The sequence below is a fragment of the Mobula birostris genome, chromosome 7 (genome assembly GCF_030028105.1).
Source record: "Mobula birostris isolate sMobBir1 chromosome 7, sMobBir1.hap1, whole genome shotgun sequence".
Classification (NCBI taxonomy): domain Eukaryota; kingdom Metazoa; phylum Chordata; class Chondrichthyes; order Myliobatiformes; family Myliobatidae; genus Mobula; species Mobula birostris.
Genome location: NC_092376.1, coordinates 50,816,598 through 51,104,955, shown reverse-complemented (window position 1 = coordinate 51,104,955; position 288,358 = coordinate 50,816,598). Strand labels below are relative to the sequence as shown.

Below are 288,358 nucleotides of genomic sequence, written 5' to 3'. Positions count from 1 at the left end.
GAACAGCACTTGTGTTCATGTAGAAAGGGATGAATTGGGTTTCAATGTGTGTGCAGAACAGATTATGTCTAAATCTGACTGTCTTTTTGATTAGTATAATTGATGAGGGCAGAGCAGTAGACATAGTTTAAATGGAATTTAGTAAGGATTCTGACAAGGTCCCACATAGTAAGATGGTCCTAAAGTTTAAGGCACAATGATTCTCAATCACGTTAGCAAACTAGATCCAAAATCGGATGAGTAAAAGGAGGCAAAGTCTATTGGTGGATGGGTTTTTAGCTGATTGGGGATCTGTAGCAAATGGTATATAGAGGGATTTGTTCTGGAACCATTGTTGAATGTAATGTCTGTATAATTGAATTAGATGAAAATATAGGGGCTATGATTAACAAGTTTGCAGACAACATGAAAATTGATGCAGTTGTAGATAGATGGTGAAGGAGGGTGGAGAAGCCAGTAAGATTAATGAGAATGGTTGGTATTTGATACTTGCTACCTGGTGGTGGAGTCTATTACACTCAATATATTTAAGAGGATTTAACCAGTCATTAGGATATAAACTTACATAACTAATATGGCAAATAGGATTAGTGCAGATGGGCAATATAAATGGTCTGGTTTCTGTCCTGTAGAACTCCTTAGAAATACCAAACTTCTCTTTGTCCCAACTGGAGTTGCAATAAAAGCTGCTACTAGATTGATTGCGAGCAAAAGCTTCTTTTTGCTCCAGAGGATTTGAAAGTTTCTTTCTCTGATATTGTTACAATTTCTTTTTCTCCTCTTCTAAAGATACTGTCTCACAGCAAAATATAAAATTCTGTAAATCTCAAATACCTATCAAGAGCCAACATTTCAGCAATAAACTCTCAGTGAATACTGATGAGGGGATGTTAAAACAGAACATAAGACTATAAAATATAGGAGCACAATTAAGCCACTTGGCCCAGAGTCTGTTCTATTTTCTCTGATTCATTTTCCCTCTCAGCCCAAATTTCCTGTCTTCTCTCTGTATCCCTTCATGCACTGACTAATCAAGATCTGTCAACCTGTGCCTTAAATATACCCAATAACATGGCCTGCACAGCTGCCTGTGGCAATGAATTCCACAGATTCACCACTCACTGGCCAAACCCAAAGAAATTCCTTGTCATCTCCATTTAAATGGCTGTGATGAGTTCTTTGTGCTGGATGTTGGAGAACTGGGAGACCCAGAGTCTCCCAGGGAACTACATCTGCGTGAAGTGCATCCAGCTGCAGCTCCTTGAAGACTGTGTTAGGGATCTGGAGCAGCAGCTGGATGACCTTTGGCTTGTATGGGAGAGTGAGGAGATCAAAGTTACAGGGAAGCAGTCACCCCAAAGTTGCAGGAGGCGAGTCGCTGGGTGACCGTCAGGAGAAATAGAAATAAGCAGTTAGAGCAGAGCATACCTGTGGCCATTCCCTCAAAAATAAGTACGTCGCTTTGGCTACTTTTGTGGGGGGATGACCTCCCAGGGGAATGCCACAGTGACAGGGTTACAGGCACTGAGCATGGGTCCCAGGTGCAGAAGGGAAAAATAGAGAAGAAGGGAGTGGTAGTGATAGGGGACTCAATAGTGAGGGGAACAGGCAGGAGATTCAGTGGACGTGAACAGGACACCCAGATAGTATGTTGCCTCCCAGGTGCCAGGGTCAGGGGCGTCTCAGATCGCATCCACAACATTTTGGAGCGGGAGGGAGAGCAGCCAAATGTCTTGTTACATATTGGAACCAATGACATGGGAAGGAAAAGCAAAGAGGTCCTGAAAAGAGAATTTAGAGAGCTAGGTAGAAAGCTGAGAAGCAGGACCTCCCGGGTAGTAATTTCTGGAATTCTGCCCATGCTGCACGCCAGTGAGTGTAGAAACAGAATGGTTTGGCAGATAAATATGTGGCTGAGAAGCTGGTGCAGGGGCCAAGACTTCAGGTTCTTGGATCATTGGGATCTCTTCTGGGGGAGGTATAACCTGTACAAAAGTGACGGGTTGCACCTGAACCTGAGGGGGATCAATATTCTTGTGGGCAGGTGTGTTAGAGCTGTTGAGGAGGGTTTAAGCTACTTGGCAGGGAGTGGGAACCGGAGTGAAAGGACTCAGGATAGGACGGATGGTAAAAAAGTAAAGATAGCATGCAGTCAGACTGTCAGGAAAGGCAGGCAGGTGATGGGACTTAGTTGCAGCCAACAGACTGAGTATCAAAACATTAGGGATGCAGAATCAGAAAGGATAGCAAATATAGTATTCAAGGTGTTGTACCTAAATGCACGTAGTGTGAGAAATTAGGTGGATGATCTTGTTGCACTATTACAGATTGCCAGGTATAATGTTGTGGCCATCGCTGAATCGTGGCTGAAGGATGGTTGTAGTTGGGAGTTGAATGTCCAAGTTACACATTATATCGGAGGGATAGGAAGGTAGGCAGAGGAGATGGTGTGGCTCTACTGGTAAAGAATGACATCAAATCAGTAGAAAGATGTGACATAGAATCCTTGTGGGTTGAGGTAAGAAACTGCAAGGGTAAAAGGACGTCGATGGCAGTTATATACAGACCTCCCAACAGTGGCTGGGATGTGGACAACAGATGACAACACGAAACAGAAAAGGCGTGTCAAAAGGGCAATGTTACGATAGTCATGGGAGATCTTACCATGCAGAATAGAAAAATCAGGCTGGTCTTGGATCTCAAGAGAGTGAGTTTGTTGAATGCCTAAGAGATGGCTTTTTAGAGCAGTTTCTCATTGAGCCTACTAGGGGGATCAGCTATACTGGATTGGGTGTTATGTAGTGAACTGGGGGTGATAAGGGAGCTTAAGGTAAAAGAACCCTTAGGAACCAGTGATCACAATACGATTTGAGTTCAACTTGAAATTTGATAGGGAGAAAGTAAAGGCTGATGTAGCAGTATTTCAGTGGAGTAAGGGAAATTACAGTGGTATAAGAGAGGAGTTGGCCAAAGTAAACTGGAAGGAGCTGCTGGCAGGGATTTCAGCAGATCGGCAATGGCGTACGTTTCTGGGAAAAATGAGGAAGGTACAGGACATATGTATTCCAGAAATGAAGGAATACTCAAATGGTAAAATAGCACAACCACGGCTGACAAGGGAAGTCAAAGCTAATGTAAAAGCAAAAGAAAGGACGTACAACAAAGCAAAAATTAGTGGGAAGATAGAGGATTGAGAAGTTTTTAAAAACAGAGAGCAACTAAAAAAATCATTAGAAGGGAAAAGAGGAAATATGAAAGCAAGCTACCAAATAATATCAAAGTGGATAGTAAAAGTTCTTTCAAGTATGTTAAAAAAAAGAGTGGATATAGGGCCGCTAGAAAATGAGGCAGGAGAAATAATAACGGGAGACAAGGAGATGGCAGATCAATTAAATGAGTATTTTGTGTCAGTCTTCACTGTGGAAGACACTAGCAGTATGCCTGACGTTGAAGTGTGTGAGGGAAGAGAAGTGGGTACAGTTACTATTACAAGAGAGAAGGTGATCAAAAAGCTGAAAGACCTAAAGGTACATAAGTCACCCGGACAAGATGAACTGCACCCCAGGGTTCTGAAAGAGGTAGCATTAGAGATTGTGGCGGCATTAGAAATGATCTTTCAAAAATCATTCGACTCTGGCATGGTACCAGAGGACTGGAAAATTGCAAATGTCACTTTACTGTTTAAGAAAGGAGGAAGGCAGCAGAGAGGAAATTATAGACCAGTGAGCCTGATCTCAGTGGTTGGGAAGATGTTGGACTCAATTGTTAAGGTGATGGGGACTTGGTGACAAGGGACAGGATAGTACAAAGTCAGCATAGTTTCCTTCAGGGAAAATCCTGCCTGACGATCCTGATGGAATTCTTTGAGGAGATTACAAGTAGGATAGATAAAGGGGCTGCAGTCGATGTTGTAAATTTGGACTTTCAGAAGGCCTTTGACAAGGTGCCACACATGAAGTTGCTTACCAAGTTAAGAGCCCATGGTATTACAGGAAAGTTACTAATATGGCTAGAGCATTGGCTGATTGGTAGGAGGCAGCAAGTGGAAATAAAAGGATCCTTGTCTGGTTGACTGCCAGCGACCAGTGGTGTTCCGCAGGGGTCGGTGTTGGGACCACTTCTTTTTATGCTGTATGTAATTGATTTGGATGATGGAACAGATGGCTTTGTTGCCAAGTTTTCAGATGATACAAAGATTGGTGGAGGAGCAGGTAGTGTTGAGGAAACAGGTAGGATGCAGAAGGACTTAAACAGATTAGGAGAATAGGCAAGAAATCAGCAAATGAAATACAATGTTGAAAAATGCATGGTCATTCACTTTGGTAGTAGAAATAAATGTTTGGACTATTTTCTAAATGGGGAGAAAATCCAGGAATCTGAGATGCAGAGGGACTTGGGAGTCCTTGTGCAGAACACCTTGAAGGTTAACTTGCAGGTTGAGTCAGTGGTGAGGAAGGCAAATGCCATGTTAGCATTCATTTCAAGAGGTCTAGAATACAAGGGCAAGGATGTGATGCTGAGGCTTTATAAGACACTGGTGAGGCCTCACCTTGAGTTTTGTGAACAGTTTTGGGTCCCTCATCTTAGAAAAAATCTGCTGGCATTGGAGAGGATCCAGACGATGTTCACAAGGATGGTTCCAGGAATGAAAGAGTTGTCATACGTGGGTTTCGGTGATGTCATCGTTCAGAATGGCAGCTTAAATCATAACCCCTCTGGAAAAACGCATATTTTGCCCTGTTAATCCATCAAATACAAGATCTTTCGAAAATATCTGAATTGATAAGGGGGGCAAGAATGGAGATAAAAAAAGCATCACTGCGGAGCCTATGCAAGAGTTAGGTTCAGCACGCGGCTCTCCTACACGTGCGCACGGTGGCGAAGCTGACGCTGGGCCTCATTCAGGTGAAGCGGCAAATATGAAAAGGATTTTGGAAGCGATAAGGGAAGTCCAAAAAGATATAAAGCAGCAACACAATGATATAAAGTCAGAAAATAGCAGTGGCAGAGACCCGAATTGAGAAGATGGAAGATCGTGTGCAAAACATGGAACACATACTAAGTAAGATGATAAAAATATTAAATCAACAGGAAAGTAAATTGCTTGACCAGGAGGGAAGATTGCAACAGAAAAATATCAGGATTTATAATGTTCCCGAAGGAGCAGAGGGATTGTCGATGACAGAGTTTGTAGAAAAGTTGCTGAGAGAAGCGCTGGAGACTAAGGAGATTGAAATTGAGAGGGCACATCGTGTGCTCGTTCCAAGGCCTCCCGGAGACAGAGAAAGTAAACCGCGCTCCATAGTACTTAGATTCCTTCGATTCAAGAGCAAGGCCGAGATTCTATGAAGGGCCTGGGGTAAGAAGAGGGTTTTTGGAACGGGAAGTTAATATACTTCGATCAAGATTACCCCCCACCCCCCGTTGTCCGACAGAAATGGAAGGAGTATTCTGAAACGAAATGAATATTAAAGCAAGAAAAGATTAAATTCCAAACCCCGCACCCTGCTAAACTGAGAGTATTTTACGAAGAAGGGATACAACTATATCAGATGGTGGAAGAGGCGACTACAAACATGAACAACAGGGGGTTGCTCGTTAGTGTGGTCAAACCAAGGGAAAGTCTGGCTGAGCAGTTATCCCGATCTGCTTGGGAAACAGTAAGAGAACCGAGAAAGCAGGGGACGGGAGGAGGACGAGAGAAGGATATTAGAAAGGGACTGTGAGTTCTTCAAGGACAGCCCTCAACTCCTCCAGAAGAGCCATAGGTTTGGCTATTAAAAAAGGGAAGCAAAAATAGATGGTGATATACCTATCTCAAGAAATATGTATTATAATGTGGATTTTATATTACTCAATTTTTAAAAATTCATTCATTCCCTCCTTTTTCCCCACCTAAATGAGAATATATCCATGGGAGGAATACACAGGGGAATCATTTCTGTGTAATGGACATAGATTTTTTTACTTACTTTTATAGGTACTGCAACAGGGGCCCTCAGCTCACAGGTAGGAGGGGCTATCCCACACAGCTAGACTTTTCTTCTAGCCCAACCCAGGGACATCTAGACACCCCAGCCTTGGAATCACACCTTCGTTACCTTTTTTATTGATTATTCGCGTTTCTTGGCACTTATTTTTTAAGAGAGTAGGTCGATTAAGTTATATTCTGCAAATTTCAATGGTATACTAACAGATAAATACACATGGCTAAGGACAAAGTAAAATTCACTTCTTTTAATTTCAATGGGCTGTTGAATCCATTCAAGCGCAGTAAAATTCTATCAAAAATGAAAAAAAGAACAAGCCCATGTAGTATATTTACAGGAAACTCACTTAAGTGATAATGAGCATGGAAAATTAAAAAGAATGGGTTTCACTAATTTGTTTTTCTCCTCATATAAATCATGACATAGAAGAGGAGTTGCTATTCTCATCTCAAGCAAGCTAAATTTTGAAAAAGTATTCGAAATGGAGATAAGGAGGGCAGATATATTCTGGTAAGGGGGAATATAGACGGAAATTCAGTTACTTTATTGAAAATATATGCACCCCCAAGGAAGTGATATTATAATGGAAACAGAAGGTCTCTTGATATGTGGGGGAGACTTAAATTTACAATTACAACCAAATGGCAAATTGACTATTGCAAGAGATGTGGAGTTTAGAACTGGGAAAGTGTTATTACAAATATACAGTATTGGTGAGGTCACAATTGGAGTACTGTGTACTGTTTTGGTCATCTTATTTAAAACAGGATATATTGGCATGGAAGCAGTCTCAAAAAGATTCACTAAGCAAATTTCAAGGATTGTCCTATCAGAAAATGCTAAAATTAGATCAATATTCTTCTAATTTAGATGAATGAGGCTCAGTGGCTGCCTCATATTTTCTTGTTGTCTTTTACTTTGGAATAGGAAGTGATTTATTTGCAAGGTAGAACCCTAAGTCTATTTCAGTCTTTAAGCTCTCATCTTCCCTATGATGTGTATAAGGTGCATTTACTGCTTATTGTTTCCAGTGGTTTGCTCGCTAATGAGTTTAAACCAACAGGCAGTTGCTGCAGTTTTTACTTTACTTTACTTTATTGTCGCCAAACAATTGATACTAGAGCATACAATCATCACAGCGATATTTGATTCTGCGCTTCCCACTCTCTGGAGTACAAATCGATAGTAAATAGTAAAAATTTAAATTATAAATCATAAATAGAAAATAGAAAAGGGAAAGTAAGGTAGTGGATATTTGGGGGGTACAGCCCAGATCCAAGTCAGGATCCGTTCAGCAGTCTTATCACAATTGGAAAGAAGCTGTTCCCAAATCTGGCCGTACGAGTCTTCAAGCTCCTGAGCCTTCTCCCGGAGGGAAGAGGAATGAAAAGTGTGTTGCCTGGGTGGGTTGTGTCCTTGATTATCCTGGCAGCACTGCTCCGACAGCGTGTGGTGTAAAGTGAGTCCAAGGTTGTTTGGAAGGTTGTTCTTATATAAAGGGATGCAAATCTCCACTCTTAGAGAAATCCCACATATGTCAACGATGATTAGGAAACAATGGCTAAAATCTTCACTGACTCAGTTCCTGTTTTCCTTATTAATCTTAGATATCCATCTATACTTGATCACAGCTAGTTTAGGTACTAGTTTTTAGTACCTCCTTTGCTATAGATTATCTAAAAAGCTTCCTCTTTTACTGTGACTTTAATATCTTCTTTCCTGTTGAAGAAAAAGTGCCATCTGCCAAACATTTTGATTTCTAATCACCCAGGCTTTCCTTGTCAAATTACTTATTTATGTATCAAGTAAAGAACAAGTTTTCTCCTTATGTGAGCTAACTGTCTAAAGTCATATTCTGTTTGCTCCCTTGTTTCATTTACAACTTCCCTTCTGATCTTTTTGATCTTCAGCTTATCCCACTGCTGTTTGTCTAGATTGTAACATACAGAGCAAATGCATTCACAATTTCCACTGAAGAAAAATACATGATTCCAAGAAGCTTTGACATTAATCAGATATTGGGACTGTTGCAAGGTTACCTGCAAAGAAACCATAGACTTTGGGCTGTAACAATCATTGGGCTATAATATCACCTAACGATAAAACACTTCACATCCTGAAATCCAGCTAGAAAGATAAGGATAGATTGATTTTAAAAGAATGACCTAAAGTATGTTGTCCTTTGCTTGAAGAAATATGACGGCAGATGAAAAAAGATGATTCTGATTTTAAGTATTGCAAGAGAAAGGTTGCAGGCAGGCAGCTCAAATTCTGGTCCATAACTTCCACATTTGCAAATGACATTTATTGTATCCATGAATCAAATGTTTGTCATGTAGGTTGCTATTGATAACCTTTTCTAGTTATTATATGGGAAGGTATGGATGCAGAAAAATTAAGTTGATCAGCAGTTACAGTAAGTAAAATTCTAGTCACATGTCACTTGTTCACTCAAACCCTAACCCGTTTGCAGCATCAGTTCCATTCAATCAAGCAAGGTAATACACTTCTGAAGAAATATTTTAATGGTATGGAAAATAATGCTAGTAGAGCGTTGTTTCATTTGCAAGTCATGCAAATTGACCAGAAACAATTTGAATCTTTTTGACTTTCAAAGTTTGGGTAACAGATTTTAATGATGGAAGTATTTAAATTTCAAGCTGTTGGAGATCAGCATCAGTCATTCATAGACCTCTAACTAGTATAAAATTCAGATATAAATTTTCTCTTTGGAATGTCAATAAAAATGCAAAGCATAAGGAACCTATTTGTTTTCACAAGATAAAATAAGGGCTGAAGAGAGGCTCAAAACAAGCAGTTTATTTCGTACCCATTTTGGTTTCCTTCACGATTTATAAAAGAATTTATTCCAAGCACAGACAATACTTTTCTTCCATAATCAAGCTGAGCTAAAAAGAATCAAAGCAGTTACATAACCAGCAAACAGCTGCATGATTTCCTTTCTACCAGTTAATGCAATAACATTTACACCATTGAATTCATATGTCAAAAACCTTGGTGAGCGGTTATTTAAAAATTATTTTGATCAAATAACATTTGAATTCACAGAAATGCCAGTACACAATAAGAGCAGTACATCTCACTCTGCACACACAATTTAATGCCAGAAAATTGACTGGGTTAATATAATGGCACATTTTCACTGCAAGTGACTTTTGCATTCCCTATCCGCAGTGGAGCTCAGCAAAAGCTTTTGGATTGTGTGGGACAGAGGGCAAGTAATTTGACTAAATTCTCTGCCTACTTGTAATAGCAGTGGTGAGCATGACGGGGGAGGGGGGTGAGTAGAACCATCGGACATCCTTTGAAATCCTCCTACCTAAGTCTTTCATTTATTTAAGCTTCAGCTTAACATAAGTTCTAAAGGAAAATCATGATAGGAAATTTTTGTTTCTGTTTAAAAAGATTTTTTTTTAGGGAGGGTATGCTTCGTGGAATATATCTTTGGTTCAAAGAAGTTGTTGTGTGGTATTGCATACCAAAACTGTATGCATTACTGTGTCTGAAAACATGCTGTAGTTATGCTGACAAGATATTAGCATAAAGTAGTGGTTCCCAAACTTTTGGGTTACTGCTCCTTTGGCTCCCAGACCACATTGTCTACTCGTCAGAATTATTTGCAACGTTTAATTAAATCAGTCTCCCTCTCCCTTTCTGGCCATTACATGAATCAAAATTCTTTATGGTTTTTATGATGCATGGTGAAAGAAAATAGGAACTGCAAATTCAAACCAGTGACAAATAATTGCAAAATATTTTCAGATCTATTTAAAGTGACAGAAAATTATTTCTTTAATTACAGTAAAATAAAAACAATTTATCAACAATTTTAGTGTAGATTAGTCCAGCTATTCACTGCATCATCGTTTTTTCACCTTCACGTGAGATGGGTAGGCTTGGTGCAATGATTTAAGCTTCTCAACATCAGGCTGTGAACATCACTCAAAAGAAGTCTCAGATCCCCACATTCAGTAATTTACAGTCTGTTTTGTTGCTTTGAAACAAGTTGGATGACCGCACTGAATGTGCTCTTTACTAAATATGATGGTGGAAAGGCAACAAAGAACATGTTGACCTTTTTCCATGGTGCAGGATAGCGCTCAGACATCTCTTAGCACAATCAAAAGTCTTGATAGATTTTTTTCAATCTCAGCTTCAATTCAAAGTCATTTTGTAGTGAGATCAGTTCTTCCATCCTTCCTGTTAATTCCTCATTACCAATGTTAAGGAATGGATTTATTACCCACTTATCAACATAACATGATGTTTTTGCAGGGAAATGTACTATGGACATGTGGTCGATGTTTAGAGATGTCTTGCAGGATGTTAGGGATAAATTTGCCCCAGTGAGGAAGATAAAGAATGGTAGGGTGAAGGAACCACGGGTGACAAGTGAGGTGGAAAATCTAATCAGGTGGAAGGCAGCAGCAAACATGAGGTTTAGGAAGCAGGGATCAGCTGGGTCTATTGAGAAATTTAGGTAAGCAAGAAAGGAGCTTAAGAAGAGGCTGAGAAGAGCAAGAAGGGGGCATGAGAAGGCCTTGGCGAGTAGGGTAAAGGAAAACCCCAAGGCATTCTTCAATTATGTGAAGAAAAAAAGGATGACAGGAGTGAAGGTAGGACCGATTAGAGATAAAGATGGGAAGGTGTGCCTGGAGGCTGTGGAAGTGAGCGAAGTCCTCAATGAATACTTCTCTTCGGTATTCACCAAGGAGAGGGAACTTGATGATGGTGAGGACAATATGAGTGAGGCTGATGTTCTGGAGCATGTTGATATTAAGGGAGAGGAGGTGTTGGAGTTGTTAAAATACATTAGGGTAAATAAGTCCCCGGGGCCTGACGGAATATTCCCCAGGCTACACTACAAGGCGAGGGAAGAGATTGCTGAGCCTCTGGCTAGGATCTGTATGTCATCATTGTCTACAGGAATGGTACCGGAGGATTGGAGGGAAGCGAATGTTGTCCCCTTGTTCAAAAAAGGCAGTAGGGATAGTCCGGGTAATTATAGACCAATGAGCCTTACATCTGTGGTGGGAAAGCTGTTGGAAAAGATTCTTAGAGATAGGATCTATGGGCATTTAGAGAATCATGGTCTGATCAGGGACAGTCAGCATGGCTTTGTGAGGGGCAGATCGTGTCTAACAAGCCTGATGGAGTTCTTTGAGGAGGTGACCAGGCATATAGATGAGGGTAGTGCAGTGGATGTGATCTATATGGATTTTAGTTTGGCATTTGACAAAGTTCCACATGGTAGGCTTATTCAGAAAGTCAGAAGGCATGGGATCCAGGGAAGTTTGGCCAGGTGGATTCAGAATTGGCTTGCCTGCAGAAGGCAGAGGGTCATGGTGGAGGGAGTACATTTGGATTGGAGGGTTGTGACTAGTGGTGTCCCACAAGGTTCGATTCTGGGACCTCTACTTTTTGTGATTTTTATTAACGACCTGGATGTGGGGGTAGGATGGGCTGGCAAGTTTGCAGATGACACAAAGGTTGGTGGTGTTGTAGATAGTGTAGAGGATTGTTGAAGATTGCAGAGAGACATTGATAGGATGCAGAAGTGGGCTGAGAAGTGGCAGATGGAGTTCAACCCGGAGAAGTGTGAGGCGGTACACTTTGGAAGGACAAACTCCAAGGCAGAGTACAAAGTAAATGACAGGATACTTGGTAGTGTGGAGGAGCAGAGGGATCTGGGGGTACATGTCCACAGATCCCTGAAAGTTGCCTCACAGGTAGATGGGGTAGTTAAGAAAGCTTATGGGGTGTTAGCTTTCATAAGTCGAGGGATGAGTTTAAGAGCCGCTAGGTAATGATGCAGCTCTATTAAACTCTGGTTAGGCCACACTTGGAGTACTGTGTCCAATTCTGGTTGCCTCACTATTAGGAATGTGGAAGCATTGGAAAGGGTACAGAGGAGATTTACCAGGATGCTGCCTGGTTTAGAGAGTATGCATTATGATCAGAGATTAAGGGAGCTCAGGCTTTACTCTTTGGAGAAAAGGAGGATGAGAGGAGACATGATAGAGGTATACAAGATATTAACAGAAATAAATAGAGTGGATAGCCAGCACCTCTTCCCCAGGGCTCAATACAAGAGGACATGGCTTTAAGGTATGGGGTGGGAAGTTCAAGGGGGATATTAGAGGAAGGTTTTTTACTCAGAGAGTGGTTGGTACGTGGAACCTACTGCCTGAGTCAGTGGTGGAAGCAGATACACTAGTGAAATTAAGAGACTACTAGACAGGTATATGGAGGAATTTAAGGTGGGGGGTTATATGGGAGGCAGGATTTGAGGGTCAGCACAACATTGTGGGCTGAAGGGCCTGTACTGGGCTGTACTATTCTATCTCCTATGTTCTATGTACCCAATCAGGAATTTCGCTGGAGAGAAGATCCTGAAATCTCTGACATGTCTTTGTGCAGCTCACCCAGGTGTACATAGTATTTTTGAAGATCATTATCTTGTATTCTTACTTCCTCTTCCAACTCAGAGAGGCTCAGAAATTGGAAAAGGTCACAACAGCCAATGTAGGCTTAACTTGGACAAAAATGTAGAGATGTCTTATTTGGCTTTAATAAGATTCACATCAATTCCTTGCAATTGAAGGTAGATTTAATTAAACTTTGTGAATAATTCTGACAAATAAACAATGTCATGTCTAATATTCTTAAGTTGATTACTAAATGAAGTATTCAAGTTTTCAAACAGTTTTATCACAGTTTCAAAAACCTCATAAAAGCATCTCAGGCAGTTTCCTGGCTTGCAGTTTTTTGGCAGTTTGTCATGGTGCCCCATCTGTTGCACAAGCAAGAATGTTGTGAGTGGAATGTCCTTCTCTGAAAAATAGCTCAACTACCCAAATTATTGACTCCCCTTCATCTCTGTTACTGGTTCCCTTGCAAATAACAGCTCTTAAACCATACTTTCATCTTTTATGAACATAACCAACAAGCAAAGATTTGTTGCCTGGCAAAGTTGACTCATCCACCTACAGAGCAAGTTCTGTTGTCCTAATTATTTTGCACAATGTGTCTTCCACATTCTTGGGCATTTCATCTATTCATCTTTGAACAGAGTTGTCGTTGAGTAGAATCACTTTATTTATTTGGTCTGGCAACTAATGCAAAACCATACTCAGAACTCCCTTACTGTCGGTAAAATCAGTTCTCCACTTGTATGGGGATTTCCAGATTTAGCAATGAAATGTTGTGTGCAGGCAAACCATCACTGTTTTGTGAAGTGCTGGCAACTGTGCTTCTGAAAGTTTTCATGAAGTAACTGAATATAAGCCAAATCCCTGTTGACTTCATCAGAGTGTATTCTCTTCAAATCTTGAAGAAGCCTGGATGGTTTTATTGCTTCATTTTAAAAATATTTTGCACACAGTAGACACATTGACTGCTGCTGGTTGCTCGAGGCTGGTATAAATCCTTATTTCAGATACTACACTCTACACTTTTTCATTTGGCCTACTACTGCCATGTTCACTATGGATCAAGCACTGTGATCAATAAAGGGAAACTTGTATCATATCTCAGGTGAAACTTGACTCTGCCTGAAGGTAGATAAAGTGGGGGTTGTGATATCTCTGTTGGGCCGCGGGCTAGAGAATTGTGATCAAGACCATTCGAAATGGCAGATTCTGAACTTTACCCCAAGGAATGCCATACCCAAATTCACAAGAATTGTCACTGTGTGATTAGAGTATGGGAATTGTACTAGCTACAGTAGTGGACAGCAATGATGCGTGGGATAGACCCAGAGATAATATAATTTCTTCAGTCCAAATCTCTCACGATATGTCAAATACAAAAGTGTCACATTGCTTTGCAACAGCTACAATGCACTTCGAGTGAAGTCTAAGAGAATAGTGGTTAGCAAGAGCTGAGATGATTGCATGTTCATTGTAATTAATTATGTGGTAATGAGGATCAAATGCTTATAATAAGTAATTCATTTCTTAAATTAAGCCAGTAATCCATCAGCTGACTCCCTTGCTACCAATTGTCTCCCCCATCCCCTCCTTCCTGTATCATCCCCTTAGAAATTCCCACTGCCCCCAGTGTGGTGATATCACCCACTTTAGGAACCACTGGCATAAACCATTCGTTGACTGCATCTCCTTATTAGAATATGATGAAGTTGGAATTGCTCTCTGGCATGGAGAAGCATTAATAATCTATTGATATGCAGGCAGTAAAAGTAATTAGTTTCCATAATGTATTGCATGAATTAATGACGCACATTAATGAGAGGATATTGCATATTCCTGGAGTGAGACTGAATAACGTGCGCTCCCACGTAGCTAATTGAGATCAATCACTTCAAGATCAAATAGATGTTAGCAGGTTGTTTTCTTTCTGTAAGGGTAAACTTGTATTTTAACCCTGTATTCATTTATTTGATGTATCAGTAAACAGTTCCTCAGGCCAAGGACCATTTTTTAAAAAAAATCAGGAAATGGTTGAAGTTTGTTTGGCCTGAGGTAGCAGGGAGATGCCTCTTTGACTTCCTTTTGTATAAATGAAGCAAAAGTGCCAGTTGGGGAATGGAAATCAGGTGAGCTGTTGATGGATTACTGCTCATACTGTGAAGGTGAACATTTATAACTCTTGAATTTCAAAAACATGCTAATGAGTTTGCATAAGTTATGTCTGTCTTTTTGAAATTGGCTTGTGCCATAAATGACTGGTAATACTTTTATCTACCAGTCAAAAGGTTTGTTGTTCTTATTCCACATCAGAGACCTGAGTGCATAAACTAGGCTGACAACTCTGTGCTTAATGGAGAAGATGAAATTGCAGGAAATTCTTTTTGTTGAAGATGACTTACACTAAAGCTCCACTGGCTTTAGATGGGTGTAAAGACCCCTACTGTACCTGTTTTAAGAAAAGCAGTTCTTAATGTCCTGGCCAGCATTTATCTCTCAGATGACATTAGAAAAAATAGGCTTTCTGCTCGTTTTTGCAGAATTGCATACAGGAATTTACTACTAATTTCCAAAATTACAGTGATTAGTATTCAAAAATACTCTAGTAACTCAAACTCTTGGAATATCTTGAAGGTGTGAGAGCGGCTGTATAAATGTTCTGCGTTAACTGGTTCCTGTGGCTGAAATTAACCTTGAAAATGTTAGTTGTGGTCATAGGTAGTTTGTGTGAGATGCAAGGAAAAATGTACCAATTTATGGTATTGATCATATTTTTATGGCAAAAAAATTAAACGTGATTGAGTAGTATAAATTCATGTGAAAATACGTTTGTAGAATGGTTATAATGATGGGCATGACTGAAGGGTAAAGTTACAGTCTAACAGCTTGATTTCATTTTTCCCAAGTTTTGCTGTTTAACTGCCTCTTAAATTTATATTTATTCCATATTTACTTTAAATTTTCCTATTTTGTTCCATTATTTTCTCTTTCTCTTGCTACCATAATTTAAATATTGCACAGCATTTGGAGAATGATATAGATGTTTTCCATCACCATCTGTCTGATTCCCTGACAGAAAACGTGCATGTCAGAGACTCAATATCCTGCATGTTAGGACGTGCTGATGCCTGAAAGTCTTTCCAATATCAGCAAGGCACCAGTTGTCTGATTTTAAACCCTCGGCCTGCCAGCTCCAACAATCAAGATGTCATCCAGAACCAAGCATCTTGCTTGACTGGCAGCCCAGCTTCCACCTTCACACACTCCATTGTGTCATAACTTGCCAATATCTCTTCAACTCTACTTCCAAAACATAACTTGTGTTGTCTAGAGGAGACCAGAGCAATGGACCCTCTCCGTCACTTGCCCCTTCATTGTACATTGAATCCTAGCCAACAGCACAACCACATGTATTACAACTGTTGAAGATGGCTTACTATAATCATCTCAAAGGCAGATAGAATAGAGCAACAAGTGACAATCTTGCCAGTAACACTTGCTTTCCACAAGTGAACAAAACAGGTGATATTCAGAGATTGCTGTAATTGGCCTGTGTATCACCACCTTCTTTTACTTACAAATCAGACTACTCAAGCTTTTTGAGGAGCCTTTGAGTGTGTGTGTGTCTTGACGTTGAAGTACTTATTCTTGGAACAACACTTTAACAAGTTTATAATTGCTTTCTGCGTGAATGTAACTTATTTTTATTAGATGCAACAAGAATATTTGAATTGGTCTGTAAAATTCTTTATTTACTTTGCTGGAATACTTGTTTCCTGTCTTTTTTAACTGAGCTCCTCATCCAGTTGACATAAATATTCACAAATCATAATATACATCTGTTTATAAGTTTTCTTGTTACCTTACTCTTCTTGACCCATCCAGATCAGTTTTCAACCCTTTGGTTCTGCATAAAGTTGTGCAGGCAGTTTACCTTGCTGCTTCGGTGATTGGTCATGTTAAGTGCCAATTCAATCAACACCTTGAATATTTTTGTCATTCATTTACCTCGGCTTTATTCATGTCATATTCGTATCCTGTATTTCTCTTAAGATCAATAACTAATTTATCATCTTTTTATTTGTCATTGTTTGGGTCATATAGACATTTCACTGAAGCAGTTGTCCTTCACGTAACTGATGTTATACAATTTATCTGTAAAGTACACTGCAAATAATAGGCCTGAGCTACTCTGACAGCTTCCGCCCAAACGTCTACCACTGAGTATGAAGGGGTTAACGTATGAGGAGTGTTTGGCATCTTTGAGCCTGTACTTACTGGAATTAAGAAGAATGCAGGGCGGGGTGGGGGGATCTCATCGAAACCTGACGAATGTTGAAAAGACTAGATAGGGTGGATGTGGAGAGGATGTTTTCTATGGTGGAGGTATCCAGAACTAAAAAGCACAGCCTCAAAATTGAGGGGCAACCCGTTAGAACAGAGGTAAGGATGAATTTTTTTAGCGAGAGAGTAGTAAATCTGTGGAATGCTCTGCCACAGACTGTGGTGGAGGCCAAGTCGGTGCATATATTTAAGGTGGAAGTTGACTGTTTCCTGATTGGTTAGGGAATCAAAGGCTATGTCAAGAAGGCAGTTATATGAGGTTGAGTGGGATCCAGGATTAGCCATGATGAAATGGTGGTGCAGACTTGATGGCCCGAATGGCCTAATTCTGCTCCTATGTCTTATGGTCTTGGACCGGTGTTTAGCTAGGAAATTTAAATCAACGAAATCTGCTAATAATAATCTAGATATATCGTTAATGAGAAACTATATATGTTCCCATTAATCTTGTCTTGTTACTCTTGTGATATAAATGGCTTGTAGTCTGGAGTAAAATTTGCACTTATTTTTTAAATACAGCTATAATGTTTTGTTCTTTCCAGTTCTATGGATTTTGATTGAATCAGCAGAACAGATAACATCTGTGGTAAGAGACTCAGTCAATTTTGTGTCTGCAATTCTTCATAGCAACCTTATTTTGTTGCCTCTTGTAGAGAATCTAGTGTATTTATACTTCCGATAAATATTGGTAATGTTGGGGACATCCTGAAGTTAATAATTTGCATCCTAATTCCAGGGTATTTGATGGAAGTAACCATTCCTGCCCCTAAGCTATCCAAGTCTCTGTAATGGCCACAATATCATAGCTCCAAGTATTGATCCATACATGGAGCTTAGAAAAATAGAGAGCTATGGGTAACCCTAGGTATTTTCTAAAGTAAGTACTTGTTCAGCACAGCATTATGAGCCAAAGAGCCTGTATTGTGCTGTAGGTTTTCTGTGTTTCTAAATATTCTCAATGTACATGTACTAAGAGGGCATACTTATCACAAAAGTCTGAACAACTCTGGACAAATTTTCTTTGGAAAAAGACCTTTTCAAGTTGACTAACTGCAGATCTTTTAGCTAATAATGGGAAACTGTCAAGAAGATACTTCCACATGAGGGGAGATCAAAAGTTAGAGGCGACAAATACAAGGTGGTTAATAAATTCAAAGTGATAGTAAGAAAGTAAAACTACTTAATTCAGAATGGTATGGTGTTATGCGGCTGTGTGTGAAGCAATTGAAGTGGAATCTACGGAAGTTCTTATCTACACCACTCCAAGTTGTGCAAGAACAAATCATGTACCAAGAACCCATGCTGGTGTAATCCATTAAACAATGATAAATTACCTTCAAATCTCCCACTAGAAGCATTGGTTCCATGGTCTGTTTGTGAATTAACAAGCTTGGATAAGAGTTTTCTTTTTTAAAATTAAGTTATTGTTAAAAATATTTAAAAAGTATAATCCCTGGATATATCATTAGAAGAATCCATCCACTATTTGTACACTTGCCCTCTTCATCAGTGCTGTATCTGGGCACGTTTTAATTTTTGATGTGTCTTTTATGTGTGTGTTATTGAATGCTTTTTGCTATTGCTTGACAACTGCAGATAATTTTCATCTATCATAATTACATTCTCAGAAAATTCAGCTAAGTTAGGCATGACTCTTTATAATTCCTGATTGGTTTTCACTGCTCACTCTTTTTGTGTCTACGTGATCAGGCACGCTGCCTGCTGTAGCAGATTAGAGGAGCTTCCTCGCAAGCACCAGACCAAATGATCTATAATCCATTGTTTCTCCAATTCCATGTGGACAATATAATTGATGCAGAGTAATTGTGAGGAGCAAGTAATAGCTCAGGTGGATCAATGAAAATTATGTCTCAGATAGTGATGGAGTGTAATCTGAAAATACAAATAAAAATCTTGAAGTTCTAAGTAACAAAAAAAGATCTTTCTGAAATAGTTGCTTTGATTCAGAGGTTTCTTTTATGGCATACATTGATTTTTCTTTTAGCTTAGAAGGGCCATTTCTGTATTTTATCTGATTTGTGTAAGTGCAGCTTCAAGAAATATTGGATAAAGTTGTGTCCTAAATTACCGAGCATGGGCTGCTATTAATTTTGAGGTACCAGAATTTTAAGGAAATGGCAAATTTTTCAAAACCAGCACTTTTCTTTAATGCAAACACGAGGAAATCTGCAGATGCTGGAATTTCAAGCAACACACATAAAAATTGCTGGTGAACGCAGCAGGCCAGGCAGCATCTATAGGAAGAGGTACAGTCGAAGTTTCAGGGCGAGACCCTTCGTCAGGACTAACTGAAAGAAGAGATATGTCTACCCACAGCCTCCTCTATTTTCAAGATGAAGCCACACTCAGGTTGGAGGAACAACACCTTATATTCCATCTGGGTAGCCTCCAACCTGATGGCATGAACATTGACTTCTCTAACTTCCGTTAGTGCCCCACCTCCCCTCCGTACTCCATCTGTTATTTATCTTTTATTATTATATATTTTTTCTCTCTCTCCTTTTACTCCCTCTGTCCCTCTCACTATAACTCCTTGCCCATCCTCTGGGCTTCCCCCTCCCCCTTTCTTTCTCCCTGGGCCTCCCATCTGTCCCATGATCCTCTCATATCCCTTTTGCCGATCACCTGTTCAGCTCTTGGCTCCATCCCTCCCCCTCCTGTCTTCTCCTGTCATTTTGGATCTCCTCCTCCCCCTCCCACTTTCAAATTCTCTTACTAGCTCTTCCTTCAGTTAGTCCTGACGAATGGTCTTGGCCCGAAACATCGACTGTTCCTCTTCCTAGAGATGCTGCCTGGCCTGCTGCGTTCACCAGCAATTTTTATGTGTGTTACTTTTCTTTAACTGATATTTTTCTAAATTGAAAATTTATACTACCCTATTTTCTTCGTACTAATTTAAAAAGAGCATCCCTGCTGTCTGTTCTTCTGTTAATGGAAGAGGCATTGGTAGTCAAAAGTCATGAAACTGTTTCCATTAGTATGGCTTTGTTTAACCCCTTGCCAACACTATTAGCTTCTAATCACACCCCTGTACTGCCAAAGCCCCTGAACAATAAAACAGTGGCACATCAAACGCTCAGACAGGCATCTTGAAATGAAACAAGATGTTCACTTCTGCCTAATTTATTAACTGTTAATTATTGGATATTTTAGTTGAATTCTAAAGTATTCAGATTGCTGTCATTGAAGTTCGTTGCATTTTGGGATCTATAGTTTTCCCTTTGTTTTCCATTAAACACCATCCCCCAGAAGAAATGGGTGCTTTTGAAAGGTGAATGATGGGGCAGCTAATTTTACTGCAGTGTGTCATTTTAAATGTCCCTTCAGAGCAAAAGAGACATTCCTTTCAGCTTTAAGGCTTTAATGGGAGTCTGTGTCTTTGCAGAGTGTCTGTTCTTGCATGCTCTTAATCCTATGTGTGTGTGCATGTGAATTTTAATGGCATTTCTGATCTGAGAGCTGTAACTTCAATGGAACATCAAAAAACTCAAAAGCACCATGAGCATTGTTTATGATGTTACTCTTAATTTGCCAACACCTTTCACTGAGGTTAGGGCAGCTAATTCATAGCAGTCATGTAGAAATGATGAGCATGAGTGTTTTCTGACTTTTTTAATAGCACTAAGCATCCATTTTGATTCTGAAATTCTGAGTTTGCATGTGTACATATTCTATTAGAATACAAGAGATTTTTTCAGTGCCCAACCCCATTTGGTGCCTGCTCCAGAAAGAAATTAGATAGTCTACTGGATCAGTGATCAGCACACTAATCGCTTATCCAACAAAAATCAGGTGATGCAACTTAGAGCAGAGATTTATTACATTTATATATAATATTTGCTTCCATTCCAGTGACTTGGATTTGATCCTGATCTTGTCTGCTGCTTGGAAGGTTTGTACACTCTCCTTGCGACCTTATGGTTTCTCCCCATTGTGCTCTGGCTTCCTCCCACATCCCATAGGACGACTGTTGTCTGCTGTATTGTTTTCACCATGAAGTAAATTGAAGTAGGCACTGGCTTCGCAGGAGAAAGAGAGCAGTAGTAGATGATTCCCTCCCTGACTTGGCTAGTGGTGTGCCGCAGGGGTCAGCGTAGTAAACTGGATCAGCAAGTCTAGGGATGACACTAAGAGGTGGAGTGCAGTGGACAGCGAGGAAGAGTATCAAAGCTTGCAACGGGATCTAGACCATTGGGGGGAAAGAAAGAGAGCTGAAAAATGACGGATGGAATTTAACGTAGACAAATGTGAAGTGTTCCACTTTAGGAGGACAAACCAGGGTAAGACCCACAAGTTGAGAGGTAGGGCACTGAGGAACGTGGTAGAACAGAGGGATCTAGAAATACAGATCCATAATTTCCTTAACATACTATCAAAGATAGATAGGGTTGTAAAGAAAACTTTTGACACATTGGCCTTCATAAATCCAAATATTGAGTACAAATGTCGGGATGTTATGTCAAAGTTGTATAAAATGTTGGTGGGGGCCAAATTTGGAGTATTGCGTTCAGTTCTGGTCACCAACCTACAGAAAAGATGTTAATAGACTGAAAGAGTGCAGAGAAAATTTTCAAGGATATTGCCAGGATTTGAGGACCCAAGTTATAGGGAAAGGTTGAGTTGGTTAGAACTTTATTCCCTAGAGTATAGGAGAATCAGGGGAATTTTGGTAGAATAAAATTGAGGGGTATAGATAGGGTAAATGCAAACCGGCTTTCTCCACTGAGTTTGGGTGCAACTAGAACTAGAGGTCATGGGCAAAGGATGAAAAGTGAAATGTTTAAGAGGAAAATGAGGGGGATTGTCTTCACTCAGAGGGTGGTGAAGAGTGTGGACTAAGCTATCAGTGCAAGTGGTGCATGCAAGCTGGATTTCAAAATTTGAGAGACATTTGGACAGCTACATGGTTGGGAGAGGAATGGAGGGCTATTTTCCAGATGCAGGCTGATGGAACTAGGCAGCATAATAGTCTAACATGGCCTGTTTCTGTGCTGTTCTAATCTATGACTCTAATATGCCCTTAGTGGAGGCTATTGTCAAAAGAGAATTGATGGGCATGTGTTATAGAATAAACTATGGTGGTAAAAGGAGGGAATGGGACTGATGTCATTGTGCCCCAGAAAGCTGGCACAGACCTGATAAGCTAAATAGCCTACATTAGAATTATGAGGACAAATTGCGAGTAGTATTTCAATAAAACCTATTGTGTAGAAAATTACAACTCTCCAGAGAAGGTGCAACTAAACAAGCCGCTTTATTTCTCTGGCCTTAAACGCAATTATTGTGTTATGCAGTAATGACTAGTGTTCACTGGTGTAGCAATATTTATATGAAACAAAAACAGCACCATACTGAGTTGGAAGCAGACTGCAGTGGACTTCAACCAAGTCCAGACTAGTGAAATGGAAGGCTTTTGATAGATACATTCAATGTAAATAAGTGCCCTTGGCACAGAAGAGCACTGTAATCTAAATATCATATATGAAGTGTGTTAAAACAAGGCAGTTAAGGAATTCTTGGCTTTGTAAGTAATGAACATTGAATATTATATTAAAATATATTTTTTAAAAAAAGGCCAAACTTGATATTATTGGCGGCTAGAAAGTAGCTGGAGGATTGATAATTGGACATTTTGTGAAGGATTTCTATAGACCTCAGAAGGTACAGTGAGTTTTAACAGGATGAAGGATCACATGGAGAGTGAGGAAAATCATATTCTGCTCTCCTTGGAACACAGTTAAAAGAGAAATAACATACTTAAAGTTGAGTTTTAATTGACAAATCGAAGGAAGCTATTTCCTCTGAGAAGTGAATTTGCATCCTGGGATGTCCCTAAGCTATTATCAGCAGTGATGAACTGTTAACTGCAATTGCTCTTGTAATGTAAAAAATGTATCAGTCAATTTAGATGTAACGATGCTTTGTAAATTGCTAAATGATAACATGATGAAAACTACTTTAATATGCATATTGGCACAAACTGAGGATAACTACAAAATAGTACCATGGGATCTTTTATTTTCACATGTAAGGGCAAAAATGTCTCATCTGAGCAACAACACAACTCATTCTGTATATGGGTTACTCTAGATTTCAATGCTCAGTTCTTTGGAACCTGATGTCTCAGGCAAGACTCTCTGACAGCTGGCACGCATGAGCAACCTGAGGTTATAGGTTTAAAATAACCAAACTGATTAAAGGAACTATTATAATCTGGATAAATTGTTGCATGTATTAATCAGATCCCAAATCAACTATTCAAAGTCTGTTGGATGTGTATTTGAAAAGGACTCATTTGCAAGGTAATGGTGCGGTGGGGTAACGATGGGGAAAATGCTGGTATAACACGTCAGCACTACTCTCCCGACCCAGTGCAAGCAGATTGAGCAGCACGGGTGCTGAGATTCACCAACTCTGTTGCAAGCCTATGGTTTCCAGAAACGTATATAGTACTTACGAATCATTTGAAATCTTTTTTTGTTTCTTAAGCAATCCTTTTCTACTGGAAAAGTAGAAATAAAGGTTTTTGCTCTCCATATTCACCGTTATTAAGATGTAGATCAGCAATTCCCAAAGACTACACATGGACAGTGAAACGCTAGGTTTAGAAAGCTCCACTCTGGGTTAACCGATCTTTCTCAAGGTTTGTTACAGTGGTTAATTTTATAAAATTCCATACTAAAATACAAAATGACATGACATTAAGTTTTTTCTTGCATGATGAAAACCAATTCAACATACCAGGAAAAAGTTTGGGCTTGTTCTGCTAACAGTATATTATTATGTAAATCTTATTATCTGGCAATCTCTATAATTTTGTAATAGCCGAAAATCTTATTCAATCGGATTTGGAAGTTTGGTTGATTGCCAAGCTTGGCAAAATGTTTGCCATCAGATTGTAAATATTGTTGGAGATATTGAACATTTAACTGGTTTAATGAGCAGTTTCTTGTATTTTTATATCTTAATTCCCCCTTTCTGCATTTCTATATACAACTAACTATACAGATTAATTGTTCTATTTTGCATTTCCAGGTTCTGACTGTGTTCCACAGTGTAATTGATTAAGGAAACGCCCAATAATCCTTTGTAGATGATGTGACACTAAAATGGCCCCCTAGCCACAAGATTCTGTCTTTATTTTTTTAAAAAGTCCTCCAGTGAAGAGGGGGCATAATGAACAGCCAGTAAAATTTTTTAAAACAAACTTATGCCATTTTCTACTTCCATCTCCTACAGAACAACATTTGCTATTTTTTCTGCATAGCCAAATGGCAGAAGGGCCTTTAATTGTCCAAACCTCCTATATCTGTGTATTTCTGAAGAAAATAATGTACAGCACAAAAAACAAATTACAGTCTTCAAAGCTGTATTTTTCCCCAAATGGTAATTAAATATTTACCATTTGTGAATATATGTGTGTCATGCAGATGTGCTTTTAATATATTGATGTAAAATTCCTTTATGCAACTACCATGAGATAAATACATTGCAGCTGCAGCCTTCTGTAGTTTTCTTGATATTTATCAGATAGGAGACTGGAGGCTTGACTGGGATTCTGTCTATTGATGTCTAAACATTGGCATTTGTGCTTGTGGAATGCTTTCAGTATCCCTGAAAAAAAAACTCTAGCCTGTGAGAGGCACAGCCTAGCACATTCTGAAAGACTGAAACTGAAGATTGCTTGAGCACAGCATGTAACCAATTCAAAAGCTCAATATAGCTGTTACAGGTTACATAGTTATGGGTCATGTTTTATTTGTGTTAACATGGAAAAAAATGACAAATAACACTCACCAACTGGTTTTCCAAATGATTTGTAGGTTAAATGTCATTACGAACATGATCATTGCAAGTTGATGTCTTAATTTGTGTTCAGATGGTTATTCATGGCAGTAGTAGAAAATGAGCTGGAGTTGGCCATGATGAATGAAGAAGAGACAATAGAATGGATGGGAGATGTGTATTAGACATTGTACATGTTTTCACTTATTGTTTGGTGAGCAATGCTGAGGCAAGTCAAATCTAGGTAGATACTGTATCTGAGACACCCAGATAGTATCACACATAAAATGCTGAAGGAACTCAGCAGGCCAGGCAGTATCTATGGAAAAAGAGTACAGTAGACACTTTGGGATGAGACACTTCACCGGCACTGGAGAAGAAAAGATGGAGTCAGCGTAAAAAGGTGGGGGGAGGGGAGGGGAGGAAGAAATACAAGGTAGTAGGTGATGGGTGAAACCATGAAGGAGGAACATTGAGGTAAAAAGCTGGGAAGTTAGTTAATGAAAGAGATAAAGGGCTAGAGAAGGGGGAATCTGATAGTCCATGGAAGGAAGGGAAGAGAGAGGAGCAACCGAGGGTCGTGATGGGCAGGTAAGGAGTTAAGGTGAGAGAGGGAAATGGGAATGGTGAAGTTTCCATTACCGGAAGTTCGAGAAGTCGATGTTCATGCCATTAGATTGGAGGCTACCCGGACAGAATATAAGGTGTCCCTGGATAGTATGTTGCCAGGACCAGGGAGGTCTCAATCGGGTCCACAGCTTTCTCAAGGGGAAGGGTGAGCTGCCAGAAGTCAATGCAATGGATAGGATAGGTAAGGAGGTCCTGAAGAGAGATTTTAGGTAGAAAGCTGAAAACCGGGACCTCTGGACTGCTGCCTGTACCATGCCAGTGGCAGTAAGAATAGGATGATTTGGCAGATAAATGCATGACTGAGAAACTGGGTCAGGGATTCAGATTTATGGATCATTGGGATCACTTCTGGGGAAGGTACGACTTGTACAACAGGGATGATTACACCTGAACCCGAGGGGGACCAATATCCTTGTGGGCTGTTCAGGAAGGTTTAAACTAATTTGGCAGGGGGTTGGGAACTGGAGTGATAGCGCTGCGGATGAGCTAGTTGGTTTACAAACAGAGGCAGTGTGTAGCGAGACTGCTAGCAAAAAGAGGCTGATGATAGCGCAAAATTGCAGACAACAGGAGTTGCGATGTAAAAGGCAAAAAAAATAATTGAGAAGGGTAAATATAGGACTGAAGGTAATGTATTTGAATGCACACAGCATACGGAATAATGTAGATGAACTTGGAGCACATTTACAGATGATGTAGGCATCACTGAATCAAGGCTGAGAGAAGATTATAGCTGGAAACTTATTGTCCAAGGATATACACTGCATCGAACGGACAGGCAGGTAGGCACAGCGGGTGGTGTGGCTCTGGTTCAAAAAATGAAATCAAATCATTAGAAAGAGGTGACTAAGGTAGGAAGGTATTGTATCATTGTGGGTAGATCTAAGGAACTGTAAGGCAAAAATACATAGATGGGAATTATATACAGCCCCCCAAACAGTGGGTAAAGATGCAGTCTATTTTGCACAGTGGGAGATAGAAAATGCATGGCAAAATGGCAATGTTACAATAATCATGAGATATTTCAGTATGCAGGTATCAGAATCAAAATCATTTATTATCATTGGCATGTTGTGAAATTTGTTAACTTAATAGAAGTACAATGGAATACATAATATAAAAAGGAATAAAACTAAGTTAATTACTGTAAGTATATATATTAGATTAAAATAGTGTAAAACAGAAATAATATATTTTTAAATAAAGGTGAGGTAGTGTTCATAGGTTCAATGTCCATTAAGGAACTGTATGGCTGTTTGTCTAGATTGTAACCTACAGAGCAAACGCATTCGCAATTTTCACTGAAGAAAAATACATGATTCCAAGAAGTGAACGCTTTGACATTAATCAGATATTTTGACAGCTGTGAAGATCCCTGCTGCAAAGGTGACTCTGTGATCTTCGTCTAGACAGTTTGCAAGGCGGGAGGCCCCGATGGAGCACCTGGCAAGGTTCTGAAAACTTGTGCCAGTATTCAAGGACATTTTCAACCTTTCACTGCTACAGTCGGAAGTTCCCATCTGCTTCAAAATGGCAACAATTATGCCAGTGCCTAAGAGCAGTGCGAGCTGCCTTAGTGACTATTGCCCAGTAGCACTCTCATCTATGGTGATGAAATGCTTTGAGAGATTGGTCGAGACTATAATTGTAGAAACTGACCATCCAGTTTTATATTTTGTGCTGGTTTGCTTTTATAATACATCTCTCCCTTTCTTATTGCTTGCTTAATGGTTCTTTGTTGCTTTTTAAGATTTTCCTAATCCTCTTGGCTATTCTTGGCTACTTTATATGTACAAGGTTTTAATTTGATGCCTTCTTTTATTTCCTTGGTTATCCAAGGTTGGCTCTCATCCTTACTGGCCTGGTTTTTAACCGGAATATACTTCTGTTGAGCACCATGAAAAAAGTCTCTCTGAAAGTCTTCGACTGTTCCTCAATGATCGCACCATATAGCCTGTATTACCAGTCTACAGTAGCCAGCACCTCCCTCACCACATTGTCATCTCCCTTTTTTTGGCAAAATACATTGGTTTTAGATAAAACTATTGCACTCTCCATTTTCATGAGAAATTCAGTCATACTGTGATCACTTTCTCTAAAGAGGATTCCTAACTACAATATCACTAATTTTACCTGTCTCATTGCACAGGACCAGATCCAAGATAACATATTTCCCTTGTAGATTTGCTGACTTGTTCAAGAACACTATCACGAATACATTCTATGAAATTGTCTGCACAGATTCCTTGATCAATTGATTTGCCTAATTTATATGAAAGTTAAAGTCCTCCATGACCACTGCCATTCCATTCTTACATTGGATACCTCTTGACGTATTGCCACTGCATTGTTATTATTCTATGGCCTACTGACAGCTCCATTTAATTTTCCAGAAAATTAAGTTGAAGAAAGGATTGATCGAACTTAATTTCTGATAGAGGTCTTCCATCCTGAGATTGATTTCTGCTGGTGGTTAAGAGGGAGAATCTCATGATATGAAGCATACCAAATGGTACAATGTTAAAGATCTGAAGTTAACATTTTGCAGAAGAATGAGAATGTTCTTGAGGGCTGTTATTATTTATTCCACAATAAAGATCACTAAAATGGATAAACTTCCCAAGGTCATTTGTTCGAGGTTGCTATGCCCAAATTACCACTATACTACTTCTATTATAACAGCAACTGCACTTCATTAGCTGTAATATTCTACGAGATACTCTGAAGTTGTGAAAGTTCACATCTTTTTTTTCTGTAATGAAATCTTAAGAGTAGAAAGGTCTCAAGGCTCAAAGATCTATCAACAAGGTCTCAAAGATCTATCAACTAAATTTGATATCAAACTCTGCACAATATTTCATGGCAAAGAGGGAGATTTCAAACAATATCTTAAATCAGGAAAGAATGGCAGAGGAGCAAGTTTAAGAATTCCAGAGCAACACTCACAACACGCTGGAGGAACTCAGCAGGTCAGGCAGCATCCGTGGAAACGATCAGTCAATGTTTTGGGCCGGAACCCTTCGTCAGGACTGAAGAGGGAAGAGGCAGAGGCCCTACAAAGAAGGTGGGGGGAGGGTGGGAAGGAGAAGGCCGGTAGGTTCCAGGTGAAAAACCAGTAAGGGGAAAGATAAAGGGGTGGGGGAAAGGAAGCAGGGAGGCGATAGGCAGGAAGGGTGAAGAAGGAATAGGGGAAAACACAATGGGTAGTAGAAGGAGGCAGAACCATGAGGGAGGTGATAGGCAGCTGGGGGAGGGGGCAGAGATGAAATAGGGATAGGGAAGGAAGGGGGAGGGAATTACCGGAAGTTGGAGAATTCTTTGTTCATACCAAGGGGCTGGAGACTACCTAGACGGTATATAAGGTGTTGCTCCTCCAACCTGAGTTTAGCCTCATCATGGCAGTAGAGGAGGCCATGTATGGACATATCTGAATGGGAATGGGAAACAGAGTTGAAATGGGTGGCAACTGGGAGATCCTGTCTGTTATGGCGGACGGAGCGGAGGTGCTCGACGAAGCCGTCCCCCAATCTGCGTCGAGTTTCACCGATGCACCTCCGCTCCATCCGCCATAATAGACAGGATCTCCCGGTAGCCACCCACTTCAACTCTGCTTCCCATTCCCATTCAGATATGGCCTCCTCTACTGCCATGATGAGGCTAAACTCAGGTTGGAGGAGCAACACCTCATATACTGTCTAGGTAGTCTCCAGCCCCTTGGTATGAACACAGAATTCTCCAACTTCCCATTCTCCTCCTGGTCCCTTCCCATATCCCTATTTCATCTCTGCCCCCTCCCCCAGCTGCCTATCACCTCCTTCATGGTTCCACCTGCTACTACCCTTGTGCTTTCCCCTATTCCTTCTTCACCTTTCCTGCTTATCACTACCCTACTTCCCTTCCCCCACCCCTTTATCTTTCCCCTTACTGGTTTTTCACCTGGAGCCTACCAGCTGTCTCCTTCACACCCTCCCCCCACCTTCTTTATAGGGCCTCTGCCCCTTCCCCCTACAGTCCTGACGAAGGGTTCCGGCCCGAAACATTGACTGATCACTTCCACGGACGCTGCCCGACCTGCTGAGTTCCTCCAGCGTGTTGTGAGTGTTGCTTTGACCCCAGCATCTGCAGGTTATTTTGTGTTTAAGAATTCCAGATACTGAAGGCATCACCGGTACTGGTGAAACAATTAAATTTGAGGATGATTGAGATGTTTGAATGGAAGATTATGGAAAGAGAGAGAGTGGGACCATGGAAAACTTTGAAAATTTAAAAACACAAAGTAGCAATCAAAATTTTATTTTCTCATTAGATAAAGAAGCACTTCTCATTGTAATTATAGCAGTTCTCAATCCTATAATTTCTATTCTCTATGTAACCTATTATCTTTAACATGTTTATCAACTTCCCTTAGTTCCAAGCTCCACTCACCTTCATAAGACCAAAAGACATAGGAGCAGAATTAGGTCATCCGGCCCATCGAGTCTGCTCTGCCATTCAATTATGGCCGATCCTTTTTTCTATCTCCTCCTCAACCCAGTTCCCAGCCTCCTCCCTCTGATGCCAGCACCTTTGATGCCATGACCAATCACGAACCTATCAATCTCTGCCTTCAATATGCCCAATGACATGGCTTCCACAGCTGCATGTGGCAACAAATTCACCACCCATTGGCTAAAGAAATTTCTCTGCATCTCTGTTTTGAAAGGGCGCTCCTCTATCCTGAGGCTATACCCTCTTGCCCTAGTCTCTCCCATCATGCAAAAAATCCTTTCTACATCTACTGTCTAGGCTTTTCAACATTCGAAAGGTTTGAATGATCTCCCCCTCTCATCCTTCTGAATACAGACCCAGAGCCATCAAACATTCCTCGTATGATAACCCTTTCATTCCTGGAATCATCCTTGTGAATCTCCTCAGGACCCTCTCCAATGCCAGCTTCCAATGCCATCTTTTCTAAGATGAGAGGCCCAAAGCTGTTCACAATACTCAAGGTGAGGCCTCACCAATGCCTTATAAAGCCTCAGCATCACATCCTTGCTCTTATATTCTAGACCTCTTGAAATAAATGCTAAGATGGCATTTGCCTTCCTCACGACCAACTCAACATGCAAGTTAACTGTCAGGGTAATTTGCACAAGGGATTCCCAAGACCTTGTACATCTCAGATTCCTGGATTTTCTCCCTGTTTACAAAATAGTCCGAACCTTTATTTCTACTACCAAAGTGCATGACTATGCATTTTCTAACATGGTATTTCATCTGCCACTTTCTTGCCCATTCTCTTAATGTCCAAGTCTTTCTGCATTCTACCTGTTTCCTCAACACTACCTGCCCCTCCACTAATCTTCGTATCATCTGAAAACTTGGCAACAAAGCCATCTATTTCATCATCTAAATCATTTATATACAACATAAAAAGAAGTGGTCCCAACACTGACCCCTGCAGAACACCACTAGTCACTGGCAGCCAACCAGAAAAGGGTCCTTTTATTTTCACTTGCTGCCTCCTACCAATCAGCCAATGCTCTAACCATGTTAGTAACTTTCCTGTAATACCCCGAGCTCTTAACTTGGTAAGCAACCTCGTGACTGGCACCTTGTCAAAGGCCTTCTGAAAGTCCAATTACACAACATTCACTGCAGCCCCTTTATCTACCCTACTTGTAATCTCCTCAAAGAATTCCAACAGGTTTGTTAGACAGGATTTTCCCTGAAGGAAAGCATGCTGACTTTGTACTATCCCGTCCTGTGTCACCAAGTACTCCATCACCTCATCCTTAACAATTGACTCCAAGATCATCCCAACCACTGACATCAGGCTCACTGGTCTATAATTTCCCTTGTGCTGTTTTCCTCCTTTCTTAAAGAGTGGAGTAACATTTGTAATTTTCCAGTCCTCTGGCACCATGCCAGAGCCCAATGATTTTTGAAAGATAATTTCTAATACCACCATAATCTTTAATGCTCTTTCAGAACCCTAGGGTGCAGTTCCTCTGGTCTGGGTGACTTATGAACATCGGGTGAATTTTCAGTTGCCAGTTAATCTGCCATTCAGTCATCTATGGGATGCGGGAATTGGCAGAATGTGCAAACTCGATACAGAGAGCAGAGGGCAGAGCAGTATTCAACTTGAATAGTAGAATGTATGCAATATATGAAACAAAGTAGAACATTTGCAGTGCAGATCCCAACATTGACTTTACAGTACTGTGGGCATTAGGATCAGAATCAGAGCTTTGAGCTAAAACATTCAAAGAAATATATATTCTATCTGAAAGACAAAGGTTTAATTTATTATCAAATTATGCATGTACAATAAAACTCTGAGATTTCTCTTCTCCAGATAGCCATGAAATACAGTAAAAAAAAACCATGTGTAATGCCCTGGTTCACATCTTTTTGTTATTCTTTACTAACCCCTTAGTTAAGTTAAGATTTGTAAATAATTCCTTTAATTGTATGCAGTGTACTGGCTGTTATTTTGTAGCACTAATTTGTACTGACGTAATGGCAGTAGAACTGCCTGGTACTACTGGGGCCCCGGGAGAGGCAGGGCTGTGGGTTGTCCATACTTTCCGAGAGGAGGGGAGTGAAGGCAAGCGTGCTAAATCGGAAGCCAAGTTTCCCGTGGTTGGGGGCACAGACTTTAAAGACAAGTTCCTCTCATTCTGCGGAGCGAGGGGAAGAACTGGTCTGATGTAGAATGTCTAATGAGTCCTCCAGCGAGGGCTGAGCATTCTGAGTTGGTGGTGGCCCTTACCTCCCTGGTGAATAAATGGCAAAATGCCCAGGTTCAAAGTCCCAGCTATCATAGGCTCAGCCTGCTCTCAGGAACAAAGCCCACCCCTAAAGAGGAAGAGGAGTATGAGACTTGGGCAGAGCAGACCCCTCAGTTGCTGGATGAGAGGTAGTGCCCTGATGATGAAAAAAGACAGCGATTGTTTGAAAGTTGGAAGGGGCTAGCTGCCGACGTAGTGAGATCCATAAAGACACAGAACCCCCTTGCTACCTCTGCGGCCTACATGCCTACATGCAAACACTAGAAAAGTTGTTTGGCGTGACGGGAAGCCTAGTGGAACTTATGACGGGCTTTCAGAACATGTTTCAGGAGAAGGGGGAGAAGCTTTCGGCCTACATTTTTCATCTAGAGAGGCAGCTAAATTGTTTGCAGCATAGAGGGACCATTCAAATGGCTGAGGTGAATCAGTTAGGAATGGACGAAGTGGCAAAAGGCACCCATTTGCCAGATCTGATCACTTGGGGTCCCCAAATGTCTCGTAAGACATGCACCCTCCCTTATTTGTTGAGCTGATCAGAGAAGTAAGAAAGGAAGAGAATGCTATGGAGGCATGGGAGGTCCCTGTCCACAGGGTACAGCCCTCGGTAGTGGTCCCTTGGCTGAGGTGACCACTGACACACCCTGGGGAGTGGTGAAGGAGCTCATGGCAGAGTTTAAAACTGAGATGTCCCTGTTATTATCAGCGGGTGCCACCGTACCCCCTCCCATACGATAGAGCTGATAGGGAGACAGACCCCCTAAGGGGACGGACTATGTAGAGGGCTGCTAGTGCCCAGGGTCCCCTGAGAAGGGGAGCGGCTGGTATTGTCTGTTATAACTATGGGAAGTCACCCTCGAGCAGTGTTATTAATGATGGGACGACAAATCATTTCAAAGTCATGAGGACATGACTATTTATGGTGTGGGGCAGAGTGTAATGCCCTGGTTCACATCTTTACGGTTATGCTGTAGGTATTTCATTTAGCAGCTCTGTAAGAGCTGTTTGTTCTGATTTCAGCCTGCTCGGGTTATTGCTGAAGTTCAGGGATGATGTGGAATGTGTGCCATTCAATTAGTGAGAGGTTTTCCACTGTGAGGAACAATAAGGTTGGTTTTGGGCTCGTGCTCAGCAGGAGATGCAGAGAGAAGACACTGGGGAGGACCGGTCGTAGCATATGACCTGGTGGGAGACCTGTTTGTTTGAGATGGATTGCGAGTGACGTTCGGAAGCTGGTGAGTGCTTCCACATTGACTGAGGGCCCAGCGCCTGAGTGACAGAGAAGTTCCAGATGAGCTCCAACTTGTGCACATTTGACTGTTTAATTAGACTGGGCCCTTTTCTTTTTGTTATTCTTTGCTAACCCTTTAGTTAAGTTAAGATTCATAATCATATGCAATGTGCTGTCTGCTATTTCGTGGCGCTAATTTGCAACAGGGTAACAAATTACCCAGCATCCACAGAAACCAGGGTTTGAGGTGGGATCGAGCAACCCCAATCTCATGAGTTTGCCGGGGCTGGAGGTGGTCTTCCCTAGACTTATGCAGCCGAGGAAATCAGGCGGTTTCTCATGGGAGTGGCTAAAAGACATCAACACTCCCGCACATAAAAGAAAACTAAACAAAAACTTGCAAACCCCCCACCCTTGCACAAAAAAACAGATCAACTCCCTCGCAAAAAATGACAATAGCAAATCCCCAACCCCCCCCACACAGAAAAACTAAATTCCCTCCCTCGCACAAAAAGTAATACAGTGTAACGTTCCGTTATATTGACTCGTGTATGTCTATGGGAAATCCCACCTAGCACCTGCGTCAACACTCCCCTCAGGCTCAGTCGCCGCCCGAATCAATCCCAAACATCAATCAGCAGCCAGCACATCTAGTAAATCTTAACAAATACACTTTATAGATATTACTAATTCGATGACATTAATAGGAATTTGATACAGAGAGGAAAGTAATGAAAAAGAAGGCGCCAACACTTATCCAAGTCCAAGTTCTTCGCGCGCTACCATTGGAGCTCAATCGAATCCGGACGACCACCCGAATCCTGTCGACTCACGGCTCGGGACCACCCGAAGTGATCGACCGGAGCCTCTCTGCACGTTCGCCGTCCTCCCAGTCTCTCCTCCGACTCCCCATCTCTCCTCCGTCTTCCTCATCTCTCCTCCGACTCCCCGCCTCTCCACCGTCCTCCCCGTCTCTCCTCCGACTTCCCGCCTCTCCGTCTCCCCGCTAAAAACCCCATCCACCGTCCTCCCCGTCTCTCCTCCAACTCCCCACCAAAACCCCCGCACATCCACCATCCTCCCCGGCCCTCCTCCGACACCCCGCCAAAACGTCCACCGTCCTCCCTGTCTCTCCTCCGTCCTCCTCGTCTCTCCTCCGACTCCCCGCCAAAAACCCCCGCACGTCCACTGTCCTCCTTGTCTCTCCTCTGACTCCCCACCAAAACCCCCGCACATCCGCCGTCCTCCCTGTCTCTCCTCCGACTCCCTGCCAAAACTGAGTCCACAGTCATATCATGCAGCATGGTATCCGAAAACAAAACGATACATAACCACCCATTGGCTAATAGAATGCTGCTATCTCAATTTAAAGTAAAACAAACTGCTAGCGCAAACTTTCTTCAGCGTTTAATACAACAAAGCCGCATTCCCCAGATTAACATAACAAAGTCGCCATTTTAACTCTACAAAAAGAAAGACCCCGTACAACTGTATATCACCCACCCGCCAGTTGGCAACAAGAAAGAAAACGCAGAAGAACTGAAGGAGACCAATATGAAGTATAGTCCAATAATCACATAAATCTCAGAATTTCAAAAACATCCTCTCGTCAACATCGAGGATGGTGGTCGCATTTCTCAGTCCTGTGAAGAGCCACTGCCATGCTGGGTCCAACTACCGCCAACCCCTTGCCTATCCCCGTGGAGAGCGACCACTGACCCCCTCTGCATTCGCCTCAATGTTTCGAATGGAGTCATTCATGACCCCATGCCCCGTCTCTGGTCTTCTCCATGAGGCAGCTCATGCTCTCGGTCCTCTTGGGGGAGAGCAGAGTGCTAGGACATTCAATCCAACTCCAAACTGCACGTCACAGGCTCCAACAGTTTCCAATACATAATCAAGACAAAACGAACAAGCAGATGTAGAGAAAGTGAAATAATTGAAGAATTCGGCTATTTGGAAGACATCACCTGAAGAACTGTTGTTCACTGGCGCCATCTTGAACCAACAAAGCCACACAGGCAGATGGGCAGAGGAGGAGGGGTGGTCCTATTGGTAAAGATTTAAATCAATAGCAAGAAGCAACAGAGGATCACAAGATGTACCATCTTCGTGGGTAAGAGTTGACAACTTGCAAAAGGTAATGAGATCCTGATGAGATTCAGCATAAAGGCTTCCAAGTAGGAATTACCATGTGGGGTATTATAAAATACACAAGGAGATAGAAGAGGCATGCAAGAAAGCCAATGTTATAATGGTCATGGAGGATTTTGACAGTTGCCATGGAGATAAACATTTTCATTTGTGCAATAGTCAAAAGCCAAGGGCATAGCCTCCAAATAAAGGGACATCTGCTTAGACCTGATATGAGGAGGGATTTCTTCAGCCAGACGATGGCAAATCTGTGGGATTCATTGCCATGGAGGCCAAGTAATTGGGGATATTTAAGGGAGAGATCAATAGGTTCTTGATTGCTAAAGAGGTTAAGGATTTCATGGAAAAGGCAGGTGATTAAGGAAAAGAAATTCAGCCAGGGATGAATGGCTAAGCAGACTCGATGTCCAAATGACTCAATTCTGCTCTTCTCTCTTAAGGTCAATTCTGGCTATATGAAAACAGAGGATATGTTAAATAGAGGAAGCTTGTCACATGCATTTTAAAAAGGTATTTAAACTTATGATAAGTCTATCAGCAGGCAGTCTTCTTAATCTTAGGGTCAAATATGACAATGCAGTAATGAAACTGGATTGATTTTTGACAGTTGCCATGGAGATGGATGGAGCTGATGGTTTTACAAATTGTGTGTATTAGAGACTGCAATCTGTGGACTGGTATTTCCATATTAAGTGAAAAAGATTATCTAGCATTACAGATCAGGTAACCTTAATAGGAAACAAGAGACTGGGAGATGAAGTTGAATTTGATTCCCCTTTTTGTTCATGAGGAATCAGGTTGTTTTAAAGAGTATTGCTAAAGTACTACAGGTAGAAACATGAAGGAGGCTAAAAGAGTACTTCAAGAATACAGATGTGGCATAGGAGCAATAAAAGCCGCTCCTGGCAATTCTCTAACCGCAGCTGAACAGTCAATTCACATTCCTTACCAATGACAAGGACCAGTGGATGGATGCAAGAAGTGGAAACACAAATTGGAAGTTCCTGTCATCCAAAGGTAACAGAATAAAAACAGCAGTAATAGACACTAAATTGAAGCAGTTTCTGCTAAAAGTAAACAATAACTGCATTAGCATTATTGTAGACTGTATCACTCTTACCAATGAGTTCAGTCCTTTTCTTCAATTCATCAAAAAGCTTAGTCAGTGACAATGATTTCTGCCCTCTTACTAACATCATGCATTGCATTTCCTTCCAAACTAACAATGCTGAAAATGGGGGGTCATTAAAATGCATTTTAGTATAGATTAAGATGCTGCTCACATTAATTCCCAAGGTCACCCAAAAGAAATATCTTTGTTTATCAATTTCTTTCCCATTGTATGTTATACGTGCAGTAAGAATAGTCTAATGCAGCCATTTTCAACCTTTTTATCCTGGAGGTACCCTTGAAATAATTTTCAGATATAATAAAAATTACTATATCTGCAGCTTAAAGTACATTTGCGTAATTATTAAATTGTAGACATAATAATCCAAAAACAATTGTCAATGCTCTTTTAAGAAAATGAATTTTAGCCAACCTTTCTTGAAAAAAGAAAAGCTTAGTTTACCTTTCTTGAAATTAATCTTTGCCTTTCATAAATTTTAAAAATTCATAAGGAAAACAGAATAAATTTCCGTTAAATAACTGGCTTAAGCGAAAAAGGGATTTAATTTTTCTAAAGGTAGGCTTGGTAGATTTAATTTAAATAAAGATTGTAAAATGATTTTAATTAATGCTATTTAAACATAAAATTTGTTTGCAATGTTGAAGAGTAAAGTTAATAAAAACCATAAGCCAAAGCAACGGTTCCTCCAAGACAGATCTTTTGTTTCCAGATATGAAGACAAAACATTAAATATATTTTGGCTTTTCCTTGCTTCAGGCAGCTCTTTGCAACAGAAAAGGTTTTCTTGAATTTCAACATGATTTACAAACCTTACAAATGTTACAACATGACATTTGTTGGTGAAATCTGTTTATTCACCAACATGGATAGAGAATCTGTTTTTCAGTTCATCACAAAAAAACCTCTTCAGCACCATATGACATGTCATCAATACATCAACTATTCGTATTATTTGAGTGAAACCTTTTCAATTTCTCGTACTGCATCTTGTCCTAGCATTTTACCTACTATAATTATTATTAGGTTCTCACCAACCGTGTGACTTTTCATTTTCTGGGTAATAAGTTCTACTAAATAGCTTCCTTCCTGGACCTTTTTCCTGCCTGTGACTTCACTAACAAAAACTTTACTGTTTGAGATTCCAATAGCCGTTTAAAATAATCAGTATTTTTGTCTCATATGGCTGTGATTTGTAGTTGTGTCTTTTCAATTTTGCTGGAGCCATTGCCACATTTGCAAGTTGTTTGCCACAGACTAGGCATGTTGGAATAGGGCAATTTGGATCACCAGTCCAAGTAAAACCCATTGGTAAGTAGCTTTCACTGTAAAGATGGATTTCTTTTTATGTCTGTTGTTGCACTAGTGCAGTGAAATGACTCAGAAGATTGCACCATCAGACATGTCTGTAAAACGCAGGGGTTAATAAAACAGAAAAAAATGGCATAATAACTAAATGAGAAAACAGCAAAAAAATGAAAACTTCACAATGCAATTCACTTCTAACCTACACAACCCATCTTTTGCAATGTTTAACCAGCAAAGTGACAGGCCAGCAGTTGAGTCACAGCGTGTAAAAGTTCCTTCTAATATGAAAGTTTCCCTCCAATTTTCTACTACACTGGTAAAATTTGTTCGCTTCCACAACTATCAGTGGTGCGTAAAGGGAAGCTGGAGGAGGTAATTTGGGATGGAGAGGCTGACATCACAGTCCAAGCTGGGCGAGTCCATTCAGTGTTCAGACACACATCACGCTCCTCATCAGCTTACCATCCTCCCCTGTGCAATACAGTGCTCACCAATCATCAGCCTACCATCCTCCCCTCTGTGCAATACCTGCTCACCAATTATCAGCCTACCATCCTCCCCTCTGTGCAATACAGTGCTCACCAATCATCAGCCTACCATCCTCCCCTCTGTGCAATACCTGCTCACCAATTATCAGCCTACCATCCTCCCCTCTGTGCAATACAGTGCTCACCAATCATCAGCCTACCATCCTCCCCTCTGTGCAATACAGCACTCACCAATCATCAGCCTACCATCCTCCCCTCTGTGCAATACAGTGCTCACCAATCATCAGCCTACCGTCCTCCCCGTGCAATACAGTGCTCACCAATTATCAGCCTACCATCCTCCCCGTGCAATACAGTGCTCACCAATCATCAGCCTACCATCCTCCCCTCTGTGCAATACATGCTCACCAATCATCAGCCTACCATCCTCCCCTCTGTGCAATACAGTGCTCACCAATTATCAGCCTACCGTCCTCCTCTCTGTGCAATACAGTGCTCACCAATCATCAGCCTACCGTCCTCCCCGTGCAATACAGTGCTCACCAATCATCAGCCTACCATCCTCCCGTGTAATACAGCACTCACCAATCATCAGCCTACCATCCTCCCCGTGCAATACATGCTCACCAATCATCAGCCTACCATCCTCCCCTCTGTGCAATACAGTGCTCACCAATCATCAGCCTACCGTCCTCCCCTCTGTGCAATACAGTGCTCACCAATCATCAGCCTACCGTCCTCCCCGTGCAATACAGCACTCACCAATCATCAGCCTACCGTCCTCCCCGTGCAATACAGCACTCACCAATCATCAGCCTACCGTCCTCCCCTCTGTGCAATACAGCACTCACCAATCATCAGCCTACCATCCTCCCCTCTGTGCAATACAGTGCTCACCAATCATCAGCCTACCATGCTCCCCGTGCAATACATGCTCACCAATCATCAGCCTACCGTCCTCCCCTCTGTGCAATACATGCTCACCAATCATCAGCCTACCATCCTCCCCTCTGTGCAATACATGCTCACCAATTATCAGCCTACCATCCTCCCGTGTAATACAGCACTCACCAATCATCAGCCTACCATCCTCCCGTGTAATACAGCACTCACCAATCAGCCGCCGACCGTCCTCCCCTCTGTGCAATACAGTGCTCACCAATTATCAGCCTACCGTCCTCCCCTCTGTGCAATACAGTGCTCACCAATCATCAGCCTACCATCCTCCCGTGTAATACAGCACTCACCAATCATCAGCCTACCGTCCTCCCCGTGCAATACAGTGCTCACCAATCATCAGCCTACCGTCCTCCCGTGTAATACAGCGCTCACCAATCATCAGCCTACCATCCTCCCCTCTGTGCAATACATGCTCACCAATTATCAGCCTACCATCCTCCCCTCTGTGCAATAAAGTGCTCACCAATTATCAGCCTACCGTCCTCCCGTGTAATACAGTGCTCACCAATTATCAGCCTACCATCCTCCCCTCTGTGCAATAGTGCTCACCAATCATCAGCCTACCATCCTCCCCTCTGTGCAATACAGTGCTCACCAATTATCAGCGTACCGTCCTCCCCTCTGTGCAATACAGTGCTCACCAATCATCAGCCTACCATCCTCCCTTGTAATACAGCACTCACCAATCATCAGCCTACCGTCCTCCCCGTGCAATACAGTGCTCACCAATCATCAGCCTACCATCCTCCCCGTGCAATACAGTGCTCACCAATCATCAGCCTACCATCCTCCCCTCTGTGCAATACATGCTCACCAATTATCAGCCTACCATCCTCCCCTCTGTGCAATAAAGTGCTCACCAATTATCAGCCTACCGTCCTCCCGTGTAATACAGTGCTCACCAATTATCAGCCTACCATCCTCCCCTCTGTGCAATACAGTGCTCACCAATCATCAGCCTACCATCCTCCCCTCTGTGCAATACCGTGCTCACCAATTATCAGCCTACCGTCCTCCCCCGTGTAATACAGCACTCACCAATCATCAGCCTACCATCCTCCCCTCTGTGCAATACAGCACTCACCAATCATCAGCCTACCATCCTCCCCTCTGTGCAATACAGTGCTCACCAATCATCAGCCTACCATCCTCCCCTCTGTGCAATACAGTGCTCACCAATCATCAGCCTACCATCCTCCCCTCTGTGCAATACAGTGCTCACCAATCATCAGCCTACCATCCTCCCCGTGCAATACATGCTCACCAATCATCAGCCTACCGTCCTCCCCTCTGTGCAATACATGCTCACCAATCATCAGCCTACCATCCTCCCCTCTGTGCAATACATGCTCACCAATTATCAGCCTACCATCCTCCCGTGTAATACAGCACTCACCAATCATCAGCCTACCATCCTCCCATGTAATACAGCACTCACCAATCATCAGTCTACCGTCCTCCCCTCTGTGCAATACAGTGCTCACCAATTATCAGCCTACCGTCCTCCCCTCTGTGCAATATAGTGCTCACCAATCATCAGCCTACCATCCTCCCGTGTAATACAGCACTCACCAATCATCAGCCTACCGTCCTCCCCGTGCAATACAGTGCTCACCAATCATCAGCCTACCGTCCTCCCCGTGCAATACAGTGCTCACCAATCATCAGCCTACCATCCTCCCCTCTGTGCAATACAGTGCTCACCAATCATCAGCCTACCGTCCTCCCGTGTAATACAGCACTCACCAATCATCAGCCTACCGTCCTCCCCGTGCAATACAGTGCTCACCAATCATCAGCCTACCATCCTCCCCTCTGTGCAATACATGCTCACCAATTATCAGCCTACCATCCTCCCCTCTGTGCAATAAAGTGCTCACCAATTATCAGCCTACCGTCCTCCCGTGTAATACAGTGCTCACCAATTATCAGCCTACCATCCTCCCCTCTGTGCAATAGTGCTCACCAATCATCAGCGTACCGTCCTCCCCTCTGTGCAATACAGTGCTCACCAATCATCAGCCTACCATCCTCCCGTGTAATACAGCACTCACCAATCATCAGCCTACCGTCCTCCCCGTGCAATACAGTGCTCACCAATCATCAGCCTACCATCCTCCCCGTGCAATACAGTGCTCACCAATCATCAGCCTACCATCCTCCCCTCTGTGCAATACATGCTCACCAATTATCAGCCTACCATCCTCTCCTCTGTGCAATACCGTGCTCACCAATTATCAGCCTACCGTCCTCCCCCGTGTAATACAGCACTCACCAATCATCAGCCTACCATCCTCCCCTCTGTGCAATACAGCACTCACCAATCATCAGCCTACCATCCTCCCCTCTTTGCAATACAGTGCTCACCAATCATCAGCCTACCATCCTCCCCTCTGTGCAATACAGTGCTCACCAATCATCAGCCTACCATCCTCCCCTCTGTGCAATAGTGCTCACCAATCATCAGCCTACCATCCTCCCCGTGCAATACAGCACTCACCAATCATCAGCCTACCATCCTCCCCTCTGTGCAATACAGTGCTCACCAATCATCAGCCTACCATCCTCCCCGTGCAATACATGCTCACCAATCATCAGCCTACCATCCTCCCCTCTGTGCAATACATGCTCACCAATTATCAGCCTACCATCCTCCCGTGTAATACAGCACTCACCAATCATCAGCCTACCATCCTCCCGTGTAATACAGCACTCACCAATCATCAGCCTACCATCCTCCCCTCTGTGCAATACAGTGCTCACCAATTATCAGCCTACCGTCCTCCCCTCTGTGCAATACAGTGCTCACCAATCATCAGCCTACCATCCTCCCGTGTAATACAGCACTCACCAATTATCAGCCTACCATCCTCCCGTGTAATACAGCACTCACCAATCATCAGCCTACCATCCTCCCGTGTAATACAGCACTCACCAATCATCAGCCTACCATCCTCCCCTCTGTGCAATACAGTGCTCACCAATTATCAGCCTACCGTCCTCCCCTCTGTGCAATACAGTGCTCACCAATCATCAGCCTACCATCCTCCCGTGTAATACAGCACTCACCAATCATCAGCCTACCGTCCTCCCCGTGCAATACAGTGCTCACCAATCATCAGCCTACCGTCCTCCCCGTGCAATACAGTGCTCACCAATCATCAGCCTACCATCCTCCCCTCTGTGCAATACAGTGCTCACCAATCATCAGCCTACCGTCCTCCCCGTGCAATACAGCACTCACCAATCATCAGCCTACCATCCTCCCCTCTGTGCAATACAGCACTCACCAATCATCAGCCTACCATCCTCCCCTCTGTGCAATACAGTGCTCACCAATCATCAGCCTACCATCCTCCCCTCTGTGCAATACAGTGCTCACCAATCATCAGCCTACCGTCCTCCCCTCTGTGCAATACAGTGCTCACCAATTATCAGCCTACCGTCCTCCCCTCTGTGCAATACAGTGCTCACCAATCATCAGCCTACCATCCTCCCCTCTGTGCAATACAGTGCTCACCAATCATCAGCCTATCGTCCTCCCCGTGCAATACATGCTCACCAATCATCAGCCTACCATCCTCCCCTCTGTGCAATACATGCTCACCAATCATCAGCCTACCGTCCTCCCCTCTGTGCAATACAGTGCTCACCAATTATCAGCCTACCGTCCTCCCCTCTGTGCAATACAGTGCTCACCAATCATCAGCCTACCATCCTCCCGTGTAATACAGCACTCACCAATCATCAGCCTGCCATCCTCCCCTCTGTGCAATACAGTGCTCACCAATCATCAGCCTACCGTCCTCCCCTCTGTGCAATACAGTGCTCACCAATCATCAGCCTACCGTCCTCCCCGTGCAATACAGCACTCACCAATCATCAGCCTACCATCCTCCCCTCTGTGCAATAGTGCTCACCAATCATCAGCCTACCGTCCTCCCCTCTGTGCAATACAGTGCTCACCAATCATCAGCCTACCATCCTCCCCTCTGTGCAATACAGTGCTCACCAATCATCAGCCTACCATCCTCCCGTGTAATACAGCACTCACCAATCATCAGCCTACCGTCCTCCCCGTGCAATACAGTGCTCACCAATCATCAGCCTACCGTCCTCCCCGTGCAATACATGCTCACCAATCATCAGCCTACCATCCTCCCCTCTGTGCAATACAGCACTCACCAATCATCAGCCTACCATCCTCCCCTCTGTGCAATAGTGCTCACCAATCATCGGCCTACCGTCCTCCCCGTGCAATACAGCACTCACCAATTATCAGCCTACCGTCCTCCCCTCTGTGCAATACAGTGCTCACCAATCATCAGCCTACCATCCTCCCCTCTGTGCAATACCGTGCTCACCAATTATCAGCCTACCGTCCTCCCCTCTGTGCAATACAGTGCTCACCAATCATCAGCCTACCATCCTCTCCTCTGTGCAATACAGTGCTCACCAATCATCAGCCTACCGTCCTCCCCGTGCAATACAGCACTCACCAATCATCAGCCTACCATCCTCCCCTCTGTGCAATACAGTGCTCACCAATCATCAGCCTACCATCCTCCCCTCTGTGCAATACAGTGCTCACCAATCATCAGCCTACCGTCCTCCCCGTGCAATACAGCACTCACCAATTATCAGCCTACCGTCCTCCCCTCTGTGCAATACAGTGCTCACCAATTATCAGCCTACCGTCCTCCCCCGTGTAATACAGCACTCACCAATCATCAGCCTACCATCCTCTCCTCCGTGCAATACAGTGCTCACCAATCATCAGCCTACCGTCCTCCCCTCTGTGCAATATCGTGCTCACCAATTATCAGCCTACCGTCCTCCCCTGTACACAATAGTGCTCAATTATCATCCATCATCCCATGCAATACCGTGCTCACTAAGTATCAGCCTACCGTTCTCCCCTGTACGCAATACAGCACTCACCAATTATCAACGGCCTCCCCTATCTTGCATCAAAAACTGAGAATGGACTCAAGCAAATAAACACAGTCCTACTGCGCACTGCCATACTGGGCTGAAAGTCCTGTAAAGAGATTGATAATAAGGCTGCTTGGTCACTACCGACCACTGCAAGTTCTAGCATCACTCATCCTGTGAAGTTCAAAAAATGTTTATTTTTTTATATCACAATCTCTTGTGGAACCCCAGTTGAGAAACCCTGGTCTAATGGGTTGGAAATGCTCCTGAATAATTTACTCTGGGACAAATGTTTTACTCTTGTTATTAAGCATGCTGCATTGGGAAAGAATAATTTAACAAAGTGTTTGAGGCTGGTTTTTCTTGAGAAGTACTTTCACTGGTTGACTTGTTATCTATAGCTACAGCAGCATCAATTAACTTTGATTTTAACAGTAACATATTTTCTAAGCTTCCACCCATTTTGAAACACTTGAAATACAGTGGATTCTAGTTAGTTGGACTACTCTGGACCAGTATATTTTGGCATAATAAGCAGGCTGCCTCAATTAGAAGGTTCATGAAAATAGTTAAAAAGGCATAAAAATACAAACTACTGTTTAACTGAGTAACAAATTATGTATTTAAATGGAATACAGAATAAGTTAGAAAACTACTCGTAAAACTGGTGGTTTTCTCTTGTATCCATCAATGGCAGGAAATCTACTCAGGAGTGTTTTTTTTATAAAGTGGAAAAGCCATTGCACTAGGACAATTACAATCTCTCAACCTCGGGTCCAGTGCTATGTGTAGTCGCCACAGCTGGGGTCTTCCTTGGTTGCGGTAGATGACCATGATTATCTCTGTGCATTGTCATGGTCTTTGCTTCCACAGAATACTGCAGAACTACCTTCCGAGCCGTTGGATCTCACTGTAGATCTCATCCACTCATTCCTCTAGAGCCGACTATGCATGTTAGAACAGATATGTCTCTATCTCCCCAGGAGATGAGACCCACTGGCTACCCTCACCTGGTCTAGCCCACCTATTGAAGCAGTGTACAGAGCTATGGCCACCATCACATGCAAAGAACTACTTGGAGCCACATCTGAGAGCTGAGTGTCCACTGGGAACCAAAGATAAAATTCAAGATGGTTGTCCAATCCTTACTTCTTCGTAGTTCCTAACTTGAAGTATAGAAATCATTTCATTTTCACTCCCGGCCATTTCTAGCACTACCAATCCTGAATGCTTGAAACCTCAGCGAGCAAAACAGTTCTGAATTGTCTTACTGATCATTTCTTGCCAACTACTAATGACAAAACTCACTATGCTTTTTAAACACAAATACACACAACTGACACAATTTAAAAACTGTTCACTCTAAGCACAGTGTAGAGGCTAATGGCCACACAAGCACAAGTGACTGACGCTAGTTAGAAAATATTTGGCAATAATCTCCTGCTCCAATTAAACAAATTGACAAAATAGACCTGGCTATTTTCTCAACTAGTTTTGTTGTTTAAGAGTTGTTCCATTTAAGCAGCTGCACCAATTGGAATCCACTGTTCTTTAAAACACATTCTGTGGGAAAGAACAGAGTTACAAGACATAACAGAGGGTAAAAATTTCTAAGGTTATTCCATTAAAACAATATAAAGTAACAACTCTGGAAGATTTACACAGCTCACAGAATACCTCTGCTAGGAAGTTGCATGAGCTTCCAAGAGGAAAGTGCTTGCAGCCAGTACTGTACAATTTTATAGTTTTTCCCCTTGTAGAATCTCAGTCAGGAAAAAATGACTGAAGTACATTCCAATGAATCTTGTTGATATATCAGATTGTACTTTAGTCCAAAGGCTAATCAACTATGTTCATATTGAATGATAGGACATGCTTGAGGGGCCCATTTAAGTGGTGCTCCCGTTTTCTTATGCCATTTCCCTATTCGTATACAGTACAGCAATAACTGAGAACAGTTTTATGTTCATAGTTCAGCGAATGCAGATTAAATATTAGAGTTTACAATCTGTCTACATGGATTTCATGATTTAACTACAATGTTCCCTTTGGTCTTTTGATTTACAGGGCAATTTAATGCACAACAAAACAATATGCAAATAGCTGCCATGAATTTTAAAATTGGTTCATCGAGTAGACTATGAGGAGCAGACTACAAGATATATGACTATATCGCCTGGAGAACATACAACTCGTGATTGATAACCTGAACTACAAGGTGTAAACAAATGCAGGAGGTCTTTGATTATTTTGATCTACAGCACTAGTCTAATCCACAGCATGGGATTCAGACAAAATGACAAAACATAACTAGTTGAGTTTACCAAGATATGAACTCTCAGACTCCTTTAATTGAATAGATTGCAATAAACATGAAGTGAAAATTATCAGTTAAATGTGAATTTAGAAAAATTTTTTGCATATGTACATCAAGGAAGAAATTCTTCCATCCTAACCCAATCTGTATTATTTTTGCCTCCAGATCTATGACCAAGAGATTACACTCTATCTGGTATTTGGAACAGCTTAACACGCCTTTGCAATAAAATATTGATCTTGCCAGCAAACCACAGCGAGTGAATAAGAATAACTTCAGGATAAATAACAGGAATCTACCTCAGCTACTCTTTTCTAGCAAGTGCCTCAAACTTTTAGAATCTGTTTTATGACAGAACTATAGAAAGACCAATTACATGAAGAACTGCCCAAGGTAAAGTCTAACAATTACTGTAAAAAATTACAAATATTACTGCATTGTTTCTATTACAGTTTAATGAATCAGCAGTTCAGCTGGTTAATAAATGTCAAGTTGGTTAAATGGGTGGATAAAGATATGGCCATTTATGTAAAATAAGAGAAATATGAAAACTAAAATTATCTAAATACTGTAGTGGGAGATTGCAGAACCAAGAAGCAAAAGGACCTGGATCTCCTTGAGCATTATTTGTAAAAGGCATGCACATTGATCCTGCAAGGAATTGGGGAAAGTTAACTGTTATGTAACCAGCAACAATGAATATCAATCGAGACAGGTTATATAAAAACAACCAAACATTTATTAAACACGGATAAACGATTAAAAAAAAACAAAAACTTTAACCAGAAGTTAACCGTAATGCAGCCGTTCAACAAATCGTCTCTCAGCACTGGTTCTTAAAGCATTAAATGCGAAAACAGTTCTTAAAGCAATAAAGTCAGATATAGTTCTTAAAATGGCAAATTCAAAAGTCCAACAGATTTACACGTTCAATTGGGAGAGACTTCTCTGGAGAAGGATTTCTTCATAGACGAGACTTTCCTGCTGGTTCTGTCCACAGGATTCACGATGCAGGCAATAAAACAGTTTAAAACAACTGACTTTAATTTCTTTTAGAGAGAGCAAACCTTTGCATGAGCTCTTTGCTCTTTTGGCAAGAGTTACCTTTAATGCAGGTGGCTACTCCTTCAACGAAGACTCAATAAGGTCGATCCTTTGTTAAACTGCCGAACGATACAGACTCCTCTCAATCCTTCGAGTCCTGTACTTCGGTAAAGTCTTCACTCTCCCGTACTACTGCTGGAACAGGGTAAATCAGCACATCTAGCCAAAAATTTTCAGTCCAATAATATTGTATCTTGCAACAGAACGCACAACCGTTTCAAGAATGAAACTGCGTCACAAAAACAAACACACAACAGAAACGGAGACACAGCACGTTCTACCTGGAAATCTAAAAACTGCGTCATCTGGGGTCTACCCTGTCATCACGTTACCTCACATTGGTGGAAAAATTACATCAGGTGACCTCCAAAAGACCATTACATCATTCTCACAAAAAAATCACCTCAAGGCATATAACATAACAGAGTGTTATCATTTACCACATGGGGAATTGAATGCAGAAGTAGGGACAGTGTACTTTCGCTCTACCTGACATCAGCTGCCCCACTCTGTGTTGGCTCCTTATTTAAGGAGGGAGTTTAATGTATTTCATGCATTGCAGAAAAACTGGTACACTTGTAATCACTGGAGTTTAGGAGACAGAGGTGACTTGGTTGAAACACACAAAATGCTGACCAGACAATCTGGAGAGGATTTCTCCTTTTGTTGTAGAACCTAGAACTTACGGCTACTGTTTAAAAATAAATAATCACCCATTTAAGACAGGTAAGGTGATTCTTCCTCTTCGCTACACCGCGCCCCCCCCCCCCCCCCCGTCAGAAGAACACGTCCTGAAAAGTTATTCCTCAAGGGAAGGTGGAAGCAGAGCCTTTGAATATTTTAACTGGATATATAAATTCTTGATAAGGAAGGCAGTGAGAGGTTACTGGGAGCAATACAATCAGATCATTCTTGATGTTATTGAATAACAATTCCAGGAAGCCAAATAGCCCACTCCTTCTCATTCAAATGTTCTTCTGTTGTGCAATTAGAAATCTTGGAAATTAAGGAACTTTCTGAAGGCTTTTGATAGTAATTATTTTAAGATGTACAAAGCTTGTCAAAGTTACTGGAAATATTCTCACTGTGGAGAGAGAAAGTTACCATTTTGATTTGCCAAATGTCATCACTGATGCTGTTAGGAAGATGCTCTGTAACTGAAATGCGTTGCCATGTCTCACACAATTTTATCTAGAATTCTTATTTTGGTATTTACTTTGTACTTTAAAGTACAGTACTTTAAAAATATTGTATGAGTAGAACCTCCCTCTATTTATAAGCCAACCATAGTAACTTTGTCTGATAAACTGGGTGCACTTTCAATTCAACTTTCCCACCTAAAGCAAAGAAGATTAAATTGGCCATAGTTTTCTCTCTTAACTGACTTTGCTTTAGTAATTGAAAGACAAATTGCCATTAGATGGTAGAGAGCCATCTAAAGTCTCAGTGGGCAAATTCACCCTGGTTTGTCTTGAAGTAGGAATTTGAATGCAGTCTGGAATAAATTTCACACTAAGATACAGCTATCAACTCCTGTGGACCAGCAATGATCTGATCTCTACTTTTCGCAATCCATGTCAATGTGATTGACCACTCAGCTATAGAGCTGCAGACATGCCCTGTATAAGTCAATATTCAAAATGCATTTGATGTATCGCTGATAAAATAGTAAGTGACTCCTATTAGTGGATTGCAATGGCTGCAGTAATAGCAAAAGCCGAATGAACTAATATCGCCTATCAGAACATGCATGAAAAATACCAGCTAATACCATTACACACTTGCTCTAATTAATTAGATCAAGCTAGGCACTAGAGTAATACCACTTTAAACCCATATCTTCACCTTTCATTACACAAACAAAAATACTAAATATATTTTCTTCCTCTTATGATCATTACAACTGCCTCGGACCAAGAGGAAAATTTTAATTATTTTTCAGCAATACCACAACGATAAAGTGACCAGGGTTGTTTATTTGATTAATGTCTACCTATTCCCCAAAATAAACTTTCTTTAATCTAATTTTTTATCCACCTTATGGATTTTCTATTGTTAAGATGAAGACGAAAAAACTATAAACATCCATTGCACTCTTACTACACCACAATGTTACTGAAACAATAGCAATAAAGATGGCAAAATAATGCATCAGTATTTAAAGATCAATACCAACTACTTAATGAGACTCAGTGCACAATTGTTTAAAGGAAAATTTTCTGGATTGGCTACCTGGACACAATGCAGTGGTTGTTCAGTTCTGCTTTGCCAGTTTTAAATTTATTATTCAAAAATACAGAGGGTGACATTGGGCATACTGACTGTATTGTATGATTTTCTACATGATCCCATCTGGTACAGGGTACCCAGAATAATAATGTGCAAATTGATATGAAATTGATGATGCATTCTGCACATTGAAGTCAGTGGAAATGACATTGAGCAAGGGCATGTGTGGCCAATCCAACATTATGCATTTCCTTATTGAAAGTAAACAAAGACCCATGGTATCGTTCTGCACAAGAGTAATAAAGCACATGAACGTTCAGAAAAACATGTCATTTCTTATTCTAATACTGTTAATATTTTTAAAACCAGAAATGTCTTCCCACGACAGAGATTCAGGTTGAGATGATTAGGTGTAGATCAATGTTGCATGCGGATGCGAAGTGTTGCAGACTGCATAGCTTCACAATTAATGCTGCACTTGATGGATTTGGTCTTTATTTGGTGCTTCTGGCCACCTCCTTCCTGAGTCAAGAAACATCTGACATGAAAGTATAATGCGTAGGACATGAATACAGGAACTGAGGGACCTCTGATCATCAGAACTTTGATATCTCTACTGGTGTGTGCCGTATCTGACCCAGCAGAGTTTAAAGTTGCCAGATGATACAAGAGAAGATAAATATATTGTGGCCACAAAAAGGGTGTACAGAGTTTAGAAGAAATCTTGTTGATTTTGGCAGAATATTTGTAATTTATTCTAAAAATAGCTAACATTTTTCTCAACCACATATATGTCATGGCAAAGAAAGCATGCATTTATATCTCAGGATTCATAAAATAGGATGCATTCTCACAAGCATGCATTTCAAATTTCTGCAATACTCAATAGTGAGTTCCTTCCTCCATTTACAGAGAGCAGTCATGGGAATAATCACAGTCCTCCCCTACTAGGGCATAACTTAACAATGCTCAAAATGGAACAGAATCTTTAGTGCTTTCATGAATCCAAATAAATTCAAATTGTTGTCATTGGGGACACTGAAAATTTTGAATTCACCTGTCCAGAATGCAGATGAATCTAGGTGGATTAATGGATTCTACTCAAGAAGATGGCCCAAAAGGCACAAGTACTTGTATTGCAACATGTACCAAGGTACAGTGAAAAGCTGATCTTGCATTGCTTACACACAGATCAAATCATTACACAGTGCATGGAGGTTGTACAAGATACAACAGAATCAAATATAACACAGAAAGTGCAATGCAGGTAGCCAATGAGGTGCAAGGTCACAATGTGGTCATTTGCAAGCTCGAGAGTCCATCTAACCGTATCAGGGAACCATTCAATATCTTATAGCAGCAGGAAAGACACTTCCCATGAGCCTCGTGGACCTTCCTTTTAGACTTTTGTATCTCTCTGATGGCAGAAGGAAGAAGAGAGAATGTCTGTGGTAGGTTGGGTTTTTGACTATGATGGCTGTTTCACTGCAGTAGCAAGACGAAGTGCACCGAGGGAAGTCTGGTTTTCATGAAATGTGAGCTGTGTCCAGAACTCTCTGTAGTTTTGTGTTGTCATGGGCAGAGTACCTGCCATTCCAAGTTGTTATGCATCCATCCAGATTCTTTCTATGGTGCATCAATTTTAAAAAAATCGCAGGGATCAATGGAGACATCCCAAATTTCTTTAGTCTGCTGAGGAAATACAGACAAGGTGAGCTTTCTTTGCCAGGACATATATGTGGTTGGACCAGGCCAGCCTATTAGCCACATACACTTCTAGGAACTGAAGCTCTCAACCCTCAACCTCACCACATTCCACTCAGCATCACAGGAATTATGTAAAATTTAACTTGAGTCACACAGGGTGAATGTAGGGGAAAGGACAATTTGAATGAAGAAATACATTTCAAAAGAATATATTGCGGGAGGATAGTGAAGCAGAGATAGAGAAGAACCCTCAGCAATTGGCAAAGGACTCAGGTTAGCTGGCTCCTTTATTTTGCTCTTTACAGTAAATTTATATCAAGAGCAAACACAAATATGAGACTGAGGTACAAACAATTCTAAAGATTTAAGATTGTATTGTGAGCGCTTTTCTCATTAACAATGAGTTTAAAAGAGTTCAATTTGAACTCACTCAACTGAAACAGTTTACTCAGTTTTTCTTCAGATTTCTGAACTAAAGCTTCCCTGGCCCTCTTCCATCAATGTCAGCACCACAGCCAGGACATTGCTTGAGATGCCTTTGTATTTGCAAACACTTGTATCAGTTAAGGGAATTACAGAGGCATGACAGGACAGCTGGCCAAAGTTGAATGGAAGGGGGCATTACTAGGGATGATAACAGAACTGCAGTGGCTGGAGTTTCAGGCAGCAATTCATAAGACACAGGATAGACTCTTACCAAAATGAAGTAGTATTCTAAAGGGAGGATGACACAACCAAGGCTGATAAGGGAAGTCAAAAGACTAGATAGAGTGGATGTGGAAGTCTAGGACTAGAGGGCACAGGCACAGAATTGAGGGATGCCCATTTAGAACAGATAAGGAGGAAGGTTTTTAGCCAGAAGGTAGTGAATCTGTGGAATTCATTGCCACAGATGGCTGTAGCAGCCAAGTCACTGGGTATATTTAAAGATGAGGTTGATATATTCTTGGTAAGTCAAGGCATCAAAGATTTATGGAGAGAAGGCAGGAGAATTGGATGGAGGAGGATAATAAATCACCCATGACAAAATGGACGAGCAGACTCAATATACCGCAAGGCCTACTTCTGCTATTACGTCTTATAGTCTATTTCTTGATACTGTATTATGAAAATTGATTTGGCCATATTCAGTGTGAGCCAAGTTCCATAATCAAACACATAATTAGAAATAAACACTTACATGATGAAAGTCATTTCATTGGAAAAAACTTTCCCAAGAGAAAGTTTTTTGTTTATTAGATCTAAACAATTGGTCCTTCAAGTTTGATTAACCATTAGGAAGTTTGATTATTATACAAGGTCAAGTTGCCTTAAAAGGTCTTAATGACATTTTCTAAAAATGAAAGATCTAGTTCCAGAAAACAGAAGTACAATGTTATTGCACAAAAGTCCATATTATTTATGAAATGCTCGTCATGACTTACTAGTAGAACTTCGCTCTTTGAGAGAAGTTTGGGTTCATTCCAAAGACTTTTAGTAAATAATTTAAAATGTCACAAGTCCAGAATTGAAAATGCTGCACTTCTGACATGGATTCGATTGGCACAGCCTTCCCCACAAGATGGCCTTAAAATATGGAGATAACTTTGCCAATTTTTATTCCATGATAAAATAATTAAATATGGGTATCTGGTCACTTATGCAATTGCTATTTTGGGAACTAGCTAGATTATTTTTTAGCGACTAAAAGAATAATATAATTGCAAATCCCCTCCCACTCCCCCCCCCCTCCAAGATAAAACTTCATCTGTTTCAATTGGTATGCTGTTACTCTGGAATTACTGTGCTAGTCAATGGATTGTTTGGGAACGCCAGTTTAGATGATAATCTGTTTGCAGTTTTTTATTCCCCTTTGATGAAAGAAATTTCAATTATCATCTTTCTTTTGTAATCAAACATGAATTATGACACAATCTTTTGTAGCTGAATATAGCTTATAATTTTAAATGGAACTGCAAGTTATTATATAGCCTCTGGAAGTTTAAACTTCATTGCTAACTTAAGCCTGCTTCTTCAAGGCAGGCAAATTGTGACAGAAACCAGTGGGTCAGCAAGAAAACCATTGTCAGTGCAGACCAACGTCAGTCAAGGCTGCACCATTGTTCGATTTTTCTCAATCTTGCCTACTGCAACACTGCATCTCATCTCCAACAGATATCCCGTGTGAGCAGAGCTAGTAGGAGCTGTTCAGCTTGCAGTGACCATACATGAAGAACATGTTATCCAGACCTCAGTGCTTGAGCTTCAGCATGCAGATATCAGTTGTGTTTGCTCATGTCAAGGGGCCAAGCTCCTACAAAAGAGGATAACTCTTGTTTGCGACATCCGCAAGACCAAAGGTGCTCTACCAACCATCCATAGAACACTACAGCACAGAAAACAGGCCATTCAGCCCTTCTAGTCTGTGCTAAAACTTTATTCCGCTAGTCCCATTGACCTGAACCCAGTCCATAACCCTCCAGACCTCTCCCATCCATGTATCTATCCAATCTATTCTTAAAACTTAAGAGTGAACCCACATTTACCATGTCAGATGGCAGCTCGTTCCAAACTCCCACCACACTCTGAGTGAAGAAGTTCCCCCTAAACTGCCATGTCCTCTTGTATTTATCTCTCCTAATCTAAGTAAAAAGAGCCTACTTGCATTTACTCTGTCTATACCCCTCATAATTCTGTAAACATCTATCAAATCCCCCTTCATTCTTCTACACTCCAAGGAATAAAGTCCTAACCTGTTCAATCTTTCCCTGTAACTCAACTCCTGAAGACCCGGCAACATCCTAGTAAATCTTCTCTGCACACTTTCAATCTTACTGATATCCTTCCTATAGCTAGGTGACCAGAACTGCACACAATACTCCAAATTTGGCCTCACCAATGTCTTATACAACCTCACCATAACATCCCAATTCCTATACTCAATACTTTGATTTATGAATGCCAGGATGCCAAAAGCCTTCTATACAACCCTGTCTACTTGTGACGCCACTTTCAGGGAACTATGTATCTGAACTCCCAGATCTCTTTGTTTCTCTGCACTCCTCAGTGTCCTCCCATTTACTGTGTATGTCCTACCTTGGTTTGTCCTTCCAAAATGCAACACCTCACACTTGTCTGCTTTAAATTCCATCTGCCATTTTCTGGCTTATTTTTCCAGTTGGTCCAGATCCCTCTGCAAGCTTTGAAAGCCTTCCTCGCTGTCCACAACACCTCCAATCTTAGTGTCATCAGCAAACTTCCTGACCCAATCTACCACATTGTTTTCTATATCAATGATCTAGATGATAAACAACAATTGTCGCAGCACAGATCCCTGAGGCACACCACTAGTCACAGGCCTCCAGTCTGAGAAGCAATCATCCACTACCACTCTCTGCCTTCTCCCACACAGCCAATTTCAAATCCAGTTTACAACCTCTCCATGGATACCTAGTGTCTGAACCTTCTGAACTAACCTCCCATGTGGAACCTTGTCAAAGTCCTTACTAAAGTCCATGTAGACAACATCCACAGCCTTTCCTTCATCTACTTTCTTGGTAACCTCAAAAAACTCTACAAGATTCATTAAACACGGTCTACCACGCACAAGGCCATGCTGACTGTCCTTAATCAGCCCTTGGCTGTCCAAATACTTGTATATCCGATCTCTCAAAACACTTTCCAATAAGTTACCTACTACTGATGTCAGGCTCACCGGCTTAAAATTACCTGGTTTACTTTTGGAGCCTTTTTTAAACAATGGAACAACATGAGCTACCCTCCAATCCTCCGGCACTGCACCTGTGGCTACGGACATTTTAAATATTTCTGCCAGGGCCCCTGCAATTTCTACACTAGTCTCTCTCAAGGTCCGAGGAAATATGTCAGGCCTGGGGGATTTATCTACCTTTATTCACTATAAGATAGCAAGCACCTCCTCCTCTTTAATCTCTATATGTCCCATGACAGTGCTGCTTGTTTCCTTTCCTTCCATATACACTATGCCAGTTTCCTGAGTAAATACTGAAGCAAAAAAACTGTCTAAGATCTCCCCCATCTCGTGAGGCTCCACACATAGAAGCCTACTCTGATCTTCTAGGGGAGCAATTTTGTCCCTTACTATCCTTTTACTCTTAATATACTTGTAGAAACCCTTCGGGTTTACCTTCACATTATCTGCCAAAGCAACCTCATGTCTTCTTTTTGCCTTCCTGATTTCCTCCTTTAGTATTTTCTTACATTTTCTACAGTCTTCAAGTACCTCATTTGTTCCTTGTTGCCTATACCTGCTATACACCTCTCTCTTTTTCTTAACCAGATCGCCAATATCCCTTGAAAACCAAGGTTCGCTATGCCTGTTAACTTTGCCTTTAATCCTGGCAGGAACTTGCAGACTCTGCCTCTCAATCCCTGATGCATCATACTGCTCTCTAGTGATAAAATTTCAAGGCCACATTTTGGAAAATGCAGACAGATACAGGTGCCTCAGGACTCGCATCACTAGGTTCAAGAACAGAAACAACCCCTCAATCATCAGGCTCTTAAACAAAAGGGGATAGCTGCACTCATTTAAGAACTCTGTTATATTGTTATTTCATGCTCATTATTGCTATTTATTTACATCTGCATTTACACAGTTTGTTTACAGTTAACAGTTCCTGATGTTTACATAGATTTCTATAGCTTTGCTAAGTGTTCCCAGAGAAAAAAAATCTCAGGGTTGTATGTGGTGACATGCATGTATTCTGATAATAAATTTTACTTTGAACTTTGAGCATTTTCCATTCCTTGGGAACCACTTCTCAGTAAAGTTAAACAACAACACTGAAATTCACCTATGCTTCAGTGCATCAGCTTTGCCCTTGGTTAATTGAAGAATAGATTTGAAAATCAAGACTTTGACTTGACAAATTCAATGCTAAAACAGTTGTAGGAAACCCTGCTCTTTAAATGCTTCTGAACCCAGACCATCCACTCAGGCATCTCAAAGCCCTGGAAAGATATCATAGACACTGTACCTGCAAAATAATTGTAGCTCAAGGAAGGAATTTCAAATAGAACAATACAAACAATATGCTGGAGGAGCTTAGCAGGTCAGGCAGCATCTATAGATGGAAATAAATAGTCGACGTTTCAGTCCAAGACAGGATAGAGCAGGTTCAGAATTCCTTCAAAGAAAGGGTTCAATCTGCATGCAGTTGCAGAGTGAAACCACCAAGCGTCACTATGGAACAGTTTGCAATCTTTCGATAAAGTTGTCTAAGGGAAAAAAATTGTATCTTAAATATTTTTTTTATTTCTTACTCTGAGACTATGTCTGTGATGGCAGTTTGCTACCACAGCTCCTGAATCAAATGGTTTTCTAGCTAAGGGCTCAGACAGAAAGGAACAAGTCAAAGACCAAACATGTGTAATTGGGACTTCACTTTGTTACAATCATTTATGTACACTCCCCCGTCAGCTTCAATAATGCATAACAGACAACCAATCTCCAGTTTAAATCATAACTGAGTTCTCTTGGTCCTCACCTTTCACCACATCAGCTGTGATGGTATTGGGTTTGCTACCACAAAGTTCTAAACGCAAATGAAGATCTTAGCCCTAGCTACGAGTTCCCTCACTGAAGGGAGCTTATATTGTAACTAACCAATCTTCAGAGACTAATCCACTTCCCCATTTGTTCTCCGCAGCAAGTTTAGCTGCCAAAACCCACTATTCAGTGGTGGGCCTTTGTCCCTACCAAGGAGAAGATACTTCTAGCTAATAAAACAGCTTAACCACATTTAAATCCAACCAACATTCTTAGAATTAATTTAAAAGCTCAGGATTTCTATTTTAAAAACAATTTCCAAATTACAAACCATTTCTAAATGAAAGGAATTCCAAAACACAGGTACAATTCCTATAAGCTAAAAAGACAAACCAATGATGCAGAAGACCCAGCCCATCACAGAAACTGAAGGCAGAGATATAGACTCCAGTTCACCCCATGTTTCGTTCACGCTTCTTGGTGTTCCTTGCCCCTTTCCTAACAAGCCTGAACAGCTCTCTTCATTTATAGTTTCTTTGCACTTGGGTGACTTCACATAGTTGATATTCTTTCAGATACCTTTTAACACAAACACTCTAAAAACTACTTGGAGACACATATCCCAGGTACCCACAATTATTGCCATGAAGCTTACTTCCCCGAGTACATAAATCTTCCAACTTATGATTAGTTCAGTTATTGATGTGCTAAGTAATTGTCTCCATCTGGTCTGCAAGCTTCCTTGAACTAAACAACTTAGGCAATGTTGTCTGAAACAAGTCAAACTAAATGACCTATTGTCTTATCCTGCACCTCCTCAGGCAGGTGCTATGGACAGCATTCAGTGCTATAAACAGTGCTTGTTTGCAAAGCTGTGTTTTTTTCCAACTTCAAGTGATTACTGCTTTCTATTTACATTAAGAATTGAAGATTAGCTCCCATTTACAACTAGAAGCTTTAAAAAAAAAGAATATTAGTTGGAAGTTTAACTTACAACTGCTTGATTTATACAAGCAGCAGCTACCGTGTTTAGAAAGTTAAGCTTGGGGGAAAAAAAAAGAGGCCCCCAGCCCAGAAAGCGAATATCCAGCACATAACCTCCACATCTAATACTTATCCTCCACTATCTCTGCCACCTCCAACACTATCTCAACTTGTGTCCCATCTTCCTCTCTCCCCCAAAGTCTGCTTGCCGCAGGGACCACTCGCTGGTCTGTTCATGTCTCCCACCCACTGCTCTCCACCCCCAGCACTTTATCCTAAACCCAAAGATGGTGTAACACCTGTCTTCACTTTCTCCTTCACCCCCATCCAGGGACCTTACCAGCCCTCCTAGGTAATGTAGATGTTTACCAGCACCTCCATCCTGGTTTATTACATTCAGTGCTCATGATGTCGCCTCCTTTACACTGGCAAAACCAAATGTAAATAAGGTGACCATTTTGCAGAGAGTGCATGTTCTGTCCCTAACAGCTGCCTCAGGCTTCCACTACCTTTTAACTCTCCTTTCCACTCCCATAACAACCAGACAGTTCTCACTGTTTTCCATTTCTATAGAGGTGTCAAACACAAATTGTCAAAATAATATCTCATATTCCACTTGCAACCCAAAGGTATGAATAGAATATTCCAATTTCAGATGACCCACACCTCCAGTGCTTTCCTTGCAGGCATTCATCTTTACACCTCATTTTTATTCGTCCCTCTCATTACCTCCATGGAACAGTCTGTCTTGTTTCCCAGTCCTGATGCATTGACCAGAAATGGTGCCTTACACCTCTTCCACCCACAGATGTCACTTAACTTCCAGCACTGTTTCTTTCCTTTGTTCATATTGCAGTATCTGCAGTCTCTTTTGCCTTTAGTGTCACTTGTTTGATTATCCCCCAAACACCACTACCTCTGCCTCCAAACTTTCTTTCCCACCATCTGCCTCCTTTCCATCTCCTCCAGCATTCAGCAGAAACATCGTGATTCTTCCCCACTGAAGAAACATTTGTCTTGTCCTGCCAAATGAGCTAGATAAACACTGGCTGAATTTGCAAATTAGGTGGAACTCAACTGCACAGCCTTGTAAGTTGATTCACTATTTAATCTGAGAAACAAACTCTACAGTTCCATCTACTCATGATAATCCTTCACATCTTGCTTATCAAAAAATTATTTATCTTTGCCTTAAAGTTCTGCTTCCATCAGTCTGAGACTGAGTATTCCAAAATTCCAAAGATATTTCTCTGAGAAAAAAAATCACAAAATTTCATTGAAGTTTCTCTGAAATACATCTGTCCTGAAACAAGACCAATAAAGTACCATGTACTGAAAAAAATATACAGTCCTTCAGATATACAATAGTCTCACCAATGCCCTGCAGAATTAAAGCATGACCTCTCTATTTTTGTACTCAATCCGTCTTTAGATAAACAATAATATTCTGTTTTTCTTCCCAGTTATTTGTTTCACCTCCATACTAGACTTTTGTAAATGAAGTCCAAAGTGCTCTTCATCTGCCACCATTGTGCCAGTGCCGAAGCATTCCACTGTCACGGACCTGAATAAGTTCTGTCCAGTTGCACTCACCTCCATCATTGCAAAGTGCTTTGAGAGACTGGTTCTATCACATCTGAAATCCTGTCTGTCCACTACCCTGGACTCCCATGAATTTGCCTATTGCACCAACAGGTCAACAGAGGACGCTATCTCCACAGTACTTCGCTCTGCCCTGACCCACCTGGACAGCTCCAACTCTTAGGTCAGAATGCTGTTCATTGACTTTAGTTCGGCATTCAATACTGTGATCCCTCCAAGCTGATCACCAAACTTCGCCAGCTTGGTATCAGCATATCACTCTGTAATTGGACCTTGGACTTTCTGCCTAACAGACCCTAATCAGTTAAGTTAGACAACCTCTCCTCCTCCACTCTCACCCCGAACACCGGTGTGCCTCAAGGCTGTGTGCTGAGCCCTCTTCTGTACTCCCTTTTCACCGATGACTGCGTTCCTGTACATGGTTCTAACTCCATAATCAAGTTCGCAGACAACATCACAGTGGTTGGTCTGATCAGAGGGGATGACGAGATGGCCTACAGGGACGAGATCCAGCACCTGGCTGCATGGTGTGCCAACAATCTGTCCCTTAACACCCAGAAGACCAAAGAGATCATTGTGGACTTCAGGCATGCCAGGAGTCACACTCACGTCTCCATCTACATCAACAGAACTGTAGTGGAGCGTGTATCAAGCTTCAAATTCCTTGGTGTCCACATTTCCGAGGATCTCACCTGGTCCTTGAACTCCTCCATTCTGATCAAAAAGGCGCAACAGCATCTTTATTTCCTGTGGAGCATGAAGAAAGCTCACCTTTGTCCCAGGATACTGACGGACTTTTACCACTGTACCATTGAGAGCATACTCACCAACTGCATCTCAGTGTGGTATGGCAATTGCCCCATATAGAAACATAGAAAATAGGTGCAGGAGTAGGCCATTTGGCCCTTCGAGCCTGCACTGCCATTTATTATGATCATGGCTGATCATCCAACTCAGAACCCCGCCCCAGCCTTCCCTCCATACCCCCTGATCCCCGTAGCCACAAGGGCCATATCTAACTCCCTCTTAAATATAGCCAATGAACTGGTCTCAACTGTTTCCTGTGGCAGAGAATTCCACAGATTCACCACTCTCTGTGTGAAGAAGTTTTTCCTAATCTCGGTCCGAAAAGGCTTCCCCTTTATCCTCAAACTGTGACCCCTTGTTCTGGACTTCCCCAACATCGGGAACAATCTTCCTGCATCTAGCCTGTCCAATCCCTTTAGGATTTTATACGTTTCAATCAGATCTCCCCTCAATCTTCTAAATTCCAACGAGTACAAGCCCAGTTCATCCAGTCTTTCTTCATATGAAAGTCCTGCCATCCCAGGAATCAATCTGGTGAACCTTCTTTGTACTCCCTCTATGGCAAGGATGTCTTTCCTCAGATTAGGGGACCAAAACTGCACACAATACTCCAGGTGTGGTCTCACCAAGGCCTTGTACAACTGCAGTAGTACCTCCCTGCTCCTGTACTCGAATCCTCTCGCTATAAATGCCAGCATACCATTTGCTTTTTTCACCACCTGCTGTACCTGCATGCCCACTTTCAATGACTGGTGTATAATGACACCCAGGTCTCGTTGCACCTCCACTTTTCCTAATCGGCCACCATTCAGATAATAATCTGTTTTCCTATTTTTGCCACCAAAGTGGATAACTTCACATTTATCCACATTAAATTGCATCTGCCATGAATTTGCCCACACACCCAACCTATCCAAGTCACTCTGCATCCTCCTCACAGCTAACACTGCCACCCAGCTTCATGTCATCTGCAAACTTGGAGATGCTGCATTTAATTCCCTCATCCAAGTCATTAATATATATTGTAAACAACTGGGGTCCCAGCACTGAGCCTTGCGGTACCCCACTAGTCACCCCCTGCTATTCTGAAAAGGTCCCGTTTATTCCCACTCTCTGCTTCCTATCTGCTAACCAATTCTCCATCCACATCAATACCTTACCCCGAGTGCAAAGCACTCCAGCACGTGATTATCGGTACCCAATTGCCCACCACTGAGAACATCTACCAGGGCAGGGGGAAAAGGATTATTAGGGACGCATCTCACCCTAACCATGGACTTTTTACTCTCCTCCCATCCGGTAGGCGCTACAGGAGCCTCCGCTCCCGCACCAGCGGGTGCAGAAAGAGCTTCTTCCCTGAGGCTGTGACACTGTTGAACCTCTCATCACAGCGCTAAGCAGTATTGTATCCATATTGTACTGTCTCAGTATTTTTATATTTGTGTGCTGTAGCACTTTTTTTTATTCGCAGTTATTTTGTAAATAACACTATTCTTTGCATTTCTGGTCAGATGCTAAATGCATTTCATCGGCTTTGTATCTGTACTCGGTACAGTGACAATAAAGTTGAATCTAATCTAATCTAATCTCAGAACTCTGCATCTGTCACGATTTGGATAAAATGCATTACTTCTATTTTTTCCTGCTGAAATTGGTCATTTCACTCTTCCTCAACTATCCCCCATTAATATTCCATTTGCCATATCTTTGCTCGCTCATTTAAACTATCCATATTCTTTTATAGCCCTCTTATAGCCTCAATACATCTTACTCTCTTGCCCATCCTTCTGTCATCAGTAAATTTGGCAGCCATACTTCAGGTCCCTTCACCCAAGTTTATAATTTGTCAAAGTTACCCCCCAGCTCCAATCCTCTATTTTGTCAGCTTGAAAAACAACCAATTTATCTCTGCTCTCTATTTCTTATTCGCCAGTCTTCTATCCGTGCCATGTGTTACTTCCTACACCATGATTTTTTCTTTTGCAATAAACTGATGTGGCACCTTATCAAATGCCCTCAAGATATCCAAATATAGCACTGGTTCACTGTTATCCACAGCAAATGCTGCGTTTGCAAGAACTCTAATAAATTGGTCAAAGGTGATTTTCTCTTCACAAGCTTCACTCGCCTCAATCTGCTCAGGAAGAGGAGACACCCCTGTGTTTTCTTGACCAAAGAGCTGGTGTTGAGGGACCAGGTGAGATTGTCCATTATGTGCACTCCTAGAAACTTGATGTTCTTCACTCTCTCCACGGAGGAGCCATGTATATGCAGTAAGGAATGGTCAGCCTGCATGTTCCTAAAGTCCACAATCATCTCTTTGGTCTTGCTCACATTGAGACTCAAGTTATTGTCCTTGCACCATTCTACTAGCCAATCTACCTCCTCTCTGTCCACCGACTTATCATAGTTGTTGATGAGGCCAGCCAAAGTTGTGTCATTTACAAAGTTGATGGATTTGTTTTGAACTGCATCCAGCAATACAGTCACACGTAAGCAGTGTAAACAGCAGTGGGCTTTCTGTCAAGAAGTCCAGGATTCAGTTACAGAGAGAGGTGTTGAGACCCAACGAGGACAGCTTATCCTTCTGGAGGATGATTGAATTAAACACTGAGTTGACGTCAATAAACAGAATCCTGGCATATAAGGCACCATTTTCCAGGTGGGACAGACATGCGCACACACACAACACACACACATGGGAATGATGGAGGCACATATGACAGAGGCAGTCAAGATGTTCCTGGATAGGCACATGAATGTGCAGAGAATGAAAGGATATGGACAGTGTGTAGGCAGAAGGTGGTTATCTTAGGTGTTTATTTGCTAGCTTAAATTAATTCAACACAATATTGTGAACAAAGTACAGCCATGCCCTATGGTGATGGACATTGTTCAGTGTGGAAACATCCTTAATTGTAATCAAGTTTTAAAACTTAGGCTGTTCAAATTATGAAATGTATTGTACATTGCGAGTGCTGCTCCTTAGCTTTCTCTACCATTAACATTGCAGGCTTTCCATTTACTCAACTAGGAAGACATGTCTGTTCTTGGCTTCTATCACTGTTACAAATGTTAGAGTTCATAAAATAAACTAAAATGGTGAATCAATTATAACATTGCCACTATTAATACCAAAAAGAAAACAAAAGGGCTGGCTATTCACTTCAGAAAGCAGGTGGGGTACATGCCCTTTTTTATCAACAGTATCAAGGTGAAGATGGTGGAGAGCTTCAGATTCCCAGGTAAATATCACCAATAAGTTGTCCTGGTCCAACCACATGTCCTTCATGGCCAAGAGACTACACCAGCACCTCTAATTCATCAGAAGGCTAAGAAAATTCAGAATGTCCCCAGTGACCATCACCAATTTTTATAGATGCACCATAGAACTATTCTTATGCATCACAGCTTGGGGTGGCACTGTTGGCTCTACCCAAGACCACAAGAAATTGTGCAGAGTTGTAGACACAGATCAATCATAGAACATAGAATAGTACAGCACAGTACAGGCCCTTCGGCCCACAATGTTGTGCTGACCCTCAAACCCTGCCTCCCATATAAGCCCCCACCTTAGATTCCTCCATATACCTGTCTAGTAGTCTCTTAAACTTCACTAGTGTATCTGCCTCCACCACTGACTCAGGCAGTGCATTCCACGCACCAACCACTCTCTGAATAAAAAACCTTCCTCTAATATTCCCCTTGAACTTCCCACCCCTTACCTTAAAGCCATGTCCTCTTGTATTGAGCAGTGATGCCCTGGGGAAGAGGCACTGGCTATCCACTCTATCTATTCCTCTTATTATCTTGTACACCTCTATCATGTCTCCTCTCATCCTCCTTCTCTCCAAAGAGTAAAGCCCTAGCTCTCTTAATCTCTGATCATAATGCATACTTTCTAAACCAGGCAGCATCCTGGTAAATCTCCTCTGTACCCTTTCCAATGCTTCCACATCCTTCCTATAGTGAGGTGACCAGAAATGGACACAATACTCCAAGTGTGGCCTAACCAGAGTTTTATAGAGCTGCATCATTACATCGCGACTCTTAAACTCTATCCCTCGACTTATGAAAGCTAACACCCCATAAGCTTTCTTAACTACCCTATCCACCTGTGAGGCAACTTTCAGGGATCTGTGGACATGTACCCCCAGATCCCTCTGCTCCTCCACACTACCAAGTATCCTGCCATTTACTTTGTACTCTGCCTTGGAGTTTGTCCTTCCAAAGTGTACAACCTCACACTTCGGGTTGAACTCATCTGCCACTTCTCAGCCCACTTCTGCATCCTATCAATGTCTCTCTGCAATCTTTGACAATTCTCTATACTATCTACAACACCACCAACCTTTGTGTCGTCTGCAAACTTGCCAACCCACCCTTCTACCCCCACATCCAGGTCGTTAATAAAAATCACGAAAAGTAAAGGTCCCAGAACAGATCCTTGTGGGACACCCCTAGTCACAATCCTCCAATCTGAATGTACTCCCTCCACCACCACCCTCTGCCTTCTGCAGGCAAGCCAATTCTGAATCCACCTGGCCAAACTTCCCTGGATCCCATGCCTTCTAACTTTCTGAATAAGTCTACCGTGTGGAACAGTACATCAAATCCATCAAATAAACTAGACTCCCCTCCATTGACTCTGCCTACACTTCCCATAGCCACAGGAAAACACTCATCCCATTCCTTTTTCTCCCCACTTCCAACTGGCAAAGGCAGACACCACGCTGCGACACATCTTACCCCACTATTATAAGACTCTTGAACAAACCTCTTGCATAACAAGGATAAATTCTTGATTTCTCAAACTACCTGATCATGTCCCTTCCACTTACTTGTCTGCCTGTAGTTTCTGCATACCTGTAACGCTACGGTCTGCAATACCCTGATACACTTTATTTTAGAATGACCTGTACGCAAAACAAAGTACTTTCACTGCATCTCAGCAGCTGAGAATAAACCAACTACTAATGTTATATTTGTCTCAAGCTTAGATTCTATGCAGTGAAATTAATGAAAAAATAGGTTCTGTTAATATAAATAGTTACATATGACATAGAAAAAGTACAAGATCTTTCTGCAAAACCACTGTACAATATGGAGACAATTATGCTGGTTTATTTTGATGAATTTTACTTTTAATATAGATAGACACTTTCAAAGAGTCCCAAGCTTTGCTGGGATTTGCCAACAATCCCACACTGAACAATTGTATTTGCCGAAGCCCAAATTAGGCAGAAAGGTTCTAAGAGTAATTTCCAACTACATGGACAAAATATACTTAAACAAGGCCTCATAAGGCCGATTGGCTCCCTTCTAATTTATCATGGTGTGTGTGTGTATGTGTGTGTATTATATATATATATATATATATATACACACACACACACACACACACACACACACACACATATACACACACCATTTCTGATCCCTTACAAGAAATAACACGATGGAAAATTTGATAGGCTTTCAACATTCCATGCTATCAAGTTATCGACAAATTACCATTAAAGTGAAACAATGTTACCATTATTATGCATTAGTACCTTGAATTACCTTCAAGAATTTGGAGGCTTATCCTAATAGGCACAGTAAATTAAATGCCTGATCTGTTCAGTAACTATCTCCTTTAATCAGGCATGAGATTACATTGAGATGCTATTGTTAGCAACATAAATATGTAATCAAAATATTTCATTTTGCTATGCTGATCTAATGCTCCCAATAGTCTACATTTAAACCAGCACAACCCTTCATTTAAATTATTTTCTAAAAGGAATAAACAAGATAATTGCCATCACATCCCTACAAGAGATATATGGGCAGGAACAGCTTGGTGCATAAGATCTCTGTGAAAAACTCCAACCTTCCAAGTCAAATCCAGGCAAGCCTAGAGCAATGGGGAACCCAGTGACTACAGGCAAACTGTAAAACCAGGGTCATTAGCCTTTGACCTCTTCAGGTAATCCGTCCGACCTATTGAGTAAGCTGCCACTGTGTTTTTAGGCAGTGGCATCCACTGTATTTTGCTTTCCCTAAGGAATTATGTATACTTCACTGTGGAAAGAATTTCCACAGTGAAATATTTTTATAAGTACAAAAATATTAGATTTACAGAAACAGTAAAGAGCTATTTTACAAATAATAATGCAAGACCACTGGCCAATGATAGATGAATCTGAGTCCACTAACAAAGCCAGCATGCTGTTAAAGAACAAACAAGAGAAAATCAGCAGATGCTATTAAAGAAAGCCACATTTTCTCAATTCCTCCAGGAATCCTTGATGTGTTTAAACCCTAACCCTCAGGGAGAAGAAAGAGGTATTTAATCAAGTCACATTTCCGCAGGGATTTGCAAAATACTTCCCTCTGGTCTGTTGATAGTATTAACTCCACTTGATTTGCTCCAATTCACAAGATTTCTTTTAATAGCCAGATTTGCTTATTTCTACATTAAAAGATACTGACTTTTACATTTAGACTTAAGGTAACATTCAATTTAAATAAGACTAAACCTTCTGCTTAGAATTTGAACCCCACTTTGTTCCTCACCACCCCCCAAAGTATGACTAAAAGCAATGCTCCCCTTGTTTTTAACCCAATATCAAATATTCTTGGCAAAAAAAATATCAGAGGTTACAGTTCCAGGTTCCAGTCATCTTACTTAAAATACTGGAAGAACTCAGCAGGCCTGGTAGCATCGATGGAAAAAAATACAGTCGACGTTTCGGGCTGAGATCCTTCGGTAAGACTGGAGAAAAAGGATGAGTAGTAGATTAAAAAGGCAGGGGAGGGGAGAGAGACACACAAGGTGATAGGTGAAAGCACAACAGGGGTGCGGGAAATGAAGTAAACAGCTGGGAAGATACAGGGCTGGAGAAGATGGAGCCTGATAGGTGGGGATAGAAGACCATGGAAGAAAAAGAAAAAGGGGAGAGGAGCACCAGGAGAGGCAAAAGGGGATGGGGAATGGTATTACCGTAAGTTCAAGATATCAATGTTCATGCCATCAGGTTGGAGGCTACCCAAACAGAATACCGGCATGTGTTGTTCCTCCACACCTGAGCGTGGCCTCGTCGCGACAGTGGAGGAGCCATGGATTGACATATCAGAATGGGAATGGGAAATGGAATTAAAATGGTTGGCCACTGGGAGATCCAGCTTGTTCTGGCAAATGGAGCATAGGTGCTCAGCAAAGCAGTCTCCCAATGTACATGAGGACTCACAGATATACAGGAGGCCACTCTGGGAGCACCAGACAGAGTACGTGACCCCAAAAGACTCACAGGTGAAGTATCACCTCACCTGGAAGGACTGTTTGGGGCCCCGAATGGATGTGTAGGGGCAGGCATAGCACTTCTTCCAGTTGATGATGTTCATACCATGAAGCCTCCAACATTTTGTGTGTTCTGCTTGGATTTCCAGCATCTGCAGATTCCCTCGTCTGCCATTCACCTTCAGTTACTTGACCCAATGTCATTTAAAATTAAAGGATGCAATCAACGTTTGCAGCACTGAGCCCATTCTGATCAGAAGTTGCAGCTAATATGTACCACTCCACTTTCGGAGAAACAAGGAGTGAAACTTAGTAGCATCAGCACCGAGCTGCAAAATCTACATTGGGGAAACAGAAATATAACACCCTACCAGTGCCTAGGTTTTTAATGCTGGGCAAAAATTGCTGTTTTACAGCTGACTCCCTCGGTATGACAGAACCAACAGCAAGGATGTGGATTCCTGTCTGGATAATCAGCTGGTGTGGAGCCACTCGCAGCACGGGAGACGGGACTGACCTGAAGGCTGGCCATGGCCACACGTGCTGAAGACACGTGTCCACCCGCTGCCATGGAGACAGCCTTTAAAAACTGTGATTCCGAGCGGGCGGGCGGCGGCGGCAGTCGTGTGCTCTGTAGCGGGGGTGTAACCAACAACCCTGATTAAAACCACGCCCGTCACTCCTAAAGGGGAGATGTGCGTTGCCTGCAACAACTGACTAATAGCACTTCTAAACCTTGTTGGAAATGCTTGCAGAATTGGGTAGGAGATGGGCACCAGAAAGCTCTGATATGGTTCAGTATGCTTCACTGGCACAATTTACTTTCTGTATTCTAATGACACAGGGATTAGCAGCTGAATTAACCACAGTATATTCAGCTGTATAGGGCTATGAGATAGAAAGAATCTAGGGGATGGGGGGCATTGACAGGAACGTGGGAAGATCTGTTTTTGAAAAACATGAGGGTGTCAATGATCAGCATGGATGGAAAGATCTGCTTTCATGGTGTACAGCATTTCTTTTTTAAAAAATGAAAGACATCTTTTAAGTTGAGAGGTACAAGAAGCTGTGGGTGGGTAATGAAGAAACAGTGCGGAGAGGCTGTCAAGACAAGTCAGAAGTAGTGATAGCTCATACACAGTGCCAGAGAGAGAGAGTTCAATGACTTGTATGGTTGAAATCAGTCCACATATCATCAAATCCTATCTCTCAACCATTTGGTAACACACTGAACAGACGATGGCAAAGATCTCTAAAGGTCATGCCTCCTGTCTAACATTCATGTGCACCAGTTATCTCAAGATCATATTTCCAACTTAACATTCACGTGTGTCATTTACCTCCAAGCCTCGCATTTACATCCAAAGCCTTTCTTCCTTCATGTTGCAACACTTACGAACTCAAAGTCATGGAATCATTACAATAGGATGCCATTTGCTCAAGTACGTACTTGTTCTATATAAAACAATTCTGCTCGTCCTTCTCCCCCTACTGCCCTATCAATATTTTTCCCTTTCAGGTTCTTATCAAGTTCACTTTTGAATGGGATAATTTAATTAGCATTTCAGACTTTGCTTATGATGTAAAAGTAATTTGTATTCACTTTCTTTTCACTTGCTGAAAAAATGCCATCTACCCAGTTTCAGTATCAGTGAACTGGTGTGTGGAAGTATGTGTCCACAGGTTAATAACTAGAAAGACTGTAGTCCATTATAATGGCAACACAGACACCATAGAAGATGACAGCATGTCCCTATCTAGTGCATTTTCTTGCATCTTCCTGTTTTCTCACATTGTGATCTGCTCTGATTTACAAGTTGCAGTGGTATTCGCAACATCCGTCCTGAGGCTCCCAGCTCATCAGCCTCTAGTTGCTGAATGAAACAGGTACAGTCTATTTAATCTGATACCAACAGCCAGTAGCTCAGTCACAGGCACTACACAGAGGGCGGAGTGGTTTGGGTGTGGGATCAGATTTTGATGCTCATTGGCCGTGACCGGCCTGCAGCCAGGGTAGGAGAAAGACTAGCCAAGCACTCGCTCCCAGAGGCTGAGATTTTACATGTACGATGTTGGAAGTTCCCACCTGCTTCAAAAGGGCAACAATTATCAATGCCCAAGAAGAGTAGTGTGAGCTGTCTTAATGACTATTCTCCAGTAGCACTCACATCTACGGTGATGAAATGCTTTGACAGGTTGGTCATGGCTAGAATCATCTCCTGTCCCAGCAAGGACCTGGACCCACTGTGATTTGCCTATTGCCACAATAGATCTATAGCAGACACAGTCCCAATGGCTCTCCGTGTAGCCTTGGATCACCTGGACAATGCAAATACCTATGTCAGGATGCTGCTTATTGAATATAGCTCAGCATTTAACACCATCATTCCTACAGTCCTGATCAAAAAGCTACAGTCCTAGGCCTCTGTACCACCGTCTGCAACTGGATCCTCAACTTCCTGACCAGAAGACCACAATCTGTGCAGATTGGGAATAACATCTCCACCTTGTTAGCAATTAACACTGCCATTCCACAGGGGTCGTGTGCTTATCCCACTGCTCTACTCTCTCTACATCTATGACTGTGTGGCTAGGCATAGCTCAAAGAGCATCTATAAATTTGCTGATGATACAATCATTGTTGGCAGAATTTCAGATGGTGACTAAAGGGTGCACTTGAGCGAGATACACCAGTTAGTGGAGTGGTGTCGCAGCAACAACCTCGCACTCAATGTCAACAAGACCAAAGAGCTGATTGTGGATTTCAGAAAGAGTAAGACCAGGGAACACGAACCAATCCTCATAGAGGGATCAGAACTGCAGAGTGAGCAATTTCAAGTTCCTGGGTGTCAATATCTCTGAGGACCTAACCGGGACATAAAATATTGTTGCAGCTATAAATAGACAATAGGTGCAGGAGTAGGCCATTTGGCCCTTTGAGCCAGCACCACCATTCACTGTGATCATGGCTGATCATCCACAATCAGTATCCAGTTCCTGCCTTATCCCCATAACCTTTGATTCTGCTATCTTTAAGAGCTCTATCCTCTTCTTTCTTGAAAGCATCCAGAGACCTGGCCTCCACAGCCTTCTGGGGCAGAGCATTCCATATATCCACCACTCTCTGGGTGAAAAAGTTTTTCCTCAACTCCGTTCTAAATGGCCTACCCCTTATTCTTAAACTGCGGCCTCTGGTTCTGAACTCACCCATCAGCGGGAACATGCTTCCTGCCTCCAGCGTGTCCAATCCCTTAATAATCTTATATGTTTCAATAAGATCCCCTCTCAGCCTTCTAAATTCCAGAGAATACAAGCCCAGTTGTTCCAATCTTTCGACATATGACAGTCCCGCCATCCCGAGAATTAACCTTGTGAACCTACGCTGCACTCCCTCAATAGCAAGAATGCCCTTCCTCAAATTTGGAGACCAAAACTGCACACAGTACTCCAGGTGTGGTCTCACCAGGGCCCTGTACAGCTGCAGAAGGACCTCTTTGCTCTTATACTCAGTTCCCCTTGTTATGAAGGCCAGCATGCCATTAGCTTTCTTCACTACCTGCTGTACCTGCATGTTTACTTTCAGTGACTGATGAACAAGGACACCTGGATCTCGTTGTGCTTCCTCTTTTCCGAACTTGATTCCATTTAGATAATAATCTGCCTTCCTGTTCTTACCACCAAAGTGGATAACCTCACATTTATCCACATTAAACTGCATCTGTGATGCATCTGCCCACTCACCCAGCCTGTCCAAGTCACCCTGCATTCTTATAACATCCTCCTCACATTTCACACTGCCACCCAGCTTTGTGTCATCGACAAATTTGCTAATGTTACTTTTAATTCCCTCATCTAAATCGTTAATATATATTGTAAACAGCTGCGGTCCCAGCACTGAACCCTGCGGTACCCCACTGGTCACCGCCTGCCATTCCGAAAGGGACCCATTAATCGCTACTCTTTATTTTCTGTCAGCCAGCCAATTTTCAATCCATGTCAGTACTCTGCCCCCAATGCCATGCGCCCTAATTTTGCCCACTGATCTCCTATGTGGGACTTTATCAAAGGCTTTCTGAAAGGCCAGGTACACTACATCCACTGGCTCTCCTTTGTCCATTTTCATAGTTACATCCTCAAAAAATTCCGGAAGATTAGTCAAGCACGATTTCCCCTTTGTAAATCCATGCTGACTCGGACCGATCCTGTTACTGCTATCCAGATGAGTCGTAATTTCATCTTTTATAATTGACTCCAGCATCTTTCCCACCACTGACATCAGGCTAACCAGTCTATAATTCCCTGTTTTCTCTCTTCCTCCCTTCTTGAAGAGAGGGATAACATTAGCCACCCTCCAATCTACAGGGACTGATCCTGATTCTATAGAACATTGGAAAATGATTACCAATGAGTCCACGATTTCTAAAGCCACCTCCTTAAGTACCCTGGGATGCAGACCATCAGGTCCCGGGGACTTATCAGCTGTCAGACCCAACAGCCTATCCAACACCATTTCCTGCCTAATATAAATTTCCTTCAGTTTGTCCATTACCCTAGGTCCTTTGGCCACTATTACATCTAGGAGATTGTTTGTGTCTTCCCTAGTGAAGACAGATCCAAAGTACCTGTTCAACTCGTCTGCCATTTCCTTGTTCCCCATAATAAATTCACCCGTTTCTGTCTTCAAGGGCCCAATTTTAGTCTTAACTATTTTTTTCCTTTTCACATACCTAACGAAGCTTTTACTATCCTCCTTTATATTCTTGGCTAGTTTACCTTCATAGCACATTTTTTCTCCGCGTATTGCCTTTTAGGTTACCTTCCGTTGCTCTTTAAGAGTTTCCCAATCCTCCGGCTTCCCACTCGTCTTTGCTATGTTATACTTCTCTTTTATTTTTATACTGTCCATTACTTCCCTTGTCAGCCACGGCCTCCCCTTACTCCCCTTAGGATCTTTCTTCCTCTTTGGAACGAACTGATCCTGCACCTTCCGCATTATTCCCAGAAACACTTGCCATTGTTGTTCCACTGTCATCCCTGCTGGGGTATTGTTCCATTGAACTTTGGCCAGCTCCTCCCACATAGCACCATAGTTCCCTTTGTTCAACTGTAATACTGACACTTCCGAATTTCCCTTCTCCCTCTCAAATTGTAGATTAAAACTTATCATATTATGGTCACTACTTCCTAATGGCTCCTTTACTTTGAGGTCCCTGATTGAATCCGGTTCATTGCACAACACTAAATCTAGAGTTGCATCCTCTCTGGTAGGCTCCAGTACAAGCTGTTCTAAGAATCCATCTCGGAGGGACTCCACAAATTCCCTTTCTTGGGGTCCAGTACCAACCTGATTCCTCCAGTCTACCGGCATGTTGAAGTCCCCCATAACAACTGTAGCATTACCTTTGCGACATGCCAATTTTAACTCATGATTCAACTTACACCCTACATCCAGACTACCGTTTGGGGGCCTGTAGATAAACTCCCATTAGGGTCCTTCTACCCTTAGAATTTCTCAGTTCTATCCATACTGACTCTACATCTCCTGATTCTATGTCCCCCCTCACAAGGGACTGAATATCATTCCTCACCAACCAGAGCCACCCCACCCCCTCTGCCCATCAGTCTGTCCTTTCGATAGGACGTATACCCTTGAATATTCATTTCCCAGGCCCTGTCCACTTGAAGCCATGTCTCTGTTATTCCCACAACATCATACTTACCAATTTCCAACTGTGCCTCAAGCTCATCCACTTTATTTCTTATACTCCGTGCATTCATATACAATACTTTTAATTCATTATTCCCCTCACCTCCCATATCAATTCCTATTTCACTTGGCCATACTGTACGATCCCTTCTTGAGCTCTCTGCTCTGTTGATTCTGCTGTCTTTCTTAACTTTTCTTATTCTCACTTTCCCTTTACCTCCATCCTTATGTTTCCAGTTCGTCCCCTCACCCCCCACTACTTAGTTTAAATGCACCCGTGTTGCAGGGGCAAACCTGCCTGCCAGAATGCTGGTGCCCCACTTATCAAGGTGCAACCCGTCCCTTTTGTACAATTCATCCTTACCCCGAAACATACCCCAGTGGTCCAAGAATGTAAATCCTTGCTTCCTGCACCAGTTCCTCAGCCACACAGTCAGAAGGCAAGATAACAGCTGTATTTCATTAGGAGTTTGAGGAGATTTGATTTGTCAACTAAAGCACTCAAAACTTCTACAAATATACCGTGGAGAGCATTCTGACTGGCAACATCACCATCTGGGGAGGGGCTACTGCACAAGATTGAAACAGGTTGCAGAAACGTGCAAAATTAGTCAGCTGTATCATGGGTGTCAGCCTCTATAGTATCCTAAACATCTTTAAGGAGCAGTGCCTTAAGAAGGGAGCGTCCATCATTACTGATCCCCACCAACCAGGACATGCCAACTTCACACTGTTGCCGCCGGGAAGGAGGTACAGAAGCCTAAAGTCACACACTCAGTGATTTAGGAACAGCTTCTTCCCTCCCTCTGTCATCCAATTTCTGAACGGACATTGAACTCATGAACACTACCTCACTACTTTTTTATTTCTGTTATTTTTGCACTACTTATTTTAACTGAACTATTTAATAGACATACACTTCATGCAACTCTGTTCTAGTTTTCTCTTTATTTATTTATCATGTATTCCATTGTAAAGTTAACAAATTTCATGATATATTCCAGTGATATTAAATCTGAATCTGATTTGATTCAATGAGAAGACCCCAGATGAAGTTTAATATGCAATAGCAGGAGAACCTGAAAGTCTGATTAGAATTAGAGGTCATGGGTTAAGGATGAAGGGTGAAATATTTCAGGGGACTTTCTTCACTCAGAGTGTGGTGAGAATGTGGAACAAGCTGCTAGCAGAAATGGTGGATGCGGTTTTGATCTCAACATTTAAGAGAAATTTGGACAGGTACATGAATAGGGGGGGTATGGAAGGCTATGCATCAGATAGAGGCTGATGGGACTAGACAGCAAAATAGTTTGGCATGAGCTATTTTCATACTACAGTTTCAGGCCCCAAAGGGCCTGTTTCTGTTCTGTATATCTAATAACAAGGAGCCTGGAGTTCCTTCTTTGTGGTGGCCAGCTCCATTTCAGTATTTACATTTGTAACCATCTTGTAGCATCTGATTACCAAGTTCTTTGCTTCACTGCAGATGTGGCACAAGCCACCCAACATAAGAGCACTCCGGTGGAAGCCCTGACATGCCAGCTCAGCTTCCACCATGTAAATTAACATAGCCGAGACATCAGCATTCAAAGGACTTTAAGGGTTTCCCAGCACTTCAAGAATTAGTCTTGTATAGCAGATTTCTGAGTTTGCTATAGTACAGTCTCAGGAAAATAAGAAAAACCCAGCTGATAAATAATCAACTATCCCTGTCAGCATCACCCATAATTATATCATTCCTCACTCTCCCTCTAAATAACACTAAATGATTTGACCAGTCTTTCCTCAAGGGAACAGAAAAATGCAGTTGTAAAATAAGTTGGTGTTTGGATGGAGCTCTAATGCAGGACTGGAAACAACAGAAGCAGCGTGTTGTTGACAGAACACACCATCAATGGGCCTTATCAAATTTCTGCAATCCTGCAGAGGTTAATGGTGAAGAACATCTAAACAGCAAATGGGAGATGAAATCTCCATGATTATCTTCAACCTTGTTTGAGCCCATCACATGAGAGCAAAAAAACAAGGCTAAAGAGCTTACAGCCACCTTCAGGCAATCTACCTCAGCTTTCACTTGAGTCTTTACCATCACAGAAGCCAATCTTCAACCAGTTTGATTTGTTCAGGTGACGCCAGGACATTTTGATGTGCAATGGATACACAGAGGTTTTGTGAACATTTTTGCGAACACTTTTGCTCCAGAATGACGTTGTAGTACAGTTTCAGTAAATCCACAAATGTAAAATCATAGAGTAATACAATACAGAAATAGGCAATTCAGCCCAGCTGGTCCATACTGACCTTGCTAGTCTCAGTTGCCTGTGTTTGGACAATGACTTTCCAAGCCTTTTCCCTCCATGTACCTATCCAAATCCCCCTTAAATGTTGTAATTGTCCCCATCACAATCAATTCATCTGGCAGGTCATTCCAGGTTCTCACTACCCTCTGTCTAAAGAGGTTACCTCTTTTAAATCTCTCCACTTTTATCTTGTATCTGTGCCTTCTAGTTTTGGACTCCCTGACCCTGAGAAAAAGGTGGTGACTATCCATCTTATCCATATCATGATTTTATAAACTTCTGTGAGATCATTTCTTATTCTCCTACTCCCCAAGAAACAAAGATCCAACATGGTCAACCTCTCCCTGTAACTCAAGCCCTCTATAATGCAGCATCCTCATAAATCTCTTCTTAACCCTCTTCAGTTTGACGATGTCTATCTTAACAGGGTGATCAAAACGGCACACAATACTCCAATTGTGGCCTCACTAATGACTTATATAACTGCAATATAATGCCCTTTCTTAAACTTGATACTCTGACTGATATAGGCTAACTTTTTAAATGCCTGCTTCAAACAAGAGGAAATCTGAAGATGCTGGCAGGATTTTGGCTTGAAATATCGACAATACACTTTTCTGTAGATGCTACCTGACCTGCTGAGTTCCTCCAGCATTTTGTGTGGGTTGCTTAAATGCCTTCACCACTCTGTCAACACGTGTGTCCACTTTCAGCAAACTGTACACTTGTACTCCCAAGTCCTTCTACTCCACAGCACTCATCAGTTTCCTGTCATTCACTGTACAAGTCCTATTCTGGTTTGAACATCCAAAGTGCAACGTTTCATACTTAGCTAAATTGAAATCCATTTGCCATTCCTCAGCCCATCTCCCTAACTGATCAACATCTCTTTATAATTCATTATAAACTGACCCCTCAATTTAGTGTCATCAACAAACTTGCTAATCATGCCAAGTACATTAATAACAGATGTCCTAACACTGAATTCTGGGACACTGGAACAAAGGCCTCCAGTTGGAGAAATGACCTACAACCATCAACTATCATTTCATTCACATTATGTAAGAAAAATCCAATATAGGTAACTGTTGCTTAAATAATATAGTTTCAATCATCAGGAGAGTGGTGGAAGATATCAGGGATAGTGCTGTCAAGTGACACCTGTTCACAAATAACCTAGTCATTGATACTCGGGTTATACATTGCTAGAACTGTATGGCTTCATACATTGCAGCCTAGGCCAAAGTTTAGAATTCCAAGGGGGATTGATACTCAAGCAGCATTTTCTGAATATGGCGTGAAGAAGCTTTAATAGTTTCCAGCTGATGCCCTTAAAAACTTTAGCTTATAATGTCTTATCAGTTCCAAGAGCTATTATTTTGCACCTTCTGTATTTTACAGGACACATTCATAATGTATGCCCTTGGATTCTCACATTTACATGCTCACATTGATTCATGCCAGCAAGAAAAAAAGTGTACGTTATTTGCAACTGAACTTGGAGAGAGAAATGAGAAAAGCATTGTAATGACTCAGAGAGACAAAGCAAGAGATAGGGACTGGTTATACTGCATCTGAGTATGTCTAATGATTCTTAGCTATTGTTAGGCTCACAGATAGAATGGATAGAAAGATACATAATTGTTTATCTGAAATGATAAGCTAAATAATTAATCAGTGTCCAACTGGACCTCATTAAACTTGCTTAATTACATGTCAAAATATGAAGAGAAATGCAAATTGTAGTTAATTACAGAACAAAATCTCATGAATTTAAACATAATGAAAGTCATTGTCTAAAACAATCACAGGACAGGCTCAATAGAGCAATTCTTAAATATATTCAACTTTATTGAATATCTTACAGTAGGACTGGGATTTCTTTAATATTGAATGGAAGCTGCAAGTTATAGAGTTGTTGAGCACTACAGCACAGAAACAGGCCCTGCGGCCCATCTACTCCATGCCAAACTGTTACTCTGCCTGCTCTCATCAACACGCACCTGGACCATAGCTCTCCATACCTCTCCCATCCATGTACTTACCCAAACCTGTTTATCTCAGTTGTGATGACATACTTAGGCCATGGAGTGAGAATGAGAGTGGAGAAGTTTAAAAGAGGCGAGACTTGCTTGCGAGTTTCACATTAAAGAATTGTAAAAGAGGTAAACCAACTATTAGTTCATATTTGATTGGCTAATTAACTAATTACCAGGAACCAATAAGAAGAATGTTGGCGCAAGTGGAGTAGCCATTTTTGGAACAGCTATTGTGAGAATGGACTGGTGTAGGAGTGGCAACACACACAAAATGCTGGAGGAACTCAGCAGGCCAGGCAGCATCTATGGAAAATAGTACAGTTGACGTTTTTGGGCTGAAACTCTTTGGCAGGACTGCTAATCATGCCATGTACATAAATAACAGAGGTTCTAACACTGAACTCTGGAACACTGAACAAGCCACAGTCCTCCACTTGGAGAAATGACTTACAACCATTTCATTCACATAATGCAAGAAAAATCCAATATAAGTAACTATTGCTTAAATAATTTAATCTCAATTATCAGCAAAGCAGTGGAAGATCTCAGGGATTGTCCTGCTGAAGGGTTTCAGCCTGAAGCGTTGACTGTTTACTCTTTTCCATAGATGCTGCCTGGCCTGCTGAGTTGCTCCAGCATTTTGTGTGTGTTGCTCAGATTCCAGCATCTGCAGATTTTCTCTTGTTTGTGGTGTAGGAGTGGGGAGGTTTGGCTCAAGAGGCACTGGAGTGAAGAGACTGAGCAAGTGGTTTAGATGCTCATAGTAAGAGCAGAGGCTTTGAAAAGGCGAGTTTCATTAGCTGATTGGAGAGCATTTTATCCAATAAAAGGAAGTTAAGTTTAAATGGAGTAGGCTCTTTGCAGCAGAAATAGGGAGTTTAACTCTTGGCTCAAGATGCTTTGGTGAAGGGGTTAAGTAAAAACATGTACATTTTTACTTTCTTCATCCTTAGTCCTTGATTCCTCCAGGCTGAGAGACTCCTGAACTCCCTGCCACCATCAGATCTCATCATGTATGAAGTGCCAGTAGCATTATACTACTTACTTTTTAAACTTGTGTTGTACATGCACTTTATCATCTGTTAATTTATTTGTGGTAATATTACTTTATGTGTTCTGTGTGAGACACATGTACTGTTGTGTACCTTGGTCTGGGGGAAAAGGTTACTTGGCAGAATACATGTACAGCATATGGATAAACGACAATAAACTTGAACTCGATTCAGTGATGGCAGGGTGGCAGTTAGGGCAGTAGAATACTCCTCCTGCAAGATGTAGGAAGTCAAGAAAACTCCTGATCTTCCTGATGGGTATGTCAGTGGGAAGTGCACCCAAGTGCAGCTCCTTACAGACCAGATCAACACATGGAGCTGGAGGAGTGAGGAGGCATTGTAGCATTTTTAATAAGGGAGAGCATAACAGCAGTACTTGGAGATGGCATTCTTGGGGATCATCCAGTGAGGTCAGATGGGTAGAGCATAAAAACAAGAAGGAAAGATTCATGCAATACATGCAAAATGCTGGGGGAAAGCAGCAGGCCAGGCAGCATCTATGGAAGAGAGTACAGTCGATATTTCAAGCCGAGACCCTTCATCAGGACTGAAGAAAAAAAGATGAGGAGTCAGAGTAAGAAGGGCAGCAGAGATCACAGAGGGGGAGTAATGAGAGTGGGTTTCACTGACCTCCTGTCGAAGGAAAGGTTTAAGCTTCTTCAGGGTAGGCATTCCTGGAAGAGACTTTGCAGTGTAGTAGTCCTATCCCAAACAAGAGAAAATCTGCAGATACTGGAAATCCAAGGAGAAATTCACTCTAGTGCAGCTATATTTTTAGACCCTCCCCCTCCCCCCAGTGGTCAGTGGTAAATGTCTTGTGGGAAAGTTTAACTTCCCTGGTATTGACTGGGCCACCCAGAGCGTTAAGGACTTGGACAGGGGGTGTTTGTGAACAATGTCCAGGAAAGTTTCCTGAGTCAATATATAGAGGTCCCTGCTTAGTAAAATGCTGTTTCCTTTTAAGAAATGAGATAGTGCAATTAACTGTAGTGGAGCACGTTAGCTCCAGCAATCAAAATTCTATTAGTTTTGTGATAGTGATGGAAAAGGATTAGACAGGTCCACATGTTAAGCTCCTAAAGTGGAGCAGGGCTAATTTTTGGGGAATTAAGCAGGATCTATCAGAGGTTGATAGGCTGAGCTTGTCTGAAAGGGAAGGAACAAATAGCAAGTGTGAAGATTTTAAGAGTGGAATAGCAAGTGTCCAGGAGCTGAGTGTTCCTGTTCAGGTGAAGAGTAAATACAGCAGGTTTAAAGAACTCTGGCTGATAAGAGATATTCAGCCTCTGGTCAAAAAGAGGGAAGCACATATTAGGTTTAGGAAGTCAGGGTTGAGCGAATCTCTTTATGATTAATAAAAAGATTTAGAATACTCTAAAGAGGGAAATCCATAGGGCAAAGGGATTATATTATGGATCTGGCAGGTAAAGTTAAGGAAATTCCAAGAGGCTGTACAGCATCATTAAGAGTAAAGGGGTGTCTAGGGAGAAAGTAGATCAGCAGGGCTGCCTGTGTCTTGAGTCGAGGAGATGGGTGGGATTTTTTTTTTAAATGGATATATCCCCTCAGTATTTACTAAGGAGAAAATCACTGTTGCTCAAGAGACGGGAAATGAATGCAGATGCTTGATACTCGTATTATCAAGGAGTTATTTGCAGCCTCACAGCACATTAAGGTGTATAAATCCCCAGGGCCTGATGGAGTGCATCCTTGACCTATGTGGGAGGCTAGACAGGAAATTTCAAAGACTGTTGCAGAGATATTTACTTCATTGTTAGCTATTTGAGAAGTCCTAAAGACTGGAAGGTGGCTGATGTTGTTCCATTGTTTAAAAGGGGTAGCAAGATAAGCCAAGGAGCAACAAACAAGTCAGCTTGACATCAGTGGCAGGGAAGCTCCTGGAAGGAATTCTAAGGGATTTACCAGCATTTGTATAGAGTCCAATTAGTGGGAGTCAGCATGGCTTTCTGAATGGGAAGTCACAAATGATAAACCTTTAGATTTTTTGAAGAAGTAACCTGGTCTGAAAGGTCAGGCTCATGGAATCCGACAGAGCTAATTAAATAGATTCAAAGCTGGCAGAGGGCGATTTTTGAAGACTGTCTCTTAGAATGGACTTCAGTGACTAGTGCTGAGCCACGGGGGTCTGTGTTGGGACCTTTGTTCTTCATTATCTTTAGAAATGATTTGGATGAATACACAAGGTTTCATGTTAGTCGATGACATGAAATTAGGAGGTGTTGTTGACAGTAAAGAAGATTATAGATTGCAGGGGATAGTGTTTAGTTAGAGAAATTGGTCAAAGAGTGGTAGATTGATTTCAATAGAGAAGAGTGAAGAGAGGCATTTGGAAAGTCACACCAGCATAAGACTTGTATTATGAACAATAGGGCACTAGGGAGTATAATGGAACAGAGGGACTTGGGAATACAAGTTCATTCAAAGCACCATCACAGCTAGATAGGGCTGCAATAATGTGTTCAGTATGCTGGCCCTTGTCAATCAGGACATTGAATCTAGGAGTTGAGACACTATACTGCTGTTATACAAATCATTGGTGAGACCACACTTGGAACTCTGTGTACAATTTTGGTCGACTGTGTTTAGGGAAAATGTGCTTAAACTGGAAAGAGTACAGAAAGGATTTGAGGATGTTGTCTGGACCACAGGGCCTGGGTTATAAAGAGATCTTAATCAGGCTAAGTCTTTACTCCTTAGAACATAGAAGAATGAAGGGTGATCTTATAGGAATATTTAAAATTATGAGAGGTATTGATAAGGGGACGGTAGATCTTTTCCCCAAGGTAAGGAGAGTTCACAGCTAGAGAGCATAGGTTTAGGTGAGAATAGAAAGATGTAAGAAGAACTGAGAAGCAACTTTGTCACGTAGTAGTTGATGTGTATATGGAGTGAGCTGATGGAGGAAGCAGTTGAGACAAATACAATGGTATCACTTAAGGGGAATTTGGATAGATACACGGAGTGCTGGGGTTTAGAGAGATAGGGGCCAAATGCAAGAAATTGGGATTAGCTGGGTGGATACTGTTGCTGGCAAAGACTGTTTGGACCAGTGAGTCTGCATCCATGCTATATTGCTCTAGGACTATAAATTCCAATATCAAAGCCAGCACATGTGTCACTTTACCTTCTGCTCCCTGTACACACACACACCAACCCCAAAATCAAGGAAACACCTTTCCTGAAAAATCTCCAGCAACTTTTCACAAACCTTTTTCTGACTGAGAACTCCTTGCTTTGTAAACAAAAAAAAAACAAAACTGGGATCAGACCAGCAGGGGACAATCCAAGAGTGGGAGTGGATGATCAGTCCAAAATTCAAATTTCAAAGTAAATTTGTTATCTAAGTGTTGTATGTCACCTTGAGATTCGTTTTCTTGCAGGTATTCAAAGTACAAACACCATAGAATCAAACTACATACAAATGAACAAGAATGGGCAAACAACCAATGTACATAAGACAACAAGCTGTGCAATTACAAATGAATAAATAATATTGAGAACATGAGTCAGGCTGAGGGTAGCAGACACCAACAGAATCAACAAACTCACTTGCAAGGCCAGTGATGTTGTGGGGATGGAACTGGACTCTCTCACGGTGGTGTCTGAAAAGAGGATGCTGTCTAAGTTGCATGCCACCTTGGTCAATGTCTCCCATCCACTACATATTGTACTGGGTGGACACAGGAGTACATTCAGCCAGAGACTCATTCCACCGATCCCACAGTCATTCCTGCCTGTGGCCATCAAACTTTACAATTCCTCCCTTGGAGGGTCAGACACCCTGAGCCAATAGGCTGGTCCTGGACTTATTTCATAATTTACTGGCATAATTTACATATTACTATTTAACTATTTATGGTTCTATTACTATTTATTATTTATGGAGCAACTGTAACAAAAACCAATTTCCCCCGGGATTAATAAAGTATGACTATGACTTTGTAGTGTCGTTGAAAGTGAGCCAATAGGTTGTGAAATAGTTCAGTGTTGAGGTAAGTGAACTTATTCACACAGGTTCAGGAGCCTGATGGTTGAAGGGCAATAGCAAAAGTAGAGGGATCAATCTGGGAGTGAGCATTGAGCTGCTAGTTCAATATTGGGGAAGCAAAGAAGTCAGTCAGGCAATTAGTTGGCAGGAGATCTAGTGTCCAAGAAAAGACAACGCAGTAAGCCAGATGTTCCTCAGCCTTTGTCAGGTCTACGCTGATATTTAACTCCTGCCAATGAATAAGTTTCTTCCAACTACACTACCTTAACCCCGTCAAAAATGTGGCAATTCTAAATTAAAAGTGGAAAGTGCAGATCAAGCAGTATTTGTGGAGAGTGCAGCGAAGTTAAAGCTTCAGGTCAATAAACTAATCAGAACTAGGAACGTGAGAATACAAGTCTGCTTTAAGCTGCAGAGAAGAACAGAATTGGAGAAAACAAAGGTAATGTCTGTGATTATGTGAAGACCGAGGTTGTTCAGGGGCTCAGCTGCACGCAGTGCGGTTATTAGATTACTGAGGACTGACAGAGGGAGATAGAAACAAAAGGAAAGCCTGTGGTGATACGGTAGTGGCTGGACATCTGAAAAGTGGATGTGGGAAATGAGCAGCAGGTCAGGCTGCTTCTGTAGAGAGCAAAAGCTGAGTTAATATTACAGGGAATATTTCATCAGTATTAACTAGTTCTGACAGCACCGATTTCATGTTTGATTGGTATAGTTTAGGGTCCTCAGGAGAGAGTAATCAAAATAAGAATGAAAAGAGAATTAAGGTGGCAGATACCTGGAAGTTCAGGATCACCCTAGCAAAAGTGTTCTGTTAAACAGTTAACCAAACAACATTTGATTTGTTTTATGTGGGGAGAACCACAGCACTTACAACAAATATACACACTAGAGTGGAAGTGCAAGTTAAATACTACACTTCCTATAAGGGCTGTTTAGATATTGAATGGGAGGGAGAAATATGGTTAAAGTGCAGGTGTTGCAGCTCCTGTTGTGTGGGGAAAATACGCTGAAAACAGACTGTTGGTAGACGTGGGGTTGTAAAGGACTGTTGTTTTGGAGTACTGAAAGGGGAGGGAATATTGTACCTGATGGTGATGAATGAGGCTGAGACTACAGAGAATGGTCTGTTGAACGTGGTGGCTGAGTGAGATTAGAGGATGAGAATGTTGAAGGTTTGAAATTCTCGACCCTGGCAGGCTTTGGAGACTAGATCACCAAAGGTATTTAAAGAGGAGGTAGATAACTGTAAGAGAATTGAGTTAAGGGAAACAAGCACAGAAAGCATATTGAGGCCTGGGATAAGCATGAAGAACCCAGCGGTCCACTCCTGCTCCTATGTCCTTGCATTCCTGTGTATTCTTCATCCATCTAAGAGGAAGGGATGGAGGCTGAGTAGAAATGTGGAGAATAGAAGAGACATGATTAAGACACTTGTAAGTGTGCAAATCTACAACACAGGACATTGGTAATATGTTTTGTTGTTAGTTTCAAAGTAATTAGAAAATGGACAAATAATTGTGGGCATTATCAAAATCAACAAGGCCAAAGTCACTGAGAGAAGCTGCTAGTGAACATTATACGTAGATAATTCCAAAGTTCAAAGATTGAAGTAAATTTATTATCAAAGTATATATGTCACCACATACAGTACTACCCTGTAATTCATTTTCTTATAGGCATTTAGAGGTAAATAAAGAAATAGAATTAATGAGAAAACTATATATAAAGATATATATAACTGTATATAAAACTATATATAAAATCGGAGCAAGCGGTGGAAAGTGAAGGAATAAGGAATCTCAGAGAGAAGTGTTTTTTTTTCCTCCACTGCTCGAGGAAAAGAGGCTGGACTGCACAGGTGCATGACGAGGAGCGCTAAAGGTTAAAAAAAAAAAAAAAAAAGACCACTATATACAACGGGCGGCGGAGTGAAAGGGAGCAGAGTGGGACGGCTTTGGCTCAACAGGCTTTGGTGTAAACAAGCAGAGGTGAGGTTCCATATTTCAGTCCTGGGTATGACTCTAAACTGCAACTGGTGATGAGGCTCTGACTGGGGACTTTCAGAGCTTTGGGGAAAGTGGAGTTACCCCTTAGTCATTCATTGCTCCCAGGGCCGCTCTGACCCGGAACGGTAGCATCTGCAAGGGTTCCCGCTCAAGTTATGAGCGAAGGCCAACAGCAGATCCGGCAGGTTCAGTAACTGAACTTATGATGGAGAAGACAGATGAGCTACGACCTCAAATGTCAACGGCAAAAGTATAGGCAGGTGAACACTTGGGAAGAGAAATGGCGATTACTTTAGTTCACCCAACAACAGGCAATAGCAAACCAACGTTGCAATTTGCTAAGAAAACCATGGTCAAATTCACAAATTGTATCACACAACAACAGCTTCAAGAGGATCTTCAAGACAACTCTGAAGATGTTTCACTCGGTAGGGTTGATTCTGGCCAGCAGGGGATCCCCGACGTCATCAAGCTACTGCTCATAAAATTAAAGTAACACAAAAGAAAATTATTGCCACTTGGAATGTAAGAACCCTATATCAAGCAGGAAGATTGGACAATGTGATAAATGAAATGGAAAGACTAATGATTAAAATCATGGGAATTAGCGAAGTTCATTGGATAGGTGCTAGAACATGTCAGATTAGAAATAAAACACTAGGTTATTCTTGTGGAACATCCCATACTAATGGAGTAGGAATTCTTATGGATGAAAACATGGCAAAAAGTGTTTTAGGACATTGGGCAATATCAGAAAGAATACTCCTTGTTAGATTCAGAGGACAACCATTTGATTTAGCAATTATACAGGTGTATGCACCAAAAACAGATGGAACAAATGAAGATATAGATAAATTCTAGGAAGAGCTTGAACAAGCAAAGAATGGATGTAAATCTCAAGATATTGTTATTGTTATGGGAGATCTAAATGCTAAAGTAGGACAAGGTGCTGATGGAAATACCACAGGTGTAACTGCACTGGTCCAATGAAATAATGCCCACACAACATACAGATGTCCTTGAAGATTTATTTTTATTTCTCTCTCTCTCTACAATAGACACCATGAAAACTACAAGAAAATAAAGGACATAAAGTTTGAAACATACATCTCTCAGTCTTTTAAAGTCTCTCAAACTAGTGTCCACCAATAAACAGGCCCTAAATCACTAAAATGTATCACACTGTTCATATAAAGACACCTCAACAACATTATATAAAACAAATTAAGAAAAACAATTACCATGTGCACCTCTTGGACCACATGCAGAATGAGGTTATTTTAGGGCCATATATCTTTCTCTGCTTCCATGTTGGTTCCAACCCATAATACCAGTCATGCTTTTATCAAACTCTGGTCATGTGACCCATTAAACTCTGGTCATGTGACCCATTACACTCTGTATTAAATAAACCTTACATAAAATAATTTAAGGTGATAAATTAATCATGAATTTATGACAAAAACATATATAAAATAAACATTTCAATGAAACTTGTCCCTGAGACAGTTACAATAGGAAAATTTAGACTCGGGGAAGGAAATGAGCGAGGTGAGAAATGGGTAGAATGGTGCAAGATGAATAATCAGGTCATTATGAATACCTACTTTAAAAACCATCCAAGACACTTGTGGACCTGGAAAAGTCCAGGTGATAACACCAGAAATCAAATTGACTTTATTACTATAAACCAAAGATTTAGAAACTCAGTGACTCAATGCAAAACATATCCAGGTGCAGACTGTAATAGTGACCATAACCCAGTAGTATAATATCATGTAAAAGTAAAACTTAAAAAACTAAAGAAGCAAATACCTAAACAATCCCTTGACTACTTGCAATTAATTAAAGAAGAAAACTTAAGACGAAAATTTACAATTGAAGTAAGGAATAGATTTCAAAGTCTAGAAATAGAATCTGTTGAAGATGATAGCAATCATGTAGAAATAAAATTTAACTCTCTAAAGGATGCCTTGGTAGAATCAGCAAAGTCAGTGATTCCTAAAAAAGAAAAAAACACAAAGAATAAATGGATGACAGATGAAATCAAAATTCTAATGGAAGAAAGGAGACGGAAGAAAGTAAATCCTATAGAATATAAGTCCTTAGATAAAAAAGTTAAAAGTTTATGTCAAAAAGCCAAAGAAGAATGGTTAAACCAGGAATGTGAGCAAATAGAAAGAATCCCTATTACTGATCTATAAAAGGTTACAACAACAAATCAAGAATATCACTGGTAAAAAGCTCCTCTGTTCTTCAGGTGGATGTTTGAAAGCAAATGACGGTAGCAATATCATGGAAAAAGATGAGATTATGAACAGCTGGACTGAGTATATTCAGGAATTGTTTGAAGATGATCGAGGCGAAAAACCAGAAATTAAGAAAAACACTGAAGGTCCAAGTATTTTAAAATCTGAAGTTCGTAATGCAATAAATAAGATGAAGAAAGGAAAGGCAGCCAGTCCTGATGAATTAGTAATAGAACAAATTATTGCCCTTGAAGATTATGGAATTGAAAATCTTACTGATTTAATCAATGACATTTATGAGACTGGAATAATACCAGAAGAGATGAAAAAATCAGTATTTATCACTCTTCCTAAGAAAACTGGAGCAATAGAATGTGAATTACATTAGACCATAAGTTTAATGAGTCATATCACCAAGATGCTTCTAAGACTTTTGATGACAAGAGCTAAAAGTAAGATACAAGCTGAAATAGGCAAAGAACAATGTAGTTTTGTGAAAGACAAAGGTACAAGAAATGCAATATTGATGTTAAGGATACTATCAGAATGAGCTATTCAAGTGCAAAAAGATTTGTTTGTTTTATCGACTACACAAAAGCATTTGATAAAGTGAAGCACAATAAGCTATTTGAAATATTACAGAAAACTCTAGATCTAGATTCGAAAGACATCCGCCTAATCAGAAACCTGTACTGGGAACAAACTGCCGCTGTAAGAATAGATGGAGAAGTGTGTCAGTTTATGAAAATCAAGAGAGGCGTTAGACAAGGGTGTGTTTTCTCCCCTGAGTTATTTAATGTATACAGTGAAACAATATTACAAAAAATAAGAGACATCTTGGGAATCAAATTTGGCGGTGGAAATATCAATAATTTCAGATATGCAGATGACACTGTGTTAATTGCAAGTATGGAGGAAGAACTACAAAACTTAATTGATATAATTGTTGAAGAAAGTGCAAAAATGGGTCTACATCAATTGCAAAATGACAGAATGTATGGTGATATCCAAAAAGAAGGAGAATCCTATCTTCAGGCTGAGAATAAATGGGGAAGACATAAAACAAGTAAAGAACTTTTGCTACTTAGGAAGCTGGGTGACATTAGATGGCAAGTGCGACTTGAACATCAAAAGAAGAATAGGGATGACAAAAGACACCTTTACGAGAATGAAGAGTATACTGACCAATATTAAACTAGGCATGACAACCCACCTCAGAGTACTGAAATGTTACGTTTATCCAGTTATGTTATATGGCTCAGAATGTTGGACAATATCTAGTAACATGAGGAAACAAATTGTAGCAGCAGAAATGTGGTTTTTGAGGAGGATGCAAAGAATATCATGGATGAAACGAATATCTAACGAGGATGTCATGAACAGAGCAAACACAAAAAGAGAAGTAATGTATGAGATCATGAAAAGGCAATGTAACTTCATTGGACATGTGATTAGAAAAGAGGAGTTAGAGTGCACGGTAATTATGGGAAAGATTGAAGGGAAGAAAGCAAGAGGAAGACAAAGACAAATGATGATGGAGACAACAGCCAGAGAATTGGAAATGAATATCAATGAATCGATCCACTTGACCCGAAACAGGAGTGTGTGGGCCATGGCAGTCAAAGCTCAAACTGGGCATGGAACCTGATGATGATGATGATGATATATAAAGAAAGAAACAACCAAAGTGCAAAAGAAGAATGATACAAAATAAATAAGTAACTAAATAAAACCTAGAACCCGAGTTGTAGAGACCTTGATAGTGAGACTATAGGCTGTGAAATCAGCTGAGAGCTGAGGTGAGAGAACTTATCCACACTGGTTCAGGAGCCTAATGGTTGTAGGGTAATAGCAATTCCAGAAACTGATGGTGTGGGATCTAAGGCTTCTGCCCAATGGTAGCAGCAAGAAGAGAGCATGGCCTGAATGATTGGGGTTGTTGATGATAGATGCTGCTTTCTTGAGAGGCAGTGCTCGTTGTAGATGTGCTCATTGGTGGGGAGGATTTTGCCTGTGATGGACTCAGCTACCTCCACTACTTTTTGTAGGCTTTTCTGTTATGATGACTAGGCTGGTAGATAGCTCGGGGTGGTGTAGACAGTGCCTCGCTAGTTGTAGTCTTCTCGCCTCGATTTTAGTGGTGAGCATCAGTAGGTCATCATAGAGCTCGACATTCTCATGTGCAGTTGCCAACTCACGTCAAGAGCCATTTGCAGCATTTGTGTATAGCAACCATCTAGAGACTTTCGCATCGTCTTGGTGAGTGTCCTCGTCTCGCATCCGTCTGTGAGAATGGACTCTATAACTGCTATGAAGATCCTCCTTTTAAGCCCTCTGGTCAGGTTCGACTTCCAGATTTCCTTCATGTCGTTCATAGCCCTCTACGCCAGCAAAGTTCTGAGTATTGGTGAGAAAGATCTAAGTAAACCTTGACTTTGACTGTAGTCAATTCAGAACTGAAGAGATATGCATTGATCTCAGGAAAGCAAGCGTATTAATGAACTTTCCTAGCTGCTGCACTAATTTCATTTAGAAGGTATAGAGAATATTAGAATATGTCTGGCTCGAAGTGTGATTCATGAGGGAAAGTTCTCTAATTATAGTTCTATTAATTCTTGAAGTCTACTAAAGGACAAGGAAGATATTATCTCCACAGTAAAGTTTCTAACAATAGATTTGAATCATACGGTGTGATAACAAATATGTTTTCAGACACTAAAAAGAAGAGATGTTTAGAAGAAGATACTGAAATCTAACTAAAACATAGCCAACACCATATGGTGTATTATATTAATGTGAAGGAGACAGTTTGCTATGTTCACCCTACATGTCTTCCAAGTGCAAATACTATTCATGAGAGCTGCTGAACAGCTTGGGTCACAAATGTCACTACTTTTAATGAACATTTTAAAGCCAATTATTCTCTGTGAATTATCAGGTATAACATTCCGTTGATGTGCTCCCCATGAGATTTTAATCATGTTTTAAGGGAATTTAGATCTCCTGGAAATCACTATTATTCTTGCAAATATTCTCAGTGTTTTGCATGGAAATAGCCTTTAGGGATTCTAAATGATTTCTCTGAATAAATTCTGACTCATTTGTTACTTCTTTATATAATAAATCCCATTACACAAGATATTTTGTACATACAGCTATGTACAGAAGTTGCTATGATGTTTGTTAACTTGTCTTTAGCTAAGTTTTATTTTGCCAATTCCCTCAAAGAATACATTCTTTTCAAGTACTTTGCTGGAAGTGGATCATTTTAATGATTTCACAGAACAAGTGTGTCTGTGTGTATGTGTGTGTATCTATGTAAAGTACAAAGGATAACAATAATGCCTTCCAATTCTTGACAAAAAATGCAGTAAAGTATTCATTAGAAGCAAAAATAGAATCAGACCTACAGCTAGATGTCAATGTTCCAATTCAACTTGAGAAATCATTCAACAAAGTCACAGCTGATCTACCTCAAATATCTTTTTCCTTTCTCAATATCCCTAGATACCTTTAATATCCAGAGAACTATAAATTCCAATCCTCCTCCTTCAGGTCCCATGCCAACCCTCTGACCTCCATTGGCCATTTACTCCACTGTGGATCTGACAACCTGATTCTACCAACTCATCTCTCATTATTGTCTTTTCATTTCCCCATGGCAATCATCTTGGAAATTGTTTCTGTCTTGACCTTGCTCTATCTGTTATTGGCCCTGTTCCAGTTCTCAATGATTTAGGCACACTGCTTGGAGTGAACTGGAAACCTTGCAGAATAACAATGTCAGGTCCATTGAATACAATTTTGTCACAAAGTCGGCAATAGTCTCTTAAAGTTCCCCTGCTGGGCACTAACATTAGGAGGATATAAAACAGTGATACTGTATTTATAAGTTCACTTTCAGCAAATAGAAAAAAAATCACATTCCCTATATCAGTGATTTTGCAAAATTAAAAGCTTGTAACAAGTTTAGCAAGTCTGCCCAAATGGAAAACATCATTTCAGAGAAATTGATGCAAAAATTGGCTCCAAAGGAGTTGTTTTTTTTTCTCCAGGAAAGGAAAATCGGGACTGGCTGTCAATCCTCAACTGAACGATTAAGTCTTCCCCATACAGGATCAACAAGAAGAGTTGGATAAAATCATTCAAAGACCATGGATGATTCAAAGGTTTTGTAGAATGATCTGACCTTCCAGTTGTTCTCAACAAAAATGCAGTAAAGCATTCACTTGTGAGATTTACTAAGGTTGAATGCATTGCTGTTTCTCCCTTACTATTACCCTGTTCTCTTGAGTTATTGCTCCCTTCCTTTCTAGTCATTTATTTGGACAAAACAAATTCCCTTTTGGTTCACAAGCGTTTGCAGCATTAGTTAGCAATGCCATGGTTTGCAGCAGGTAGTATTGCTGCCTCACAGCTCCAGCAGACCTGGATTTGTTCTTGACCTGTCGTGCTGTCTGTGTGGAGTTTGCATGTTGTTCCTGTAGCTGCATAGTTTTTCCCAGGTGCTCCAGCTTCCACTCACAACAATATTCTGTTTGTTGGCTTAAATGGAGGGAAAGAGAGTCTGGGAAGCATGAGAAAGGACAGGCTGTAGGGTAATAAATGAAGGAAATGAGATTGCTGTGAGAGCTGATATCATGCCAGTGGCCCAAATGGCCTCATATGCTCCATGGAAATATGAGGGACGTGTCTGGATATTTTATATTGTCAGAATGAGCTATTGCATTGCACCTATAAACCACTGGCATTTTTATTTCTTTGGCAGCAGAATTCTGCCTTATGTTTCTTATCATTATATTGGAATTGCTGACACTATAACCTAGCCTACCTAAAGGTTCTGAGGGAATCCAAAGGAAGAAATTTAAATCTCTTTGGAGGAAAGTTAACCTTGAGAACAGAAAACTTGCCCAGTTATAAATAAAGCAATTAGTTTTAATGGCAGGTACAGTATAATTTTCTAGGAATACTGGAGTCACAGGCTAATTTCCTACTACATGCAGGAACTCATTACGTTGTAGCCCATCTTATGCAGCAACTTTATATAATGGTGCGTTTTCTCATTTTCCAGTAGTATGACAGCTATGGGAGGACATGAGGGAGGACATGAGCTGTGAGCACTGGAAAGGTACTGCAGAAAATTGCCAATAAATATTACATTTTTGTTCTGCTTTTTTCAGCACCAGGTAATTCAAAGTAGATGCACAGTACCTTGGAATAGAGTAAGATGGCAGTCATTCCCAAGTGAAATCAAGCCAATTGCAAAACTGGACCACATACTTAAGCCGGGACCTTTCGTCAGGACTGAGTCCTGACGAAGGATCCTGGCCCAAAACGTCGACTGTACCTCTTCCTACAGATGCTGCCTGGCCTGCTATGTTCACTAGCATTTTTTGTGTGTGTTGCTCAAATTTCCAGCATCTGCAGATTTCCTCGTGTCCAAATACTTAAGCCACCCATTTTTGAGCATCAGTCCCTGAGCTGCTGTAGGACCAATTGTAATGTGAAACACAGTCAAAGCCTTCTGAACATAAATTAGATCTCTTGGGTCCAGAAAATAACTTGCCATTTGGAAGCCTCAGTAAAGCTGGGGAAAACAATATCCTTGGAGCTTAACATCCAAGGATACACATTGTATCAAAAAAACCGGACCTACAAGGGTGGGGAGGCTCTGTTGGTTAAAAAATAAAATAAAATCCTTAGAAAGAAGTGATATGGTACTGAAAGATGTAGAATCCTTGTGGATAGAATTAAGAAACTGCAAGGGAAGAAAGAAAAAGGGAGATAAGAGTTATAAACAGGTCTCCAAACAGCAGCCAAGATGTGGCGAACAAGTTACGATGGTAGATAGAAAATGTATGTAAAAAGTGCAATGTTATGATAATCACAGGGGATTTCAATATGCAGGTAGATTGGGAAACTGATGCTGGCTACCAAGGGGGAATTCATAGAATGCCTACGAGATGGCTTTTTAGAGTAGTGTGTGGTTGAGCCCACTAGAGAAATGCAATTCCGGATTGGGTGTTTGTAATGAACCAGATTTGATTAGGGAGTTTAAGGCAAAGGAACACTTTGGAAGCAGTTATTGGAGATAACAGCAGAATAGTAATGGTTGGAGTTTATAAAAGAAATTCAGAAAAATATAAATAACTCGGAAAACGCAGGATAGATACATTCTGAAGAAATATTCTAAAGGGAGTATGAAACAATGAAGCATGGCTGACAAGGGAAGTCAAAGACAGCATAAAGCTCAAAGAGGGGAGATATAATATAACAAAAATTAGTGAGAAGTTAGACAATTTGAGAAAGTTTAAAAATCAACAGAGGGCAACTAGACAGGCTATAAGGAGTGAAAAGATGAAATATGAAAGTAAGCTAGCCAATAATATAAATGAAGATAGATAAAACTTTTTCAGATATATAAAGAGTAAAAGAGAAGCGGAAGTGAATATTTGCCCACTGGAAAATGATACTAGAGAGGTAGTAATGGGGGGGGGGGGGATGCAAAATGGCAGTTAAACTTAATAAGTATTTTTGTGTTAGTCTTCACTGTGAAAGACACAAGCAGTATGCCAGAAATTCAAGAGTGCCAGGGGGTAGAAGTGAATGTAGTTGCTATTATTAAGGAGAAAGTGCTTGGGAAGCTGAAAAGGCTGAAGGTAGGTAAGTCACCTGGACCAGATGGGCTGCACCCCGTGGTTCTGAAAGAGGTGGCTGAAGAGATTGTGGAGGCATTGGTAATGATCTTTCAAGATTCACTAGATTCTGGAATGGTTCCAGAGGACTGGAAAATTTCAAATGTCATTTCACTATTTCAGGAGGAAGGAGACAGAAGAAAGGAATTTACAGGTCATTTAGCCTGATGTCAGTGGTTGGGAAGATGTTGGAGTCCATTATTAAGGATGAGTTTTGAGGGTAATGATAAAATAGGCCAAAATCAGCATGGTTTCCTTCAAGGAAAACCTTTCCTGACAAATATGTTGGAATTCTTTGAGGAAATAACAGGCAAGGTAGACAAAGGAGAGTCAGTGCATGTTGCTTACTTGGATTTTCAGAAGGTCTTTGACAAGGTCCCACACTCGAGGCTGCTAAACAAAATAAGAGCCCATGTTATTACAAGAAAGATAACAAATTGGCTGACTGCAGGAGACAAAATATGGGAATAAATGGGTCTTTTATGGTTGGCTGCTGGTGACTAGTGGAGTTCCACAGGAGTCAGTTAAAAATTCAGACTGTCTGCTTCTGCCCGTTCCAAAGCAGCTATGGAAAATTGGCAAATTTAACTGTCAGATTTTCATAGAGTTGTACTGCATTTAATCAAGCCATTCTGTCACAATTACAGATTCAGCAGTGTATCAGATTTGGCAATTGCGCTTGTGAATATGCACGTGTCAGCTAATTATTATTTCATTGTGATAGTAGTTAACTCCATTCACTCTGTCGTAGTGTTTGTTGAGACTTGAAACCAGGACAGGACACAGAAACACTTCGCTGCCTGCATTCCGCCTTATTGGACTGTTGAGTCAACCGAAGCTGAAGACTAGTGGTATTCATTTAATTTTTAGTTGCTCTTTTCGGCCGCAGTGTAGGCTTCGTCTTCCATTTGAGAGTTTTAGTTAATGGCCCTGTTTGGCCTAGCATTTATTGTTTTCTTTCCTTTTAATACTGTTCGCATTAAAGACTGTGATCTATCAACTTGCTTCAGTGCCTCTCACTCTGCACTTGGGCCATGTCCGAACCACGGTGACTCATTCGGTCATCATGCCACCCAGGGAACCTATCCATAAATTACTATCCATACTAGTATCTTTCCTGTAAAACCATGGGGTCTTATCTTGTTTAGCAGACTTAGATGAGCCACCTTATCAAAGACTTTCTGAAAATCCAGTAAACAACATCCACTGGCTCTCATTTTCCAGCACTTGGTTGATTTCCTTATATCCATTGGCAATTCAAGTGCTCATCTAAGCATTTCTTTAATGTTTTCAATGACTCTGCTTCCATCACTCTCTCAGGCAGTATATTCCAGATTTTGTCAAGAGCTGGAATTGAAAACACCTTCAGTCTTAACAAGTTAAAGTGGAAGAACACAAACGATTCTATAAAGCAGGAGATACTGTGTTAAATTGCCTTGTTAATCATGATCTAGACTGAGAGTGAAAATTCATTTGGTAATTACAACTACAGATCATTAGTCAGACTAAATAGTGCCCTGGATCTTTGTGAAAAGTGACAGTGGTCTTTTCATACAATTAATAAAAAGCAAAATTTCTGTTGTATAAAACACACTTTATAATTATCCCTTTATCCTTTTAAATACATATCTCATACACAATTAATTCATGAGATTCATTTTTGGACCTGGGGAAGTAATGGAGTGAGGTGTTGGGAGGCTATATCTGTTTACCAACTTGCAGCAACTTAAACTAAATCAAGATGTATTAGATAAGACAAATAATGAGCAAACCTTTATTTTTGATCATTTTCAGGATTACATTTATTATTAAACTTTGCTAAAGACTATATAAATGACCCTTTCACTTGTAAAGAAGTCACTGCCAAAGTGGAGAGTTGATTAACTACATTAGAAATAATATTCTCAATAATATGTCTTTCTCTTAATTGTCTAGGATCTGGAGGCAATGAGGTGATTTGTTATGTTATTACATGCATAAATGCACGAATGTAAATTAGACTTACGTTCACACCACAGTGACAATAACCAGAGGCACTATGTTCTAATATGGTTGTATTGCATTGCATGTGTAACAGGTATACAGATAGTGATAGAAGGGGTTACAGTAGAAGGATTAGGAGTGGATTGGGCATGGAGAAGAAAATAACAATTCTAAAAAAAATGATTTAATATGGGTTTGTGAGACTTGGAAGGCATTTCCTCTATTAATAAGGTTGTATATTCACCACAGCTGCAGTTAATTAAAGAAAAAACATATTCATGGTGCATTATTACATACACTGCAATATTTAGGTTTTTTTAGATACATGAACCTCAGCGAAGACACAGTCATTGTCACATACACTATAGCACAGAAAATGACCGCACAGCCCACTGATTCCTCACCAACTATTCAGCACCCTTTTTTACATTAAACCTACACTATTCCCATATTTTTTATTCTCCCCACATTCCTCTCTACTTTGCCAGATTCCACCACACACAATAAGCAATTTACAGTGGCCAATTACCCCATCTCTCTCTGGAATGTGGGAGGAGATTTGAGCAAACCCGAGAACTGTGAAACTGCACCATCTCTACAATTGATGTTTTCACTGATACTGGCATTCGAACAAGAATCGTTCGGGTAGCCTGAATGATGTTGTAAAACTCAAAATCTAAAATAAAAACAGAAAATGCGAGAAATATTCTGAGTGGGTTGCTGTCGACACATTCTGGAGTTGTGCCAGAATTCCTTGGTGATTCTGAATATCCATTTGATAATATTGGACAGTAGAGTGGCCAATTGATTGGAGCAGTGCCACTCCAATTCAGGGCTGAGCTGCTGATTATTTCCAGCATTTTCTGTTTATATTTTGGCCAGGACAATATTTATTATTTAATCATGATTGCCAAAAGAAAATTAACTGGTTACTCATTACCCTTCTGTTTTTACTTCATTCGGTATGAAGAGAGTTTGGGATGCCCTGAGATTATAACAAGTGATATATAAATGCTAATTTTTTCATACTTGGCAGTTGGTCCAGTCTCTAGTACTGTGCACTGGGAACTCAGTCTGCGAATAGCAATAGTGGGTACTGCAATATTTAGGGAGCTGCAGCAGCTTGAGGGAGTGAACATCTGAATTAAGGATTTAACAGAATAAGGGCACAACCAATAACATTTGAAGGAGGCAGAAATTCCTTATCACAATTGCAGTTGAAGAGCTGTTTCTGGACCAATTTGTGCAGGGAATTAATGTCAGAACAAGTCACAACACCTCATCCCACTCACTTCACCTCATCTCCCAGGAAAGATCATTGGATAACATTACACACTTAAAAAATTACTCCTTATAAGGGATTTCAGTTATTGCAATTATATCCCAGGAAACAGTGCAGTGCTCTTTACAAATCTAGTTTCATCTCTAAGTGTTCCTGCAATCAAAAGTTCACATGCAACTTTGATTTTAAAGATTCCACAAAGATTGAGTACAGGATCAAGTTAGCTTTGAGTACAAGAAAGAGCATTGAGTGCAGGAGTTAGGATGTTATGTTGAAGTTGTGTAAGACAACAGTGAGGCAAAATTTGGTATATTTCATGCAATTCTGGTCACCAGCCATTCACCAACCTAAGTACTAATATCAATAAACTTAAAAGCGAACAGAGAAAAACTACAAGGATATTGAGGACATGAGCTAGTGAGAAAGGTTGAATAAGTTAGGTCTTCTTTTCCTGCAGCATGTGGGAGAATGAGGGGAATTTTATGCAGGTATAGGGGTATACATAGGATAAATACTTGCAGGTTATTTTCCCCTGAAGTAGGGAGAGACTAGAACTAGAGGTAATAGGTTTAGGGTGAAAAGTCAAATATTTAAGGAGAACCTGTGGGGGAACTTCTTCTCTCAGTAGATGGTGCAGGAATCGAACAAGCTGCCAGCGGGGATGGTGCATGTGGGTTCAATTGCACCATTTAAGAGAAGTTTTGATGTGTATATGGATGAGAGGGATATGAAGGGACATAGTCCAGGAGCAAGTAGATGGGATGAGGCAGAGAAACAGACGGGTACACAGACGGACTGAATGGCCTGTTTCTATACTGTAGTGCTCTATGACTCTATTCCAATGTTCTGTGCATGCCTCTCAATCACACCCACTGTGTACGGCATGCTGATACAGTATCTCCCAGTTACCAGGTATATTGCATGTCCTGAATCATACATTAGTGGAATGCAATATTAGTAGAACATTTCCCAATAACCAGGCTCATTGTTTTCAAACCCATTGTTGACTGCATATTGATAAAACATTCCACAGTAAGCACATTCAATGCATGTTCTGAACCATACCAGTTGTGATCTGCATATTCATGAAACATCCCTCAATAACCAGGCTTATTATATTTCCTGAGTCATTCCACTGCGACTGCATTCTGACGTAGAGATACACACAGTGGCCACAATATTAGTTAAACCTGCTCCTTATTGTAAGTATCTAATCAGCCACACATGTGGCAGTAACTTGATGCATAAAAGCATGCAGACATGGTCAAGAGGTTCAGTTACTGTTCAGACCAAACATCAAAAAGGGAAGATTTCAACCGTGGAAAGACTGTGATGTTCTTTAACCAGAGGGTTGTGTATCTGTGGAATTCATTGCCACAGATGACTGTGGAGGCCAAGTCATTGGGAATATTTAAAGTGGAGGGTGGTAGATTCTTGACCGGTCAGGCCGTCAAAGGTTATGGGGAGAAAGCGGGAGAATGAGATTGAGACTCTCGAAGATGGCACCAGTGTACATCAACGACTCTCTGTGGGCTACAGGAATTTGTGAATTTATAACAAATCAGCTGTGATGGAATGGCAAAGCACATTTGATGGGCCAAATGGCCTAATTCTGCTCCTATGTCTTATGGTGCTAGATGGGGCGCTTTGAGTATCCCAGTAACTGCAGATCTCCTCGGATTTTCACGCACAACAGTCTCTATGACTGGATGCTGGAAAATCTTTTGCTGTGGGCCCAAAGATCCAAGGTCTTTGTGATCTTTGGACACAGGCCACGAAACGGGCTTTTAAGATCGTAAACCAGTGGATTGTTGTTATGTCTCCCGCTCGCTGTGAAAATGGGGGACACCTCGCTCTCCCTTGCCAGGAAGAGAGAGAACCTGTGGGTTGTCGAACTCGGATGAAATGCGAAGCTTATGGTGTAACTGCAAGGTCTCTGTCTTCGCTATTGCTTAGCTCATGGTTGGGCTCGGTGACGGTAACCACTGCTTGCTTTTTTTTTGCCTGTGGGGGAAGGGGGATCATTGTTCGCTGCCACTTATGTGTGGGAGGGGAGAGCTGGGGGGGACTTTGGGGTTCTCACGTTTAACTGTCGTTCATTCTTTGGGGTACTTCTCTGTTTTCGTGGATGTTTTGCAAAGAAAAAGCATTTCAGGATGTATATTGTATACATTTCTCTGACATTAAACTTGACCTTTGAACCTTTGAACCTCCAGAGTTGACAGAGAATGATGTGAGAAACAAAAAGACCCTCCAGTGAGCAGCAGTTCTGTGGACATAAGCAGCTTGTGGACAGTAACTCAAATAACCATGCAATACAACAGGGGTGAGCAGAAGAGTATTTCTGAATGCACAGAACGTTGAAACTCGAAGTGGATGGGCTACAGCAGCAGAAGACCATAAATGTACAGAATCAGAATCAGGTTTAATATCACTGGCATATGTCGTGAAATTTGTTGCTGTGTGGCAGCAGTACACTGCAATGCATAATAAAAAAACCCTATAAATTACAGTAAGTACAATGGATTCCTGGTAGTTAGGCCATCAGTTAATCAGGCAACCACCTATTTGGGACAAAAACTAATCAAGAAAATACAGTAGTCAGGATTTCCTTGATTTATTTGGGACACTATACCGCTTAGTTGGAGCAGGAGACTGTTGCCGAACAGTTTCTGACAGCATCAGACGTGTGCACTTGTGTGCCCATTTGGCACTGGGTCATGTTTAGAGTTAACAGTTTTTAAATGGCATCAGTTGTATGCACTTGTGCTCAAAAATCTGTAATTTCTATCACTGACAGCGAGAAATAAGCAGTCCTGAATCATACATTAGTGGAATGCAATATTAATAGAACATTTCCCAATAACCAGGCTCATTGAATTCAAACCCATTGTTGACTGCATATTGTAAGACAATTCAGAACTGTTTTGCTCACTGCGGCGTCAAGCATTCAGGCTTGGGGATGCCAGAAAAAGCCAGGGGTAAAAGTAGGGATTTCACTACTTCAACAAGTTAGGAACTATGAAACATTTGAAGGCATCTTGAACTTTACTGTGAAAATGAAGATTTAGAGGATTCCATCAACAAAATGATTGTACGAAGGGAGTCCATTATCTGCACTAGGTGTCTGCGCTGATTTTGTTTGTTTACATTTTAATGAAAGGAATACAACAATGTGCACTGGATGAATTCCTCCGTCAATAACTATTAGGAACTAATATACTCACTCGATAGTTAGAGGTGCAGATAGGAGGTTCTGTGGTCCTGACAGAGAATCTGGGATGGTTTGTTGCCTCCCAGGTGCCAGGGTCAAGGATGTCTCTGATCGATTGCATGACATTCTGAAGTGGGAGGGTGATCAGCCAGATGTCGTGGTGCACATCGGTACCAATGACATAGCAAGGAAGAGTGAGGAGGTCCTGGAGAGTGAGTATAGAGAGCTTGGTAGGAATTTGAAAAGCAGGACCTCGAGGGTGGTAATCTCAGGATTGCTACCTGTGCTAGGTGCCAGTGAGGGTAGGAATAGGATGCTCTGGAGGAGGAACAAGTGGCTGAGGAACTGGTGTAGGGGGCAGGGTTTCAGATTTCAGGATCATTGGGACCTCTTCTGGGGCAGGTGGGACCTGTACAAGAGAGACGGGTTACACTTGAACCACAGGGGGACCAATATCCTTTCAGGGAGGTTTGTTAGTGCTATTGGGGAGGCTTTAAACTAGATTTGCAGGGGGATGGGAACCAGAGTGCCAGAGCTGACAGTGTGGCTGGGGTGAAAATAAATGATGTTGAAAGTTTAAGCAAATCCGCTGATAGAAAGGTTGTGAGTGGTGGTAAAAATCTTCTGAGGTGTATATATTTCAATGCTAGGAGTATTGTGGGGAAGGCGGATGAGTTGAGGGCGTGGATTGACACGTGGAATTATGACGTTGTAGCAATTAGTGAAACTTGGCTACAGGAGGGGCAGGACTGGCAGCTTAATATTCCAGGGTTCCGACGTTTCAGATGTGATCGAGGCAGAGGAATGAAAGGTGGGGGAGTAGCATTGCTTGTTAGGGAAAATATTACAGCAGTGCTCAGGCAGGACAGATTAGAGGGCTTGTCTACTGAGTCCTTATGGGTGGAGCTGAGAAACAGGAAAGGTATGGCCACATTAGTGGGATTGTATTACAGACCACCCAATAGTCAACGAGACTTGGAAGAGCAAATCTGCAGAGAGATAGCAGGCAACTGCAGGAAACATAAAGTTGTGGTGGTAGGGGATTTTAATTTTCCATACATTCATTGGGACTCCCATACTGTTAGGGGTCTAGATGGTTTAGAGTTTGTAAAATGTGTTCAGGAAAGTTTTCTAAATCAATATATAGAGGGACCAGCTAGAGGGGATGCAATATTGGATCTCCTGTTAGGAAACAAATTAGGGCAAGTGACAGAAGTCTGTGTAGGGGAGCACTTTGGTTCCAGTGATCATAACACCATTAGTTTCAATTTGATCATGGACAAGGATAGATCTGGTCCTAGAGTTGAGGTTCTGAACTGGAAGAGGCCAAATTTGAAGAAATGAGAAAGGATCTAAAAAGCGTGGATTGGGACAGGTTGTTCTCTAGCAAAGATGTGACTGGTAGGTGGGAAGCCTTCAAAGGGGAAATTTTGAGAGTGCAGAGTTTGTATGTTCCTGTCAGGATTAAAGGCAAGTTGAATAGGAATAGGGAACCTTGGTTCTCAAGGGATATTGCAACTCTGATAAAGAAGAAGAGGGAGTTGTATGAAATGCATAGGAAACAGGGGGTAAATCAGGTGCTTGAGGAGTATAAGAAGTTCAAGAAAATACTTAAGAAAGAAATCAGGAGGGCTAAAAGAAGACATGAGGTTGCCTTGGCAGTCAAAGTGAAGGATAATCCAAAGAGCTTTTACAAGTATATTAAGAGCAAAAGGATTGTAAGGGATAAAATTGGTCCTCTTGAAGATCAGAGTGATCGGCTTTGTGCGGAACCAAAGGAAATGGGGGAGATCTTAAATAGGTTTTTTGCGTCTGTATTTACTAAGGAAGCTGGCATGAAATCTATGGAATTGAGGGAATCAAGTAGTGAGACCATGGAAACTGTACAGATTGAAAAGGAGGAGGTGCTTGCTGTCTTGAGGAAAATTAACGTGGATAAATCCCCGGGACCTGACAGAGTGTTCCCTCGGACCTTGAAGGAGACTAGTGTTGAAATTGCGGGGGCCCTAGCAGAAATATTTAAAATGTCGCTGTCTACGGGTGAAGTGCTGGAGGATTGGAGAGTGGCTCATGTTGTTCCGTTGTTTAAAAAAGGATCGAAAAGTAATCCGGGAAATTATAGGCCGGTGAGTTTAATGTCAGTAGTAGGTAAGTTATTGGAGGGAGTACTAAGAGGCAGAATCTACAAGCATTTGGATAGACAGGGGCTTATTAGGGAGAGTCAACATGGCTTTGTGCTTGGTAGGTCATGTTTGACCAATCTGTTGGAGTTTTTCGAGGAGGTTACCAGGAAAGTGGATGAAGGGAAGGCAGTGGATATTGTCTACTTGGACTTCAGTAAGGCCTTTGACAAGGTCCCGCATGGGAGGTTAGTTAGGAAAATTCAGTCGCTAGGTATACATGGAGAGGTGGTAAATTGGATTAGACATTGGATCGATGGAAGAAGCCAGAGAGTGGTGGTAGAGAATTGCTTCTCTGAGTGGAGGCCTGTGACTAGTGGTGTGCCACAGGGATCAGTGCTGGGTCCATTGTTATTTGTCATCTATATCAATGATCTGGATGATAATGTGGTAAATTGGATCAGCAAGTTTGCTGATGATACAAAGATTGGAGGTGTAGTAGACAGTGAGGAAGGTTTTCAGAGGCTGCAGAGGGACTTGGACCATCTGGAAAAATGGGCTGAAAAATGGCAGATGGAGTTTAATACTGACAAGTGTGAAGTATTGCACGTTGGAAGGACAAACCAACGTAGAACATACAGGGTTAATGGTAAGGCACTGAGGAGTGCAGTGGAACAGAGGGATCTGGGAATACAGATACAAAATTCCCTGAAAGTGTCGTCATAGGTAGATAGGGTCGTAAAGAGAGCTTTTGGTACATTGGCCTTTATTAATCGAAGTATTGAGTATAAGAGCTGGAATGTTATGATGAGGTTGTATAAGGCATTGATGAGGCCGAATCTGTAGTATTGTGTTCAGTTTTGGTCACCAAATTACAGGAAGGATATAAATAAGGTTGAAAGAGTGCAGAGAAGGTTTACAAGGATGTTGCCAGAACTTGAGAAACTCAGTTACAGAGAAAGGTTGAATAGGTTAGGACTTTATTCCCGGGAGTGTAGAAGAATGAGGGGAGATTTGATAGAGGTATATAAAATTATGATGGGTATAGATAGAGTGAATGCAAGCAGGCTTTTTCCACTGAGGTAAGGGGAGAAAAAAACCAGAGGACATGGGTTAAGGGTGAGGGGGGAAAAGTTTAAAGGGAACATTAGGGGGGGGCTTCTTCACACAGAGAGTGGTGGGCGTATGGAATGAGCTGCCAGACTAGGTGGTAAATGCGGGTTCCTTTTCAACATTTAAGAATAAATTGGACAGATACATGGATGGGAGGTGTATGGAGGGATATGGTCCGTGTGCAGGTCAGTGGGACTCGGCAGAAAATGGTTTGGCACAGCCAAGAAGGGCCAAAGGGCCTGTTTCTGTGCTGTAGTTTCTATGGTTCTATGGTTCTACAGTTTTATTGTACTTAAGTAGAATTGGTAGAGTTCTAATTTGTCTTGTATTTCATATAATTCGTAATTCATTTAAACAATAGTTTGTCTTTTTATGCCTTTTTAACTATTTTCATGAAACTTTGGCTAATTGAGGCAGCTGCTTAATTGGGCCAAAATGTATTAGTCCTGATGTGTCCCAATTAACTGGAATCCACCAAGGCCTGGTGCCTTGCAAGGGTTCACTCTCCTGAAAGATGTTCTGACATAGGCCTTTGAGACAGAGATCACACGGTCACCAGATGCTGCAGGGATTCGCACAGGTGTAGTTTTATTCTCCATTTCAAAGCATGTATAAAAGGCATTGAGCTCATCTGGGAGCGAAGCATCATGACCATTTATGATATTAGGTTTCACCTTGTGAGAAGTAATGGCCTGCAAACCAATCCATAGCTGATGTGCATCCAATTCTATCTCTAACTTCAATCGGAATAGTTTTTTTCACTAGTTAAATAGGTCATATCTGGACTTCTCTATACTTCTGGATCACTGGTCTTCAATGCCACAGAACTAGCCCTCAGCAGACTATGAATCTCTTGGTTCATCCATAGCTCCTGGTTTGGGGATGTCCGCTGTGGTTTTGAAGGCACATGCTCATCCACACAAGTTTTGATGAAGTTGGTGACAACTGTGGTGTATTAATTCAGATTCAAAGATAATTCTCTTTAGATCGTCCAGTCTACTGACTCAAAGTAGTCCTACAAGCACTTCCTTGACCATAAACTCTTGGTCCCATCACTGGTGCTGCGGTCTTAAGTCTCTGCCTATACACTGGGAGTAGAAATACAGCCAGGTGATCAGACTTTCCTAAGTGTAGGTTTGGAATGGCATGCTAAGCATTCTTGTTGGTGGTATAACAGTGGTCAAGTGTGTTGGCTCCTCTGGTTCCAGAGGTGATATGTTGGTGGTAGTTGTTAAGGGACTTCTTCAAGCTGGCCTAGTTGAAATCTCCAATAATGAAGGGAATGGGGGCATCCAGGTATGCCATATCTGCCTGTTGATTACAGTGCTCAGTTCCTCCAATGCCTGCCTGATGTTGGCCTGAGGAGAAAGGTACAGCACAACCAAGATAATGACAAAAAACTCCCTTGGCAGATAAAGTGAACAACATCTGACTGCTAGATGTTCTAGGTTGGGTGAGCAGAATTGAGACAGAACCAACATGTCTATGCATGATGATAAGTTAGTCATAAAATGTACTCCACCTCTTCTACCTTAAAAGACTGAGCTATCCTGCCTTTGCAGAGAATGGCGAAGGCATTGGTCTGCAGTACTGTACAAAATGGTGCAGGGTAGCAATGTTTCAATGAAGCAAAGTACACAACCATCCATGCTGTCCCTCTGGTACAGTAATCTTGCTCTGAGGTCTTTATTTTTATTTTCCAGAGTCTGTATATTCAATAGCAAGATAGTCTGAAGTGAGCGTTTAAGGACTTGGCATTTCAATCGTACCTGTAGACTGGCTCGGTTTCTGTGCTTCCATTTTCTTGTAGGGGAAATGGCACCCACAACCTGAATCTGCAGTCCGGGATCCATCAATTTTGAGTATCAATGGATATTTAAACATCTTAAAAAGGTGCTACATAATGAAATACCCATTGCTGTGACTGTGGATTTCAGCTGTAGTTGCCCTCAACAGGAATATTTGATGATTCCCATTGGAGCTGCACGCAGAAATTGCCACTAATTAGTGCCATCTTAGTGTTTTTTAAATATATTTACACCTAGTGGCCTCTTTATTAGCTATCTTCTGTACCTAATAAAGTGGCCATTAAGTGTATATAATGGGAAATCAGAATCCTTACTTCAATTCCATTTCATAGTGCTTTCTTCTTATCCAATGTTGAAAACCTACACTAACACACATCTCAAAAATAAAGATCCAGATCTACCCTCTCCAGACCTGTAATCCACTATCCAGCATGAAAAATCCTTAAATCCCCATCATGGGGGTTCCACCAATAAACCCCATTTCCTTGTGGTTTCTCCACTGGTCTGCCCACCAGCCCACTCCTTTCTGTGTGATTGTCACGAGAAAATGGCAAAATAAATTGTTAAATTATGAGGAGTGATGTTGGGTGGAACTACAACTGGAGATCATGGTTAAGGGTGAAAGGTGGAATTTTTAGCAAAACATGAGGGGAAACTTCTTTGCTCAGAGGGTGGTGAAAGTGTGGGATGAGCTGCCAGCTCAATTGGTGCATGCAAACTTGATTTCAATGTTTAAGCAAAGTTTGAACTGGTACATGGATGGCAGGGGTATGGAAGGCTATGGTCCAGGTGCAGATCACTGGAACTGGACAGTTTAAGTGATTGGACGTGGACTAGATGGGCCAAAGGGCCCGTCTCTGTGCTGTACTTTTCTATGACACTATGACTTATGCTTTTCCAGATCCTAAAATGCACTTAAGTTTTTGCATTTAAGAAATTATCAATCAAACCAAAGGGATTAAATTATTGGTGTTAATTAATGGTATTTAATTTAGGTATGACAGTTATTTGTTCCTTAATATTTCATTTGCTTCACTTCCCATTTGTCTCATCTACTTAGGTGTTAAATAAAAGTAATCACTGGTACATGGTATGCGATAATAATAAATATTAATCAGTTAAAAAAGGAAGTTTTTCTAACCACATTTATTAGATTTTACTGTTTTGCTGCAGTATTTAAAAGCTCTTTCTTCAACTGAGTTTGGAATATCAATAAAATCTGGGCAAATTTTCTACTAAATCTACCTTTTGATAGCATACTACTGAATTTAGTTCAGATTGCTATGGCAACTGTCCATGAAGTATTGCTTTTTAATATTATCTTATTTGCTGTTAGCAACATTTAAAATTCCCATTAAAATCCCCAGTCCAAGGTTTTGTTTTGTACAAGGAATTGAAATTTATTAGGAATATTATAGTTAACAAAAAAAAAATCACCTTCTAAGTATATACTTTCCAAAACTGTTAAGTAATATACATTTGTTACTTAAGCTTTTGAATGTTATTTTTCTTTCTAATTTTTCTTATATTCGGAAGAACTTCTCCAACAGGTTTCTTCCACTTGAAGAGATAGCCTGCAGTGGACAGGGAGAATTAGAACTCAGCATCTTACCCACTGAAAAACATTTCACCTCCATTCAAAACCACTTGCTACCATGCCAACAACTAGATGTTTATGCATATTATGCACCGCATGTATAAAAATGAAGCTGTGAATTTTTAGAAAATTAATCCTGTGCAAACTTCCCTTAAAATTTCTTGCTCTTATGACACTCCCCAGCCACTACATTTCTTCTTTGGATATTCTCTGTTGCCAATTAAGAAATCTTATTTGTCAGAAAATAGCTTGTAGAAGAACATAAACTGCTTCACACTCTGACTGTCTCATGTTTTGAGCAGCAAGATCTTTGACTTATTAACTTCATATAATAGAACTTAGGTCTTGGGGAACTGCAAAATATATTCCAGTGTTCTGTTACTACACAGATACTCTATTTGAGAAATAGTGTTACATGTCAGTGTGCTACTTGACAAAGTGCATTCTTAATACATTTAATTATTCTTTTGGCAAATTCAATTCTGGGAATTGCAACCAAGATATTTTTGCCTACAATAATAGCATCAGCATTGCCAGGTCAGTTGTATGAAAAATGAACCTATTCTGTACTGGAATTTTTCACTTTTTATGTTTGAAACATACAGTATCTGGGTTCTGTGGTCCCTCTCTTCACTATAGAATATAGAACAATATAGCATAGTACAGGCCATGTCGCCCATAACGTTATGCTAACCTATGTGTTAAAACCTATTCTAAGAACAACCCAACTCCTCCCTCCTACATAGCCCTCCACTTTTCTATCCTGTATTTTCCCACTACCTCCACTATTAGTTTTCTACTAATTCCACTCTGTGCTGACCCTTGTTAGCAGTTGTTCACGGTTCCAAAAGCAGACATTTAACTGCTGTCAGATTAAGTAAATCCTGGATTCCAACAGCAGAGCACGGATATACTGGGATTCCTCAGCATTGTGAATTGGAGATTAAGGAGAAAAGCACATTCTGTTTTATTTGTATGCAATTTTAATGTTTCTAATTATTTCATACTGTGTTTTCAAAGATTTTTTTAATTTTACATTTTTAAAATCTTTTTAAGTTTTTAAAATAATTGTTTTAATCTTTAAAATTCCATGAATTTCATGATCAGTTAAAAACAACTAGAAGTCCTCACAGACTTGGCTATGAAGTTCCTCCCTCAGTCTTCCATGTGTCAAATCACCTCAGGCTATGTCTTCTTCCAGGATCTGCAAGTTTGTCTTACAACATCACAGTGTGGCAACCACTGGAAGTAGGCATCATGACAGGGTGCACCATCTCCCCATTGGCCTTTACTATGGCAATGGAGCTCATTATCAGTGCCTCAAAATGGGTTGCAGGAGGAAAAGGGCTACAGTTTGGTCAACGGTTACCACTGATACAAGCCTATATGGACGATATAACAATACTGACGACAGCTGTCCCCTGCACCAAGAGACTTCTGGAAAAGCTTCATCAAAACATCACATGGGCGAGGATGAAGATCAAGCCCAGCAAGTGCAGAAGTATCTCCATTGTCAAAGGTCAAGTCACGGATAAAAGATTTCATATTGACGGAACACCTGTCCCAACTGCTTCAGAAATGCCAGTGAAGAGCTTGGGCCGATGGTATGATGCTAAGCTCAAGGACACCGAGCAGTTTAAACAATTCAAAAAGGATACCATCATGTACATAGCTCGCATCAACAAGACCTGGCTGCCAGGAAAACTCAAACTGTGGTGCTTCCAGTTCGGCATACTCCCAAGATTCATGTGGTCTTCAACAGTGTATGAAATCCCCATCAACATTGTTGAAAAGCTCGAAAGAATGATCAGCTCACATGTAAAACAGTGGCTTGGAATTCTGCGATGCTTCCCCCTGTTGGACTGTACGGGAATGGCAAATTAGAATTACCAATTGCAACTGTTGTGGAAGAATTCAAATGCACCAAAGCAAGATTGGTCATGATCCTCACTGAATCCGAAGATACTGTTATTCGAACAGTCCCCCCCCCCACCGTGTGGTAACGGGGAGGAAGTGGACCCCATTTGAAGCCATTCAGAGTGTTAAGTCTGCTCTTCGCTTCAGGGATGTTGTTGGCCAAGTCCAACATGGGAGAGCCAGACTCAGCTCGTCCCAAAAGCTCCTCAGTGGCACAAGGCAACATCAGTGCAAAGAGAAGGCTCGTGGCGGAGGAGGTGAGAAGACAGGAGGAGGCAAAGCGAAATACTAGGGCCGTCTCAATGGCCAAGCAGGGCCAATGGACTAATTGGGAGAGCCTGGAAAAGAGGAAAGTCAGCTGGCGTGACATCTGGGAGATGGAGGGATCTCAGCTAAGTTTTGTCATCAGAGCCACTTATGACCTCCTACCCACACCCCAGAACTTGAACCAGTGGTGGGGAGAAGACCCCGCTTGCTCTCTTTGCCAAGCACCTGCATCACTAAGGCACATTTTAACACAAGCCTCACCCAGGGGCGGGACACTTGGTGGCATAACCAAGTTCTCAGACAGCTGGCATCAATCTTGGAATAGAGGCGAATCACCACAAATGCTCTCCCACAAACATCGGCAGGAAATGTCCATGTCACATGATTTGTACCAGTAGGCCAACCTCCAGAGTGCCATATAACATCAAAAGATGTAAGCAGTCTGCAGGTTGCTTGGGATTGGAAAATGGATGTGGACTTGGAAAAAAAGCTTGTCTTTCCCCCAGACATTGCAGCTACAACACTCCGGCCAGACATGGTCCTGTGGTCCACTATAGCCAAGCTGGCATATGTTGTGGAATTGACAGTACCATTGGAAGATGGTGTCGAAGAAGCTTATGAGAGGAAAAAGACCAAGTACTCTGAACTGGCAACTGAAGCTGCCCAGAATGGCTGGAAAACCAAGATTTTCCCTGCAGAAGTGGGATGCAGGGGATCTGTTGCTACATCTACGACCAGTCTATTGAAGAAGATGGGGGTGAGGGGTTATTCACTCCAACAAGCAATCAAGTCCTTGTCCAATGTAGCAGAAGAAAGCAGCAGTTGGATTTGGATTAAAAGGAAAGACAACAACTGGGCTGCAAGATGAAGACAGGAGGGTACGGAATACAGGAGTACGTATCTGGGACCCCAGGTAGCACTGTTGAGCCCTCTGGAGATGTTGTGGGCTTATCAACGAAACATTAAAGAAGGAGGGTGCCCACCTGATGACCCTGATGACGTACCTACCCTCCTTGTCACCACTCCAAGCCCACTGCCAACATCAAGAGTGCTGACTTACCATAGGGATTGAAACATCAAGTCCTAGTAGCTCTACTACTGAGCCCATTTACCATTAAGGCCTATTAGGGCCTTCCCAAGTATTCCAGCTAAAATTCTCCAATCCAGATAGCAGTCCTAAGGATCAGCTCCACTTGAAAAATGCTGTCACGCCAAATCTGTGATTAGTAATCTGTACTGTATCTTTCTCCATTGACTGAAACAACGATTTCTCCCTTTCTCTTCACCATTTACACCTCAGACTTCAAATACTGCACAGAGTCTTGTCATCTTCAGAAGTTTTCTGATGACTCTGCCATAATTAGATGCATCAGCAAGGGAGATGAGGCTGAGTACAGGGTTACGGTAGGAAACTTTGTCACATGGTGTGAGCAGAATTATCTGCAGCTTAATGTGAAAAAGACTAAGGAGCTGGTGGTAGACCTGAGGAGAGCTAAGGCACCGGTGACCCCTGTTTCCATCCAGGGGGTCAGTGTGGACATGGTGGAGGATTACAAATACCTGGGGATACGAATTGACAATAAACTGGACTGGTCAAAGAACACTGAGGCTGTCTACAAGAAGGGTCAGAGCCGTCTCTATTTCCTGAGAAGACTGAGGTCCTTTAACATCTGCCGGACGATGCTGAGGATGTTCTACGAGTCTGTGGTGGCCAGTGCTATCATGTTTGCTGTTGTGTGCTGGGACAGCAGGCTGAGGGTAGCAGACACCAACAGAATCAACAAACTCATTCGTAAGGCCAGTGATGTTGTGGGGATGGAACTGGACTCTCTGACGGTGGTGTCTGAAAAGAGGATGCTGTCTAAGTTGCATGCCATGTTGGACAATGTCTCCCATCCACTACATCATGTACTGGTTGGGCACAGGAGTACATTCAGCCAGAGACACATTCCACCGAGATGCAACACAGAGCGTCATAGGAAGTCATTCCTGCCTGTGGCCATCAAACTTTACAACTCCTCCCTTGGAGGGTCAGACACCCTGAGCCAATAGGCTGGTCCTGGACTTATTTGCTGGCATAATTTACATATTACTATTTAATTATTTATGGTTTTATTATTTTTAACTTATTTATGGTGCAACTGTAACGAAAACCAATTTCCCTCGGGATCAATAAAGTATGACTATGACTATGACTATGACTATGATGCTGTTCTAATTCCATACCAAGAATAATGATAAGAGACTTATTCATGGAAATGGAAATAACAAATTGCAAAGACACCTGAAAGCAGTGAGGAGTAGCTTTTGTCCTCTCCCATTACAGAAATGAGTTTTTAAGTGCTGCCTCTGATACTTCTCCTCCCCCATCTCAAATCTTCACACCTCAGTGCCTTGAAGAGCTCAAATGGGAATCAAAAGGAAAGCTTACTGGAAGATTTTCACAAACATTAATAATTATGAATTTTATATACACTATATGTAGGAATTGGAAAGTACTGTTTTGTTTCATGAGCAATTAAAGTATATTCTTTCCCAAAATTTGTGTACGTTATCTAAATGCTAATAATTCATCTGAAAAAAATACAGATTTTATCACTTTCTAGAGGGATATTTTTAATTATATTTTGTTATTACTGATTTGAAAGCAATCCTTTGCTAATATATTTCTGAATTCTTTCTTCTCTTCATCAAGCTAGACTCAATCTTGCCAATCTTTTAATCCCAGTTTTGCTTTATAGATATTAGAAATACAGAATATTGTAAAATGGAGGCTTGTGTGAAAGCCAAATAGAAATGGACTGAAATGGAATTCTTGTAAATTAATCTCTATTCTTGTGTAATATTGGTTTTGTATATTGGAGCAGATTTTGCTGTCACTGCTGAACAAATGATCACAACTGATCATTATACGTAGACTTGCCTAAACATATCCTGTAGATATTACATTGGAAATATCTGTTGTGCAACTAAGAACTCAAGCAAAAGGAGCAGAAGCAGAACAATGATGCCTTCCTAATGCTCTGCCACTCCCATCTCGGAGCCTCTTTACTGCACTAAGGGAGTAAAGCTTGAGGAAAACTCTGGAGCTGGAGCCCCTACATTGAGTTCAATGCTGACTGGCGACTCCTACAACGTCGCTGGTGCCAAACTGTATCGGTCTCTACCGTTCCTTTGGATTCATCTGCTGTGTCAAGCTGGGGAGTCTGCTGCATGGGCAACGGCTTGCTCTCCATATCATACTGCCTTGGCTTGTGTAATACATAAACAGCTCAGATGAGCTCCATGGTCAACACGACCAACAGGGGCTCCTGCAAGTGATCTCATTTGAGTATGATGGTGAACTGAGACTCATCATTAATCCCACTGCAAATTTTTCCCCATTATTATTGAACCATAAATAATTATTCCTAGAAAATTATATTTGATTGAATTTTTGACTCACTATTTATAAGACATGGTACAAACTATTGAATGAATGCATTTAGCTTTTAAATTACTTGTGATCAAAATTTTAATGAAAATTGATACTGTATACTAGTTCCACCACATAACACCAATCATCTATAAAATTAGACAAAAATGCAGCACGTTCAGGGGTCCTAGCAGGGATATTTAAGATATTCTTAGTCATGGGTGAGGTTAGGGAAGATAGGAGGTTAGCTAATGTTCCATTGTTTAAGAAAGGCTCTAAGAATAAACCAGGAAATTAGAGGCAGGCAAGCCTGACATCAGAAGTGAGAAAGTTATTGTAAAGTATTCTAAGGAACTGGATATATGAGCAGTTGGATGGACAGGACTAATCAGGGATAGTCAACATGGCTTGGCATGTGGTCCAGTCTGACCAATCTTAGAGAGTTTTTCAAGGAAGTTACCAGGAAAGTTGATGAAGACAAGGCAGTGTATGTTGTCTACATGTAAGGCACTTTACAAAGTCCCACATGGAAGGTTGGTCAAGAAGGTTCAGTTGCTCGGCATTCAAGATGAGGTAGTAAATTGGAATAGACATTGGTTTTGTGGGAGAAGCCAGAGGGCGATAGTAGATGGTTACCCCTCTCTCTGAAGGCCTATGACTAGTGGTGTGCTGCAGGGATTGGTACTGGGTCTGTTCTTGTTTGTCATCTATATCAATGATCTGGATGATAATGTGGTAGATTGGATCAGCAAATTTGTGGATGACACCAAGATTGGGTGTATACTGGGCAAATGGACAGCAAAGAAGACTATCAAAGCTTGCAGCAGGATCTGGACCTGCTGGAGAATGGGCTGAAAAATGGCAGATAGAATTTAATGCAGACAAGTATGATGTGTTGTGCATTTGGAGGACCAATCCAGGTAGGCCTTACATGGTGAGTGGTAGGGCACTGTGGAGTCCAGTAAGATAGAGGGTTCAGGGAATACAGATTCATAATTCCTTGAAAATGGCATCATGGGTAGATAGAGTTGTAACAAAATCCTTTGGCACATTGGCCTTCATAGATCAAAGTACTGAGTTCAGGAGTTGGAATGTTATGTTTAAGACGTTGGTGAGGCCTAATTTGGGGTACTTTGATTAGTTATGGTCAGCTACCTACAGGAAATATATGAATTAGATTGAAAGAGTGCAGAGAAAATATACAATGATGTCGCTAGGACTTGAGGACATGAGTTATAGGGAAACGCTTAATAGGTTAGGACTTTATTCCCTAGAACGTAAAAGATTTTGGGAGAGATTTGTTAGAGATATACAAAAACATGAGGTGTATAGATAGGGTAAATGCAAGCAAGCTTTTTCCACTGAGGTTGTATGAGACTAGAATTAGAGGCCATCGGTTAAAAGTGAAAGGTTTGAAGCAAGACATGAGAGGGATCTTCTCAGAGGGTGGTGAGAGTGTGCAATGGGCTGCCAGCACAAATGTTGGATATGGGTTCGATTTCAACATTTAACATATATTTGGACAGGTATATGGATGGGAGGAGTGTGGAGGTCTATGGTCTCTGTGTAGGTTGATGGCATCTGGTGGATTAAAGTTAGGCATGGACTAGATGGGCCAAAGATCCTGCTTCTGTGCTGTAGTGATTGTAATTGAAAAATCAAGGGATTGCATGCAAATGCAATCATCTCTCTTCTGTGTGAATATTGAGCACCTTGTTAAAGCAGTATGGGCGTCACTGTAATGCCAAATCTGACATGCCCACATATAGAATTTACATAACCTCAGAGAAAAGATATTTAGGAAATACTGCTCAGGAAATATGTTGAAGAAACTAAGTTGATCGTGGATTACAAGAGGAACGGAGACAGGCTAACCCCTATTGACATCAATGGCACTGTTAGCTGAGAGGGTGAGTAGTTTCAAGTTCCTTGATATATACATCACAGAGGATCTTACCTGGACTGTACATACCGGCCATATAGTGAAAAAAGAACAACAGCACCTCTTTTACCTCAGACAGCTGAAGAAGTTCGACGTGAGTCCCCAAATCCTCAGGACTTTCTATAGGGGCACCATCAAGAGCATCCTGACAGACTGTGTCAACACCTGGTATGGGAACTGTACCTCCCTCAATCACAGGGCACTCCAGAGAGTGGTGTGGACAGCCCAGTGCATCTGTGAATGTGAACTTTCCTCTATTCAGGACATTTACAGCAGCAGGTAAATAAATAGGGCTCGAAGGATCATCAGGGACTCCAGCTGCAAACTGTTTCAGCTACTTCCATCTGGAAAATGGTACTGCAGTATTATGGCCAAGACCAACAGGCGCCAGGGCAGTTTCTTTCACCAGGCCAGCAGATTGCATATCTGACTGTACATACATGTATACGAAGCAATTATGTATACAATCTTTGTGTTTGGGGAATATCCTCCCGCATTTCCCTAGCTTATTGCTTGTACATTCCAACAGAGATGCAACATAAAGATTTTAACTCACTCATGTTGTGAGATGGATGTAAGAAATAAAATAAATTCTAATTTATTCTAATCTCCAGGGAGGCCTAGGGACCCCCTCCCCCTTTTCTTTCTCCCTAGGCCTCCTGTCCCATGACCCTCTCATATCCCCTTTGCCAATCACCTGTCCAGCTCTTGGCTCCATCCCTCCCCCTCCTGTCTTCTCCTATCATTTTGTATCTCCCCCTCTCCCTCCCACTTTCAAATCTCTTACTAACTCTTCCTTCAGTTAGTCCTGACGAAGGGTCTCGGCCCGAAACGTCAACTGTACCTCTTCCTAGAGATGCTGCCTGGCCTGCTGCGTTCACCAGCAACTTTTATATAAATTGAAGGATATCTACTTACGTGGCTTGACAGTTGTTTAGGGGCCATGAGGCAGACACTTGGGAAAAGCTTCAATTAGTGGAATGTGACAAATGGTGTCACCTGAAGTCTATACTTCAGGGGTCCTCTGCTTTTTTTTAGTGGCGACTTGGATGAAGGAATAGAGAGCATGTATCAAAGGTTACAGATGTTACTTTGTTAGTGGGCACAGTAAGATTGTGCAGATGGGAGCAAAAGTTAATCAGCAAATTGGTTGACAAGAAGAAAACAAATAATCAGGATAAATAGCTCTTTTTTGGGCAAGCAGTAAGACATTAATGGAGTGCAGCAGGGATCAGTGCTGGGGGTCTCAACTATTTATACTCTGTATTAATGAGTTGTAGAAAGGAACAGAGCGTACCTTAGCTAGATTTGGTCACAATACAAAGATTGTGATGAGGACACTAGGAGCTTGCAGAGAAACATACTGTAGAACAGTAAAGTAAATGGGCAAGATGAGCCAGATGGGACATAGTGTGGGGAAATGTGCAGATATCAAATCTGGAACAAACTAATTTTGAACAGAATGGGATTACACAAAGTTGTACTAAGAGAACTACGTGTCCTGGTGCGTGAAATACAAAGTTAACCGTACAGATACAGCAAATAATTCTGGTTTAAGATAGCACTGGTGAAGCACAGCGACGACTTGCTGGCAGCAAACACAACTATTAACTATTTTATTACTCACACTTTCCCTTGGAATTGATCACTGCCATCAATAGCCTGTAAGTTTCCTTTTGAAGTTGAGTTTTTAAACTGCCCGTACAATCTGGCAATTTTGCGGTGTGAACTGAAGTCTCGAAGGTTCGGGATAGTTGCAGTGTGGTGTGTACAGGGCAAATCAAGGTAGCGGAGCTCGGGGCCAAGAGTGGGGAATGTACCAATGTTTGGCTGCTGGAGCAGACTTGGAGGCAATTCAAAGCAGCAGAACAAAGGCAAGGCAGAGTCGAGCACCGGGCCAAATTAGAAAACTTGGGTATGGGCCGAATCAAGGAGGTGGGTTCTAGGTCCAAGAGTGTATCAAAGAAGTAGAGTCCAGGTCCAAGAAGGAGGAACAACCTGCTACCTGACCGATTTAAGCCCGATTGAAAAGGTCAAGGTGTCGGTGCTGGAGACAAGGGACAGGCCAGTGTTCAACTCACTGCTGTATAAGGTTTACTCTGTGCTGAACTGAGCCTGTGGCCTGCAACTAAGGGGCTCCTGGATCGGCTAGAGTGATGACTGGCTTCACGGTTGGGACTCAGTTTCATGCATCTCAGTTCTGAATATTATTTGCTTACCTTTATTGTTTGCACAATTTGATATTTTTTCTGCACATTGGGTGTTTGACAGTCTTCTCTTCTTTGAATGGGTTCTATTGGGTTTCTTTTTTTATGGCTGCTTGTAAGAAGAGGAATCTCAAGGTTATAGCTGATATACATAGTTTGATAATAAATGTACTGTATTTTAAAATTTGAACTTTTAATAATTAGGCAAGCTATTAGAAGGTTGTTTTTTAGGAAAGGGATTTGAGAATAAAAGGAGAGGAATTTTGATGTAGCTTTGCAGGTGTGGATGGAACCATATTTGGAGTACTAGGCCTCCATAGTCAAGGAAGGATAACACTGCATTGGAGCCAGTGCAGTGAATCTTCACCAGGGTTATTTCTGAGATGGAGGTGCTGATGAAGAAAGTTTCAGCAGGATAGATCTATACTAACTTGAATCCACTCCAGTGCACCTACCATCACAACAGGTCAACAGCAAATTCCATTTTATTGGTTCAACCCTGGAATATCTGGACAGTGAGGATGCAGATATCAGGATACTCTTCATTTACTATAACTTGGTATTCAATACTATCATCTTTTCAAAAGCTAATCAGTAAGCTTCAATACTTTGGACTCAGTAACTCTTTGTGAAATTGGATCCTCAATTTCCTCTTTTGCAAACTCCAGTCAGTTCGAATTGGCAACAACATTTCCTCCACAATCTCCTTCAGCACGGGTGCACCACAAGGCTATGCGCTTAGCTCCCTGCTCTACTTGTTTTATACTTATTACTCTGAGGCTAAAGACAGCTCAAATAGCATATTTAAGTTTGCTGATGACACCACCCTTGTTGGCTGAATCCAAGGTGGTAATGAATTAGCTTAAAGGAGGGAGATTAAAAATCTGGCTGAGTGGTGCCACAACAACATTCTCTCACTCATGGCAGCAAACTAAGCAGCTGATTATTGACTTCAGAAGGAAACTGGTGGTCCATGAGCTAGTCCCGCAGTGTTATCATTTGAAAGGATTTGTCCTTGGTCCAGCACATAAATGTCATTAGAAGGAACTTAATGGCAGCATCTCTTCTTCCTTAGAACTATGTGAAGACTCGGTATGTCATCTAAAACTTCTATAGATGTAATGGAGAGTATATTCACTGGTTGCATTATAGTCTGGTATGGAAACATCAATGCTCTTAAACGGAAAAGTCTACAAAATCAGGGCCCCAGGCAGTCCTTCCAGGTGAGGCAACACTTCACATGTGAGTCACGTGAGGTCATCTACTGTATCCGGTGCTCCCAGTGTAGATTGGGAGACTGCTTTTCTGAGCACCTATGCTCCATCTGCCAGAAAAAGTGCGATACAGTATCCCAGTGACCATCCATTTTAATTCCACTTCCCATTCCCATTACGACATTTCAATCCATGGCCTCCTCTACTGTCACAATAAGGCCACACTCAGGTTGGAGGAGCAACACCTTATATTCCGTCTGGGTAGCCTCCAACCTGATGGCATGAACATCGACTTCTCTAACTTCTGGTAATGGCCACTCTCCCCCCCACCAACCCTTCACCATTCCCCAACCCCTTTTCCCTCTCTCACCTTGCCTGCCTTTCACCTTTCTCTAGTGCTCCTCCCCCTTTTCTTTCTTCCATGGCCTCGGTGCTCTCCTATTAGGTTCCCCCTTCTCCAGCCCTGTATCTCTTTCACCAATCAACTTCCCAGCTCTTTACTTCACCCCTCACTATCTCCTGGTTTCACCTATCAGTTGTGTTTCTCCTTCCCCTCTCCCACTTTCTAATTCTAACTCCTCACTTTTTTTCTCCAATCCAGCTGAAGGGTCTCAGCCTAAAACGTTGACAGTAGTATTTTTCATAGATGCTGCCTGGCCTGCTGAGTTTCTCCATCATTTTGCTTGGATACGGCTCAGTCCATCATGGGTAAAGCCCTCCGCACCACTGAGCACAGCTACACAGAGTGATGTTGCAGGGAAGCTGCATTCATCATCAAGGACTCCACCATTGAGGCCATGCTCTCTTCTCACTGCTACTGTCAAGAAGAAGGTACTGGAGCCTCATGAGCCACACCAGCAGGTTCAGGGAATAGTTATTACCCCTCAACCATCAGGTTCTTGAACCAGAGAGGAAAATGTCACTCACCTTCACTCACCCCATGAATGAACTGTTCACACAACCTATGGACTCATTTTCAAGCACTCATAATTGTGATATTTATTTATTTATTATTTTATTTCTTTTTGTATTGCATTTGCACAGCTTGTTGTCTTTTGCACATTGGTTGTTTGTCCATCCTGTTGGGTGCTGTCTTCATTGATTCTATTGTGCTTCTTCGATTTACAGTGAAAGCCCGCAAGAAAATGAATCGCTGGTTTCTATATGGTGACATAGATGTACTTTGATAATAAATTTACTTTGAACTTTGAATTGATGTTAGGGAGAGCGAGAAGAGATCCTTAGAAACGTATAAGACACAGAAGGGAATTAGCAAACTGAATGCTGAGAAAACCCTTAATGGGGTTCCCTAGATTCAGGAAACGTAGTTTCAGAATAAAGAGTTGTCAAATTAAATATGTGAGGAGAAAATTCTACTCTGAGTTACATGAATGTTTGAAATCCTTTTCCCCAGAGAGCAGTGGAGATGGAATCACTGAAGATATTCTAGGCAGAGATTGGCATACACTTTGTGGCCACTTAATTAGGTTCACCTGTAGAGGAAGAGGAACTTAGGAGGAGATAATGGCGCCTAACGACGACTCCTTTGCTGTCATCTTCGAAAACAGCTCTATTTCCATCTTTAATATCTCTATTGTTCCCTTTCAGGGTTCTTTTGAAGACCCTGGCCTGGAGTTACACATTAACTTCAGTTCTTTGCGGGAATGGGACCCACTATCAGGGTTTCACGACTAGCCATTATTTGATATGCCAAGGATGCGGCCCAAGAGATTAGCTCACCTTCAGAGTTCCGGGATCTTGTGGCTCTAGAGTTGGGCGGACTGAGGGTCGGTGTCTCTGCAGGAATCCGGTGTGTCGAGGGAGACGGAAGGTCGTAAGCAGCGAGCTGGCTGCTGACTGTGCGCCCAGAGACCCGAGTTCTTTGGGCACAGAGCTCAGAAAAAGCGACGCAGCGGACTTTTAACATCGTAAATCAGCGAGTTGTTTGTTATGCCTCCCCTCTCGCTGTGAAACGGAGACACCACTTTCTCCCTTATTAGGGAGAGAGAGAGCCTGTGGCATGTCGAATACTGGGTGAACAAGCAGTCTTTGGTGTACTGCAAGTCTGTCTTTGCTGATGCTTTGCTGCACGCTTGAGTGCTCGGTGGTGGGTGCTGATGCTTTTTTTTGCTAGTGGGGGAGGGGTATTGTTGCTTTGCTGCTGCTTATGCACGGGAGGGGGAGCTGGGGGGGTGGGTATAGGGTTCTAATATTTAACTGTCATTCATCCTTTGGGGTACTCCTCTGTTTTCGTAGATGGTTGCGAAGAAAAAGTATTTCAGGATGTATATTGTATACATTTCTCTGACATTAAATGTGCCTTTAAAACCTTTGAAACACATGCTCGTTAATACAAATATCTAATCAGCCAATCATCTCAATGTATAAAAGCATGTAGACATGGTTCAGTTGTTGTTCAGACCAAACATCAGAATGGGGGAAGAAATGTGATCTAAGTGACTTTGACTGAGGAATGATTGTTGGTGCCAGACAGGGTGGTTTGAGTATCTCAGAAACTGTTTATCTTCTGGGTGATTCACACAGAACTGTCTCTAGAGTTCACAGAGAATGCTGTGAGAAACAAAAACAATTCAGTGAGCAACAATTCTGTGGGCAAAAATGTCTTCTTAATAAGAGAGATCAGAGGAGAACGGCCAGATTGGTTCAAGCTGACAGGAAGGCAACATTTAACTCAAAAAAACACGCATTACAACAGTGCAGAAGAGCATCTCCAAATGCACAACACATCAAACGTTGAAGTGGTTGGGCTACAGCAGTAGAAGACCATGAACATCCACTCAGTGGCCACTTTATTAGCTACGAAGCCACCTAGTAAAAAGGAATAGATTTGAACTAGAAGGGAGAAAAGACACGGAGAAAAAGGAGTAGAGGCCAAAATTAAATCAGTCATGATTTTGTTGCACAGTGGAGCAGTCCCCAGGGATGGATTGGTCTACTCTTGTTTCTGTTTCTTAGTGTTACATTTCAAGAGGTGATACAGACAGTGTGGTAATGGCACTTACAGTTCAGTGTGAAGATGTGTGGGATCATCTACTTCACATCCAAAATAAGACAATTGGATACTCTCTTAATACCAAGAGCTCCATAAAAGTGCAAGATTTAAGTGTCTTGTATACAATCATTAAAATAATGTGCAAAAAGTAACTTAAAAAAACTAATGAATATTATTTTTTTGTCTTAGGGGTTCCCTAAGCAATCACATTGTTAGGTTTGCCGATGAAAATGACATTGGTGGGCCTCATCACCAACAAAAACTTTGTGGGCCAAAGGGCCTGTATTGCACTGTGGGTTTTCTATGTTTCTAAAAATGAGATGGCCAACAGAGAGAAGGTGGAAGAGTTCAAGGGCAAACAACCTCTTCTTTAATGTCAACCAGACAAAGGAGATGGTTATCAATTTCACCACTTACATTGCCTATACGTTGGCAGCACAGCAGTAGAAACTGCAGGAATTTCAAACTCCTTGGAGTGCACACACACCCTCTCATGATTGCAGAACATATCCCACAGAGTGAAGAAAGCTCACCAACGCCTCTACTTTCTGAGGAGGCTGGACTTTGCACATCCATACTCACATCATTCTACAGATCCACACGGTAGAGAGCATCCTAACAAGCTGTGTCACTTCTTGGTATGGAAACTGTATTGGGGTGCACAGAAAGGCTCTACAACAGGTAGTAAAAACAGCCCAATGTATCGCTGGCAAAAGCCAAACCGGCATCAAGGGGATAATCTGCATACAGAAAGGCAGCTAGCACAATGCTTTACAGAACCAGCAAATCAGGTTCAATTCCTGCCGGTGCTTGTAAGGAGTTTGGACATTCTCCCCATGACCATGTGGGTTTCCTCACACATTCCAAAGAGGTTCTGGTTTGTAGGTTAATTGGTTATTGTAAATTGTCCTGGATTAGGCTTGTACTAATTCAGTGGAAGATTTGGAAGGACCTATTCTGTTCTGTAGCTCAATAAATAAATAAAACTGTAATAAAAGGTACCAGAAAAGGACCAGTAACATCATGAAGGATCCCACACACACTGCTCAAGGACTATTGTCCCACTCCCATCAGGGATGATATTACATTGCATCCATGCCAGGATCACCAGACTCAAAATCTGTTGCTTACCCTAATCAGCCAGGCTGATCAACACCTCCACCCACTAACTCCACCACGACTTTATTATTTCTATCAGTCACCTTATGTACAGATTAGTGTCATTTTATGGATAAACAATCAAACTATGTATATAAGCTATATCTTATGTATTGTGTATTATTATTTTTATTGTTTTTATTTTTTCTCAGCTCAAGTTGGTAAGACCTGAGTTACAGGCATAGCTAAGCATGCTCATTTGTCAATTGCTAGGAACTTTCGGACTATTCTAGTGGTGTTTAGAATTGTAGCTTTCTGAAGGTTTGCCTAAATACTACTCTGTAAGCCTAATTGTTTAAAGCTATTGTGTAGTGACTTTGGGATGATACCAATTGTAGATATACTATTAGGACAATATATATTCTGTTCACGTTACATATTCTTTCAATTTCCTATTTTAATTAAGCATATTTCTGGTGTTTTTCGCTCCCTGATTTCTGTATGTTTTGTGTGTTTGGAAAGGCTTTATCTCTTAAGTAAGTTGTTCTTGCTTATTTATCCTGTAATATTATCTCTGGACGGTTATTATGGATTGTCGCATCTGTAATAATGGATTGTCCCATCTATAATAATGGATTGGTCATAATATAATTTGTAGAACCCTGACTCTAAAACTGGATCAGGCTTCTATTTATAATAAGGTATGATCTCTTTTCTAATTCGTATTTTAAAGCAAGATTCTGGTGAATGATTTTTGTCATTTGATTGTGCCTTTATAAGTAAGTAATCAGATTGAGTTAAACTGCTGCATGATCCTGTAATGTGTTGAATTGTTTCTAGTTTCTCTTAGCATTTTCTGCATTTATCATTTTGAATTTATTGTTTTATTATTATTATTATTATTATTATTATTATGATTGTGTTCTTTTTCTTTGGTGTCAGACACTATCTGAGGTATGGTATTTATATTCAGGCACAGATATGTGGTTGGGCTCATTGACTTTTAAAGTGGTAAATGCTAGTGTCACAGTGTTTAAAGGGTAAAATATTAAATTTAGGCCCATAAATCTGATGTATATTCCCTAGAGGTAAAAGTTCAAGGAATGTTCCAATTGAGGAATTGAGGTCTTAAGATGACAAAGGAATTTGAAAATAAAATGTTTATTCAGGTAAAGAAATCCATAATATTTCCCCAATTCTTCATGACAGAAGAGGCAATTTGACCCATCAAGTTTACTGTATGCCAGCCCACCAAAACAATCTGATTTCTCTTTTATCTCCCTATAACCTATTCTCTCAATGTGTGTATTGACTCCACCCTGAATCCACTGTCATCCATCCACATGAAGGTTAATTTAAAGTAACCACATAACTAATTATCCAGTAATTGAGTCATAGAGTCATCGAACATACAGTACAGAAAGAAAGTTCTTTGGCCCATCTAGTCCATGTCAAACTGTTATACTGCCTTGTCCCATCGATCTGCACCTGGACCATAGGCCTCCCTACCCTCCCATCCATGCATGTATCCAAGTTTCTCTTCAATGTCCCAATCAAATCCATTGGCAGCTCATTCCACACTCACCATCCTCAGTGTGAAGAAATTCCCCCTCAGATTCCACCTAAATATTTCACCCTTTCCCCATAACTTTTCACCTCCAGTTCTAGTCTCCCCAACCTAAGTGGGAAAAGCCTTCTTGCATTTATCTTATCTATACACTTTACAATTTTGTATACCTCTATCAAACCTCCCCTTATTCTCCTAAGTTTCAGGGAAATAATTCATAACCTATTCAACCTTTACCTATAACTCAGGTCCTCACATACGAAGAAATATCCTTGTAAATTTTGTGATTGAAAGTACTTTTTTCCATAGATGTTGCCTGGCCTGTTGAGTTCCTCCAGCATTTTGCGTGGGTCGCTTGAATTTCCAGCATCTGTAGATTTTTTCATTTGTAAATTTTGGCTTCATTTTGAGAGGAATAGAATATAAAAAGCAAGGAGATGATGCTAAGGCTTTATAAGACATTTTTCAGATCACATTTGGAGTACTGTGAACAGTTTTTGGCCCCATATCGAAGAAAGGTTGTGCTGGTATTGAAAAGTATCCAGAGGAAGTTTACCAAAATGATCCCAGGAATGAAAGGGTTAATGTATGAGGAGCATTTGATGGCTCTGGGCCTATATTTGCTGGAATATAGAAGACTGAGGAGGAGATCATATTGCAACCTATCAAATATTGAAAGGCCCAGACTGGGTGGATGTGGAAAGGATGTTTCCAACATTGGGAGAGTCTAGGATCAGACAGCACAGCCTCAGAATAGCAGGTCACTTTACAACAGAGATGAGGAGGAAATTGTTTAGCCAGAAGGTGGTAAATCTGTGGAATTCATGATCACAGATGGTTGTGGAGGGCAAGTCATTGAGTATATTTAAAGCAGGGGTTGATAGGTTCTTGATTAGTAAGGGCATCCAAGGTTACAGGGAGAAGGCAGGAGAATGGGGTTGAGAGGAATAATAAATCTGCCATGACTGAATGATGGAGTAGACCCAATGGGTCGAATAGTCTGACTCTGCTGCTATCTTTTAATAGTTTATTTCCATTCCAATTACCCAAACAGTAATTCCATCAATAGATAAATACTTCAAAGCAATACCACTATTTCAGAAAGGAAGCCAACTAATTATAAGAAAGCCTTCAGCAATTAATCTTTCACTGTATTACCAAGTAACTTCAAATGCACTATAGGCAACTGTTAAATCTGAATACTAGAGAAATAGACAAGCTTGTTACAAGATCACAGATTTTAAAAATGTGCTGGATTAGAAAACAGGAATATTTTAATGTATTTTCTGTACTTTCCAAAAAATTGTAAGGTCAGTTCATACCAATATACACCACCGATGAACATATTTGTGTCATCTTAAATTAAGGAGACAAAAGATTAAACATTCCATAGGTCAGGCAGATTTTGTTTGGAGAGATATAAAGTTGGTTTCAGAATGATCAATTTTAGCCCGAACAGGAAAAAAATGCCAAGCAAATACCGAGAGGAAAAAGAAACGAGAGGGCATCCATAACAGGGTAGAAGGTGGAAAAGATTAACCATTGGCAATAGTAAAAAAAACAAAAAAGGGGTGGTATTAGGAAAAGTAGAGAGACAAGAGGTTGGTGTAAATGACAGTTAAGTAGAACATGAGAGTCATTATCAGAGATTCCTGAGTTCTGCCTTAAGGCCTGAAGGCTGTTCCTCAAGTTTCTTTGGAGTAGTGTATGCAGCAGAGGCTTGGGAGTTACCACGACCGGCTCATCTGGATGGCTAGCTTCTGAATGGAATCACCCAGGCTGTACTTGGTTTCTGCAGTACAGAGCTGACTGCACCATGAACAAATAATACAGAATGCCAGAAGCAGAGAATAAGTAAATTTCTCTTTAGTCTGTTTGGGATCAGGGACAATGGATAGAGAAAACAGTAAAATAACAGATGCATGCCCTTTGATCTCCTCCCTTATTACCATCCAGAAACCTGCACACGTCACACCACTCCCTCCAGGTGAAACAATCATTTACCAGCATAACTGTAATCAGTACTTATGGTATATGCAATGAATTGACCAAACACAGACCGGGTGAAATCTTCTTTTCCATAGATGATGCTGCCTGTTCTCCAGAGTAATCTCCAACTTCATCTGCTTTTATTTCTGATTTCAAGCATACACCATTTGCTGCCTTTGTAGTTTAATTGGTTCTATATGGCTTAAGGTAGAGAAAACATTCAGTAATTCTTTTGAGTGCAGTTTTGGTGTTAATCTGGCTGTTAACTCTTTCAATTCCAAACCCACCAAGATACAGATATTGCTCTCATTTTTACACTGTTTTCTAAGACTAGTCTTTGTCTCCTCTGTGGATTTACAGATAAGAATTTCAGCTGATAGGAAATCCTATTATTCATCTCTTCAGAACTTTTGAACTACAACAATCATTTTTGTTTCCATTCTATTGAGCAAATATCAATATATGTAATCCATTATCCTTCATACTGCAATCTCTTTCTCCTTTTTGTACTTTTTGCATATACCTGTATCCCATTCCTTTTATCCATTCTGTCCACTCATACTGCATCACAAATTCATCTACCAAACTTACTCTTCCACAGATGCTAAACTTCAGGAATATTTTAGACATTAAGATATGGAAGCAGAATTAGGACATTTGACCCACCGAAAGTCTGTTCCGCCATTTCATCATGTCTGATCCACTTTTCCTCTCAGCCTCTATCTCCTGCTTTCTTCCTGTATCCCTTCATGTCTTGACCAGTCAAGAATCTATTAACCCCAGCCATAAATATTTGTAAAGACTTGGCTTCCATGGCAACGAATTGCCTAGATTTACCACTCTCTGACTAAAGAAATTCCTCCTCAACTCCATTCTAAAAGGATGTTGCTGTATTCTGAGGCTGTGTCCTCGGGTCCTAGATTCTCCCATCATAGGAAACATTCTCTCCTCATCCACTCTATCAAGACCTTTTACCATTCAATAGATTTCAATTAAGCCACCCCTCATTCCCCTAAATTCTAGTGAATATGGGCCTAGAACCGTCAAACCCTCTTTATATAACAAGCCAATCAATCCTGGAATCACTTTTGTGAATCTCTTTTGAACCCTCTCCAGTTTCAGCAGATCCTTTCTAAGATAAGGAGGCTCAATACTGCTCACAATACTCCAAGTGAGACCTCACATGTACTTTATAAAGCCTCAACATTACATCCTTGCTTTTATATTCTTGTCCCTTGAAACGAATGTTAACATCACTTTTGCCTTCCTCACCACTGACTCAACCAGTAAGTTAACCTTAAGGGAATCCTGCACAAGGACATCAAGTCCCTTTGCTCCTGCGATTTTGAATTTTCTCCTAATTTAGAAAACAGTCAATCATGTTACTTCTTCTACCAAAGTGCATGATCTTACACTTCCCGATACTGTATTCCATCTGCCATTCCTTTGTCCATTCTCCCAATCTGTGTAAGTCCTTCTGTAGCCTCTCTACTTCCTCAAAACTACCTGCCGCTCCACCTATCTTCATATAATCTGCCAACTTTTACCTGCCTATTTCTAAAAACCTAAGGCTTTTAGGCCGAAATTTATTACAATTTTACTCCCACTCTGATTTCTCGTTTTAAATATTCAGGGAGCATGACTGCAAAGTCAATGGGTGCAAAATAATTATTGTGATTTTGTTAATTCCTTCTGCATTCAAAAACTGTCATGATCAATAGACAATCAAATTTTTACTTTGTGTATGCAGAATGCCATTTTATCTGCATATCCTTTCTAATTAAAATATTTCCATATTCATATTAATATGCACTGCCTCTGATTTGGCAGTTAATGCACCCAACAATCTGTCTTGGATGATCTCCAGTTTCTTTCTATTAAATCTTTTGAAGGTGAATGTCACTCCCTACAGCCTCTGTCATGACTTCTATTTCCAAGCCACTATCTCCATTTCACACCATAGCCGCTCCCTCCAGTTGACATAATTTACCTTTTATTTAGAAAAGCTTTTAGCCTGATAGTCTCCTCATTATTCTAATTCTGTAAGGTTTTGCCTGAAGTTTTTTTTTCTAGTTCCCTCCCTACCTTACATCCTTTGTCTCACCTGCGCTAGTTTGGCCTTTAGCCACTAAAGTTAGATTTCATTACATTGATATTACAGTCTTCCCCTTTTCTCTTTTCCTCTTATCCTGTAAGATAATTAGTGCAAACTGCCTTTTTTATCAAGCTTTGATTAGTCAAGTAAAAAACTTGGGTTAACATTTTGTAATAATACATTCTTTAGAACTTAGAGGCATTATTTTTTCTATATTTAAGGTACTATATAAAAACAAGTTGTCAACATTTTTGTTGTATTTATGCATTGAAAAACTACCGGATCAGTTTGAATTCCATGTGGTCATTGGTTATTCCTAACGAAGGCTGTTTCTCTCCTCATCCAGTCAAAATCCTCTTGTAGAAATAATGAAAGAAATTTTAAATTATAGCCATTCAAAACAGATAATTATATAAGCAGCAGTATTTATTTTGTGGCAGACATTCCAAAATAGTTTGTACAGATGATAGCAGTGTGCATTTATACACAGTTTTATATTATACATTAATAGAACTCAATCAAAAGCTCAGAGGACAGAATCACAGAAGTTTACAGTGCAGAGGGAAACCACTTTGCTTATCACATCTCCAAAGACTTTTTCTTATTGAGACATTAAACAATATATGTATTTGATTATTAATAGTTTTAATGTCATATTCTCTCATTTTATATGACACAGTTGAAACTGAAGAAATTTCCATCTGGAGACAATTCTGTCGACATCAAGCTGTACACACTTAACAAAGTAATACCAGCTAAACTGTACAATCTTGACCTATAATATATGTCAGAGGGACATCTCTGCCCCAAACTTAGAAAGTTTACACTTTAAAGTCTGCGTTCCATGAACTGCAGAGTAAAAGAAGTCAGAACTCTCAGTTCAACTAAATACAATGTTACATCTGCATTTGTTTATTTCTAATGTATGAATTATGAATAAATACATTTAAAATGGTTAAAAATATGTAAGAATGGTCCATATAACTGAAAGCAGTTTTGGTGTACAAAAATTATTTAAGACAGAATGCTGTTAATTTTGCCTTCTCTTCCACAGCTTATCAGAAATGAACATTAACCTTCAGTCAATGTGCTGTGCATTTATCAAATCATTAATTTGACTTCTCCATTTCCAAGCTTTGAGGCCAATATTTAGCTATTAAGAAAGTTTGTGTCAAATGTCTAGACATCCTTTCTAGCTGTGCATGATGTGTTCCTAACCCACTCACCAGAATGCACTGCATCTCATAAACTGGTCTCACGAAGGAACATTGTCCCAATACTGTATGATTTTTTCTTGGTGCACGCAGACATGCTTATCATCCTTGATGCATTTGGAGAAACATTAGCCTCCAGAAAATAACATATTCCGTGAATTTCCTTTGGGAAGTTTTCTGGGAGGTCACTCCGCGAGCGTGGAATAAATTTAAAGTTCTCATCTCCCTTTAATATCCTATATTTCAGATAAAGAGCAGAGTTAAACAAAACAAGATAGGTTCACTATCTTCCTAATTATCATTCACTAGCCTGCAAACAATTGAAAGGCATTGATTAACTGACATTTAACACTGTGTATGATTAGAATGATAAGAGCAATTAAAATCAAGACTTAATTTGTGCAGTTCTGATCACCACATAGGAAGGATATGATTGTGTTGGAGAGAGCTCAGAGGAGATTCACCAGAATGTCACCTGGATTGAAGCTTTATGTTTACAAGGACAGACTACGTGGAGTGGAGAAGGCTAAGAGATGATTTGGTAGAGATATCCTGTGTAAGATTAGGGATGGGTTAGGCAGGGTAGTAAAAATATTTTTCCCATAGTGAGGATATCAGAGTCAAGAGGAGAAGGTTTAATATGAGAAGTAGAAGGATTAGAGGGGATCTGAGGGGGAGTTTTTTTTCACACTGAGGTTGGTTGAAGTCTAGAATGCACTGCCAGAAGAGGCAGTAAACTCATAACACTTGAGAGATTTCCAGACAAGTGGATGAGTGTCTGAGGTGGTTATGCAGCTAACACAGTAAATGGGATGATAGCAAATAGATAAAATGAGTGGTGTGTTATGGTGAGACAAAGGGACTGTTTCTGTGCTGGAAGACTCTATCACTGAAAACTAAAGCAAAACAATCTACCTGCCAGGAATGTGAAATAAAAACAGAAAATACTGAATATTTACAACAGGTCAGGCAGCTTTTCTGGTGTTTGAGGAAGAGTTGGTGGTTCAGCTCCCATACAGCAGAAACCAGGATCAGGAGGACAAACTGGAATAGAACTTCCATGGAAGCACTGAATGGAAGAGAGTGATAAAAAGGACAATAGTGAAGGCGGCCATGAGACAAGTATAATAAGGTCAGTCTGAAGGCTGGATAAGTGGAATAAGCAGGACTATTGTCTTAGATTATCAAAGATAAATAAAATGGTGATGAAAGTCTGAAATAAAAATATTGGAAACCATTGGAAATGCTAATTAGCTGATAAGTTTGATTTGAAAGACAGTAATGCATGCAGTCAGGACTCAAGTAATGGTGAGATTCACAGAAGGGTGGAAGTGGCTCAGGACAGAGTGGTCAGAGTTAGATAGGGATGAAAGATAACAGTGACAGGCTGCCAGAAGCCTGGGCTAAAGTCACAGGCTGGATGGAGGTGCTCTATTGAAAGGTCACCCTGATCTTGCAATGTAACAAAGGTCACACTGTAAGGCAGTAAACATTGTGTACTAAAGTGAGTCAAAATGGGGAAGTTGTAAGCTGGTCAGGCAGCATCAATGGAAAGAGAAGCAGTTAAGGTTTCATGTCAGAAATGATCAGAATTCACTGCTTTCCCTGAAGTGTTTGGGGCCTGTACATTGAGATGGTTGGAGATAAAGAGCAAATAGAAACATAGAAACCCTACAGCACAGTACAGGCCCTTGGGCCCACAAAGCTGTGCCGAACATGTCCCTACCTTAGAAATTACCTAGGGTTACCCATAGCCCTCTGTTTTTCTAAGCTCCATGTACCAATCCAGGAGTCTCTTAAAAGACCCTGTCGTATCTACAAATGTTGTATTTTTCCCTTAGTGTATATTTTCATGGGATGAGGACATTACTAATAAAGCCAACACTCTCCCTCTAAACGGAGGCTTACTGGACGATTTCCAGTGGCAGTTACCGGTCATTCACATTATTGTTGGTCTGGGGTCCAATACAGGCCCGACTGGGAAAAGAATAGAATTTAAAAACAATGAAGGCAGTGGATGAACAGAAAGGCTAAAAAATTTGTCATTCCTTTGAGGCAGATAAAGCTATTAGGAATGTATTAAGATGGTGGCAAAAGAGAGTGCAGATGCTGTATTGAGGAGCAATGCAGAGGATGCTGAAGGAACCTAATGGTTCAGGGAAATCTTTAAAGGGAAATGAATAGTTGACAATTAGGATCAAGACCCTCCACATGGACCAAATATCTGAGGATAATAAATTCTTACCCGGATAGACCTCTATGGCGATCTAGCAGCTTTATGGTCATCATTGTTGACACTAGCTTTTTTTTCTAGGTTTATTTCATTATTTGATTTAATTTTCCCAGCTGGTGTTTTGGGATACCAATTCGTGACATTGAATAAATAGTGCAGGCTTCCGTATGTCAGTCCAGTGGTTTAAATGCTTTGCTAATAAAACTGTGCAGTTGGTTGGGAACTTGGGAGCCAGGAATGTTTGTCAATGGACATGAAAGAATCCCGAGAAACAGACTCGTCAAAATGCTGAAAGTGGAGGCAAAGATTTGTTTCATGATCGCCATTAAATTCAGAGAAGCACAAGGTGGGGAGTCGGGCATGAAGGGATCTGGACTTGTGGGGGTGGCAGTGATTATAAATTCATAAAAGGGGGAATGGGATGGGACAGGGGTTGGTGGTAGTGGTGGGGAGGACATAATGAAATAGTTAAGACCATAGAGAATTGAAAACAAGGATGAGAAGTTTATAATATAAATATAATATAACATAAGATGCTAGTACAGTCAATCTCAGAGGTAGCAAAGTCATCAATGAGGGTTCCAGCAGCAGAAAAGCTGAGAGAAAAACAAAGTTGGTGATTTATGGAGGTGGAAGTGGACGCTGTTACTGATGGAACAGATGTAAAATGAGATCATAGTACCATCAAACACACTGGGGTTCCAGCATTTTGCTAAGCTTTTTGCACTATCCTGAAATATGTGTTGTATGGGGGAAAATGAATTTCCAGAAGGGATCATACTTGTCTTCCCTATTGTTAGCTTTGAAATTTTCTGCTTATTCGACATTGTACATCAGATAAAAACAAGGTGGGTTTCGAAGAGAAACCATTGCAGATGATTCTCTGGCAATATATAGGCATGACTCCGTGGAATAGAGGAAGATGTGGTAGTCAGCTATGCTTAAAGCTGCAACCATGTTAAAAGTAGTGAGAAGTGATATTTTACACAAATCATCAACCCCGTTTCTTTGCTAATGAAATCAATGATTGCAGGTGGAAATAGATAGCAAAGTAGTTTGTATTTGTTCCATACACCAATGCATGATAATAAATTTACAAATGCTCCTGCATCATTGTGGGGCACAACGGGTTGAGCAACATTCTTCATTGTACTCTGAGTCTTTACCCTGTTATGAATTCATATGCAGCTCAAGGGCAGATAAAACACAGCTGATCAGAATTCAAAATATCATCATGTACCATCTACAGGATGCACTGTAGCATCCCAACAAGACTCCAAGACAGAAACTTCCAAATCACAAACTTTGACAATTAAAGGACAAAGGTAGCAAAAGAATTTGGAAGTTACCCTACAAACCACTCACCATCCTGACTCGAACATATAATTGCTATTTGTTGCTGTTGTTGGGTCAAAATCCTAGAACTCCCTCTACAGTAGTGTTATAGGTATACCCACACCTGGTGGACTGCAGCTTACTAGGGACAGGCAATGAAATGCTGGCTCAGCCCACAAAACTAGCACACAAATATTTCTAAAAATCAGATGCCAGGAATTGTTTAATGTCTGACGAGAATACACATAGATTAAGATGTGAGCTGGCCTGGGCTGGCACCAGTGGGATCATCAGTTGGTCAGCCACCTATCTTCAGGAGAAAGAGAGAGATAAGGAAAACAATGGAGCAGCATTTGGAGATGTTAATTAAGGGACGGAAGGAGAGCTGTCAAGATCGGCTCCCCCTTTGAACCCTGAACTGTTTGAAGTGATGGACAGGCGATACCCCAGCAGAGGGATAAAAAGGGACAGGTTCGCTAAGGCAAGACACACACAACACCACGAGGTAACGAGACCCTGGAAGCGGTGCGCCTCCCATAAGTCGGTGGGAAGTTTTGGAGGGCTGGTCGCGGGACCAAGCCATAGACGCACAGGGTGGAAAGGCACGATCGGCGGGAACCTGGTGTGTGTCCGCCCTTGCCTGGGTGCCAGGTTCACCGCAGAGAAATGATCGTATCTGGAAACGGAGGGGTCACGGTCGGTGACCTCAGAAGACATCACAAAGGGCTCGCCGGAAAGCTGACTGCGAAGAATATCGAAGGTCTGTGTGGAAGCCGTTTGAATATTCATTTGTTTTTGCTCTCTCTCTCCTCCCCCCCACTGTCCATCTCCCACGGCAGTGATTACGGTGAACTGAACTGGACTCAATTGAACTGAACTTTGCGTCACTTTGAAACTGGTCATTTACCCCTAGACGACGATAGAGCTTGATTGATCCTGTTATCCTAATTCTGTGTACCTGTGTGTTTATCATTGCTGAACTGTTGCATTTATTATCCTTTTGATTAGAGTACTGTGTTGCTTGTTTCTTTAATAAAACTTTCTTAGTTCTAGTAATCCAGACTCCAACTGAGTGATCCATTTCTGCTGGTTTGGCAACCCAGTTACGGGGTACGTAACAAATGTTTAACCTACAGTGCATCAGATCTCCACTAATTCACTGCACTTAACAGTTTGCATTGAATTGAACCTCAGGAACAGATAAATATCCCATTATTTTATGAGGGTTCAGTGCGAAGCTTCAAGTATGAAATTAAATTAGAAGTTCTCTGTCTGTTTAAAATATAACCTAGGACACTGTGACCTATTGTGCACAATAAACAGCAATATTTATCCTCCCTGTCAGGGGAAGTAAAAGTACAATTCTGCTTGATGCACAAAAGATACAAGGGGGCCAGAAAGTCAGGCAGGGAAGCTAACGCACTAGATCGTCACAGGAGTTACATAACTTGGTGGGTATCATGGCCCACCTGAAAAACAAGGAACTGATATTTGTACTACTTGGCCAGAAAGTTAGAGAAAAATTAGACACCCCAATTAAGATATGTTCTTAAAAGTATGGAGAGTGTTATGGGTCTCCTAACTTTCATTTTTCCTTCATGTTTTATCCACATAGTTATTGCAAATTTTGGTGAATTTTGGCATAATTAATTGAGATATTTTTGTTGTTGCTAGTTTTTTTTTGCATTGTTACAATGTTTTGACAATTGCTTTGTATTAAGCATGACAATCATTCAATTGAAATAAAATTAGTAAAAATCATCTGTATAATTGGTAGAACAAGATTATTTTTATCTAAGGAATTTTAGGCAGTCTGCTCCAAGGAAGTGAAAAGAGTGTATAGCTATTGCAAATTTGGTTCAATTTTCCTTTTTTGCATCCAGTCACAAGCAGAAAAAATTGTTTTGAGGTGTAAACACAAAATAATCTGCAGATGCTGGGGTCAAAGCAACACTCACAACACGCTGGAGGAACTCAGCAGGTCGGGCAGCATCCGTGGAAATGATCAGTCGACGTTTCGGGCCGGAACCCTTCGTCAGGACTGTAGGGGGAAGGGGCAGAGGCTCTACCCCTTCCCCCTACAGTCCTGATGAAGGGTTCTGGCCCAAAATGGCGACTGATCGTTTCCACGGATGCTGCCCGACCTGCTGAGTTCGTCCAGTGTGTTGTGAGTGTTGTTTTGAGGTGTGACTATCAGGAAGAATATAGGCATAATTCCAATACGGTTAGCCAACAGGCCCTGTCTGGGATGTGTACATCATCTGCAAAGTCAGTATTCGTTGCCTATCCCTAGTTAGCTTTCAGAAGAGGGCAATGCTTTGAAATATTGCAGTTCATTTCAAGAGAAATGATTGCACATTCCACAATGTTGTTACATTAGGATCTGCACAATTTTCACTGAACGATAACGAAAGCATGCAATATACATCCAAGTTAGGATGATGTAAGGCTTAGAGAGGTACTTGTAGGTGATAATGTTCCTATATACCTAACAAAGTCTTACAAGTAGTAGGTTTGTAAGGTGCCACCAAATTTGTAGCCATTGGTGATCTATTTTGGAATAGCTATTGGATAATTAGTAAAGCATACAAAGTACAATTGAGGATTTACGCAAGAGTAAAGCTTAAGTCTGCAAATTAACTGACATCCAATTATTAAATGTTCTTTTTGATTTTGCTTAGGTCAATGTTTGTATCAAATAAAAAAATACACATGGTATTGAAATGAAAAGCTATAAATGTGGATGCCTTTTGATGTATTTAAAATAAGTCTTTCAACTTTCCTACATGCTCTATTTTGGCACTACAACAAAGCATTTTCATACTCCTGAGTGGCAGTCAAGTCTCTGATCTGACCTGCTCTAGGACTGACTACACATGTTGCTCATTATATTATATTCCAAAGTGTCTATCTCATGTCCCAAAATGAATGTGGCATGATCTAATTTTTAGATCATTAATTAAAAAAGGACAAAAGGAATGTCAAACTAATAGCAATGATTAAAATAACCAAAACTTGGCTGAGGTACAGATTGATTTGTTGAAAATTGATTTTCAAATGTCAAAGTAATTAGATGCTCTGCCTTTTCCCCATTCTCAAAGAGGTGGATGTTAGCAGGAAGCAATTACTTCTATAAGGCTTCATCAGACTTGTTGTTAGAAGTGTGTTATAAAATATTCAAAATGGATTAACGAAAATACTTGATTTTTACAGTTTTCTGTTATGGGTTACTGGAGGCTGATTTCATTAATGAAGTGGATTGAAATCTGCATCAGGTTGCCTACAGTAAGACTTTCTATTAGACATGCAGTTAAGTGGAAAATCCAATTAGAATTCAAAGCACAATGAGTTGTATTTCTACCAGATCGTATCATAGAACCCGGCATTTATTAGCATTCAGTGCAGATCAGTTTGACTTGCTCAGTGTTTTAACAGAGTGCATAGTGACAAGGGAGTTGCCATATGTTGAGCTTACATTGAGGATTAAAATAACTTGTAAAAGAGTGGGCAAGCTTTTTAAGTATGCCAACATTCTTTATGATCAAATGTCATTTGCTGGAAATTTAAACCACATAATTGAACTCTTAACAAAAGGTCTGTAAGTCTTTCAAAGTTGATCACGAGAGAGACAAAGATGTTCTTTGTAAATATTCTGATTCAAGTTTCTTCAGAGGTCCCTAGTGAAATCTTTGTCTAACAGACTAGAACATTAATGAAATCCAAGAGAAACATGGTGTTGGGGTAATGCTTAGCTAAATTTGCCAGGAATCAAACAAGTTACCACAGAAAACGAGGAAAAACGTGTGGGGTGAGGTGACTGCTCCACTCCCTAGTCTCACACTTGACTCCACCAACCACTGTTGCCTCTGCTACTTGGCAATCCACCGATCAAAACATTACAAACTTACTGATGTACCTTAGGAAGCTTACAGGAAGTCTTGCAATAGCGAAGCTGAGAAGAAGAACTGAAGTAACAAAGAAATACAGAGGAGACTCCAGACGCTGGAATTTGGAGCAACACAAAAGGCAGTGGAGAAACTCAGCAGGTCAGGCAGTATCTATGGAGGGGAATTCATTTCCTCGCAGGTATACTTATGGATTATTGACTATGCCTGCAAGAAAATGTATCTTGGGGTTGTATATGGTGATATATATGTACTTTGATAATAAATTTACTTGGAACTTTGAACTTTGAAATGGACAGTTGATATTTTGGGTCAGGATCCACCATCAGGACTGGAAGACAAGGAGATAGCCTTTATTAAATGATGGAGGAAAGGGGTGGAGTGAGGTCTAGCAGGCAATCGGTGGTTCCAGTAAACGGGAAGGGGTGGTGATAGGTAAATGAGGATGGGAATGATGACGGAAACTGGGAGGTGATAGGTGGAAGTGACAAAGGGCTGAAGATGATGGAATCTGATAGGAGAGGTTGGTGCAGTATGGAATAAAGGGGCAGAGTGGGGAAGGGAAGTGGTGGGGAGAGAGTGCAGATGATGGGCAGAGGGAAAGGGAAATGGAGATAAGTAGAGGGAGAGGGGAAACATTGGTCAATTAGATCAGGAGGAGAGAGAAGGAGAAGAATGGGGAAAAGGGACAGAGGGAAGTGATTACCAGAGGTTTGAGAGTTCGATGCCACCAGGTTGGACACTGGCCAGGCAGGGTAGATAGAGCATGAGTGCTTGATGAAGTGGTTCTCCAGTTTATGTGAGGTCACGATGATATAGACAAGACTGCACAGGAGCACTGGATTCACATGTGAAGGACTGCTTCACCTGGAAGGAATGTTTGTTGTGTCAGCCAGGATCTCCCAGTGGCTAGCCATTTAAATTCCATCCCACATTCCCACATTGATACGCCTCTTCCACTGCAATATCACAGCCAAATGAAAAATAAAGGAAATCATACTCCAACTGGGCAATTTCCAACCGAGTGGCATGAAAATCGAATTCTCAAACTTCTGGTAACTGCTCCTACTCTGTCCTTTTTTTGCAGTTTTTCCATTTCCTTCTCCTTTTCCCTTTCCTCCTGATCAAATTGATGCCCATCACTTTATGTCTTTCTCCCCTACCACTGCCCTCTCCATCTGCCCTTCGCACACACATTTCTCTCACTGGTTCCCCTCCTCACCTCCTCCTCTTTGTCCATGCTCCATCGTCCCTTCCTGTCACATTCATCACCTTCAGCCATTTGTCACCTCTACCTCTCACCTCCCAGCTTCTGATATCATTCCCACCCTTATTTGCCTATGCCCCCTCCTCACCTGGATCCACGCATCAGCTGCCAATCCTTGTTCCACTTTTCTGCCCCTATCTTTTACACCAGCTCTCTCCTGCTACCTTCCAGTACAGTTGAAGGATTTTGACCCAAAACATCAACTGTCTACTTCGCGCCATGGATATTGCCTGACCAGCTGAGTTCCTCCAGCACCTCTTGTGTTGCTGAAGTAAAAAAGAATTTGCCCTTACAACAAAGAAGAAAGTGTATTCTAGTGCAGGGACCCCTCAGTTAACGGTGAGGCTCTATGGCATAAAAAGGCTGGAAACCCCTAATCTAGAGCTTACGAAAAGGGAGAAAATTGAAAATGAAATTTTCAAGATTAATCTTGAATGACAAGAGATCAAGTAAATGACAAGAAGCAAGTAAAGTCATTTTGTTCTTACTATCAGCTGGCAATGATTAATTATTACTTACTACTGTACACTTCCAGATTGAATTTCAAGTCCCGGGATCTAAAAGTCTCATTGAAGAGCCCGCTGTTGACTATGCTCCCTGTGTGATTGAGCCAAGATGCACATTGTACTTACTGGTAGGTTGTGGGACTGATATTAATGCGTCGTGGTTGACTTCCTGATTCAAACTTGCTGGCCAGAGTGACGTTGTTTCCAAACAAGCAATAACGAGGCATTTTTACACCAACGACTCCTGCCAGTACAGAGCCAGAATGGATCCCAATCCGTAACTGTAATAACAATATACTTTTTAAAATGCTTACATGGGAGAGAACTTGTATCACCACTAGGCACAACACAACAGAGCAGGATTCTAACAGAAATTAACTAACTACAAGCGCACAAGATAACAAACAGAAATATATTTGCTTTCTAACCTCTGTACTTCGGAAAGCAAGGAATAATCTCCGGTGTTTATTTTCAACAACCTGATATTATGCCATTAGAAGGGTAAATAATCCAAACATAGTTCCATTTTATGGTTGACTTAGCTTTATTTCTTAATTTCCCCATAGCCAAATGGGAACCAGTTATTTGAAGTGTGGTCTAGTTGAAACAACTGAAATATACCTGCATTTATGGTTCCTGGGCACTAACTAGTTCCTGTGACCTGAACTGGAAGTGCAGAAATCCAGCTGCAGCCAGCAGCGCATTAATGGACATGCACTGTGTTACCTTCTGGAGGTTGTCCTGAAAAAGCAACCAGGAGGATTCCAGTCACAAAGAACTCATGTTAACATCATGAGAGGAAGACAAGGCTAGGTCCAAAGTTAGGTATCTTATACTTCTTTCCAGTACATTAAATTTTTCACTTGGTCCTTCCGGAGGGAATCACAACCCCCCAACAATACAGATGGGATCACGAAGCCAGGTCTATATGCATTCTTTCTCTGCATTCCACTCAGTGAAAGAATAGTCATCCAGTGCCAACGGAGTTGATGTTGTCTCACTGTGTATTCTGCAGTGTAGTGCTACTGTAATTTTTAAAGCATTTGCTCTGACAATCATAAATTTTGCCTTAGAATATCCACCAACATTACAAAGAGAGAATTAGTGATGGGAAGGTTCTGTTGAGTGATTAGTGTTCATCATCTGAACCCCTAACTTCCTTGTTAGATTTTGATTTGGTCAGCAGTTATTTGGTTATTCCAGATTTTCCACCTGTCTACCTGGTCAGGAAGATCCAGCCGTAAAGTCATCATTAGCTCATACAGGTAGTTTGGAATACCTAAAATGGTGATCTTGGTGACATATCAGACAATTTCATTGACGGCTAGAAGGAAAAGCCAAGTTAAAAGGATATTGTAGCTTTCTCAACAGTTGGTATGTCTGAATAAGGGGCCCTGTGACCAGCCGAGGCTGGGTTTTGTAAAAACAAAGAGCTCATCATGTTCCAGAGGCAACTCAAACATGTGCCTAAGGTGGAGACTATGGGTTTTTTTACACCACCAGTAGTGACACTTAGGTAAGTCTGGAGAGGAGAGAATAGAATAGGGGAATGCAATCATGAGCTGGCCAAATCTGAGGAGGTATTGCCAATGAGCTGTTCTGCTTTTCCACTGTAACTTCTGTATTTCTTGTGTTCCCTAATCTATAATAATCTGCTGCATCTTTGTCACAAACCTTTCAAGCAGAAAGAAATTCACCCTCAGCACTACATAATGGCAGCTATGCTCTGACATAAACATGACCTTCTGGGGGTGAAACTAGCCTCAAGGCTGCAGTGTGAAAATGCCAATCTAATTGAATGATTTTTCTAAATGAAATGATTTCAAACTGCTGAGTTTATCGCATGTGAATCTTTTAACAACCCTGGCACCATTTTGTGCTAGAAATAAATATTCCAATGACAAAAATTGTCAGTCATTCACATTTTGTTTTAGTCAAATCAATGTTCCTTACTCCAGAATGCGGCAACAGCAACAAAAAACTAAATAGAAACACAGCTAGTATTAACATATAGGCACATGCAAGATGACATACAATCCAATTTAAGATAGTGCCCTTGGTAAAATGGATTATAATTGAAAAGTAAGGTCACGTTTGCTGCAATGTGTCACAACATGAAAAGCACCCACAACATGAAATGATGATGAGCTAATTTCTCCACTGAAAGTCCAGTGAAAGGCAGACAGTTTTAGTCAATCAAAGCTACCTTTATGTAGATCACTTAAGCTGGAAACCAGTAGTAACTCAGCACTGATAAGATTGCTCCCAGAAAAGATACTGTACCTAGGAAGCAGGCCTGTGCAAGTGCCAAGAATCTACGAACCCGTAACCTAGCTACTGAACATGAATTTAACTGCATTAACACTGAATATGTCAGGATCTCGTACTTTAATTGATAGGCTGTGAAGAAAACATGGGCTCTCATAATTAAGCATTTTTATCAGAAGAGCCTAGAAGCACTGAGTATCGTTGACGCAGCATCTAATTGGACCTGTGCATTGTGAGCAACTCAGATAAATAACAATTGTAGAGATAGGTTTGCCACTACTGTTTTTGGGAACATACATCAATGTATAAAACAGGCTTGTATTTTAAATTTTAAAACATCGTCTTTATTAACAGAGAATGTCAAATATGCAAAGGTGGTACTTGGACTGTCATCTTTTGAGCTCTGGATGTAGAAGTGTTTGAGTAGTAGAAGTGGTATATTCCAAATCTCAGAAATCATTCTCAGTGTCTATCTACTTGTAATGCAAAATGCACAGCGTCCATTTTCAATTATAAATGGATAAGCAATGTGCCAGTAGGGTGGGAAGGAAGTATGCCCCTCACTATATCAGGTTTCTGTTAAGGGAGATCAGCTATGTCCCTGGAGTTCAGTTTGGATGATGAACATCAATTTTGTTTCAGAAGAAAGAAAATTACAATTTTGGATTTATAGATGACTCCCATACTCTACTGCCTGACTTGTATCACTTCAACTTTTCAATGAGAACTGGCAGACAAACCTCCGGGCACTATGAGACATTGTTATAACCAGAACCAATTCTGTTCCTATATCCTATGGTCTAAGTTTCAAAGCTGCTTTAATAAAGCTGTGTATCTGGTATGTATGTTGAAGGATGTTTACTTGTAACAAATAAACCCCGTCCTCTTCTATAACTTCAGAACCTCCCAATATAATATTTAACATCAATCAAACATTAACTCAAGAAAAATTTTCATTCAAAAATGGAAGTGTTCAAATTTTATTATTGAGTCTAAGACATTTCATGTACCAATGGGCCAAATGCTTAGAAGTCCTTGGTAGATTCAGATTTAAAAGGGTGGAAATTTGAATGGGTCATGGTCCAGAGTGCTTCAGCTGTCCGACATACCTCAGCCCAATACACAACCCTCCTGAACACAGATTATAAATAGCTAGCCAGTAAGATTTCAACTGGTTTATGCCATTGTTACCAACAAATTTCCATCCGAAATTCCTTCACTGCCAAAGACATGTTATCTAAACAAACCTCTTTCTCATAGGAAATGTTTAGACTCCATAACACTGTTCTCTGAAAACACTGGAGCAGCACTGTTACCTTGGCAACATCTCTAAGATTAGCTAGAAAAGCTTAAGCAGAAGCTTTCTAGTTCCGATCTATTCTCTGTGCATGCAAGTATATTTTTTCTGCTAGAAGGAACAGAACAGCATTCTTGAAAATGAATTGTACCGTAGATAATGTTTAAGGAAGATTAGAATATTTTATTTATCTGTACAGTGCTGCTTTATAGATTCATAGAGTAATACAGCAGGGATTCAGGCCTTTCAGCCCATCTCATCCATGCCAACATTGGTGGTCACCAAGCTAGTCCCATTTGCTCATATTCCTCTAAATCTTTCCTGTCAGTGTGTATCCAACTGTCATTTAAATGTTATTATGACTGCCGTAATCACTTTCTCTGGCATCCCATTCCATATACTTACCACTGTCTGCATGAAGAAGTTACCCTTCAGGCCCTTTTTAAATCTTTCACCTCTCATGGAACCATAGAACACTACAGCATAGAAAACAGGCCATTCGGCCCTTCTAGTCTGTGCCGAAACATTATTCCCCCAGTCCCATTGACCTGCACCCAGTCCATAACCCTCCAGACCTCTCCCATCCATGTACCTATCCAATTTATTCTTAAAACTTAAGAGTGAGCCCTCATTTACCACGTCAGATGGCAGCTTGTTCCACACTCCCACCACTCTCTGACTGAAGAAGTTCCCCCTAGGCTATTCCCCTTTCACCCTAAAGCCATGTCCTCTCATATTTATCTCTCCTAATCTAAGTGGAAAGAGTCTATTCACATTTACTCTGTCTATACCCCTCATAATTTTGTAAACATCTATCAAATCCCCCCTCATGCTTCTGTGCTCCAAGGAATAAAGTCCTAAACTGTTCAATCTTTCCCTGTAACTAAACTGCTGAAGACCCGGCAGCATCCTAGTAAATCTTCTCTGCGCTCTTTCAATCTTACTGATATCCTCCCTATAGTTAGGTGACCAGAACTATACACAATACTCCAAATTTGGCCTCGCCAATGCCTTATACAACCTCCCCATAACATCTCATCTTCAACCTTTGCCCTCTAATTTTTGTTCCACTTCTCTGGGACAAAGAACTATGTGCATTGATACTATTTATGCCCCTCATGGTTAACCCTCAATCTCCTGTACTCCAAGAAATAAAATCCTAACCCTCCCAATCTTTCCCTGTAACTCAGGCCCTTGAGCTGTGGCAACATCCCCATAAACCTTCTTTGCACTCTTTCCAGCTTAATGACGTCTTTCCTATAAAATGAGGGACCAGAACTGTGGACGTTACCCCATGTGCTGTCTCACCAACACTACGTACAAGTGCAATTTACAGCCTCAAATCCCAGATTCAATGCCTGACTGAAAAAAGTCAGCAAGCTGTCTTGACCACCACCTACTGGTATTGCCACTTTCAGTAAACCATTTACTTTTTGTCCTCGTTTTCTCTGTTCCTCAACCCTCACCAAGACCCAACCATGCACTGTATAAGTTCTATCCTGGTCTAGCATACCAAAATGCAACATTTCCCACTTACTTAAATTGAAAGCATTTTACAATCCTCAGCCCACATACCCAGCTGATCAACATGACCCTGTAATTTTCTTCACTGTCAATGATACAAACTATTTTAATAAAGTAAAGGCATCCGTTAGTCTTGCGAGACCATGGATCTGCGCCTGGAAAGTCTTCACTCTCCAGGGTGCAGGCCTGGGCAAGGTTGTATGCAAGACCAGCGGTTGCCCATGCTGCAAGTCTCCCCTCTCCACGACACCAATGTTGTCCGAGGGAAAGGCATTAGGACCCATACAGCTTGGCACCAGTGTCATCGCAGAGCACTGTGTGATTAACTGCCTTTGCTCAAGGACACAACACACGTTGCCTCGGCTGGGTCTCGAACTCATGACCTTCAGATCGCTAGTCCAATGCCTTAACCACTTGGCCACGTGCCCAAATTCCTCAAATTTACTAATTATACCTTATACATGTATGTCCAAATTGTTCACATAAATAATGGACAACAAAGCTCCCAGCACTAGCTGGTGGTGCATGACTATTGAAAAGCTTTCAGTCTGAGAAACTTCAGCCATCCTTCCCTACCATCATTAAAGTTTGTAACCAGACTTCGAAGAGTGAATAGGCACTCACAATGACATGAGTGTAGTATAAAGCTGCTTGTGAACTGGTTACCTTATCGGTAGCATTCTGTGCATGTGTCCTGTCTTTAAATTCTCTCACAAAGAAACATCCTTTCCACATCCAACTTGTCAAAGAGCCTTCAGATCTCACATATTTCAATCAAGTCCCCTTTTGTCAATGTGCACACAAACCCACCCATTCTAGGTGTAGCTTTCTCTGAAGTACTTCCATCATAGATAAGAAGACCTATATTAAAGATTGAAGATTAACTAAAGCTTAACTTTATTTATCACATGTACATTGAAAATCTAAATATACAGTGAAATTCATCACCTCTGTCAATGATCAACACAGTTGGAAATATGCTGCGGACAGCCCACAGGGGTCATCATGTTTCTGACGTTAACCTTACATACCCACAACGTATAAACCCTAACTTATACACCATCGTAACGTGGAAAAAAACCTGTGCATGCAGAGGAAACCCATCTGGTCATGAGGAGAACATACCAACTCATTAAAGACAACGGCAGGAATTGAACCCCAGTCTTACAACTAACACTGTAAAGCATTATGCTGACCCACTACACTACCATGTTGTATTGTATGCAGAGTACTACACACATGATCTCACCAATGCCCAGGTAAACAGTTCTGTAACCTCATTACTTTTATATTGTTTCCCCAACAATAGATGTTAATATCCTCGCAAACACGAGGAAATCTGCAGATGCTGGAATTTCAAGCAACACACATAAAAGTTGCTGGTGAATGCAGCAGGCCAGGCAGCATCTCTAGGAAGAGGTACAGTCGACGTTTCGGGCCGAGACCCTCAGGTCTTGGCCCGAAACGTCGACTGTACCTCTTCCTAGAGATGCTGCCTGGCCTGCTGCATTCACCAGCAACTTTTATGATAATATTCTGTTGGCTTTCCTATTATTTATTGTACTAGACTTTCACAAATCAAGCAGTAGAAGGCAACCATTTCACGAGCAGCTTGAGATTACATTGTGACAGCCTGTTTGCTCTTTGAATCCTAGTTACAACCTTTAAAGCTAAGCAGAAACGGTGAGGATGTTTACCATCTCCCACTCTGGATTCAAGATCATGACACATTTCACTTGTCAAACCAGTTTTCGCTTTCATAAAACATTGAACACTACAGCACAGTGCAACCCCTTTGGCCCATAATGTTGTGCCAACTTTTTAACCTTCTCTAAAATCAATCTAACTTTTCCCTCCTACATAGCTTTCCATTTTGCTATCATCTATGTGCCTACTGAAGAATTTCTTAAATGCCCCGAATATCTTTGTCTCTGCCACCACCCATAAGACCATAAGACATAGGAGCAGAATAGGCCATCTGGCCCATCGAGTCTGCTCCGCCATTCAATCATGGCTGATCCTTTTTCTCAATCTCCTCCTCAACCCCATTTCCCGGCCTTCTCCCCATAGCCTTTGATGCCATGTCCAATCAAGAACCTATCAATCTCTGCCTTCAATACACCCAACAACCTGGCCTCCACAGCTGCATGTAGCAACAAATTCCACAAATTCACCACCCTTTGGCTAAAGAAATTTCTCCACAACTCTGTTTTGAAAGAGCACCCCCCTATCCTGAATCTATGCACTCTTGTCCAAGACTCTCCCACCCTGGAAAACATCCTTTCCACATCTACTCTGTCTAGGTCTTTCAACATTTGAAAGATTTCAACGAGATCCCCCCTCATCCTTCTGAATTCCAGTGAGCACAGACCCAGAGCCATCAAATGTTCCTCGTATGATAACCCTTTCATTCCAGGAATCATCCTTGTGAACATCCTCAGGACCCTCTCCAATGCCAGCACACCTATTCTAAGATAAGGAGCCTAAAACTGTTCACAAAACTCAAGGTGATGCCTCACAAATGCCTTATAAAGCCTCAGCATCACATCCTTGCTCTTGTATTCTAGACCTCTTGAAATGAATGTTAACATGGCATTTGTCTTCCTCACTACGATTCAACCTGCAAGTTAACCTTCAAGGTGTTCTGCACAAGGACTCCCAAGTCCCTCCGCATCTCAGATTCCTGGATTTTCTCCCCATTTAGAAAATAGTCCAAACATTTATTTCTACTACCAAAGTGCATGACCATGCATTTTCCAACATTGTATTTCATTTGCCACTTTCATGCCCATTCTCCTAATCTGTCGAAGTCCTTCTACATCCTACCTGTTTCCTCAACACTATCTGCCCTTCCACCAAACTTCATATCATCTGCAAACTTGTCAACAAAGCCATCTATTCCATCATCTAAATCATTGATATACAGCATTAAAAAGAAGTGGTCCCAACACTGATCCCTGCGGAACACCACTCGTCACTGGCAGCCAACCAGAAAAGGATCCTTTTATTCCAACTCACTGCCTCCTACCAATCAGCCGATGCTCTTACCATGTTAGTAACTTTCCTGTAATACCATGGGCTCTTAACTTGGTAAGCAGCCTCATGTGTGGCACCTTGTCAAAGGCAGGGCTTTCCATGTACTCACTGTTCTGTACGTAAAAAATGGTTCTGACATCCTGCCTATACTTTTCTCCAATCATCTTAAGACAATGCCCCCTAATACTTACATATAAATGAAACTATCAAATCATCTCCCCATTGTTTCATTTCTCCTGCATCTTTTTGCTGGTTAACAACAATAATTTCTGAGAGTTTTCCTTTCTTTGGAATTGATGGCTTGTAGGAAGAGACTGCAGAACTCCGAGATCCCTCAGCAATCCCTGTCAATTTAAATAATGTTTCCCTTTTTCCCCACCAAAATGGACCATTTCACTTTTACCCATACTATAGACCAATTGCTAAACCTTAACCCAACTCTATCCATTTATACTCTCCTTCAAAATTTATTTTCCTAAGCACCTTTGCATCATGAGCACCTGCTTCATACATATTGGGGATACTGGGTTGATGGTTGGAAATGTAGAGGAGGGAATCAGAGCTGCTTGTAATCCCTCTATTTTTTAAACGTTTTTAGGAAAGCATAGTGCTGGTGAGTACAGCTGCTGCCACACAGTGCTGAAGACCCAGGTTCAAATAATGTCCTGGATGCTGACTGCATGGATTTTCTCCAGATGCTCCAATTTAATCGCAAAGTTGCGCAGGTTGGTTGATTAATTGGCCAGTGTAAAACTAAGCTTAGTGCATATGTGAGCAGTGAAATTCAAGGGGAGTTGAAGGGAATGTGTAGAGTATAATAAACAGAATGAACGTAGGGTTAATGTAAATGGGTGTTTGATGGTTGCCGTGGATTCAGTAGGCGGAAGGGCTTGTTTCCAGGTTGCATATTTTCATAACTCTATTTTAAATTGCAACTTCAGTTTTTTTTTGGAAATATAAATTATTGTCATCAAATGTTATGATGCCAATGACGTTTGGATGTGAATGTAGATAAAGGTGACATAATTAGTCTAATTCACTGCAGAGTCTAGTCAGCAAAAATATTCTATCACACACCTGCTAAATGCTATCTTTCATTTAATCAGTTCATTGCAGGGTTATTAAAATTAATGGACTTGTCACATTTGTTTGGATAGAAATACAAAGCAGATAATTGTATATTCAGTGCAGTCAGCTGCTTCATTCCTAAACTGGTAAACACATTTACTGGACCTTAATTACCAGTTCAGTAAGGCTGAATTGTAAATGCTGTCTTGCTCTTCCCTAATGAGGCAATATTCATTATATGCTACTACAGCTAGAAATTATCTCATTATTTAGAGACTCAGCAAACACACTATTTTCTTTGTTTCTAAAAGGTACTTCAGGAATATATAAATAAATATTACAAACTCATGTAATCACTATTTTTTACTTTAATATTTTTATATTTTAGTGTAATTTTCACCCATTTGTCATTTCTATTTTCATATCACAATGTTTCAGATTCAAAATCAGTCTCATCACCTAAAGGTTCCCTTTAACACAAGAAAACTTCAGTGTGTAGCACTAAAAGGTCAAATGCTTCCTCTTCTGCAGTACAGTATTGCTACATACTGTCATCAGAAATTAAATTTTAGGTAAGTTAGGGTTGATTAATTTTGAATTCATGATTTGATTTTATATGAAAACTCTGGCTGTTTGGCTAACTCCTCGATGGGTTTTTGGTTGCTCATGATGGAGGTGAAATTCATTTCTGTTTTGCTTTACTAATATTCTATTGGATTTTCATCACCTTATTCCCAGAGGTCAGGTTTCTGCACAAGGTAAGAAGGAGAGGAAGAGAGGCAACCTAGCCTCCACAACTAGCTTGTCATTTAACTCTAAGGGTAATGCATGGGGCCTCCCCAGAAATGGTAAAACTGAACTCCTGGAAATCCTGCTACAACTTCCTAGAAATGAGTGTGCATTTTAATGCACTCCCTCCAAATAAGTTCCCCTTCTAAAAGCAAGAGTAGATGAAGTAAAGGTTGAGATCCACTGATTCCTTGGAGTTTGTTTATTGTTTGGCTGTACGTTGACTCATCTAGTCATGATGCCTGCTGTTAAATTTGACATTTAGTTTATGTAGAATATAGAACTGTACACCACAGGAATTGGCCCGTCAGCCCACTATCTCTGTACTACCATTGATACCAATCTAACCAGTTCCATCTGCCTGCACATGGTCTGTGCCCCTCTATCCCTTGTGTGTTCAAATATCTGTCTAAATACCTCTTAACTATTGCTAATGTATCTGTTTCTCACACTTTCCCAAGGTGACAAAACCAGAAGGCTCTGATACAGAAGAAATGGAATAGATGGATCTACCTGTAAAATCTGAGTATTTATTTTAGCCCAAATATGAGTGCCTATAAAATCAAAATCACCCTGTTTCTTCCGGCACTATTTTGCATTTCATTTAAACAGAAACAATGACTTTTATTTATACGTCACATTTTTAATCTGGCAGAAACATTCCAAAGCACCTCAGAGACTATGGTTGAGTCATGGAAGGCAATAACTGATAAGCGTCGTGTCCAACATGTTCTGGAAAAATTTTGGAATAGTTGCTGACGGTAAAGGAGACAGAAATATGGTAGGCTACCTCTACCATATGTGAGAGGCCAGTTAACTTCTTGTGGGACTACATTCACTTCAGATGCCAGATCTGGGAATGTGGGAAAGAAAGAATGGGCTGGCAGCCATCAACCAAGGAAGAGGACTCAGCAGGCAAAATCAGATCTGGAAGTGAGGTCTCCAAACAAGATTGGGACCAGTGATGGGAGGTCTGTATGTATCTTGGGCTAGGGGTACAGATGCTGTCTCTGCTCCTGTGGTACCATTGCAACGCAGCTGCCAATCAATTCCACCATCACCCACCCACTCCGCAAATACCCAACTACACTTCGCACTGTTTTAAGTTTCACATTAATTCCTATGGCTTGCATAAATAGTCAGCTGTTAAACTGTGGCTGACAGATCTTCAAGCATCCTGCAGGACAGTCAGCACCTTCCTTCAAACTTGAGAGGGAAGTGGCATATACAAATGCTACCAGTGGGGAGAAGAGCAACTCCAAAAACTCACATCCTATAAAGCAAAATAGCTACTAACTGAGGCACCATTATCCAGTCTAAGTCCAGTGATGCCGCAGAGGCTATTAGGTCAGGTGGTTTCCTCATATTTAATTCATCCTCTCACTTTCTCTTGCCACTATAACCCCCTAACTACTCTGGTTTACAAGCTACATAAACAAGGCACTTCCTCCTTTCCTTTCTCTCAATACCACAAACCTGCTCCTGGTCCTTTTTTCTTTCAAAGACCCCAAACGCCTATTTAGCCAAACAGCGATGGGCCATAAGAAAACAAGAGCATAGGAAATAAGGAGCAGGAGTTGGTTGGGAGGACCCTAGAGACTGCTCCAACATTCAGTTTTACACTGCTGCTTAATCTTTGCAAACATTAACTTCCTTATAGTCAATATTCTGACACCTTCAATGTATTTAATGGTTCAGTCCTCAGAATGCTTTGAGGAAAATAATTCCTAAAATTAATGGTCCTCTTTACAAAAGAAATTGTTCCTCATCTCTGTTATAAATGGGTGACTCTTTATTCTAGCACTATGTCCCCTAATAATAGATTCCTCCACAAAGAATCCTCTCAGCATTTACCGCATCAAGCTCTGTCAGTGCTTAGATGCCTCATTGAGGTCACATCTTGTTCATCCAAGGTCCAAATATCATTAGCCCAAGTTGTTCAAACTTTCCCCTTGAAAGGATGCTTTCATTCCAGGAATCAGCTAAGTGAACATTCCCAGAAGTGCTCTGGTGCGACATCTGTCCTTAGAAAAGGAGACCAAAACTGTACATAGTTGTGACAATACTTTCCTGCCTTTATATTCCATCCTTTTGTATCAGGACAAACTAGTGTTCTCCTCTACATTGTTCTGCCTTTTTGGTGTAATATATACTCAGAAACATCTGGATGTGCAGAATTAGATTCAAAGTTTCAAAGATTCAAAAAACTTTATTGTCATTCTAACCGTACATCAGCTCTGCAGGGCAGAATGAGACAGCGTTTCTCAGGAGCAGTGCAATCATAACATAACAAATGCAACACTAAATAATAAACATAATAAATAGTAAAACACAACAGCCAGTCAGTTAAAATCAAGTTATAAGTGTCCAGTGCAAGTTAAAAGTGTCCAAAGCAGAGTCAGGTAGAGCAGCTATTTAGCAGTCTGACTGCCTGTGGGAGGAAGCTGTTTAGTAGCCTTGTGGTTTTAGTTTTGATGCTCCTGTAATGTTTGCCTGATGGCAGAAGAACAAACAGTTCATGGAGAGGGTGTAAGGGGTCTTTAATGATGTACCGTGTCTTCTGGAGGCATCAACTCTGAAAGAGGTCTTGGACAGAAGGTAGGGAGACCCCAATAACCTTCTCTGCTCCCCTAACCACCCTCTGCAAGGCTTTTTTGTCGACAGCACTGCAGCTGGAGTACCAGGTTGTGATGCTAAAGGTCAGCACACTCTCAACCACGCCTCTGTAGAATGTAGTTAAGGTGTTAGTGGGATTACAATAAAGGAGTACAGTATCTGATCTTCAGTGTTTTGAATAAATCCCCATTCGCAGACTAAACTGCACCCTTAAGGTGCAATGATCATCTGATTGATCAATACAGTGAAGATATTCACCTCAATGCTGTGCTCTGCTGTGATGCCCTCTGTGAATGATAGGAGGCAAACCATGTCACCTACAAGTCAAGTATTCACAAGTATGAGCTTTTTGAGGGTGACTGCACTGCAGCCATATCCTACAAACCTTGCACTGGCATAGCAAGGCCTTCCACAAAGATAAATAAATTTAATAGGTGGTAGCCTTTTCTATTCAGGGAATTATTCCACATTATATCTATCTTTAAAGAAGGATGCCATTCAGCAAACTAACCCAATGCAGGATCTCAGTATATTCCCATCAGTCTCATTGCCCTACTCTCTCACATGCCCATCAGCCTGTGCCCTACCTCACAGGTAATTTGCAGTAGCCAGTTAACTGAGAGAAGACCCACATGGTCACAGGAACATTACACAAACTCCACAAAGGCAGAGTGCCCAACGTTCAGGATCGAATTGTCACGTGTCATTGTAGTGTAGTGTTAATTACTGCATCGCAGGGACAGGCTGTGGCAAACTGTAAAGGAATATCAATGTTGTCTGTAGATCTATTTAGCAACTGCCTTACTATGAAACCAATTGGATCAACAGCAGTGCTCTCTGAATATTACATCAGATACCATCTTTTCAGATATCTCTTGACTAGTTTTGTACAGATTCATAATTGTCTCACTGGCAGGAAGAAAGAGGGATGCTTGAATGTTGTCTTTTCGTGTGGAGCCTGTGACTAGTTGTGTGCCACAGGGGTCAGTGCTAGGACCTTTGTTGCTTATTATTTATATAATTGATTTGGATGTACTTGTACACGGCATGGTTAGTAAGTTTGCGTGTGATATTAAAATAGATGTTACAACAGACAGCGAAGAAGAATATCAAAAGTTACAGGGGCACCTTGATCAACTAGGTAAGTGGTCCAAGGCAAGCGTCTTTCCATTAAGGTCAGCACGGAGTCAAATCAAATCAAATTGGTACAGCAAATGGTCAACGACCAGGGAGCGATGTGGAACAGAGGAACACAGGAATACAAGTACATGGTTTGTTGAAAGTGGCATCACAGATAAACAGAATGGTGACAAAGGCATTCAGCATGCTGGCACTGAGTATTGGAATGGGAATGTTATGTTGCAGTTACTGTCTACAAGACAACGGTGAGACTGCACTTGGAGCATTGTATGCAGTTCTGGTGCCCCATTTTGGAGTAAAGACATCATTAAACTTGGAGTGCTGCCAGTAGCTGCCTGAATTATAGAGTGAGGTTGGGAAGGCAAGAATTTTAGTCCCTAAAGCACAAGTGCTTTATGTGTGACCTTATAGAAATGTACCAGATCATGTGTGCTATAGGTAGGATGAATGCCTGCAGTCTTTTTCCCAGGAAAGGAGACTTAAAAGTTAGAGAGTAAAGGTTTAAGAAGAGAGTTGGCATATTAAAAGAGACCTAGGGCAACTTCTTCACTTAGATGGTGGTAAGTATATGGAATAAGGGGATATAGAAAGTGGTTGAGACATGTACAATTACCACACTCAAAAGTCATTTAGACAGATACAAGGAAAGGAAAGGTTTAAGTAGGTGAAATGAAAGCAAATGAGACTGGCTTGGTTGGCACGGATGAGTTGGGCCAAAGAGCCTCTTTCCAACCTTTAGTACTCAGTGACCCTCCATTTTCCATTCACAATATGAGCAAGAAAGATGTATAGTTTCTAGTCACGTGGTCAAAGGGATATCCTAGATCTGGTCACCTGCATAGCTCCTTCCCATTGACTCCCAAAGAAACCTTCTCTCTCCCAAAGGATTTCCACGCGAGTGCATTGTATTTGGGGTATTCACAAGTCAAATATTGTGTCATCAGGTGAGTTCCATTCTTTGCATCACAGCATAGTTTTGCCGATATTCTCTATTGTGACCTTGAATATTTTGGCTGAGTATGGGTTTGGAAGCTCCACTGTGGAATATCATTAGTCATGTTGCAGCGTGCCGAGCATCACAAATTAAGAACAAGTGTGACATGCAATCATTTTCACTTTTGTAGACTATCCTTCAGTTTGACATTATTTGGTGGCAGGTTAATTACAACTTTTTAAAAAAACTCATAACGTTCACATCAAGAGCAAAATTGATCATTATTAAATGTCTTTTGTCAAGAATTTATGTGTCATTCACAGAAACATCTCTAAAGGCAGTACAAAATTGGCAACTGTAATAAACATCCATTTACATGACAGTTCCATTAGTAAAATGAGAGAAAATAACGAGGTCAACACAGTTTGTAGGAATGAAAACTGAATCATTCAAGCCATGTTCAGTAGAATGGGGAACTTTGAATGTTGCACTATTTAAATTGGACGTTAATTATTGCAAACAATATCTAGAATAAGAGTAAACAATTGAACACACCATTAACAAAACAAGAAACTACCATAAATAATATAAAAGTCTCTTAAACTAATAAGAAGCAAATTCAAAACTTTCAAGCTTACTATGGAAAAAACAATTAAATGGTAGGATTTTCCTACTCATTCATAACCTGCACATTAAAAAGGAATACAAAATAAATAAAATGACTCCAAATACCTAAATTCCAAAGTAAAAAAGAGAAAATGTGAGAAATATTGGACAGGTCAGACTGCATGCTGTGTTGAAAAGGCCATTGATCTGATATGTTAACCCTGTTTCTCATATCTGACCTGCTGAGTATTTGCAACATTTACAGTTTTTATTACTATTATGCAAAGGTAAATTATCCCCTTGCGATTTCCTAAGGTAATGTTTGACCACCAGCAGAGCCAAATGGAAATTGTATTCCTACCTAACTACTTTAACTGTTCTCAAGATGCATTTGCAAAGGCAAGATCTTATAGTAGAATGGATGTTATGTCTTAATGTGGCACTCAATTTGTTGTGCAATTTGACCCACGTTATACTGCATAATTTACCACATCTGATGTAAATATACTGAATACTGTACTATACATTGTAAAAGTAATTTTCAAGGTTTTTTGTTTAGAATCTGCAAAAGAGCACATTCTAAACAAAAAACCTTGAAAATTACTTTCAGATTTTAAACATTGCATACCTTTTTAAAATAAATAGAATTTTATTTTTATTATCTGCCATTTTTATCAGTCTGTCTAATCTGTCATGATCCCATTTCTTTATTTTGATTTCTGTCAATGATTTGGCACTGAACTAATTATTTTCCTTTCCTTCTTTAGTTTGACTCTGCAATGGTACATAAAAGACTCATTTCTGAGCAGCAAAAACTTACCCTATTCTTGTCTTTTAGGATCTCATCTCTGAATTAGATTTCTATTTATTGCAATTAGTAAGTACATAAGAAATAAAAAAGTAAAACTTTTGTTAATATTTCACAACTTCAAAATTTCCCAATGGATAGTGCTACGAGTGAAATGCTGTTGTAATATAAAAAACCTAGAGGATGAATGGCCAGTGAAATCCATTCACTATGATCCTGGTCACATCTCTGTATTCAGTTAATTTTTCCAACTTAATTTTATATCTGTCAATTCCAAAAATATCTCCCATATGAATACCTCCAATTTTGAGAATTTCATATATTCACAGCTCTATTCTGTCCCCTAATTTTATTCTCCCTTTCCTGATAGCCCCATATACTTCTCTTTCTCCTCCTGCACCCTCGCAATCTGTCCATCACCCATACATTCCTTCCCCGTTCCCTTCCTCACTTCCTTTCCTTTAATCCATGTTTCATGCTCTTCTTCTAACAGATTCCATCTTCTTCAGTCCTTTGTCACTTTCACCTATCACTTGCCAGTTTCTTATACCTCACCCCTTCCCCACTTGTCTATCTTTCCTCTCTCATCTGGATTCATCTATCACCCACCAGCTCTTCATCCACCCCCTCTTCCCACTCTCTTATACTGGCTATCTTCCCTCTCTCTCTCTACTCCTAAAATGACCCAATCCATTGACTGTCCATTTCTCTCTATAGATGCTGCTTGACTTACTGAGTTCTTCCAGGAGTCTGCGTTTCTCTAGGGGAAGAACATTCTCACCTCAGTTCTAAATCATTGACTCTTTGAACATGTCAAGCTTTCAAGAGATTTTATGTTTCGATGAGACCTCTCAATTTCTTAAACTCAGTTCACTTGCACACATTTTTTCATATAGGCCAGTTCTGTCATCCCAGAATCAATCTAGTGAACTTTTTTCATTCCCCTACAAAGCACATGTGTGCTGCTTCAAAGGGAGGCCAAAATAGACATAGAACTCTAAGTATAGCCTTTCCGAAGCCAAGCTCATTGAGAGTGTGTATTGAACAACTGGTCAGAATTGTGCACGGCCAAATTCAGTGCAATGCATCGGCACAGAAGTCTTCAACACACTGCAGCACCCCTTCAACTGGACCGCAGTTCTCTCTAGATCAGCAGGATATTCATCAGTGTATCCTGGACCTCTACTGAATACCTACTCTAATCTGTAGCATAAGACCATTTCCTATGCCCAGCATCACAGTAGTATTTTCAATCAAAATTTTGGAGATGCTGTATATAATCCTTGTCCTGTCTCCTTTCTGCATCAAGACAGAAATTTCAGACTGATGTTGACAATCAGGACAACCAGAAAGCAGTAGAAACATAGAAAACCTACAGCACAATACAGGCCCATCGGCCCACAAAGCTGTGTCAAATATGTCCTTACCTTAAAAATTACCTAGGGTCACCCATAACCCTCTATTTTTCTGAACTCTATGTACCTGTCCAGGAGTCTCTTAAAAGACCCTATCGATCCCGTCGCCAGCAGCCTATTCCACGCACTCATCACTCTCTGTGTAAAAAACTTACCCCTGACATCTCCTCTGTACCTGCTTCCAAGCACCTTAAAAATATGCCCTCTCGTGCTAGCCATTTCAGCCCTGGGAAAAAGCCTCTGACTATCCACACGATCAATGCCTCTCATCATCTTATACACCTCTGTCAGGTCACCTCTCATCCTCCGTCGCTGCAAGGAGAAAAGGCCGAGTTCAATCAACCTATTCTCAGAAGGCATGCTTCCCAATCCAGGCAACATCCTTGTAAATCTCCTCTGCACCCTTTCTATGGTTTCCACATCCTTCCTATAGTGAGGCGACCAAAACTGAGCACAGTACTCCCAAGTGAGATCTGACCAGGGTCCTATATAGCTTCAACATTACCTCTCGGCTCCTAAACTCAATCCCATGATTGATGAAAGCCAATGCACCGTATGCCTTCTTAACCACAGAGTCAACCTGCGCAGTAGCTTTGAGTGTCCTATGGACTCGGACCAGAAGATCCCTCTGATCCTCCACACTGCCAAGGGTCTTACCATTAATACTATATTCTGCCATTAGATTTGACCTGCCAAAATGAACCACCTCACACTTATCTGGGTTGAACTCCATCTGCCACTTCTCAGCCCAGTTTTGCATCCTATCAATGTCCCGCTGTAACCTCTGACAGCCCTCCACACTGTCCACAACACCTCCAACCTTTGTGTCATCAGCAATTTTACTAATCCATCCCTCCACTTCCTCATCCAGGGCATTTATAAAATTCACGAAGAGTAAGGATCCCAGAACAGATCCCTGAGGCACGCCACTGGTGACCGAACTCCATGCAGAATATGACCCATCTACAACCACTCTTTGCCTTCTGTGGGCAAGTCAGTTCTGGATCCACAAAGCAATATCCCCTTGGATCCCATGCCTCCTTACTTTCTCAATAAGCCTTGCACGGGATACCTTGTCAAATGCCTTGCTGAAATCCATATACACTACATCTACTGCTCTACCTTCATCAATGTGTTTAGTCACATCCTCAAGAAATTCAATTAGGCTCGTAAGGCATGACCTGCCTTTCACAAAGCCATGCTGACTATTCCAATCATATTATGCCTCTCCAAATCTTTATAAATCCTGCCTCTCAGGATCTTCTCCATCAACTTACCAACCACTGAAGTAAGACTCATTGATCTATAATTTCCTGAGCTATCTGTGTTCTCTTTCTTGAATAATGGAACAAATCCACAACCCTACAATCCTACGGAACCTCTCCTGTCCTCATTGATGATGCAAAGATCATCGCCAGAGGCTCAGCAATCTCCTCCTTCACCTCCCACAGTAGCCTGGGGTACATCTCGTCCAGTCCCGATGACTTATCCAACTTGATGCTTTCCAAAAGCTCCAGCACATCCTCTTTCTTGATATCTACATGCTCAAGCTTTTCAGTCTGCTGTAAATCATCTCTACAATTGCCAAGATCCTTTTCTCAAATTCATGCACTTCCTTGCTCTGATAGCTGCAGTATGGTAAAGTTCAATAGAAGTCTCAGTTGTTGAAAGTAATTATTGAAGTTGCCTCTGACACTGGACATTTGATCATTTACTGAAGGAAATACTGAATTCATATTTGTCCACTGGATTGTCTCTCAATGCCTAAGTTACAAATTGCTACCCAAGGGAGCCCCTACCTTTATTAAGCTGGTAGATGTATTGAGTTTTCTTATTTCTATAAAACATACAGTGACAATCATGTGAGCAATCTAGGCAGCAGTGACCTGTTTCTTGCACTGACTTCTCAGGAAAATGCTAGCCCCTGATCCCAAACAGTCCATCCCTCCTGCAACCAGGGTCAGAATCTTTCACTGGTTTCTTTGATCTATTCGCATCCTTGCCATCCAGGGCACTTGCATCCCTAGTGATGTTTTTCCACTTTAAGTCGTTTTCTCCTGGTCTTTCCTTGACATTGCTATGTTCTCCTAAGTAACTCACTTACCTTAAACAAGTGCAACTGTTATCTATCATCATCTGATTCAAGATAATCTGAAGTTTATCTGATATTTAGGTTTCTACTACTAACATACCCAATATCGCTTGTTTTCTGAGTGAAGCCATCGGGGTGCCAGTAGCCCCATTGTAACCTTCAAACATTTTCTCCAAATTGACCTTATTAGTTTTTCTCCAAATGCTGTTTAAAAAGAAACCTTTCCTTTTCAATCCATATAGCACCCTTTCACTTCAGCTTTGAAGCATTTTTAGATTTTTTTTTAATTCTGTCATTCCTTCAAAGTTGATGGAAATGTGAAATCTCCTGAATAAAGTAAGCTCAATATAAAGGTGACTCACAAGCTTTGTAAAAGTTCCCTGGATTTTTTTTTAACTCACACAATGGGGCAAACAACAACCCATTCCATTGAAGCATTTATCGTCTTTTGTTGCTGTGAAAGTGAAATTAATAACAATAGATATCCCTTGTGCCGTATTCAATCTTTGTAGGACTCTGAAAGATCATGACCTTTAACATTAGCATAGCAACCATAGGAAATATTTCTTAAAAATCCACAATTATTAGATTTCATGCAGATATTAATTACTTCAAGGTTTTGGAAATGACATTATTTGATTTTATTTTTAAAATATTTTTAGTAGGGATTTAAACAACGCATGCAAGACCATCATTTATTGCCTATCCTTAAATATCCTTGGGAAGGTAATGGTTAGACACAATCTTAAAGTGCAGCAGTCCTCCCAGTGAATGCACTCCCATAGTGCTGATAGGAAGGGAGCTCCTGGTTGTTTCCAAATACTTTCAGCCTTTGTCCTCCTTTGTGATAGAGTTTACAGATTTGGAAAGTGCTGTCCAAGCAGCCTAACTAACTGCTGTCTGTTTCATTGATAGTACACACAACAACAGCATTGCACAAATTGTGGAAGGAATGAATGTTTAGCATGACTGATGAGGTGCCAATTAAACAGCTTGTTTTGTCCTGGGTTGAGTCAGCATTTTCAAAAATTGTTAAGGATGCAATCCGCCAGGCAAGTGATTGTATTCTATCATGCGTTCTGGAAAAGGGTAAGCCTTGGGGTGTCAGCAGGTGGGCATGCTATTGTAATCTGTGTGAGGTTCATTTCAGTTTTGATGGTGACCCTGAGATTTTGACAGGGAGTAATTTCATTGAATGTCAAGTCTGCAGCGTGGGACAATAGCATAATTGCCATGCTCTAGAATAGCTAAATTTGAAGATAATTGACCTGTTCCTAGGATACAATGCCCTTGAAGAAGTTAACAGGATGTTTTAGTCAATGGACCACTAGACCTGGACCAGAGGCAGGGGCAGATGGATGACATCTGTAATGACTGATCATGCACCCTCTTGTCATAAACTACTTCTTCAGTAAAATTATATTCATAGTTCCATTATAATTCCTTATTTCTCTGCATGTATGAAAATGTATTAGAGAGAGTGTATGGTCTGCACCTATAAAGTGAATAGGTAAGTGAAGAAACAATCAAGCAACACACATCAAAGTTGCTGGTGAACGCAGCAGGCCAGGCAGCATCTCTAGGAACAGGTACAGTCGACGTTTCAGGCCGAGACCCTTCGTCAGGACTAACTGAAGGAAGAGCTAGTAAGAGATTTGAAAGTGGGAGGGGGAGGGGGAGATACAAAATGATAGGAGAAGACAGGAGGGGGAGGGATGGAGCCAAGAGCTGGACAGGTGATTGGCAAAGGGGATATGAGAGGATCATGGGACAGGAGGTCTGGAGAGAAAGACAAGGGGGGGGGAACCCAGAGGATGGGCAAGGGGTATATTCAGAGGGACAGAGGGAGAAAAAGGAGAGTGAGAGAAAGAATGTGTGTATAAAAATAAATAACAGATGGGGTACGAGGGGGAGGTGGGGCACTAGCGGAAGTTAGAGAAGTTGATGTTCATGCCATCAGGTTGGAGGCTACCCAGACGGAATATAAAGTGTTGTTCCTCCAACCTGAGTGTGGCTTCATCTTTACAGTAGAGGAGGCCATGGATAGACATGTCAGAATGGGAATGGGATGTGGAATTAAAATGCGTGGCCACTGGGAGATCCTGCTTTCTCTGGCGGATAGAGCGTAGGTGTTCAGCAAAGCGGTCTCCCAGTCTGCGTCGGGTCAATCAAGAACTTTAGTTGACAGAAATCAAAATAAAGAAATGGGATGACAGATTAGACTGTGAGTGATCCTTTTACTCCACAACAGCTATCCTATTCTTGGAGACGGTCAATGGCAGATGTTTCTGTGGCATAAATGTTACTTATCACCTCCTATCTGAATGTTGCTGAGGTCTTGCTATTTATGGGCTCAGTTGCTGAGGAGCTGTGGAAATGAAACTGACCAGCAATAGCTTTGTTAGTGACATCATACATGGTAGGTCATTGATGAAGCAGTTGAGGATGATACTAGCCCAGGACACTGCCTTTAAAAAATGGCTCTAACTATTAGAGTGCTTCTATTGGATGCCCTCTGATTTTAGCTTTACCAAAGTTTTTTTGATGTCAAGAGCAATTCCTCTCACCTCATCCCTGGAATTCATCTCTTTTCAACCGAATTTGGATCCAAGGGTAACCTGTTCTTATGTCAATTGTAATTTATTAGGTATTCATTTTTTCTGGTTCCTTAAGGTTGTTATAGTTGCGGGGTGATAGTGTGGACAAGTCCCGACCACCTATTAAATTCTCCCAATGGTGTGTGTCTTAAACAGCCTCTGACAACCAAGCCCAGCTCCTGGCCTTTACACGTGGCTTAGTTACTAATCCCGTCAGAACCGTTTCTGCAACAGGAGAAGCAGCAAAGACAGCCTGAAAATCGGTCTCTTTGGGCAGATGGGGCTCGTCATCCATAGTTGGCAACTCATCTAGGAGAAGGAAAACTCTGATCTCAAACTTCTGCTGCCTTGCTGCTATTCCCATTCATGGGGAAGGCCTTGGGAATAAACCCTGAGGAAAATCCAAAGCTGGGGTCCCTACGTTAAGTTCAACGCTGACTAGTAACTCCTGTGACACAGCTGGTGCCACACTGTATCGTACTTGGATTTATTGGTTGCACGGAGAGGAGGAGCATGCTACATGGGCAACAGCTTGCTCTCGTATCGTACTGCCATGGCTTGTATCGTGCAGACAGCCAGGATGCAGCAAACATGGTCAAGTCTGACCAACAGAGGGCCTCAAGATTCATTTTCTCAAAAATCCATTGAATACATTCCTAGAACTACACTTAGCGAATAAAGAACGATTGAGAATATACATCTCATTTTAATCCCAGTTGCTTTTGTCACTTTGAACACTACCTTGTTATTCACCTTTTCGCACTATTTATTTTTTAAATTTATAGCAATTTTAACTTCTTTTCACTGTGCTGCCGCTGCAAAACAACAAATTTTACATCATATAATCACTGATAATAAACCTTATTCTGATTCTCTCTGAAGTTTTGTACTTGTATAATGCACAGAGAAATAATAACCGTTGTTTGTAAATTATATCAGCCCAGATGTTGTTGGCATGGGCCCAACTGCCTGATATTACTGCCCACATATGCCCCTAAACACAAACATACCTAATCTGGATGTGGAGGAGCTAACGTACTGACTCAAAGTGCTCCAGAAGCCCACGTTGACATCATCAGACAGTAGGCCTCCAATGATACAATGGTCAAGACCTGTACCCGAAACTCCCTGATAAACAGTAAAACCAGAGAAGCCACCACACTTGACCACTATTATAGCACCATCAAGAGCACTTACCCCACCGTCCCATGCCCGCACTGGAAAGTCTGATCACCTGGCTGCACTTCTATTCCTGGCATTCAGGCAGAAACTAAAGACGACAGCACCAGTGGTGAGGACCAAGGAAGTATGGTCAAGGGAGGCGGAGGAGCACTCAGTGGACAGCTTTGAGTCAGTGGGCTGGACAATATTCAGGGGTTCATCTTCGAATCTAAATGAATACGCCACAGTTGTCACCAACTTCATCAAGACTTGTGTGGATGAGTGTGTGCCTTCGAGAACATACTGGACATAGCCAAATCAAACACAGTGGATGTACTAGGAAATTTGCAGTCTGCTGAGGTTAGTTCAGTGGCATTCAAGACCATTGATCCAGAATTATACAAGAAGCCCAGGTATAACCCTTGGAAGGCTATTTTAAGAGCGGCAAAAACAACTCCAATTGAAGTTAGAGACTAAATTGAATGTCCGTCAGCTCTGGCAGGGTTTGCAGGCCATTACTTCCTACAAGACGAAGCCTAACATCATGAATGGTCGTGATGCTTCACTCCCAGATGAGCTCAACGCCTTTTATGCACGCTTTGAAATGGAGAATAAAACTACATCTGTGCAAATCCCCGTGGCAGGTGAGACCAAGGAATTGATTGGGGAATTCAGGACGGTGAAGTCAAAGGAAACACGTCCTCATCGAGGGATCAGCAGTGGAATGCTTGAGCAGTTTCAAGTTCCTGTGTGTCAACATCTCTGAAGATCTGTCCAGGGTCCAGCATATTGATACAATTACAGTGAAGACACGGCAGTGGCTATATTTCATTAGGAGTTTCAGGAGATTTGGTATGTCATCAGAGACTCTCCCAAATTTCTACAGATGTACCATGGAGAGCATTCTAACTAGTTGCATCACTATCTGGTACAGAGGGACCACTGCACAGGATCAGGAAAAGCTGCAAAAATTCATAAACTACGCCAGCTCCATCATGAACACTAAGCTCCCCGACACTGAGGCCACCTTCAAAAGGCAATACCTCAAAAAGGAGGCATCTATCGTTACCCAGGGCATGCCCTCCTCTCATTGTTACCATCAAAGAGCAGGTAGGGGAGCCTGAAGACACACACTGAACATTTCAGGAACAGCTTCTTCCCCTCTGCCATCAGATTTCCGAATGGACGATGAACTCACGTACACTACTTCCTTATGTTTGTTTTTCCTTTGTTTTGTTCTCCTTTTGCACCACTTATTTAATTTGTTATATTTATTTCTTATTCTAATTTATAGCTCTTATAATTATGCATTGCAATGTACTGCTGCAGCAAAGAAACAACACATTTCATGAAATATGCAAATGATATTAAACATGACACTGATTTTGAGCCTTATCCCCAGCTTTGCTGGCTGACACAAAATTTCACATGTTAAAAGTCCTGAACTAAAACCTTAAAAATAATCATAACTTTTAAAAAATAATAAAAATACAATCAACTATAAATGCTTCTGAACAACCAGAAACATAAAACATATTTGTACCATCCATATAGATTGGGCTGTTATTTATAGCAGTGCTTAAATAAATATGTGAACTACTGACTGTTAGAAGAAACAACAGCTCGTCTCAAGGAGTGTTGGGATTATTTATGCCTCCAGAACCATTACTCACCTGGATGTGCTTTCCGTTTGGTGTCTGTACTTCCTCAGACAGCTCCATCATTTTTAGTGCCATCAGGGCAATGAGTTTGGCGTGGTTTCTGCTCTTTCTGTGTAATCCTCCAGCAACACAATATGCATCACCTATTGTCTCAACCTGCAGAAATTCAAGTGGGAAATGGCAATGAGTCATTATGCTGTTTTTTTTTCGGTGCCTCTCTGGCAAACTCATCTGCACAGCTCATCGAACCAAGACTGATCTCCCACTCTGAAGTTCATGATTGAATTATAAGTGTGCCATGCCATCGGATTATATATTGTACTAAAAATCAGTTCTGCTGTTTCCTCCAGCACCTGTTTTAAACAATTCTGCTCAGTGTCATAAATTAATTTCAGCTCGAAAAGATGCCATTCAGCCCATCCAGACTGTTTCGAAATAATCCAGACAGTCCACGACCCTGATCCTTCCCAGTAGCCCAATGTTTTCCCTCCTTGTCAACTATTCAATTCCCCTTTGTAAGCAGAGATAGACTATATTTCTACCACTTATTCAGGCAGCAAGCTCTAGATCATGAATACTTGTGCGCGAAAGTGTTTTTCTTTATGTCACAACTGATATCTTTCTACTCAGCTTAGATAGTGACCCTTTCCCCAGTGCGAATAGATTCCCTCTAATCAACTTGTTTCAACCTTTGGTATTATTGAGCACATCTTTCCAATCATCTCACAGGCTCCTGGTCATCTATGATTAACTGGACTCTGACTACTGCACCCATTCCTCAATCACACTTTATTTACCTGTTCACAAGGAGAACACACTGCTCAGAAGTTTGAACAAAGAAATTCAATTTTTATACAGAAATTGACCAGTTGTATACATGTAACACGCTATAAGGTTTCACTGCTAATGTAATGGCCTCTCTGTAACGTTTCACTGCTAAGGTAATGGTTTCTCTGTAGCAGTAATGTTTGGGTTATGACTGGAGATAACGGGGGCATGTTAGCCAATGAGTGGGATGCTGTTCTCTCCTGTGTGTATGGGAGCAGGGATTTTGCAGACTTTTGTCGTGGAGTGATAAAGAGAGAGGACACGAATGGAGAGAGTCGGTAAACTGCCGGACGGAGAGTACTGAGGAGCGAGGGTCCGAGGGTCTGAGGGTCGGCTACACTCAGAGGAGGATGATGGGAACAAATGGACGACACTGTGTGCTCCAACATTGCGCATTAGACTGTTTCATGAGAATGGGCCCTTTTCTGTTTTTTGTTTCTTTACTAACATCATCATCATGATCATCAGGTGCCGTGCCCAGTTTGAGCTTTGACTGCCATGGCCCACACACTCCTGTTTCAGGTCAAGTGGATCAATTCATTGGTATTCATTTCCAGTTCTCTGGCTGCTGGGTGTCTCCATCATCATTTGTCTTTGCCTTCCTCTTGCTTTCTTCTCTTCAATCTTTCTCATAATTACCGTGCATTCTAACTCCTCTTTCCTAATTACATGTCCAATGAAGTTACGTTGCCTTTTCATGATCTCATACATTACTTCTCTTTTTGTGCTTGCTCTGTTCATGACATCCTTGTTAGATATTTGTTTCGTTCATGATATTCTTTGCATCCTCCTCAAAAACCACATCTCTGCTGCTTCAATTCGTTTCCTCATGTTACTAGATATTGTCCAACATTCTGATCCATATAACATAACTGGATAAACGTAACATTTCAGTACTCTGAGGCGGGTTGTCATGCCTAGCTTAGTGTTCATCATTATACTCTTCATTCTCATAAAGGTGTCTTTTGCCATCCCTATTCTTCTTTTGACGTCCATGTCGCACCTGCCATCTGATGTCACCCAGCTTCCTAAGTAGCAAAAGTTCTGTACTTGTTTTATGTCTTCCCCGTTTCTTCTCAGCCTGCATATAGGATTCTCCTTCTTTCTGGATATCACCATACATTCTGTCTTTTTGCAATTGATAGATAGACCCATTTTTGCAATTTCTTCAACAACTATTTCAATTAAGTTTTGTAGTTCTTCCTCTGTACATGCAATTAACACAGTGTCATCTGCATAACTGAAATTATTGATGTTTCCACCGCCAACTTTGATTCCCAAGATGTCTCTTATTTTTTGTAATATTGTTTCACTGTACACATTAAACAAATCAGGGGAGAAAACACACGCTTGTCTAACGCCTCTCTTGATTTTTGTAAACTGACTCACTTCTCCATCTATTCTTACAGCAGCAGTTTGTTCCCAGTACAGGTATCTGATTAGGCGGAGGTCTTTCGAATCTAGATCTCAAGTTTCCTGTAATATTTCAAATAACTTATTGTGCTTCACTTTATCAAATTCTCTTGTGTAGTCGATAAAACAAACAAATCTTTTTGCACTTGAATAGCTCATTCTGATAGTATCCTTAACACCAATATCACATTTCTTGTACCTTTGTCTTTCACAAAACCACGTTGTTCTTTGCCTATTTCAGCTTGTATCTTACTTTTGGCTCTTGTCATCAAAATTCTTAGAAGTATTTTAGTGCTATGACTCATTAAACTTATGGTCCTATGTAATTCACATTCTATTGCTCCAGCTTTCTTAGAAAGAGTGATAAATACTGATTTTTCATCTCTTCTGGTATTATTCCAGTCTCATAAATGTCATTGATTAAATCAGTAAGTTTTTCAATTCCATAATCTTCAAGGGCGATAATTTGTTCTATTACTAATTCATCAGGACCTGCTGTCTTTCCCCTCTTATTTATTGCATTATGAACTTCAGATTTTAAAATACTTGGACCTTCAATGTTCTTCTTAATTTTTGGTTTTTCGCCTCGATCGTCTTTAAACAATTCCTAAATATACTTAGTCCATCTGTTCATTTCCATGATAATGGTACCATCCTTTGCTTTCAAACATCCACCTGAAGAACAGAGGAGCATTTTACCAGTGATATTCTTGATTTGTTGATGTATCCTTTTTAGATCAGTAATAGGGATTCTTTCTAGTTGCTCACATTCCTGGTTTAACCATTCTTCTTTGGCTTTTTGACATAAACTTTTAACTTTTTTATCTAAGCACTTATATTCTATAGGATTTGCTTTCATCAGTCTCCTTTCTTCCATTAGAGTTTTGATTTCATCTGTCATCCATTTATTCTTTGTGCTTTTTTTCTTTCTTAGGAATCACTGACTTTGCTGATTCTACCAAGGTATCCTTCAGAGAGTTAAACTTCACTTCTACATGATTGCTATCATCTTCAACAGATTCTATTTCTAGACTTTGAAATCTATTCCTTACTTCAATTGTAAATTTTTGTCTTAAGTTTTCTTCTTTATTAATTGCGAGTAGTCAAAGGATTGTTCAGGTTTTTGCTTCTTTAGTTTTTTAAGTTTTACTTTTACATAACATTATACTACTGGGTTATGGTCACTATTACAGTCTGCACCTGGATATGTTTTGCATTGAGTCACTGAGTTTCTAAATCTTTGGTTTATGGTAATAAAGTCAATTTGATTTCTAGTGTTATCACCCGGACTTTTCCAGGTCCACAAGTGTCTTGGATGGTTTTTAAAGTAGGTATTCATAATGACCTGATTATTCATGTTGCACCATTCTACCCATTTCTCACCTCGCTCATTTCTTTCCCCGAGTCTAAATTTTCCTATATTTCCATTAGCACCTTGTCCTACTTTAGCATTTAGATCTCCCATGACAATAACAATATCTTGAGATTTGCATCTATTCTTTGCTTGTTCAAGCTCTTCATAGAATTTATCTATATCCTCATTTGTTCCATCCGTTTTTGGTGCATACACCTGTATAATTGCTAAATCAAATGGTTGTCCTCTGAATCTAACAAGGAGCACTCTCTCTGATATTGCCCAATGTCCTAAAACACTTCTTGCCATGTTTTCATCCTTAAGAATTCCTACTCCATTAGTATGGGATGTTCCACAAGAATAAATTAGTGTTTTATTCCTATTCTGACATGAACCAGCACCCGTCTAACAAACTTGGCTAATTCCCATGATGTTAATTTTTAGTCTTTCCATTTCAATTATCACATTGTCCAATCTTCCTGCTTGATATAGGGTTCTTGCATTCCAAGAGGCAATAATTTTCTTTTGTGTTACTTGAATTTTATGAGCCGCAGCTTGATGATGGTCGGGGATCCCCTGCTGCCCAGAATCAATCCTACTGAGCGAAGCGTCTTCAGAATTGTCTTGAAGATCCTCTTGACGCTGTTGTTGTGTGATGCATTTTGTGAGTTTGACCATGGTTTTCTTAGCAAATAGATTCTAGGAAACCTAGTATCTAACAACGGTGATTTGCTATTGCCTTCCATTGGGCGAACTGAAGAAATCACCATTTCTCTTCCCAAATGTTCATCCACCTGTACTATAGCCGTTGTCATTTGAGGTCGTAGCTCATCCGCCTTCTCCATCATAAGTTCAGTTACTGAACCTGCCGGATCTGCTGTTGGCCTTCGCTCATAACCTGAGCAGGAACCCTTGCAGATGCTACCGTTCCGGGTCAGAGCGGCCCTGGGAGCAATGGATGACTAAGGGGTAACTCCACTTTCCCCAAAGCTCTGAAAGTCCCCAGTCAGAGCCTCATCACCAGTTGCAGTTTAGAGTCATACCCAGGACATTTACTAAACATATAGTCAAATTAAGAATTATAAACCTCAATCATTCAATCGCATATCATGTGCTGTTTGTTATTTTGTGGTACTGATTTGTAACAGGGCACACATTGCACAGCATCCACCCAAATGAGATTTCTTAAGTTTGGCCAGGCCGGGGCTATCATTCTCTAGATTAAGCCAATAGCTGAACTGAGGGTTACATACAAAATATTGATCCAATAGAAATTTTGTGCATTTCTGATTCCCATCATCTACATATTTAAATACCAATTATAATACATACCCCAGGTGTTAATAATCAATTTAAACTATATGTTAAAGGCCAATAATACTTGAAAATTAGGAAAATAACTGTTCAATAGTAAGTGTTTCATCAATCTGCTGGGACTTCAAGATTCAGAAAGTTTTGGCTGATCATCAGCTCATCTGCTATCTCAGTAACCAACTCTCTTAGAACCCCGAGACACAGTTTATTAAGTCCACAGAATTTCTTCAATTTCTATACTATGTTCTCTTTAATGATATTAATTAATTTCAGTTTCCCTCTCCATAAGACCCCTGGTTCCCTCCATTGTTTGCTGCAGTGAAGACATCTTCCAGATATTTGACTCACGACTTGGCCATTAATTTATTCATCATAGTAATTTGTAAATATGTTTCAGTTACAGATCCATCAATTAAGGAACAGTGGTAGGTGATATTGTGCAGGAGATGTCCTTGCCCATCTTTTATGTGTTACAATGGGAATTAAGGGAATGCAGCATCAATTTTGCCAGCACCTACACCAGTCTCCTAACTGAATGCCACTGCTCGTTTTCTTTGAGGATTGTGTAGATTTGTCATGTCACCAAAAACTTTGACAAATTTTTACAGATGCACAATGGAGAGTATCCCAACTGGCTGCATCATGGAAACACCAATGCCCAGGAATGGAAAAAACTACAGAAAGTAATGGATAAAGCCCAGTCCATACACTGAGCGCTGCCATAAAAAGGCACATCTATCGTCGAATACTCCCACTACCCAGGCCTTGACCTCCTCCAGCTACTACCATCAGACAGGAAATACAGAAGCCTTAGGTTCCACCCCAGGAACAGTTATTACGCTACAAACATCTGGCTCCTGAACAGGAGTGGATAACTTAATTCAGCACTACTATGAACTGATTCTATGACCTACAGACTAACTTTTAAGGACTCTTTACAACTCATCTTCTCAATATTATCTTTTGTTTGCACAGTTTGCCTTCTTTTGCACATTGCTTGTTTGTCAGTCTTTGTTTAGGTATATTTTCTTGCAAATTTCGATTGTTTTTTTTTCCTGCAAGAAAATGAATCTCTAGGTAGTACATGTTCAGTAACTTGATAATAAATTTACATTGAACTTAAACATCTGGTGTGCAGATCCTGATGGTGGGCCAGACACATCTGGAGATATTGATGGTGAATATCTGAGATGTCTTAGTGCGTGGAATGGGCTGCCAGCAACGGTGGTGGAGGTGGATATGGTAGGGTCTTTTAAGAGACATTTAGGTAGGTACATGGAGCTTAGTAAAATAGAGGGCTATAGGTAAGCCTAGTAATTTCTAAGGTAGGGACATGTTCAGCACAAATTTGTGGGCCGAAGGGCCTGTAATGTGCTGTAGGTTTTCCATGTTTCTATGTTTCTATGTCAGGTGAAAGTTTGAGTTCTAGGAATGTGACCATGCCAGGCTGGTACACAACTAGTTCTTTTTCCCAGTTACATGGCATGTTCTCAAATGCTTGTGGGTAGAACATTGCAGTCTTAACTGATTTGAATGTACCTGCATCATGCTCTCATGCTAAAGTCGATGCATTTGCTTTCACTGGATTTATCTTATTATTGTTCATTTTAGCAGGTTGATGAATTACTTGCTCCGCTATTTTTGATGACAATGTTCTTGCAGTTCTGTATTATATATACATCAGATTGGAAAAGCAGAGATTGTGCATGAAACAGGTAAATCCAATGGCAAAATGGTAATTTCATGTTGACCATTGTGAAGATATAAAGGAAAAACAGAGCAATAATAGGCCGTCTACCCAAGCTTCTTAGTTGTTCATGGTTCAGCTATGACCTAACTCCATGTATTTGCATTTATTGTTCTAAGATTTAAAATGAAGGCTTGATCTTCCTTTGATTGCAGTTAAGAGAAGGGAGATGTAAATTTCATGTTGTCCAGGCTCTCTTGCCTTAATTATAGATCCAAGTAATTTCTGGACCACTGATGCCTGACTAGTTGGGTCTTTATTCTCCAACTTCACCCTCTCACTTCTTGCAAATAATGAAATGATATGTACAGTTTCCCAGTTTAGAGGAACATTTTTTGAATCGGGACAATCTTCTGTAATCTGGATAGGGCATCTTGAATGTTAACCTCCGTTAAAATCTTGGAATAGAAATTTTTAGTATCACTTTTCATTCCATTATTTTTGCTTCATTTATCCCTGATTTGATATTAGCTACACACATCAAAGTTGCTGGTGATCGCAGCAGGCCAGGCAGCATCTGTAGGAAGAGGTGCAGTCAACGTTTCAGGCCGAGACCCTTTGTCAAGACTAACTGAAGGAGGATTTCAAATCCCTTACTCACTCTTCCTTCAGTTAGTCCTGACGAAGGGTCTCGGCCTGAAACGTCGACTGTACCTCTTCCTACAGATGCTGCCTGGCCTGCTGCGTTCACCAGCAACTTTGATGTGTGTTGCTTGAATTTCCAGCACCTGCAGAATTCTTGTTGTTTGATATTAGCTACCCTAGGATGTCTCGTAAGGCATCCTTTTCTTCTAATGTAAGCACTGATGCAAATTAATATTATGTGCCGGCCATATTCTTATATTAAACGTACGATGTCGAAGCTATCCATATTTAAGGAACAAGTTTTGCTCTTGATTCCCTTTTAAAAGTATTGGTGTTGATTATGTTATGCCTTGTAAATTGATTTCCATGCTCTTTGTAGCTCTTAACAACCATTTTAACACTTTTTGCTATTCTTTGTAGTTGTATTCTTTGCATCCGCTATTCTTTGCACCTTATACAGCGGGCAGCTGTCGGAGCGGGCAGCGGACTGAGTGGTAGCAGAGTGTAGGGCTTTGGCTTCAACAGGCTTCAGCGGTAAACGGGAAGATGCAAGAGCGAAGCACCGACTCTTTTTATTCCCCCTTGGTGAATCGGCCCAGACAGACAGGAACAGCAGGGCTCACACAGCTAATGGTATGAGCTAACGGTTTAAAAAGTTCATCTGTTTGGCAAGGTAAGTGGGTGAGTAGACTTACTTTTCCTGTTTCATTCCTGTAGAATTAGATAGCATGCCTGCAGGGTTAGTGCTTTGTTCAGGGTGTCAGATGTGGGAATCCTGGGAGACCTCCAGCCTCCCTGATGGCCACATCTGCGCCAGGTTCACGGAGATGCAGCTCCTCAGAGACCGTGTTAGGGATCTGCAGCTGCAGCTTGATGACTTACTGCTTATCAGGAAAAGTGAAGAGGTGATAGACAGGAGCTACAGGGAGATAGTCATCCCTAGGCTACAGGGGTCAGAAAACTGGGTCACTGTCAGAAGAGGGAAGGAAAATGCCCAGATAGTGGAGAGCACACCTGTGGCTGTCCCCCTCCGCAACAAATGCCTTGTTCTGGATGCTGTTGAGGAGGATGACCTGACAGGGGACGCCCACGGTGACCGGGTCTCTGGCACTGAGCCTGGCACTGTTGTGCAGGAGGGAAAGAGGGAGAAGAGGAATGTGGTAGTCATAGGGGATTCCATAGTCAGGGGAACGGACAGGAGATTCTGTGAGCCTGATAGAGATACCCGTATGGTGTGTTGCCTCCCAGGTGCCAGGGTACGGGATGTTTCGGATTGAGTCCAGAATATTCTGAAGGGAGAGGGCAAGCAGCCAGTTGTCTTGGTACATGTTGGTACCAATGACATAGATAGGATAAGGGAGGAGGTCCTGAAGAGAGATTTCCAGGATTTAGGAAGGAAGCTGAGAAGCAGGACCTCCAGGGTAGTAATCTCAGGATTGCTACCTGTGCCACATGCTAGCGAGGGCAAGAGTAGTCGGATCAGGCAGATGAATGCGTGGCTGAGAGACTGGTGCAGGGGGCAGGGCTTCAGATTCTTGGATCATTGGGATCTCTTCTGGGGGAAGTATGACCTGTTCAAAAAGGACAGGTTACACCTGAACCCGAAGGGGACAAATATCCTGGCGGAAAGGTTTAATAGAGCTGTTAGGGAGGGTTTAAACTAATATGGCAGGGGGATGGGAACCGGAATGATAGAGTGGAGGAAGGGAAAAACAGAAATAAATCTAAGATAGTGAGCAGTAAAGATATCAGGAAAGACAGGCAGGTGATGGGGCAAATTTGTAGCCACTGGGATGAGTTGCAGTGCAATAAAGTTGCAGTGAAATCAAAGCAAAAAGTATCAAATACTGGTCTTAAGGTGTTGTACTTAAATGCACGCAGCATAAGAAATAAGGTGGATGATCTTGTTGTACAGCTACAGATTGGCAGATATGATATTGTGGCCATCACTGAGACCTGGGTAAAGGATGCATGTCTCTGGGAGATGAACATCCAAGGATACACGGTGTATCGGAAGGATAGGAAGGTAGGCAGAGGGGGAGGCGTGGCTTTACTGGTAAGAAATGATATTAAATCATTAGAAAGAGGTGATATAGGATCGGAAGGTGCAGAATCTTTATGGGTTGAGCTAAGAAACAGCAGGGGTAAAAGGACCCTGATGGCAGTTATTTATAGGCCTCCAAACAGCTGCAGTGATGTGAACTACAAATTACAACAGGAAATAGAAAAGGCTTGTCAGAAGGACAGCGTTATGATAATTGTGGGGGATTTTAACATGCGAGTGGATTGGGAAAATCACGTCGGCACTGGATCTCAAGGGAGAGAATTTGTAGAATGTCTGTGAGATGGCATTTTAGAACAGCTTGTTGTTGAGCCCGCTAGGAGATCGGCTGTACTGGATTGGGTATTGTGTAATGAACCGGAGGTGATTAGAGAGATTGAGGTGAAGGAACTCTTAGGAGGCAGTGATCATAACATGATTGAGTTCACTGTGAAATTTGAAAACTTCAGTGGAGTAAGGGAAATTACAGTGGCATGAGAGAGGAATTGGCCAGAGTTGACTGGAAAGGGACACTGGCGGGAAAGACGGCAGAGCAGCAGTGGCTGGAGTTTATGCGAGAAGTGAGGAAGGTGCAAGACAGGTATATTCCAAAAAAGAAGAAATTTTCAAATGGAAAAAGGATGCAACCGTGGCTGACAAGAGGAGTCAAAGCCTAAGTTAATGCAAAGGAGAGGGCATACAAGGAAGCAAAAATTAGTGGGAAGACAGAGGATTGGGAAGTTTTTAAAAGCTTACAAAAGGAAACTAAGAAGGTCATTAAGAGGGAAAAGATGAACGAGTATTTTGCATCAGTCTTCACTGAGGAAGACATCAGCAGTATACCGGACACTCAAGGGTGGCAGGGAAGAGAAGTGCACGCAGTCACAATTACGACAGAGAAAGCACTCAGGAAGCTGAATAGTCTAAAGGTAAATAAATCTCCCGGACCAGATGGAATGCACCCTCGTGTTCTGAAGGAAGTAGCTGTGGAGATTGCGGAGGCATTAGCGATGATCTTTCAAAAGTCGATAGATTCTGGCATGGTTCCGGAGGACTGGAAGATTGCAAATGTCACTCCGCTATTTAAGAAGGGGGCAAGGAAGCAAAAAGAAAATTATAGACCTGTTAGCTTGATATCGGTGGTTGGGAAGTTGTTGGAGTCGATTGTCAAGGATGAGGTTACAGAGTACATGGAGGCATATGACAAGATAGGCAGAACTCAGCATGGATTCCTTAAAGGAAAATCCTGCCTTACAAACCTATTACAATTTTTTGAGGAAATTACAAGTAGGCTAGACAAGGGAGATGTAGTGGATGTTGTATATTTGGATTTTCAGAAGGCCTTTGACAAGGTGCCACACATGAGGCTGCTTAACAAGATAAGAGCCCATGGAATTATGGGAAATTTACATATGTGGATAGAGCGTTGGCTGATTGGCAGGAAACAGAGAGTGGTAATAAAGGGATCCTATTCTGGTTGGCTGCCGGTTACCAGTGGTGTTCCACAGGGGTCCGTGTTGGGGCTGCTTCTTTTTACATTGTACATCAATGATTTGGATAATGGAATAGATGGCTTTGTGGCTAAGTTTGCTGATGATACAAAGATAGGTGGAGGGGCCGGTAGTGCTGAGGAAACAGAGAGTCTGCAAAGAGACTTGGATAGATTGGAAGAATGGGCAAAGAAGTGGCAAATGAAATACAATGTTGGAAAGTGTATGGTTATGCACTTTGGCAGAAGAAATAAACGGGCAGACTATTATTTAAATGGGGAGAGAATTCAAAGTTCTGAGATGCAACGGGACTTGGGAGTCCTCGTACAGGATACCCTTAAGGTTAACCTCCAGGTTGAGTCGGTGGTGAAGAAGGCGAATGCAATGTTGGCATTCATTTCTAGAGGAATAGAGTATAGGAGCAGGGATGTGATTTTGAGGCTCTATAAGGCGCTGGTGAGACCTCACTTGGAGTACTGTGGGCAGTTTTAGTCTCCTTATTTAAGAAAGGATGTGCTGACATTGGAGAGGGTACACAGAAGATTCACTAGAATGATTCCGGGAATGAGAGGGTTAACATATGAGGAACGTTTGTCCGCTCTTGGACTGTATTCCTTGGAGTTTAGGAGAATGAGGGGAGACCTCATAGAAACATTTTGAATGTTGAAAGGCATGGACAGAGTGGATGTGGCAAAGTTGTTTCCCATGATGGGGGAGTCTAGTATGAGAGGGCATGACTTAAGGATTGAAGGGCGGCCATTCAGAACAGAGATGCAAAGAAATTTTTTTAGCCAGAGGGTGGTGAATCTATGGAATTTGTTGCCATGGGCGGCAGTGGAGGCCAAGTCACTGGGTGTATTTAAGGGAGAGATTGATAGGTATCTGAGTAGCCAGGGCATCAAAGGTTATGGTGAGAAAGCGGGGGAGTGGGACTAAATGGGAGAATGGATCAGCTCATGATAAAATGGCGGAGCAGACTCGATGGGCCGAATGGCTGACTTCTGCTCCTTTGTCTTATGGTCTTATGGTATGATCTTCACTTGATTTTGCCTTCATAATTTTTTTTTGTTTTTTCTTTATGTTATTCCTGACCTCTTTTTTTTTTATCAATGGCTATATTCTCTGGCAACAAGCCCTGCCTCTTGGGGATACAAACTAGGACAAGGTTAATCAATAGTCTGTGATGAATGCCATCAAACTTCATAAAATTAGGATATATTCAACTTACATCAAAATCACCACCATAGGAAGGGATGTTTTCTATAGTGGGTGAGTCTAAGACCAGAGGGCACAGCCTCAGAATAGAGGGAAGTCAATTTAAAACAGAGACGAGGAATAATTTCTTCAGCCAGAAGGTGGTGAATTGGTGGAATTCATTGCCACAGACCGCTGTAGAGGCCAAATCATTGGGTATATTGAAAGCAGAGGATGATAGTTCTGATTAGTCAGGGTGCCAAAGGTTACAGAGAATGTGGTTGGGAGAGATAATAAATCAGCCATGACGGAATGGCACAACAGACGCAATAGGCTGAATAGCCTAATTCTGTTCCTATGCCTTATGGTCTTTTATTATAATAAACTCAAACTCTAAAATGAAGCTTATAAGAGTTATGACACCAAATTCAAGCTGCATCCATAGAACTATGCCATTAATTATGTCATTACAAAATTTGATTGGAACATAGCTTTAATTGGCACTTGGTAATCAAAGACTGTGCTGAAAATGAAGCCAAATACAATTTAATTTGCAGCTGGCAACTTGGCTAGTTATGTTTACTGAATTCATGCAAAAGGATTATGAATGGTTCACTTTGAAGTATCAAATATTATTTAGAAAATATCTTCAAAGACCTGTACAGAATGAAAACAAACAATATTAATGTTACTTTAAATAAAACACACAGTGTTGGATCATTTAAAAGTAGTCTCGGTGTTTAGAAAGCAAAGGATGTTTTCTTTGTGTGTAAAGGATCACTGGTACTGCATGTAAAGGCAGGAGGATGACAGGAACATAACAAATTGGTCAGCTTCAAACTAACAAGCTGAAATACAGACAAGGTGTGCTTTCCAAGAATATAAATGTGTGCTCAACTTTCACTGAGTGAGCCAAACACAATAATGTAGCTATTATTCCTCCCCATCATTAATCCGAGTACTTTGTTATAACTTATGGATGACACAGTGTGTAGACCTACTGCCTCACTTTACCAGAGACAGGTTCAATCCTGGCCTTGGGAGCTTGCGTGTTCTTTCTATGACAATTCCCTGAATGTTCCAGTAAAATCCTACGTCACAAAGACATGTGGATTGCCCATTGTAAATTTCCCCCAGTGAATCATTGAGCTTGATGAGAATTGAAGAGAATTTTCAAATGGGATGAATATAGGAATAGTGTAAACGGTCAGCATGAACATAGTAGGGCAGAGGATCTGTTTCTCTGCTCTGTGCTTCCATATCTCTATAAATCTACAACTTAAAGGTGAGGGTCACAGTCAGCAGTTTCTCGAGTAAATGCGTATGTACTTACAGAGAGAAATGGAACACCGAAGTTGACTGGTTAAGTCACTAGAGTAGCAGCCGGAAGTCAGTTTCATTATCCAGAGATATGATGATAGGTTCATGATTAGTAAGGGCATCAAAAGTGGCCGGGAGAAGGCAGATGAATGGGGTCGAGGGATCATAGATCGGCCATGAATGAGTGGCAGAGTGGACTCAAGGGGCAGAATGGCCTCATTTTGCCCTTATGTCTTATGGTGCATGTTGGTATACAAGTCTGAATTCCACCACAGTAGTTGGGTATTTTAAACTGGAGTACTTGAATAAAAATATCTGGAAAATCAATAAAAATGCAGTCTCAAAAATGATGACCATGAAACTGCTGGACTGAAGTAAAAACCCATCTAATTCACTACTCTCCGCCTGCCATCCTTGCACAGTCAGGTCTGTAGGTGACTCCAGGCCCATTTGGCTTATTCCTTCATGATCCAAGCCAATTAAGGGTAGACAGTAAATGCTAGTATTGCAGGCAACGTTCCCATCCCATTAGTGGATAAGTATACGAAAACGCAGAAGTGGTTCATAGTGATTGTTGCAACCTTCTGCAAAGTGAAATCAGAAACCAATGAACTGATGAGCAAATGGAGTACAGTATTCACTAAATATTCTTACTGTAAAAAATGTAAGAATGTATATTTGCTGCATGAGATGTAACTGAATTTTCAATGGCATGTTTTATCTTTAACAACCTAAATTCAAGTGCTGTCAAGTATTAATTTAATTCCCCAGTCCTTTTAGTTCCACAGCAATAGCACTGTTCCATACAATTACCTTGTATACATCCAGGATTCCACATTGGTAGTCAAATCTGGTGTACAGCTCATTCAGCATGCTGATCACTTGCATTGGCGTGCACTGTTCGCAAACAGCTGTGAACCCAACAATGTCAGAGAAAAGCATGGTAACATCATCAAATTTTCTTGCCTGCACAGATTTGACTTGCCACAGCTGTTGGGCAACATCACCTGGGAAAATGGAATATAGCAAGTCCACTGTCTTCTTTTTCTCTTCCTCTAAGGCTTGGTGTGCATTCTCAAGGGTTGCTTTCAACTTGTCCATGCGCTTCTTCAGGCCATCCTGGGCCTTGGCTTGCTCACCCAGCAAAATAACATCACGAGTGGCATCATGGATAGGTATGTCTGAAAGATGCAAACCTCGTCCCATTAACTCCTCCAGTTTATCAACACATGGCGAGCCCAGGAAAAGGACAGAGTTGGACTCAGGTACGTGAATCATTTGTCCTTTTATCTCCATCACCTAAGAAGAACAACAAGGGCTTTTGTCACTGTTCCCATAATGATCCAAACATCTTTACAATTCGCAAATCAATGAAAGCAATAATAAAACGAGTAAATTTGGCACAATGTCATTTAATCCTGATTGGAATACTCCCCTTAGATTATAGTAAGGGCTATCAAAGGATAATGTAGACATCTATGCATTATATCTGATCTTTATTAAATGCAGAAGACTTATATCAACTGCAAAATTTTATGTTGATATTGTGGCATTTTTATATTTATAATTTACATTGTCCCAAAATAAACCTGAACTGAGCTCTTTAATATTAGTAACAAAAACTACATGAATTGGATAGGAAAGTGAGGCTAGGTTAATATTTGGATGGACAGGCCAGGTTTGAATCAGCTGGACCGTATGAGGAGAAGAGTAAAGATCATCACTTCAAATCCATCAGAAAGCTCATGGTCTATGAGGCACATGTAATCCTTGCCCTTCTGTGCACACCAGAGAGGTGGACTGCAGTTGGTGCCTCAAAGCAATGGGAAGGCACCACTAAACCAGCTCCACTAGATTGTCAGACTCTATTGGCAGCAAGTCTACCCAATTAGAATCAGCAAGCTCTGACGGGAAGTCCACATTGATCACATGCCCAACCTCAGACTCTTGAAACAGGGCCTCCACTCCAGGTTCCATGAAAGTAAGGAGGAAATGGCTTAAGAAAGTTAAAACACTGTAACATCTCCCTTCTCGCTGTGAAACGGGGACACCTCTTTTTACCTTATTAGGGAGCAAGAGAGCCTGTGATATGTCGAATAACTGGGTGAACGAGTAGTCTTTGGGGTTCTGCAAGTCTATGTCTTTATTGATGCTTTACTGCATGTTTGAGTGCTCGGTGGGGGAGTGGGGTTGTTGCTTTGCTGCTGCTTGTGCGTAGGAGGGAGATGCTGGTGGGGGCTTTGGGGGTTCTAACATTTAACTGTCATTCATTCTTTGGGGCACTCCTCTGTTTTCATGGATGTTTGCAAAAAAAAAGAATTTCAGAATGTACATTGTATACATTTCTCTGACATTAGATGTACCTATTGAAACCTATTGATCTCCACAGAGCCATGGAAACCCATGGCCCACGTCTGCTCAAAGAGAACAGGAAACATCATGAATGAGTTCATTTGCCAGAAACATATAGAAGTTCAGCATAAAAGCTTTGTAGAGCGCACTAACCCCCTATTTGCCACCTGCCTATGCCCACAACTCCTTCTTGCCTCACCTGTGACAGAGGCAATGGACTTCACTGAACTCGGGTAGAAGCAAGTCAACCTCAGTCCAAAGGGACTGCAGAAAAAGAATTGGACATGCAGTTTCTTCCTTCCCTTCACAAGAGATCTATAGTCTCTGATAATGCCTTAAACATTATCCTTACTTCATATCTTGAGAATAGAACAAAGTTAATTAAACGTAGAACAAGTCAATGAGCTTAATTTTAAGTTCATCCTCAAGGATAGCAGTTCATGATTGAGTAGATTCTTTACTGCAATTCTAATTCACTTAACTTTGATTTTCTCTACTTAGTTTTACACCGCATAAGTAATAAATAATTTTTCATTATGTAGATATCGATTGATTTATTGTAATCTTTAAAGTTATTTAATAGAATATATTCTTCCTCATTGCAATGTTCCCACTCTCACCAACTTCCGATCTTCATTGTCAGTAAGCCACTTTGTATTACGACTTTTCACAACTCTTACCAAAATCTGCTTAAAGTGAAACTCTAGTGATACTCAAGCTAATCTTTTCTCTCAGTACCTCCCTGCGCCTTTTGGCTTTCAGTGTTTTTCTGTTCGACTTGCTAGCTTGAAGCTCAACTCAGCACGGACTACTGTGGAAGGAGCTAGCCGGAGTCCAACCCGGGACCTCTAGTTTTGTAGTCCGGGTGCGGATATCGCTATACCACCGGCACAGATAAGGCGGGAAGTATGCAAGTGCGCTGATGTTTTGAAAACCATTGCGCGGACCCGTCGCAAATAAAATCTGACACAATGCTTATGACCCCGACTTGATTCGAACACGCAACCTTCTGATCTGGAGTCAGATGCGCTACTGTTGCGCCATGAGGTCTATTTCTTTAAAGATAACACAAAAATTAGCACATATGTATTAAAATTAAAATCGTGATATTCAGACATAATACCAAAAGGTGTAGCAGTCAGTGCCTTCCTCCTGGAAGCAAGGCAACAGCAGAAAATAGCAATCTTAATCCCATTAGTCTTTGTACAAGAGCAGAACACCTACAACATTGACTTCAGATCGTACTTAGGTATAGGAAGAAAAGAAGGCAAATATTAGACAAGTTTGGACTTTTCTCTTGAAATCTGTATCACGGATTAACAGAAATCTTTCAACGGAATGATTTAGAAAATGTTATATAAAGCCAGAAAATGCTGGAATTGTTCAATAGATCAACTAGAGAGAGCGCAATACTGGATCTCTTGTTAGGGAGCAAGACAGGGCAGGTGTCAGAAATGTATGCAGGGGAACACTGTGAATCTAGTGATCAGAATTCCATTAGTTTCAAGGTAATTATGGAAAAAGATAGGATTGATCCTCGGACTGAGGTTCTAAATTGGAGCAAGGCGAATTTTTATAGCATCAGAAGGAATCCGGCAGTCATGGATTGGGATAGGCTTTTTTCCAGCAACCAGGTGCTTGGTAAGTGCAAGGCTTTTAAAAGTGAAGTACAGTGAGTACAGAATCTGCATGTTCTTGTTAGAATAAAATGCAATGCTAACAAGTTTAGGAAAGAATGGTATTGAAGGATATAAAGACCCTGGCAATGAAAAAGAAGGTGGTACATATCAGGAATAGGCAGTTAGGATCAAAGGAGGTGATTGAGGAGCATAAGAAATACAAGAGAACACAAGAGAACTAAAGGAGGACTTGCGGTTGCTCAGATAGACAAGGTGAAAGAGAATCCCATGCATTTCTATAGGTACATTAAGAGCAAATGAGAAGCAAGAGACAAAATTGGTCCTCTTGAAAATCAGTGTGATTATAAATACATGGAGTCAAAAGAGAAGGGGGAGGTCTTAAATGAAAATGTTTGCATTCACATTTACTCTGGAGACAGACACGGACACCATAGAACTGAGGCAAAAGAGTAGAGAGGTCGTGGACCATATCCGGATTATGGAACAGGAGGCACTTGCTGCCTTGAGAGGAAGTAGGATTGAAAATCATTAGGGCCTGACAAGATGTTGCTTTGGACACTATAGGAGCCAAGTGCAGAGACCGCAGGGGCCTGGTAGCTGTACTTAAAGTGCCCTTAGCTACAGGTGAGGTTCCATGTACAAATAAGAAAGGCACTAAGAACAAACCAGGAAATTTTAGACCAGGAAGCCTCAAATCAATTGTGGGCAAATTATCAGAAGGTATTCTGATAGGCATAATATTATAAGTACTGAACTTGGATAGATAAGGCCCGATTAGGTGTAGTGAACATGGCTTTGTACATGGTAGGTTATGTATAACTAGACTAATCGAGTTTTTTTGTGGAGGTTACCAAGAAGGTTGATAAAGAAAAGGCAGTGGACATTGTCTACCTGGAACTTAGCAAGGCCTTTGACAAGTCACACCTGGGAATCTGGTCCAAAAGATTTAGCTAATTGGATTCAAAATTGGCTTAGCGGGAAAAGCCAGTTAGTAGTAGAAGATGGTTCTCTCTCTGACTGGAGGTCCATGGCTAGTGGTGTGCTGCAGGGACTGACGCTAGGTCTGTTGATGTTTGCCATCAATATTAAACATTTAGAATGATAATGTGGTAAACAGATCAGCGCATTTGTGGATGACACCAAGATTGAGGGTGTAGTGAACAGCTATCAAACCTTGCAACATGATCATGGCCAGCTGCAAAATGGATTGAAAATGGTAGATGGAATTTAATACAGACAAATGTAAAGTGTTACAATTTGGAAGAACAAACCAGGGTAGGACTCACTCAGTGAATGGTAGGATTCTGGGGTATGTGGTAGAACAAGGAGAGCTGGGAACACAGATCCCTAATTCCTAGAGAGTGGAATCACAAATAGATGGGATCATAGATAGAGAATTTGTCACATTGGCTTCATAAATCAAGGACCTGAGTACAGCAATTAGGATGTTATGTTGAAATTGTTATGTTGGGTCTGAATTTTGAGTATCATATACATTCTTGGTCCCCTACCTGCAGGAAAGATTCCAATAAACTTGAAAAAAATGCAGAGAAAATTTACAAGAACATCGAGCACCTGAGTTATAGGGAAAGTTTGAATAGGTTAGGACTTTATCCCCTGAAACACAGTAGGATGAGTGGAGATTTGATAAATGATCAGCAGTACAGATAGGTAAATGCGTCCAAGCTCCCCCACCCCCAGGTTCGGAGAGACTAGAACTAGGGGTCATAGATTTAGCGTAAGAGGTGAAATATTTAAAGAAATCTGAGGGGAAACGAGAGTAGTGCAAATGTGGAATGAGCTGCCTGTAGATGTGGGTTCAAGTGTTACATTTAAGAGTAGTTGGGATACGTACATGGCTGGGAAAGGTGTGGAGGAATATGGTCCAGGTGTGTGTGGATGGAACTACGTGGAAGCTCAGGTCAACATGGACTGGATGGGCAGAAGGGCTTGCTTCTGTGCTGTGGTGCTCAATGACTCCATAACTATTTCCAGCAGTTGCATATTTTATTTTCATAGAAAAGATGAAGTTGCTGAATATGAAATCCAAAACAAATGCCCTGAGCCACATAAGGCTCTTTGACATGCAGCCTGCAGCTCTTCAGAGCAATGAATATGAAATATTATTATACCAGAGGAGAGAAATGATACATTTCCCACTAAACATTCCCATTAACACTAGAATACCAGTTAAAATTCAATAAGAATTATTTGAACAGCCCATTCCTCATGTGAATGTTAGTATCCCTGTTGTTCCCACATAATTAAACCCAGCAACAGCAACAGAAATAGCAGAAGTACAGAAATGATTACAGATCTTTCAGAGGGGAACAGAATTTCTTCTTTCTGCCTAAAAGTGGAGATAAGTGTACACTATAAATTAAAATGCAACAAATTAATTGTTCAATAAAAAAGATTAAAAGCAAAATCAACTTGCTCTGCATCAAACATAAGAGTCCCTTTGAAATGCTGTCTCAACCATGGAAGCTAACTTCACAGAACCTGGTGTGCCGTACACTAACTGACTACCAGGTGATTAAACACATGGAATAAATAAATTAGCTAAATTTAGTCTTTATTACATTTAAAATTTATTTGGTAAAAATCTTAGAGCATTTGGCTACATTTACAGTTATGTCTCTCATCCTCTCCCTCTCCAAAATCTGTCAGTGTATTTTTGATATTTAGTCGAATAAAGAGACTGCCTCATGTCTATCAGTCCTTCCCTCTGGTGACTTCATTCATGCAACAAATCACACACCTTTGGGTTGTCAGCTACAAGTACAGTTATGCCCAAATACAAAATGGAGTGAAAAAATTTTAGAATATTCCTGCCTCTGTTGCAGTTCATACTTTGTTGACAACCCTGATCATTTTAGCAGTCATATATAACGTGTTTCATTCAATCTGGTTTTGGTAAGATTCTTTCAAATATCTGACGATGTGTTCCCAGTAGCTTCATTTACAGACTTTGTGCCTTTTTTGAATTTCAGAGTAAGCAAACAAATTGTGAGACTAGTTATGTAAGTGAATGGAAAATATTGGCACTTTAATTTTGGATAAAAGAATGTCAGACATGCAGCTTTTCAATTAAACATGCAACAGTTCTAAGAATTTCAATGCTGTATTGTTCATTTCCCGGAATACAGTTCAGTTCTTTTTATTATGTTCTGTGCATTCTGGTAATGTTAGATAACACCAGCATCTAAATCTAGTCAATTTTTAAATTTATAATTGTCTTTTTAATCACAGTAGTATTATAGTATTATGAGGTAATCTACCTCAACACTCATTTAAAAATTCCAAAGAAAACGATCTCATCCAACGTTAATTTGATTATCAGTAAATTTGATAAAAATGCAAATATAAACTTATTTTATACAATGGGGGAATTTGGAAAGTGAAGTAAAGAGCACAGTGTGATTTATTATGATGCCTTATTAATTAGAAATGGACATACAGTACACTGCTACTCCCTAATCCCCATAATATGGGTGCGTTGACTGGAGATGTTATGATCTCTTTGATTCCTGCTGTGGATCAGATTGTAAGAAAGTAAAAAGAGGAGAAGACCACTTGGTTCCTCATGTCTGCCATTCAGTCAGATTATGGCTGATCTGTCCTTGGCATTTCTTTTCCTGCCCTCGTTTCCATACTGCGCTCAATCCATCAATCTCATGAAGATTTAACAATTTCCTGTATGAATACCTCTAATAATCTTGCCCCACAGTCTTTTGTGGTGAAGAATTCCAGAGATTCACCAACCTCTGCAAGAAGTTCCTCTGCACCTCAGTTTTAAATGCCACTTCTCCCCCTCCTATTCTGAAACTTTGTCCCCTCATTCGAGACTCTCCTACTTGTAAAAATGTCTCAACATCAACTCCACAAGATGAGAGCAGATCACTTTGGATTCAATACATAGTTTGCTTATAGCTAAGATAGCCTCAAACCAGGAAGACAAATGAGAAAATACCTGCCTAAGTATTGAGAGTTCAGTGTTAAAAATGGAGAGGGTTCAGGAGAGGCAGAATGGCAGGTTTAATACAGGGATATCCTTTCTGTTTTGAATGGAAAAGTTAAAAGGATCTCATCCTGACACACCGGAAGATGACCTGTGTCAGTGCTTTGGTGGCTGTGCATGTTGAGAATACTATTAAGAGAGTCACATCTAATCATAGAGCATAGAACAGTATAGCACAAAAGAAAGCTCTCAGCCCTTGATATTGTGCCAACCTAATTGCATTCAAAATCAAATACCCAATGAAACTAATCCGTTCTGCCGACACAATGTCTGTATCCATGCACATTCACGTGACTTCCTAAGAGCCTCCAAAACCCTCCACCATCACCCCAGACAGTGTGGTGCAGATACCCACCACTCTCCATCTAAAACACTTGCCTTGCACATCTTCTTTGAACTTAGCCCCTTTCATTTTAATGCATGCCCTCTTGTTTTAGCTGTTTCAACCCTAGGAAAAGGTTTATGGCTGCCTACTTTATCTATGCCTCTCATAATCTTATAAACCTCTATCAGATCTCCCCTCAGCCTCCAGAGAAGACAACCCAAGTTTGTCCAACTTCTCCTTATAGTATGTGCCCTCTAATCCAGGCAGCATCCGCATCCTTTTGATAATGGGGCTCACAGAACACACCTGTCACAGACCTCCAGACAGAATAAGTCTCATCAAGTCCCATAGTGTCTTCTGTGGGCAAGACAATTCTGAACCCAAATGAGGATCCCATGCATCTTAATCTTCTAGATGAGCATCCCATGAGGGACCTTGTAATATGTCTTAATAAAATCCATGTAAATAACATCCACAAATCTACCTTCATCAATCATCTCTGTCATCTCCTCAAAAACTCTATCAAGTTAGAAAGACATGACTTACTTCTCACAAAGTCATGCTGGCTGTCCCTAGTTTAGCCACGGTTTCCAAATATTCATGAATCTCATCCCTAAGAATCCTCTCCGGGAACTTCCCTAACACTGACATAAGACTCTGCAGTTTGTTGAATTATTTCTATTTTCTTTCTTGAATAATGGAATATTAACTACTAGCAAGTCCTCTGGGACCTCACCTGTAGCTAAAGAGGACATGAAGTTATTGGTCGAAGCCCCACAACTCTCATCACCTTTCTCAGTATCCTGGGGTATATCCAGTTAGACCCTGAGGACGTACCCATCTTAATTTTTTTGAGATTCAATACTACCTCCTTCTTTATCTTGAAACACCCCAACATATTAGCACATGCCACATTGATCTTCCTATCCTCCATGTCCTTCTCCATGGTGAATACTGATATGAACTACTCATTAAGGACCTCACCCACATTCCCCTTCGTCCAAGCAAATGTTCCTTCCTTTATCCTTTAGTGATCCTACCCTCTCCCTAGTTATCCTCTTGCTCTTGATGCATGTGTAGAATGCCTTAGGGTTGTCTTTAATCCTCCATGCCAAGGACTTTTCATAGACCCTCCTGGTTTTGCTAATTCCCTGCATGAGTTCTTTTCTGGCTTCTTTCTAATCCTCAAGGGCTCTGTTTGATTCTAGCTTCCTAAGCTTTACATACTTTTCCTTTTTTCTTTCTGTCTAAATTCACCACCTCTCGCTTCCTTTTTCAATATTTTTATTAATTTCAACATCATAAACATTACAAAAATAAGTACAGAGCAATTGGGATTATATTGATAATAATTAGTTTATACAAGTATAAAGTCAAATGGCACATACTTAATAAACCTCCCAAAATTACCAATAAAATATAGAAAAAATATACATGAAAATAGAAAAATATCATTAAAAAAGAAGAAAATATATACCCCATTAGAAAAAAAACTGATCTAACCAAACTGGAAGAAAACTAAAGAAAGAAAAAAGAAGAAAAAGAAAAGGCTATTATGATATCTCAGATAAAACCAATAGTGTCGCTACTTCCACTCCTCTCCCCATATATTGAAGTAACAGAATGGAATTGGAAAGGGTCAAATTACATCATGTGAAAATATTGAATAAATGGTCTCCAAATCTCATCAAATTTAATAGATGGGTCATAAATGACACATAATTTTTTCTAGATTTAAACAAGACATAGTTTGAGAAAACCAATGAAATGTAGTAGGAGGATAAATCTCTTTCCAATTCAATAGTATAGATCTTCTCGCCATTAGAGTAACAAAAGCAATCATCCGACAAGCTGAAGAGGTCAAATGATGTTTTTCTATCATTGGTAAACCAAAGATGGCAGTAATAGGATGAGGTTGTAAATCAATATTCAAGACAGTTGAAATAATATCAAAAATATTGTCCCAATATTTCTTCAATAAAGGGCAAGACCAAAACATATGAGTTCATGAGGCTATCTCAGAAAGACATCTATCACATACAGGGTTTAAATGAGAGTAATAACGAGCTAATTTATCCTTAGACATATGAGCCCTGTGTACAACTTTAAACTGTATCAACGCATGTTCAGCACATATAGAGGAAGAGTTAACTAGTTGGAAAATTTTTTGCCATTTCTCAGTAGGTAAGGTAAGCTTAAGTTCCCTTTCCCAATCATTCTTAATTGTATTCGAAACATCTGGATTTATTTTCATTATCATATTATAAATAATTGCTATTGAACCTTTCTGAAAAACATTTAAATTCAAAAATTTTTCCATTATAGCAGTAGAACATTAAATCGGAAAGGTAGTAAGAACTGTATTTAAAAAGTTTCTAATCTGTAAATATCTAAATAAAAAGGGATCTAGGTAAATTATATTTAGATAATTGTTCAAAAGACATAAAACAATTATCCAAAAATAAATCAGAAAATCGTATTATACCTTTTGTTTCCCAGACCAGATAGGATTGGTCCAAAAACAAAGGATGAAAAAGAAAATTGGATACAATAGGGCTTGCTAAAATAAATTGATTCAGTCCAAAAAATTTCCGAAACTGAAGCCATATTCCAAGAGTATATTTAACTATTGGGTTATCCATTTGTTTGTCCAATTTAGAAAAGTCAAAAGGAAGCGGGTCCCTAGAATAGAACCCAATGAAAATCCTGAAACAGAATTACATTCAAGATTAACCCACTGTGGACCTGAAACTGTGTCCCAATTCCATGTCCAAAATTTCAAACAACGAATATTAATTGCCCAGTAAAAAAATCTAAAGTTCGGCAATGCTAAAGGGCCCTCCTTTTTGGGCTTCTGTAAGTATCTTTTACCTAGTCTAAGATTTTTATTCTGCCATATGTATAAGGAAATTTTTGAATCAACATTATCAAAAAAAGATTTCGGAATGAAAATTGCCAGTGCTTGAAATAAATATAGAAACTTAGGTGAAATAATCATTTTAACAGCGTTGACCCGACCAATTACTGACAAAGACATTGGTGACCATCTAGTAAACAAACCTTTAATCTGATCAAATAAAGGTAAAAAATTAACCTTTAATGAATCCTTATGCTTCTTGGTGATTTTTATTCCTAAATAGGTAAAGTGATCAGTAACTAATCTAAATGGCAAATGTTTATAATTTGGAACCTGCATATTTAACGGGAAAAGTTCACTCTTATTAAGATTGAGACCACCTCTCTCAACACCTAAGATTCCTCTAACTTGCCATCCTTGTTCTTTCTTCTGAGTGGAACATACTGTACCCCTGTGCAGTTAGTCTTTAAAAAAAACCCCACATGTCGGATGTGGATGAGCCCAAAAACAGCCGTTCCCAATTAACCATCACTAGTTCCTGCCTAATGCTCTGCTTCAACTTAATATTCTCTGCAAGGTCCATACTCATCCTTGTCTATACCCATTTTAAAACATAAGGATTTGTAGTCACTGTTTCCTAACTGCTTTCCCTCTTAAGGCCAATCACCTGGCCAGGCTCATTACCCAACACCAGGTCCAGGAAATAGAAAGATAGAAATCTGGGTGTGTTAAGATACAAGTCATTATAGTCCAGTAGCTCATTGAGTATTACTGCATGTAAACAGGCCCTTTGAGGCCTTGAGTTCACACCAACCATCAAGCAGACACTTATACTACTTCCACACCAATCTCGTTTTAATTTCCCCAAATTCTTATTAACTTCCCGCAGATCCTAAACTTGCCGACAAGAAGCAATTCATTGCGGCCAATCTAGCTACCGTACTGCACATCTTTAGGGCAGAGAGGAAGGTGAACCAAATGAAACTTGAGCGGTCACAGGTGAAAAGCAATGGAGATGAAGATTGATCACTGTGTCACTGGAGATGTGCCATTACTCCTGTTTCTTCAGATTATTGTAGAGCCCACAGTTCACTTATTGTCCTGTGGAACATTTCTCTAAGTTGACCTTAAACAATAACAAAATTAAATCAAGAATATCTTCAAAATATATATCCTTTTAGATTCTTTTAGATTATCTATTTACAACCAGCCATCTATCTCACAATGACATTTCTCTGCAGCAGCTTCAAAGGCATTTTATTGTTCAAAACATCCAATTATCTTTTTCACTTTATCCTATTAACCCTCAGTCAGATTCCTAACAAGATTTCCATTCAATTCTCTTTTAAAGGTATTAATCAATACAACCTTGACTTGCAATTTAGGAAACAATTGTTCCTGCAAGAGAATTCTAGCCTTTATTAGAACTGCACTCTTCAATTAACAGTTCACAAAAACTTTTTAATTTCCTGTCAGGACGTTACACAAATTAATTAATTAATTCTGCGGCAATACTATTCTGTTTATCTTTGGCTTTCTGCAACAATTTATGCTCAATCAGCAAAACCCAAGAAAACAAAAGCAAAATGTAAGGAATATGGATAAGGCCCACATTAAAATGAATAGCTACAAAAAATATCACAAGAATGTCAGTGATTTGGATAGAAACCCTAATGATCATTATGCTTTGCTCAACAAAGGGATGAATATTGTTAAATAACATACAAAAAATGCAAGCATCTGCAGATTTTCTCTTGTTTGTGATTGAATATTTTTATGTGTTTGGATTATTATTACTTCTGAAAATTATGCCACAACAGCAATCAAAATATATATTAACTGAAGTTATTTTTTTTCACATTCTGAGCATGTTCTGAACCACTCACACCCTGAAGTAAATTGAATGTTTGCCCTCAACCTTCTCCACTAGAGTAACAATAACTGACCACATCAGAAACCAATGATAACTATAGCTCAAGCAAAAGAAAACATCCAGTGACAGGTGGACATTTCACCCGTCTCCCTGCTCCTAATTTGTAAGTGACCCAGAAGGGAAAAAAAATAGAAGAATAGTCATCGGGATGAATAATAGTCTCTGAATTTGCTGGATTTTCCTCTACTAATGCCAGAATATCTATTTGTGGATTTTACAGTTTAACATACTAATGAGCTGATTTAGTGTGAATTTGGACAGAAGTAAGGAACAGGCAAGTAGCAGAAGAGAAAATCTCCATGTTGCACAAATTTAACTTTAAATATTTTAGTATATAGAGAATCAAATTTACTGAAAACAATTGCAGAAACCTTTTATGGCCCTTTGTATAAACTAATAAAAGGAATCTTTGTATGTGACTCACACTGGAAAACATCTGAATTGATGTGCAAATTCCTCATTATATCTGTAGTCTGGCTTGGATGTGAAAGTGGATATCCATACCCTTCACACTCTTAATCTTCTGGGGCTTTCATAGCATCCCACCATAATTTGGGTGGATGTGCTTGAGAGTAGAAACAGAGATGATTCCCTATTGTCAGGGTTTTCAGAGTATTCAACGGTCAATACCCATACACATTTCAATCCCAATTTCCAATACAGTCCACTCCTACACTTTATGTAATATTAGCACAGCGTCAGTTTTCCTTTGCATTCATACCTTGAACAGTCTGTTTTTTTTAAAACATGGGATCCAGGCTCTTATTTGAAATGGTAGCAGAGATTTAACCATGGCATTTCCCTATGGCCATTCGTATCAGCAAGTTCCAGCCCATCCCTCATCACTTAGTTCTGGATCATGGAAAGTGGATGCCCCCAATATTCTGAACAAACCATAGAAATAAAAATGGTGTGCTTGTTGCACTATAGACCTGTCATGAAACTGGAGATATGTTGATACAGTTACCGGAGCCTCTGCCTCTCAGCTCCAGCAACCGTCGTTCCTAATCTACATTGCTGGCTGTTGGAGTTTGCACATCCTTCCTGTGACCACATGGGTTCCCTCATGATCCCCCAGTTGTCTTACACATCCCCAAAAATAGTTAACTGGCCCCAGTGCATAAGTGACAGGCTGTGCTTGGAGAGAATGGATGGGAATGTGGGGAAATAAAGTAGTGATTACAATTAGTGCGTTTGATGAACTGCATCAGTTCAAAGGCTAAGGGGCCTAATTCTGTGCTCTAAGACTTTATGCAATCAAAGACCATACATCTCACTTGAAGTTCTCTGTTTTGCATCATGGTTTGATTTGTCATTGAAAAGGCTCCTTGCAATCCAAATTCTCGTCACATATTTCCATTGGAAGGATCACCCACACTCCAAATGTTCCCTGATGGCTATGGTGAAATTGCTAATCTTGTGAATTAAATGAAGCAAATTTACATCATAAGCAACATCATGAGAGTGGTGAAGGAAAGGAAGACACAATAATATTAACAAAAGGCAAGTTCCTATTAAGGGCTATTCTTTAGAAAGCTGGATGACTTTTTGCAACCGCTGAGTACTTTTGCCCTATAGCTATTTGGATAAATACATAATAGAATGGTTGGGTGGGAGGGGGTGAGTATAGAAAAGGTGCATCAAAGGGAACTATGCATAGAATGAATACACAACACAGATGCATGTCATTCAGCCTAAAGAACCAGTACGAAAATTTATTCTCCACTCAAGCCCCAGCTCATCTTTCCATCTCTAAATCTGCCGTCATAAACTGTGATTACTTTCATAATTACAACTATCCAGTTTCTCCTTAAATGCATTTATATTATAAGCCTCAGCCACTCTTACACATTTTAACTATTCTCTCAAAAAAGTTGTTCTTTAAAATTTCCTATTTGCGCTCTTAGCCTCTAGTTTTGCCCTTCTCCACAAATGGAGATATTTTATTTCTAGTCTATCAAAATCTATTAGGTAAAATCTAATTAGTAGTCAGAAAGACTGTGTTATTTGCTGTATGAAAATATTAACTAAATATTCTAACAGCTGTGGGTAAAATATTAAGGTCAGGAAAGAAATCATATAAAAAAAGACAGAAAGGTGCTGAGACAACATTCTTTAACCTAAAATCTTTGACAGGTTTTAACAGGTTTTCAGATCTGATCTCGCTACGTTTCTCCTGGGAAGATGAGACAGACGCACTACATGAAGTGCAATAAAAGTAAGGCAAAAAGCAACCCTAATACAAGTGCACATGTGTGCTCGTCCATCATGAGTGACGAGGACCACTGGCATCCTTGGGCTTGTTATTTGAGATGTCGTGACTTGTGTGAGTTTGATTAAAGTGAGGGAGAGCTGTGCAGGTTGTCAACTTCACTCTCTCGTCCTAGTCGATCTGGATCCAGTGGCAAGACAAGAATCAAGATGACTGGAGATAGGTCAGGATGCAGTGGATGACCAGGGCGACATATGTATCTTGCCGTGCTCTTTGTGCTACACATCACGTGCTGGGAAATGCCTTGCTCTCTATTGAACATGCTGGAGGTTTTCCTCCACGCAGTCCACCAAATCCAGGCTTCACTGGCTTTGGGTAGACAAGCCCAAATAAATAAAGCATTTAAGGAACTCAGTTGATGTCACCAGTGTGGGTTTATCCAAAATTATTTTCCACAGACATACCATAACCTTTTGAGTAAGCACAGTGATGAGGATCACAACCTCGTCACCTAATTATGGAGGGGTTGATTGAATTACCTGTTCATTTCCAATTGGTTCATTAACAGAGCATTGAAATTAAGACAGCAATGAACAGGGGACATTTATCAGTCATCTGAAATAGGAGATTTAAATTCATTCATAAATAATGAAAAGAATGCAATCAAGAGCCTTTTATTTTTAAATGGAACTATTGCTGGCTTTGAATAGTACCATTACCAGCTGGGGAAGATGAAGATGAAGATGAGGAAGAAGAAAATTAGCTCCATTATTAAACCCTGCAGGTGAAAAATTAAGTTATTATGCCAGAACTTGTCTATTGTCCCTTGCACTATTACCTCTCCTGGACATCACTATCCCTTTGTATAATCTGGCAATTAAATTTATACACAATAGTCCAGATGTGATTTAACAAATGTTTGATACAAGTTTAAGATAAGGCTATAAGCCATTCAGCCCATCGAGTCTGCTCTCCCATTCTGCCATGGCTGATTATTATCCTTCTCAACCTCATTCTCCTGCCTTTTCCCCATAACTTTTGACACCAACTAATAAAGAACAAATCAACCTCCACCTTAAACATACCCAATAACTTGGCTTCCACAGCCGTCAATGGCAATGAATGAAGGGGTGGGATCTCATTGTTCTTACAGAAGCATCTGCACGATGCTAAGCTAGGGCACATCATCAGTGATGTTACTTGGGGTTGTCAGGTATTGAAAAGGGTAAGTAAAGTGGATGTGGCAAGGGTGTTTCCTATAGTGGGTAAGTCTAGGACCAGAGGACTCAGCTTCAGAATGGAGGGATGTCCATTTAGAACAGAGATGAGGAGGAACTTCTTTAGCCAGAGGTTAGTGAATTTTCTCTGGTTTATAAAATGAGCTACGCCTTCTTTTCTTCTACCAAAGTGCATGACCATACACTTCCCTACACTAAATTCCATCTACCACTTCTTTGCCCAATCCCCAAATCTGTCTAAGTTCTTCTGTAGACTCCCTGATTCCTCAACAATACCTGCCCCTTCACCTATTTTCATGTCATCCACAAACTTGACTACAAAGCCATCAATTCCTTCACCCCAACACCAATGCCTTCGGAACACCACAAGTCACTGGCAGCCAATCAGAAAAGGCCCCTCTTATTCCCTCTCTTTGTTTCCTGCCTTACTAATAGCAATTGCACTCATTTCAGTGCCCTGATACTCTCAAATTTCTGGTTTATCCAAAATTATCCAAAATTTTATCCCTGTCCTTTCCTGCATGCCTCAATTGCATCTCAGCTTTCCTTTATCTCTTTATGAGCCCCTGACTTACAGTTTTGCTTTATGTCACCACTTTAATGGTGTTTTTTTTAAAAACTTCTGTCTAATCCCTTCAGCTTCCCCTTTGTTATGCTCTCTTTGTTGTCCATGTTATCAACAGCAACTCCAATGTGGTATATGTCCCAAAATGGTTCACAAGGTCAATATATAAAGGGAAATTTTGAGAAAAGTGACCACGGCATTGTAAAAAAGGTACCTTTTAAGGAGTCTTTTAGAAGTTGTGAGGATATGGAGGCACAGAAAGGAGGGAATTCTGGAAGCTTAAGATTTGTTAGGGAAAGTATGTTGTCCAGTGGGGAAACAGCTCAATTCAGGGATGAGAAAGAGGCCGTTAGGTAAATGCAGATATCTGTAAAGTCCTCAGGTTGGGGAGTTCGCAGAGAAAAGGAAGATTCTCTTGATGGAGGAATTTAAAAATAAAGTAACAACAGGGTTGGGGGTATAAATGAGATTGGATGCCGACTAAAAGCCACTTACTTAGAACAAATTTTCAATAACAAAAACTAATTGAGATAATAACAGCAATTTTCTTTGTTTATTTGGGCATCATACCACTTCATCAAGACAAGAAACTGTTGCCAGAGTTTCTAACTAGTGTCAGTTGCGTACACACGTGGCCATTAGACACTACACTATGCTTAGAACATACAGTTTTTAAAAAGCATCAGTTGCATGTCTTTGTGTTCAAACAGCAGTGATTTTTGTCACTGATTGTAAACAAGAAATAAGTAGGAAGACAATTCAGAACTTTTTTGCTCACTGCAGTTTCAAGCATTTAGACTGAGAGATGCCAAAAACAGCCAGGAGTGAAAAGGCAATTATTTCACTACTTAAACAAGTTAGAAACTGCAAAGAATTCAAAGACGTCAACAATCACCTTGAGTGTTACAATGAAACTGAAGACTTAGAGGATGCAGACACTGTTAGAATACAATCGACCATCTTCACTGGAGGGTAGCAGTTCTTAATAGCGATTTTGCTGAGTCCACAGGAGTCAATGCAGGGACAAAGACAGAGTCCCGCACAGGCTGCGGACCAGGATAGTCAAATGAAGACATGCTGTAGTGCTATCAACAATGTAGTCATTTATGGCTTGGGTTGCAGGAAAGGAGAGGGAGAACGCGCAACCTTGGGGATGGGTGGTGTCCAGTAAAAGGTGGTCTCCGTTTACTTAAAGTGATGGCAAAGTCGTGGTGTTCCAGTAGGAGTTGGTGAGGTCGTAGGTTTCCTCTGTGTCTACAAATTTAGTGGATGGGCTCAACTGAGGTTTCAGGCAGGTGCCCCTCAATTTCACAGTGTACCGAATGACAGACGAAGTGAGCGTCATGAGTGGAGAGCCAGGAGTAACCTAGAATGAGTGTTTGCTGAATCAATAGGGTGAATTTGTATGAACTCGCAATGCTCTCCAATGCTCATGTGTTCAGGCTATGTGTGCACTCTGACCACCCCAGACCCCAGGAGACGTCTGTCAATGGCCATGATGCAGAGAGGATGGGCAATAGACTCAGCTGGGAGTCAAAGCCGCACACATGATGCCTGGCCCATGAAGTTGCTTGCGACAATGGAATCCACCAGAGCCTCCTGCGTGCATAGAGCCATCAAGGTGTGGAAGAGGACAGGGAGAGTGAGTCAGGCTATGGTGCTGGAATGAGGGTCCAGGGGGAGCTTACCAGACAGAAAGCCCCTCATCTCTACCTAGTGGTTTTCTGGGACACAGTGGGGTTGCTGTATCAAGATAGAGAGCCAGAAGAGAGCAGTGAGCAGATAGTCAGTGGTCTGCTGCTTCTGGCCCATATGCTCATGTCAACAAATGAGTTCCTTCAGGCGAGCATTCTCTGCTGGGTCAATCAATGGGTCACTCATCCTGTCAGGAAACGTAGAGGAGGCTTGACCCAAATGCAAAGCCGCAGATGATTTAGTGGTGAGCGCTAACTTTAATAATAAACTGCAAAGTAACAAGCCACAAGGGGCCTCAAAACAAGACAGAACAGATACCTAACACAACAAGGTAACTGAAGGCTTGAGTAACTGGTTGAAGGTGACTGGTTCATATGAGTGAGCAAGGATTGTGGATGGGAGCTGGGTTTAAATAGGCTTCAGGTGATTAAGTTGGAAACGTTGGCAGGAGGCTCTTGTTAGCTGATGGAGACTAGGAGTCTGAATGTGTAGGCATGACAGGTAGTTTGTCCTTTTTATATTTTTTTAACTATTTCCATGAAATGTTGGCGAATTGGGACAGTCACTTAATTAGGCCAACATGTATTGTTCCTGATGTGTCCCAGTTAAGCAGAATCCACTATATATGTATTGGGATTATGTCAATGAATGAAAGAAGAAGTTAGAAAAATCCACACCCCCTGCTCCAGCTCAGACTCTTTGCACCCTCACTCTCTCACACACATGCGCACCCAAGCAAACAACATGATTAGAATGTACATTCCTGCACCAATAATTCAGGAAGCTGAACGTCACTGAAGTAACTTGGACACAGCTTTGAAAAGGAAACTGAAAGAAATAAAGTGGAAGAAACTTTTGGTTGGAGGCACTTTGAAAACTAGCACAGTATAATGGGCTGAATGGCCTCTTGCTGCACAGGTGTATCTTTCTGAACATATGTACAGAAGTATTTTATTCAGAGCCTTGAACATCCAACAACAATTATAATACAGCAAAATTCACTCTAATTATATGCTGAATGTTTTTGAATTGCTTCCACTTTGAGCAAACTATGAATTGGTAATTACCTCTTGTGAACAAATGTAGCAGTGGTTTAAAGCCATCGCTACCCGGCAAAGCATCATTCCACTGACACCTGTGTTCTCATCTGCTCACCCTGCCTTGTCATTATGTTCTGTTCAGAATAGCCATTTTCTGTTAAGAGCTTTTAATTACACAGTTTATAGATCAATATTTGCATTCTTCAATGCAAAGTTAAAATACTTTAGGGCTGATAAATTAAGCTAATGATGGACACTGATAAACCTTAGCTGTTAACCCCACCAAAGGAAAATGTAGCTTCCCAATACAAACACCTCAAGTAAGGCAGTGTCTGTGGAAAGAGAAATTGCTAACATTTCAGGTCTGTGACCCCCTCATCGCCTGTGGATGGAGAAAAGTCTTAAATGTTTCAGTACTCAGGCCTTTCATCCATTTCTGAGTTCCACCATCTGATGTGCTTCCTTTTTTGGTTTCATTGATGTTGAAATGTTAAATCAGCTGATAAAATCTTTGTATGTCGAAATATTATATTTAGTCATCAAAAAGTCCTAGTGACTCATTTATGAAATCCTTGTATGAGTCAGATGCTTGTGGGCACTCAAGTCTCAACGCCAGCATGAACACCATAACCTAGTTTGTCTCGGCCCAGAACAATATTTGGAATATAAAGGAATATATCAAGAGCAAGAATGAGCCCCACCTGACTCATTGTCAGCCCTCCCATTCAGTATGCTTGGGGCTGATCTGCTAGGCCTCAGTTCCTCTACATATGTCAGTTCCACAGAGCCAGCAATTCACTCAGCTTTTATATACATATCTACTTCTTTAAATACCTCTGCTGATTTTATCTCTACAACTCTCTAGGATTAAAGATTCAGAATCAGAAACAGGATTAATATCACCAGTGTGTGCTGTGAAATTTGATAGCATTGTGGCTGCAGTACAATGCAATACATGATAAATATTTTAAAAATGAATTATAAGTATACAATAAATATATATATATATATATACACACACACATTAATTAGTTAAATTAATATTATGTAGTGCAAAAACAGAAATGTTTTAAAAAGTGGCGAGGTTGTGTTCATTGGCTTAATGTCCATTTAGGAAACGGATGGCAGAGAGGAAGAAGCCGTTCCTGAATCACTGAGTTTGTACCTCCTTCCTGATGGTAACAATGAGAAGAGGCATGTTCTGGGTGATGGGGGTCCTTAATGATGGACGCCACCTTTCTGAGGCACTGCTCCTTGAAGATGTCTTAGATACTATGGAGACTAGTACCCAGGATGGAGCTGACTACCACCATCCTGCTTAGGAGAAATTCCTGAACACTTCGTTTATAAATCAGCCGGCCGTTCATTTAAGATTCCCCCCGCCCCCCAGTGGAAGCACCTCAGCATGTATCTTGTAGGAATTTGTATTTCAATAACCCCTCATTCCTATCAGCCCCAAAGGATACAGATTCAAGTTTGTACCTTTCCATGACAAGACGAAGGTCTCTTCCTAGAGTACTTCATCTGGGCTTTCTCCGTTGCTAGCCTATCCTTTTTGAATTAAGGGCCCAAAATTACATGCAGTACTCCAAGTGCAGCCTCAGCAACATCTGCACTGTTGTAACTCTGCTTCTCTCTTTTCAAGCTCCAACCCCTAGCAGTATTTGCTAATATGCCATTTTCTTTATCATTACTTACTGCTTCTCTGAGCTACCACTTGGTATTTTATGCACCAGGACACTGAAGTCCCTCTGTTGCAGTGTCCTTCCACATAGATCATATTCTGCCATTTATTTGCTCTTGGAAAAGCACATGATCTTATTTCACTTCTTTGAATTCTACTTTCCAGGTTTCTCCCTACTCACTTACAGTCAAAGAGCAAAGAAGCAGGCTCTTCGGCCCAACTAGTCCATGCTGACCACAGCGTTGTCCCCACTAATCCCAGTTGCCTGTGTTTGGCCCATAATCCTTTAACTCCTGTCCTCCCCAAATATCTCTCAAATGCCACAGTCGTACCTGCCTCGACCACTTCCTCTGGTAGCTCATTCCTTGTACTCATTACCCTCTGTGTAAAGAGATTCCTTCTCCGGTCCCTTTTAAATCTCTCCCCTCTTATCATGCATTTGTGTCCTCTTGTTTTGAAGTTCAAAGTAAATTTATCAAAGTGCATATGTGTCACCAAATACTACCCTGATATTCGTTATCTTGCAGGCATTCACGGTAGAAGAAAGAAGTACAATAGGATCAATGAAAAACAACACGCAAAGACTGACAAGCAACCTATGTGCAAAAGAAGACAAACTGTGCAAGAACAAGAAAGGGTTGAACTCTCCAACCCAGGGAACAGACTGTGACCATCCACCTTATCCATACTCCTCACCATTTTATAAACTTCCATGAGGTCTCTCTTCATCCTTTTACTCTCCAACAAATAAAGATCTATTCCTATAACTCAGACCCTCAAACCAGATAGCAATCTATTCTGCATCCTCATACAAAATGCTGGAGGAATTCAGCAGGTCAGACAGCATTTGGGAAAGGGATGAACAGCCCATATTTTGGGCCAAGACCAGGAAACATGAATTCTCTCCCATGAAACTTTGATTACAGACATCAGCATTTTTTGCAACAGTCGACATTAAGCTGGAATCACGAGAGACCTCAGATGATGGAACCTGGAGCAAGAAAACAAACTGCTGGAGGAGCTCAGTGGCAAGTAACATCTGGGGAGGTAGAAAGATGGTCAATGACGTAACACCAACTTTAATTGATACACCACAGAAAGCACCCTATCCAGAGAAGTCACCACTTGGTATGACAACTGCTTTGCCTGTGACCACAGGAAACCGAAGGGAGTTGTGGACACAGCTCAACACATCACAGACGTCCTCCCTATGGACTCTGTCTATGCTAAAGCAGACAGCATAGTCAATGTTGACTGTCTGGATTACACCCATCCTGGACATTCTTGCTCCTTGGGCAAAAGATACAAAACTTGAAAAAATATTCTACCAAGCTCAGGTACAGCTTCTATCCTAGTGTTATAAGGCTCTTGAATGACCCCCAGCACAATAAAATGGACCTTGACCTCATAATCTACTTCATTATGGGGTTGTACCTTATTGTCTTCCTGCACAGTACTTTCTCTGTAACTGTAACACTTTGTTGTGCTATTGTTTTACAATACTTTGCAAAAGTCTCAGATATATATACATATATTGCTAGGGTGCCTAAGAGTTTTGCACAGTACTGTAGTAATTTTATGTATTGCACTGTACTGGTGTCGCAAGAAAATATGATTCTGATAAGGGTCTGAGGGTAGACTGAGCGTGGGAAGGGGGCAGGGAGAGGGGAATCATGGTTGGGAAAAGGTGAAGGGAGAGGGTAGAGTGTGGGAAACATCAGAGAGACATTCTGTAATGATCAGTAAACCAATTGTTTGTAATCAATGACTTGCCTGGTGTCTAGGGTAAGGTGGGGAGCCAGGTGGAGGGAGGAACAAGGTAAACACTAGGCTGGAAGGTGCTATGGAACCAGATAGATGGGTGATGAAGCAGTTAGGAGAAGGGGTAGGAAGTGTAAGTCAAAGGAGAAGAAACCCGGGTGGATGGGTGCATGAGAGATGGGCACCACCATTCACACACTCATTCATCCGGATTTGTTTACTTTGACCTCTCTTTTCTATCCTTACCTCCGTCTGCTTCCATCGCCTATCACCTGTCCCTTATGTGGTTCCACCAATCACTACTAGTCTCGGTCTCTAAACTCCTTTCTCCCTCCCTCACCTCCTCCATCATCTTCCACAAACCAACACCTGTCTCACCCTTTCTCTCACTTCTCTATACTGGAAGTATACTTTGTACACTCTCCGTCTTGTCGCAAGGTCTTGTCCTCAGCCATCAACCATCCCTTTCCCTCCACAGATGCTCCTTGACCTGCTATGTTCTTCCAGAAATGTGTTTTCTTTTGCTGCAAACCTTAAGGCACCTGGTCTATAGTTTCCCATGTCTTCACTCCTTCTCCTCATGAAAAAGGATATCACATTCCTGTGGAACCAGAGGAGCCAACACTCTTGGCCACTGTTATACTGCCATCAAGATTGCTTACCGTGCCATCCCATGCCTACACTTTAGAAAGTCGATCACCAGGCTGTACGTCTTATTCCCAGAATATAGACAGAGACTAAAGACAGCAGTAGCAGTAGTGGGGGTCAAGGTCAAGGGAGGTAGACCGTTTTGAGTCAGTGGGCTGGACAATATTCAGGGATTCATCTTTGAGTCTGAATGAATACATCATGGTTGTCACCAACTTCATCAAGACCTGTGAGGATGAGTGTGTGCCTTTGAGAACATACCAGACATACCCAAACCAAATGCTGTGGCTGAACCAGGAGATTTGTAGTCTGCTGAGGGCTAACTCTGCAGCGTTCTAAACTGGTGATCCAGAACTATACAAGAAGTCCAGGTGCAACCTAAAGGAGGTTATTTTAAGAGCAAAAATACAATTACAATTGAAGTTAGAAAGGGAATCAGATGCACTTCAGCTCTGGCAGGGTGTGTAGGACATTACTTTCTACAAAGTGAAACCTAACATCATGAATGGTTGCGATGCCTCACTCCCAGATGAGCTCAATGTCTTTTATACAAGCCTCAAAAGGGAGCTGTGCAAATCTCTGCAGCATTTGGTGACCCTGTGATCTCTGTCTCGGAGGCCAATGTCAGAACATCCTTTAAGAGAGTGAACCCTCACCAGGCATCAGGCTGACGGGGCTCTGAAAATGTGTGCCAACCAACTGCCAGGAGTGCTTAAGGACTCACTGTTGTAGTCAGAGGTGCCCACCTGCTTCAAAAGGGCAACAATCATACCAGTGCCCAAGAAGGGCAGTGTGAACTGTCTCAAAGACTATCACCCAGTTGCATTCATATCTAATGTGAAGAAGTGCTTTGAGAGGTTGGACATGGCCAGAATCAATTCCTGCCTAAGCAAAGACCTAGACCCATTGCAATTTGACTATCACCACAAGAGGCCTACAGGGGATGCAATCTCACTGGCTCTTGACTCAGCCTTGGATTACCTGGACAATAGAAATACCCACATCAGCTGTTGTTTATTGATTACAGCTCAGTGTTCAACACAATTATACCTTCAATTCTAATCAACAGGCTCCAATCCTGGGCCTCTACACCTCCTTCTGCAACTGGATCTTTGAGTTCCCCATCAGGAGACCACAGTCTGTGTGGATCAGAAATAATATCTCCTCCTCACTGACAATCAACACTGGCAGACTTCAGGGATGTGTGCTTAGACCACTGCTCTACACCCATGACTGTGTGGCTAGGCACAGCTGAAACGCCATCGATAAACTTGGCGATGACAAATTTGCTGTTGGCAGAATTCAGATGGTGACAAGGAGGTGTACGGGAGTGAGATAGATCAGCTGGTTGAGATGTGTCACAACAACAACCTTGCTCTGAACACCAATAACCCCAAGGAATTGATTGTGGATTTCAGGAAGAGGAAGTTGAGGGAACACACACCGGTCCTCATCAAGAGATCAGCAGTGGAAAGGGTGAGCAGTTTCAAGATCTTGGGTGTCAACATCTCTGCAGATCTGTCCTGGGCCCAACATTTCGATACAATTACAAAGAAGGCACAACAGCGGCTATATTTCATTAGGAGTTTGAGGAGACCTGGTGACTCCAAAGACTCTCGCAAATTTCTGCATATATACAATGGAACACATTCTAATGGGTTGCATCACCATTTGGTATGGCGGGGCCACTGCACAGGACTGGAAAAAGCTGAAGACAGTTGTAAACTCAGTCAGTTCCATCACGGGCGTTAGCCTCCCCAGCGTCAAGGATATCTTCAAAACGCAATGTCTCATTAAGGTGGCAACCATCATTAAGGACCCCAATCACTCATAATATGCTCTCTTTTCATTGCTACCATCAAAGAGGAAGTACAGGAGTCTGAAGATACACACTCAACGTTTCAGGAATAGCTTCGTCCCCTCCGCCACCTCTGGTGCTCAGTGGATTTACAACCTGTGGCTCCACTATCTCTGCAGCCATTTCCTTTAAAACCCTTTGGTTCAGGGCATCAGGTCCTAGCAACACGATAGTCTTTAGTCCCATTAGTGTTTCCAATATCTCGTCCCTCAGGTGTTGTTACATGTTCTCCCTTCCTATTTTCTTTATAATTCAAATTTTTATTATTATTTATTCTTATTTTACAAAGCAGCTCAGCATATCATAGAGCAGATACAGTACAGCATATTCTCCCTTCCTATTTGAAAAATAGACCCCTTGTTATCATTGGAATAGTTGCAATGCCATTGATTTGAAAACTCGTGAAAAGTACTGGTTTAATTTCTGTTATTTCCTTGTTTCCTGTTGCGAATTCCCACAACTACCTTCTTACCTTAACTGCCTCTTTCTATTTATATAATGACAGAAGTTCCTGCTGTTTGTTTTAATATCTCTTGCCAGTTTATTCTCAATTTTCTCCCACATTGTTAGATTGCTTGTCCGTCACAATTGGCTATTGTAAAATTCCCATTCTTGTAGTCAATCATCATCTTGTGACATTTTGTATGCTCGAATTTTTGATTTACTGTTTTCGTTAATCTTTCTTAAATATGGATGGCTCATCCTCCTCAAGACGTTTCTCTTTCTAATTGAGGAAAATTTTTGCCGAATGCCTTAAAAACCTGCTACTGTTCAGTAACTGACCATTCCGAGCCTGTTTTGTCAGTCCATGCTAGACAACCCTGCCTTTTTTCCTTTTACAATTTAAACTTTGTATTTAAGTTAAGGATATTGGTTTTGGAGCCAAGATGGTCACCCTCAAATTGTAGCTGGAATTCTACCATATCAAAGTCAGAACCCCCCCCCCCAGAGAATCTTAAGCTGCAGAATCCCTAATTAATCCTACAGTGTTTCACTTGTTTCCAGGTAGATTCTGCAATGTATTGCTCAGAAAAAGTGCCTGGTGCACGCCATAAATTCCTCATTCACTGTATTCTACCTAGTCTGATTACTCCAGAAATCGCCCATGGTAATTTATGATTCCATTCTAACAAGCCGTCAATATTTCCCCATTTATGTTTCATCCTATCATGAGACAACACTTCAGGCACCTATCGACTACTCCCATCTGTGTCTGTCCTCTATTATTCCTTATTTCCACTCAAGACTCTACATCACAACCCACTGCCCTGCATGACATTTCAACCTTGCTTGATTCACAAACACTACCCGCTACCTATCCCTTCCTGTTATTCTTTTGGAATATTGAGTTTCCTGTACTGATCACCCTGAAACCATGTCTCTGTAACTGCTATGAAGTCAAACTCATTTACATCTATCTGAGCTGTCAGCTCATCAGTCTTATCACTAATCAGATAAAGAGCCTCAAGCTTTGACCTGTTTCAATTTTCACATAGCCAGGTTCTAAGTTCTTCTGCATAGTTTTGCTTATATTTTCCACCCTTCCTGTCATGCTTTGATTTTCACTCAACTCCTCACTACCCTGTGCCACGGCTGCCTCATTTCTGTTTGATTTAATACATTTTTTGTCTCTTGAACCTTTAAGCCTCTAATTAGTTTAAGGCCTTGTTTCTAACTCTAGTCTGGCAATTTGCCAGAGCACAGGTCCTAGAATGGATAAAATAGCTCTCACTTCAGCCTCTTAACAGGGGCCAATCCCCTATGAATCAGAATACATTTCTCTTACACCGACCTTTGAGTCATGTATTTACTTCTCAGTCTCTTGTACCCGCCAAGACTGGTCATTTTCCCAACATTCTCCAGGAGCAGCCTGGAAGGTGCACGTCTCCAGGGTGCGGCCCTGCATGGCCCTGTGGACAACCGATTCCTCACTGGTGTTGCCAACTGAAGGGGTACGGGTGGAGGAACATCAGGACTTCGCCACAGAAGATGCCCTGTCTCACGTGAGTCTTTTTGTTTGTTTTTTCTCTCTCCCCCTCTTTCACACACACACACATACATACACCCTGGAGTTATAAATCTCAGAATATAAAAAGTGACGCCGCAGATTGTAACACTGTAACAGCTACTGTTTGTTAGCGTCTCCTTTCGCCATGAAATGGGTGGTATCTCTCTGTCCCTTGTTAGTGAGAGAGCCTGTGGCATGTCGAACTGTCAGGTAAAATAGTTTTTGTTGACTGCAGATCGCGGTCTCTCTTTGGGGGCTCTGCTGTTGCTTGATGGGTGGTGGGCGCTGACACTTTCTGCTGAAATGGGTGGGGGGGGATGGGGATGTTAATGCTTTGCCGCTGCTTGTGCATGGGAGGGGGGAGAGGGGGCTTTGGGGTTCTAACATTTCCTGTTCACTCTTTTGGGGCTTCCTTCTGTTTTTTGTGGATGTCTGTGAAGAGTAAGAATTTCAGGTTGTATACGGTATACATTCTCTGATAATAAATGGAACCATTTATGAAATAGAAACATTTGAACTTCCACTCCTTGCATTCCCTAGTCCCTTGATCTCCTGCTTTTCTACAACAGCATCTTCAGAGGTGCTGCGTTTATTTACCAAGAAAACGTGGTTGTTGAACTGCTGCATAGAACAGCACATGAACAGGCCCTTCACCAATCACAACCCGACTACAGAGATGTCAACAAAGAAGCTCCCAATCTACACCAATCCCTTTTCTTTACCTTTTGCATCCTCAATTACTACCCACTCCCCAAAGATCGCTCCCCCTAAAACTCCTTGCAGACACCTATTTTAGTTGTCATTTACAGCAGCCATCTTGTACCAACCAGCACATCTTTGACCAAGCGGAAGGAGCAAGAGCACCTTGTGGTTGGTAGTTGGGCCTTGGGGGGGGCGGTATGTAGGGATGGGGTTTCAGGAAGAAGTCACAAGAAGAATGTGTCCACTTCACACACACAGCACCCAAGGCCAGAATCTAGCCAAATTCACTGGAGTTGAGAGATGGCAGCACTAACCACTGGACCACCATGTTGCAGAAGCCTAACGGGGTAATTCAAATTCAATCACACTGATGAGAATCTGATGTCACAAGTGGAGAGATTGCATAACAATGACAGATTTACTTTCCTGCAAGAAAAAGCTGAACCAAATATGTTTTTTTTAAATAGTAATCTGCTGGCCTTGTGGACACCATTATTGATGCAAGCTTTTTATTCCAAATTATTTCCCTTCTCACAGTGAAGGAATTGAATTCACGATCAATAGGCCAACCCATAACTTTAGTTTGGTAAATACAATTGTGATCTCATACCAAAGCCTCCATATTCTCTCAATATGCCTCCGTTGGCATCTTCTGCCATTTAATCATCTCTCATTCATTGAAAATCATCTTCTTTTTGTCTGTGTGGTCATCACCTTCACATCCTCTCCCCTGTTTCTGTCCCTTTTGAAATGCTGATGACCAAAAATACCTGAACATTGAGGAATAATTCCACACAATTGTGTGGGATTCCACATAATTGTGCATGGAAGGTCATGTTTGACAAATCTTATTGAATTTTTTGAAGAGGTTACTAGGAAAGTTGACAAGGGTAAAGCGGTGGATGTTGTCTATATGGACTTCAGTAAGGCATTTGACAAGGTTCCACACGGCAGGTTAGTTAGGAAGGTTCAATCGTTAGGTATTAATATTGAAGTAGTAAAATGGATTCAGCAGTGGCTGGATGGGAGACGCCAGAGAGTGGTGGTGGATAACTGTTTGTCAGATTGGAGGCCGTGACTAGTGGTGTGCCTCAGGGATCTGTACTGGGTCGAATGTTGTTTGCCATGTACATTAATGATCTGGATGATGTGGTGGTAAATTGGATGAGTAAGTATGCAGATGATACTAAGATAGGTGGAGTTGTGGATAATGAAGTAGGTTTTCAAAGCTTACAGAGAGATTTAGGCCAGTTAGAAGAGTGGGCTGAAAGATGGCAAATGGAGTTTAATGCTGATAAATGTGAGGTGCTACATTTTGGTAGGACTAATCAAAATAGGACATACATGGTCACTGAATTATAGGAAAGATGTCAACAAAATAGAGGGAGTACAGAGAAAATTTACTAGAATGTTACCTGGGTTTCATCACCTAAGTTACAGAGAAAGGTTGAACAAGTTAGGCCTTTATTCTTTGGAACGTAGAAGGTTGAGGGGGGACTTGATAGAGGTATTTAAAATTATGAGGGGGATAGATAGAGTTGACGTGGATAGGCTTTTTCAATTGAGAGTGGGGGAGATTCAAACAAGAGGACATGAGTTGAGAGTTAAAGGGCAAAAGTTTAGGGGTAACATGAGGGGGAACTTCTTTACTCAGAGAGTGGTAGCTGTGTGGAACGAGCTTCCAGCAGAAGTGGTTGAGGCAGGTTCGATGTTGTCGTTTAGAGTTAAATTGGTCAGCTATATGGACAGGAAAGGAATGGAGGGTTATGGGCTGAGTGCAGGTCGGTGGGATTAGGTGAGAGTAAGAGTTCAGCACGGACTAGAAAGGCCGAGATAGCCTGTTTCCGTGCTGTAATTGTTATATGGTTACACAAGAGACTTCCACACCAAAAGTCTGACTGACTTAGATTTTCAGCAGGTTTTGTTTCATTCCAGATATGCAGAATCTAAATAATTGTAATTAAGCATGTTCATGTTCAAATTACATACATTTCAAAACCTGCACAGGATGATTTATAAATTCTCATTTCTAGAATTTCCATTGCTGCAGGATACGAAGAGGAAGTAGCAGCTGCTGAGAAGAGAACCTTAATAGCAAGAAAATGGTAATTATAATCCAATTTTAATCATACCTCAGCTGTCAATCTTACTGAAATAAAGGGAAATGAATAGAATGAGCTACTAAATACCATGTTAACACTACATGTTTTTTACTTCTATTCTCAAGATGAAGGAAGGTTTGTTAATGCTGCACGGTGGGGTTTAAACTAGAATTGCAGGGGAATGGGAACCAGAGTGCATGAACAGTTACTGGAGAGGTTGTGGAGGCAGATCTCAGACAAAGTTAGGGATCACAAAGTTAAGCATGGTGCCACGAGTGTCCTGAGCTGCATCCATTGCATGAAGTATTGTAGGAAAGGCGGATAATAGTGCTGAAGATGAGGTAGCTGGTTTACAAACATAGGCAATGTGTAGTGAGGTGAGGCTATTGACAGAGCAAAATTGCAGTGAACAGGATGAGCTGCAGCACAAAAGCCAGATAAAAATCGAAGAAGTTGAATACAGGACTGAAGGTGTTATATCTGAATGTGTGCAGTATACGGAATAAGATAGATGAACTTGCAGCACAGTTGAATATTGGCATTTATGATGTTGTGGGTATCACTGAGTCATGGCCGAAAGAAAGTTATAGCTAGGAGCTTAATGTCAAAGAATACAGATTGTATTGAAAGGACGGGCAGAAAAGCAGAGGGGGTAGTGTTGCTCTGTTGGTAAAAAGTGAAATCAAATAATTAGAAAGTGGTGACATAGGGTTGCAAGGTGTTGAATTATTGTGGATAGAGCTAAGGAACTGCAAGGATAAAAAGACCCTGATGGGAGTTATATACAGACCTGCCCCCAAACAGTGGTAAGAATGTGGACTACAAAAGACAATAGGAGATAGAAAATGGATGCCAAAAGGGCAATGTTACAATAGTCATGGGGTACTTCAATATTCAGGTAGATTAGGAAAATCAGGTTGGTGCTGAATTCCAGGAGGGTGAATTTCTAGAGTGCCAATAGAATGGAATTTTAGAGCAGCTCCTGGTTGAGCCCACTGAAGGATCAGTGATTCTGGATTGAGTGTTGTGAAATGAACCAGAATTGATTAGAGAGCTTAAGGTTAAAAGACCCTTAGGGGAAAGTCATCATAATATGATCAAATTCACCCTGAAGTTTAAGGAGAAGCTAGTCAGATGTACCAGTACTACAATGGACTAAGGGGAATTACAGAGGCATGAAAGAGGAGTTGGCCAGAACTGTTAGGAAAAGAACACGGGCAGGGATGACAGCAAAGTAGCAATGCTAGAATTTCTGGGAGCAATTCAGAAGATACAGGATACATACATCCCAAATAGGAAGATATATTCTAAAGGAAAGATGACACAAATGTGGCTAACAAGAGAAGTCAAAGCCAATATAAAAGCCAAAGCAAAAGCATGCAATAGAGCAAAAATTAGTGGGAAGTTAGAGGATTGGAAAGCTTTTAAAAACCAAAAAAAGGTAACTGAAAAAAAGACATTAAGAAGGTAAAGATGGAATACGGAATACGAAAGTAAGCCAGCCAATAATATTAAAGAGGATACCAAAAGTTTCTTTGGATATACAAAATGTAAAAAAGAAGTGAGAGTGGATATCGGATCACTGGAAAATGATGCTGGACAGGTATAATCGGGGGACGATGAAATGGTGGATGAACTGAATAAGTATTTTGTGTCAGTCTTCACTATGGAAGACACTAGCAGTACGGTGTAAGTTCCAGGTGTCAAGGGTTTTGAAGTGTGCGAATTTACTATAACTAGAAAGAAGGTCCTTGGGAAACTGAAAGGTCTGAAGAAATAAGTCACCTGGACCAGATGGTGTACACCCCAGGGTTCTGACAGAGATGGTTGAAGAGATCATGGAGGCATTAGCAATGATCTTTCAAGAATCACTAGATTCTGGAACGGTTCCAGAAGACTGGAAAATTGCATATGTCACTCCACTCTTCAAGGAGGGAGAAAGGCAAAAGAAAGGAAACTATAGGCCAGTTAGTCTGACTCCAGTGGTTGGGAAGATGTTGGAGTCAATTATTAAGGATGAGGTCTCAGGGCACTTGGAGGCACATGATAAAATAGGCCATAGTCAGCATGGCTTCTTCAAGTAAAAATCTTGCCTGACAAATCTGTTGGAATTATTTTAAGAAATAACAAGCAGGTTAGACAAAGGAGAATCGGTTGATGTTGTATATCTGGATTTTCAAAAGGTCTTTGACAAGCTGCCATGCATGAAGCTACGAACCCACGGTATAACAGGAAAGATCCTAGCATGGATAAAGCAGTTGCTGATTGACAGGAGGCAAAGAGTGGGAATAAAGGGAGCCTTTTATGGTTGACTGCCGGTGATTAGTGGTGTACCACAAGAGTCTGTGATGGGAATGATTCTTTTTCCATTATATATCAATGATTTGGATGATGGAATTGATGGTTTTGTTGCAAAGTTTGCAAAAGATATGAAGATTGGTGGAGAGGCAAGTAGTTTTTGAGGAAGTAGAGAGGCTACAGAAGGACTTAGACAGATTAGGAGAATGGACAAAGAAATGGCAGGTGGAATACAAGGTCAGTTAGTGTATGGTCATGCACCTTGAAATAAAAGAAATAAAAGGGTTGACTATTTTCTAAATGGAGAGAAAATACAAAAAAGCTGAGGTGCAATGTCCATGTGCAGGATTCCCCAAAGGATAATTTGTAGGTTGAGTCTGTGGTGAGGAAGGCAAATACAATGTTAGCATTCTTTTCAAGAGGATTAGAATATAAAAACAAGGATGTAATATTGAAACTTAATAAAGCACTGGTAAGGCCTCACTTGGAGTATCGTGAGCAGTTTTGAGCTCCTCACCTTGGAAGGATGTGCTAAAACTGGACAGGGTTCAAAGGAGGTTCTCAAAAATGATTTGAATGGCTTGTCATATGAAGTGAGTTTGATGGCTCTGGATCTGTATTCACTAGAATTCAGAAGAATGAGGCGATCTAATTGAACCCGATCGAATGGTGAAAAGCCTTGATGGACTAGATGTGGAGAGGATGTTTCCAATGGTTGAAGAGTCTAAGCCAGACGTACAGCAGCAGAATAGAGGCGTTTCCTTGTAGAACCGAGATGAGGAGGAATTTCTTCTGCCAGACAGTGGTGAATCTGTGGAATTCATTGCCACGGGCAGCTGTGGAGGCCAAGTCTGTATATATACTTAAGGCAAAGGTTGGTAGATCAGGGCACGAAGGGATAAAGGGAGAATGCAGGAGTCTGGAGCTAAGAGGAAAATTGGATCAGCCATGATGAAATGACAGAGTAGGCTCGATGGGGAAAATAGCCTAATTCTGCTCCTATATCTTATGGTCTTATGACAAAAGATGTACTGAGTTCTACTTTGGAGAACATCAGTGAGGTTGAAATTTTCAAAAAAAAATTTGTACTAGCTATATTTTAATAATTATGTCAGACAGACCTACATCTACAATCCAACTTTTAAAGAGAGACAGTTATGCAATTACAAACAATTATAACACGGGAGACAATTCAGCCCATCCAGTTAGTGTGGTTAAAAGTAGAGCTACCAACCAAAAGCCCAGCCCTGTGTCTGAAAATGCCGGCTGTAGATCAAGTACATATCCAGGCACTTTTTAATGTGGAATGAAATCGAGACCCTCTATAATACTCTAAGGAGGAGAAGAAATCCTCTTTTCCCTCATTCATCAACCGATTACTTTAAGTTCACAGACTCCATTTCTTGTTACCCTTCAGCTGAGAGGATTTGGTAACTCTATGTCTGCTGTCAAGGCGCCTCGTAATTCATACACCCCCGTGTTTGGCCGCAGCCTACTCTATTACAAAAAGAGCAACCCAGCCAACCCAACCTTCCTCAGGATCATATAGCATGGAAACAAGCCAATCAGCCCAACTAGTCCATAGTAAACAAATTTCTAGTCCCATTTGCCTGCATTTGGCTCACATCCCTCTAAAAGTTCCCATGCAAATGTCCTTGAAGCACTGTAATTATAATGAATACCAGCAATTCCTCTGGCAGCTCATTCTACTGTATATACCCACTACTCTCTGAGTGAAAACCTTGCCCTTCAGATCCCCTTTAAATCTTTCCCCTCTCAGTGCTCTGTGACTCTATGACTTACGTTAAACTTATGCTCCCTCATTTTAGACTCCCTGAACACTATAAAAAAGACTGCACCATTCATCTTATTTATGACCCTCATGATCCGACATACCTCTATAAGGCCACCCAGTCAGACACCTACTCTCCAGGGAAACAGGCTTCAGACTATCCAGTGTTTCTCAATAACTCAGGCTCTCCAAATTCAGAAACATTATTCTGATTCCTCTCTGTAGTTTTTCCAACATTTATTTTTATCTTTGAGAAACAGTGTGGAACAGGTCCTTTTCAGCCCAAGGAGGCATGCTGCCCAGAAACCCACCTACTTAGCCTAATCACGGGACAATTTGCAATGAATAATTAACCTTCTAACTGGCGCTGCTTTAGACTACGGGAGGAAACAGGAAACCCACAGGGTCACAAGCAGAACAGCATTCTTCCTATAGCTAGGTGACCAGAACTGTATACAATATTACAGGTATGCTCTTAACTAAAATCTTCATGGCGAATGTTTTCCGGTTCCAGAAATGTTTTCAAATCTCCTCTACACCTTCCCACTGCAATTGTATTATTCCTGCAACATGGTGATCGGAACTGCACAATACACAAGTTGTGTTCAAATAAGCATTGTATATAATTCCAGCAAAGCCTTCCTGGTCTTACGTTATAATGGAACAAACACTAATAAACAAAGGCAAATCTGATGTGTCTTTTAACCCTTTATTTACCTGTCCCATTACACCTTAAGGATATGTTGGATACGCACCTCTGCTTCTCCACAATCCTCAGCTCTCCCCTGCTTATTGTTCATTCTTTTATCCAGATTAAATTCAATCTTTTCTGCCCAACTGACCAGGCCGTCTACATTGTCATCCATTCTAAAACGATTTTCTATTCCTCATCAATGATACTGTCAACTTCCACACTATTTGCAAATTCCTTTCTCATCCCAGCCATTGTCTAAATAATTGACATATAAAGCCAAAATCAAAGGACCTCCTATTGAGCCATGTGGAAACCCCATTGGTAACAGCCTTCCAGCTACAAAGCTGATCATCCATGATTATCTTCTGCTTCATGAGCCAGCTTTTTCTTAATCCTTTTGAGCAGCCTGAATGAAAAATCTTGTTGAAATCCACATTGACCACATCCATGCCCTCATTGAACTAGCCCAAAAAGAAATTCAATCCAGTTAGTTAGACATGATCTTCCCTAACAAATCCAGGCTAACAATCTTTGATAGTCTGTACTGTACTGAATAAAGATTTATACAGGTTCGCAAATGAATTCAATAATTTTCCGTCACTAAAGTTAAACTAATTGACTTCTAATTTTTCCTCCCGCCTGTTTTGGACAACGCTACAACATTAAAAGATCATAAATGTTCTGGCACCAGTCCTTTAGGCTGGGGTACGTGAAATATTGTAGAATTTCCTCCCTTATTTCTTTTAACTACCAGGAGTATATTTCAACTGGGCCTGACAAATTTTTCATCCCATTCAATATTTCACACATGTCCTCCTTAACTACATCATAACACTGGCTCCCTCATCTCTAGTGACAGCCGTGAAGCATTCACTAAGAGCAGAAGCAGATGCTCATGAATTGAAATAATTTAAAAGAGCATTAGCAAGGTAATCTGTGTGTGGAACTAGGAGGTGTGGGCAAAGTCCTATGAGAATTCTTCTTCACTGTATTCACCAAGGAAGATACTGAGTTCAGGAAAGGATGCATTGATAGTCTGAACCATGTGAGTGTTAAAAAGGTGTTGGATGTCTAAAGGGTGGATAAATTCCCCAGGCTGTATGAAATCTATTCAGAATGCTATGAGAAACATCGGAGGAAATTGTTGGCTCCCTGTTGGAAATTTTTGTCTCTTTGTCATCCATGGGCAAGGTACCAGAAAACTGGAGGATAGCTAATGTTCTTCCTTTATTTAAGATGAGCAGCAGGGATAAAGCGAGTTTATTGTCATATGCAAAAGTATATGTATGCACAAGTGTAATGGAAAAACTTCCTTGCAGCAGAGAATGGAAGGTGAAAAGATGACATGGTCCAGATGATAGGCATCTCTGATGGTCTCTGCCTTCTTGAGACAGCGCCCACCAGTAGATAAGACAGGTAAATATAGGGTAGGGAAAGTATGGAAAAAATTCCAGAGATGAGTTTTTGTTAGATTTAGAAAGCCGGGGACTGTTTAGGGATGATCGGCATGGCCATGTATAGGGGAAATCCTATCTCACCAAGTTGATTTTTTTTGAGTTAACTGAAAAGGCAAGAAGGTATATGTTGGCTATACGGACATAAGTTAAGATATTTGACAATGTCCCGCATAACAGGCAGGTCCAGAAGTTTAAGTCATGCAAGATCCAAGGAGAGCTGGCCATGTGGATCCAAAATTGAGGCAGAGGGGAGTGGTGAAAGGATACTTTCCTGATTTGAAAGTATTGCTGTCAGAAAAGTATTCATTCAATACAGGTTTTGTTAATTTTGGATTTTCTTTTATTTTTAATTTCCTTTCGTGTTTTTTTTGATTTTCTGGTTGGCTGCCAGTGACTAGTGGTGTGCTGCAGAGGTCAGTGTTGAGACAGCTTCTTTTCACGTAATACATGAATGATTTGGTTGAAAATATTGACGGCTTTATGGCCAGGTCTGCAGATGATACAAAGATAGTTAGAAGGGCAGTTAGTGTTAAAGAAGCAGTGTATCTGCAGAAGAACTTAGACAGATTGAGGGAATGGGCAAAGAAGTGGCAGATGGAGTATAGTGTAGGGCAGTCTATGTTCATGCACCTTGACAGAAGAAATAAAGGTGTGGACTATTTTGTAAATGGGAAGAAAATTGATAAATGAGAGGTGCCGAGCATCTTGGGAGTCCTTGTGCAGGATTCCCTAAAGGTTAACTTGCAGGTTGAGTCGATGGCAAGGAAGGCAAATGCAATGTTAGCATTCGTTTCAAGAGGACTAGAACACAATAGCAAGGATGTAATGCTGAGGCTTTATAAGGCATTGGTCAGACTGCACTTGGAGTATTGTGAGCAGTTTTGGGCCCCTTATCTAACAAAGGATGTGCTAGCATAGGAGACAGTCTAGAAGAGGTTCACAAGAATGATCCCAGGAATGAAAGGATTAAAATATATATGGAGCATTTGACAGCTCTGGGCCTGTGCTCGCTAGAGTTTTGAAGAATGAGGGGACATATCATTGAAACCTAGCAAGTATTGAAATGTCTGGATAGAGTGGATGTGGAGAGGATGTTTCCTATAGTGGGGGGAGTCTGGGATCAGAGGGCACAACCTCAGAACTGAGGTAAGTCCATTTAGAACAGAGATGAGGAATAATTTCTTTAGCCTGTTGTTGGTGAATCTGTGGAATTCATTGGGTATATTTAAGATGGAGTTTGATAGCATCTTGATTAATCAAGGCATCAAAGATTATGGGGAGAAGACAGAAGAATGGGGTTGAGTGGGATAATAAATCAGCTATGATGGAATGGCAGAGCAGACTTAATGGGCCAAAGAGACAAACTCTGCTCCCAGGTCTTATCTGGTAGTAGTTCTGTTTTTCATCCACTTTCCTTTCTTGCCTATTTCACTTTTAATTTCAACACTACACCTTCTAAGTTCTTTCTAGCCTTTCACTGGTATTAAGTTCTTAATATCTGACATACAGAACCCTATTGTTGCCAGGTTTACATTGCTCCACAAATGCTTCTAGAAGAAAAAATATATCAAAGCAGCCAAGTTCTAATGAATAGAACAGAATTTATAAACACTAAGAGAACATCAAGACTGCGCTCTTTACAATTCACACTGTAATTAATTGCTTGCTGATTCACTCCAGGTGCTTCTAAATACAAACAGGGCAAATTTGCAGGTGTTCTTAATTGTTTAATTCCACCTTTTAATGATCAATTAAACCAAAGAACAGCTCAGATGTCAGAGAGTGGTTTGGTAACTATAGAAAGATGTTTAAAAACTTATTTATGAAATTTGGCCAAAGCATTCAGATTCTGTTGTATATTATCCTGATACAGTTGAAAAAGAATGTTTTAATAAATATATGCATTTATATATTGTCTTTCATATCCTTTGTATATTTTATACTTTAAAGCATACAAGCATATGAAAGACAACATTTAAATGGAAGTATAAAGGAAGCATACTTTAAGTTTTCCAGATTCTGAAGGATCAGCCATCCTTAATTTTATAGAATGAATGTCCACCCATGTACCAATATTCTACACCTCTTTTTGTTAGATGATCACTGGGGAGCTGAGAAAGTGCTCCAGCTTGCCACACCCCAATCATTTTTCCAAGGTGCTTTCCATAATATTATCATTGCATGGTTATCACCAAGAAAATATTCATGCACACTAGCTTTGGCATTGCAATGTGCGATCCCAGAAAGAGTGGCACTAGGTTATTGTATTCATGGCTATGATTAATGGGTTTTTGAACACAAAAGGAGTCAAATGATATGAGGATCAAGTGGGAAAACAGCAAAATAAGAGGAATTTGTGATGTTATTGAATGGTGGAGAGGACTTGGAGTCTTTATATCCTTCTCCTGTTTCAATTTCTTATCTCCTTGCTCAACAATGGAGGGTTTCATTGCAAAATTCTGTCTGCCTCAAATTTTAACCCCACATATACATTTCACCATGGGCATCACTGTTGTATGATGCAACTAAAAACATAAGCACGAGGTTCATTATAGTGCCAGGGAGGATTAATTGGCAGAGAGATGGACATTAGTGCATGAAAGCAGGAAAAAGTTGCAAAATGATTGAGACATTTGGATTGTGTTAGCAAACAAAATTGTACAATATTAGAAAATGGCAAACTAAGATGTTCTACAAGGAGTATAAAGACTAATTTAGAATATGCTTATGTATATAAATGAAATGTAGTCAAAAAGGCTGGTAAGCTAAAAGTATAAAGGGTAGGACTGATGTTGTGGCAGTAAGAAAAAATTATTTTCAAAATAGATTGGGTGTATAATATTCATGTGATCAGAAAAGATTTGAAAACACTGAGCTCAGATGGCAATAGTAATTACTTACTTCATGCGAACCCCCAGTATGCCTATGTGGTTTTACCTGATGGGCGGGAGGACACTGTCTCCATCCGCGACCTGGCGCCCGCAGGAGCTCCGGGCCCCTACCCTGAACACTCCGTGATGACTATTGACCCCGTACCCAGCAATGTATGTACCTACGAGACATCGTGCACCCCAAACCCTATACAGACACCACACGACACTCCCATACCGGGCGCGACGCACACGCACGAGGGATTACCGACACCTAACGTGCTGGCACCTGAAGTCAGGCCGGAGCCAGCACAACCGCCATCACCGGTGCAATCACCGCCGGTGCTACGTAGATCACAGCGACAGACTCGACCGCCTGATAGACTTAACCTGTAAATATACTTCTTGTAAATATTGTCAGTCACTTCACCCCGCGGGCCTCTTTTTAAAAAAAAAGGAGGGGTGAATGTGGTAAACCATGTATATATGTTGTAACTCGGTTACCTGTCTGGACACACCCCTCTGCTGACTGCCCCTGTGGCTCCTCCCACAGAGTCCAGTATAAAGGTGTTTGCCTTGCCCCTCCCCCTCAGTCCAGGGGCAGACACTCACTGTGGAGGTCGTATTGTACAGCGAATAAAAGCCTTTCAGTATTTTACCAAACCTCAGTCTTTTGGAGTTATTGAAGCTGCTTCAGTCCCCCAGGACATAGGACTACTGGACTCCTTATCACCACCCAGGTCTTATCACACAGGAAGCAAAGAGCATTATACCGTTTAATTTTTAACTTGTGCCGTACCTTATTATTTGTGAATTTATTTGTGGTATATTACTTTATGTGTTAGGTGTGTGAGTTATATGTACTGTGTGGTACACCTTGGTCCGGAGGAACATTGTTTCATTTCATTATATACATGAAGGCAGTTGAATGACAATAAACTGAACTTGAACTTGGACTTGAAATTCTGCCTAATTCTGTTTTATTTTCTGGATTCCCTGTAACTACTTAGGTAACTCATTCATTTTCCCTCTTCCTCGTTCCTCAAGCTATTTCTCAGCTGGGTGTCTGTAAAGTTTCTTATTTATGCTATCAATTTGTCTACATCACTGTGAAGCTGTTTGCATTCAGATCAATTTCATTTTGTTTTCACTGCATGTCCCCCGCTCTGGTCCTAACTCTAGTACCACTTCTCTACTACTTAGTCTCAGGGGTATAACTACCTCTTGGAACAAGGTGTCCATGTAACCTTCCCACTTCCTGAAGTACCGCCATGTCCAAATCTCAAACTTTTCACTCATCAACTCTGAGCCAAAGCTACTGGAGCTGCAGAGTGTTACTGTTGATGTGGACACTTGTGGAACACAATCTAACCTGTGATGCCCAAACAAACTAAGTTCATTCCTTTAATTTAATGTTAGCATTTAAATTTAATTTAAAGTTAGCAGCTGGCTATTTATCCTCATTCTTAATATTTTTATTAGCCACTAAACTAATTTCAGAACAGCAGATTTAATTAAGTGTATGTAGTAGGCTATAACACTGGGAAGGAACATAACAGTAATAAAAAAGGTTCACTTCTTAACACTTTCATTGTTGAGTTGGGTTGAAAGCCTGCTTCCATGCTGAATTTCTTGTTATCTAACGCTGGTTATAAAAATTGCCTCCCATCATAAACACTGGCCGCAGAGCTGTGCTGCTGTCTATCCATATTTATGGACAAAGATCTTTTTACTAACTGCAAGGCTGAGGCACCCAGGCAGCCTATTCTCAGCTCCCCTCTCCACAGGTAGAAAGGCACTTCAAGTTTCTTCCTGAGATTCAGATAGACTTGCATCTCTGCCATTGAGGAGTTTCTCCTCCACATCCTACAGAAATTATCTAGGCCACTGTCATGCTCAGTATTTCTAAGGAAGTGTCACAAGCAGAAATTCAGTAAAGTGGAGGCAGACTTTGAATTCCATTCAACCGTCAGACTACATTCCTGTGCATCAGAAGGAATTTGCTTAACAAAGGTGTGTGTGTGTGTGTGTGTGTGTGTGTGTAATAGATTTCTCAGGGCTGCTGGCAAGGGATTAAACATACTGTAGAACATAGAATAATGTAGTAGTACAGGAACAGGCCCTTCAGCCCACAACCATCTGCCAAACCAAATATATTAGTAATTAAATACCCATCTAAAGTAATCCCTTCAGCCCATGCAATGCCCATATCCCTCCATTCTCTGCACACTCGCATGCCTAAGAACCACTGTTGAGATGCATAATTAGAAGCTTTACAACATTGCTAAATACATCTGCAGTTATTGAATACAGCATTGCTAAATGCTGCCTAGATGAACTACAATGGACAGAATGGCCTTTCTCATCCATAATTGAGATGGATAAGCAGTAACAGTGATATACAGTAGACTGTCAGGCAGCATACAATTTTAGACTGTTTGCCAGGTATGTGGGCAATATTACTGAACTGTACTATCTTATATTGTACTATCTTCTCCAGACAGTGGTACGATATTGCACAGGTGCTGTTGACAGGATTAGGTGTAGCTGAAATCTCCTGACAGAAATTAGCCAGGTTCCCAATATTGGCTTTCCAATAGGACAAATCTCCACATCTACCTCAATCCTAACTAACAACACACATAAAAGTTGCTGGTGAATGCAGCAGGCCAGGCAGCATCTCTAGAAAGAGGTACAGTCAAGGTTTCAGGCCAAGACCCTTGGTCGGGCCTAACTGAAAGAAGTGCTAGTAAGAGATTTGAAAGTGGGAGGGGGAGGGGGAGATCCAAAATGTTAGGAGGGGAAGGGATGGAGCCAAGAGCTGGACAGGTGATTGGCAAAAGGGATATGAGAGGATCATGGGACAGGAGGCCTAGGGAAAAAGAAAAGGGGGAGGGGGGGAAACCCAGAGGATGGGCGAGGGGTATAGTGAGGGGGACAGAGGGAGAAAAAGGAGAGAGAGAAAAAGAATGTGTGTATAAAAATAAATAACGGGTGGGTTACGAGGGGGAGGTGGGGCATTAACGGAAGTTTGAGAAGTCAATGTTCATGCCATCAGGTTGGAGGCTACCCAAACAGAATTTAAGGTGTTGTTCCTCCAACCTGAGTGTGGCTTCATCTTTACAGTAGAGGAGGCCGTGGATAGACATATCAGAGTGGGAATGGGACATGGAATTAAAATGTGTGGCCACTGGGAGATCCTGCTTTCTCTGGCGGACAGAGCATAGGTGTTCAGCAAAGTGGTCTCCCAATCTGCGTCGGGTCTCGCCAATATATAAAAGGCCACATCGGGAGCACCGGACGCAGTATATCACCCCAGTCGACTCACAGGTGAAGTGTTGCCTCACCTGGAAGGACTGTCTGCGGTCCTGAATGGTGGTAAGGGAGGAAGTGTAAGGGCATGTGTAGCACTTGTTCCGCTTACAAGGATAAGTGCCAGGGGGGAGATCAGTGGGGAGGGATGGGGGGGACGAATGAACAAGGGAGTCACGTAGGGAGCGATCCCCATGGAAAGCAGAGAGTGGGGAGAGGGAAAGATGAGCTTAGTGGTGGTATCCCGTTGGAGGTGGAGGAAGTTACGGAGAATCATATGTTGGACCCGGAGGCTGGTGGGGTGGTAGGTGAGGACCAGGGGAACCCTATTCCTAGTGGGGTGGCACAAGGATAGAGTGAGAAGATGTGCGTGAAATGGGAGAGTTGCATTTAAGAGCAGAGTTGATGGTGGAGGAAGCTGCATCTTGTTCCCATTCCAACCTCACTCCTTCCGAACGCTCTGCTCTCCACTCCCTCCGCACTAATCCTAACCTTACTATAAAACCCGCCAATAAGGGGGTTGCTGTTGTAGTCTGGCGTACTGACCTCTACCTTGCCAAGGCACAGTGACACCTCGCGGATACCTCCTCTTATTTATCCTTCGATCATGACCACACTAAGGAGCACCAGGCCATTGTCTCCCACACCATCACTGACTTTATCCGCTCAGGGGATCTCCCATCCACTGCTACCAAACTTATAGTTCCCACACCCCGCACTTCCCGTTTCTACCTCCTACCCAAGATCCACAAACCTGCCTGTCCTGGCCGACCTATTGTCTCAGCTTGCTCCTGCCCCACTGAACTCATTTCTGCATACCTCGACACTGGCCCCCACTGCTTTATTTTCACCGTGGATGTCCAGTCCCTATGTACCTCCATCCCCCATCAGGAAGGTCTTAAAGCTCTCCGACCAGTTCCCCTCTACCACCACTCTGCTGCGTCTAGCGGAATTAGTGCTTACTCTAAATAATTTCTCCTTTGGCTATTCCCATTTCCTCCAAACTAAAGGTGTAGCCATGGGCACCTGTATGGGTCCTAGCTATGCCTGCCTTTTTGTTGGCTTTGTGGAACAATCTATGTTCCAAACCTATCTGTCCCTCACTTTTCCTTCGCTACATCGATGACTGCATTGGCGCTGCTTCCTGCATGCATGCTGAACTCATTGACTTCATTATCTTTGCCTCCAACTTTCACCCTGCCCTCAAGTTTACCTGGTCCATTTCCGACACCTCCCTCCCCTTTCTAGATCTTTCTGTCTCTATCTCTAGAGACAGATTATCTACTGATGTCTACTATAAGCCTACCGACTCTCACAGCTATCTGGACTATTCCTCTTCTCACCCTATCTCTTGCAAAAATGTCATCCCCTTCTCGCAATTCCTCCGTCTCCGCCGTATCTGCTCTCAGGTTGAGGCTTTTCATTCCAGAATGAAGGAGTTGTCCTCCTTTTTTAAAGAAAGGGGCTTCCCTTCCTACACCATCAACTCTGCTCTCAAATGCATCTCCTCCATTTCATGCACATCTGCTCTCACTCCATCCTCCTGCCACCCCACTAGGAATAGGATTCTCCTTGCCCTCACCTACCACCCCACCAGCCTCCGAGTCCAACATATAATTCTCCTTAACTTCCACCACCTCCAACGGGATTCCACCACTAAGCACATCTTTCCCTCCCCCCCACTTCCTGCTTTCCGCAGGGATCGCTCCCTACGCGACTCCCTTGTCCATTCGTCCCCCCCATCCCTCCCCACCGATCTCCCTCCTGGCACTTATCCTTGTAAGCGGAACAAGCGCTACACATGCCCTTACACTCCCTCCCTCACTACCATTCAGGGCCCCAGACAGTCCTTCCAGGTGAGGCGACACTTCACCTGTGAGTAGGCTGGGGTGATATACTGCGTCCGGTGTTCCCGATGTGGCCTTCTATATATTGGCGAGACCTGACGCAGACTGGGAGATCATTTTACTGAACACCTACGCTCTGTCCGCCAGAGAAAGTAGGATCTCCCAGTGGCCACGCAAATTTAATTCCACGTCCCATTCCCACTCTGATATGTCTATCCACGGCCTCCTCTACTGTCAAGGTGAAGCCACACTCAGGTTAGAGGAACAACACCTTATATTCCGTCTGGGTAGCTTCCAACCTGATGGCATGAACATTGATTTCTCAAACTTCCGCTAATGCCCACCTCCCCCTCGTACCCCATCCGTTACTTATTACTTTTCTCTCTCTCCTTTTTCTCCCTCTGTCCCCCTCACTATACCCCTTGTCCATCCTCTGGGTTTTCCCCCTCCCCCTTTTCTTTCTCCCTAGGCCTCCTGTCCCATGATCCTCTCATATCCCTTCTGCTAATCAACTGTCCAGCTCTTGGCTCCATCCCTCCCCCTCCTGTCTTCTCCTACCATTTCGGATCTCCCCCTCCCCCTCCCACTTTCAAATCTCTTACTAGCTCTTCTTTCAGTTAGTCCTGACGAAGGGTTTCGGCCTGAAACGTCGACTGTACCTCTTCCTAGAGATGCTGCCTGGCCTGCTGCGTTCACCAGCAACTGTTATGTATGTTGCTTGAAATTCCAGCATCTGCCGATTTCCTCGTGTTTGCGTTTTCAATCCTAACTAGTTTGACAGGGATCAATAAGCTGTTGCTCCATCACTTAGTGATGGTTGTCTTACCTCTTTGTTAATTAGTTTGTCCTTTCATTCATAGTTGTAGTTTCTTCTCTCTCCTCTCTCAAAAATTGCCACTTGTGTATCACTCTTACACCTCTATTTTAATTCACAGATTATCCAGTGAACAATACACACACAATGCTGCAGGATCTCAGCAGACCAGGTAGCAACTAGAGAAAAGAGTACAGTTGACGTTTTGGCCCAAAATGTTGACTGTACTCTTTTCCATAGATGCTGCCTGGCCTGCTGAGTTCCTCCAGCATTTGTGCTTATTGCTCAGATTTCCAGTATCTGCGGATTTTCTCTTGTTAGTGATCCAGTGAACAACTTTATCCGAAAGAGAGTGCAGGAACTAAGGTCTGGGGGCATTATTAAGTTCAACAGGAGCACAGGGAACAGGTCAACATGAGCCAGATATTGAAGCACCAGGTTTCTGAAATATCAGATAGTAAATTTTACAGTGTATGGTATTGATATTTATATCACAGCAACTGACTATAAGTGGTTGAGTTGCTGTCTTCTGGAATATATTTTATAATTTGTTAATTTATTTGTGGTAATATTACTTTATGTGTTGTGTGTGAGTTATATGTACTGTTTTGTGTACCTTGATCCAGAGGAATATTGTTTTGTTTTGTGATATACATGTATCCATTTGAATGACAATAAACTTGACCTTGGACATGAATTGATTATTCTGCCTATTTACAATGATTGCATATCATACAAATGTTTACTATGATCACAGAATATCATCATACTAAAATACGGATTAAAAGAAGGGTAACACACACAAAATGCTGGTGGAACTCAACAGTTCAGACAGCATCTATGGAAGAGAGTAAGCAGTTGACATTTCGAGCCAAGACCCTTCATCAGGACCTGTTGAGTTCCTCCAGCATTTTGTGCATGTTACTCTGGATTTCCAGCATCAGCAGAATCTCTTGTTGTTTAAAAAAAAGGGTCCAGGGATATTTTCCTGCTCATGAAAGTTCTTATGCTTTGCCTCAATGAGGAGGTTCTTCTGTACTATTAAAACTATGCAGGAATGTGAGTAAAATTCCAGAAAAGGTAAAAATTGTGAAACGCTACAGTATGTGTGTAATGAACATACATACTGAAGGAATGGCTAATCAGAGCTAACGTAGACACCTTCAGCCCAGATATCAGCTTCATGGCAAAGAATTTCAGTTACTAATTCTCCACAGCAGGGGATGTAATGGAACAAAGTTGGTGTTCTTCTACAAGCTGTATTCTGTCAAAAAGATAAACTAGCTGAAGAGATAGCACAACTGTGAGCATCAACCATCTGTGAAATACAGAATTAATGAATATAACAAACTCAGGCTGCCAAGAGATGAATCTCGTGAGCTATGTTATAAGACCCTATTGGTGCTCTAGACAAAGCCTGACCCTATATAAAAAATGTCATTTGAGAACTGCCAGAGAGCTTTTTCAACAGCTCCAGATTCAATAATTTTGTCCTCTTAAGGCATCCTTGAGCAAAAACCAATTCATTGCACTTACTTTGTCTTGACTTTCTAATCCAGTACCATCTGGCTTGGTTCGAATAACAAATGGTGTGGATAGCCTTGACAGAATCCATTGAAAAGTACAACAAATCTTTGGTGAAGCTATCTCAAAGCAGTCCTGGAATTTCAGAACCTTATGTATGTCACACTTCAGTTGTTTCCTGAGCCCTTCTCCAAGCTGAAGAATTAACATATTTGGATCAAACATCAAATGAAACGGGAAAACTCTGCAAAAAGTGCTTATGCTTATCCTTAGATCAGATGGGGAGTGGGTTAGTCCCTGTGGAACTAAGTTCACATTTGTTGCATCATTATAGACTTTGATAATGAAGGTTAGGCAATTGCTCTGGTTTATGCCATCAGAGGTCAAGGTTTCGGGGACGTTGACCATTTGCTCCACATCAACTTCCATCTGATAGATTTTCAGTGCTGCAGCTTTGATCAGTCCAGGCATTGCAAATCCAACAATTTTCTGTGGATAAAAGTAATGTAGTTTCAAAGTACCGTCAGGGAGTTCCTTGCATAGGAAAGAAGGGGATTCAAACTTATCATGTTTACTTCTTGATATTCTTGCATTCTCCAGCAAAGCATCAAAACCCCCAAAGAATTCCTGTAATGTACTGCCCACTGCCCGAAGGACTCTTTCATTCTCTTCAAAACAGATGCAGAACAACTCTTCACCAAATTTTGCTTGCAATTCTTCAAACTTCAAACCTGGAAAGGACAAAGGGATTAGAGAAAGTCACCATTAAATAATATATTTTTCACTGGGCTGCATCAAATAAATTTATAAGCTACAAAAAAAAACCCGCAGCAAAAATCAGCAAATGTTTACAAAGTACATAGATTTGAAGAAAGAATCCTATGTTTATAAAAGTCAGTATTACAAGATGTGGAAATTATTCAATTTACATCATGCAATGTTGGCATCGATATTCCTGACAGTGATTACATTACAGCTCCTACTGTGGATCTCAATCCAGCAATGTGATTTAGTTAACCTTTATTGAAAGGGGCATGGATTATTAATGTAAGGATGTTCTGCTGTAATAAGTTGAACTCACACTTGGGCTGCTGCGTACAGTTTTGATGTTGTTATCTTGTGGAAGAACATACATTCCTATAGAAAGGTTCATAAGCATAATTCTCTAGATAAGGAGCCTGTCTCACAAGGAGATATTGAAAAGAATGGGACTATGTTCTCTGGTGTTTAGGAGGATAGCAGATAAGCTTATTGAAAGGTGTAATATTCTTAGAGAGTTTGACCAGGGTAGATGGTGAGAAAGATGGTTTCCTGTTTGAGGTTTGTTGTCTCAATTGAGGGGAGCAGCCACTTAAGAGTGGGATGAGGAGAAATTATAAAGAGAACTCATTAACCTAAAGAATAGTAGATGCTCAACTGTTGCGGACATTCAAGACAAAAACAAGTAGGTCCTTGTATGTAAAGGGAATCAATAGAAAAAAGCAACGGACAGAAACTTACTGGCTGTGCAGGTTTAAGGGCCAGTTTCTAATCTTATTGCTTATACTATTATAGTTTTAATCTTTATGCAGTAAAATTCATTAATGTTTGAATTTGTCCACTTCTTCAACCATTAATCTATTGAGCTCTTCCAATGAGATTGCAGATTAAACTAATTATGCTTCTATATTTCCTTTACCCAAATTTATTTGGCATAAATTCATGAAAGACAGATTGGACATATTGTTTCAATCATTTAGATTCGGATTCGGTGACAATTCCATCAATTGAAATGCTATTAAGCCATTGCACTAACCAGTTAAAACAGAATGTATTGGATATACTCAGCTGCTCAGCCAGCATCTGTGGAGACAGAAACAGCTAATGTTTCAAGTTAATGACCTACAGATTGAACGATGACCTCCTGATGAAAGGGCACCAATCTGAAATTTTAACTGTTCCTCACTCTCTGCAAATACCACCCAATTTAGAAACATAGAAAACCTATGGCACAATATAGGCCCTTTGGGCCACAAAGCTGTGCCGAACATGTCCTTACCTGAGAAATTACCGAGGGTTACCCATAGCCCTCTATTTTTCTGAGCTCCATGTACCTGTCCAGGAGTCTTTTAAAAGCCCCTATTGCATCCGCCTCCACCACTGTCGCCAGCAGCCCATTCCACACACTCACCACTCACTGCGTAAAAAAAAACATACCCTGACATCTCCTCTGTACCTACTTCCAAGCACCTTAAAACTGTTCCCTCTTGTGCTAGCAATTCCAGCCCTGGGAAAAAGCCTCTGACTATCCACACAATCAAAGCCTCTCATCATCTTATACACCTCTATCAGGTCACCTCTCATCCTCTGCTGCTCCAAGGAGAAAAGGCCGAGTTCACTCAGCCTATCTCATAAGGCATGTTTCCCAATCCAGGCAACATCCTTGTAAATCTCCTTTGCCCCCCTTCTATGGTTTCCACATCCTTCCTGTAGTGAGGCAACCAGAACTGAGCACAGTAATCCAAGTGGGGTCTGACCAGGTTCCTTTATAGCTGCAACATTACCTTTCGGCTCCTAAACTCAATCCCATGATTGATGAAGGCCAATGCGCCGTGTGTTTTCTTAACTACAGACTCAACCTGCGCAGCTGCTTTGAGTGTCCTATGGACTCGGACCCCAAGATCCCTCTGATCCTCCACACTGCCAAGAGTCTTACCATTATATTCTGTCATCATATTTGTCCTACCAGAATGAACCACCTCACACTTACCTGGGTTGAACTACACCTGTCACTTCTCAGCCAAGTTTTGCATCCTATCAATGTCCCGCTGTAACCTCTGACAGCCCTCCACACTATCCACAACATCCCCAACCTTTGTGTCATCAGCAAATTTACTAACCCATCCTTCCACTTCCTCATCCAGGTCATTTATAAAAATCACGAAGAGTAGGGGTCCCAGAACAGATCCTTGAGGCACACCACTGGTTACCAGCCTCCATGCAGAATATGGCCCATCTACAACCACTCTTTGACTTCTGTGGGCAAGTCAGTTCTGGATCCACAAAGCAATGTCCCCTTGGATCCCATGCCTCCTTACTTTCTCAATAAGCCTGGCATGGGGTACCTTATCAAATGCCTTGCTGAAATCCATATACACTACATCTACTGCTCTTCCTTCATCAATGTGTTTAGTCACATCCTCAAAAAATTCAATCAGGCTGATAGGGCACGGCCTGCCTTTGACAAAGCCATGCTGGCTATTCCTAATCATATTACACCTCTCCAAATGTTCATAAATCCTGCCTCTCAGGATCTTCTCCATCAACTTGCCAACCACTGAAGTAAGACTCACTGGTCTATAATTTCCTGGGCTATCTCTACTCCCTTTCTTGAATAAGGAAACATCATCCACAATCCTCCAGTTCTCCGGAACCTCTCCCATCCCCATTGATGATGCAAAGATTATCACCAGAGGCCCAGCAATCTCCTCCCTCGTTTCCCACAGTAGCCCGGGGTACATCTCATCTGGTCCCGATGACTTATCCAACTTGATGTTTTCCCAAAGCTCCAGCACATCCCCTTCTTAACATCTACATGCTCAAGCTTTTCAGTCCACTGTGAGTCTTCCCTACAATAGCCAAGATCCTATTCTGTATTGAATACTGAAGCAAAGTATTCATTAAGTACCTCTGCTATCTCCCCCGTTTCCATACATACTTTTCCACTGTCACACTTGATTGGTCCTATTCTCTCACGTCTTATCCTCTTGTTCTTCACATACTTATAGAATGCCTTGGGGTTTTCCTTAATCCTGCTTGCCAAGGCCTTCTCATGGCCCCTTCTGGCTCTCCTAATTTCTTTCTCAAGCTCCTTCCTGCCATCTCTATCATTGCCTAGTTTTTTGAACCTTTCTTAAGCTCTTCTTTTCTTCTTGACTAGATTTACAACAGTCTTTATACACCATGGTTCCTGTACCCTACCATTCTTTCCCTGTCTCATTGGAATGTACCTATGCAGAACTCCATGCAAATATCCCCTGAACATTTGCCACATTTCTTCCATACGTTTGCCTGAGAATATCTGTTCCCAATTTATGCTTCCAAGTTTTTGCCTGATAGCCTCATATTTCCCCTTACTCCAATTAAATGCTTTCCTAACTTGTCTGTTCCTATCCCTCTCCAATGCTATGGTAAAGGAGATAGACTTGTGATCACTATCTCCAAAATGGTCTCCCACTGAGAGATTTGACATCTGACCAGGTTCATTTCCCAATACAGCCTCTTCTCTTGTCGGTTTATCTACATATTGTCTCAAGAAACCTTCTTGAACACAGTTAACAAACTCCACCCCATCTAAACCCCTCACTGTAGGGACATGCCAATTGATATTTGGGAAATTCAAATCTCCCGCCACAACAACCCTGTTATTATTACATCTTTCCAGAATCTGTCTCTCTATCTGATCCTTGATGTCCCTGTCACTATTGGGTGGTCTATAAAAAACACCCAGTAGAGTTATTGACCTCTTCCCATTCCTAACTTGCACCCACAGAGACTCAGTAAACAATCCATCCATGTCTTCATCCTTTTCTGCAGCCGTGACACTCTCTCTGATCAACAGAGCCATGCCTCACCTCTTTTGCCTCCCTCCCTGTCCTTTCTGAAACATCTAAAGCCTGGCACTCTAAGTAACCATTCCTGCCCCTGAGCCATCGAAGTCTCTGTAATGCCCACAACATCATAGCTCCAAGTACTGATCCACGCTCTAAGCTCATCCACTTTGTTCATGATACTCCTTGCATTAAAATAGACACATTTCAAACCATCAGTCTGAGCGCGTCCCTTCTCTATCACCTACCTATCCTCCCTCTCGCACTGTCTCCAAGCTTTCTTTATTTGTGAGCCAACCACCTCTTCCTCCGTCTCTTCAGTTTGGTTCCCACCCACCAGCAATTCTAGTTTAAACTCTCCCCAATAGCCTTAGCAAACCTCCCTGCCTGGATATTGGTCCCCCTGGGATTCAAGTGCAAACCGTCCTGTTTGTACAGGTCACTCCTGCCCCAAAAGAGGTCCCAATGATCCAGAAATCTGAACCTACCCCTGGCTCCAATCCCTCAGCCACACATTTATCCTCCACCTCTCTCTATTCCTATACTCACTGTCACGTGGCATAGGCAGTAATTCTGAGATGACTACCTTTGTGGTCCTGCTTCTCAACTTCCTTCCTAATTCCCTGTAGTCTGCTTTCAGGACCTCCTCCCTTTTCCTGCCTATGTCGCTGGTACCAATATGTACCACTGGCTGTTCTGCTTCCCACTTCAGGACATCATGGACACAATCAGAAACATCCTGGACCCCGGCACCTGGGAGACAAACTACCATCCGTGCTTCTTTCCTGCATCCACAGAATCGCCTGTCTGACCCACTAACTATAGAGTTCCCTATCACTGCTGCCATCCTCTTCCTTTCCCTACCCTTCTGAGCCACAGGGACAGACTCTGTGCCAGAGGTGCGGCCACCGTTGCTTCCCCCAGGTAGGCCGCCGCATCCCCCAACAGTACTCAAACAGGGGTACTTATTGTCAAGGGGTACAGCCACACGGGGTACTCTCTAGCATCTGACTCTAGCCCTTTCCTCTCTTGACTGTTACCCACTTATCTGTCTCCCAAGGCCCCAGAGTGACTACCTGACTAAAGCTCCTCTCTATCACCTCCTCACTCTCCTTGACCAGATGAAGGTCATCGAGCTGCATCTCCAGTTCCCTAACCCGGTCCCTAAGGAGCTTCAGCTCGACGTACCTGGTGCAGATGTGGCCATCTGGGAGGCTGGGAATCTCCAGGACTTCCCACATCTGGCACCGAGCACAGAACACCGGCCTCACACACATTCTTCCTGTCTGTATCCTACACATGCAACCTACCTCAACTTGACCAGTTATTGCCAAAGCTCCATTGAGCCAAAGCCTTTCTACTCCGTCGCCCGCTCTATCAGATGTCTCCTTTTAAACTCTTCTCGCTGTTCTCACCGGCTGACGTCCATGTGCGTGCGCAGTCTTGCCCCAATCAAACCACTGAAGAAATAGTCCCTAACAAACAATTTGTTAAGTATTTCCATTGTTACCTGCTACCTTACAGCATTTTGGTTCTGGAACCACAATTATTTGTTTTGAGAACCAAATAAGCCCTATCTTTACTTATCTATCCTCTCCCTGAATAGACCAAAAGACCATAAGTCATAGGAGAAGAATTGGGCCATTCGGCCCATCGAGTCTGCTCTGCCATTCCATCATGGTTGATTTATTATCTCTCTCAACCCCATTCTCTTGCCTTCTCCCCATTACATTTGCTCATACTCCCAGTCTGTCTAAGTCCTTCTGCTGACTCCCTGTTTCCTCAACACTACTTGTCCCTTCACCTATTTTCATATCCACAAACTTAGCCACAAGGCCATCAATTCCATCATCTAGATCATTGACATATAACGTGAAAAGAAGCCATCCCCCAACACAATCCACGGTGGCACACAACTAGTCACCGGCAGCCAACCAGAAGAGGCCACTTTTTGCCTCCTGCCTGCCAGTCAGCCAGTCTATCCATGTTAATATCTTCCTGTAAAACCATGGGCTCCTATCTTGTTCAGGAGCCTCATGTGTGGAAATTTATCAAAGGCCTTCTGAATGTCCAAGTCAACAACATCCATTAACTCTCCTATGTCTATCCTGTGTGTTACTTCCTCAAAGAATTTCAACTGATTTGTCAGGAATAAATTCTCCCTAAGGAAACCATGCTGATTTCAGCCTATTTTATCATGTGCCTCCAACTACCTCAAAACCTCATCCTTAATAATGGACTCCAACATCTTCCCAACCACCGAAGTCAGACTAATTGGCCTATAATTTCTTTTCTCCTGCCTCCCTCCCTTCTTAAAGCGTGAAGTAACATTTGAAATTTTCCAGTCCTCTGGAACAATTCCAGAATATAGTGACTCTTGAAAGATCATTACTAATGCCTCCATAATCTCTTCAGCCACCTCTTTCAGAACCCTGGGGTATAGTCCATCTGCTCCAGGTAGATTATTTACCTTCAGACCTTTCAGCTTCTTAAGCACCCTCTCTTGAGTAATAGAAATTGCACTCACTTCTGCCCCCTGACACTCTCGAATTTCTGACATATTGCTAGGGTCACTCACAGTGAAGGCTGATGGAATATATTATTAAACTTCGTCCACCATTTCTTTGTCCCTCAAAACTACCTCTCTAGCATCATTTTCCAGTGGTCTGCTATCCACTCTCTAACTTCTCACTAATTTTTTGCTATATTATATGCCCCCTCTTTTCCTTTAATGCCGTCTTTGGCTTCCCTTGTCACCCACAGTTGTGTCACCCTCCCTTTAGAATACTTCTTCATCATTGGGATGTATATATCCTGTGCCTTCCAAATTGCTCCCAGAAACTCCAGCCATTGATGTTCTGTCATTATTCCTGCTAGTGTGCCCTTCCATTCAACTTTGGTCAGCTCTTCTCTCATGCCTCTGTAACTGCCTTTGCTCCATTGCAATACTAATGCATCTGACTTTAGCTTCTCCCTCTCAAACTGCAGGGTAAATTCTATCATATTATAAACACTGTTTCCTAAGGGTTCCTTTACCTTAAGCTCCCTAATCAAATTTGGCTCATTACACAATACCCATTCTAGTATTACCTCTCCCCTAGTGGGCTCAACCACAAGCTGCTCTAAAAAGCCAACTCAGGGATTCTACAAATTCTCTCTCTTAAGATCCAAAATCAGCACCGACCTGATTTTCTCAATCTACCTGCATATTGAAATTCCCCATAACTATCGTAACATTGCCCTTTTTACATGCCTTTTCTATCACCCATTGTAATTTTTTATTCCACATCCTGGCTACTGTTCGGAGGCCTGTATATAACTCCCATAAGTATCGTTTTACCCTTGCATTTTCTTAACTCCATCCACAAGGATTCTACATCTTCCAATTCTAGGTCACCTCTTCTGAAGGATTTGATTTCATTTTTTACCAATCGAGTTACCCCAGCCTCTCTACCTACCTGCCTGTCCTTTTGATACAATGTGTATCCTTGGATCTTAATCTCTCAGCTATGATCTTTCAACCTCAAGTCAGTGATGCTGACAGCATCATACCTGCTGATCTCTAAGTGCTCTAAAAGATCATCTACTTTACTCTGTGTACTGTATGCTTTCAAATATAAAGCCTTCAATCCTGTACTCAACACCCTTTTCAATTTTGCCCCATGGTACACTTCAACTCGTCCCACTGAGTGTCATTTTGCTTTATCTTCTGCCTGTCCTTCTCACATTCTCACTGGATCTCCTTATATACCAATTGCCTCATCCTCAGCCCTATCACTCCAGGTCCCAAACCTCTGCCAAATTAGTTTAAACCCTCCCCAACAGCTCTAGCAAACCTGCCTGTAAGAACATTGGTCCTCCTCGGATTCAAGTGTAACCTGTCCTTTTTGTACAGGTGACACCTTCTCCAGAAGAGATCCCAATGATCCAGAGATTACTGCCCTGGAGGTCCTGCTTTTCAGCTTTCTACCTAACTCTTCAGGACCTCCTCCCTTATGTTGTTGGTACCAATATGTACCATGACCTCCGGCTGCTCACCCTCCCCTTTAGAATGCTGTGGACTCCATCTGAGACATCCCTGACACTGGCACCTGGGAGCCAACATACCAGACAGGCATCTCATTCACATCCACAGCATCTCCCCTCTGCTCCTCTAATTATGCAATCCCCTATCACTACTACACTCCTCATCTCCCGTCTTTTCTTCTGAGCCACAGAGCCAGGCAGTGTAAGAGAATCATTCACTGCAGCTTCCCCCATCAGCTCACGCCCCAAACAGTATCCAAAACAGTATTCTTATTATTGAAGAGAACTCTGCACTGGCTGCCTATTCCTTTTCCGTCTCCTGACAGTCACCCACCTACCAGCCTCTTCAACTTAGGGGTGACAACCTCCCTGTAGCTCCTAACTATCATCTCTTCATTCTCCTGTGTGAGTGGGAGATCATCAAGCTGCAGCTCCAGGTCCTTAACACCTGAATACCCACTCCAGAGCCTTACACTAGCAGATAAAACATTGTGATATGTGACTGTTTCTTCCAAAGCATTAGAATTTAGATTCATAAGTTTAAGCCAGACTAGTTAATTATGTTGTAAATAGTGCAATTAATTGTGAACAAGGTATCTAAGGACTGTAAAATATTAGGTAAAATAAACAAAGAGGGAAGAACAATTTAAATTAAAGGCAGATAGGTATAAATAACATAATTCAGGGGAACATGGCTAGCATAAATATATCAAAATAGTTCTCAATCTCAAAGTCAAAATAAATTTGTATATGCCACCACATACTACTTTGAGATTTATTTTCCTGTAGGAAACTTAAATGTAGTGCATTCGTCATTCACTAAGTCTAATCACTGCCAGACAGTGATTAACAAAGTACATAGATTACAGTATTTGATTTCACAGACAAAAATAATAAGAGCAAATAAACTTGGTCTGAAGAGTGCCTTTAATTCAAGCATACTTTCAATTGTTATATTGAGGTGATAAGCACCAAAATGAGCATGCGGACACTCAAATCTCTCTCACACACACGGAGGAGTGTGTGTGTGTGTGTGTGTCTCTCTCTATATATATTTCAGAAACAACTTTCATGTCCTTTTATTTTAATGTATTTTCCCCAGAGAAAGTAGTTTCTCTGTATCTATTCTATCACATCCTCGTAAAATTCCAATGCCCTCAATCAGATCATTTGATCTTCTGTATGGAATGGAAGACCAGTTAAACTAAGTTCATATAAAGACAGTTTAAGAGTAGAAAGATACATTTATGGAAAAAAAAAATCAGATCATCTTGTGGGATTTTGCATGTTCCATTATTGAAAGAGCAATAAAACCATAAATAGCATTGAACAACGACTGACCAGATCATATTAAACATTAGAATGTGCATCCATAAAGGGATAAAAAGGGATTTCAGTAAACATCGCCGTGAAGGAACTGAGAAAGCTGAGATGTAATTTAGTAAAGTGCTTAAAATCCTAAAGAATTTTCATAAATTGAATAGGGAAATAGTGTTTCCTTGGCTTACTGTCAGTAATATAAAGGCATTAACTTGAATGTACAATGTACAGAGATATTAAGATAATATTCTATATATCGAGGCTATTGTAAATACTAAAAATCTTCTGCAAAATGTAGTTACATCAGATATTATTCCATATTTTTATAACAGAATAGATAAAAATTTAAGTTGAGGAAGATACAGTGGACAAAGGGAGAACAGGGTATCTGTGTGCATTATCAGTCAAAGCAAAGTGCCAGTAACTTTTGAGTTAAAAGCTCCAATGCAAAGACATGAGCACAGGTTTACGATGCAGTACTAATTAAGTGCAGCATTCTCAGGGTTGATGTCTTTACTGAAGTCCATATGTCTATCCTGTCCAATTTGTCGAAAGATTCCATGGCACTATTACAAAGAAAATCACGGCAGATCTCTCTGGTGTCCTAGGCAATATTTATCTTGGAACAGCATTATTAAAATAGATTATTTCATTACTTAGTGATGCTTGTCAAACACTATTATGCAGAAACTGACTGCTATGCTTCTTATTTTACAAAAGTCACCACACTTCAAATGTTCGGCTTTGGTTGATTAATATTTGAGATAAGAACCTGCGAAAGGTATGATAAAATGCAAGATCTTTCTTTGTTGAACCCACAATGATGCTACTGAATGATAGAGCAGGCTTCAGAGATCAATTGGCCTATTTCTGCATCTGCGTCTTATGTTCCCTAAATTTCTATGTACTGCAATTGGCATTTACTTCAGATCAATAGTTTTTGTGGAGAGCTACAATAAAACACAGACATTTCCCTGGGTACTTGGATCCAATAGCAATGTAACACATCTTCGTTTGTTTGATAAACATAAATTTCTTAAATGAGTTAATGTTCCTATGGGTTCCATCTTTATTAAAGTAAGTTTTCTTTTTTGATTGATGTTGTCCATCTGAATTACTGCTAAAGCAACATACTCATATGGTGGAGGAACTCAGCAAGTCAGACATCATCACCTCTGTGGAGGGGAGTAAACAGTCTATGCTTTGGGCCGAGACACTTCATCAGAATGGGAAAAGGAAGGGGGCAGTGACAGGTGAGACCAGGTGAAGGGGAAGGTGACACACACAAAATGCAGGAACAACTTAGCAGGCTAGTCAGCAGCTGTGGAAGAAGGTGGATGGGTGGAGGAGGGGAATGAAGTAAGAAGCTGGGAGGTGATCGGTGGAGGAGGTAAAGGGTTGAAGAAGAAGGAATCTCATTGGAGAGCACAGTGAACCACAAAAGAAAAGACAGGAGAAGAGGCATTAAAGGGAGAGGATGGGGCAGGGGTGAGAGGGGCACCAGAATGGGGAATGAAAAAAGAGAGAAGAAGGAGAAATTACCAGAAGTTTGAGAAATCAATTTTCATGGCATCAGGTTGGAGGCTACTCAGATGAAATATGACGTGTTGCTCCACCAACCTGAGTGTGTCCTCATTGTAGAGGTAGAGGAGGCTAAGGATTGACATATCAGAATGTGAATGGGAAGTCAAATTGAAATTTGCTTCTTTCTGTTTTTGTTTCTCTCTGTAATCCATTGCCAGGTCACTCAGGGGGCTGTCAGGTTTTCAATGTATTTACCAGCTCTCCCTAACATTGAACATACACTAAACTGAATTATATACAAGTAAACTTTTCAATGACATGAAAAATCAACAAAGCAGAAACTCCATATGGAATTAGGAGCCACATCAATGGTGCCCATTGAGAAAGTGTTTCAAAGCAACATTAATCAGAACCATATTTGATTATGTAGTGTATGAGAGTCTTGGATCAAATTAACTGCTGCTGGCATGATCAAAATGACACCCAAGTAATTTCTGACTTACAAAGTTATTTTGCAGCTAAAACAACACTTTAAGTGACATTGAGAATAACAAAATGATTCTACCAAGGACATTTGCTGAGCATTGTAGTATTCCTGAGACATCTTCCAGCTCCTCACTGACAGACTGATCTGCACTTGGGCATCTGTTTGATGGTTGCAGGTCTCTCTCCAATTCTCTGCAATTGAAGCAACACAACAGGTTTTAGCTTTTAGTGTAACATACATGCACACAGAGAGGAGAAAAGAAACTTAACTATCGCTACCTTGAGCTTCCTTCAGGCATGGAATTGAGGTTAAAGCTTAAAGGTTGATAAGGTTTGCCACATTTGAACGTAATTTACATGATAAGACAACTAATCCTGACTGTAGCCCCACATGCCAATACTGCAAAGGAGGTAACTGCTTCAGAGGTGAATGTGGTGTTCAGTGACTGGAATTCTGAGACACCTGTGCAAAATCCATAAGGCTTAAGAAAGCATCTGAGCAATTGACTGGAAATCTACATGATCAGGTACAGGCTTTTTTAAAGGGATGCACTTGCGTTGCAAGCTAAGCGATTCTTCAGTGTAATACATGCTTAGAGCTCCACTAACTTACTGAAATTTATAGCGGTGTGTAGACATATTCAGTCCACATTTTGCCACAGCAATGCATACAGAACCTAAAAGGCAGCTGTCTGATATCACTGCACCAAGGTAGTATTCAGCCAGGTCTTCCAATGACCAGAGAGCTCCTTGACCTCTCCAGTTTCATGTTATCAGGATTATGTAGTGTGTGTGAACCACATGCAATCTCTCAGCAGATTTCATTTCCCAGGTGATTTGAAAACCGAATACAGTCGACCATTGGCATATGATTTCATACTGACAGTTCTCCATAATTTCAATCTAGCTGGAGAAGAATGGCACAGAGGGAATGAGAGAAGAAGGAGACAGAGAGGGAGGAGGGAAAGGAGAAGGAGAGAGAGGTGGGAGTGAAAGGAGAAGGGGGGAGAGAAGGAGAGGGAGAGAGGGAGAGAAGATGGGAGGGAGAGATGGAGAGAGGGAGGGGTAGGGGTAGGGGTAGAGGGAGATGGAGAGGGAGAGGGAGAGGGAGAGGGAGAGGGAGAGGGAGAGGGAGAATAAAGGAGACTGGATGTCCCAAGCCTGAGGAAGTCGCAGAGAAATATACAAGATATTGGGTGTGAACAATCAATGTAATTTTAAAACTGTGATCTCTTGAAGTATTTTTCCAAATAACTAACTCTTCTTTGAGTTGCAACATTGTTTTGTAGAAAGTTCCAGAAACAGTCCGTGAAGAGCACACAAATAAGCTATACACACTCTGAGTTCCTTACATTTCAAGTTTGTAAGTTAGCATATTCTATCAGGCACTTCATTGGAGTTTAGGTGCCCACTGAGCAGGCACACATTGCAGGAAATGCTAGGGAGAGGCAGAGATAACACGAGGGAGAATTGACACTGGGTTGTAGGTTTGTAATTATGAGGACGAGGAAAGATGATGCTCAGGAACAGGCGGGGACTAAAATTCAGGAGGACTGGGAAGATTGGAGATATGGAGGTCTGGGAAGATAACAGCACTTTCTGTGTACCTGCTGTATGTCAGTGACATTCAGCAGAGCAGGTGCAGCAATGCTTCAGAACTATCTGGATTGCCAGTAGCAAGAGCAATCCGCTGTTGCAAAGACTGGGAAATGCCACTAGCCACCTGTGGTAAACCATATATATATATGTTGTGACTGGGTTACCTGTGTGGACATGCCCCTCTGCTGACTGCTCCTGTGGCTCCTCCCACAGACCCCTGAATAAAGGCGATTGTGCCACTGCTCCTCCCTCAGTCCGGGGCAGATACTCAGCATGGTGAAGGTCACATTTTACTGCTAATAAAAGCCTTTCAGTATTTACTCTACTTCCAGTCTTTTGGAGTTATTAATAGTGCATCACCACCTCAGCTCTATATCCATTCAAACAACTTCCAATTAGAAGAGATGCAAGTTCCAGTAATTACAGCAGTAATTGTTGGTCATCCAGCAAAAGACCTGGCTCATTGGCCCAAGGTAGATTCTAGGTAAGATTCTTGATTGTATATTTTCTCACCATACAACTTACAATATAAGAGAATATACTGTGATACACATTTTCAGTGTGTATGTTCTGCTGTATATGATTATATGGTTTAGCTTTCTCTCTGACCCAAACTCCCTTAGAGCTTGATTTCCACAGTTAAAAGTTCAAAGAAAATTTATTATCAAAGTACATACTTGTCACCATAAGCTACCTTGAGATTCATTTCTTGCAGGTATTTAGAGGAAAATAAAGAAATACAATAGAACTTATGAAAAGCTATAAATAACAAAGTCTGACAAACAACCAATGTGCAACTGAAGACAAATTGTGCAAACAACAAACAAGTAAATAAATAAATCTGAGTTGTAGACTCCTTGAAAGCAAATCTGTAGGTTATAGAATCAGTTCAGCGTTGAGATGAGTGAAGTTATCCATGCTGCTTAAGGAGTCTTGACTAAAATATACTCCTTTTAAGGTATTATTTTATGATTTTGAAAATTTAAGTTCTGAACTGTTTCTTCCCAGTTTTTGTTTACTTTTTTCCACCTAGCCTGATTCTTCCACTTGAGAAGACGGGCATCAGGCCTCCACACGATCGCAGTGTACACATCCACAGCAGGATGTGCCAGACATCAAACGGCTGTGACCCTATCTTTAATGTTCAGAATTAAACTCTGGTTATTCTCTCTGTCATACTTTTGGCACTAATTGCCAGAACCCACATATTTTATGGAGTAACAGTTTATTTTTAACATTTAAATAGACTTATATTTAAACAGTTTTTCCATCCATTTAATTTTTTTTCAGTTTACTGGGAGTCAGTTTTTCCCATCTGTTTGGCATGTTTTAACTCATGCATAAAGAATGTGATTAGACTGCAAACTAAAATATTTCACACAATAATATTACCTTCACAGTGAGTGAATGAAATGCACATACAAAGACTCTTCCAATCCATGGCTATTACAAATAATTCAGGTTAATAGGCCAAGAATTTATAGTGCTTACACATGGTCAAAGATGGGCAGAAACTTTGTGATATTGCGGAGGTTTGATATATTTAAATTATAGTTTACTTCATATTTAGCAGCTGAGCAGATCTCCCAGAACTTCAGTACTTTTTCAATCAGCAAACCATAATTTTGGCATCATGCCTGAGTCAGTACAAATTTCCAATTACATGCTAAAAGATAGGGTCACAGCCGTATATAGCTAACACTAAGAAGCAAAGGGAAAGGAACTTCAACCTGGTGATAATAAACTTTAAAAAAAGTCTGGTCAGGATTACTGCCACACTCCTGGTAAGGTTGTGGCAACAGAGACTAATCATAAATTCGGCTGAAGCCCCAGGCAGGATCAAGAACTAAAAATGTCACACGGTTTGAAGCCACTAGAAATCCGAATCACTCAGAGGAAGTTCCACACCCATAAAACCCTCTGATAACAGGTGCCAACAAAAAAGTGACACTTGAACACGTTTTGAAAATACTTTAAACTGCCATTTTGGTTGTTCCATTATACTGAGAACACTACTGTTCTTAAAACAACTGCCTTTCTATTTCATTTTCCAATATCATAGGAACATCAATAAATGATTTAACCCATTAAGTGTGATCACATTTTACTGATATTAGGACAGATCTACAAATGAACTCCATATGCCTGACTCCATATTCCTCAATAGTTTTAGTCAACAGAAGTCTGGAAAGTTCTCATTAAAAAATAACAGCTGATAGAGAATTAACTGCTGTCTGTGAGGCTTCCAAACTTCAACATCACTTTGCGTGTGGAAACATTCCCTTACGGCACTTTTAGAAGTTCTGGCTCTAATACCTGCACCACATATTTCTCATCCAGGACTCACCAACCACTGGAAATGCTTTCTTTCATCTATTTCGCTGATTTCTCATTGGTTAGTTGGTCACAGGGGTGTGATTGGGTGGCACGGGTTTGGTGAGCTGGAAGATACCATTACCATGCTGTATCTCTAAATGAAAAATAAATAAAATTTCAATCTAATCCTCATTTTACCTCCTATATTACAAGGAATGTATTATGTGTTTCTCTCATCTTTCTTCATAATTTTACCCTTGGAGCTCTGATAAATCTGTGCTACTCTCCTTCAAATCACAAACTATACATCAAGTAGCTGTGTTGCAGAGCTACACACAGTAATACTTAACAGAGGAGGATGGAAGAAGAGTGAGAGAAAAGGCCAGGAGAATCTTGCCTCTTTTGTCTGCTTCTACCTTTCTAAATAAATTGATCCATAGTCTAATATTTCTGAAGGCAATGATTGGCAAATGTCTCCAACTTCAACAGTCAGAATTCCAGTCGTTTATCCATGGCCTGACCAATTTTCTATGAAATCATTGCTACTGCCGTCCTGCATTTCTTAGCCTTTGGATAAGTCCATTCAGAGGTTGATCATTTATGTCATGTGCCATGTTTTGCAACATACTGCTGGCTACAGGATAACACAGAAGATTTCCACTTAAGGAAAAGATAATTCACATCCTTCTCTTGAACATAGAACATAGAATATAGGATTATTCAGGGCTTCAGGGCTTCAAACAGTTGTTGATTAAGAGTTTGCATTAGTGCAATACAATACTGCAGCCTGCTTTCACTCATAGTATGGATGTCCATCTGTTTAACCAAAAGGGAAGAACATATAACATAGAATAGTACAGCACAGTACAGGACCTTCGGCCCACATTGTTGTGCCGACCCTCAAACCCTGCCTCCCATATAACCCCCCTCCCCCACCCACCTTAAATTCCTCCATATACCTGTCTGGTAGTCTCTTAAATTTCACTAGTGTAGCTGCCTCCACCACTGACTCAGGCAGTACATTCCACGTCCCAACCACTCTCTGAGTGAAAAACCTTCCTCTAATATCCCCCTTGAACTTCCCACCCCTTACCTTAAAGCCATGTCCTCTTGTATTGAGCAGTGGTGCCCTGGGGAAGAGGCACTGGCTATCCACTCTACCTATTCCTCTTAATATCTTGTACACTTCTATCATGTCTCCTCTCATCCTCCAAGTGTGGCCTAGCCAGAGATTTATAGAGCTGCATCATTACTTTGCGACTCTTAAACTCTATCCCTCGACTTACGAAAGCTAACACCCCATAAGTTTTCTTAACTACCCTATCTACCTGTGAGGCAACTTCCAGGGATCTATGGACATGTACCCCCAGATCTTTCTGCTCCTCCACACTTCCAAGTGTCCTGCCATTTACTTTGTACTCTGCCTTGGAGTTTGTCCTTCCAAAGTGTACCACCTCACACTTCTCCGGGTTGAACTCCATCTGCCACTTCTCAGCCCACTTCTGCATCCTATCAATGTCTCTCTGCAATCTTTGACAATCCTCTACACTATCTACAACACCACCAATCTTTGTGTCGTCTGCAAACTTGCCAACCCACCCTTCTACCCCCACACCCAGGTCATTAATAAAAATCATGAAAAGTAGAGGTCCCAGAACCGATCCTTGTGAGACACCACTAGTCACAACCCTCCAATCCAAATGTACTCCCTCCACCACCACCCTCTGCCTTCTGCAGGTAAGCCAATTCTGAATCCACCTGGCCAAACTTCCCTGGATCCCATGCCTTCTAACTTTCTGAATAAGCCTACCATGTGGAATCTTGTCAAATGCCTTACTAATATCCATGTAAATCCCATCCACTGCACTACCCTCATCTATATGCCTGGTCACCTCCTCAAAGAACTCTATCAGGCTTGTTAGACACGATCTGCCCTTCACAAAGCCATGCTGACTGTCTCTGATCAGACCATGATTCTCTAAATGCCCATAGATCCTATCTCTAAGAACCTTTTCCAACAGCGTTCCCACCACAGACGTAAGGCTCACTGGTCTATAATTACCCGAACTATCCCTACTGCCTTTTTTGAACAAGGGGACAACATTCGCCTCCCTCCAATCCTCCGGTACCATTCCTGTGGACAACGAGGACATAAAGATCCTAGCCAGAGGCTCAGCAATCTCGTCCCTCGCCTCGTGGAGCAGCCTGGGGAATATTCTGTCAGGACTCAGGGACTTATCCATCCTAATGTATTTTAACAACTCCAACACCTCCTCTCCCTTAATATCAACATGCTCCAGAACATCAACCTCACTCATACTGTCCTCATCGTCATCAAGTTCCCTCTCATTGGTGAATACCGAAGAGAAGTATTCATTGAGGACCTCGCTCACTTCCACAGCCTCCAGGCACATCTTCCCACCTTTATCTCTAAACTGTCCTATCTTCACTCCTGTCATTCTTTTGTTTTTCACGTAACTGAAGAATGCCTTGGGGTTTTCCTTTACCCTACTCGCCAAGGCCTTCTCATGCCCCCTTCTTGCTCTTCTCAGCCTCTTCTTAAGCTCCTTTCTTGCTTCCCTGTATTCCTCAATAGACCCATCTGATCCTTGCTTCCTAAACCTCATGTATGCTGCCTTCTTCCATCTGACTAGATTTTCCACCTCCCTTGTCACCCATGGTTCCTTCACCCTACCATTCTTTATCTTCCTCACCGGGACAAATTTATCCCTATCATCCTGCAAGAGATCCCTAAACATCGACCTGTAGTAGATAACATACGGCAGTATAGAAAAAAATTGCTGATTGTATGCTCGGAGATTCAGGAGTGATGGACACTTAAAGTGGTCAGGGTATTACAAAAATTTAGAGCGCTGCCAGTTGGAAAGGCTATCATTAACTACGTTATTCCCAAAAAGCTTGAGTGATCCTTTCAGCACTGGGCAGTTGTAGTATCCTTGTGGGTGTACAAAAGGCTGCTGCTTCTGCTTGGCTAGTCCGTTGGGACTGAGGCTGACTTGTTCACGTCCGGTTTTGTGTGTGTTTTGGTGGCTACTGCAGCCAATCTGGAAACCATAGGCTCTTCCACAGACAGGGTGGGAGCACAGGTAGCTTGTTAGGTGGTACATCCCTTCTGTTATTTATACAGGGCTTTTGTGTGTTGTCGCTACATGACCCTGAGGTTCCCCAAAACTGCATTTCTCCACTTTGAGTGATCATACAGCAAAGGTTCCCAGGACTATATTGGAACATAGGATTTCTTCAAGAAAGCTTGAGAACATTTTTTTTTCTTTTTCCATCTGATAATTTCCTTCCACAACAGAGTGGAATAGAACGTCCATTTCTGGAGACTGGTGTCAGTCGTGTGAATCGTGTGGTTTTTCCGGCGCTAAGACTGATAATAGTGACCTCAATACTGGGGATGTTGGCCTGGTTTATTCTTCAGGTAAACTTGGATGATTTTACAAAGTCAGCAACGATGAGATGTTTCCAGTGCCTTCGGATAGATGTGTGCTGTAATCCAGGTCTCAGAAGTATATCAAAGGGCAGGGCCTACTCTACCATGGACCCAGGTCCAAGGTCTTGATCTTCAAATATTTCCTTACCTGATCAACCAATGGTGATGCTAGAGCATTGAAGGCAGTGGTGACTTCCATTATAGATGTCTTCCTTTGTCGTGAGCTGGGTCCTGAGTTGTGAGAAGTAGTCACAAACAAGAGAAAAGCTGTAGATGTTGGAAATCCAAGTAACACACACAAAATGCTGGAGGAACTCAGCAGGACAGGCAGCATCCATGGAAATGAGTAAACAGTCAACATCTTGTGCGTGTTGTGTGAAGTGGTACCTGTTTTCCAGAATCTTGGCATGAACTTTTATTATTGGAAGGCAGTGAGAAGCAGCAGGGGCTGACTATTGTCTTGCAGATGTTCAGTGTGAAGGCCATTCTCTCATAAGTTCAGTGAATGTATTGTCGACATCTTGGAGCTCATCTTTCAAATACAGTGGATTGTAGTTAATTGGCTACTTCTTTCTTTTTACAAACTATAATTACATCTGAGTTGGTCCCTTAATGGGTATTGTTTCTCTTGAGTTAAACTTACAGACCTTCTCAGAGAACTTTGATTCATTTAATGTTAAAGAGAATTTTTCTCTATTAAGGGCTAGCTTGACTAGTTCCTTGGATGTTGTTGGATATACCTGATGGGCTCTGAAGATTTATTTACCTTCATATATGGCACACTTTAGGCACGTTTATTGACTGTGCAAATACCTGCCAAATTTGCACAAGTAAATTACGAGTTTCATAAAGTTCAATTCCTGCTTCAGTCTAAAAGACTGCTCTTTTACTCTCTAACACTATCTGATCTTGGTCTGAATGATTAGAGATATTTATAATGCTGTTTACTCAAAAAAAACCAACTCTAACCAACCATGTACGCACCAGAAATCTCTTAGTTGCAGTGCATTCTTCTACTTGTCAATCATTCATGTGCCACCTTGGAAAGGCAGTCCAAACCTAGATTTAATCTTCTCCCTGGGCCTCAAAATAGAACCTTCTTATTTTGCGAAAATCCATGTCCATCAATTGGAAGTCTTATCATTTTCCCTTGACCTGCAATGGTATTACCATCGTCCAATTCCCCATTAGAAGTATTTTACTTTAGAGATACAGCACTGTAACAAGCTTTCCAGCCCAACAAGCCAACACAACCCATGTGACCAATTTACCTACTAACCAATACGTCTTTGGAATATTGGAGGAAACCAGAGCACCTGGAGGAAACCCACACAGTCACAAGAAGAATGAACAAACTCCTTACGGACAGCAGTGGAAAGGAACTCACATCACAGATAAGCTAACTGCTACACCACTGTGCTAATTAAATATCCTGCTTAGAATCCAACCTTATCCAGGCACTTAATTACTGAGGATCAGACACCACTGCAACAAGAGACTCACCACTTTATTCACAGAACTCATCTACCATCTACAGAGCACAACATAAAGAAGGACCATGGATGTATTTCTATGCACCATTTTAGTCACCTCTTCAAAAGGTTCACTGATGTTCATAAGAAATGACTTACGCTTTACAAGTTAAATCTGAGCAGCAGAAAATTTAAGATAGTCAGTCACTCCATTAAAAAGTATTGAATCTGGCAACTTCCCACTGAAGAATATGAGGCTAAACTGGTCTCTGGTTTCCTGTGCTCATTTCATTTAAGAAATATGGCATGAAATTTGAAATTCTGCAATCTAAGGAAGTGATTCCTGACTCTAGTTTACATTGCATAATTATAGTTGTCAGTGCCTGTCTTTAAAACCTGCAATGTAACACTGTCTGAGGGATTTGTCATTCTTTAATATCCATAATACATGTTACGTGTTTTCCTAATGACAGGAGATTGATTAAAGTGTTCTTACATTGTCTGGAGTTTGAATATGATTTCATCGAAATATTGAAGACTCTGAGATAGATTAACAAGATCAATGTGTTCTCTTAAAACAAAGAAAATGGCAAAAATCATCTTGTCCAAGACATTTGTTACTCATTAATGTTATTGTTCTCTTCTTCATCTTTATTCTGCCAACATTCACTTGGGTGAGTCTCAGCAGATAATTTAATATTGATTTTCTATGTGATACTTGTCATGCTTTTCCTCTTCTTCCACTGAATAATGTAACAAAATAATTCTACTTTCATCCTTTTTCTCTTTTAATTTAGAGGTTCACAAGGTCTCAAAGGAATTGCATGGTTATTATTACATTCTCCTTGTTTTTTTTCTCTCTATAGTCTGCACCGGTACTTAAATGTACTATCAACATTTACTGTGATTTGTATCTTTCCCATCAGTTGCCAGAATCTGCATTAGTTTTACCCATTTTGAAAGCTTTTTCCTTTTAACTTTAGGTGATAACTTACCTCATTTATCAATGGATGCTTTTAAATCATGGAGCTCTTTCTTTGTTCCTACAACGTAGTATAAAATATTTTACTGAAACAATGGCTTTTTACCTGTATTGCACTTAAAGCTTGCCAACATTTTCAGCATCAGAAAGCACTTTCTATTATAACCAAATATTTTTATGTTCCTGTCTCCTTATCCAGCTATTGTGTGACCTTTAGGTGAGATTGGCAATTTCTTGCCACTTTAGCCGTGCCCACTGGGATGTGGGTTGAGAATGTCACAGCTGCACTGCACACATAACCCAATCGTCTGCAGATGAAAATCCATCCCTTCATTCCGGATTCAGTCAGAAACATGGTCCTATGTGAGTACCCAAAAGTGAAGCCTTCTAATCATCTTCTTGTTCACCAAGCAGCAAGCAGCTGGAGCACCATGCTTAGAAAACTGCCTATTCTTCATGTGTTAAACTAAAACTTCTGACCCAATTTAATAAATATGTGCATGCTGATTGTAAATTGGTGAGTGGAATAAACATCTAATCTAAAATATTAAATGTTTCAAAAATTCAAAAATTATACCTGATGTGCACACTCATGTTTGCAGTATGAATTGGAAGTGGTTTATTATTGTTGCATGCACTAAGATACAGTAAAAAGCTTGTTCATTACATAGTGCATTGAGGTAGAACAAGGTAAAACAGCAACAGTGTAGAATAAAGTCTAACAGCTACAGAGGAAGTGCAATGCAGCTGAACGATAAGGTGCAGGATCATAACGAAGTAGATTTTGAGGTCAGGAGTCCAGCTTATTATACCAAGGAACCATTCAGTGGTCTTATAAGAGCAGGATAGAAGCTGTCCTTGAGCCTGGTGGTTTGTATCTCCTGCCCAATGAAAGAAGGGAGAATAGAGAATGTCTAGGGTGCATAGAGTCTTTGATTGTATTGAATGCTTTACTGAAGCAGTGAGAAGTGTAGACAGAGTCCATGGAGGGAAGGCTGGTTTCTATGATATGCTGAGTTCTGTTCTCAACTCTCAGCAACTTCTTGCAGTTATGTGTAGAGCAGATGCCATACTAAGCCATAATGCATTGAGATAGGATACTTCCTATGTTTATATATCACAGTGGAATGATTATAGTGCTGGTATTTGCGTGCATGTGCGTTGCTGAGTCTCACTGGAAATGTTCAGACAAGATGTAAGGAGCAAAGCTGGTTTTACAACAGCATTCCATTTTGATGCTGATGTTCCAGATAATGCCCTTTTTCAGCCTTGCTCAGCTGCGCATACACACTGTAGCAGGAAAGGAATCAACAACAGTTGACAACCATGTAAAAGAATCATCAACAACTTCCTGACGAAGGGTCTCCATCCAAAATGCTGTTTATTCCTCACAATAAACATTGCCTGGATTTGAGTTGCTCCAGCATTTTGTGTGTGTATTAACAGCTTACAGGTTAGTTGTTAGGCCAATGTTATAACTGTACAATTATGAAGAGCTTTCTAGAGTCCTTCAGTGTCACCAAAGTGAACAAGGATCATGTCAAGCAATGAAGTGACCTGGTTTTAATTCTCCTCATCAAGACATGAGCACAGCAGTAAACATTCCTGTTGGAATAGAGAACGCTGGGAAAAGGAGGAGAGAATAATTTATTGTAAGAGGTTATTTCCACCCAGGGTGTTCACAGAGCAATTCTTCAACCTGAACATGGCTGTGCTTCAACGTGACATCCCCTCTAAAAGACGCCACCATAGCTGCTGTCACAAAGCAGGATGTTACTGAAGTGATGTGGGCATTCATTTACTCCTTTTGAGCTCGTTCCAGGGTGGAGGCAGAAATGATTGCTACATCTTACCAGTTGACCATTCAGTATTGCACAATAAAACTGACTCTATTTAAAGAATGCTGAGGACGTCATTCGCTTTTCAAAGCGCACTGGTGGAGTGAGCACAGCGTCAGTTGCAAGCTTTCTAATGGTGCAGGACACCAGCGAACGACATAAGCATGTCATTGATATCACCAAAACAAATTCCATTCCCAAATCAAACAACTGAATTGCAATTGCAGACAGCAAATCATTCAGCCTCTGGCATTCTGACAGCTGCGGTGTTGCCTTCATTCTGCAGCTGTCCCCAGGGCAACTTCATCTGAGACACACGACAAACTGAAAAATGGCTATTGGGCAAGGGCCACCCAATATATACCAAAAGAATAAGATTGAACATCCACAAACATGGTATGGAAATGTGGATTGGTACATTGAAACAATGCTTCTGTTGACTGGATTATTTATGGGGCGGTTGAGTAGGGATTTGTGTTTGAGGATCGTTCCAGTACTCAACCAGCTGCATAGATTCACCATCGTGAAAGTACAATTCTTGCCACCAGTTTCAGCCAGCAGAGGAGCAGGGGAAGAAAGAAGGCTAAGTACATGGTAGATAGTCAGACAGACTGTCTGTGAACAGTTCATTGAGTTATGATTTCCATAGTTCTTCATCTCGCCCACATTTCATTGCTGACAGTTTCGTGGCCATAGTGGAGAAACAGAAAGGCTACGTAAATATTTCAAACCAAATTTGTAAGTAAAAGCATGACCCACAGGATAAAAACTTCAACAAATCACCTTTGTGCAGTTACTAAGTACTTGTTCCCACACAATGCTACTCAATAGCTACAGCATGCCAGGGTAGGGAGTGTTCGATTGACCTAAAAGGCCTTTTATGAACAGTTTAAAGGTCAGACTGCACCATCTCGGAATGAGTACTGGCAGCCTGATCTGCTTGACAAGGAAAATAAAGGCTATTGGCAGAGTCCAGGGATGGAGGAAACCTGCTGACATTATGAAGGAAGATAACAAGTTTGTGCTCCACTGAACTGCCACCACCTATGTCAGCAATCCTTCTACTCTTTTGGAGGATAATTTGCTCTCCAAGCTCCTTTGGACACTGATGTGTGCAGAAGCATACTAGCAGCAATCTGATCTACGCAAGAGCTGTATGATGGCCACGTTGTTTCTCAGTCGGAAGTGATTGTGGGATGAGGGAGAATCAGAATATTAAAATTTGATTTGGTATGATGATATTACTACTTTTGATGGTTACAGCCATCAAGCCGAGTGCTGGATATACCAAAGATGATGTGGGTATGATCACATAGGTGGGTCTTTCCCTCAAAGGGAAACTGGTGCCCTCAGCAGGTTTCCACCATTTCACTTCCAAGCACCATGGGGGAGGCACCATGGATGCAGCAATGCATTGGATAACCAGCGGTCAGTGGCAACACTGATACCATCAAAGAGAGCATCGTAATACCAAACCAAAGTTTAACATTGTTGTGAGACAAGGATGGGGAGGTTTACTACAGTGCTAGGTAGGTGAGGTTGAAATAAACCAATGAATATTGAGTGTTAATCCTCAATCTTGATTATTTGGTGGCACAGTGCGTAGCAGTTAGCATTATGCTTTAACAGCACCTCAACCCGGCTTCAATTCCACCACTATCTATGAAGAGTTTGGACATTAACTGCTCTGTTTTCCTCCGGGTGCTTCAGTTTCCTCCCACAGTCCAAAGATGTACAGATTCAAAGGTTAATTGGTTACAGGGGCTCATGGGCTGGAAGGGCCTGTCACCGAAATCTATCTCTAAATAAATAAATATATGAAGCGTAGTGGGGTTTTGACTACTGACCAGTTTTCCACTGGTCTCATAACTGGTGTTTGAAGATTCATTCACTAAGCTTTAATGCACCCAGATGTTCAGAGCTATAAGCCTGACATCGACCATCACAGCTATTGCTCCCACTGTCTTCTGAGAGTTTAGCTTTAGGCTGCTGGTTCTCAATGGATAAATAACATCAGTCCTCTTCTGTAAAGACTTGCAGTAAGCATCAAACATTTGGAGCCAGATTTCTCCCATGTTGTTCTATTTCTCAGTGTAGCAGGTCATAATAAATTCCAGAGCACATGCACAAGACACAATGCACCTCCCCTTTAAAAGCTTTAGACTGGCCTTAATTGACACTGGATGCTCTTGTTACTCACCCCTGCTGAGGTAACAAGCTAATAAACAGTCATATAGCGACCATGTATATAAGCACATTTGGCTCCCACCACTTTTTTGATAATCATATGCACCTTAATCTGGTTACTATTATATTATAGTTATTTATGGCACAGATCTACTCTGCTAGACTTAAGCTGTTTTTTTAGTTTCTGAGAACTACTCTGACTCAAGAACATTGTAATAACTCTACCTCAGTCCTCACACCCTAGACTCTACAGTCCTGCACTCTACAGATTGCCTACTTCAGCAAAGATTCCACCATGTTCAAAAATACGGTATAAAGGTGAGTTGAGGATAGAAGTGACAACTCAATTATCCCCACTTGCATCCCCTTAATCACCTAATCCCTTTAATTCAGGCCAAGGTGTAATTCTTTCTCTCCAGATGACTAATATACCAGTTTTCATCTGCTAAATTAAAAAGGCTGATTCACAGTTATATCTGACCATTACTTCCTGAACATACACATTTGTATACATCAGTAGGCACAGATTAGAAAACAAGTGCTTATGATTCCAGGAGTGTCTACTTACCAATCTGCCATCAGCTATCTTTTGAAGCCTTGGGCATCTCTATTTTGATGACTCAAACATTTAAGGTTGCATTTAATTACTACAAAGATTTATGTAAACATTGGTTTCTATGTTACATTATATGTATTTGAAGACCAAATATTTTAGAACAAATTTTGCTTGCATAGATTCTGAATTGTGATTAACATGTATCATAAGGGAGCCAGAAGGTTGCAGAACTAAAGGTGATTATAGAACAATGTTGGGAAAGGAGTTGAAAAAAAAATATCATTTTAAATCAAAACAAGGCAATAACTTTGTGATATACAAATATGTGCCTTTATTTCATAGTGATTTACAAAACAGTTACAAAAAAATTTCATTTAGTACAATCTGAAAAAAAAATGACTGTTACTTAATAATTTAGTGACATTGAAATGAAGTTGGATAATGCAAATGATTCTTAAGTGAACATATCAGTGGTTCAGGTGTATCTGAATTCGAAAGGATTAAGGAAAAGAAACAATTTTGTTATTTTTTAACATTATGTGATCAGGACACATGACTTTTGATAGCTTCTCATTTACTCAGATGGGGAACTCTCCATTCTTGAATTTGGCACTAAGGTGAAGATATCTTTCTGCCCATATCCACACTGAATTCTGTAATTGCACATTCAACATTTCTGTTCATCTGTAAATAAACTGCAACAGGCTGTTTGGTTGAATGGTGGAATCTGTTTTAACCCTTGGAAAAGGTTGCATTTTGCAGCATTCAGTGGGACAGTAACCATGTATGAGGGCGCCTACTTCCAGATTTAGCCTGAGGACACGAGGTGGGAGGAAATGGATTGCCAATTTAATAATTGCTCATTCCTCAATCTCTTCACAAGAGTAAATAATAGGGCTGGTTTGCCTGCAAGTCCATTACAAAGTTGTTCTTGTTGCTCCTGAAGTATCTGGTTGGTTAATAATCACTAAGGTACAACATCCAGCTCCAGCTAAGGAGACCTTGGAAGATGCTGCATCTCCTGACACCAGTGCCAATGCTGCCAGCAGCCCCTTCCTCATTTATGATCAACAAATTGTCATGTATAAATCAAAGCGTCATTCTTACCAAACCCACCAAGGTTTAATATCTGCTCTGGTAGAGATTTACAGGAGTTATGTGACTGCGTGCCCTGAAAGTACATGTCTACTTCCTTTGAAAAGGAAAAGTTTCCATCATCTTCCTGTTGCACCTCTTGTAGGAAAGGTCTAGGGCTGTGGATTAGCATTGTTAAGATAAAAACAGTGAAGGCTTTCCATATGCTAATGATTTAACTATCACTTGCCACTCGCATCCTATCCCGAGTGAGCGTCTACTACTTAATGAAATGGAATCCCGTCACTGGGTGTTGTTGGGTCCCAATCTCCAGTAACCATGCATTCAGACATACAGGTTATCTACAAGATCCACTTCTCAGCAAGTGTCAGCCGGAGGGATACCTTTGGTTTTCTATCTCTTCTTGATGCTCTGCTGTTAGTCCTCCTACAAGAAAGGAATAAGAGATTAACGGCTGTGAGTAAAGGAATGAGTAAAGCCAATAGCTAGATGGAGAGCATTCATTGATGGTGACTATGAGTGAGAGGCATGACATTACAAATGACAAGGCTGATTTCCCGTGGTGGCAAGGCAAATGGGGGTGACAGCAAGTGTATAGACAGGGCGTGCTGGAGTAGACAAAAGGGCAGAGTGAAAAGGGTGGATTACGATGCACATAAGAATGTAAGTGCCACTGTGCCCACCTTTCCTGACTTGATGTATCATTAAATTCCATGGGGCACTGAGTCCTGGGGTGGGGGGACCACTCTCCTGTTGCTGACTTCTGCTACAGAGTTCTTCCTTCCATCTGTAGAGAAGATAATCTCACCAGCATGACATCCAGTGAGGCACCAGTGAACGTGGGGACATCAGTAGATCAGGGTACTGACCATCAAACGTGATGCTTGTAATGTGGTCCTAATTATCCAAGCTGAAATTGAATCGTATGCCTCCTTATGCTCGCTCTGCCCACTTATCCAGAAAATCCCAGACTAATCGGTTATTGAAATGTTCTTTCCATGCACTGCAGAGAAAAAATAATCAGCACTTCCTACCTGCTGTCAAGCTCTCCACAGTCCCCCCATTCCTAGTCCCTGAGGAGCTATATGTTTAAATTCAATTTAATGAATCCAGCACTGAAATTAATATATGTTGAAGTATAATAGTTTGACTTTTGTAGATAGCAGCACCATGGCCCTCCTGTTATTCCCATCATTTAAGATTTTTTGGTTCACTTTTTGTGCTCTCCATTGCACCCATGTCCCCAAAAGAGTTAATTACAATGACTTCCAAAAGAACATTCCAGTTCATCTTTCTCATCGCACGTTCTTTCTTCCCACCTCCCTCCAAAACAGCCTTTCTCCAAACCTTTCTGGTGAATTTGTACTCTGTACTTTCTGAACTGCTTCCTGCATTGGTTGTCTCCTCCATGGCTTTGTGGCCAAAACGCTGTAAAGTATTTCAGGAGCACTGCACAGTTTAAATATGGTTTGTTTAGCTTGTACTTGACTGTTTTCACTATGCAGGTCAGCAGATGGCTGACATGTGTATATGTTAAGTGTTCGTTTTGGCTTTAGCATTAGAATAGTTTTGTGACCTCTCACAGACATGATAAAAATATTTCTATAAATTCCACAACAATAAATATCTTCTGAAGAAGGCAAAGATTGAAGAAACACACACAAAATGCTGAAGGAGCTGAGTAGGTCAGGCAGCATCTATGGAAACGATGAGTCCACGTTTCGGGCCAGAACCCTTCATCAGGTTCCGGCCCGAAACGTCGAGTCATTGTTTCCACGGATGCTGCCCGACCTGCTGAGTTCCTCCAGCATGTTGTGAGTGTTGCTTTGACCCCGGCATCTGCAGATTATTTTCTGTTTAGCATCTATGGAGGGATAGAGACAATTGATGATTCGAGCTGAGATCATCTGCTACTTATTCCTCCCCATAGATGCTGACTGATCTGCTGAGTTCCTCCAGCATTTTGTGTGTGCAGTCCCAGATTTCCAGCATCTGCAGAACTTCTGATGTCTCCAAAAACAAAGTGTAATTGGAGGAGAGAATGATGTGGCTATTGAAGGCCGGTTTGGGGTGATCATATTTATCATTCCAATCAGGAAGATCCATGGAATCTATGAGAAAATGGCAAGTTTGATTACAAACAGGTTCAGTGGAGGAAAACAGTCAATAGGTTTGTAATGACCAGGGGGCTATTTGCAGTGGGATCCTGCAGAGCTCACAACTAGGGTCCCCTATTTGGAATGAGCTGTTGGAGCACGATTAAAGCTTGTTAGGAAGACTTGCAGTATAGTTGACTGCACAGAAGAAATTCTAAGCTGTAGGAACTTACCAGTGGACTAGTTAAGTGGTCACAAAAGTGGCAAATTGAACTCAGGAGTATGAGGTAATATGTCTGGGGAGAGCAAACAAGGCAAGGAAATGCATGATAAATGGAGGTCAGTGGACGTATAGAGTAGCAGAGATATCTTACAGCGTTTACCCGCTGCTCCCTAAAGATGATGGAGCAGGAAGAAAAGATGGTTTGAATAGCAAATGGATTGCTTGCCTTTTATCAGTGGAGAGGGGGAGGTACTAAAGCTGTATAACATAGCCGATGGGTTGCAACTAGAACATCGTGCATAGTTTTAGACACCACGGCAAAGATGCTTTAGCAGTTGAAAGGGTACAGAGGAATCAATAGTGCCGCAGACAGGACTAAAGGATTATAGCTATGAGAAGAAACTAACTAAAGAAGGATTATTTTCTTGAAACAGAGGATTCAGAAGAAATTTATGAGATATCTAGAAACCTTAATAAAATGAACAAATAGGATTGGCCTTTGTAGAGAAGCTGATGACTCAGGAGTATAGATTTTAAGTTAATTGTTGTATCTAGGAGGAATTGAATAAAATTTTCCACAATAATAGCTCAATAAAATAAGGTAATAAAATGAGAAAATATGACATAGAGAGCTGAGATGGGAGTCTAAAATGAATCACTTTGTGCAAATACTGCAGGAATAAAGGGGAGTAATTTCAGTGAGATGCTCAGCTTGATTCATTGCTGGGAGACGGGAAGTGGTTAATAAGGGTCTTAAAGGAGCATTAAGGTAGAACAGAATAAGATGCTCGAAGGAGAAGTACCCAAGGAATAGGAAAGGAGAGAAAAAAATAATTTGGTATAAAGTTTAATTTAGTGACAAGTATTATAATCTTATCATGGAGTTAACTGTGAACTTCTCTAATCTACATTAACTTTCTGAGTCTGTTATGACACAAATGGGAAACCTAATGCTTTAAACTTTGGGCCTTTAGTGCAGCATTTTACTGTTCCAGACACTTCGAAATAACTCCTTTAACGAATAACCACTTTCATTCACTCTTCAATGTCTCATCCTTTCTTATTCTTGTATTCACTCTAAATATCTGCCGAATTGAATTGAGCTGTCAAATGTTTGTTGAAGTTGTGGAAGTTCACTATATTGCAAAGATAACTGCAATACCTAATTTTTAGCAAGCAGTATTTTTTTTCTATTCAGAATCCATTGGGAGTTTTTGTTTCTTTACAAGTTTACAGATAATCCTGAAGTTTGCCAATGTTAGTCAAAGCCTATTTTACACAAGATTTAACAAAATAACAATTAACAAGGTTTATAGATATCAGATTCTACTTAGCCTCTTTGTTAAAAACCGATTCATTGTTGGCACATTTATAGTCTATTGTTACATCCAATATGCTAATTCACTCTCTCCGTCATACTACCTAATAACTCCTGACACATTTGTTCGGAGTACTTCTGAACATATTTTATGACAACTGATTCAGTACAACGGAATGTGTGCGTGCCAAGTTCAACTGCTATATCCGCAGGAATACATACAGTATGCATTTGATTTTATTGTAAACCCAATAAGCTACGTTGTTAGTGTCATGTGTTCACTCTTACCTGGTTTCTTGGCACTCAAAATAATGCAAAGTTCTCTGTAGAGCCCACTGTAACGTCTGTGGCTGCATTAACAAGATGATAAAAGTAATTGGTATCAAGTAGCTATAGCTTATACAATGTGACTAAGAAAAATACCACAATCTGAACTACTTTACTATTTAAACAGAGAAAAACATAATCAAAAATAGAATATTATCAACAGTTGTAATGAAATGCACTGACAATCAAAGGAAGCAGTATAATTCAACAACAGATCTTTTATTATTCTGGGACAGACATTCCCAGAACTATTCTCTGACTATTGCTTTCAGTTATGTGCAGAAAGCGCTATTCACCATGGCAAATCCATACCTGTTGTCTAGAGAGAATAGCTAGAGTTTCTATTGGCCTTAAATTCATTTCAGTGGGTCATCTCATGGGAGATCCCTCTGCTTAGGATTTTTCTCTATTCTTCAGCTCAATATTTGTTTGTGCTGCAAATTGCTGGAGGTGCAAACTATCAACACTGGGATGCATCTGGGACATTAATGAATGATGGGAACATCAGTATAACTCCTCAACCAAAGAAATGGAAGGCTTTTTAAATGGAGATGAAATACAGCAGGAAATACACTGAATTAAATACAGAGAGGAAGACACGGAAAGAGAAATTAACAATTAAAGTGAAAAATAGAAAAGCAACAGAAATGTAAATGCCTTGAATCTTAAATATTAAAGGAATTATTTAGCAGTTTCTGTAAAGAGATTGAAGCCAGGTCAATTTGTTACCTCTCTGAGCTCGAGCTATTTAGTAGTATTACAGGACTATATGTTCAATATGTCCTTGCATAGTTGAATGGTAGCAATAACATTCTCCAGTAAATTGTATTGGCAATTGAGGAGGCTGTCTAATAGAAAAGGTATGAAAATGATGTTGAAATGTATTGAAATACAATCCTCTTCCAAAAGGCCAGTAAAAGGAAATAACATCAGTCTCATTCAGGGAACACCAGCACAACATTTTAAGTTAACTTGAATTAAAAATGTTTTATTAAAACCCTTTCTTCAGAATATGTACTCTTATAATAACTGCTAGCATAAAATAAGCTGCTGTTTTCAGCTTATAGTAGAATGGTAGCAATCGTTCAGCAATTTGTACAGGTAAAGGACGTGTTATCAGAACTAGTCAGATGAGTTGCACTTTGAACGATGTTACACAATCAGTAAACAGCAGATATGGTTGAAATAGTCTTGCAGCCATTCATAGTTCTAGGCAAGTAATAAAATTCACAGCACTTTAAGACTCCATTCCCTTAATGTTATCCTAGGAAAAAGAATGAAAATGACATTGTGAGAAAAATATAAGTAATATGTAAGACAGTGATTTCCCACCAGGAAACCATAGAGGGAAAAATCGTAGAATTTCAAAATATATTAGCAGTTATTTTAGAATCATCCCAGGAGAAAGAAAATTGTTTATATATTTTAATTCAATTTACATTCTAAAAAAATGTTGCAGTGAATATAGCTGCTCAAGAAGATTAGTTCTGATGAAAGATCATCAGCTTCAGATAATAACAGAGTCTGCACAGATGCTGCCTGACCTGCTGAGTATCTTCTACCTTTATTTCACAATTAAGTTTTATCTTCTATCCCTGTTGGAAAAAAATTGGATTTCAACACATTCCCATATCTTCATTTGTTAGGCAGTGTCTTTTACACTTAGAAAAAAATATGTTGAAACTCAGTCCAGAAGCTGGAATGTTGCTGTAATAAAGTCAGGCCCCATCAGTTACTTATTCAAGGGAGGTGGGCTTCACAGGCTGAGGCAGTATTTAATTGCCCATCGCTAATTACCCTTGAGAAGGTGGTGGTAAGCAGCATTCTTGAAATGCTGCAACATTGAGTTTACTGGTCAATACTGTATTACAAAATAAGTCTAACAGCAAAATCTGGACATAGACTATCCTTCATACAACTCCAAGAAAGATGGTACATTGCATTTATAGATTGCTTATAGCTAAGTAGAGCAATAACACACAATTTTAGGGCCTCTGGGCCATCAGAAAATTCAAATCCTAACTTTTCATTTGACCCAATGCTTTTTGTCTGTGTTAACCTCCCTCAACGATAATCAACGATAATGTGGCAAATAAAAATTACATTAGGGGTAATTTTCAAAATTACTAGTCTGAAAAATGACAGTTATTAACTCACAAAACAACCAGGTTTTAATAAAAGAAAGGGTGAGGGATACTTGAATGTTTAGGCTGCAGGCCTTGAGAGAAAATTAATGAATGTTTCAGTTAACCCTTTTGTTTCACCTGAAAGCTGTGATTTAAAGAACTCTTTTTCCCTACAAGATCTGTGATCTCTTGCAACATTGGTACAACACCAGAAGTGTGGCCTGATTGCTTCATCCATAGAAGTCAAGGAAGACTCCAACCTGCTGGCCAAAGCCATATTTCATTGTTTTCTACTCAATGTTGTATTAGGAAGCTCCCTCAAATTTCATACAAAGAAAGATTTCATCCATTTCTCTTCCAGCTCAGTGAAGAAGGCAAAGCAGGTTTTGCCTGATTACTCTTTTGAAGGAGTCCAAATGGATTCTAACAGCACAGTCCAGTCTTGCTGGGATTGCCTTACAAGATTCAAGGTTTTTGAAGCTCCTCCAAGAGGCAGGATGAAAGATGGGCCGGAATGAATATAAGACAACAAGATAAAGATCCCTTGGAAGTGTGGGTGTGGGTGTGGGTGTGGCTACAAATCCATCAAGGGAGAATGAAGTGCAGCGAGAAAGGCCAACAGCGACCTTGCAGTACTGCAGCAGATCAGACAAGAGGACCCAAAGCCGGGTAGTAAACCACAGAGCTGAAGGACCCAACATTGCCGGAGGTGATTTGTTGGTAGGGGAAGAAGGTCCAACAGTGGAGGACACACAAACACACTTGACATTGTCGACTGATCGTTTCCACGGATGCTGCCCGGCCTGCTGAGTTCCTCCAGCGTGTTGTGAGTGTTGCTCTGACATCCCCCCATCTGTGGAGCCACGCGAAAAAGCTAAGAGGAAGAAACCGGCAAGATCAAGTGGCCAAAGGAAAAGAAGTGGCCGAGGGCTGGACATAGACCTCAGTGCGATCCCACAGCATGCACTATGCAGCCAATTCATTCGGAGACTTCCTCTACGAAGCATGTAGAGATGGAGTTGGCAAAGCTGACGTCGAGCGAGTCGCTGCTCTAAGAGGAAAGGGAAGAAGGGAAAAGGACATAGAGCAGCCACTACAGAGGTGGCACCAGCTGCAGAAGAACTGGGAGAAAGCAGCATAGGAGGAGAAGATGGGCCTGTTATGGAACCAAGTGAAGCAGACACTGGCCAGGCTGCAAAGGGCAGAGTGTATTTGTAAGGAAAGGGGAAAGGGGAAAGGGGAGAGAGAGAGAGAGAGAAAGAGAGAAGGAGAGAGAGAGAAAGAGAGAAAGAGAGAAAAAGAGAGAGAGAGAGAGAGAGAGAAAGAAAAAACAAACTAGCTTCAAGAATCCCTTTAAAAATGCCCGACAGCTGTTGGGGAATAAAAAGAGTGGGAAGTTAGAAGCCACCAAAGAGGAGCCAGAGCAGTACATCAGGGGCCAGTACAGTGATCCAGCAAGGAAAATTTCCCTCAGATCATCAGGGTATGTTCCATGTCCTGCTCCTCCAACTGTCCAGTTTCACACCGTGCCCCCACCCAAGTGAAATCAGAAGTCATCAAAAAGGCAAGGACGGTGTCAGTACCAGGTCCAAACAGAATTCCTTACAAGCTCTATAGAAACTGTCCTTGTGGGCTAAAGGTCCTGTGGAATCTAACAAGAACTGCCTGGAAAACCCAGCACATCCCATCAGAGTGGCAATGAGCCGTGGTGGAGTTCGTACCCAAACAGCAGAGCTCCAGTTCCATCAGCCTTTTCAGGAGCATTGCACTGCTGAGCGTCAGGGGAAAATCACCTTCTCTGTCACGGCTCAGAGAATGACTAGTGTGGGCAATGACACCAGCTACCAGTAAGGAGTTCCAGGCTTCCCAGGATGTGTGGACCATCCTTCATTGAGATGGGATGAGATCCAATGAGCCAAATGTGAGAAAGGTAACCTATAGTTCATGTGGCTGGATCTTGCAAATGCCTGTGGATCTGTGCCTCACCAGCTCATCAACTTTGCAACGGAGTTCTTTTAAATTCCCAACTTCATTACAGGCCTGGTTTCCGATTACTTAAATGACCTCCAGATGGTCTTCTCTTTTCCAGCCTTTACAACGGGGTGGAAGCAGCTCGAAGTATGCTTCGCATTGGGGTGTTCCAGCTCTCCTATCTGTTTGTGGCAGTGTTCGAGATCATCCTTACTGGAGGAAGGCCAGTGGTTGGAGGGATAAAGCTGCAGTCAGGACAGAGGCTTCCTCCACTGAGAAGCTACATGGATGATGTCACAGACATCCTTCAGACGACTGCATGTACAAGAAGGCTGAAGAGACTGGGTGAGCTAGTGACATGGGCAAGGATGAAGGCCAGGCCCTCCAAGTTTTGAAGCACGTCCCTCCGAAAAGGGGTCAGGAGCAACATCACCTTTGCTGTAGGGGTGAGGAAATCCTATTGTTGGCCAGGCAGTCCATCCAAAGCCTTGGGAGGCAGTGAACTGCACAGCTCTCTGACAGGCAGATGGGGGAAAATCACACTGAAGCAGCTCACAGATGGCCTGGCCAGAATCAACCAGAGCCAACCACCCAGAAAGTATAAAGTGTGGTGCTACCAGTTCATACTGTATCAAAGAATGGTGTGGCCCCTGAAAAATACCCTCATCAACAGCCGGTAGGATGGATGGGATAGCCAACATGTACATCTGGAAATGGCTGGGTGTTTCTTGGACACTGGCCTCTTTGGGAAGAACACGTTGCAGCTGTCACCGAGATCCATCAGCCTGGGGTACAAGCAGGAGAAAACCCGACTGGTCATTGAGCTGAAACAGTCCACCAACTGGCTGGTGAGAAGTACCAATGCTCCAAATATTATGGTCTTATGGGTGGGGAAAAATTATCAGCCATGTTTGAATAGCAGAGCAGATTTGATGGGCCAAATGGCCTAATTCTGCTCCTATGTCTTATGGTCTTGAACCATACCAGCTGTAATAGACAGCTCAAGCTAAAGCAGAGCAGGCTGCAGCACCAAGAGGTTGTCAGCAGTCCAGGCTGGACATGCAGGACTTGGCTGGGGAAGACAGCACGGTTCTGGTCCAAGGCCTCAAAGAAAGAGAGGAAAGCGGAGGAGGTGACAAGGACAGAGCAGGAGCTACAGGGTGAAGGCAGTGGCACACGGCCACCTGGGACGCTGGACAACATGGGAGGGCACCATCAACAGCTCATTCAGCTGGTCTGACCTGTGGAAGGCCCCACCAGCCAGACTCTGCTTCTCCATCAGGGCAACCTAGGACACACCCCCGAAATCTTCACCAGTGGTTCAGTGTGATACCACCAATGCCAACCTTAACACGTCCTGGCAGGATGCAAGACTGCACTGCCCCAAGGGTATTACAGATGGTGACATGACCAGGTCCTAAAGAAGCTGGCAGAGATCCTCGAGACCTGCAGGTGAGATGCAGCCTTTACCCAGCAGGACCACAACTCATCCCATTTGTTGAGGCTGATGAGAGTGCCGTTTGCAACTGCCCAAGACTTCTTCAGGACTCCTCTCCACAGGACAGGAGTGGAACATGAGGGCCGATCTCGGCAGACAGCTACAGTTCCTCATGGAAATCAGCACCACATCTCTCCACCCAGACATAGTACTGTGGTCCACAGCAGCAAAACAGTCCTCCTCATTGAGTTAACCGTCCCACGGGAGAAGGGAACTGAGGCTGACCCTGAGTGGAAGAGGCTGAGGTACTCAGACCCGGCAGCTGAGTATAAGGATGCTGGCTGGAGGACCATCATCCACCCTGTGGAGGTAGGATGCCGGGGCCTCCGTCAGCACATTGACAACAAGGTTACTCTGTGAAGTGGCAGTGACTGGAGCGAGGCTCAGGAGGGCCACCAGAGAGTTGGCTGAAGAGGCAGAAAAGGCAGCTTTTGGCTGTGTGAGGAGGAAGGACAGAAACTGGGGGACCAACTAATCCCAATGAAAGTTGCAAGGGATGGCAGGGAGATATCCTTGCAACTGCACCGTCACCAGGAGGCGTACCCAAGGGAACTGCTGGAGGTTGTGCAGATAGCAATGCCAAGCAGGAGACAACACCTTCCTGTAGATCTCATTGAAACCTATGATTTTCTCTGGCCAAGCTTGCTGCCCGACCTGCTGACTGCATTCAGAACTTTTACTTTTGCCTTTTATTTCCCCAGCACTACCCCTCACATAGGATCAGAGGTGCCATTCATTACAATTTGAGTATCAACCCACCCAGTAGGGAGCAAGGACTGAGGTTTCTCTATTATTTTACTTAATTTTTAAAAATTATTTCTGAATGTTTAATGACTTTATTAGTCTCTTTAGTTTTGAAATTGTTTATTTGTTAAATGACATGATCTTTAAGTTATGCCCCGAGTAACATAAGCTTATTTGCCAATGAGACCTAGCTGCCTGGCTCCAGGGTGTGGAGTGCCGATGAGATCGACCATTCGTATCTGAATCAAATGAGCGGCGGTCAGCAGAGATGGAGAAATGATGCCAGGCAATGGGCCAGTACCACCAGCATGATCCAACCCAGAATTTGCCACTGAAATCTTTAATTTGTTAATAAATGACCTGGAGCTCTGACATCAATTGCTATGAAGTGCTTCGAGCGATTGGTTATGGCACACATCAACCACAGCCCACCGGTCAACCTCGACGCTTTGCAATTCGCCTACCGGAGCAACAGGTCGATGGCAGGTGCCATCCCTCTGGCCCTACATTCCTCCTTAGAACACCTGGACAATAAAGATGCATACGTAAGGCTCCTTTTCATTGACTACAGCACTGCCTTTAATACCATCATTCCAAATAAACTGATTCCTAAGCTCTGGAACCTGGGCCTTTGCACTCAGATCTGCAGCTGGATCTTCAACTTCCTCACAGACAGGACCCAGGCTGTAAAAATAGGGGACAAGCTCTCCACTACAATCACTCTGAGCACCGGTGCCCCACAAGGCTGTGTACTCAGCCCCCGGCTGTACTCACTGTACACCCACGATTGTGTAGCCAAGTTTCCATCAAACTCGATATATAAGTTTGCTGATGACACAACAATTGTAGGCCGTATCTCGGGTAATGATGAGTTTGAGTACAGAGAGGAAATTAAGAACCTGGTGGCATGGTGCGAAGACAATAACCTATCCCTCAACGTCAGCAAGGCCAAAGAATTGGTTGCTGACTTCAGAAGGAGTAGCAGACCGCACGACCCAATTTACATTGGTGGTACGCAAGTGGAACAGGTCAAAAGCTTTAAGTTCCTCGGGGTCAATATCACAAATGACCTGACTTGGTCCAACCAAGCAGAGTCCACTGCCAAGAAGACCCACCAGAGCCTTTACTTCCTGAGAAAACTAAAGAAATTTGGCCTGTCCCCTAAAACCCTCACTAATTTTTATAGATGCACCGTAGAAAGCATTCTTCTAGGGTGCACCACAACCTGGTATGGAAGTTGTCCTGTCCAAGACCGGAAGAAGCCACAGAAGATCGTGAACACGGCGCAGCACATCACACAAACCAATCTTCCATCCTTGGACTCACTTTACACCGCACACTGTCGGAGTAGTGCTGCCAGGATAATGAAGGACACGACCCACCCAGCCAACAGACTTTTCGTCCCTCTTCCCTCCGGGAGAAGGCTCAGGAGCTTGAAGACTCGTACGGCCAGATTAGGAAACAGCTTCTTTCCAACTGTGATAAGACTGCTGAACGGATCCTCACCCAGATCTGGGCCGTACCCTCCAAATATCCGGACCTGCCTCTCGGTTTTTTTGCACTACCTTACTTTCCATTTCTCTATTTTCTATTTATGATTTATAATTTAAATTTTTAATATTTACTATCGATTTGTAATCCAGGGAATGGGAAGCGCAGAATCAAATATCGTGATGATTGTACGTTCTAGTATCAATTGTTTGGCAACAATAAAGTATAAAGTAAAGTAAATGTTTACCCATTGCACCCTCAATGAAGATGGCTGAAAAATCTTAAGTTATACATACAAGAGGATACTTTAATGACTTAAGAAACGAAGAAAGCGTCCGTGGCCCTGAAAAAATAATTTTACATATTGTTTCATTACAATAGTGCATTATTCAAAAATGTAAAATTAATATAAATTATGTTTCCATGTTTCTCTTTTACCTCATTCACCTAATCACATGCTGCCAATTACTTCACTTTCTATATATATTTAATTTGCATTTCTCAATGCAATCCTGATCATTTTTCAGTTCAAATGGTTGATGAATCATTTTTTTTACGTGTACGAATACCTTCAATCTTCTGGATATGACACCTCACTGAAATGATGCCCCAGTTCTCCACAAAGCCAGCCAACATTTCAGTACGTTTCTAGAAAAGGTGTGATATCTCTGCATTTGGCTGTGATACCATTTACCATGCTCTGGTGCTATCATAAAACATTGCACAAAAATACTGTGTTGTCAGTGTGCTCTCTTAGAAACATTCTGAGGAGAAGATACAAATCGACTGTGCATATTTAACACCATATTTTAAGCCCTCAGACACCCACATCTCTTTGGCTGCATCTCCTACCACCCTTCTTACATTCTCTCAGTTTCTCCAGCTCTTTTGTACCAATCACAACAGTGCCTCTATAGTCTCTTTCTTTTTTTCGTAAACTCTGCTTCAGCGAGATGTCATGCACGAAGTTCAAAGTAAGTTTATGATCAAAGTACATACATGTCACCATATACAACCCTGAGATTCATTATCTTGCAGGCATACACAGTAAATTCAAGAACAATAACAGAATCAATGAAAGACCACACCCAACAGCACAGACAAACAATGTAAAAAAACAAAAAAGTGCAAATATACAAGAAAAAAAATTAATAAATAAGCAATAAATATCCAGAACTTCGGATGAAAAGTCCTTGTTGTGGGAACAATTCAATGATGGGACGAGTTAAGTTATCCCCTTTGATTCAAAAGCCTGATGGTCGAAGGGCAACAACTGTTCCTGAACCTGGTGGTGTGGGTCCTCAGGCTCCGTACCTTCTTCCTGATAGCATCAGCAAGAAAAGAGCATGGCCTGGGTGACGGGAGTCCTTGATGATGGATGCTGCTTTCCTGCCACAGTCTTCTGTGCAGATGTGTTCAGTGGTGGGGAACACTTTACCCATGATAGACTGGGCCATATTCACTGCCTTTTGTAGGATTTTACATTCAAGGTCATTGGTGTTTCCATACCAGGCCACGATGCATCCACCACGCATCTATAGAAATTTGTCAAAGTTTTAGATGCCGTGCCAGATCATCCCATACTGCTAAGTAGAAGCACTGTAGTGCTTTCTTTGTAATTGCTCTTACGTGCTGGGCCCAGGACAGATCCTCTGAAATAGTAACACTGAGGAATTTAAAGTTGCTGACCCTCTTCACCTCTGATCTAACGATGAGGACTGACTCATGAACCTTTACTTTCCTTCTCCTGAAGTTGATAATCAGCTCCTTGGTCTTGCTGACATTGTGGGAGGTTGTTGTTATGGCACAACTCAGCCAGATTTTCAATCTCCCCCTTATATCCTGATTCTTTATGACCTTTGTTTCGACCTTTAACAGTGGTGTCATCAGCAAACTTGAGTATGGCATTGGAGCTGTCGTTAGCCACGCAGTCACAAGTGTAACGCCAGTAGAGCACACAGCCTCGTGGTTCACCTGTGCTGATGGAGATTGTGGAGATGTCGTTGCCAATACGAACTGACTGGGGTCTGCAAGTGAGGAAAGTGAGGATCCAATTGCACAAGGCATTATTGCAGCCAAGATCTTGAAGCTTATTGATTAGTTTTGAGGGCATGATAGTACTGAATGCTAAGCTGTGGTGGATAAAGAGCATCCTGACGTACCCATCTTTACTGTCCAGACGTTCTATGGTTGAGTGAAGGGTCAATGAAGTGGCGTCTGCTGTGGAGCTGTTGTGCTTGTAGGCAAATTGAAATGGATCTATGTCACTCCTCAGGCAGGAGTTGAAATGTTTCATCGCCAACCTCTCAAAACACTTTTTCCCAATGGAGGATCTGTGATATCTATGTCTTCTCCTCTACCATAGTCAGCAGAACCTTCAAGTATGTCTGTTCTATTTCCTACACTTCAATTCCCAGCCTCTCTCTTCTCATCCACAATCCCCTCGTCCTCACTTTCAGCCAATGAGCCCACATTCAATGAATCATCAGGAGCAACACTTGCAGGTAGAATGGTTGATTGAACCTTGCCTCAAAGTATCATAACTGTTAACAATGAAGGTTTAAATATATACTTAACAAACATGGACAGTGAAAAGCAAAAGACTGGAACAGTTGAATTAAAAATCGAAAAGTTGGTCATGCTTAAACCAGGCAGCATTTGTATCACAAATTCATTCATTCCTCTCAGGAAATAATGAGATTACTGAAAGCACACAACTAGTGATAAGTTCCTCAGCATTAACCGTCACTGTGGCACAAACACTCAGCACTATCATTCACCTCCCATGTTTTTAATTAAAGCTTTTTTTTCTCCATCAGAAATATAAAAGGTTGGTCAGAGTATCATAAATGCATAAGATTACAGTGAAGGTAAGGTGAATTCAAATAGAAATTATCAAGAAAAGAGTAAGTAATGAGCTAATTATTAGTCAAAACAATAGATTAATTGTCAAATTATACAGCTCAGTATCATTCTCTGTCAATGCCCAAGATAAACTATAAAACTTAATCATTAATTATCTAGTTTGGAGTATATTCCTAAAAGGAGATGATGTTTTATGTTAAAATATTTCACTGGTCACAGTTTCATTTCAAATTGCTAATGTAGTACTGCTTTATGCATAAACAATAACAGTCCCTCACAGCTTGCAGCCCCTGCAGTGAAAAGGCCCTAGTCACACTAATGGGAATTTTAAACTTAGTTGTATGTTGAAAGATGGAGCTTTGAGTGAAATTTGAAAGCTGACGACAGTCACTGCAAACTTTAGAAAACATTTCAAATGTTTGAACAGACCACATCAAAATAACACATTGCTTTTAACAGCCTATACTTGATTTCAGTGAAAAAAACATTGTAAATTATACACAGTATTTTTGATTTTAGATTGGTAAATCTGCAAACTGGTTTGTTACTGTGGCATGTACCAAGGTACAGTGAAAAACTTTGTTTTGCATGCTATTCATACAGATCATTTCAACACATCAGTACATTGAGGCAGTACAAGGGAAAGCAATAACAGCATGTAGAATGATACATCACAGTTACAAAGTGCAGTTCAGGCAGACAATAAAGCACAGGGCCATGATGGAGTAGACTGTGAGATCAAAAGTCTATCTTATCATATGAGGAAACGGTTGAGGAACCCACCAAAGATTACAATAATAAAAATCATTGATACATCCCGAGGAAGGGACCCTGCCCGAAATGCAGACTGTTTATTCCTTTTTGTGGATGCTGCCTGACCTGCTGAGTTCCTCCAGCAGATTTTGTGTGTTGTCATTGACGTGCGTTTGGATTTTTTTAGTACATATTCTGTGTATTTCCATTAAATAATATATTTCAGGCCTAAGATTATGTAAATCAATAAGTCAAGCATCATTCATTAAGCTTTGACATTATCTAAGCCTCTGAAATGATACTATGTTTAAGCTAGGTTATAGGCTGATCCCGCAATGGACAGCGTCCAGACCTAAGCAGCATAAAATCAAAGTAAAAGATCAGCCATGTAGGACTCAGCTGAGGGCAATTTCTTTTAGCAGAGAGTTAAAGATCTTTGAAATCCTGAACCTTGGTGGGCTGAGAATATTCAGTGACAGTGTAATCAAAGCTGAGGCAGATGAATGCTTTACACATTACAGGGAATTAAAGGATATGAAAATTTATTTTTAAATTAAATAGGCTTTATATTTGCTTTGGTAGCTTAGTGCTACCAACTACAACCAACTTTATTCTGCGAAATTGGTCCTTACTCTTAATAATTTCTCCTTTGGTTCCACCCACTTCCTCCAAACTAAAGGTGTAGCTATGGGCACCCGTATGGGTCCTAGCTATGCCTGCCTTTTTGTTGGCTTTGTGGAACAATCTATGTTCCGTACCTATTCTGGTATCTGTCCTCCACTTTTCCTTCGCTACGTCGACCACTGCATTGGCGCTGCTTCCTGCACGCATACTGAGCTTGTTGACTTCATTAACTTTGCCTCCAACTTTCACCCTGCCCTCAAGTTTACCTGGTCCATTTCCGACACCTCCCTCCCCTTTCTAGATCTTTCTGTCTCTGTCTCTGGAGACAGCTTATCCACTGATGTCTACTATAAGCCTACTGACTCTCACAGCTATCTGGACTATTCCTCTTCTCACCCTGTCTCTTGCAAAAATGCCATCCCCTTCTCTCAATTCCTCCATCTGCGCCGCCTCTGCTCTCAGGATGAGGCTTTTCATTCCAGGAAGAAGGAGATGTCTTCCTTTTATAAAGAAAGGAGCTTCCCTTCCTCCACCATCAACTCTGCTCTCAAACGCATCTCTCCATTTCACGCACGTCGGCTCTCACCCCATCCTCCCGCCACCCCACTAGGAATAGGGTTCCCCTTGTCCTCACCTACCACCCCACCAGCCTCCGGGTCCAACATATAATTCTCCGTAACTTCCACCACCTCCTCCAACAGGATCCCACCCCCAAGCACATCTTTCCCTCCCCCCCTTTCTGCTTTCCGCAGGGATCGCTCCCTACGCAACTCCCTTGTCCATTCATCCCCCCCATCCCTCCCCAATGACCTCCCTCCTGGCACTTATCCTTGTAAGCGGAACAAGTGCTACACATGCCCTTACACTTCCTCCCTCACCACCATTCAGGGCCCCAAACAGTCCTTCCAGGTGAGGCGACATTTCACCTGTGAGTCGGCTGGGGTGATATACTGCGTCCGGTGCTCCCAGTGCAGCCTGCTATATATTGGCGAGACCCGACGCAGACTGTGAGACCGCTTTGCTGAACACCAACGCTCTGTCCGCCAGAGGAAGCAGGATCTCCCAGTGGCCACACATTTTAATTCCACGTCCCATTCCCATTCTGATATGTCAATCCACAGCCTCCTCTACTGTAAAGATGAAGCCACACTCAGGTTTGAGGAACAACACCTTATATTCCGTCTGGGTAGCCTCCAACCTGGTGGCATGAACATTGACTTCTCTAACTTCCGTTAATGCCCCTCCTCCCCTTCTTACCCCATCCCTTATTTATTTTCATTTCCCCCCTTTTTTTTCTTTTTTCTTCTCTCTCTGTCCCTCTCACAATCACTCCTTGCCTGCTCTCCATTTTCCTCTGGGCTCCCCTCCCCCTTTCTTTCTCCCTAGGCCTCCTGTCCCATGATCCTCCCCCTTCTCCAACTCTGTATCCCTTTTGCCAATCAACTTTCCAGCTCTTAGCTTCTTCCTTCCCCCTCCTGTCTTCTCCTATCATTTCGGATCCCCCCCTCCCCCTCCCACTTTCAAATCTCTGACTATCTCTTCTTTCAGTTAGTCCTGACGAAGGGTCTTGGCCTGAAACGTCGACTGTCCTTCTTCCTATAGATGCTGCCTGGCCTGCTGCGTTCCACCAGCATTTTGTGTGTGTTGCTTTATTCTGAACAGGGATTCACAACAAAAAGGAATAGTTGAGTTGCAACAGGTTTCAAACCAAGCTATAGGCATACTGGGAGTGGTGATTTGCTCAAGTGCCTGCTAAAGCAAACTTTTATAGCTCATTAAGATTGTCAGTCAGAATAAAACAAGTGTGCTAAATATTTACAGATTAATATTCTAATATAAGACCATAATCAGGTTAGCATGAAAAGCTCCACAGAATGATTTTAAAGAACTGGAAAGCTTTAATCAGTAAAACATTGATCAATATTTTCTTTCCAACATTTATCGCTTAACCAACATCACTAAAACAGATGGCTTAACATATTAATGGAGGCTGTGAGCTCCCCTCTCCCAAGCTGGTAGTCACACAGTCCTGTCAAATACGAAACCAAACGGATTAGACAACTCCCGGTTTTCATATAGAACAAGAGAATGCATGGATATCGAGCAACAAGAGAAGATGACTAATTATGACTATGTGCATCTTATGATCAAACAGCTGAATGGGGAAGGCACAGAGCTACTGCCATTGCAAAGGGTGGGCTTTCAAGAAAAAAAGAGAAACATTAAAATCACTTTTTAATAGAAACAAATTTATGCCAAATTATTAACTGGGAGCAATAAAATGTATCAGCAAAAATTAACATTCATTGGTATGTCACAAAATGTAATTATTTTAATGAGAAAAAATGAAACCATACTGAAAAATTCAACATCTTTTATTTTGCCATCAGTATAAAAATACAAAACTGGCATTTCCTTCATCAACATACTGAGAGAGAAAACTACCAGATGATTTAATTATACCCCTTAAACTAATGCTGCACCTATGAAGTAAAGTAGTTCTTCAAGACAAATGCTCTGCTCCATTTGAAAAGCAAGTTCACAGAGACCTACAAATGCGTATTCATCAGTAGGAACTCAGTGTATTTGAAGCAATGCTCTTATTCATTCCTTCCTCTCTAACATTATTATTTTATGCATCTTTGCTGGTACTACTATAAATAGGATGGTGACACAAGAGACTGCAGATGTGGTCAGACAAGGGCTGGCAGGTGATAGGTGGACCGAAGAGAGTGAGAGATGATGGACAGATGGAAACAGAGGGAGGTTGGTGATGGATGGAAGCAAATGAGGAAAAAAAGGGAAATGGAGCCAGGTAGGGTGGGGGAGGGGTGAAATTGGAGAGAACTGACAGAAGGTGATAAGCAAGAACTCGGTGCTAGAATCTGAAACATAAGGAAGGTGATAATGCGAACCATCAAAAAGGAAGAGGAAAGGAGAATAGAGTTGAAAAGGGGGAGGGTGTCCACTGGGTCAGATATGTAGGTAATAGGTGAATGAAACCAGGAGGGGAAAATGAAAGAATCAGGGATGAGTCTAGGGGTGGGAAGGGGAGGATTACCAGATAGTAGAAAATTCAATGTTCATTCCATTGGGTTGGAGACTACCCAGGTGGAATATGAGATGAGTTCTTTACAACTGTTAAAGTGCTAGATGCAGATATTAATGTAGTAAAAGGTGAGGGTTTGAGGAATCTCCTCTCTGTTGTTTGGAGGGAGGCTCTGAAAGCAGAAGTCTGGGAAGCAGAAGAAATGTGAAAGAAGGAAGTTGCATTTTGTGAAAAAGGACATTTCAGATGCCCTGCAATTGTAGGCCTCAGCTTCAGAACAGATGTGGCAGAGACAGAGGAACTGGGTTAAAGGGATGGTGTCCTTACCAGAGACAGGAAGACAAGGAGAGGGGCAGGCTGGGTAGCTGTGGGTGTCATTGCATCTATAGTAATTGTCAGTGGATAGTTTGTATGACGTGACAGAGTCAGAAAGATCCTGAAAAAGGAGACTTCTGCCATTTTCAATACTTCTCTCCAATTTCTGGTTTTATCTGTCTCAGTCTCAGGAGACAAACTATCCACTTATATTTATGATAAACACCAAAATCAATTTCTCAATTTGCCCGTCATTATTCACATCTCCTTTGTCTACCTATCATGAACCAGCCCCCGATTACTTACTCGCTCTTTATTCAAGTTATCTTCCTTCTCCACTCTCATTCCTAATTCAGGGTCTCAACCCAAAACATCAACAGTTCCTTCCAACACACACACACACACACACACACACACACACACACACACACACACACACGCACACACACTTATCCATCTAGTATAAGGGAAAAATATACATTTTTCAACTCAGGACAACTTGTTTCACAAACGATAAACTACTTTTAAAGAGTTGCCACTTCCAAAATGTGGGAAACACAGCAGGCAATTTACAGACAGCTGGTTCTCACAAACAGAAATAAGGTGAGCAAAAAGGTACTGGCATTAAGATAGTAATCATCATGATCTCAAACAATGCCAATGTGCTTTAGAGTCACACACACAAAATGCTGCAGGAATTCAGCAGGCCAGGGAACTCCATGGAAGGGAGTAAACAGTCGACGTTTCGGGCCGAAGCCTGTCATCAGGATTGGGAAAAGATGAGGTCAGAGTAAGAAGGTGGGGGGAGCGGAGGAAGAAGTACAAGGTGGCATGGGATAGGTGAAAACTGGGAGGGGGAGGGGTGAAGTAAAGAGCTGAGAAGAGGATTAGTGAAAAAGATAAAAGGTATTCTCCTTTACTATTCCCTATTCCTGTTCCCCCCCACTCACCTTATTTCCTTACCTGCCCATCACCTCCCTCTTGCGCTCGTCCTCCTTCCCTTTCTTCCATGGTCTTCTACCCTCTCCTATCAGATTCCTCCTCCTCCTGTCCTTTATCTCTTTCACCAATCAACTTCCAGCTCTTTACTTCACCCCCTCCCCCTCTCCCAGTTTCACTTATCACCTTGTATTTCTGCCTTCCCTCCTGCCACCTTCTTACTCTGAGTTTTCATCTTTTTTTCACAGTCTTGATGAAGGCTCTTGGCCCAAAACATGGACTGTTCACCTTTTTCCATAGATGCTGCCTGGCCTGCTGAGCTCCTCCAGCATTTTGTGTGTGTTGCTTTGGATTTCCAGCATCTGCAGATTTTCTCTTGTTTGTGCTTTAGGTGCTTCTGCAATGCAATAATCATTGCTACATAATCTGCATGGCCAATTTGTACACCACAAGATGTCAGAATCATTGATAAACAGTTGGATCAATTATTTTTGTAGCACTGACTGATTGTTCAATAAGGCCACGACAAGAGTGCTCCCATTCTTCAAGGCAGACAAGTTAACAGTTTAAAACCTCACCTCCTGCACTGCATTTACAACAGTGCAGGAACTGATCACATGACACAGACAGGTCTGCCTGAGCATCGTGCTCAAGTCTTTGAGCTCTTGTTGGCACTTTACAATTATGATCAAACCACATCAATGTACAAGGATCTACATATGGTTGAAATGATCCATCCATTGTTAGCTGTGCTCCTACGCAGACTAAACTCCCACACTCTGTGCTATTTCATGCATAATGACTTCTCTTGATGAAACATTAGAATATGTAAACAGCTTCAGTATATGACATACATTTTCAGATAACATTTTAGTTAGATTAAAAATAAATAATGACTATACCTCTTCCTACAAGCCTACAAAATGTAGCACATTCTAACATAATTCAAACTCCTTCACAATACACCTACAGCTTCTGACAGAAATTCAAGTTCAGTTGAAGACTGATGAAAGAGTCTTTTCAGAAACGACTCTGGAAGTTTAACACTATCAGACAATTAACCTCTGTAGAATCAGATATTGCTTTGTGAGGATTATCCATGAGGACTTTATTAGCTTGACAAAAACGTACTCTGCTTTCTTACAAATTTCTCCTGCCATAGCTCCATGTTACAGCATGGAAAGGTGGAACAATGAAGAACCACACAAAGCCTCGAGCACAAAATCTTGTTTACTATTCAAGTGTGGGGCTGAATAAGTGCTGTATACTTTTAACTAAGGATTATTAAATGTGACATTAAACCAAGATAGAAAAGACTATCAGGTTGGCATATAACAATCCAGGGAACCATTCTAAAGAACCAGAAAGCTCTGATCTATATTTTCTGAGCAACGTTTATCACTTAATCAACATCACTAAAGTAAATCATCTAAACATGACAATGTTCTTATTTCTGGTACATTTGTTTAGCTGCCTTGTTACATACTTGGTAGTAATAACTGCACTTCAAATCTACTAGTGAAAATCAAAAAGCTGCAGATACTAAACATCTGAAATAAAGACATAAAATTCTGGAAACACTCAGCAGGTCAACCAGCATCTGTGGAAAGACAAACAGAGTTAGCGTGTTAGGTAAAAGATCCATCATTAGAACTGGGAAAGACAGAAAGCAAATTATCTTTAAATTGCACAGAAAATGCAGATGGTGTGCATAGGACAAAAGGAATATCTGATAGGGTAAGGCCAGCGTAGTCATGGCAATAAGTTGTAGATGTCATCAGCACAATAAACAGGGCAATTAACAGGTCAACAGGACAGTAAGAGAAAGGGAAAAAAATGGAACAAAAGCTGTGAATTGTTGGTACCAAGTCTGAGACCAGGATCTAACTTTGCCACACCATATTGATGCAGCTATAAAGAAGGCAAGACAGCAGCTATATCTCATTAAGAGTTTGAGGAGATTCGGTTTATCAACTAAAACACTCGAAAACTTTTACAAATGTACCGTGGAGAGCATTCTGACTGGCTGCATCACTGTCTGGTATGGGGGGTGGGGGTGGGATGCTACTGCACAAGATCAAAAAAAGTTGCAGACTTGTAAAATGAGTCAGCTTCACCCTGGGTACCAGCCTCCATAGTATCCAAGACATCTTCAAGGAGCTGTGCTTTCAGAAGGCGGTTTCCATCATTAAGGATCCCCACCACTTAAGACATGACCTCTTCACACTGCTACCATCAGGAAGGAGGTACAGAAGCCTGAAGGAACACACTCAGCAATTCAGGAACAGCTTCTTCCCCTCCCCATCTGATTCCTGAATGGACATTGAACCCATGAACACCACCTCACTACTTTTTTGTTTCTGTTCTTTTGCACTCTTTATTTTAATGTAACTATTTAATAGACATTTATATATACACACACACTTAATGTAACTCGGTATTTCTCTATATTTATCATGTATTCCATTGTACTGCTGCTGTAAAGTTAACAGATTCATGACATATGCCAGTGATATTAAATCTGATTCTGATACCAAGTGTGATGCAATTCAACGGCATCAAATTACATCCCCAGTCTCAGTTTAGTTTTACTTTTACTAGAAGAGAGATCACCAATGGACAAAAATCTCTAAACATTTGATCAAAATTAAAACGAATGAGAGACAACTTCCCTGCTAGCATTTTGCTAACACTAAAAGTTGAAGGTAAACCTATTATCAAAGTTCATACTGTACATGTGTTACAACCCTGAGATTTGCTTTCTTGTGGGCATGCTCAATAAATCCAAATAGAATAACAACCATTATGGAATTAACTTGGACATTCAACCAGCGTTCAAAAGATAACAAACTGTGCAAATACAAAAAGAAAGAAGTAATAAATAAATAAATATCGAGAACATGAGATGAAGAGTTGTTGAAAGTGAGTCTGTAGGTTGTGGGAACATTTCAATCACGGGTTAAGTGAGGTTGAGTGAAGTTATCCCCTTTGATCCAAGAGCCTGATGGTTGAGGCATAATAACTGTTCTTGAACCTGGTGGTGTGAATCCTGAGGCCCCTGTACCTTCTTCCTGATGGCAGCAGCAAGAGGAGAGCATGACCTGGGTGGTGGGGTTTCCTGTTGACGGACGCTACTTTCCCAGAACAATGCGTTGTGTAGATATGCTCAGTGGTGTGGAGGGCTTTACCCATGATGGACTGGGCCGTATCCACTACTTTTAGCAGCATTTCCCATTCCAGTGCATCGACGTTTCCATACCTCTGAAATGATAACACTGAGGAATTTAAAGTTGCTGCCACTCTCCACCTCTGATTCCCCAATGAGGACTGGTTCATGGACCTCTGCTTTCCTCCTCCTGAGGTCAATAATCAGCTCTCTGGTCTTGCTGACGTTGAGTGAGAGGTTGTTATTGTGGCAGCACTCAGCCAGGTTTTCAATGACAGTCCTAAATGCTGATTGGTCACCAGCTTTGATTCAATCTATGACAGCAGTGTCATGGTCAAAAATACAAGTTGTGACCTTACCATTCTTTGTAGTTTAATTGGCTAACTATGCTGATCTAGTGTGAACCACACAGTGAATTTTATAATTAGTACTTCTGTGGGAGCAAAACAAAAACACAATTTGGAACACAATAATAATAAAAAAACACAATAAATATCAATACACATGATAGCTACTGTATATGCATAGATTGACTGTATGTCCAGAAGTGACACTACGCACAGAAGTGTCTGTATGTAAGGTAACAGGCAAGAGTTGATAAAGTAGTGACGGTTGGGAGTGTGGAGAGATGGGTTAGTGGGAGGAGATATTGATCAGTCTTACTGTTTAGAGAAAGTAGCTGTTGTTGACTCTGGTGGTCTTGGCATGGATGTTACACTGCCTCCTCCCTGATGGGAGTGGGACAAACAGTTCATGAGCAGGGTGGGTGGGATCCTTCATGATGTTACTGGGCCTTTTCTGGCACCTTTCTGTATACATGTCCCTGATGGCAGGTAGGCTGGTGCTGAGATACATTGGGTAGTTTTGGCTACCCGTTGTAGAGCTTTCCTGTCTACTGCTGTGCGGTTTCTGTACCAAGCAGTGATTCAGCTTGTCGGGATGCTCTCTACTGTGCATTTGTAGAATTACGTGAGTATGGATGTGCAAAGGCCAGCTCTCTTCAGCCTCTTCAAAAAGTAGAGAAATTGGTGAGGTTTCCTGAGTGTGTATGATGTGTTGTGGGACTATGAGAGGTTGTGTGTGATATGCACTCCAGGGAGTGTGAAACTGCTTGCAGGTGCCACTGATATGAAGATGGGTAAGAGTGGTGCAAGTTCTTCTGACATCAATAACCAATTCCTTTGTATTGTTGACATTGAGGAAGAAATTATTTGCCTGGCACCAGGCCTCAAGCTCTTCCACCTCCTCTCTATAGACCGTCTCATCATTGTTGGTGATGAGCCCCACCACTGTCGTGTCATGGGTGCACTTGACAATGTGATTGCTCGGGTGGTTGGCCAAACAAACCCATAACTACTCTAAACAAAGTGAGGAAAGTATACAAACAGGGTATTCAAAACATTTATCAAACAGAATATTAAAAACAGCAGCCTGGACATTGTGGCAAATATATCAGCATTCAGCTATGACAGGATTAAGCCTTGTTCAATCCTACATATGCATTTAATCACGAAATCAAGGAAATAATGTTGGCAATTCTACATTCCTTGCCTATAAAACTTGGTATTGAAATTACTGTAATTGTATGATTTAGGTGTTTTCACCCAATACAATTTCACACAATGGCCAGATAAAATATTTATGGTTCAGCTTTAAGTGAACCTTTAAAATAGAAATCAAAGCTGAACACCTTCTCTAATTCAATAAAGAAGAAAATAAAAGTTGAAGATCTCTTTAAAAAACAAACATGTTAGCATTTCTGCTTTTCCCTTTCATCGCCGCCCCCCCCAATTTGAGCATTACACACTTCCTGCACAATTTAAAAATGATAAATTGTATTACTTCCTTGTTTTGCAGTCTATCTTTCTCAATGAGGATACTTTAATCTGTTTAAAGCCTGCCTGTTTGATGCTTTATTCACAGATGGCAGAAGAGGCATACTGTAGTGAGGGCCGAATAAAAACCAAAGACAGATCAGTAGTGATCATTATTGATGGCCCTGTAAAGAGTCTGCGACAAATCAACACTTAGACTAATGATTAAAGCCTTTCCTGTGACCTAGAATTTCCTACCAGCAGCAATGCCTCAAGATAAAAAAATTCATCTTATTGTAAAAATGCATGAACCAAACTATTACTGTCCTTAACCAGTTCATCCTATATTAATTCCAGTGCATTCTTCCTTTAACTGGCAATCTGATCACAAGAGAAATAAACAATTATCATCAGGTTTCTCGGTATTGCATTCCAATGAATTCAATGATCCAGTCACTCTATGAATCAGGAATGGCTACCTAACTTTACATTTACACACTAAAGGCTACAAAATGAAAAGTGAATTCTTTATGAGATTATTACACTTCATGCAGAGAGAAAATTCTCTCCTTTCAATTTTAATGAATTGACAATTATAAATCAAATTGTTATTTCAATATTACAATGTGCTCCTTTACTTAAGTTGGGTTTCTACCATCCTTTCCACCTTCTCCTGTTCTATTCCTTCTTCGGTCTTGTAATGGTGCTTCTTCACATTGATTATGCTGCCCTGAATCAATTAAAGAAGAAATTCAGTGTCCTCATCTTTGATCCCCACCATCTCAAACTGAATCAAATCATTTACAATCCTATTATCTTATTCAATCTTCAACTGATTTTCTAACCAACTACTCCATTTCAAAGTCCACCTGCCTCACCCTCTGTAATATTGTCTGCTGCTGCAATTACTTCAGGCTTCATACCACTGAAACGTTCATTTATGTGTCTGTCACCCTCAGGCTCACCTGGAATTCTCGTATTTTTCACCTTTCCCTAACTTCAGCTCATCTAAAACTTCTTGCCTATACTCCATTATTCACCAACTTCCAACTATTCTTCATTGCTTCCATTCATCCCATTAAAAAGAATCCTCTATTAATCTCTCCATACTTCAATGCTATTTCTCTATCTGTCTATCTATCCCTCTTTCTCTACCTTCTGCTCATACATCATTGCCCTTTTCGTTATTTATTCACTCACAGGATGTGGATATTATTGGTAATCCCAACATTTATCGCTCATAAGACCATAAAACATAGAAGCAGAATTAGGCCATTTGGCCCATCAAGTCTGCTCCACTATTAAATCATGACTAATGTATTATCCCTCTCAAATCCATTCTTCTGCATTTCCCCACAACCTTTGATGCCCTATCAAAAATTAATTAATCTCCACTTTAGATATTCCCAATGACTTGGCCTCCACAGCCATCTGTGGCAATCATTTACAGAAGTTCACCACCCTCTAGTTAAAGAAATTCCTCCTCATCTCTGCTCGAAAGAGACGTCCTTTTATTCTGAGGCTGTGCCCTCTGGTGGTGGACTCTCCCACTATTGGAAACATCCTCTCCATGTCGACTGTATCTATGCCTATCATTATTCAATAGGTTTCAATGAGATCTCTCTTCATTCTTCTAAATTCCAACGAGTACAGGCCCAGAGCTATCAAATTCTCCTGATATGTTAACCTTTTCATTTCAGGGATCATTCTCCTGAACCTCATATGGACCCTCTCCAATGCCAGCATATCCTTTCCTAGATAAGGGGCTTGCTGGGCTAGGCTTAGCTCAAATGCCATCTATAACTTTGCTGATGATACAATCATTGTTGGCAGAATCTCAGATGAAGACACGAGGGCGTAAAGGAGCAAAATATCCCAGCTAGTTGAGTGGTGTCGCAGCAACAACCTGGCACTTAACGTCAGTAAGACCAAAGAGCTGTTTGTGGACTTCAGAAAAGCTAAGTCGAGGGAATACAAACCAATCCTTATAAAGGGATCATAGGTGGAGAGAGTGAGCGATTTCAAGTTCCTATGTGTTAAGATCTCTGAGGATCTAACCTGGTCCCAACATATTGATGCAGCTATAAAGATGGCATGACATCAGCTATATCTCATTTGGAGTTTGAGGTGACTTGGTTTGTCACCTAAAACACTTGAAAACTTCTACAAATGTAATGTGAAGAGCATTCTGACAGGCTGCATCTCCTTCTGATATGGGGGGGTGGGGCTACTGCACAGAAAGTTGTAAAACTTGTCATCTCCATCTTGGTTACTAGCCTCCGTAGTATCCAAGACACATTCTAGGAGCAGTGCCTCAAAAAGGTGGCGCCCATTATTGTTACCGTCAGGTAGGAGGTACAGAAGCCTGAAGGCACACGCTCAGCGATTCAGGAACAGCTTCTTCCCCTCTGCCATCTGATTCCTAAATGGACATTGAAGCCATAAAAACTATCTCACTTTTTTATTATTTCTGTTTTTGCACCATTTTTAATTTAACTTAAAAACAAATACACACACACACGCACGCACATGCACGCACACACGCACACACACGACACATACATATATACACACTTGTTGTAATTGATCTATTTTTCTATACTTATGTATTGCATCATGCTACTGCCGCTAAGTTAACAGATTTCACAACATATGCTGATGATACTAAACCTGATTCTGATCTTGAAATTTGCTCACAATGCTCCAAACACAGACTGACCAAGGTGTTATAAAGCTTCAGCACTACATTCTTGTTCTCATATTATAGTACTCTCAAAATGAATACTAAAATTGCATTTGCCTTCCTTACTACCATCTTAACCTGCAAGTCAACCTTTAGGGAATCCTGCACTAGGACTCCCAAGTCCCTTTGCACCTCAGATTTCTTGATTCCTGAATTTTCTTCCTGTTTAAAACGTAGTCTTCACTTTTATCCTTTCTACTGAAGTGCATGACCGTGCATTTCCCTATACTGTATTCCATCTGCCATTTCTTTGCCCATTCTTCTCATCTAACCAAGTCCTTCTACAGACTCCCTGCTTCCTCAATGCTTCCTGCCTCTCTACCTAGAACTTTGGATCATCAGAAAATTTAGTCACAATCCCATTAATTCTGTCATACAGATCATTCCTAACTACCACTGATTCAACCACATTTTTGCAAAAGCAAAATTATCGTAGGTGCTGGAAATCTGAAAAAAACAGAAAATATTGTGCCTCTTTGGTACGTCAGATAGAATACGTGGGAAGAAAAATAGTTTTGATGTTCTGATGAGGTGTGATTGAACTGAAAAATCATTACTCCTTTTATCTCCTCAGATGCTGCCTTACTTTTCCAAGTATTCCTGAATTTTCTCTTTTTAATTTAACAAATTTATAGGACCACAGTTAAATGAAGTATAGATAAGGATGGTAGATTTACTCTCTTTAAATTCCCTGAAATCAATGTGTGATCTGAACCTTTGCTTCTGGTTCAATGATACAGAATTCTGCTGTTAATCCCGCAAATTAACCACTGCACCACCATACGCCAGAGGCACAAGACACTGCAAATGCTGCAATCTGTAGCAACAAAACCTGCTGCAAGACCAGTGGCTTGAGCTGCATCTGTGAGAGGAGAGGAATTGCTGGTGTTTCAGGTTGAAACACAGAAGAAGACAGCACAAGCACAGGCCTCTTCAGCACAAGGTGCTGTGTCAGAATCTGAAGAATGATTTCAACCCTAAACATTAACAATTCCTTTCCCTCGAGAGATACTGCCCAACCCAATGAATACTTCTCAAAAATTGTTTGTTAGTACCATGTCCTACTCTCTTAACACCCCTATATCTCCCAGCCAATCATCTGTGTTGCTCGTAGCACTACTCATGAATTTCCTCATTAATTCCCATCACCGTCTAGTTATCCAATAAGATTGTCTACATTAATCATCTTTGGGTCATGTTTGATTACATTTACTACTTTGGCTTGATGTCTAAACTTTACAACTTTGTAAAACTTCTTGAAATTTTTCCTACATCAGTTATATATAAGCACAAATTTCTGATTTTGTAGTATCTTCTTTTCATCAATTCAAATAGACAAAGAAACCAACCTGTTCTATTAGAAAAGCATAGAATAATATTTGTTTTCATCTTTGTCCTTACACCTGATCATTAGATTTGGAACAGCCATCCCAAATGCAAATGGCACTGTAATTCACCAGATATATCAGGAGCAAGAAGGATTTATTTTCCTCAAAGTCTTTAAGATTTAAAGTATACAGCACGGAAACTGACCTTCAGTGCACTAGGTCCACATTGACCATCAAACACCCAATTACATTGACCATCAAACACCCAATTACATTGGCCATCAAACACCCAATTACCCTGACCATCAAACACCCAATTACATTGACCATCAAACACCCAATTACATTGACCATCCAACACCCAATTACATTGGCCCCACATACACTCAGTGGCCACTTTATCTGGTAACTCCTATGCTTAAAGATCATGGTCTTCAGATGTTACAACCCACCCACTTCAAGGTTCAGCGCATTGTGCATTCAGAGATATTCTGCTGCAGACCACCGATAGAATGTGTGGTTGAGTTAACATTGTCTTCTTGTCAGCTTGCAGCAATCTGGCCATTCTCCTCTGACCTCTCTCATTAATGAGGTGTTTTCACCCACAGAACTGCTGCTCACTGGACATTTTTCTTGTTTTTCACACCATTTTCTGTATTTAGTGTTGAGTGAAAATCCCAGGAGATCAGCAGTTGCTGAGATACTCAAATCATGTCTGTATCAAGTAAGATACAAGAGCTCCAGGTGTGCTCTATGGAAAGCCATCTCCTGTGCGAAGTGGCAATTCTGGACCAAACTTGAATCACTGAAGGATGCTTGACAACTCTGCAGGGCTTGAATGCTACTACCTCTTACAAAGTGAAACCAAGCAATATAGGTGACATAAAGGCTTTGCTTCCAGGGGAGCTCACTGCCTTCCATGCTCACTTTGACCACCAAAACATGGAGGAAACTTCACAAACTCCCACAGCCCCTGATGACTCTGTGATTTCTGTCTCTGAGGCTGACATTAGAGCATCCTTCAGAAGGGTGAACCCATGGAAATCATCTTGCCAAGATAGGGTACCTGGCTGGGTATTAAAGATCAACTGGCTGGAGTGTTCACCTATATCTTTAACATCTCACTTCGGTAGTCTGAGGAATCTCTCTTGAACATGAGGAGAATTTGCAAACTCAACACACCCAGCCAGGTTTGAACCCAGGTCAGTTGCAGCCTCACTGGGTGCACAATTGTTTGCCTGCTCTAATTTAAAATTTCATTATACTGGATCCAAAGTTGTGAAATGTTTAATAAATCGTGCCTTTTGCTTCCAATGTTTGGTTGCTTAGGAATCTCATACAGATGGTACACATTCTGAAGGGGAAAAAACTGCAATGATAAAATTTACTTGCTTCTGGCATCAGCAAACTCCACACTTGCTAATTTTTGTTTAAAATAATCCCCCCGGTAGATTAAAAATAAACTATTTATTAGAATGCCTGTAAAAACTTTAATAGGTTTTATTTTTGCTGTCATAGTTATACTTTAGCAACATTAGTTGGAGGCAAGCAGAGAGTAGATCTATTTGTAGAATTCACCCCAGCTGATACTGACTACTTTTGTTTTACTATTATATTTAAAAGAAAGTGTTACAAGCTCAATATCTCCAATCAAGACAGGAAAGGTGCAGAATTTAATATTTTACATAGTTCTTCCCTTGTTATAACATTATTCATTTAGCTTCTCTCATCATCTACTCTGGAAAAGAAAACATAAAAAAAAAGGTGATCATCACAAACATCAGTAATTCCCTTAGTGACACTAAGCATGTAGCTAGCACACGTGAGAAACGTACTGTCAGTATCTGGCATATATGTGAACAGAATGTGGTTTAAACCAAATGCTCAGGAAGTCATGCGTGAACTAGTTAAAATTCTAATAAAAAAGAAAATGGTTAACTCTGCCTCAGAATGGAATTAGGCAAAACAGATATGTATAACTGCACCAAATTTACTTTCCAGATTGCTCGAGCACTGATAGGTTCAATTAATAATAAGCACTAGCTGACAAGATTACCCCATTCAGTATATTACTGATCAAATCTTTACGGCAAGTACATTATTTACATTAAAATCATCCCAATCTGCTGGAAGGATGTGAACCAAGGTTAGCATCCTCTTCTAGGCCAAATTGTCCAGCACTGAGACCCTAATTGCATTCACATGGGTTCACTGAGCAGGTAAGATTGCTTCAATGTTTGTTGAGACATTCTCAAAATAACTACTTGATTCTAACCTCTGTCATATTAATCAATTACCAGGAGAATTGAGGAAAGGATTCAAAGACTCCCTGTAAAAAGTTATATCCCCATGAATCTTGTGAACCCCTGACATATGAGAACTTACAGTGGAATGGGAGCATTACAGACAGTATTAAGAACCTCCAGTCCTTGCAGAAAATCTCTGGATAACCAATGGAAAAGGCACATCCCTCACAAATTACCCATTTGTGGAAAAGTCTGAGGTTCCTACATTGGACTCATTAGTCATTTCAATGCCCACAGAATGTAAGCTATTATCCCTAATAGGTACTGTGTGACAAGATGTTTCTTTAAAAAGTATAATTTATTTCAATTGTACTTACAGAAGTATACTGGCATCTTAAGGTTGTTATAGGGGAACGTTAGTGGGGATAAACTCCCACTACCTATAAAATGCGTGTGTCTCAAATAGCCTCCTGGCCTTCACGTATGGCGTAGCTACAAGGCCCAGCAGAAGCCCTTCTACTGACAGGAGAAGGGCAAAGGTCGGTTACAGGCGCCCTCAAAACAGCCACTTTGGGCAGATGGGGTTCGTTAGTCGTGGATGGCACCTCATCTCGGAGAAGGAAAACTCGGATCTCAAACCTCCACTGCCTTGCGGTTGTACTCACTCATGGAAGACTTCGGGAGTAACCCCCTAAGAAAAATCCGGAGCTGGAGCCCCTAAGGCTCCTACGTGAGTTCAACGCTGACTGACAAATCCTGCAACGCCGCTGGTGCCACATTGCATCGGTCTCTGCCAATCATCTGGATCATCAGCTCTATGGGAAGGGGAGGGGGCTGCAAGGGTGACAGCTTGCTCTCCATATCACACTGTCCTGGCTTGTGTATCGCGTGGGGAGCTGGCACGCAAGATCCGCGGCCAGCGGAGGGCCTCCGATTTACAGAAGGACTAGCTTTAAATTCATGCCCTCGATCTATGTCCCGCTCTTTGGATTTATGTCATTGCTTTGCAGCCCGATGTGGCACCCAGACCTTTAGAGAATGTTACTGAAAGCTGTTGCTTTAAATCTTCTAGTGCTCTCCAGTGAGAAAACAATGAAATACTGTACTATGATAAACAATGATTTAAGATGGAGTTTTAGCACCGATGAGTGATGAGCCTACGAAGGAAGATGAGTAACCCTGTGTTGTGAATGTCACTTTGATTTTCTTTACTATTTCAAAAGATGATGAACTGTGTCTGGAAGCTACGCGTCCTTTGTTTAACCTGCACGATTTACGTCAGTTAAATCATTTTGGATTCATAATTTTTCCAGATGGAGCTTTTGTAAGGATCGCCAACGTTTCATTTCAATATTTGAATCGTACAATTTAGGACTGGCAAAAGAAAACTTCAACTTCAATGGAAAAAGGGCCAGTCCCATCGCTGGGAAAATAAATTATCTGCTTTTACATTCTGCAGGGATTTTTTAAACTTTAAAAGTTAAATAATTAATTGCCTTGGCGCAGTCTGACTATATATCTCAGCATTAGCTGGATGGTGCTGGGCTTGGATTATCCTCTGACCTTGCCGCCTGTGATCCACACCAATATTCTCCTGATGCAGGAAACTACAAGACCCGGGCCCCCGTACCTGAAAATGATCGGATTGCCAGCGGCTATTGGACCTCGGTGAGGCGTCGCGAAGGCCTCGTTCTATCCAGATAATTGGCCTTTCTGAACAGTACTAAATGTTTGATTGTCAGTCGTCCAAATAGATTTAATATGTTTTCAATAAATTAACATTTTAGAACATAGAAACCCTACAGCACAATACAGGCCCTTCGGCCCACAAAGCTGGGCCGAGCATGTCCTTATTTTAGAAATTACCTAGGGTTACCCATAGTCATCTATTTTTCTGAGCTACATGTACCTATCCAGGAGACTCTTAAAAGACCTGATCTTTTCCGTCTCCAACACCGTCGCCGGCAGCCCATTCCACGCACCCACCACTCTCTGCGTAAAAAAACTTACCCCTGAAATCTCCTCTGTACCTACATCCAAGCACCTTAAAACTGTGCCCTCTCGTGCAAGCGATTCCAGCCCTGGGGAAAAGCCTCTGACTATCCACACGATCAATGCCTCTCATCATCTTATACACCTCTATCAGGTCACCTCTCATCCTCCGTCGCTCCAAGGAGAGAAGGCCGAGTTCACTCAACCTGTTTTCATAAGGCATGCTCCCCAATCCAGGCGACATCCTCGTAAACCTCCTCTGCACCCTTTTGAAGTGATAACAAATGTTTGCATACAGAAAATACAATAGCTCAAGCGCTTACTATTTTTCACGGAGTCGGCGACCATATTAGCGCACTCCCTGGGGGAAAGCTAAGAGCCTGATGCGAAGTGCATCCGACGGTCCCCTTCAATAGGTTAGTGCTCCCCCCACCGGCCCCAATGGCGAGTCCAGTGGCGGAGAGAAAGATCAGATTTTGTCCTGTAGGATATATCGAATTTTCACATTCAACGCGCATTCACAAGAGGTCTGAGATATAAACACGAGAAATTCTGCAGATGCAGTTAGGCACATTTTGTCCGTTGTTTTAGAATGACCAGATTAACTAAATTAACACAATTACTCATCGTCTATATTAGAAGTTCTTTTATATCACGAAGCACATTTGTCTCATTAATAACCTAGCCATTTCAACAGTTGATTTGATGAAGATACTGTCAGTTGATATCGGGAATTCAGATCGTGAAAGTGTGAGTTCAAGCCCTTGCCCTAGTCTAAACTGAGATCAACTAGCGCGCACTGATGCTATCAACTGGTTGAGTATTTCTGGGTCCTTACGACAAGACTTCCAAAGAAGTTGTAAAAAGAAGTCAGTTACAAGCGGAACTGAATACAAGGTGAAACCGCGCAGTGTACAATGGTTTGCTGATTCTGGAGACGCAGACTGGAAATGCTAGAATCTGAAACAAAAAAAACACAAACTGATGTAGGAACTCAGCAGGCCGAGCAGCGTGTGTGGTGGAAAGGTGGCAGCTGGCACTTCAGGTGAAAGCCCTTTCATCGGTTTACTTATATGAAGCTTGCCCAAGGGGGCATTTTATACGCTTCGACATATGGTCCCTTGGGCGAGCTACCACGAAACGTGCTACAATGCCTTAGAAAATGCAGCGGCTTGAGCAGGAGAGGGAGATGAGAGAAACTGGAAGAATTGTCCAGATTCTACAATACGATACGAATTGCTGCCAAAACTCAGAAAACATCTATGGATGCTCATTGACTTGAAAGTACACGAAAATCACTACCACGGAAGGTATGTGTGGAGTAACAGTTAGCAGTTCACATGGGTGATCATCCACAATGATGGACGACCCGCTGGACATCCCAGTAATTCCTGTTTTGATTTCAGATTTCCAATGTCTCCTGTGAGAGTTCACGATTTTAAAACTATGGATATCGGCTTCGGAATAATTCATTTAGAGACAATCAAGATGACAGCTGGAATTGGAATATAACTTCTCACCGGAACTTTTTTTTAAAGTTGCATTTAGTACAACTAATAATAAGATTGCTTCGCGATGTAACTAAATATATTTTAAAATGTTAATGCTTTACGTTGTGTTAATTAATATAATACGATCCACAGGTGGGCTTGTGTTTTAAAAAAAAACTCGGATTTAGCTTTAACAGCGAAATGGCATAAATGAGCGAGGCAATCTGCTAGTTTCTGGAGCAACAGGCTAAGGATATCATTTATAAATTAAGAAGTTTATGGAGGTAAATGTCGTAAAGGCGAGGACCTAGAACATACACACAAGATCCTACTACAAAATCACAAGAATCTATAAAAGCAGAGATCCCAGCAAGATCCCAGAAAAACAGCGAAACACTAAGGTAAAAAGTGAACGCCGGTTCTCTCCGCGGTTTAGGCGGTCAAAAATCAAAGCTGTTGGATAAAATTAGCTAGCCCGATCACTATCAAAAATTATCATCGCCTTTCAGAGTAGTTGATGTTACCAAAAAAGAAGTTCTTCTAAACGCATTAGTTATGTCAATAAACTTAAATTTCACACTCTGAATAAACATCCCTATCCACAGGATATTAACTTTAAAATGCCAGTGTGATCAACGTTAGACTGTATAGAACCGGATGTAATATCAGTGCCGTTAATCGTCTGCATGGATTTGATGACTAAAGGAAGCTCATACGCAGGTTGTCGCTATTTCTAAAAATACCAAATATCACATCGACTTCAATTAATTAGAAAAGACCTGCCTCTATAACGTGATAGATTCAGGTAGTCATTAAAAGGATTTAAAACTTTTCACCATGATATGAGATGATTAACAAAAAGAGACAGAAACAGGCGCCGAAACGGAGCCCACGAGAAAGTCATGCCGAACGAGTACTGCGATTGCTTGTACAGAGCCAGTACCCGTCTGGGAACTGAAAGAAAATAACAACGGCAAGAGGGGTTGCCTGGTATGTAATGTGGCTAGGATGAAGCTATGAGGGGCTGGGGTGGAATATTTTTCGTGCCTTTACCGTTGGAAAGACAAGTTTCCGGATGCTCGCTCCTAGACAGTCCAGATTAACGCGCCGGCGAGCCGCCGACCTGCTGCCCGAAACTGAGCTCTTCCCATTCAGCAGCCGTGAAAACGGACAACCAGCATCCTCCGGGCTGTCCGGGTAGTCCGAACTGGTGGAGCTAAACGACTCGGATGAGATCTTCCTCCCAGACATTCTGGTCAATCCTGCATATCCGTCGGTAAAGGTGCCGAACCCGAAGCTCTGCTCTGCACCGCTGGTGTCGGCTCATCGCCTGAGCCTCAGAGCCGCTGGCGCCAGTTAGCCCGACCTCTCAGCTCTCCAGCCCCCTTCACTCTTGCTTCTCGCCGAGAACAAACATTTTAAAGCTCACGGTTACCGCGATCACGTGTCTTCAGACGTCGTTAATGCCGCCTCAATCATTCCCACATCATACGGAGAGACAGACCAAGGACCACATTCAACCTTACCCCGCGCACACAGGACCTTGCGAGATTTTCAAACCCATACGAACACATTAGTTTCCTCCTACGCAGGGACTGTTTGATATGGTCTCAACAACAGCACTATAAAGGAGAAATGCGACATACAGAGACAATGCTCAAGAGGAAGATTACCGAGCAGTTTAGTTCCAAGATTTGATGTTGACTTTAACGCGAGGGTATAAACAGTAGACAGGAGAGGGCACTACGTATACATTGTTATACAATCACAATGGCTCATCTTTAGGGCCAGTTTCATGGAAAGGATTACTAATGTCGGATGCGAACAATAATTCTGTTCAAATCAGTCAGCTCCACAGCCCTTAGAGACTGATCCCTCATGTCTTTGGCGGGATGCCGTTTGCTGAAGAGGACAAATGTTGTGAAAGTGACCTCAGATGGGAGAGCTTTGGGAAATGTTTTACTGTTTTTTCCTTCTGCATTCATGTAGCTCAGCGGAAAATTTCAAACTCGCTAATTGCTGGGCTTATTAGAGCTGAAACAGTTAGGTTTAATTCGCTTTATTCCTTTAGCGAGGGCCGCTTTTCTCTTACAACGTCTGTTGGCTCCAAATAGAGTGGTTGTTTGTATTTTATCCCAATA

The 288,358-nt window shown here is 41.2% G+C and overlaps 1 protein-coding gene across 1 annotated transcript; it reads right to left on the bottom strand.

The window, feature by feature from the left end:
• Positions 1-128,669: 128,669 nt before the first annotated feature.
• On the bottom strand, positions 128,670-287,816 carry gucy1a2 (guanylate cyclase 1, soluble, alpha 2). Its single transcript, XM_072264324.1, has 9 exons — positions 287,271-287,816; positions 255,040-255,086; positions 241,013-241,035; positions 235,677-235,787; positions 223,665-224,383; positions 177,217-177,702; positions 163,130-163,273; positions 138,232-138,386; positions 128,670-129,095 (listed from the first exon to the last, which is right to left on the bottom strand). The coding sequence occupies exons 1-9, from the start codon at positions 287,466-287,468 to the stop codon at positions 128,888-128,890; spliced, it is 2,091 nt and encodes a 696-aa protein (XP_072120425.1). The 5' UTR covers positions 287,469-287,816; the 3' UTR covers positions 128,670-128,887.
• Positions 287,817-288,358: the final 542 nt, after the last annotated feature.

Coding starts and splice junctions, on each gene's coding strand:
- gucy1a2 (XM_072264324.1), bottom strand. CDS start 287,468: ATGTCTGGGAGGAAGATCTCATCCGAGTCGTTTAGCTCCACCAGTTCG. Junction 235,788..241,012: donor GACATTGATAGGATGCAGAA/GTGGGCTGAGAA, acceptor TCAATTGCAGAG/AATTGGAGAGAGACCTGCAA. Junction 224,384..235,676: donor ATGCTCAGCAAATGTCCTTG/GTAGAATCATTT, acceptor TGTCCTTTCCAG/GTTTGAAGTTTGAAGAATTG.